The sequence below is a fragment of the Bos mutus genome, chromosome 6, assembly GCF_027580195.1.
Source record: "Bos mutus isolate GX-2022 chromosome 6, NWIPB_WYAK_1.1, whole genome shotgun sequence".
Classification (NCBI taxonomy): domain Eukaryota; kingdom Metazoa; phylum Chordata; class Mammalia; order Artiodactyla; family Bovidae; genus Bos; species Bos mutus.
Window position 1 is genome coordinate 64695665 of NC_091622.1, and position 288358 is coordinate 64984022.

At 37.6% G+C, this 288358-nt stretch overlaps 1 protein-coding gene across 1 annotated transcript; it reads right to left on the reverse strand.

Annotated features, from left to right (window-relative positions):
- Window positions 1–69703: 69703 nt before the first annotated feature.
- On the reverse strand, window positions 69704–216131 carry GABRA2 (gamma-aminobutyric acid type A receptor subunit alpha2). Its single transcript, XM_070372348.1, is given in 12 exon segments — window positions 69704–74343; window positions 76135–76363; window positions 90534–90736; window positions 131091–131202; window positions 131205–131245; window positions 132258–132401; window positions 136984–137066; window positions 139419–139639; window positions 159567–159634; window positions 212237–212352; window positions 214896–214973; window positions 215950–216131. Coding segments are annotated over 11 exon segments (1293 nt in total). The 5' UTR covers window positions 214967–214973; window positions 215950–216131; the 3' UTR covers window positions 69704–74338.
- Between the last annotated feature and the right edge of the window lie 72227 nt (window positions 216132–288358).

The window sequence follows — 288358 nt, forward strand, 5'->3', positions numbered from 1 at the left end:
TCCCCACAGTTTCCCAATCTCCCAAGGCAAGAATCTCTCCAGGAAAAAGCGTCATCCTCCACAGTTGTTTTTGTTAGCAATAGATGCTAGGGCTATGAATCATTGAACCACATTTTGCTGCTTATCTCTCATTTCATTGGTTTGCTATATGTGGCTAAGTTTTCTTCCTCTAGTTATAATAAGAACTATTAGCATGGCTATTCCTAATCTAATTCTTTCCCTTGACAGTTACAGTTTGAGTTCAAGAATATGAGAGTGTTTGGCAGTCTTTTACTTCTCTATCCATGAAGAATCTTAGACTACATTTCTTGGTTTAACTTGCAGATAGATATGGCAATTTCACATATTGGTAGTCATGGAGGGTGAGCAAAAGTGGTACATGTCACTTTCTGAAGTGACCTATAACCTTCTCCTAACAGTTCCTCTGCTGTTGCAACCATCAAATTGATGAAGACAAGTATAACAAATGTGAAAGGCATGCACTGATGGTAGAGTCACAGGTGACAGACAAATCCTGGATACCAGATTATCTTGTAGAGGGCCATTATTGATCAAGAATACAAATTTTGTGCTTCATATGAGTAAGAAATATGTTTCTCTTGTGTTTGAGCTATTTTTTGATATGTTGGTCTTGGCAGTTATTGTTATCTTAGGGAAACAAGTATTTTAATTCAGAAAAAGAAGACATGGAGAAATTAACTTTTCTGAGGATCAAATGAAGTGTTCTAAACAAAATCAGAAAGGGTTTCTTTTTTAATTTTGTTTATTTTATGATTTTTGGTTGCACTGGGTCTTACTGCACACAGGTTTTCTCTAGTTGCAACAGTGGGGACTTCTCTCTTGTGGTGTGCAGGCTTCTCACTGCAGTGGTTTCTCTTGTTGCAGAGCACAGCTATAGGCACATGGGCTTCAGTAGTTGCAGCTTATGGGCTCCATAATTGTGGTGCATCATGGGCTTATTTGCTCCACCGCATATGGAATATTCCTGAACCAGGGATCAAACCTATGTCCCCTTCATTGACAGGCAGATTGCTACCCACTGCACCACCATGGAAGTCCAGAAAGTATTTTTAAGAGGATCTGAAATATCTAAGCTATCAGACACATCATCTTTCAGTGAAAGCCTTCCTTTAGGAATAATAAATCTTCCACACTTGCTGGAAAGTCATCTTAATTATCAGGCCATAGATTGTTGAGAGCTTTAACAAGAACTGATAAAATTGGGTTATCAGAAAAGAAAAAATAGAATAAAATTATTAATAACATTTGTTTGACTAAATGAGATAAATATGGTCACATAACTAAAAAAATATGTTTTGCTTTTAACATGCTTTTAAATTCATGGAATCCTTATTTTACATTTTGGGATAATAAGAGGAGTCTAAGTCACGTTTATCTGACTATATTCAATAAATATTTTCTATGTTGTTACAGGCTTACAAGAGGCATTTGTGATATTCAGTAAGGTGCATTATATGCTTACTTATTTGGGCTTTGAATTGAAATTTACTCAATATACAGTTGAGTAACTGTAGTTCCATCTAAAAGCTGGTATCTTACATAAAAACAATGAAATAACATAAGAAATCAATAGAAAGAAATGAGGATTACAAGGAGATTAGAACCACAGACAAGTCAGGCTTTCTGGAAAATATACAGAAGTAATATGGTTCTTCTTTTCTCACTAGCATGTCACAATTTCAAAGAATAGAAAAGTAAATCAAAGAATAGAGCATAATCAGTTGACACAAGATTACAAGATTATATTATTTTGTTTGGGAGAAGGACTGGTGAGGCATCCAAGAGATAATATAACATAGTAATTTACAAAGTTTTGACATTTGAATGGTCTAGAATCATTCTGTCTTTACCAATTTATTTCATATCATTAAAGATTACTAATGTCATATATAATATTGACTAGAAATGGTACATATCTCATAATATCTGTGAGATATGAATGATAAAATGTAGGCATGATATGTAAATAGCATTTGTACATTTCAAGCTATCAATAAATGTTAGACATACTTTCTAAATAATCTTTATTTTTCTTTTTTCTAATTACAAACTAATACATAAAATTTTATATAATATGCTGCTGCTGTTGCTGCTAAGTCACTTCAGTCGTGTCCGACTCTGTGCGACCCCATAGACGGCAGCCCACCAGACTCCTCTGTTCCTGGGATTCTCCAGTTAAGAACACTGGAGTGGGTTGCCATTTCCTTCTCCAATGCATGAAAGTGAAAAGTGAAAGTGAGGTTGTTCAGTCATGCCCGACTCTTCGCGACCCCATGGACTGCAGCCTACCAGGCTCCTCTGTCCATGGGATTTTCCAGGAAAGAGTACTGGAGTGGGTCCCCATTGCCTTCTCCTTATACAATATAGAGAATACATAAAAACACAGTACAATAATAGTAATGATTCCTTGTTGAACATTGTCAATTTATCAGACTCTTTTAAAGAATTTTCCATGTTTAATTCATTTAGTCTTTAAAAGATATTCAATACAAGTACTTAGTATTCATTTTTCAATAATGAGAAAACTAAGGCTCAAGAAAGGTACATTGACCAAGACTGTAAAACTAGTATCCAATAAATTTAATTAATGCTCAAGTGTAAGCTTTTAACCAACACACCACATAACTGTTTTTCATGAAACCAATGAAACCAATAACCAGAAATCTCATGGTACACCTATAAACCAAATATATATATATATATATATATATATATATATATATATATATTTGTGCCTGCTAGGTCATTGTGTGTGTGTGTGTATGTGTGTGTGTGTGTGCACATATATATATGTGCATATATATCACTTTGGTCAAGTCCTACTCTTTCTGATCCTATGGACTATAGCCCACCAGGCTCCTCTGTCCATGGGATTCTCCAGGCAAGAATACCAGAGTGGGTGGCCTAGCCCTCCTCCAGGGATTCTTCCTGACCCAGGATTGAACCTGTGTCTCTTATGTCTCCTATAGTGGCAGGCAGGTTCTATATATATATATATATATATATATATATATATATATATATATTTACTTACTTATATTTATAAGTTTGGCATATGTCTTACTAGTATTTCTTTTGGTCAGATTATTAGTGATGATTTTGTAATATGCCCTTTGTATTAGTTTCTTACAGCTGCCAGAACAAAGTATCACAAACTGGATGTCCTAAAGCCATAGAAATATTTTTTCTCTCAAGGTTTTGGAGGATAAAGGTCTGAAATCAAGGTGTTGATGGGGCCATTCTCCTCTGAAGCCTCTTGGGAATGGGGAATACTTCCTACCTCTTCTAGATCCTGGTATCCATAGACAGTCACTGCCTTATAGCAGCATAAAGGGGCTTCCTTGGTGGATCAGTTGGCAAATAATCTGCCTGCAATGCAGGAGACTGCTTGTGATACAAGACACCCAGTTTCGATCCCTAGGTTGGGAAGATCCTCTGGAGAAGAAAATGGCAACCCACTCTGGTTCCTTGCCTTAGAAATCCCATGGACAGAGGAGCCTGGCAGGCTACAGTTCATGTGGTTGCAAGAGCTGGACATGACTTAGTGACTAAACCACCACCACCACCACAAGCTGCCTCTATCTTTACATGACTGTCTTCCTTCTGTGCCTGCTTTTTCGCATGGCTATCTCCTCCTGTGTTTCTCTCCCATCTTCTTATAAGGAATGATAATGTCTGTTGGATTAAGGACCTACCTTGGTTCCTTATGACCTCAACTTAACCAATTACATCTGTGAGAACAATTTATTCTAAATAAGGTCATTTTCTGAAAACTTGAGAATTAGGACCTCATCATATAATTTTAAGGATCACAATTAAACCCATAACATACTTATAATAAAGTCTGAAAATACATTATTTTCTTAATTTACATACTTTAAAAGTGCTCTAAATCATGTATCTATTAAGAGAGTGAAAAAGAGGATTCTACCATTTAGGAGATAGTTTTAGACTAAAAATATATTTTGTCCTAAAATACACCAGAAAACAATACACTGTATTAGTATATGAATATTTTGCTTTTCTGTTTTCCTGAGTTCAGTTCAGTGTAGTCACTCAGTCATGTCCAACTGTTCATGACCCCATGGACCACAGCATGCAAGGGCTCCCTGTCCATCACCAACTCCCAGAGTCTACTCAAACTCATCTCCATTGAGTTGGTGATGCCATCCAGTCATCTCATCCTCTGTGGTCCTGTTCTCCCACCTTCAATCTTTACCAGCATCAGGGTCTTTTCAAATAAATCAGATCTTCGCATCAGGTGGCCAAAGTATTGGAGTTTCAGCTTGAACATCAGTCGTTCTAATGAACACTCAGGACAGATCTCCTTTAGGATGGACTGGTTGGATCTCCTTGTAGTCCAAGGGACTCTCAAGAGTCTTCTCCAACAACCCAGTTCAAAAGCATCAGTTCTTTGGGGCTCGGCTTTCTTTATTGTCCAACTCTCATATCCATACATGACTACTGGAAACACCATAGTATTGATGAGACGGACATTTGTTGGCAAAGTGATGTCTCTGCTTTTTAATATGCTGTCTAGGTTGGTCATAATTTTCCTTCCAAAGAGTAAGCATCTTTTAATTTCATGGCTGCAGTCACCATCTGCAGTGATTTTGGAGCCCAGAAAAATAAAATCAGCCACTTTTTACACTGTTTCCCCTTCTATTTGCCATGAAGTAATGGGACCGGATGCCATGATCTTAGTTTTCTGAATGTTGAGCTTTAAGCCAATTTTTTCACTCTCCTCTTTCACTTTAACCAAGAGGCTCTTCAGTTCTTCTTCACTTTCTGCCATAAGAGTGGTATCATCTGCAAATCTGAGATTATTGATATTTCTCCCGGCAATCTTCATTCCAGCTTGTGCTTCTTCCAGTCCAGCGTTTCTCATGATGTACTCTGAATATAAGTTAAATAAGCAGGGTGACAATATACAGCCTTGATGTACTTCTTTTCCTATTTGGAACTAGTCTGTTGTTCCATGTCCAGTTCTAACTATTGCTTCCTGACCTGCATACAGATTTCTCAAGAGGCAGGTCAGGTGGTTTGGTATTTCCATCTCTTTCCACAGTTTGTTGGCATCCACACAGTCAAAGGCTTTGGCATAGTCAATAAAGCATAAGTAGATGTTTTTCTGGAACTCTCTTGCTTTTTCAATCATCCAATGGATGTTGGCAATTTGATCTCTGGTTCCTCTGCCTTTTCTAAAACCAGCTTGAACATCTGGAATTTCACGGTTCACATATTGTTGAAGCCTGGGTTGGAGAATTTTCAGCATTACTTTACTAGCATGTGAGATGAGGACAATTTTGCAGTAATTTGAGCATTCTTTGGCATTGCCTTTCTTTGGAATTGGAATGAAAACTGACCTTTTCCAGTCCTGTGGCCACTGCTGAGTTTTCCAAATTTGCTGGCATATTGAGTGCAGCATCATCTGTTAGGATTTAAAATAGCTCAATTAGAATTCCATCACCTCCACTAGCTTTGTTCATAGTGATGCTTCCTAAGGCCCACTTGACTTCCCATTCCAGGATGTCTGGCTCTAGGTGAGTTATCATAGCATCGTGATTATCTGGGTCGTGAAGATCTTTTTTGTACAGTTCTTCTCTGTATTCATTCCACCACTTCTTAATTTCTTCTGCTTCTGTTAGGTCCATACCATTTCTGTCATTTATTGAGCCCATCTTTGCATGAAATGTTCCCTTGGTATCTCTAATTTTCTTGAAGAGATCTCTAGTTTTTCCCATTCTATTGTTTTCCTCTTTTTATTTGCACTGATCACTGAGGAAGGCTTTCTTATCTCTCCTTGCTATTCTTTTGAACTCTGCATTCAAATGGGTATATCTTTCCTTTTCTCCTTTGCTTTTTGCTCCCCTTCTTTTCACAGCTATTTGTAAGGCCTCCTCAGACAACCATTTTGCTTTTTTGCATTTCCTTTTCTTGTGGAAGGTCTTGATCCCTGTCTCTTGTACAATGTCATGAATCTCTGTCCATACTTCTTCAGGCACTCTATCTATCACATCTCGTCCCTTTAATCTATTTCTCACTTCCACTGTATAATTGTAAGGGATTTGATTTATGTCATATCTGAGCCTGAATGGTCTAGTGGTTTTCCTTACTTTCTTCAATTTAAGTCTGAATTTGGCAATAAGGAGTTCATAATCTGAACCACAAATAGCTCCTGGTCTTATTTTTGCTGACCGTATAGAGCTTCTCCATCTTCAGCTGCAGAGAATATAATCAGTCTGATTTCAGTGATGGCCGTCTGGTGATGTCCATGTATAGTGTCTTCTCTTGTGTTGTTGGAAGAGGGTGTTTCTTATGATCAGTGCATTCTCTTGGCAAAACTCTATCAGCCTTTGCCCTGCTTCATTTCATACTCCAAGGCCAAGTTTGCCTGTTACTCCAGGTGTTTCTTTACTTCCTACTTTTGCATTCCAGTCCCCTATAATGAAAAGGACACCTTTTTGGGGTGTTAGTTCTAAAACATCTTGAGTTATCTGGATATATAGTTTATTTTCTCTTGGATTCTCCACCCTACAAACTTTTGCTAATAGAATAGACTAGAAACAAAACCAAAACAAGGCTAATTTCTATAACCAATATTATGAAATTAGATATCAATCAGATTAGAAAATAAAAACTCTAGATAACTTTCTTCAACCAAACCATAGATTGTCTAGGAAAATAAAAATAATTTTAAAGTATTTTTACATCTGTGGAGTCAAGAGAAATAGGTGATAAGGCTGCTCATTAAGCAAGAACTAGTGAATCAACATTTTCAGATCAGACACTCTTTCTGTTCTATATTTCCTTCATAACTTTACTGATATCTGACATCTAATTGCTATAGAACATGAATATCACAATAAATAAGAAATCCTGATTTTTATCAGGATATAAAGATTAAGAGTGTCCAAATATTCACTGTCAATTATTTGTTAAAATCTATTAAGAATCAAGTATTATACTAGGTACGGTAGGTGATTTCAAAATTAAGAAACTTTCCTAGATCTTATAGATCTCAGAAACAAACTGAGTAAAATTTCAGGCTTGTAACCATTTAATTTCAGAGCTCTATGGACCTGTTTAGTTATATGCCAATTTTATAGTTTTAGTTACATATAATTTTTTGTTATATGCCATGAAGTACAAGATGAAGCAGGGCAAAGGCTAACAGATTTTTTGGTCATAGCGAACACTCTTCCAATAACACAAAAGATGACTCTACACATGGACATCACCAAATTGTCAATACCAAAGTCTATTTGATTATATTCTTTGCTGATGAAGATAGAGAAGCTCTACATGGTCAGCAAAGACAAGACGTGGAGCTGACTGTAGCTCAGCTTATGAGCTCCTTATTGCAAAATTCAAGCTTAAATTGAAGAAAGTAGGGAAAATCCACCAGGCCATTCAGTATGACCTAAATCAAATCCCTTATGATTATATAGTGGAGGTGACAAATAGATTCAAGGGATTATACTTGGTAGATAGAGTGTCTGAAGAACTATGACTAGAAGTTTGTAACCTTCTACAAGAACCAATGACCAGAACCATCCCAAAGAAAAAGAAATGCAAGAAGGAAAAATCTTTGTCTGAGGAGGCCTTAAAAATAACTGAGAAAAGAAGAGAAGCAAACGCAAAGGAGAAATGGAAAGATATTCCCAACTGAAAGGAGAGTTCCAGAGACTAGCAAAGAGAGATAAGAAAGCCTTCTTATGTGAACAATGAAAAGAAATAGAGGAAAAAATTAGAACGGGGAGGACTAGTGATCTTTTCAAGAAAGTTGGAGATACCATGGAACATTTCATCTAAAGATGTGCATAATAAAAGAAACAGCAAAGACCTAACAGAAGTAGAAGAGATTAACAAGAGATGGCAATAATGTCCAGAGGAACTATACAAAAAAACCCAGATAACCATAATGGTGTGGTCAAACACATAGAGTCAGACTTCCTGAATCACAGTCAAGCAGGCGTTAGGAAGCATTGCTACGAACAAAAGTAGTGGCAGTGATGGAATTCCAAACATGAAATTAAAAGACACTTGCTACTTGGAAGGCAAGCTATGACAAATCTAGATGGTGTTTTAAAAAGCAGAGACATCACTTTGCCAACAAAGGTAGTCAAAAATATGTTTTTTTCCAGCAATCCTGTGTGGATGTGAGAGTTGCACCATAAGGAAAGCTGAGTGCTGAAGAACTGATGCTTTCAAATTATGGTGCTGCAAATGCTCTTGAGAGTCCCTTTGAGAGCAAGGATATCAAAACTGTCTTGAATATTCATTGGAAAAACTGATGCTGAAGCTAAAGCTTTAATATTTTGGCCACCTGATGTGAAGAACTGACTCATTGGGAAAGACTTTCATGCTGGGAAAAATTGAGGCCAAGAGGAGAAGGGAATGACAGAGGAAGAGATGGTTGGATGGCCTCATCCATCCAATGAATATGAGTTTGAACAAACTCCAGGAAACAGTGAAAGACAGGGAAGTCTGATGTGCTTCAGTCTGTGGTGTCACAAAGATTCAGACATGACTTAGAAATTGAACAACAACATGCCAATTTATACCAAAGAAAGTATTTATGGAACTCTTAAAATACATATTTGCAGTGATTTATTTAAAAAATGGTCTTTATAGCAAAAGAGACACAGATGTATAGAACAGTCTTTTGGACTCTGTGGGAGAGGGAGAGGGTGGGATGATTTGGAAGAATGGCATTGAAACATGTAACTTATCATATGTGAAACAAATCGGCAGTCCAGGTTTGATGCATGATATAGGGTGCTCGGGGCTGGTGCACTGGGATGACCCAGAGGGATGGGATGGGGATGGAGGTGGGAGGGGGGTTCAGGATGGGGAACACACCATGGCAGGTTCATGTCAATGTATGGCAAAACCAATACAATATTGTAAGTAAAAATAAATAAATAAATAATTGTCTTTGGAAAATAATCTAAAATGATATAATTTGAATACATTTTCATTTCAGTTCAGTTCAGTTCAATCACTCAGTCATGTCGACTCTTTGCAAACCCATGGGACTGCAACAATCAGGCTTCCCTGTCTAGCACAAACTCCTAAAGCTTACTCAAATTCATATCCATTTAGTTAGTGATGCCATCCAACCATCTCATCCTCTGTCATCCCCTTCTCCTCCCACCTTCAATCTTTCCCAGAATCAGGGCCTTTTCAAATGAGTCAGTATTTCATATCAGGTGGCAAAAGCATTGGAGTTTCAGCTTCAGCATCAGTCTTCCAATGAAAATTCAGGACTGATTTCCTTTAGAATGTACTGGTTGGATCCCCCTGCAGTCCAAGGGACTCCCAAGAATCTTCTCCAACACCACAGTTCAAAAGCATCAATTTTTTGGCACTCAGCTTTCTTTATAGTCCAACTCTCATATCCATACATGACTACTGGAAAAAACCATAGCTTTGACTGGACAGACCTGTGTTGGCAAAGTAATGTCTCTGCTTTTTAATATGCTGTCTAGGTTGGTCATAACTTTTGTTTTAAGGAGCGTCTTTTAATTTCATGGCTGCAGTCACCATCTGCAGTGATTTTAGAGCCCCCACAAATAAACTCTCTCAGTTTCCATTGTTTCCCCCATTTATTTTCCATGAAGTGATGGAACCGAGTGCCATGATCTTAGTTTTCTGAATGTTTAGTTTTCAGCTAACATTTTCACTCTCCTCTCACTTTCATCAAGAGGCTCTTCAGTTCTTCTTCACTTTCTGTCATAAGGGTGGTGTCATCTGTATATCTGAGGTTACTGATATTTCTCCTGGCTATCTTGATTCCAGCTTGTGCTTCATGAAGTCCAGCATTTCTCATGATGTACTCTGCATAGAAATTAAATAAGCAGGGTAATGATATACAGCCTTGATGTACTCTTTTTCCTATTTGGAACCAGTCTGTTGTTCCATGTCCAGTTCTAACTGTTGCTTCTTGACTTGCACACAGATTTCTCAGGAGGCAGGTCAGGTAGTCTGGTATTCCCATCTCTTAAAGAATTTTCCACAGTTTGCTGTGATCCACACTGTGAAAGGCTTTGGCATAGTCAATAAAGCAGAAATAGTTGTTTTTCTGGAACTCTCTTGCTTTTTCAATGATCCAACAGATGTTGGCAATTTGATCTCTGGTTCCTTTGCCTTTTCTAAAATCAGCTTGAACATCTGGAAGTTCATGGTTCACATACTATTGAAGCCTGGCTTGGAGAATTTTGAGCATTACTTTACTAGTGAATGAGATGAGTGCAATTGTACCTTAGTTTGAGCATTCTTTGATATTGCCTTCCTTTGGTATTGGAATGAAAACTGACCTTTTCCAGTCCTGTGGCCACTGCTGAGTTTTCCAAATTTGTTGGAATAACAGCATCATCTGTTAGGATTTGAAATAGCTTAACTGGAATTTCATCACCTCCACTAGGCTTTGCTCATAGTGATGCTTCCTAAGGCCCACTTGACTTCCCATTCCAGGATGTCTGGCTCTAGGTGAGTGATTATACCATCATGATTATCTGGGTTGTAAGGATTTTTTTGTACAGTTCTACTGTGTGTCTTTCCACCTCTTCTTAATATCTTTTCAATGAATACATTTTAATGTATCACAAATATTCAAGTGTTAAATATTTCAGAAATATATTTTGTTTCAGATTCTAGAAGCATAAATTATCAAATGTTTCTCCACAAACATATGGCCATGCATAATTTTTTTCATTTCTAAAGCAAATTATAGACCTGGAAATGATTATGTTATTAAAATCAAAACCACTATGAGGTACCATTTCACACCAGTCAGAATGGCTGTGATCCAAAAGTCTACAAATAATAAATGCTGGAGAGGGTGTGGAGAAAAGGGAACCCTCTTACACTGTTGGTGGGAATGCAAACTAGTACAGCCACTATGGAGAACAGTGTGGAGATTCCTTAAAAAACTGGAAATAGAACTGCCTTATGATCCAGCAATCCCACCGCTGGGCATACACACTGAGGAAACCAAAAGGGAAAGAGACACGTGTACCCCAATGTTCATCGCAGCATTGTTTATAATAGTCAGGACATGGAAGCAACCTAGATGCCCATCAACAGATGAATGGATAAGAAAGCAGTGGTACATATACACAATGGAGTATTACTCAGCCATTAAAAAGAATACATTTGAATCAGTTCTAATGAGGTGGATGAAACTGGAGCCTATTATACAGAGTGAAGTAAGCCAGAAGGAAAAACATCAATACAGTATACTAACGCATGTATATGGAATTTAGAAAGATGGTAACAATAACCCGGTATACGAGACAGCAAAAGAGACACTGATGTATAGAACAGTCTTATGGACTCTGTGGGAGAGGGAGACGGTGGGAAGATTTGGGAGAATGACATTGAAACATGTAAAATATCGTGTAAGAAACAAGTTGCCAGTCCAGGTTCGATGCACGATACTGGATGCTTGGGGCTAGTGCACTGGAATGACCCAGAGGGATGGTATGGGGAGGGAGGAGGGAGGAGGGTTCAGGATGGGGAACACATGTATACCTGTGGGGATTCATTTTGATATTTGGCAAAACTAATACAATTATGTAAATTTTAAAAATAAAATAAAATTAAAAAAAAAATCAACCAGCGCTTAGCATTATAATATTTAATAAAATTAAACAATCTACCAGTAATCTATGACCAACCTGATAGCATATTCAAAAGCAGAGACATTACTTTGCCAAAAAAGGTCTGTCTAGTCAAGGCTATGGTTTTTCCTGTGGTCATGTATGGATGTGAGAGTTGGACTTTGAAGAAGGCTGAGTGCCAAAGAATTGATGCTTTTGAACTGTGGTGTTGGAGAAGACTCTTGAGAATCCCTTGGACTGCAAGGAGATCCAACCAGTCCATTCTGAAGGAGATCAGCCCTGGGATTTCTTTGGAAGGAATGATGCTAAAGCTGAAACTCCAGTACTTTGGCCACCTCATGTGAAGAGTTGACTCATTGGAAAAGACTCTGATGCTGGGAGGGATTGGGGGCAGGAGGAGAAGGGGACGACAGAGGATGAGATAGCTGGATGGCATCACTGACTCAATGGACGTGAGTCTGAGTGAACTCCGGGAGTTGGTGATGGACAGGGAGGCCTGGCGTGCTGCGATTCATGGGGTCGCAGAGTCGGACGCGACTGAGCAACTGAACTGAACTGAACCAGTAATTTTACCTTGGTGAGCATTCATTACTGACTACTTTGCCAGCATATGTCTCAGAACTGATTAATGCTATCATTTTTGCATATTTTTAAAATAAGATCCATACATCCAGGATTTTGACAAAATATATATATATATATATATATATATATATATATAGGTATGTTTATTTAATATAAACTTTTTTCTGAAGAGTATACATACGAAGAAGCACAAATTTCAACTGTACATCTCAATAAATTTTCACAAATTAAATACACCTATGTAAACAGTGGCCGAGTCACAGAGAAGATTATCAGAATCAAAGAAAACTTCTTCATATCCCTTCCAATTTAAATATATCCAAAGTGTAAAAACTTTTAACAAAATGAATTAATCAATTTTAATTAATCAAATCATATGTATCCATAATGTAGGATGTAATTTTGCTTATTATCAGCTATATATAGTTATATATATATATTTTGTATGTATTTACTCTATGTACAAAACATATTCTAATACTATACTCAATTATTTTGTCCACTAATATTTGAATATTGAACATATTATACCTAATGACTCTCACAGCTCTGATTTTTAAAAAAGAAAAGTTAAAATATGTATTTAATGAATATTCTTTGAAACTGTAAAACCTCATGTATGACTTGAAATGTATACAGTGAAAATAAATGTATTGCAAATAGTGGAATTAATCTTGAGAAATCAGTATTTTGACATGTGGAAATCAGAGTTCTGTTGTACAATATTCTATTTCAAACATTTAACAAATAATTATAGAACTTCTCCAAGGTATTCAACTTGCTTGACTGTTGAAGGGCTTATTCTGACATCTTATTCAGAGATGCTATATTATTCATGATATGTGTAGAATTCCTTTTCTTTGCCCTGCGGGATTGTAAGGAATTATGCATCACGATTAAAGAGAAATTGAACAGTTAAATCCTTAAATGCATGTGACAAGATGTAAGACTACTCCTACATTATCCAGATTATTTGGCTGGTTGCCAGTGATATTCAATCAGATGGAGACTTCTGGTAAGATGCATTGCCTCTAAATTAGAAGGTCCATATTATAGCTCATGATGAAAATGCAAATGTCAGTTGGAATGATCCAAGTCTTCTACGTTGCTGACATTACTTTTCCTTTATGATTCCAGTAAAATTAATAGCTCTTCATCCACTCAGTTCGGCATTGAAGACTCTTCTTTTATCTTCAAAATGCCTGGAAGCCTGCTATAGACTGAGGAAATTGTTTTTCTTCTCATCACCTCTGACCCACCTGTCTCTCCTTTTAGGCCAAATTGCACCCATCAAAATATTTTGCTTAAACACAAGTGCTCTGTGCTCAGTTGCTTAGTCATGTCGGACTCTTTGCAACCCCATGGACTGTAGCCCGCCAGGTTCCTCCCTCCATGGGATTTCCCAGGTAAGAATACTGGAGTGGGTTGCTATTTTCCTCCTCCTGGGTATCTTCCTAATCCTGCGGTCGAACCTGTGTCTCCTGCACTGGCAGGTGGATTCTTTACCACTGAGTTACCTGGGAAGCCCTTAAACACAAGAACATTTAACTTAAAAGTAAATTGCACGTTCCATTAGTCCTGCAAACAGATTACATTTAGCAGTTTTAAATTGCCATTTTTCTTTTTTGCTTCCTTTCTCCATTGCATTGCTTTTTCATAATCCTTTATATTAAACAAACAAAAAATCTATAATATAACTTAAATTCAGCCAAAAAAGTACTTATTGCTTTCTTTAAGGTTTGTTTAAAACTGATCTTCCAACCCCAAGGTTGATTTACTACTGTGGGGATTTAGTTCTGTGCACTTCAAAGACCTAAGAACTCCTAGAAATTTCTAAAATACTATAGCAAATGTATTACTTAAGAGGCCTATGGTCCTGACATAACTTAATTGTATTGAATTTCAATTATGCTATTTATTAGCTGATGACATTGGCAGATTATTTAAATTTTCTTCCTTAGCTATGAAATGGAAATAATAATAGGATCTATATGATAGGGCTGTTGTGAGTTGATTTTTATAAAGTACTTAGTGTTTGGCACATAAGAAACACCTGTGTGTATTGATTATTTTTTTTTTAAGATTATTCCTAAAAACGATGTATAAATATTTTTGTGAAGTTCCAAAATAAAAGAAAATCAGAGTAATGTGGTCTTGGAACCAGGAAGGTTTTGAATCCTAGCCCCTTTACATGTGTGAGAGTTTATGCTATCATATAAGCCTGTTGGGCTTCAATTTCCTCAATTATAAAATGGGCACATTATTCTTACCTTAAGTATTGTTTCAGGGATCCAAAGATGTACTTACAGGCATGTTCCAGCAAGTAAATACATAGAAAACTCCCAATAAATATGCTTCTTCTGTTTGTTTTGACACCTGAGTGGAACTTGTTTTTTATAGCCTATAGTCACTTGACAAGGGCAAAATAACCAATGTTCAAGGAGTTAGTAGATTAGAGGTTGAGGGACAAAATGAATTATCTCACCTGAACATGTCACATTTTATTTTACACTCCTGCTCAACAAAGCGACAGAAAAGCACACAGTGTGGGATCTTTAAAAGAATGAACTCTATTGCACAAATAAAACATGACACATTTTATTCCTGACAGTTTCTCTACCACAGCAAGATTTATCTTTACATTCAATCAAAAAGATGGATATAACTCAGGCTGATAAGATTTACCCTGGTGAGACTGGATTGAAATAAAAGTTAAGCCATAATTTGTAATCACAAGGATTAAATGTATTTCATTTTAGGAAAAGACAGTTGAAAATATAATTTGATCTTCCAATTATTTCTTTGCTGATAACTTCAGTTGTTGTGAAAGATATGATTGGAGAGAGCCAAAGAATGGTAAAAATTCAAATCACATTATTTACTTTTTCTAAAATAATATTTTTAATTAAATATACATTTCTAGATATTTCAGAACTTTTATCTATCTAATCATTTGTTGATTATTTATGCTAAAGGAAGAGAGAGAGATTATACCAAATATCGTCTAAAACTGCATTTAAATACTATTTGCAAGAGAAATAAAAGGATGATAAAACATTCATAAACACACATTTTTGATGTTAAACAGATACAACTGAAAATCAGACTCTGTTGTTTTTTAAAAATTCAAATAATGAATCAATGAACGAATGAATAAATATGAGCTGAAAACTATAACACTACTTTTATTTTTTAATTTCTAAAATTACACCTAGTTTCATTTCTGAATGAGAGAAACAAGAGCAAGAATATTTTGGGGGCTCTGAAGTTTCTAACGATTCTGAATAAGGAGAAATCTTTACATCAAATTGCCAACATCCACTGGATCATAGAAAAAGCAAGAGAGTTCCAGAAAAATATCTACTTCACTTTACTGACTACACCAAAGCCTTTGACAGTGTGGATCATAGCAAACTATGGAAAATTCTTAAACAGATGGGAATACCAGACCATCTTATATGCCTCCTGAGAAATCTGTATGCAGGTCAAGAAGCAACAATTAGAACTGGACATGAAACAACGGACTGGTTCCAAATAGGGAAAGGAGTATGTCAAGACACATATTGTCACCTTGCTTACCTAACTTATATGCGGAGTACATGACATGAAATAATGGGCTGAATGAAGCACAAGCTGGAATCAAGATTGCTGAGAAAAATATCAATAACCTCGGATTACCAGATGGCACCCCCTTATGGCAGAAAGCGAAGAGGAACTCAAGAGCCTCTTGATGAAAGTGAAAGAGTAGAGTGAAAAACCTGGCTTAAAACTCAACTCAAAAAAACCAAGATCATGGCATCTGGTCCCACCACTTCATGGCAAACTGATGAGGAAACTATGGAAACAGTAAATAAGACTTTATTTTATCAGGCTCCAAAATCACTGCAGATGGTGACTGCAGCCATGAAGTTAAAAGACGCGTGCTCCTTGGAAGAAAAGCTATGACCAACCTGAACAACATATTAAAAGGCAGAGACATTAACTTGATGACAAACGTGCATCTAGTCAAAGCTATGGTTTTCCCAGTAATCATGTATAGATGTAGGAGTTGAACCATAATGAAGGCTGAACACCAAATAATTGATGCTTTTTGAACTGTGTTGTTGGAGAAGACTCTTGAGTGTCCCTTGGACATCAAAGAGATCCAACCAGTCCATCCTAAAGGAAATCAGTCCTGAATATTCATTGGAAGGACTGTTGCTGAAGCTGAAACTCCAATGCTTTGGCCACCTGATGAGAAGAGCTGACTCATTTGAAAAGACCCTGATGCTGGGAAAGATTGAAGGTGGGAGGAGTAGGGGATGAGAGAGGATGAGATGGTTGGATGGCATCACTGACTCAATGGACATGTCTTTTAGCAAGCTCCAGGAGATGGTCATGGACAGGGACCTGGCGTGTTGCAGTCAATGTGGTCACAAAGAGTCAGACGTGACTGAGCAATTGACAAACAAAATATTTATCTCCCTTTTATGAATAACACTATTCCTCCATTATAGAACCCAAGAATTCACTTCTTTCTCGACATATTTTCTTTTGATTTCATCTACTTTTATTGTTTTAGGGAGTACTGATTTTCTGATCATTTCCAAATCTCTATCTCTAAGATCATTTAAACTCTCACAGACCTCAAATTTAGTAAGAACAAATCATTACCTTTCCTTTCTAATCTATGCCCAACTCCAATGTCTTGCTACTAGGACCCCTTTCCTGAGCCTTGTTCTCCACTATCAACACCAAAATTAGTGGTATTAGAGTAAAGTGGGAAAGTTCAGTCCACAATTTGCCTTAGATGACTATTAAAAAGTGATTAAAATGACAGCCTAAATTTACTGTTAATTGAAGATAGTTAAAGAATACAATAAATAAAACAATAGAATGGGAAAGACTAGAGATCTCAAGAAAATTAGAAATACCAAAGGAATATTTCATGCAAAGATGGTCACAATAAAGGACAGAAATGGTATGGACCTAACAGAAGCAGAAGATATTTAGTAGAGGTGGCAAAAATACACAGAACTCTACAAAAAAGACCCAGATAACCATGATGGTGTGATCTCTCACCTACAGGCAGACATCCTGGAATGCAAAGTCAAGTGGACTTTAAGAAATATCACTACGAACAAAGCTAGTAGAGGTGATGGAATTCCAGTTGAGCTATATCAGATCCTAAAAGATGATGCTGTGAAAGTGCTATACTCAATATGCCAGCAAATTTGGAAAACTCAGCAGTGGCCATAGGACTGGAAAAGGTCAGTTTTCATTCCAATCCCAAAGAAAGGCAATGTCAAAGAGTACTCAAACTACCGCACAGTTGCACTCATCTCACATGCTAGCAAAGTAATGCTCAAAATTCTCCAAGCCAGGCTTCAACAGTACGTGAACCACAAACTTCCAAATGTTCAAGCTGGATTTAGAAAAGGCAGAGGAACCATAGATCAAATTGCCAACATCTGTTGGATCGTCAAAAAAGCAAGAGAATTCCAGAAAAATATCTATTTCTGCTTTATTGACTATGCCAATGCTTTTGACTGTGTGATTCACAACACACTGTGGAAAATTCTTTAAGAGATGGGAATATCTGAATGCAGGTCAAGAAGCAAGTTAGAACTGAACATGACACAACAGACTGGTTCCAAATAGGGAAAGGAGTATGTCAAGACTGCATATTGTCATCATGCTTTAACTTCTATGCAGAGTACATCATGCTAAATGCTGGACTGGATGAGGCACAAGCTGGAATTAAGATTGCTGGGAGAAATATCAATAACCTCAGATATGCAGATGGCACAACCCTTATGGCAGAAAACTAAGAAGAACTAAAGAGCCTCTTGATGAAAGTGAAAGAGGAGAGTGAAAAACTTGGCTTAAACCTCAAAATTCAGAAAACTAAGATCATGGCACCTGGTTCCATCAGTTCATGGCAAATAAATGGGGAAACAGTGGAAACAGTGACAGACTTTATTTTGGGGGATCCAAAATCACTGCAGATGGTGACTGCAGCCATGAAATTAAAAGATGCTTGCTCCTTGAAAAAAAAGCTATGATCAACCTAGATAGCATACTAAAAAGCAGAGACATTACTCTGCCAACAAAGAGCCATCTAGTCAAAGCTTTGGTTTTTCCAGTAGTCTTATATGGATGTGAGAGTTGGACTATAAAGAAAGCTGAGACCAAAGAATTGATGCTTTTTAACTGTGTTGTTAAACAATATGAAAAGGCAAAATGATAGGATACTGAAAGAGGAACTCCCCAGGTCAGTAAGTGCCCAATATACTACTGGAGATCAGTGGAGAAATAACTCCAGAAAGAATGAAGGGGTGGAGCCAAAACAAAAACAATACCCAGTTGTGGATGTGACTGGTGATAGAAGGAAGTCCGATGCTGTAAAGAGCAATATTGTGTAGGAACCTGGAATGTCAGGTCCATGAATCAAGGCAAATTGGAAGTGGTCAAATAAGAGATGGCAAGAGTGAACGTCGACATTCTAGGAATCAGTGAACTAAAATGGACTGGAATGGGTGAATTTAACTCAGATGACCATTATATCTACTACTGCGGGCAGGAATCCCTCAGAAGAAATGGAGTAGCCATCATGTTCAACAAAAGAGTTTGAAATGCAGTACTTGGATGCAATCTCAAAAACGACAGAATGATCTCTGTTCATTTCCAAGGCAAACCATTCAATATCACAGTAATCCAAGTCTATGCCCCAACCAGTAATGCTGAAGAAGCTGAAGTTGAACGGTTCTATGAAGACCTACAAGACCTTTTAGAACTAACACCCAAAAAAAGATGTCTTTTTCATTATGGGGGACTGGAATGCAAAAGTAGGAAGTCAAGAAACTCCTGGAGTAACAGGCAAATTTGGCCTTGGAATACAGAATGAAGCAGGGCAAAGACTAATAGAGTTTTGCCAAGAAAATGCACTGGTCATAGCAAACACCCTCTTCCAACAACACAAGAGAAGACTCTACACATGGACATCACCAGATAGTCAACACTGAAATCAGTTTGATTATATTCTCTGCAGCCAAAGATGGAGAAGCTCTATACAGTCAACAAAAACAAGACCGGGAGCTGACTGTGGCTCACATCATGAACATCTTATTGCCAAATTCAGAATGAAATTGAAGAAAGTAGGGAAAACCACTAGACCATTCAGGTATGACCTACATCAAATCCCTTATGATTATACAGTGGAAGTGAGGAATAGATTTAAGGGCCTAGATCTGATAGATAGAGTGCCTGATGAACTATGGAATGAGGTTTGTGACATAGTACAGAAGACAGGGATCGAGACCATCCCCAAGGAAAAGAAATGCAAAACAGCAAACTGGCTGTCTGGGGAGGCCTTACAAATAGCTGTGAAAAGAAGAGAAGCAAAAAGCAAAGGAGAAAAGGAAAGATATAAGCATCTGAATGCAGAGTTCCAAAGAATAGCAAGAAGAGATAAGAAAGCCTTCCTCAGTGATCAATGCAAAGAAATAGAGGAAAACAACAGAATGGGAAAGACTAGAGATCTCTTCAAGAAAATCAGAGATACCAAAGGAATATTTCATGCAAAGATGGGCTCGATAAAGGACAGAAATGGTATGGACCTAACAGAAGCAGAAGATATTAAGAAGAGGTGGCAAGAATACACAGAATTGTACAAAAAAGATCTTCATGACCCAGATAATCACGATGGTGTGATCACTGACTTAGAGCCAGACATCCTGGAATGTGAGGTCAAGTGGGCCTTAGAAAGCATCACTACAAACAAAGCTAGTGGAGGTGGTGGAATTCCAGTTGAGCTCTTTCAAATCCTGAAAGATGATGCTTGAAAGTGCTGCACTCAATTTGCCAGCAAATTTGGAAAATTCATCAGTGGCCACAGGACTGGAAAAGGTCAGTTTTTATTCCAATCCCAAAGGAAGGCAGTGCCAAAGAATGCTCAAACTACCGCACAATTGCACTCATCTCACACTCTAGTAAAGTAATGCTCAAAATTCTCCAAGCCAGGCTTCAGCAATACGTGAACTGTGAACTTCCATTTTTCAAGCTGGTTTTAGGAAAGGCAGAGGAACCAGAGACAAAATTGTCAACATCCGCTGGATCATCGAAAAAGCAAGAGAGATCCAGAAAAACATCTATTTCTGCTTTATTGACTATGCCAAAGCCTTTGACTGTGTGGTTCACAATAAACTGTGGAAAATTCTGAAAGAGATGGGAATACCAGACCACCTGACCTGCCTCTTGAGAAATTTGTATGCAGGTCAAGAAGCAACAGTTAGAACTGGACATGGAAAAACACACTGGTTGCAAATAGGAAAAGGAGTACATCAAGGCTGTATATTGTCACCCTGCTTATTTAATTTATATGCAGAGTACATTATAAGAAATGCTGGGCTGGAAGAAGCACAAGCTGGAATCAAGATTTCTGGGAGAAATATCAATAACCTCAGATATGCACATGACACCACCTTTATGGCAGAAAGTGAAGAGGAACTAAAAAGCCTCTTGATGAAGGTGAAAGAGGAGGGTAAAAACATTGGCTTAAAACTCAGCATTCAGAAAACGAAGATCATGGCATGTGGTCCCATCACTTCTTGGGAAATAGATGGGGAAATAGTGTCAGACTTTATTTTTGGGGGCTCCAAAATCGCTGCAGATAGTGATTGCAGCCATGACATTAAAAGACACTTACTCCTTGGAAGAAAAATTATGACCAACCTAGATAGCATTTTAAAAGCAGAGACATCTAGGTTGCTTCCATGTCCTGGCTATTATAACATAATCAATACAATATTTTAAAGTTAAAAAATAAAATAAAATTTTAAAAAAATCAAAAAAAAAGAAAAGCAGAGATATTACTTTGCCAACAAAGGCCCGTCTAGTCTAGATTTTGGTTTTTCCTGTGGTCATGTATGGCTGTGAGAGTTGGACTGTGAAGAAAGCTGAGCACCAAAGAATTGATGCTTTTGAACTGTGGTGTTGTAGAAGACTCTTGAGCGTCCCTTGGACTGCAAGGAGATCCAACCAGTCCATTCTGAAGGAGATCAGCCCTGGGATGTCTTTGGAAGGAATGATGCTAAAGCTGAATCTGGCCACCTCATGTGAAGAGTTGACTCATTGGAAAAGACTCTAATGCTGGGAGGGGTTGGGGCAGGAGGAGAAGGGGACGACAGAGGATGAGATGGCTGGATGGCATCACTGACTCGATGGGCATGGGTCTGAGTGAACTCCCGGAGTTGGTGATGGACAGGGAGGCCTGGCGTGCTGCGATTCATGGGGTCGCAAAGAGTCGGACACGACTGAGTGACTCAACTGAACTGAACTGAACTGTGTTGTTGGAGAAGACTTTTGCGAGTCCCTTGCCCTGTAAGGAGATCCAACCAGTCAATCCTAAAAGAAATGAATCCTGAATCTTCATTGGAAGAACTGTTGCTGAAGCTGAAACTCCAATGCTTTGGTCACCTGAAGTGAAGAACTGACTCACTAGAAGAGACCGTGTTGCTTGGGAAGATTGATGGCATGAGGAGAAGTGGACGACAGGGGATGAGATGGTTGGATTGCATCACTGACTTGATGGATATTAGTTTCAGTAGGCTCTGGGAGTTGGTGCTGGACAGGGAAGCCTGGTATGCTCCAATCCATGGAATGATATAGAGTTGGGTATGACTGATTGTCTAAACTGAACTGAAAGAATACAAAAATCATTGAAACTTGAATATATTTTATTACAAAAGAAGATTTTAATGAACAAGAGTCACCATTTTTTTAACACACCAGGTAGTAGATTCTAACATGATTACTTTAAGTGAATCAAATATCATCAAGTCTGAAATAACTGAGGTGAAAATATATATCTATATGCATAGATATTAATTTTTACCGATTATTTGTTAGATATTTAAACTCCAACTTCAATATTTACTAGCTCTATGAATGTAGGGATTAACTTTTAATTCATTTGAATCTCAGTGTCCTTGCTGAAAAAGCAATAAAAAGGTGATAAAAAATGATAAAAATATTAAAATAAGCCAGGGGAAAATATTTAGAACTCAAATCAATTTTGTGTTTGTGTTCAATTTTTAAGTTATAAATATGTCATTCATATTAGAAAGAATAATTTAATTATTAGAAAAACTAATAAGTAATGGACCAGAAGTATATTTAATATATAAAATAGTCAGCAATAATTAAGTTTTAGCCATATGCTCTATTGGAGTACTGTGCATTATGCTTTACACACATTGCCTCATTTAATTCTTTCAATAATCCCATGAGGATAGATATTATTATTAACCTTATTTTGTAGGGGAGGAATTTGAGTATTCCTGAGGAACAGAGAGGCTAATTAATTTGCTCAATATTAGACACATTAGCATTAAACATAGATTAAAACTAGGAACTGTCTGAATAAAAGACCTAAATTACTCTGGTAGATTGACAATTTCAATAGAAAACTTTGTAAAGGAAAAAAAAATACAATTTTAAAGAATATCCCTCTTTTCCTTCATTATTTTGACACACTTACTTGCAAATCCACAGCTTATTTAAATCCAAATCTCCACTAGGTCTACTCCTGATATTGTGCAGCTGAATACATTCTTAGTTGTTTTTCAGTGGCTCAGTCATATCTGACTCTACAACCCCATGGATGGCAGCCTGCCAGGCTTCCCTGTCCTTCACTATCTCCCAGAGTTTGCTCAAAGTCATGTCCACTGTAGCAGTGATGCCATCCAACCATCTCATCCTCTGTCGTCCCCTTCTTCTCCTGCCTTCAGTCTTTCCCAGCATCAAGGCCTTTTCCAAGGAGTCAGCTCTTCATGTCAGGTGCCCAAAGTATTGGAGCTTCAGCATCAGTCCTTCCAATGAATATTCATGGTTGATTTCCTTTAGGATTGACTGGTGTGATCTCCTTGCTGTCCAAGGGACTCTCAAGAGTCTTCTCCAGCACTAGAATTCAAAAGCATCGATTCTTTGGCACCCAGCCTTCTTTATGGTCCAACTCTCACATCCACACATGACTACTGGAAAAGCCTAGCTTTGAATATGCGGCCTTTGTCAGCAAAGTGATGCCTCTGCTTTATAATATGTTGTCTAGGTTTGTCATAGCTTTTCTTCCAAGGAGAAAGTGTCTTTTAAATTCATGACTGCAGTCACCATCCAGGTGATTTTGGAGCCTAAATAAAATCTGTTCACTGTTTCTATTTCTCCCCCATCTATTTGCAATGAAGGGATGGGACTGAATGCCATGATCTTAGTTTTTTGAATTCCTATCAACATACCAACGTAATGAAATTTCTCCCATCATCTTTTTTTAATTTTCAACTTTTTTTTCTTAAAGCTCCTTTTCTTTCTCTACTTGTTTATGTCCCATTGATTGGTACTTTTTTAGAAACAAAATTCTGACGATAGATATTCCTTGTATCCAATTTCTTCTTTAATGTTTTCTCTCTTGAATGTATTCATCTGGCTCTGACATTTCCACTCTTCAGAAACTACTTATCCAAGTTGACCATGACCTTCACTCGGCTAAATTCAGTGTCACCATATTAGACCAATCTGCATCATTTAAGAAAGTACTCCTTTTCTAGATAAATTTTCTATTTGGCTTTCAGGATACACCACACTCTTGATTTTTCTACTCCTCCCAACATAATTTCTTCTAATTCTCTTTAGTTTGTTCTTCTTCTTATCAGTCACTTAATGGTTGAATGCCCCAAGGCTTAGTTTAGGAGCATTATCTTTTCTATCTAAAGTCAGTCTCTTGAATATCTCATCTAGTCTCATTATTTATATACTGAAGACACTCATTGTGCTTAACTGAAACTTTATGCCCATTAATTAGTAACTTCCCATTCCCTTCTTCTTTTAGCCCCTAAAATCATCATTGTACTCTTTGATTCTATAAATTTAACTGTTTTTGATACTTCATTTAACTGGAATCATGTAGTAGTTATTTTCTGTGTCTCGCTTATTTCACTTAGCATAACATCCTCAAGATTCATCCAGATTGTCACATATTGCAGAATTTCCTTCTTTTTAAAGAACGGATGTATACATTCCATTATATGTATGTATCACATTTTCTTCATCTGTCAACAGAAATTTAGGTTGTCTCCGCATCTTGTATATTATAGTGCTGCAATGGCCATGGAAAAGTTAGTATTTCTTTGAAATCTTGAATTTGATTCTTTTGGATAATTTCTCAGGAAGAAGTGGAATCGCTGGAGCCTTGACTTCATTTCTCTCAAATCCAACAAGGAACCTATAAGGAAATCCACTTTAGATGTACCTTCAAAATATACTCTGAGATTTGGGACCTGTGAATTTACTATTTTAATAAAATTTGGAATGTTTTCAGTCACTGTGTCCTCAAAAAATTTTTTTCTGACCCTTTCTGTTAGATTTTATCCCATAGCTGACTTTTGCTCTTTTAGTTTTTAAATTTCCTCTGTATGTTTTTATTTGGATTAGTTTCCACTGCTTTGTCTTTAATCTTGTTAAGCATTTGTTCTGCCATGCCTAATTAATCCCAATTATCCATTAATGCTGTTAACCCCATCCAGTGTATCTTTCATCTCAGATAGATTTTTTTATATCTAGAAGTATGATTTTAATTTTATGTATATCTTCTCTGTCCCTACTTAACTATTTGACGGTATATTCCATGGACATGACAGAAAATTTCATGGACAGAGGAGCCTGGTGGGCTACAGTCCATGGGGTTGCAAAGAGTCAGACACAACTGAGCAACTAACACATACACACCATAGTTATAATGTTTCTGCTGTTCTAAAATTCATGTCAGTTTTTATTGGTTGATTATTCTCTTCACTTTAGGCTGTATTTTATTGCCTTGAGAAATATTTGATTGAATGCCAGATATTTTGAATTTGTTAATCAAAATTTCAAATCAAAAACCTGATTGAAATAAAGAGGCATTTCTTTGGGGTTTGTTAAGACCACAGCCTGGGAGACAACGTTTCAAGAAGCACTTGAATTTTGTTCTGTGCTGTGCTGTTCTTAGTTGCTCAGTTGTGTCCAACTCTTTGCGACCCCATGGACTGTAGCTCACCAGGCTCCTCTGTCCATGGGGATTCTCCAGGCAAGAATACTGGAGTGGGTTGCATGCCCTCCTGCAGGGGATTTTCACAACCCAGGGATCAAACCCAGGTCTCCTTCACTGCAGGAGAATTCTTTACCATCTAAACCACTAAGGAAGCTCAACAATGTCCTAGTCTTGTCTGACTCTTTGCGACCCCATGGACTGTAGCCCGCCAAGCTCCTCTGCCATGGGGATTCTTCAGGCAAGAATACTGGAGTGGATTGCCATGCTTTCCTCCAGGGATCTATCAAACCCAGGTCTCCTGTATTGCAGGAGGATTCTTTACCATCTGAGCCACCAGGGAAGCCTAACTGGACTACAAAATGAGAAAGGTTATAAGGGCCAAAACCCCTAAAGCCACAGTTACTTGAGTTGTGTATAACAAATTGTACTTGGAACTGGCAAGAAGTAAGAGTGCTTGTTAAGCAGGGATTATACCCTTGTATGTATGCTCACTTGTGTCTGACTCTCTTGTGACCCATAAACTGTAGCCCGCCAAGCTCCTCTGTCCGTGGGATTTCCCTGGCAAGAATATTGGAGTGGGTTTGTTCTTCCTTCTTCAGGGGATCTTCCCAATCTAGGGATCAAACCCATGTCTCCTGCATTGGCAGGCAAAAGCAGGAATTGGTTGCGGCTTAAATGGTTGCTGTTATGAGTCAACAACCTTGAGACCACAAGACTGCAGCTAGTAGATGTCCTTTTAAAATCAGTTGGTAGTGTCCTTGACTTTGGTACAGTTCACAGAAAGTTCGAGTTCTCAGAGGTGCAGGGACATGTCCAAGACCACATGCTCAATGGCCATCAAACTCTGTTTTGTATTCCTGAACTATGATTACTCCATTATGATTTTAGTCTGCCTCAATTTTTACCTTGTGAAGTGCTGGATTCTTTCACATTCCTATAAACCTTAAACTTTATTCTGGGATGTAGCTAATTTATTTGGACACAGTATGATCTTTTCAGGTCTTGCTTCTATGATTTTTTAGGTAGTTATTGAACAGAGATCAATCTATAGCTAATTATCTGAGTACTAATGCAAGACCTTCCTGAGTTCTCTATTCAGCGCTCTGAACTATGAGTTATTCTGGTCCAGCTTCTGAGAATAGGCATTTAGAACATCCTGTGTGAGAGCTGGGAAGTGTTCTCTCTGTCTATTTGGATCCTCAAGCTTGAGTGATTTCTCATACATTTGTTCTGATGAGTAATTCTCAGAATACTCCAGATATCCCTCTGCATTTCTTGCTCTCTGTGCAGCTTTCACATTTTTCATAGTCTATTCTATGAAGTATAGTTAGCTTGTTTTCTGTGGAATCTCAGCTCTTCCTCTTGAATTCACAGAATTCTCAAGGCTCAGCTTTAGTGGTCCCTCCTACACTATGGTTTCTCAGTTCAGTTCAGTCGCTCAGTCATGTCCGAATCTTTGTGACCCCATGAATCGCAGCACGCCAGGCCTCCCTGTCCATCACCAACTCCCGGAGTTCACTCAGACTCACATCCATCGAGTCAGTGATGCCATCCAGCCATCTCATCCTCTGTCATCCCCTTCTCCTCCTGCCCCCAATCCCTCCCAGCATCGGAGTCTTTTCCAATGAGTCAACGCTTCACATGAGGTGGTCAAAGTACTGGAGTTTCAGCTTTAGCATCATTCCTTCCAAAGAAATCCCAGGGCTGATCTCCTTCAGAATGGACTGGTTGCATCTTCTTGCAGTCCAAGGGACGCTCAAGAGTCTTCTCCAACACAACAGTTCAAAAGCATCAATTCTTCTGCGCTCAGCCTTCTTCACAGACCAGCTCTCACATCCATACATGACCACAGGAAAAACCATAGCCTTGACTAGACAGACCTTTGTTGGCAAAGTAATGTCTCTGCTTTTCAATATGCTATCTAGGTTTGTCATAACTTTTCTTCCAAGGAGTAAGCGTCTTTGAATTTTGTGGTTGCAGTCACCATCTGCAGTGATTTTGGAGCCCCAAAAAATAAAGTCTGACACTGTTTCCACTGTTTCCCCATCTATTTCCCATGAAGTGATGGGACCGGATGCCATGATTTTCATTTTCTGAATGTTGAGTTTTAAGCCAAATTTTCACTCTCCTGTTTTACCTTCATCAAGATATGAAGTACTAAATTTGTATTCTTGATCAATAATGGCCCTCTACAAGATAATCTGGTATCCAGGATTTGTCTGTTACCTGTGACTCTACCGTCAGTGCATGCCTTTCACATTTGTTATACTTGTCTTCATCAATCTGATGGTTGAAACAGCAGATGAACTGTTAGGAGAAGTTTATAGGTCACTTCAGAAAGTGACACATACCACTTTTGCTCACACTCCTTGACTACCAATACGTGAAATTGTCATATCTATCTGCAAGTTAAACCAAGAAATGTAGTCTAAGATTATTCATGGATAGAGAAGTAAAAGACTGCCAAACACTCTCATATTCTTGAACTCAAACTGTAACTATCAAGGGAAAGAATTAGATTAGGAATAGCCATGCTAATAGTTCTTACTATAACTAGAGGAAGAAAACTTAGCCACATATAGCAAACCAATGAAATGAGAGATAAGCAGCAAAATGTGGTTCAATGATTCATAGCCCTAGCATCTACTGCTAACAAAAACAACTGTGGAGGATGATGCTTTTTTCTGGAGAGATTCTTGCCTTGGGAGATTGGGAAACTGTGGGGAGGGAAAAATCAGGCTGCTATTGCCTTCATCCCCCCAATATTTAAATGAATAGTACCTTGTCTTAGTTCTATGATACTTAGTGCTTATTTTGAATGATACATTTGAATGGATCAGAAAATAGAGAGTAAGAGATGGTGATGCTGGGAAAGATTGCGGCCAAAAACAGAAGAGCATGGCAGAGGATGAGATGGTTAAACAGCATCACCAACTTAATGGACATGAATCTGAGAAAACTCCAGGAGATAACGAAGGACAAGGGAGCCTGGTATGATGCAGTCTATGGGGTTGCAAAGAGTCAGACATGACTTAGTGATTGAACAACAACAGAATCCTACACCCATATTCTTCTCATTATTCTTGGACATTCCAGAGAAATCTAGTTTTCTTAAAGAGTTAAATTTAAGATTCAGTACTTGTTAAAAGAACTGTGGTGTTGGAGAAGACTCTTGAGAGTCCTTTGGACCTCAAAGAGAGCCAACCAGTCCATTCTAAAGGAGATCAGTCCTGAATATTCTTTAGAAGGAATGATGCTAAAGCTGAAACTCCAGTACTTTGGTCACCTCATGCGAAGAGCTGACTCATTGGAAAAGACTCTGATGCTGGGAGGGATTGGGGGCAGGAGGAGAAGGGGATGACAGAAGATGAGATGGCTGGATGGCATCTCATGGACATGAGTTTGAGTGAACTCTGGGAGTTGGTGATGGACGGGGAGGCCTGGCATGCTGTGATTCATGGGGTGGCAAGGGGTCAGACAAGACTGAGTGACTGAACTGAACTGAAAGAAATATTTTTAAACCCTAACATTATAGAGGACAACACATTATTTTCAATATTGTCTTTATTATAAAATCATGGGGTTCTTTTTTAAAAATTTAATATAGTATTTTATATTGAGTATAATTGATCTTGGGGTTCTTAAAACAAAACAACTTTTTTTTTGCCTCAAAATAAGTCATTAACCTACAAAATTAGTTTAAGAGGGGTCATTTTCTATTAATATATTGAATTTTAAAATAATGCACTTTGCTTAGAATAAAGTGTGAAGTAAAGTGAAAGTCACTCAGTTGTGTCTGACTCTTTGAGAACTTATGGACTATATAGTCCATAGAATTCTCTAGGCCAGAATACTGGAATGGGTAGCCATTCCCTTCTCTAGGGGATCTTCCCAACCCAGGAAATGAACTCGTTGCAGGTGGATTGTTTACCAGCTAAGCCACAAGGGAAGCCCAGAATAATGTGTAATCAGTGCAAAATATCTGACCTCTTTAGGTATGCTGCTGCTGCTACTGCTACTAAGTCACTTCAGTTGTGTCCGACTCTGTGCGACCCCATAGACGGCAGCCCACCAGGGTTCCCCGTCCCTGGGATTCTCCAAGCAAGAACACTGGAGTGGATTGCCATTTCCTTCTCCAATGCATGGAAGTTAAAAGTGAAAGTGAAGTTGCTCTGTCATGTCCGACTCTAGTGACCCCATGGACTGCAGCCTACCAGGGGATTTTCCAGGCAAAAGTACTGGAGTGGGGTGCCATTGCCTTCTCCATCTTTAGGTATAGCAAGAGTAAAAAAAATTAAAAAAATAAAAGTCTGAGATTCAAACAAATGCACATGGTTGCCCTTGATTTGAATAAGTTCAGTTTGGGCTTACCTGGTGGTTCAGCAGTAAAGAATCCACCTGCTAAACAGAAGACGTGACATTGATTCCTGGGTCAGGAAGATCCCCTGGAGAAGGAAATGGCAACCCACTCCAGTATTCTTGCCTGGAAAATCCCATGGACAGAGGAGCCTGACAAGCTACAGTCCATGGGGTCACAAAGAGTCAGACACACTGAGGACTAAACAACAACAACGAGTCCCTAGAGCACTGCTCAGAGCCAACATGCATTTCCCCAGCTGCTAGTTACACCACTGACAGGCAGTTCAGTTCATTCGCTCAGTCGTGTCTGATTCTTTGCGACCCCATGAACTGCAGCACGCCAGGCCTCCCTGTCCATCACCAACTCCTGGAATTCACTCAAACTCATGTCCATCGAGTCGGTGATGCTATCCAGCCATCTCATCGTCTGTCGAACCCTTCTCCTCCTACCCCCAATCCCTCCCAGCATCAGAGTCTTTTCCAACGAGTCAACTCTTCACATGAGGTGGCCAAAGTATTGGAGTTTCAGCTTTCTCATCAGCCCTTCCAAAGAACACCCAGGACTGATCTCCTTTAGAATGGACTGAGTGGATCTCCTTGCAGTCCAAGGGACTCTCAAGAGTCTTCTCCAACAAGCCAGTTCAAAAGCATCAATTCCTTGGTGCTCAGCTTTCTTCACAGTCCAACTCTCACATCCATACATGACTACTGGAAAAACCATAGCCTTGACTAGAGGGACCTTTGTTGGCAAAGCAATGTCTCTGCTTTTCAATATGCTACTTAGGTTGGTCATAACTTTCCTTCCAAGGAGTAAGTGTCTTTTAATTTCATGGCTGCAGTCACCATCTGCAGTGATTTTGGAGCCCAAAAAAATAAAGTCTGACACTTTTTCCACTGTTTCCCCACCTATTCCCATGAAGTGGCGGGACCAGATGCCATGATCTTCGTTTTCTGAATGTTGAGCTTTAAGCCAGCTTTTTCACTCTCCACTTTCACTTTCATCAAGAGGCTTTTAAGTTCCTCTTCACTTTCTGCCATAAGGGTGGTGTCATCTGCATATCTGAGGTTATTGATATTTCTCCCAGCAATCTTGATTCCAGCTTGTGCTTCTTCCAGCCCAGCGTTTCTCATGATGTACTTGGCATATAAGTTAAATAAGCAGGGTGACAATATACAGCCTTGACATACTCCTTTTCCTATTTGGAACCACTCTGTTGTTCCATGTCCAGTTCTAACTGTTGCTTCCTGACCTGCATACAGATTTCTCAACAGGCAGGTCAGGTGGTCTGGTATTCCCATCTCTTTCAGAATTTTCCACAGTTTATTGTGATCCACACAAAGGCTTTGGCATAGTCAATAAAGCAGAAGTAGATGTTTATCTGGAACTCTCTTGCTTTTTCCATGATCCAGCAGATGTTTGCAATTCGATCTCTGGTTCCTCTGCCTTTTCTAAAACCAGCTTGAACATCAGGAAGTTCACGGTTCATGTATTGCTGAAGCCTGGCTTGGAGAATTTTGAGCATTACTTTACTAGCATGTGAGATGAGTGCAATTGTGTGGTAGTTTGAGCATTCTTTGGCATTGCCTTTCTTTGGGATTGGAATGAAAACTGACCTTTTCCAGTCCTGTGGCCACTGCTGAGGTCTCCAAATCTATGGCTTCTAAACTCTCTCAAAGCTATAGAGCTCACCTCATTTCCTTTCTGTCTCTCAGGGATTACTGCCCTCCATTGCATAATGTCTAATGTTTCCAAAAATGTTGCTTTGTATTTTCGTCTGATTTTTTTTTTTTTTTGGACATTTCAGATATGGGAGCAAATCACAGCCCTGTTAACTCCACTTTCAATAGGAGCTGATGTTACCCTATGGCTCTTGCAAAAAAAGGAAATAAAAAGAGGGATATAATATTTGCAAATATAGTCACAAAGAACATATATGTGTTTCTTAATACAATACAGACTTCTTGTACATCTTTTTAAATTATTTCATGTAACTTCATTTTCATATTTATTCTTACACTGTTTATATTATTTAGATCTTTATAAATTATTTCAAGAAAATTTACATTACTTTGAGTAAGTTATAGTAAATTAGAAATAAAAATAATTATATTTTCTTACCTTTATTGGATAGACCAATTACATTGGGTCCTTAAGGATAGAAAGGAAATATGTTATCACTTGCAATCTGAAATATTTAGATAGAAATTGTTCTTTAGATAATTAAAATTAGCTTTCATCAAGATATGGACTCTTGTCACCTAATCTTGATATCTAATATTGAATGGCACTTGGGCAATTTACCAAAATCATGCCCAATTTAAATTATTTTGTAAAATCCCAGGTGACACTGATATGAACAAATATGAAAGAGGATGATTAATTTTCAATCACCAACAATATTTAAGGTCTTGCTTTATTTGTCATATTACTGACTCAAAAAAAATTAAAAATGACTTAATTTAATTTTCTTATTCTTATGTAAGACCATTTGGAAAATTATAAAAGAACTAAACAATACAGACAATCAAGAAAAAGGAAGTTAATTGTTTTGATTGGTATTGTCAAGACAAATTAATATTTTATAAACTAAAAATGAATGCTTTCTGAAGATTCAGTGGAAAGTCCACTTAACTTGGAAGAGAAAAATAAATTTGAGCACAGTTTGCATTTGAGCTTTGGCAGATTACTTAAATATTCTGAACAGAAGTATTCTCATCTATAGAATCACATTGTTTATATAAATTTGCTATGAAGAGTAAATGAGATAATACATTTTTCAGAGCTTTACTCATGCACACTGATATAATCACTTTTCATTGTTAAATATTATAATATTTATATTGCAGAATTTAGCTTTAATTAAACATAGTATAAGCCTGAAAGTTTATATTTTCTGTGAAAGATTAACAATATTCCACTTATCCAGGGTGAGTTTGGGACTTTGGAAAGGTCATGTATACATTGCTATATTTAAAATGTATAACCAACAAGGACCTATTGTATAGCACATGGAACTCTGCTCAGTGTTATGTGCCAGCCTAGATGGGAAGAATATTTGAGGGAGAATGGATATATGTATATGTAAGGCTGAGTCCCTTTGCTGAAACTATCACTACATTGTTAATTGGATATACCACAATACAACATAAAAAGTTTAAAGTTTGGAAGAAAATTTCTACTTCTCCAATTAAAACAGTTCTTTATGACTTGAAGATTTAAATATAATTTTCACTTTCAATGAATAGTAAAGAACACATGTTCCAGTTTTGAACTGTTGCCGGGGTCCATCCCCGGCTGACCCAGGGAGTTTGAAGCAGGGACGGCGTCGGCGAGGATCAGGATACAATAGCTTCAATGAGATATTAATTAGAGATATAAAGAGTAATAGAATAAGGATAGCTCAGTAGGAAAATTCAGTGGAGAAAGGAGGCTGAGTAGCTTGGTTTACGCGGGAGACCAATAAAACTTCAAGACAAGAAGTTTGCACCACTTACGTAGGCCGCAGGTGTCCTTCCGTTCCCCCGAAGGAGAGGGGACACTGAGGCCTCCCCGGCTGGGTCTTAGAAGCCCAGGCATAATTAGTAAGCATGGCGGGTTCCGCGCTCCAGATGGAGACTCAGCCAGAGTGAGAGAGAGAGCGACATGGGGAGACCAGTATTTCGAGAAACTGATCCCAATTCTTTATTTTCCATGGTCTACTTTTATACACTGAGATGTTATGCAAAAGTCACGCAGGGTCAGCAGTCCTGAATTTTATCAAAGTCAGGTGCTTCATACAAATGTATATAGAGGTCTTAGGGGTGTTACATCATCTTCTGGCCAGGGGGCCCTGCTGACAATTTATGACCCTCTCCTTGTGACAACAGTCAGTCAACCAGGACACTTATTTCTCCAGGGGTGATTATTCTTAAAACAGATGCCACCCAAATAAAGTTACATTCCTATAGGGTGAGGGTGTAGTGGGTTTTAGTTAAGGAAAGAATTTACTTAGCCTAAGGTCTAACGTGATTAATATCAAAGGTTAATACTTATTTCTTCTATATATTCATTAATGTGTGTAAGGGCAGGGGATGTGGAGACTTAGCAACAAACATTGGCTCAACAAATGAAAAACCCTTCACCAATACAATTTCTAATCAGCCCATTATACTTATACTAATAGTTTTCTAACTTTTCTAAGGAACCTGTTTTTAGAAGGTTTAAAGCATCTCGTGCCTCTCACGGTTAGGAGGCTGTGAGCAATCACATGTGGCCGGACAAGCCTGTCAGGCAGGCTAGAGAACCTTCAGAGGAGTTTGTAGGTTAAAACACTCTTGTCATGCCCAGGAGTTTTTATTAACTGGAGCTCTAGGTTAACTCCTTCTCTGAAAGAGGTGGTGGGGGACAGCCCCCTGTGAAGTCAGAGGTGTAGGTGAGAGCACAAAGTAGTAAAGCCCCATAAAGCAGGCTCTGTTTATGGGGGTAGGTGCTTGAGGATTTCCAGGGGGACTCCTGAGGCTCGATCCCGCCTTTGTGTATGTCGAGCCTCCTTCCTCATGACCTTTGCCACAGGCAGAGTACCTCACTCTGGCCCCCAACAAACTGTCACTTACATTTTAACAAATAAACAATATTCAACATTCTGCACTTTACATTGGAGGTTATTTAGGCTCTAAATATATATGATATATACTGCTATAAATATATTTTAAGTATTGTTGAATATTTCTAGACGCTAAAACTATAACTTTACTTGAATAGAAATAAAGACCGTAAAAAGAAATAATTCACAAACAAAAGACAACCAAAACAATATGGGACAAATTTGCCTGGGGATATAATAGGCTAGGAAATCTTAATATTATTAGGAAAGTGAAGTCACTCAGTTGTGTCTGACTCTTTGCAACCCCATGGACTGTAGCCTACCACAATCCTTCATCCATGGGATTTTCCAGGCAAGAGTACTGGAGTGGGTTGCCACTTTAAACATTATTTTAATGTATATATGGGCTCCCAAGAGGAAGAAAAATTCCTATGTAATGTCTTCCCTACATTAAAAGCAAACACAAATAAAAACCAGTCAGCTAAAAGGGGAGGTAGCTTAGAAGAAATACTAATACCAACTCAGAGACTCAACCTTGAATTTGGGTTAAGGTGATGACACTAAACCTGTGTATTTTATATGTAGTTTCTTTAAAAGAATCAAAGTTATCTCATGAAAGTAGTATACTTGGAGGCCTGCAGGAGCAAATGCAAATTTCCTCTGGAAAATAAGAATACCCAACATATGTCCTCTGTGATCCCACAGATTAAAATTAAAATTGTTGAACTCATAAACAAAGATCACCAAACATTTAAGAGAACATGAAACTATCAGAGTCAGAGAAACAAATTGAAAAAATATTCCTATTAATTAATATTCCTCTAGCACTTCAGATAATAGAGTATAAAATAGATAATAAAAGTAATTAAATAGAAAGCAATAGAAAGTAATTAAATTTTCATTCTGAAAATAAAAGATAAGAAACCACACAAAAAATAAGTAGGAAAACAGTAAATAGAAAAATTCCCAGAGATATATAAAAATTAAGCAAGAAAAATTAAAAAATATAACCCATAAACATTGATATAAAAAAAAAGTTAATAGATGAGTTAAACAGATACAACTGAAGAAAGCTGTAGTGAATTGAAAGATCTGAGGAAATTATCCAGAATTTAGTGCAGAGAGGCAAAGAGAGGAAATTATGAAGTTGAGAGGCAAAGAGAGGAAATTATGAAGTAAAACCAATAATGTAAAGAATAGAGTGTGATATTCTAAAGTGTATCTAATCAGACTATTAGAAAGATTAGAGAAAATGAAAGAAATCTGATATTTGAAGAGAAGATAACTGTGAATGCTCTAGTAATGATGAAAGACAAGAATCCACAGATACAGGAAGCACAAGATAGTCTCAACAAGGTTTAACAAAAAAAAGAAAAACATGTATAGAGAATATTAAATGCAAAGAGATGGTCCAAGAGAAAGAAGTCATATTTTTAAAAATTGTTTCATTTATTTATTTGGCTGCATAGGGTTTTAGTTGTGGCCCATGGTATCTTCACCGTGACCTGTAAGACCTTCTGCTGCAGCACACGGGCTCAGCAGTTGTGGCACCCAGGCTTAGCTGCTCTGTGGCATGTGGGTTCTTAATTCCCAACAAGAGATCAAACCTGCATCCCTGCATTGCAAAGTGGATTCTTCACCACTGGACCACCAAAGAAGTCCCAGAAAGAAGTAATATTGAAATCAGGCTTATACCAGAAACAGTGTAAGCCAGAGAACACAGGAAAGATTATGAAAGTTTGAGAAACATTTTTAAAGAAAAAAATATACTAATAAAGGTGATACAAGTATATTTTGGGGAAAGTTACTACCAACAGAAATATATGAAAAGACTTTCTTTTCAAAATTTAGAAAAAAGAGAAAATGAATTAAGATGTGAAATAGAAAAGAAGAAAAATAGAATGCATTAGAAAATAAAAGACATAACTTCTAAACATATAAAAAAGAAAAGGTAGAATATGACAGAAGAAAATTTTATGTATTGCCAAAAAATAAGAAAATGGTAGAAAAGAAAAAAAAGTATAAAAGGAAGGACAAATAGGAACCAAAAGAATTCAAAAGTAGAAATAATTTCAAATATATTTTTAAAAATTAACAAAAATGAACTAAGTTTAATATTTAAGAGCAAAATGATAAAACAGATTAAAAATATTCAGCTATAAGCTGTTTAAAAGCAACTTATTTAAAACATAAAGACAGTTAAAGGTATAAATATAAAGTAAAAAGAAGAAAAAAGTTAAATTGGGAAACATGTTTACACAAAATTATATTAAACCCAGATAGCATATTTTTTAAAAATTTTAATTGGAGGATAAGTACTTTACAATGTTATATTAGTTTCTACCCTACAACAATGCGAATCAGCCATACGCTCAAGACACCCCCTCCCTCTTTAGCCTCCCTCCTACCCCCTAAATTCAGATAACGTATTTTAAAATAACCTTTATTAGGGACAAATATGATCACTGAAAAGTTAAAAGATGCTTTTTCATCAAGAAAATATACTAATTCTAAATCCATATGTCACAAATAAAACAGTCTCAATTAGAGCAAGGGCTTCCCAGGTGGCACAGTGATAAAGAGCTCACCTGCCAATTCAGGAGATACAAGAGACGTGGGTTCAATCCCTGGGTTGGGAAGATCCCCTGGAGAAGGAAATGACACCCTACTCTAGTATACTTGCCTGGGAAATCCCATGTCCAGAGGAGCCTGGCAGGCTACAGTTTATGGGGCCACAAAGAGTCAGACATGTCTGAGCAACTGAGCACATATAGAGAGCAAAAACTGATAAAACTAAAATTTTAAATGCACCATCATAATTTTCCATTATTTTTAGATCAGGCAGAGAAAACTTTTATGAATATATATAAATTTTGAATAATGCAATTAATAGTTTTGTTTGAAAAGGTTGAACTCCTCACTCAGTATTTAAATAACATTCTTGTTGCACACTAAGTCATAAAGCAAGTATCAACAAATTAAAAATAAATCTATATTAAACATAATATATCCTTCTCAAATTATTAGAAAATATTCCCCATATTTTGTAAAATTTTGAAAAGTACACTGCTTATTAACTATGAGTAAAGAAAGAAATTATTCTAATAGAAATTTAAAATGAATTATAATGGAATAATGAAATTCTTACACAGAAAATTTGTGGACTGCACTAAAAACAATATTCTGAAGATAATATATGACCCTCAGTGTTTACATCAAAAGAGCAGAAAAACTCAAAGTTAAAAATTCCAATGTTTAAACAAAGAAGGTAGCAAAAGAACAAAACAACAATACCTGAGAATTACTAGGAAAAAAACAAAATAATGAAGATAATACCGAAATTACAAAAAAGAAATATAGGCGAGCCTCCATTTTTAGCAGATGGGAACCCACAGATATGGAGGACAACTATAGATATATGCATGTAAATAGAGATGATCTCCAAAGCCAAAAGGTATTTGTTCTTATAAAATATTAATAAAATTAGAAAACTTCTGGTTTCGATTGCTATCATAATAGAATCCTTATTATTAACTAAGTATTTAGTTAATAATTGTTACCTTTTTCAGCATCTCTGGCAGCTAGTTTTGCCCCTGAGATTAAGTTCTGGACAATTTCATGAGAGCAGAATCTTCCTTAAAAGACAGCTGGCACCGAACAAATGTCCATTTTTCTTTCTCTTTTTTGCCTCTCTTATGGCTAGATGGAAACACTCTAACTGGGGATGAAGGAGCTATCTTAGTCGATGAAGTGCCTTTGGAATTAGAGACAAAGGAGGCATACACAGGCATATCCTTAGAAAAGGATAAATGCCTATGGACTTGGGGAGCAAAGTCTTTATATCTGTACTGATCTACTTGCATTCTGACCTAAACAGAAGTAAATTATTATCTTTTGTCTCACTTGAATCGCTGTTATTTTTGTGCCTGCCTAGTCAGTCACTCAGTTGTGTCCAACTGTTTAGGACCCATGGACTGTGGCCCACCAGGCTTTTCTGTCTGTGGAATTTCCCAGGCAAGAATCCTGGAGTGGGTTGCCATTTCCATCTCCAGGGAATCCTCCCAATTGGATCTGCCTCTCTTGTATCTCCTGCATTGGCAGGCAGATTCTTTACCACTGCACCACCTAGGAAGCCCCCACTGTTATTTTTAGTCACTGCTAACTTGTTGACAAAGATAGAATTTTGCAGGAGGAAAAGATTCTTACAGGGGATTGTTGCTGTAGTTGCAATCCCATGGACTGAAGCATGTCAGGGTCCTCTGTCCTTCACTGTCTTCCAGAGTTTGTACAAATTCATGTCCATTGAGTCGGTCCATCTAACCATCTCATGCTCTATTGTCCCCTTCTCCTCCTGCCCTCAGTCTTTCCCAGCATCAAGGTCTTTTCCAGGGAGTTGGCTCCTCACATCAGGTAGCCAAAGTATTGGAGCTTCAGCTTCAGCATCAGTCCTTCCAAAGAATATTCAGGGTTGGTTTCCTTTAGGATTGACTGGTTTGATCTCCTTGTTGTCCAAGGGACTCTCAAGAGACTTCTCCAGCATCACAGTTCAAAAGCATAAATTCTTTGGTGCTCAGCTTTTTTTATGGTCCAAATCTCACATCCATACATGACTAATGGAAGAACCATATCTTTGACTATATGGAAGTTTATTGGCAAGATGATATCTCTGCTTTTTAATACACTGTCTAGGTTTGTCATAGCTTTGCTTCCAAGGAGCAAGCATCTTCTAATTTCATGGCTGCAGTTACCATCCACAGTATTTTGGAGCCCAAGCAAATAAAATCTGTCACTGCTTCCACTTTTCCCCCTCCTACTTGCCGTGAATTGATGACAAGAGATACCTTCTCTTTTTTCAATTAAAAATAAGGTGAATCATCAATTAAGAGTTAATTGGGTTTGAAAGAATGAAGTTAAAGTTCTGATCAGCAAGGAGAAATCGTCATTTCAGAAAGTAAGCATATCTGGGAACAAGCTAGTACTGACAGAGAATTTTAAGTGGCCCCCTATAGTGGTGACAGTTATTTAAAAATTGCACCAATTTTCCAGAAAGTATAACTTTTGTCCAACATGTGCTAAGTGTTTGGACTGAAGTACAGAGAAGGCTGATAGTTAGGAAAGAAAAAAAAAAAAACATATATGAGTTTTACCAGGATACTATTAAGGATAGAAATTGTGACAAAAATTAAAAATACATAAAAGTATTTGGCAGATATTTATTATAATACATGGAACACAGGGCCTAGATCAGTCTAAGGGAAAATAAGAAGTGAGGAAATGATGGAACTTAATGAATTTTAGGGATTTTGTAAATATTCAGGAAGAGATATGCAGGTTTTGAAGTGCATTGTCCAAGAGGGAAATTATTTCACTCAAGATGTTTTAACTTCTTTCCAAGTGCTCAGTTCAAAGACTTTCCCTCCTGCCGCCTATAACTGTTGAAAACAGGACTGGAAAATTGGAGAATAATTGCCTTAGGCAATTACAGATAAAAGCAACATAGTTTAATGAGAAAATTTTGAACATTTTCAAAAAATAGGGAAAAAAATGGTCTTCAAAGAACCTCTTTTCCAACATCTATATCTAACATCTTCTAAAGGTATAAAACTACTCTTGCCCAAAGAATTATGCTAGAAATTAGTATGAATATACATAATATTAATAAAAATATAGCATTCTCATTATCCAAATCTCTTTAAGTGAACTCACAAACCCAGTAGACTTGGATATATTTTTTTCAGATTCTTATGAAGAAAATTGTATCCCTTCCTATCTAAACTCTTATTCCTTGAACTCTCTTTGATATTTGAAATGGGAGCCAAATATATCTTCATAGTAAGAGAATCCATTTAGGTATATGTGTCACATTTTTCTTTCAATCTTCAATCTAAAATTATTATTCCAGATGGTGGTCCTAAGATGGCAGAGGAATAGGATGGGGAGACCACTTTCTCCCCGACAAATTCATCAAAAGATCATTTGAACACTGAGCAAATACCACAAAACAACTTCTGAACACTGATGGAGGACACCAGACACCCAGAAAGGTAGCCCATTGTCTTCGAAAGGAGGTAGGACAAAATATAAAAGATAAAAGGAGAGACAAAAGAACTAGGGAGGGAGACCGGTCCCGGGGAGGGAGTCTTTAAAGAGGAGAAGTTTCCAAACACCAGGAAACCCTCTCAACAGCGGGTCTGTGGGAAGTTTTGGAATCTCAGAGGGCAACATAACCGGGAGGGAAAAAATAAATAAAACCCACAGATTACGCACCTAACTGCAACCCCCAGCGGAGAATTAGCCCAGATGCTTGCATCTGCCACCAGCAATTGGGAGCTGAACAGGGAGGCACTGGCTACACTGCTTAGGGTAAGAACCAGGCCTGAATGCCCTGAGGGCAATCTGAGGGAGCTAATGTGAGATAGCAACCTAAACCATGGGATAGCTAGAGAGAAGAAAAAAAAAAAAAAAAAAGGAGGAGAGAGAGAGAGAGAACTTTCCTGTGAAAAGCTCTAACCATCTGAAGGCACTGCTGGGCCCGCTCATAGAACAAAGGACTGAGCAAATACCAGAGGCAAGCTAGCTGGCAGTGGACCGGCCCATCCCCCCTGGAGGCAGGGAGGAAGGCTGGCGATACCCAGAGCCGGAAGGCAAGAGAAAAACTCGGCTCCAGAGATGGCATACTCTACCAAACTGCAAGCAGGCTCCCAGTTACTAACCAAGTCTTCCTGGGATCCTGGACGGTTGACATCTGCCAGGAGGGTCACAGCCAGAAATCAGCTCCCCAGAAGTGACACACAGCACACTTGAGACAGCGCTCCTGCTGCACACCCAGGAAATGGAGCAGCTGGAACAGGGGAGGTGATAAGACGCACCGCCCTACCTGGGGAGAGTATGCTTGACAAGCACCTGGTTGCCTGAGCTGCTCAGATCTGGGAAGGGCACAAAACGCAGGTCCAACCAAGTCTGTGCCTTTGTGGAGTACCTGAGAACCTGAACCTGAGTGGCTTAGATCTAGGAAGTGCATGCAACCCAGAGCCTGTTTTAGACATTTCCCCTCCAAAGCAACCTGGAGCCTGAGAAGTATAGACCGGGAAACACACATGCCAGGAGCCAGGGCAAACCCAGTGTGGTCCAGACACTGCAAGCACTCCCCACACATGCCAGTGACATTTGTTTGCAGTGTTTCTCCCTCCCCGCAGCACAATTGAACAAGTTAGCCTAAATAAATGACGACCTTGTGTCAGGGTAGAAGTTAAATATTGAAGAGCCTTACAAACAGAGGAGGCCAGAATAAACAAAGAAGAGGGAACCACTTTGTAAGTGACAGGTGCACCAGATTAAAACCCTGTAGTTAGCATTGGATACATTGCAAGGGACCTATAGACCTTGAGAAAAAGTATAAGCTGGAACAAGGAACTATCTGAAACTGAACTGACCCCACACTGCCTTCAACAGCTCCAGAGAAATTCCTAGATATATTTTACTATTATCATTTTTTAATTCTTTTTTAATTTTTAAGTTCTTTATTACTCCTTTAATTTTCATTTTTAAAACCTATTACCTTACCAAAAAAAGACCCTATTTTTAAAGCAAATTTCATATTTTTTTAAATAACTGGCGATTTTTTTTAATATTGTATTTTTGAGAGTCTAACCTCTACTCTAGATTTTTAATCTTTGCTTTTTGGTATTTGTTATCAATTCTGAACCAATAAGAACCAATCTTCAGTACCCATTTTTACTTAGGAGTGTGATCACTGGCTTGATTGCTCTCTCCCCCTGTTGACTCTCCTTTTTCTCCTCCAGGTCACCTCTATCTCCTCCCTCCCCCCTTCTCTTCTCTACCCAACTCTGTGAATCTCTTTGGGTGTTCCAGGCTGTGGAGAACACTTAGGGAACTCATCATAGGCTAGACTGGTCTCTCTCCTTTTGACTCCCCCTCCTCTCTTCCTGGTCACCTCTATCCCCTTCCTCCCTCTTCTCTTCTCTATGGAACTCCGTGAACCTCTATGAGTGTTCCAGACTGTGGAGAGCAAATAGGGAATTGATTACTGGCTAGATTGCTCTCTCCCCTTTTGATTTCCCCTCTTCTTTTTCTGGTCACCTCTATCTCCCTCCTCCCTCTTCTCTTTTCCATGTAACTCTGTGAACCTCTCTGGGTGTTCCCCACTGTGGAGAATCTTTTCACCACTAACCTAGATGTTTTATCATCGGTGCTGTATGGATGTAGAAGTCTTGAGGCTACTGTAAGAATAAGACTGAAAGCCAGAGGCAGGAGGCTTAAATCTAAAACTTGAGAACACCAGAAAACTCATGACTCCAGGGAACATTAATAGACAAAAGCTCATCCAAAAGCCTCCATGCCTACACTGAAACCAAGCTCCACCCAAGAGCCAACAAGTTTCAGAGCAAGACACAACAAGCTAATTCTCTAAAAATGCAGGAACATAACCCTGAGCACAAAAATACAGGCAGCCAAGAGTCACACCAAACCCATAGATACCTCAAGACCCACTTCGTTGCACTTCAGAGAGAAGAGATTCAGCTCCACCCCCAGGAACACTGACTCAAGCTTCCCTAACCAGGAAACCTTGACAAGCCACTCATCTAACCCCACCCATAGGGAGAAACCTCCACAATAAAGAGGAACCACAAACTTCCAGCATACAGAAAGGCCACCCCAAACACAGCAACCTAAACAAGATGAAAAGGCAAGGAACTATTCAGCAGGTAAAGGAACATGATAAAAGCCCACTAAACCAAACAAAAGAGGAGGAGATAAGGAGTCTACCTGAAAAAGAATTCAGAATAATGATAGTAAAAATGATCCAAAATATTGAAAACAAAATGGAGTTACAGATAAATAGTCTGGAGACAAGGATTGAGAAGATACAAGAAAAGTTTAACAGGGACCTAGAAGAAATAAAAAAGAGTCAATCAATAATGAATAATGCAATAACTGAGATCAAAAGCACTCTGGGGGGAACCAACAGTAGAATAACTGAGGCAGAAGATAGGATAAGTGAGGTGGAAGATAGAATGGTGGAAATAAATGAAGCAGAGAGGAAAAAAGAAAAAAGAATGAAAAGAAATGAGGACAACCTCAGAGACCTCTGGGATAATGTTAAATTCCCCAACATTCAAATCATAGGAGTCCCAGAAGAAGACAAAAAGAAAGCCCATGAGAAAATACTTGAGGAGATAATAGTTGAAAACTCCCCTAAAATGGGGAAGGAAATAGCAACCCAAGTCCAAGAAACCCAGAGAGTCCCAAGCAGGATAAACCCAAGGTGAAACATCCCAAGACACATGTTAATCAAAGTAATGAAGATCAAACACAAAGAACAAATATTAAAAGCAGCAAGGGAAAAATAACAAATAACTCACAAAGGGATCTCCATAAGGATAACAGCTGATCTTTCAATAGAAACTCTTTAATCCAGAAGGGAATGGCAGGACATACTTAAAGTGATGAAAGAGAAAAACCTACAAACCAGATTACTGTACTCAGCAAGGATCTCATTCAAATATGAAGGAGAAACCCAAAGCTTTACAGACAAGCAAAAGCTGAGAGAATTCAGCACCACCAAACCAGCTCTTCAACAAATGCTAAAGGATCCTCTCTAGACAGAAAACACAGAAAAGGTGTATAAACACGAACCTAAAACAACAAAGTAAATGTCAGTGGAATCATACTTATCAATAATTACCTTAAATGTAAATGGGTTGAATGCCCCAACCAAAAGACAAAGACTGGCTGAATGGATACAAAAACAAGACCCCTATATATTCTGTCTACAAGAGACCTACCTCAAACCTAGGGACACATACTGACTGAAAGTGAAGGGCTGGAAAAAGATATTTCATGCAGATGGAGACCAAAAGAAAGCAGGAATAGCAATACTCATATCAGATAAAATAGACTTTGAAATAAAGGCCATTAAGAGAGACAAAGAAGGACACTACATAATGATCAAAGGATCAATACAAGAAGAAGATATAACAATTATAAATATATATGCACCCAACATAGGAGCACTTCAATATGTAAGGCAAATGCTAACAAGTATGAAAGGGGAAATTAACAGTAACACAATAATAGTGGGAGACTTTAATACCCCACTCACACCTATGGAAAGATCAACTAAACAGAAAATTAGCAAGGAAACACAAACTTTAAATGATACAATGGACCAGTTAGACCTAATTGATATCTATACAACAGTTCACCCTAAAACAATGAACTTCATCTTTTTCTCAAGTGCACAGAGAACCTTCTCCAGGCTAGATCACATCCTGGGCCATAAATCTAACCTTGGTAAATTAAAAAAAATTGAAATCATCTCAAGCGTCTTTTCTGATCACAATGTGGTAAGATTAGATGTCAACTACAGGGGAAAAAAAAAAAAAAACTACAAAAAATACAAACACATAAGAGACGAAACAACAAACTTCTGAATAACCAACAAATCACAGAAGAAGTCAAAAAAGAAATCAAAATATGCAGGAAAAGAATGGAAGTGAAAACACAACAACCCAAAACCTATGGGATTCCATAAAAGCAGTACTAAGGGGAAGGTTCATAGCAATATAAGCCTACCTCAAGAAACAGGAGAGAAATCAAATAAATAATCTAGAACAAATAATTTCACAATTTGAATGGAAATACAAAAAACCTCGAATAGCCAAAGCAATCCTGAGAAAGAAGAATGGAACTGGAGGAATCAACTTGCCCCACTTGAGGCTATACTACAAAGCAACAGTCATCAATACAGTATGGTACTGGCACAAAGACAGAAAAATAGTTCAATTGAATAAAATAGAAAGCCTAGAGATAAATCCACACACCTATGGACACCTTATTTTTGACAATGGAGGCAAAAATATATAATTGGGAAAAGACAATCTCTTTAACAAGTAGTGCTGGGAAAACTGGTCAACCACTTGTAAAAGAATGAAACTAGAACACTTTCTAACACCATACACAAAAATAAACTCAAAATGGATTAAAAATCTAAAATGAAATCAAAATCTTTATGAAATCTATAAAACTCCTAGAGGAAAACATAGGCAAAACACTCAACGACATAAGTCACAGCAGGATCCTCTATGATCCACGTCCCAGGGTAATGGAAATAAAAGGAAAAATAAACAAATGGGACCTAATTAAGCTTAAAAGCTGTTGCACAACGAAGGAAACTATCAGCAAAGTGAAAAGACAGCCTTCAGAATGGGAGAAAATAATAGCAAATGAAGCAACTGACAAAGAATTAATCTCAAAAATATACAAGCCACTCCTGCAGCTCAATTTCAGAAAAATAAGGGACCCAATCAAAAAATAAGCCAAAGAACTAAACAGACATTTCTCCAAAGAAGACATACAGATGGCTAACAAATACATGAATAAATGCTCAACATCACTCATTATCAAAGAAATGCAAATCAAAATCACAATGAGGTACCATCTCACACTGGTCATTATGGCTGCTATCCAAAAGTCAACAAAGAATAAATGCTGGAGAGGGTGTGGAGAAAAAGGAACCCTCTGTATAAGAGTGCAAACTAGTACAGCCATGGAAATGGAAAACAGTACAGAGATTCCTTAAAAACCTGGAAATAGAACTCCCATATGACCCAGCAATCCCACTGCTGGGCATATACACCGAGGAAACCAGAATTGAATGAGACACATGTACCCCAGTATTCACCGCAGCACTGTTTACAATAGCCAGGACATGGAAGCAACCTGGATGTCTGCCGGAGTCCAGCTCCAGCAGCCAGGGAATCAGCCTGAAGGGGTGAGAGGTGTTGGCAGACAATGATGTAGCCTCTGACTCGAGGTACAGGACTACATGTTTATTTCAAGCTTCAGGTTTTCTTTTATACTTTGACAAAAGCGTTAGGTCAGAGGTTTGACATTTTTAGTTCCCCCCACCCAGAATTATTGTCTCCAGAAATCACTGTTGCCCTACAAACAGAGTTCCTGCTTCAGGGATTCTCTCAGAATCCCCCATACTATCTATTATCTACTTCCTTTTATGTATCCTATACTTAACTTGTGATTACACTGTAACTCATGCTACATTCCTCAGTTTATTTCTTATCTTTCTAAATCCTGTTTGCCCCTAGCATCTTAAGATAACTATCTCCTAAAAAGGCTTCTAGCTATTCTTAATTATTCCTAAACCCTAAGCTCAGCAAACTTCTTTTTCCATAAACATTCCCCTCACAAACAAGTCTCAGATAACAATCCTTCCCATGGCCTCAAGCTGCGGCCTACGTACTCATCCTGGAACATTCTTTGTAAAGATCCTTGAACAAATGTCAATGGTTATAGATTATTTTCTGGGCACAACTGCAAAAGGCTTTGTGCTTTCTCATGCTTCTCTCAAGAACAATAAGCACCTTAACATTCTTTCCAGCCAACTCAACCAAAGGAAGGAAAGAACAAGTCAGAATCACGAGACCTAACTCCTTCAGCCCGGGACCGTGCCTGCAGGATGAGGAGAGGGGGTTGAGGCTGTGCCTCCATTTTGTCAGAAATGCCTAACGCAGCCCCTGACAGATGTCCATTGGCAGACAAATGCATAAGAAAGCTGTGGTTCAGTTCAGTTCAGTTCAGTCACTCAGTCGTGTCCGACTCTTTGCGACCCCATGAATCGAAGCACGCCAGGCCTCCCTGTCCATCACCAACTCCCAGAGTTCACTCAGACTCATGTCTATTGAGTCAGTGATGCTATCCAGCCATCTCATCCTCTGTCATTCCCCTTCTCCTCCTGCCCCTAATCCCTCCCAGCATCAGAGGCTTTTCCAATGAGTCAACTCTTCGCATGAGGTGGCAAAAGTACTGGAGTTTCAGCTTTAGCATCATTCCTTCCAAAGAAATCCCAGGACTGACCTCCTCTGGAATGGACTGGTTGGATCTCCTTGCAGTCCAAGGGACTCTCAAGAGTCTTCTCCAACACCACAGTTCAAAAGCATCAATTCTTCAGTGCTTAGCCTTCTTCACAGTCCAACTCTCATATCCATACATGACTACTGGAAAAACTATAGCCTTGACTAGATGGACCTTTGTTGGCAAAGTAATGTCTGTGCTTTTCAATGTGCTATCTAGGTTGGTCATAACTTTCCTTCCAAGGAGTAAGCGTCTTTTAATTTCATGGCTGCAGTCACCATCTGCAGTGATTTTGGAGCCCACAAAAATAAAGTCTGACACTGTTTCCACTGTTTCCCCATCTATTTCCCATGAAGTGATAGGACTGGATGTCATGATCTTCATTTTCTGAATGTTGAGCTTTAAGCCAACTTTTTCACTCTCCACTTTCACTTTCATCAAGAGGCTTTTTAATTCTTCTTCACTTTCTGCCATAAGGGTGGTGTCATCTGAATATCTGAGGTTATTGATATTTCTCTCAGCAATCTTGATTCCAGCATGTGTTTCTTCCAGTCCAGCGTTTCTCATGATGCACTCTGCATATAAGTTAAATAAGCAGGGTGACAATATACAGCCTTGACGTACTCCTTTTCCTATTTGGAACCAGTCTGTTGTTCCATGTCCAGTTCTAACTCGACTGTTCCATGTCCAGTTCAAACAAGACCAGGAGCTGTGGCTCAGATCATGAACTCCTTATTGCCAAATTCAGACTTAAATTGAAGAAAGTAGGGAAAACCACTAGACCATTCAGGTATGACCTAAATCAAATCCCTTATGATTATACAGTGGAAGTGAGAAATAGATTTAAGGGCCTAGATCTGATAGATAGAGTGCCTGATGAACTATGGAATGAGGTTCATGACATTGTACAGGAGACAGGGATCAAGACCATCCCCATGGAAAAGAAATGCAAAAAAGCAAAATGGCTGTCTGGGGAGGCATTACAAATAGCTGTGAAAAGAAGAGAAGCAAAAAGCAAAGGAGAAAAGGAAAGATATAAGCATCTGAATGCAGAGTTCCAAAGAATAGCAAGAAGAGATAAGAAAGCCTTCCTCAGCAATCAATGCAAAGAAACAGAGGAAAACAACAGAATGGGAAAGACTAGAGATCTCTTCAAGAAAATTCGAGATACCAAAGGAACATTTCATGCAAAGATGGGCTTGATAAAAGACAGAAATGGTATGGACCTAACAGAAGCAGAAGATATTAAGAAGAGGTGGCAAGAATACACAGAAGAACTGTACAAAAAAGATCTTCACAACCCAGATAATCACGATGGTGTGATCACTGACCCAGAGCCAGACATCTTGGAATGTGAAGTCAAGTGGGCCTTAGAAAACATCACTATGAACAAAGCTAGTGGAGGTGATGGAATTCCAGTTGAACTATTTCAAATCCTGAAAGATGATGCTGTGAAAGTGCTGCACTCAATATGCCAGCCAATTTGGAAAACTCAGCAGTGGCCACAGGACTGGAAAAGGTCAGTTTTCATTCCAATCCCAAAGAAAGGCAATGCCAAGGAATGCTCAAACTACCACACAATTGCACTCATCTCACATGCTAGTAAAGTAATGCTCAAAATTCTCCAAGCCAGGCTTCAGCAATGTGTGAACCGTGAACTTCCTGATGTTGAGGCTGGTTTTAGAAAAGGCAGAGGAACCAGAGATCAAATTGCCAACATCCACTGGATCATGGAAAAAGCAAGAGAGTTCCAGAAAAACATCTATTTCTGCTTTATTGACTCTGCCAAAGCCTTTGACTGTGTGGATCACAATAAACTGTGTAAAATTCTGAAAGAGATGGGAATACCAGAGCATCTTACCTGCCTCTTGAGAAATCTGTATGCAGGTCAGGAAGTAACAGTTAGAACAGTTAAAACAGTTAAAGCTGTGGTACATATACACAATGGAATATTACTCAGCTATTAAAAAGAATTCATTTGAATCAGGTCTAATGAGGTGGATGAAACTGGAGCCTATCATACAGAGTGAAGTACTTCAGAATAAAAAACAGCAATACAGTATATTAACACATATATATGGAATTTAGAAAGATGGTAATGATGACCCTATATGAGAAACAGCAAATGAGAGATAGATATAAAGAACAGATTTTGGGACTCTATGAGAGAAGGCAAGGGTGGGATGATTTGAGAGAATAGCATTGAAACATGTGTATTATCATATGTGAAATAGATCACCAGTCCAGGTTTGATGCATGAGACAGGGTGCTCAGGACTGGTGCACTGGGATGACCCTGAGGGATGGAATTGGAGGGAGGTGGGAGGGAGGGTCAGGATGGGGAACACATGTACAGCCATGGCTGATTCATTTGAATGTATGGCAAAAACTACCACAGTATTGTAAAGTAATTAGCCTCCAATTAAAATAAATTAATTAAAAAATTAAAAATAAAATTGTTATTCCTAAGATAGTGTACTATAATATTGATAAAGTTTGTAAAATATTTAACACTGTTCTCCACAGTTTTTCTTCACCTTTCATTTCTAATATGTGATTTATTCAGAGATATCCTGCTGGGTTCAGTCTTAGAAATTTTCTGCCTCTTCAAACATTTTTAAGTCATTTCATTTAGATTCTTCATTTGGCTATTTTTTATAAGGCAATCTTGAAAAAATATTAGAACTACAAAGAAAATCTGTGATCCTGATTTTTTTTTCATGCAAAATGGCTCATCAGATTTTCAAATAGCCAATATGTCAGAAGTCATTTTCAAAGAGTGGTATTTAATGTGCAGAGGTGGTCAGGTTTGGCTGAGATTGCTACTATTAATCGGTATCTATATCTATTCTGTATTTCCCAGGTGGGGTTCATTAGCATTGCCAAGTGATTTAAATTGTATAGGTTATTATGAGCATAATTCCAGATGGTTGAAAGTCTGCAGACAAAGGAAGATCATAAATTTGTAATATATGATTGTGGGAGTTAATTTCATTCCAAGTGGAATTAGGATTCTTGAAACTGACATAAGCTTTAACCTTTTGTTATTTCCATTAAAAAGAGAAGGAAAAACTCACGTCTGTATAATGTATAGATCCTGAAGAATTATGGACTTCGAGAATTTATTAAAGGCATGATTTAAAACGAGCTACAGAAATCACAGGCATCCATAAGATCTTAGCCTCAGACACATTAGACAGAGCCTAAAAGATAGTTAGATACAAAATGAATACACTTCACATCAATAGGCATTGTCCTGTGCTTTTTAGATATAATAACTTATTTACTGTTAATGAGACTGAAAAGACTCAAAGACAAGTAACTCGGGAAATGTAAAAATAATTCACAGAAGAGGCTACAGGCAAAGCTATATCTTTAAGTCTGAAAAGGGTTTCAGCAGGTAGTGATGGATGGAAGATAGGGCACCTGCCAGGGGAAAAAGAAGTCACAAAGAAGGCATACATAAACCCATTTGGAGGTCAGGAAATTATCCACTGCAGGTAGAGGATAAGGTGCTTAAAAGAAAGAGTGAAGAAAAATAGGTTAAGAAAACACAGTCTGTAATTCAGGATGCCGTCATATTATGAAGGACCTTTATGTTTAGTTTGAATTTTTTCCTTGAAATGTGTTAGCTATTAGGCAGTACTCTGACACGATTACATTTGTATTTTAGAAAGAATCCTCTGCTGGAGACATAGCAGGTGGAGAGGAATGGAGAGAAACATGGTACAGAATTTGTTCAAGAAGGCAAAGCAAAGAGACAGAAACCTAAGTGAAGACAGCAGCATCAGGGGTAGAGGAAAGGGAAGGTCTGAGGTGCACTTCAGACAAAGAAGCAACAATTTTTTTTTCAGCGGGACTCAGGATATTTTTTTTGTTGTTGACAAGAATTGATGATGATGTGAACAAGAGAGCAGGTAAAAAACAGAAACAACAGTGACTAAGCATTTCCTTGACCCACTCCAATATTCTTAGGCTTCCCTTGTGGCTCAGCTGGTAAAGAATCTGCCTGCAATGCAGGAGACCTGGGCTTTATCCCTGGGTTAGGAAGACCCCCTGGAGAAGGGAAAGGCTACCCACTCCAGTATTCAGGCCTGGAGAATTCCATGGACTGTATAGTCCCTGGAGTCACAAAGAGTCAGACACAATTGAGTGACTTTCATTCATACTTACTCTAACTACTAGTGCGGGCATGGCCTCCCAGAAGGTCAGTAGATCAGTACCTAAGATATCTTTCTGAGTAGGTGGCTCTGCACTCGGGTATTTGTATTTGTTTGGTGGTGAGTATAAGAATTTTCATGCATTTGAAGGTATTAATGCATATGTTTCCAAAGAAATTTTCAAATGCCTTTCTCTTAGAAATAGCTTTTTAACAGAACACAAAATAAAACAGAACAATAAAACTAATTGGGCAGAAATAGGGTGAATACAAAAGTCACTTTACATTCACTGGCAAACCCTGCAGTCAATCACATGTTGCTCAGGCAAATCTATTTTGTTAAACGAAGACACTGACTATAAATATAGAGGTATTCAATATATATGATTTCCCCCCTAAACTCCACCACTATTATTAAAAAAATATTTCTAAAACACTTGCCTGGATATAAAATACTGGGGATTGATCACATACATTAGTCAAACTACATCTTCCAGAAACTACCAAGATGCAAATCCTTATGAAAGAACCAACAGCCTTCTGAAATTTCTCCTCAGTGAATTTAGCACTATGACCTGACATTTATTACTGACACATCAGAGATAGAAATTTTAGGGTTGATTTACAAGTAAAGTGCAATCCATCTCAAAGTTTATAGGTCCAAACTCAAGATGCCAGAGCAATTATTGCCAAAATCTTCAAAAAAACACTGATCAGTTCATTACTTTATGATTTTCATCCATCACAGGAACTTTGGAAATTAATGAAATGATAATGCTACAGAGTTATGCAAATATCCCTTGAGAAGGAGAGATCTAATGGGTGGATCATACACCTCAAGGGAACCACAAATACTCTTAGCTTATTAGTCATTCCTTTATAAGCAATTGTATACCTGTAAATTAAAAATGATTTTTGTTGTGTACTGAAAATTTTTCTCTCAGTATACAAGATGATATTAATGAATATAAAACAAAAATTAGATCATCATGTTTGCATTTGTTCCCAGGTTTTGTTAACCACCGTATATCTCTTTAAATAAATCTTGAATCTACTTAAGTGCTGTTTGTAACAGGAAAAAAATTTTAATAACATCAGTGTACTTTTAAAACAGCTTCCAATGTACAGCTAAATAAATTAGTCCTATTGAACATGTGCACTTTGTTAAACTTTTATTAAAGAGGAAGATACAGCAAAGATTATACCCTACTCAGAAACTTGGGAAAATCAGTAAAATTATATTTCATATAAACTTATTTATATTTTATACTTATTAAGTTTTATTTACTTATTTATATTTATACTTATTAAGTTTTATTTCATATAAACTTAAACTTATTTAATAAAGAATTTAGTACAATATATGGTGATAAGTATCTAGTATAAGTTGTGATTGAATTTTAGTTTGAAGTGTTCCTGTCTATCCCTTCTCTCAGACATGTTTCCTTATACCCTTTATATATAGTAGATTTTATATATTCACTTCATAAGCAATCACAAAGACTATGCATAGACAGAAATCCATGTGTACAAGCAAGATTCTCCACCCTCAGGAAATAAGGCTGCAGAGCTGGTGCTAAAGTCCCTTCTTTACCTCTTGACACTGGGAACATATTTAACTGCATTGTACCTCAGACTTCCTACTGGTGAAATGGGCATAATGTTAGATGTTGTCATTCAGTCATTAAGTCATGTCCAACTCTTTGTGACCCCATGGAACTGCAGCAATCCAGGCTCCTCCATCCTTCACTATCTCCCAGAGTTTGTTCAAATTCATGCCCGTTGAATTAATGATGCATTCTAACCATCTTATCCCATGCCTCCTCCTTCTCCTTTGCCTTCAATCTTTCCCTTCTCCTTTCCCTTCAATCTTCAAGAGTCTTTTCCAATGAGTCAGCTCTCTGCATCAGGTGGCCAAAGTATTGGGGCTTCAGCTTCAACATCAATCCTTCCAATGAATAATTAGGGTTATTTTTCTTTAGGATTGACTGGTTTGATCTCTTTGTTGTCCAAGGGACTCTCAAGAGTCAACAGCATCACAGTTCGAGGACGTCAGTTCTTCAGTGCTCAGCCTTCTTTATGGTTCACCTCTCACATCCATACATGACTACTGAAAGAACCATAGTTTTGACCATAAAGAACTTTATTGGCAAAGTGACATCTTTACTTTTGAATGCGCTGTCTAGGTTTGTCACAGCTCTCCTTCCAAGAAGCAAGTGTCTTTCAATTTCATAGTGATTTTGGAACCCAAGTCTGTCAGTGCTTCTGCTTTCCCCCTTCTATTTGCTGTGCATAATATTAGTACCTGCCTCAGTTTTCTATGATATTAAATGAGGTGATTCAGTGAAAATTCTTTGTAGAAGTGACCGTTCAGGTAACTCTAGGTTAATAAATGTGGGCTATTGTTGATAAGAATTGAACTATGAACACAGGAAAAGAAAACGAAAAGCCTAAGAAGCTAAATAATGGGAGGATAAATTCCTCTGAATTAGAAATAAAAAGTCTGTACTAGTATCATTAGTCCATATAGGAACTCCCCAGAAAGTTGACTGGAAACTGGAAAATTGAAATGACACCTGTACATTGCATCTTGAAAAATTTAATTCCCAAAACTTGAGTGTGGATGAAGAGAAAAAGACCTTTGGTAACAGTTCCTCCTGGTGATTGTATAGCAGTACCAATACTTCAATACAATATAATACAGCAATACCGATAATTCTAACATTTATTAAGCAGTCAATATATACTGGGTGCTGTATGTTACCTAATTCAAGAAGTATATGGTATTAAATATGTGCGTGTTATTCAGTCCTGAATATTCATTGGAAGGGCTGATACTGAAGCTGAAGCTCCAATACTTTGGCCATCTGATGTGAAGAACTGATTCATTAGAAAAGACCCTGATGCTGGGAAAGATTGAAGGTGGGAGAACAGGACCACAGAGGATGAGATGACTGGATGGCATCACTGACTCAATGGAAATGAGTTTGAGTAAACTCTGGGAATTGGTGATGGACAGGGAAGCCTGGCATGCTGCAGTCCATGTGGTTGCAAAGAGTTGGACACAACTGAGTGACTGGACTGAACTGAACTGAACTTCCATCTGCAACCTTGGTAATTTACCTGTATCCAATGATACTGTCAACAGATCACTGAAAATTCTCTTGGTGACAAACTCATCCAATCTAAATGTGAAAGTGGTTAATAAAATGAGAACAACCATGATGCTAATCTACGACAACAAAAACTATTTATAGATGCAAGGACATTCCTAGTGTAAACATCCAGCACCTTGTCTCACTTTAGGCAAACCTAAATGAAAAGCCAAAAACTGAAGACTTAGCTCAGTGTGTAAGTGCAGTATTGTGATGTATAAGAAAAATAAATATTTGATCTTCAGATGACCAAAACATATTTCACACATATATTTGGTCTTTTCCCATAGTTCCTGACCCAAAACACTTGCAGTTTCCTAAATGAGCCACGAATTTTTAAGCCACAAATTTATCTTTTGTTATGTTAATAAGGTGACTTTTGGACCCCGCCTAAGTGTGAGGGCTGGTTGCCAGGGGAACCAATCTTGTGATTAGAGAGTTGGAACTTTTGGTCTTATCTCCCTGACCTCCGGAGAGGGGAGAGGGGGCTGGAGCGTGATTTGATGGCCAGGGGCCAAAGCTGTAGTCAGTAAAGCCTGTGTAATGTAGCCTCCATGAAAACTCCAAAGGAGAAAGTTTAGAGAGCTTCAGGATTGTTGAACACATGGAAATTTGGGGAGAGTGATACCCTAGCATGAAAGGACCCTGCCCTTTCCTCATACCTTGCTCTGTGTATCTCTTCCATCTAGGGGTTCCTGAACAATAGGCTTTCATAATAAACTGATAATCTAGTGAGTAAAATGTTTTTATTGAGTTCTTTGAGCTGTTCTAGCAAATTAATGGAATCCATGGAGGAGGTCATGGGAACCTCCAATTTATAGTCAGTTAATCAGAAGTATAGGTAAAACATGGACTTGGACTGGCCACTGAAGTCCAAAGAGGGGGTCATTGAAAGCTACAATCTATAGCAGTTTCATCAGAAGTACAGATAATAACCAGAGCTTGTGATTTGCATCTGAAATACGGGGACTGGATGAGGGGGCAGTCTTGTAGGACAGAACACTTAACCTGCAAAATCTGAAACTAACTCTGGGTAAATAGTGTCAGAATTCTGCTGAATTCTAGGAAACCTGCCTGGTGTACCAAGTATTGCTTGTGGGTGTGTGAGGAAACCACCCCACAGCTAACAAACACATTGGATCTGGTATCAAAATACCCAATTTAGTAAGGACACAGAACAAAGGAATACGATATGTTGACTATTAACCTACATTAGGCTTACTTTGCTGCAGCCATATGACAGTAGGAATGATTTTGTCCATACTCAGGGACCAGGATATTCAGATACAGTTGCTAAGTTTTTCTTTTTTTGCAGTAGAACAAGGATGTGTAGATGTTTACTTCTAAAGAGTCCACTTCTGTTAGGCTTCAGTGGCCAACCAACAACACTCTGATTGAAATTTGTTATTTTGGTATGCTAAAACTTGCAATCAGGTTATATTCTTGTCCATACAGTCTGAAAGACAAAATATTTTGTCTCAAATATGAACTTGGGACTTCTTTTTTGACTTTAGGGTTTAATTCTCAGAGAGAAATTTTAATTCTTGGATTCTCAGTATCTAAGAATTTGAGGTACATACCTAACTGAGTTTTTAAATTTTTGATTTGATGCAAAAAAAAAAAAAAAAAAACTCTAGACCTAAAGTAAAATATTAAGTCAATCATCTGATTAGTAATATGTCTTTCAATTAAGAAGCTTATTGTGCCCTATGTGAATTTACTATGCAATTCTTAGAATAGCCTAAGAATAATAATTATAATCACATAAAAAGTAAAAGCAAATGCAGCTGTGATCTGCTTCCTTAGAAGCTCAGCAAGACACATCCCATTTTTCTTGACTTTTAGTCTACAATTGTTAAACTACAAATAACTTCTCTTTGTACATTAGCTTTAAATATGCATAGTCATTCATCTCATTATTCTTAACTTGCATGAACAGCTGGTTTTTTTTTTTTTACAAAAACAGAACTCTCTTTTTCTTCTACCCCAGAATGAGATGAGGGAATAATTTAAACATTTACAACAATATTTAAATGAAATGGCAAATAGGCAAGATGTAGATGCCTTTCTGAGCCTTCTATTCCAGCAGCTACTTGTTTTTCAGTCGGCAGAATGCTGTGCTCCTCTTAATGAAGCCCAAGTGTTTTGTGTTGCTTGCCCTATAATTTTCTGGACAGCGTGAGCCAACAGAGAACTACACACTTCATTATCTTTTCAATAGACCTGAAAATTATTTGTTTAAAAATCGTTCCCACTGTCATTTTTAGAGGTGTTTGCAAGAGAGATTGTTATAGACTTCCCTATAATTATAATTTAAGAGTTGCTTCACATTCATTCTCTCCTATATATCAGTAAGAAACTGAACTTGAGGTTTAAAAATCACATCTTCTTTGGCTTTGTTTCTTTTCCCAAGGGTAGTCTGTTCTTTATTCATCAATATTTTGGTCCACAAGCTACTCCCTTCTCATGAATTCATTATTCCCTTTTCATTCTCATGAGAGCACTTCATAGTGCATCTTCTGAGGGACAGATCGTACCATGCCCTTAATTTCTCTCTTCACTACCCACAAAATCATCACATAACAGTGCTGGAAATTTATCTAGTAGGCACAGCATTTCACTCCTGATGTCTTTTGATCTTGAAGAAGGCTATCATTCTGAGGTCTGTTTTCTTTTTTGCCATATTTGCCCTGAGTACATTTCTAAAGTATTTTGCAACTCAGTTCTCCAAATATTTCTACTATTTCAAGAGTTTTATATAAATTCAATCATGGTCTATATATACAAAATATTTAAACCCTAGCCCAGAGTATCCAATCCCCTCTTTATTCTAAATCTACACAACTGCTAATGAAATAAAACCAATTTGAAATACCTTTGATTCCTAACATATTATATTTTAGTATCTAGTATTTAATATCTAGTACATTATTTTTTTTCTCACAAAATAGATTCCACTTCCTGTTATCATCTTTCCTTTCCTTATCTTTCCACAATGTGGCAGATAAAAGTTTTTGTCCCTGCCTTAAAGAATTGGCACCCATCATCTCAAATCACTTTTTTTTTAATATCAATTTACACTAAAGAGCTTAAAAGGCAGCACCAAATTCACCTACCTGCATTAGGATAGCAGGAAGGCAACAGGAAATGAGTAGACATATAAGTGAAAACCTTTTTTCTGATGCTTACCAGCTTTTAATTGTCAAAAAAAGAGATCTGTTTGCATTTAAAAGGTTTGTGATTTTTTAAAATGCTGTGTTTTATTTGGAGCAGCCTTTATTTATACTACATTAGAATTTAATGCTTTGTCAAATTTGATGGAATTGGTTCGGAACATCTACTCTGTTATCCTCTGATCATCATTTTCAGACTCTCAACAGCTAGAGTTCTAGATTTGATTTAGATTCAGCCACAAGCAGATAAACTCACACAAGAATTGAAACATGAAAACCAAAAGAAGGAAAGGCATTTCCTGCTCTGCTGTTTATTCCAGTGAAGCACATTCCAGAAGATTTGCGGGTTTTCTACAGTGACATTAGCAGTAGTTCCACTCTCCCATCTTCATAGGACTGGAAAGCGTGTCACAAATATTTTCCTGATAATGATAATAATAGAGACAATTAATGATAATGGCAGTTACTTGGTTATGATAGTTGATTGTGGTGGTGGTATTAGTTCTCGCACCTGCCGCCCTCTGCTTATAGATGAGGTGACAGCTCCTTGGGCTTCACTTGTGGCTCAGCTGGTAAAGAATCTGCCTGCAATGTGGGAGACCTGGGTTCGATCCCTGGGTTGGGAAGATCTCTTGGGGAAGGGAAAGGCTACCCACTCCAGTACCTTGGCCTGGAGAATTCCATGGACCATGTAGTCCATGGGCTCTCAAAGAGTAGGACTGAGCGACTTTCAGTTCACTGCAGCATAGCTCTGAGACAATTTACTAACCTGGAGCTTCTTTCTACAGTCTTCCATTGAGTCTCTATGCAATTCAAATGTGATAAGAAATCCATTTTTGTTTTCTTTGGTCTGCATCTTAATAGTGACCGATAAAACAACTTGATGGCAAGATGGTTTGAAAGTAGCAGATTCTTGAGGGAATGACAAATTATAGTTGATTAAGTAACCTGGTTTAATTTTAAGCTGGCAGTGTTCCTACTAACATGAGATAGCTATGGGTAGTGTATGTCATGCAATGTTAACAGGTTACTTAGAATAGCAAGAAGAGATAAGAAAGCCTTCTTCAGTGATCAATGCAAAGAAATAGAGGAAAACAACAGAATGGGAAAAACTAGAGATCTCATCAAGAAAATTAGAAATACCAAGGGAACATTTCATGCAAAGATGGGCACAATAAAGGACAGAAATGGTATGGACCTAACAGAAGCAGAAGATATTAAGAAGAGGTGGCAAGAATACACAGAAGAACTGTACAAAAAAGATCTTCACGACCCAGATAATCACGATGGTGTGATCACTGACCTAGAGCCAGACATCTTGGAATGTGAAGTCAAGTGGGCCTTAGAAAACATCACTACGAACAAAGCTAGTGGAGGTGATGGAATTCCAGTGGAGCTATTTCAAATCCTGAAAGATGATGCTGTGAATGTGCTGCACTCAATATGCCAGCCAATTTGGAAAACTCAGCAGTGGCCACAGGACTGGAAAAGGTCAGTTTTCATTCCAATCCCAAAGAAAGGCAATGCCAAGGGATGCTCAAACTACCACACAATTGCACTCATCTCACACGCTAGTAAAGTAATGCTCAAAATTCTCCAAGCCAGGCTTCAGCAATATGTGAACCGTGAACTTCCTGATGTTCAAGCTGGTTTTAGAAAAGGCAGAGGAACCAGAGATCAAATTGCCAACATCCGCTGGATCACGGAAAAAGCAAGAGAGTTCCAGAAAAACATCTATTTCTGCTTTATTGACTATGCCAAAGCCTTTGACTGTGTGGATCACAATAAACTGTGGAAAATTCTGAAAGAGATGGGAATATCAGACCACCTGATCTGCCTCTTGAAAAACTTGTATGCAGGTCAGGAAGCAACAGTTAGAACTGGACATGGAACAACAGACTGGTTCCAAATAGGAAAAGGAGTACATCAAGGCTGTATATTGTCACCCTGCTTATTTAACTTCTATGCAGAGTACATCATGAGAAACGCTGGACTGGAAGAAACACAAGCTGGAATCAAGATTGCCGGGAGAGATATCAATAACCTCAGATATGCAGATGACACCACCCTTATGGCAGAAAGTGAAGAGGAAATAGAAAGCCTCTTGATGAAAGTGAAAGTGGAGAGTGAAAAGTTGGCTTAAAGCTCAACATTCAGAAAACGAAGATCATGGCATCTGGTCCCATCACTTCATGGGAATAGATCGGGAAACAGTGGAAACAGTGTCAGACTTTATTTTTGTGGGCTCCAAAATCACTGCAGATGGTGACTGCAGCCATGAAATTAAAAGACGCTTACTCCTTGGAAGGAAAGTTATGACCAACCTAGATAGCATATTCAAAAGCACAGACATTACTTTGCCAACAAAGGTCCGTCTAGTCAAGGCTATGGTTTTTCCAGCGGTCACGTATGGATGTGAGAGTTGGACTGTGAAGAAGGCTGAGCACCGAAGAATTGATGCCTTTGAACTGTGGTATTGGAAAAGACTCTTGAGAGTCCCTTGGACTGCAAGGAGATCCAACCAGTCCATTCTGAAGGAGATCAGCCCTGGGATTTCTTTGGAAGGAATGATGCTAAAGCTGAAACTCCAGTACTTTGGCCACTTCATGCGAAGAGTTGACTCATTGGAAGAGACTGTGATGCTGGGAGGGATTGGGGGCAGGAGGAGAAGGGGATGACAGAGGATGAGATGGCTGGATGGCATCACTGACTCGATGGACGTGAGTCTGGGTGAACTCCGGGAGTTGGTGATGGACAGGGAGGCCTGGCGTGCTGCGATTCATGGGGTCGCAAAGAGTCGGACACGACTGAGGGACTGAACTGAACTGAACTGATACGAGATTATTTGAAGTAATAAATTTTAGATCTATATAGCTTAGGTTTGAATTCAGGTTCTACCCTAAACTGGCTGTGTGGTCTGCAGTAAGTTATTTCATTTATCTGCATCACAATCTCCTTATCTCTATGACAGTACTAACTTAAAACTTTGTATGAAGATATATACATATACATATATAAAGTGCCCAGAAAGATGTCTGGAAGGGAGTGCTTTTTGTTAATTCTAAGTATTATCATTACTATTACTTTTTGGTAGTTGTTGATTGTCAATAATTTGAGGTCTAAAATTATATTCTACATCCAAGCTAACAAGTTAGCCAGCCAAGTTTTCTGAAAACTAGCAGAAAACATAGGATTCCTGGGCCAGAGACAGTTTTTTACTCAAAGCAATAGCAACAGCCAGCATGTCATGATGTTTGCATGTGTTTCTTGAGCCCCCAATTTCTATAGAACAACAAAAAGAGATTCAAAAAACACCTGCACAGTGGGTTACATTATAAGAGAGGAACTTCAAGCTCAGAGAGCCTGAATCTTTTGTAATGGGCAATAAACCTGCCTGACTTATGCCTCAGAGAAACATATTATCTTTATCATACTGGGTTGTAAACAACTTGACTGTGCTACTATCTTTATCTTCCAAGGCTGTTTGTTATACAATTGTATTTGAAAAGAGTCTAGGACAAAGACAGCCAGTGCCTTTGCTGACAAGATGTAGTGAAATGTGAGTGACCCATGGAGAATTGTTTCAAAAAGATCTGCTTTTTATTTCTATACCATCTTGGCTTCTGGTGAATTTTTCCATGAGTATATGCCACTTTATTGATAAATTTAACTGATCAAGGCTTGGATTATATCTGTTCAGTTTGTCTAACACAACATTTAAGTAGGGCCATCATCAATTCCTATTTCAAGACAGAGGATGAAAAAACCTGCACTCCTGACCATAACTGTGGTCTCCCAGGTTCTCAAACACAATCACCAAACAAATCCCCAAAACCACCAAGAAATCCAGGGATCTTTCTCTGTAAATTTTTGTATTAACCTCTCCCCTTGTCTTGAGCCATTAATCTATATAGAACAGAAGTGAAGTGAAGTCGCTCAGTTGTGACCAACCCCATGGATAGTAAGTAGACTGCACCAAGCTCCTCAGTCCATGGGATTTTCAAGGCAAGAGTACTGGAGTGGGTTGCCATTTCCTTCTCCAGGGAATCTTCCCAACCCAGGGATCGAACTCAGCTCTCTCACACTGTAGACAGACGCTTTACCGTCTGAGCCACCAGGGAAGTCCATGTAGAACAGAGTGTATTAACAATTGCACAGACTCTGGCTTAGCTCTCAAGGGGGCAGTAAAATTGAGGATTATCTGAATGTCTTTTTGGGTCAAGGTAGTTTCATTGATCATTTCAGAGAAAGTCAGGAAACAAACTTCCTACTATCTTTTCTAATTGTATGCCTCCCATTATAGGAATAAGCTGTCCTCAGGATACCTATAAATAATGAGCTGGTTATCTCTCAGGAAACCCCTTGAATAATCAAGGATAACCTCATTTTGGAAAGAGCTCTATAGTCTGAGGGCTAAATGATCTACTGGCAGTGTTTCCTGAAATACTTGGAGGTCTCTAAAGTACAATTCACCATGTTTTAAGGAGGAAAAGAAGTTAGTGTCTGGTTTCCCTATAAGAATTATAGTCCCAGAACACATTTGGTCCATTTGGAAAGAAAGTATGATTTGTAGTTGTCAGGACAGTCCAACTGGGACCTATATAAACTGAGGGGCACAGGTTAACAATGCTTCCAGTGCAGCTGAGAACAGAAGAAACATAAAATGTTTACAGCAACAGAAAAGTTATAAATATGAACCATAGCTTCATCATCAGTTAGAAAACAATATTTACTCATAATTTCTTTCTTGATTTGTTACATAAAGATATACTTTCTTGTTTTTTTCTCTTCCTTTGGTTCATACTTCACATAGCCTATGGTTGTAGGCATAGGCTTTATGTCATTATAGAATGTCAATATAGAATTTTGACCATATTAATGAATATTGTGGATAAGAAAATGGCAACTCACTCCACCATTCTTTCTGGGAAATCTGATGGACAGAGGAGCCTTGTGGGTAGCAGTCCATAGGGTCACAAAGAGTCAAACACAACTTAGCAACTAAACAACAACAAGCCATCACTGGGGCTTCCCAGGTGGCTCAGTGGTAAAGAATCCGCCTGTTAGGCGGAGACATGGGTTCAATCCCTGGGTTAGGAAGATTCCCTGGAGAAGGAAATGGCAACCCACTCTGGTATTCTTGCCTGGAAGATCCCATGGACAAAGGAGCCTGATGGGCTACAGTCCATGGAGTTGCAAAGAAGTCAGATATGACTGAATGACTAAACAGCAAGCAAAAAAATGAATATTAACACTGAACTCCTCCCAGAGAAAGTTTATATCCCTGCTGAATTTTTTTTTCTTTCTTTTAGAAATGTGCTGAAAATATTTTTTCTGTTCAGTGATATTTATTGTTTGGTCACTGAGTTGTGCCCCTTTTCGACCACCCGGCTCCTCTGCCTATGGGATTTCCCAGGCAAAATACTAGAATGGGTAGCCATTTCCTTTTCTAGGGAATCTTCCCAACCCAGGGACTGAACCTATGTCTCCTACTTAGCAGGTAGATTCTTTACCTTTGAGCACCAGGTAAGTCCGTTATGTTTGATGTTAGCTTATTTCTATTGTGTTTTTTCTTTGTGTGTGTGGTAGATTTAAGCATGGAAAGAAGAATACTTTCGGAATTTGAATAGTCAAATAGGTAATCTGACAGTCGAAGACTTATTGTATTTTGCAAGTTTGAAAGATAAACATTATATAACTCAAGTTCTGGCTGATTTAAGTTTGACAAATCAGATGCAGTTCTGTGAGATTTGGAAGACTGATGCAATCTGAAGAATGTGCTTCTGTTGTTGCAGTTGTTTCTGCTGGTAAACAGAGTGCTAATGGCAGGTGATTTTACTGTGGCAATGTTAGCAAACATCCCAATCACTAACCTTATAGATATTAAAAAGGAAGCAGGACACAGCATCAATTTTCCATTAAAGACTGTATGTGGCACAATGTGGTTCTGGACCAAGGAACATCATACTAGCTTCCTGACTGAGGTGTTCTTGATTATGGTTGTGGTGTTACAAATGTTAGATCAGTCATTTCTTAATCATAGAAGAGACAGCAGCCTAGCTGACTTCATACTAAAGTGAAGATATTGAAAATCTTCCTGTAAGTTTATCTCATATCCTATTTTATTAACCTTCTGAACAAATCTGTAGCATCTTTCTAAAACCCTATAATAAATTATTACCTGCTTAAAATGGGTAAAGTGGGCTGTTTTCTACAACTGAAATCTGATTACATAATTGCTTATATCTTTTATGTAGACACCTTTAATGTCTTATAAATTATGAGCACAGCTCATAGAAGGTAAATACCTTTCATGTTCCTGTATATTTTCTTCTAAAATAATCTGCAGTAATTCTAATTCCTTCAAAACTAAAATCAAAAGAAATCCATTACATTTGACTGCTTTGAGTTATCATCCTACTCAGGCACTGGATTTTTTTTTTTTTTAACAGTTTCTTATTTCAGAAACAGGCACAACGCTTATAAAGACATTTTCAGTTTTTCCATGAATAGTTAATTCCAAATAATTTTTAATAACAAATATGAATGTGATGGCCACAGCTGCATCTTGATGTATGCAATCTTAAGATGTTTTCTGTGATTCTGTCTATTATTCGGTTGAAGAAAAGAAGGCACAACTATCACAGACGATGATGGCAGATTGAATGTTGTTGCCACATCATCAAGATGAAGCCATTCCCTTCTGAGCTTTCAAGTAAAATCTGGCTGAAGTCAAATGCTAGCTTTTCTTTTTTAGAGACTCTTTCAGTCAGGTAGTCTGTTAACATGTATTGAACATATTGTGTATACAGAGAACTGAAGTCTGCAATAGAGCACAGGAAAAGCTGTTACAAGAACATTGTTTTAAAATGGTGACACTGACTTCACCATACTCTTTTATATGACTGAGACTATATGCTGAAAATTAATCAAACAAAATCTCAGGGCAGCATCTGAAGGCATTCACTTGATTCAGATTCCTGGGGTTCCTTCCCTACTGCTCTGCCACAGAGCATGGTGTTTCATCCTGGACCTTTCCAGTGGATTAACATGTGATATTTGTGAAGTTTTACTAAATATCTAAATAATTCATGCTCATATGAATTCTTTTCAAGGCAAGATAATTATAGAATTGCTGTGTAATTTAATGGAAAGACTATGGAATTTAAAATTCAGAATATTATAAATGTGGTTTTAGGCATGTTACTTAGCCTTAGCCCCAAAGAAATTATCCAGAATGCAGCACAGAGAGTTAAAAGCATGGAAACCATAAAAGGGCATTTAAGGAAAATGGAAGATAAAGTAGGATGATATAATATATATCTAATAGGCACTCTGGGTCTTCCCAAGTGGTACAGTGGTAAGGAAACCTCCTGCCAGTGTAGGAGGCACAGGAGATGTGGGTCCAATCCCTCAGTTAGGAAGATCCCCTAGAGAAATAAATGGCAACCCACTCCAGTATTCTTGCCTGGAGAATCCCTAGGACAGAGGAGTCTGGTGGGCTACAGTCCATGGGGTCACAAAGAACTGAAAACAACTGACTGAGCATGCATGCCATGGGCACTCCAGAAAGAAAGGAGAAGGAGAATAGAGGAGAAAGACTGTTGCTTAAAGAGAGTATAATGAAAAAAAAAAAATTGCAGAACTGATCAAAAGAAACAGTCCTCAAATTCAACAAAGCTCACTGAATTTCAATTGACAGTTTTGAAAAAGATGGGCATAATCCTCATGGATAAGAATATTATAGACTAATGGGGAAAACACATATTGAGTAATCATGAGCAACATAAGAGCCCAGTGATAAGCACAGGGGCATGAAATCAGGCAGAAGTGTTCAACAAAGGTGATATGCATTTTCATGCAGAGTCCAGGTCAGCGGGAACAGTGTGGAAATAGTACTAGCTTCACTACATAAAGAGGAGGGTATGCAACAGGACTTCTCCCCTTCAGTGCAATGCCTATTAGCATGATAGCTGAGAAAAGCAAGCAAGAAATAATGTGGAGCTTAATTTTGCCTGATATAATTTTATAGTGTTATCAAACTTTGTCTATGCTTTGCTCAAATCAAATAATAAATTGTTACCTCATATTTCAATTCTATTGTTATTACAAAATTAGCTATAACTCTATCAAATTTAAAGTACTAAAGTTCAATATTATAGAAATTGTAATAATGTATGCTTAATAGCAAGTCATTAATAATGACATCCTGTATAAATAAAACTTCATTCTTTTGAGTAGAAAGTGAAATTATAAAATCATTATTTCAGAAATTAGTACTGTACTACTTTGAAATATGCTAATCAAATGAGCTTATATTAGATATGTAGGATGTGATCACTATTCTAGTATCAAAATTTCTTATGTGAAATTCTTTGAATAAAGAAGCAATAATATACTGAATGCCCATTTAGCTATAAAATTTATATTAAGGGTAAATGGCGAATCTTATTTTTTGGAAACAGGGAAGACCAAGTCATCAAATCTCGATTGTTATTTCTCTTTAGTCAATTTCAACTTTATTTCATCTATTATGAAAGTGCAAGTGTTAGTCTGTCCATAGAATTCTCCAGGCAAGAATGCTAGAGTGGGTAGCCATTGTCTTCTCCAGGGGATCTTTCAGATCCAGGGATTGAACCTGGGTCTCCTGAATTGCAAGCAGATTCTTTACCATTTGAGCCACCAGGGAAGCCCTCAACTATTACACCTAATATTACTGTTATGAAGCATGCATTATGAGCATAATGGGTAATGAAGATAGGACTATATTCTAGTTCCATTCTTGGTAGTCAACAGGAACTTGATTTCCCTCATTTACAACACGTTTCAATTCCACTCCAGTTCTGTTCATCTCTTCACCCTCTTGTTCTGACCTTGTTCCTACAGGTTTGAATCTGTTGATTGTTTGTAATTGTCCTGTAATATTATTTGCCTGAATAATTTCTGTTTGATGCTAATCATCAGTTCCTTTCCAGTCCTGGATCATTTAAGATAGGAAACAGAGAAAGTAAAACTTCTAACTCCATAGAACATCCTTTGAAACCTCAGTTCCTCTGTTTCTGAATCTGTTAGATTTTGACTTATATTTGGAATCTAAAAAAAATTAAATGTTTTTAAAAGCTGAACTTACAGTAATATAAATAGAATGGGGGTATCAGAGGCTCGGGCATGGTGGGAAAAGGGAAATAAAATAGTAAGAGTAATGGTTGTGAGGGGCTGGGAGAGGGAGTCATGAGGAGCTACAGTTTAACTGGCTACAGTTTCAGTTTTGCAAGATGAAAGGCGTTCTGGAGATAGTGGTGTGATGACTGCACAACAGTATAAAAATGTACTTAATACTGCTCAACTGTACACTTAAAAACTGCTAAGATAGTAAATTTTGTTGTGTATATTTACTCCAAAAATGGGGGGCAAAGATACCCATTATATATTCCTCTCCTATACCTTGTGATGAAAACATACTTGTTTTCACTTTTCCAATAAGTTAAAAAAAATTAAAGAATTACAAACATTTTTCTCCTCTGGTACAGATTCAGTTGTCTGGAATGGATTGGACTTTGAAATAAGCCTTAGGGTGACCCTATACAGACTCATTGTGAAATCCTTCTGTAAGTTGGTTTAGGGGACAGGCATAACGACTTTTCAATATTGATAAACTCTGTCATTGTTCTATTTATCTGGCATTCCATGTATATTCTAATTAGAAAGTAAAACTAGATTTCGAACAGTAAGTGCATGAGCAATTCAAAATTGATATGCTTCAATTATCAGTTTACATTTTTTCATTATACTACATCTTAAGACATGATTTAGGAATTCTCCATACTGATTTTTATTGATTCATGGAAGAAATGTTATAACATTTCAATCATTTATGGAATAAGGTATTTCACATAAGTGAATTTTCCAGGTAAATAACCCTAAGCAATTAAGCTCCAAATTTTAATTAAGCTTAGAACTTAAAAAAATACCCATTTCGCTGGTTTCTTAAGCCAGAACACTGGATAGAATTGAACATTTTCTCAAGTGCTATTTTTACTGCTTGCATCTGGTTTTCAATTTTTCTAGTTTTCTATCTGTAACTGAGAACTTCCAAGAGTTGTACTGGCCAAAGAATATAAAACATTTCCCATCTGAGTGCAACAGTCTTCAAGGACTACCAGTTTTTGAATCTTACTGCTTTGTCAGCAGTTTCCTTGGTTTTACAGTTGAAAGGTGAGGCAAAACTTCTAAGAAAACCCTTTGTAACCTCTGTTTTCACTTTCTGAATTGTTGAGGGCAAAGATGACATAAATGCTTCCATCCATAGGATGTTTTAATCTACATGAATTTGACAAAGCTTGGACAGTAAATTGATATTGGGGAAACTAGTGAGTGGTGTTGACGAATGTGATTTTATACTGGCTATAATTTAAATGAGATGTGAATTTGAAGGTTAAATATTCGCCTCATTATTTAAGGTGAATATACTTCTTTTCAGGAAAAACGTTTAAAAAATGTTCGGATAAATAATTTTTAAAACATTTAATTAAAATTATATGCTGAAAATGACAATTAGAATGTATCTTTAAACATATATACTCACATTGTTCATAACTAATTCCAGGTCTACAGGATACAAATTAAGATTAAGACTAATTTTAATTAATTGATTACTTTGGCTACCTGATGTGAAGAACTGACTCACTGGAAAATCCACGATGCTGAGAAAGATTGAAGGCAGGAGGAGAAGGGGATAACAGAGGATGAGATGGCTGGATGGCATCATCAACTAGATGGACATGAGTTTGAGCAAGCTCTGAGAGTTGGTGATGGACAGGGAAACCTGGCATGCTGCAGTCCATGGGGTCGCAAAGAGTTGTGCACAACTGAGCGACTGAACTGAACTGACTAGTTAACTGATTAAATAGTAAAAAGAATGAATACTTTATTATACAAGGTTTGACAGCTTCATTTGAATTCATTATATTATATAAAAACCTAACTCGTAACGTTCATTAATTTTATGTTTGTTTTTCTTTATTAATATAGACTAAACTAAAAGCTACAGAAAAAGCAAGAAGTCTCCAAAAAAGAAACAGATTAGAAAAAGTCCGTGATAGGTTTATAAAATGAAAACGTATTCATTTATGGCTATAGAGTAGAATTATTTGGGGAGTTTAGAAAATTTCTCATAACCCCTCCTCTCTCAAGACTCTGACTAGGGTAGAACCAGTGTTTTTGAAAAGTCCTCAGGTAATTTTAAAGTGTGGCTAGGGTTGAGAACTACTGTATGAGAACTTACCACACTAATAAAAATTGCCTTGTTATTTTAACTTTCTGAAATTTAAAAGCATTTAATTTCAGTGATATTAGCAATAATAACAATGATTGGAAGAAGAAATAATTTCCATAATATTGCATTAAATTAAGGGAATAGATTGAACAGGAAAGCTGCAAGATTTCTGGTTAACAAATGGAATGATGAACTTGAGTCTATCTAAATAAAAGAAAATCATTTATTTTATTTAAGTTTCATGTAAATGTGACACATTTATGATAGAAGGGAGCTAATTATCTGGGTGAACTTTTTTTTTTTTAACTTTACAATATTGTATTGGTTTTGCAAAATATCGAAATGAATCCACCACAGGTATACATGTGTTCCCCATCCTGAACCCTCTTCCCTCCTCCCTCCCCATACCATCCCTCTGGGTCGTCCCAGTGCACCAGCCCCAAGCATCCAGTATCCTGCATCGAACCTGTGTTTTCCATTGCACCACTTTCAAAGTGTTAAACAGACTAATGTTAACTATTCATGATCCTTCCCCCTAAAATTTCAAAGGAGATTTGGATTTTTTCTCTCACCCTATAACCTTTTTATTTTAAAAAGAAGGTTAAGAAACTGATAACGTTAAAATCACTACTATAAAATGTTAGTGTTATATCCCAATATAAAAAGTCACATTTACAGTAAATTCAATTCTTGTAAGCAAACATGTAATGAATGATTAGAGTACAAAAAAACCACAATTTTCAGATCAAATATATTTAAATTAATTTTAATAAGTACAAAAAAGATAACATTTAGCATTAATCTGCATGTGATTAATTAGGAATTTTTAAACAGCAAGCATACTGACACATTCAATAAAGGTCAAATTATTTTACATACAAAAAATAGTGACTTTTCCCAGTTACAGCAAGGTCACAAATTACAAATATTATTAGCTCTAGAATGATTTTTTTCAAACTAGAAAACCTACCATACAAGCATATTGTCACCTTAAAATCTCAGATTACTGAATGCTCAAAGTTTAGTGTTGGAACCTTGTCATGCATTCTCTATGCATGTAGTTGTATTATTAATACGTAGCAAGAGGAAAACATTCCTTTCCATTTTGTTTTTTACTTTTCTGATTTAGCAACAAATATGAAGCTTTCTTGTTTCCATGCATGTGACCTCTAATGGGAATATTTCATGAAAGGTCACAATCCTATTTGGAGCACCCTAAAACCTGAATATTTATCTGCTCAAAAGAATCTTTAAAAAATTAGATACCAATAAACTTGAAATCAAGTGTGGAGCAGGTGTCCAAGATCTACAATCAAGCACTTATCCATGGATGGTAATGTTTAATTCATGAAAATTGTAACTCAAAGTTCAGTTTCATTTAGGTCTTTCCAATCATACATTAAAGTTCTTCACATATTATGCTGGGTTTAAAACACAGCCAACTGCTTCAACTATTGTGTTGAGTATTTAAAAATAAATAATTGGGACAAATTTTTATGTCATCATTCATCCCTAAAGTAATTCTGTGTCTAACACCTGTGTTTTGCTTTCCTAATACCATTTGTTTTCACAAATCAATTTTGTTGGAGTTACACTTATTTATCCAATAATATAAGCCTACTTGGGCAGCATGTTGTGGTAAACTAAGTCTTATAAACAAAGCATAAAAAACTTTTTTTATACCAACTAAGCTAATTTAACACAGTGTCAACACCAACATTTATATGGTGTCAGATTAGACTTCTTTCTATAAATAGTAATTTGCAACAAATTGATGAAATTAATAAATAATCCTTGAAGTTCAGTGACTTTGAATGTCATAGAACCAATAATATAGCAAATAAATTTTCTCCAACCCCTAAAATAACTGTCATTTTTTTAAGAAACGAGAAAAATAAAGAGGGAAGTGCTTAGTATTTTGTGTGCTTAATCAACTTCAATCTTTTTTACACATTATTATACCTATAGACCAAAAAAGAAAAATGTAATATATTGCCAGAAACTAAATTGCAACCAATGTTAGGGAATAGCTTCTTTCACAAAAAATGGATTCTTAGTTGCTTTACAATTCAAAAAAGATATAGAACTAATCAATCACATATATAGATGACTTATTTGCAAATGATCAACAGACTATTAAATATAATAGAGGCCTTAACAAACTCCCATTGAGAAACTTGAAATTCAAAGATTTTTTTATCTTATCTTACAAGCACAATTGTTATATTATTTTAAATTTAATGGCTCAAAAGAGCCAACCAAAAATACATCATAAAAACATTTACACCTTTGTAGAAAGGATATTTCTAACTATGTGGGGTTCAAGACTAAATTCCAGTGAATAAATTTGTTGGATCTATTGAAAAAAACTATTCTATTAACTAAATTAATTATCAATTTAAAAAGAGCTACATTTGGAAGTACATTCATTATAAAAGAAATTGTTTCTATTTCATAAATTTGTTTAAATTTCTCAAAATATTCTTTTATACTTGGAAAATACACACACCCACACACACCCCTATTTCTAATCAAAGCTAAGGCCTTTTTAAAGGTTCTTTGAGAGTATTACTATAAACTGGCACCTAAACCTATTCCTTGGCATTTCCTACTGGCAATCTTAATTTATGTATTAACTTCATCATAGAGAAAATGATTTGAAGTGGAGTATATAAGTATTAAAAAAAGTTCTTTATATAAACTGGCAAAATAGAATATTTGACCTAAATAAGGTTGAAAACTGTGATCTAAATATGTTGGATAATTAAGAACTTTTGAGAAAGTGATATAAACTTATAAGAAATAAACTTTAATTACCTTTCCAAAATGCCTTTCACATGAACTTAATCTATCTTAGTATTTTAATCATGATGCTTACCTTAATAGACTCATGATTGTTAAATATCTCTGTATATATTTATGTATGTATAATTTCTCACTTTTTTTAGGACTTAAAAAGGGAAAGTGCCTCATTAGGTTTAACTAGCAATAAAAATTTTTCAAGTGGGTTTTTCTCTTTGAATTTTTTTCCCTTTTTTTGAGATCTTAAATTCATTTTTGAATTTGATGAAAATATGAGTGTATAAATATTAATGAAAAAGATTAGTATCTTACATATAAATGCAAGATTATGGATATTAAGAGTTTTATTAAATATTGAATTTCATTTTTAAAGCATGAATTCAATAGAGAAAAATATCATTATTTGTCTTATCCATACTGTTATGAGTGATTTTTAAACAGTGTCTCTGGTCTCTAAGTATGCAAGTGTTAAAAAATAACCATACCCCTTCCCAGTTTTAATTTTATGCTTCTGGATACTTTGGATTAAGAAGAGGTAAACCCAAGGTTGCCAGAGACCTAAATTAAAAGGAAAATAAGTGCATTACAGGGTAGCAATCAATCAACTCATAATTTGAAATTCTGATTCTTTTTATAGGGCAAAAAAAAAAAAAATCTGAGAATTGCTTCAAAAATATGCAGATGGATATAGGAATGCCAGAAGACTAATAACAGGAAAACCAATATAATAAAGCTATTAATAAGGTCCCAAATTTCAAACGAGTCATAAATATTTTGGTATTTCACAGGCACTGTTTGAGTGTAATAAGTATGAAGCATTTGAAAAAAAATTTTTTTTGATAGATGCTGAAGAACCATGACTTTGCAGAAGGTGGACCTGAGCTACTTCGCTTATCCTCACATTAGAATGATGACAGGCCATGTCAAAGTACAATATCAACAGACTCCATACAGCTTTGGGGCCCTTTTAGGATCTATGACATCATGGCAGAGTTGAGTTCCTTCAACCAGCAATATGAAAAGAGCCATATCATGAAAACTTTATATATATGTATATATACCAAAAAAGTATAAGTGAAATGATAGCTTTTGTGCTCTTTTTAAATAAACAATGAACTATTTAAAAAAAAATTGGCAATGTGGCTCTAGGGGATCACTTATCCAAACCTGAGATAAATTCGAAATAGATCCCTGAAAAGATTGCTAAACATTAAGACTGGCACTTTAAAAATCACTGAAGTTTAAAAAAATTATTTAATGGTTTTATATTAGTTCCATTTTCTATTCAAACAAATATAAACAGAAATAGAAGAAAATAGCAAAACAGCCACCATCTTAGCACACTCATGATCTCATAACTCATTAATCAATTCTCAGTGATAAATTAACTTATATATTATATTTGGTCTTTGATTTAAAGTCTTTTACAAGAATGAGATGCACTTTGATTTTCAACTAAATTCTGTGGACATGATATGAGTGGTACTAACACCATCCCCATGGAATGGAAAATAGTAGGAGGTAAAAAATATTTGTTGAACAAATATTAGCTTAATCAGAGCAGTAACTATACAATAATGAGATTATATCTCTATATATGTACATGTATTTATCTACATTTTGTACATACCATAATTATTTATGTCAATATACAACTGCATAAAATAATAATGATATTATAGGCCAAAGAGACCATTGTTACTTTATTTAAAATGTTTTCTGAAGTTATGAATCTTATTTTTAATAAATCCATGTCACTTTTATTTTGTGTTTTTAAAAGGATTCATGGAAGGGAGAATAATTGTAAAGATCCTTGTTCTATAATTTAAAATCCTTTACCATGGCGCATCCTCCCTCTCTCCAGCAAGACTAAAGCTTCTGCAATTTATCTAAACTTTAAAAGGCTAAGAAGTGTGTTTAAAAAAAAAAAAAGAAAGTTAAAGAAATAATAGAAAACCCTGATCCACATGACTGGACTATCTCAACTGTCAAGATGTTATCAGGCTCAAATAAGATTTTAACAATTGAAACTAAAAATAAAAATAAAAGTAATGATAACTTTTCTGGTCAATCTACCATAAATTTTAATAAACAGGTACCATCAATGTAAGAGCAGCCTTTTGCAAAGGTATAGATGAGTTTTTTCTGTTGTCCTACAGAAACTGCTATTTACAAATATTTTTACATATGTACATATTTATAAATTTATAATGTATAGTCACACATTACGGGGGAAAGGTAGAACTTATAAGAACAATATTTTAAAATGTTTAATAATACATACCATACAAAGCATTTTTATTGCTTGCCTTCAAGCATTGTGTACTGTCTTAGACTACTGCACCCTTCCCTAAACCACCTGGAAGAGCTATGATATATTTAAATGTGTAAGAAAATAGGATAACTTCCATTGCAGTATATGAATAAAGTGCACTTTAAAAAACTATTTAGATGACCAAAACAGTGCTTTGGAAGGGAATTAAACAAATGCATTTATTGGCTCATGTAACAAGTTTATTTTATTAAAGATTATGGATTACCTTTTGTGAGGGAATTTTTAATGTCAAGGCTGTCTTCATGGCAAATTCTGTTAATAAGATGCATTTGTGACCTTGGTATTAATACAATCATGCAAAGCACGTAACAGAATCACACTGAAACAAAAAAAAAAATGAAAAAAATAAAAATTATAAACGAGGCAACGGAATAGCAGTTTTTGCTGTGATTTTGCTTGTTTCCATAAGATAACTCCGTTTATTGATTTTATGAACATACCTATTTATGCACTATACTGAAATACTGTACAAAACTGCAAGAAATGCCACTATTTGACTACTTATGTCTCTACAAAAACACCATCATAAAGGTGTATCTATTAGTAAAAGTCAACTAATAACTGCTAATGTATATGTGAGTCAAAAGGATTTTAAGTTTGCCCAAAATGTTGAGTCTGATAACATGAGACACAATAATTTCTGTAACATATTTCAGGGGCATAAAGAGTATTTTAAATTCTAAAAGGAAAATGAATTTTGCTCATTAATAATTAGTAATTATATAAAATTGAAAACTGTAGTTTCTAATTTAGCTAAATATTTGTGTACATATCCTAATTGAGCTAATGGTGGGTGTGTGTGTTTTGTTTGTGCATGTGAACTAATCCACAATCTGTTGGTGATGCTTTAAAGTTTCAGTTTAAAAATGTTCAACTCTTACCAAAACCTCTTCTCGTATACAAAGCTGCAAATTTGAGTCAGAGAAATTTAAAGTTGCAATTTACAAAAGCAGAATTTACATTAATTCTTATCTGAAAGAGCTGCTTTCAAGACAAAAAATGTGCCAATTAACTGCCCTGTTCTTTGTAATTAGTTGGCTTCTGAGTCCTGGTGAGAAGAAGCCTTAAGGCAGAATTTGCAGTAAACAGGAAAGGAGAGAATCGTATAAGTGCTCATATATACTCTGTGACACCTATGAATTCTCATTGGTGGGAGTTTTTGGCACAACTTTCTAATCCAGTATGAATGTCGCTCCACAGCAGCCAAACTGGATGTCTTTTCCAGCTTCCAGCACCAAGAAAATTTAGCTGATCAATTTCAATGCAACACATTCCTGCAAATACTAAGACCTATTTATCATCTTTTTTTTTAAATTTAAGGTAGTTTCCAATGATTAAAATAATCTGGAGGATTTCAATTATTACTTTCAAACAAACTCTGATGTGAAACATGTGATGACCATGGCATTCCACTAGTTATTAAATCCTAGGCATACCGAACATCTTGTCAGGGTGATTCATAATTATTTGAACTTGTCATGCCATAGTATGTACATGGCAATAGATACTAAACAAAGTAATTAAAAGCTGATTTCAAATCTCTAGTTTTTCTTCAGATGTGTGCTAAGTTTCCAATTATATTAGCAGGGATTCTGAGCACTCGAGAAGGGAACTATGTTGCAGATAGGAGGTTCTGTTATTTAGAGGAATTCATCTTGGAAAGACAATGTTATTTTACTCTATAGGTAACAGTAGAAAATACTCCTATGTAAGACCTAAATCAAAAGGATACATAAAGGGTGCTATAGGATCTCCATTTTCATTGCTGTTAGAATAAGAGAAAATAAGTCAGATCACCTGAAATCTACTTTAGACCAATTCCGAGGGTAAATCTTTTAAAAAGGCAATGGCTCATTGGGCATGGGGTGCCTTCTGCCATGAGTTAGCAAATGCGTGTCTCCATTAGAGGTCTATAAGCTATAATGCTATATACATACTGTACATGTTGGTTCACAAATTAGCAGTTATTAGTCAGACTGTACATGGCAAAACAAACCAAGTTTAATGTTGCTATACATCTCAAAGACAACCTGTGCCTAGAATCAAGGACTGACCCCTAATACAGGTTCTCTGTTTAAATATGTGGCCCAGTAAACTAAATTAAATGTACCAAACAAAACTGGGAAAACTATTCTAGACATTCTGTCAATTTTGCTAACGCTATTGAAGGTCTTCTTGGCTTCGGCTGGCTTGTTTTCCGGTTTCTTGTTGGGTTCTGGAGTGGTTGCGCTCTTGGAGATGGTGGAGAGAACTGGGTCTTTTGAAAGATTCGGGGCATAATTGGCAACAGCCACTGCATAAGCGTTGTTCTGTATCATCACAGAGGCTTTTTCTTTTTTCTATTGAAAAAACACAAGAATTAACAGAATGTGGATTAAGACTTCTTAATATTTTCCAAACTCCAGTTTCAAATCCTGAAGAACAGTATTTTGATAAACATCATCATACATTAGAAGGAAGGAATTTAGGGAAATAAATGGAGTTAATTAAGTCCTAAAACCACAAGGGTGAGGAAATCCCCAGAGTAAATCAATGGTACCATTTTCCTGGAGAACCATTTCTTGTTGTTTACATAGAACACTTAAAATACAACTTTAACAAAATGATACAACATTTTTGACTCTTATATTTACTGAAATATTCATTGAATGAATGAGTGAGTGAATAAATGAAATATAGAAATAATTTAACAAGAGGAATGATCATCTGCAGCGAATGCTCTCAAATTTTGCATTGAAAATTTAATTTCTTTAATTTCATAATAGGATATCTTCCCTTCATATCAAAATCATATAGGAATGCTTTTACTCAATGGTAGAAAATTGTATCCATATACAGATGGTAGTGTAATAAATACTAAAGACATTAAAGGAAGATGAAACACAAACATTTGGATTTCTGCCTAGCTCATCTACATCCTGTTTCTCCTTAAATTTCCCTGTCCAATTCTCACCCACTCTGGTCTGGGCCACAGTTTTCTCCTGCTAGGACCAAACAGCATTCCTTTGTGCTTTCCCAGTTGGGAGATAATTAGTCAAATTACAGCCCCCATGGGGATTTTTTAAGACTTAAAATGGATGGTGTCATTTCTGAGCTTAAGTCTCATTTAAGAGACCATCTCATGGAACTTAGAATGAAATCAACACTTCTTACCATGGTGTCTTTTTTTAATTCATTATACATCAGTCTCATAGAAATCACTTGTATTCAGAGGACCGTTTTGCTTGGTGCCTTTGGCTATGCTACCTCTGATAGTGAGTATAAAGTAAGTAATAGGGATTTACTATTTACTAGTAAGACAGGGATAAAGTAAGTAATTAAATAGTTAATCCCACTAAAGGAATTGTAAGTAAAGAAAAAAGTATGAGACCCCTGCAAATTAAGGATCTTTCTAGAAAGCAGGTTGGCTTAACCACAAAACCAACCAGGCTTGCTTAGCAATAAAACCAAGCAACAGAAGCATGAGACATGCCCCCAAACAATTAAACAATTTTGGCATGAGACCCACATCCTGCCCAGTGAGCTTAATAAATTAATGATTCCTGGGACACACTCTTCTCCATACACTAAAAACAAAAATATAAGGAAAGGGTAACATTATACTAAAACCTGAGATGATTTACCATTTTTAGCATGTGTTGCCACCTTTTTACTCATTTCCATTGTGCCATGACAATCCGGGCTTGACCATGTAGGGACAAGAAAACTCCCCTTCCCGACATGGAGGAGGAACTAATGATGGAAATATCATGTTTATTCAAAAAATGAAGAATAAGGTGATCTTCACCCCCTCCCCTCTCTTCCTTTGATTATAAAACTGTAGCCCACTGAGTCCCTGGGGTATGGCACCCTCTCACCTGCCCACTTTTAAGTCTCATGAACATCTTATTCTAATGAATCGCTTCTTATCTATCACCCTGCCTCTCACTGGATTCTTTCTGTACATAGACTTAAAGAACTGGAGCTCCCCAGAACATCTGAAGCGCCACCTAGTGGTTTTACTTCCTCATCCTGGAATGGCTTCTCTCCATCCCATTTTTCCCTATGATCCGTCTCCTCTCATATTATGGTCTTGGTTTAAATGTTATTTCCTCCAAAAGGATTCCTAACCACTCTATCTAAGGCCATCCTTGCTCCCCATCGATACTCTCTCAGAGCACCCAGTTTATTTCCATCATGGCATTTTTTCAAAATGAGTAAATTCTTTCTTTAATTGTGTGATTATCTGATTGACACTCTTCTTATTAGAATCTAAGGTCAATGAAAGTTGGTGCTGTATCTGTCTTTTGCACCATCATAACCTTAGCCTGATTCCTTCTATGAGGTAGGCACATAACATATAGCCAAATTAATGAAACCTGAAAATATTTACTCAATATTACATAACACTATTTAATAAAACCTGAAAAACTATGTAACTGTAGTTCTGTACTAATATAAACACACTATTAGTTACCTGAATGCAAACAGATTTGAGGTAGCAATGAATTAAGCAAAATAGTACATAGTTGACCTAGAACAATTGAACTAGAACAGAATTTAGAGTATCAATATTTTGAATAAGAAAGTGAAAGTCACTCAGTCGTGTCTGACTCCATGACAATACAGTCCATGGAATTCTCTAGGCCAGAATACTGGAGTGGTTAGCCTTTCCCATCTCCAGGGAATCTTCCCAACCCAGGGATGGAACCCAGGCCTCCTGCGTTGCAGGCAGATTCTTTACCAGCTGAACCAAAGGGAAGCCCAAGAATACTGGAGTGAGTAGCCTATCCCTTCTCCAAGGGATCTTCCTGACCCAAGAATTGAACTGGGGTCTCCTGCATTGCAGGAGGATTCTTTACCAACTGAGATATCAGGGAAGCCCCACATAGTGTAAATTAACAGATTTAGAGCACCAACTGACCTACAACAGAATTTCGAGTATCAATATTTTGAATAAGAATCCTCAAAATGTTCAAGTGAAATTAAAAAAGGCCCCTGAAATTTCAGGAGGATCTGTAAACAGGCCTGCATTTCCTGTTCTTCACTGTCATCTGGTTTCTCCCTCACCTCTTTCCCTTGCTGATAAGGCATTCTCCCAGACTTGCTAGGAGCATAAAAGAAAAAGGATGAGAGATTATCATTTGTAGCTTTATGAAAGTTATAAAACAGCTTTTCCCATGTTGCATATGGGAAAGCATATACCTGCAGTAAAGATAACTAACAGCTTATGAGCACTAGGATATGTCAGGTTGAGCGTTAAGCCTAACATGTCATTGGTGACAAAATTCACTACTGGCTAAGAAACAAGTTCTATATTGTAACTCCAAGTTACACAATCAGAAATGGAAGCTAAAGAGGTTTTATGACAGGACCAGGTCTCCTGTCTAACAAGTGACTGAAAAAGTACACAAACTTAAATGTGTGTGGCTTCCAAGCCTCTGCTTTCAACAGTCTGATATGTGACTTTATCTTTGGGGAAGCTGTGTGAGCCCTGGCAGTGCTTCTTCTCAAAATATTTCAACTGGAGTTTATATCACTAGGTCAGTATTCTAAAAGACTTTAACCCATATGTCTTTAACCCATAAAGTTCTAACATATAGTGTTTATATTATTGCAATTATACCTCGGTATCACTTAAAATGACATCTAATTGCAGTTATAGAGAATTTGGACCTTGGGAATGTTTTTTAAACTCTCCTTGCTTCAGCTTCTAGTTTTAAAAGAGAGATAATTATACCAAAGCCATACTGAACTGTTGTGAGGATCAAATTCACTAATGTGCATTTGAATTACATTGAAAACCATAACCATTTAGTGGAGTGGAGTGCTGGTTATGGGCTTTCCAGGTGGCTCAGTGGTAAAGATCTGCCTGCAATGCAGGAGTCTTGAGTTCGATCCCTGGGTTGGGAATATCCTCTGGAGAGGAAAATGGCAACCCATTCCACTATTTTTGCCTAGGAAATCCCAGTGGAGCCTGGTGAGCTACAGTCCATGAGACAGCAACATGACATGACTTAGCAACTCAACAAGAACAAAGATGATTTTGTGGAAGAGAGATGTTCAAGTTGGGTCAGGAGTTATGGTATAGGGTTAGTCATTTATACAACAAAAACATAAAATGTAAAATATCCTTTGTTGTAAGAGGAATCTATTGGAGAAGGCAATGGCAAGCCACTCCAGTACTCTTGCCTAGAAAATCCCATGGATGGAGGAGCCTGGTGGGCTACAGTCCACGGGGTCGCCATGAGTCGGTTGCAACTGAGCGACTGAGCGACTTCACTTTTCACTTTCACGCAATGGAGAAGGAAATGGCAAGCCACTCCAGTGTTCTTGCCTGGAGAATCCCAGGGATGGCAGAGCCTGGTGGGCTGCTGTCTATGGGGTCACACAGAGTCAGACACAACTGAAGCGACTTAGCAGCAGCAGCAGCAGCAGCAAGAGGAATCTATAGATAGAAACTGTACTGCTGTTGCTGCTAAGTCGCTTTAGTTGTGTCCGACTCTGTGTGACCCCCTAGATGGCAGCTCACCAGGCTCCCCCGTCCCTGGGATTCCAGGCAAGAATATTGGAGTGGGTTACCATTTCCTTCTCCAATGCATGAAAGTGAAATGTGAAAGTGAAGTCGCTCAGTCATGTCAGAAACTGTACTAACTCTTACCAATACCATTCCTGCCTCCCACTTGAATTCCCTTCAATTGTACATAAATACACAGGAGACACTAAAAATATTTAAGAAACTCTAGAGCAGAAGCATCAACAAATCAAAACAGATACTCTGACCAGTTTGAATGGACATCAGCTATAAAAACCCATACGGGCTGTCCTAGTCTATATCAGCCTAGTATCAGTTTTTTATATCTGTATGTTGATGTTCTTTATTTCATCCCAACCAGTACTGGACATTAAAATAAGCAGTGTTAAAAATCATTCTAACATATGTTCAAAACTTTTCTTATCATTCCAAAGGACAGAATTTCATCATACTTTCTCTTCACTGTTCAAAGTATAGCTCCAATTTCTGAATATCAGTATAAACTTCAGAGGTAGACTCAAGAGCTCAAAAAGATGATGGGTTTTGGCTTCAAAATGTTCCCTTGGAACTTGGAAACTTGAGTGTTTTCAAACCCAGTAGCAAGGAAAGTACAACAGCCATGAGTACTATTTCTAGTTGAAACTCAGTAGCTGGCACCTATAATTTCATACCAATTTACTGAATGAAGGTCAGGGCACCCCACAGGACTAAACATCTATTCCTAGCCACAGCTCTGTAAAGCCTTTCTAAATCAGACTCTTACAAGATCTTGTTTTCAAGGATATAATAACTTCCCTTCACTACATTTGAAAATGATTACCACAAATCTGTCTTAAAGCAGATTGTTCCTACAGATTTAAAATTTAAAACATGGGTATAGAAAAAAAAAAAAAAAAAAAACAACTGTTAAAATCATAGCTGACTTCTACTAATTCGTAACTTAATTCTCCATGCAAGATTAGTTGCTTCAGTCACATCCAATTCTTTGCAACACTATAGACTGTAGCCCCCAGCTCCTCTGTCCACGGGGATTCTCCAGGCAAGAATACTGGAGTGGGTTGCCATGCCCTTCAGGGAATTTCCTGACCCAGGGATCAAATCCATGCCTCTATGTCCCCTACATTGGCAGATGTGTTCTTTACCAGTAGCACCATCTGAAGCCCAACTTAATTCTAAGATCTTCTAAAGCAGAGTACATAGATTAAGTCCACATAATATGTTCTATTACTGTTATTTGTAAGACACAGATCTGCCAGTAATAGTATCAAAGAATATCCATACTCTAGGCCATTACTAGCAGATATTACTTTGTCCTTTTCATTACTAAGTGAAAGTGAAATCCTTCAGTCGTGTCCGACTCTTTGCGACCCCGTGGATGGTAGCCTGCACCAGGCTTCTCTGTCCATGGGATTTTCTAACTTCTATTTAAAAGAATCAAGTTTATAGACATCATGCTATGAAGTCTTCTTTGAATATCAGGCAAACCTCTGATCAAGCCAGATGATCAGCATGCTAACTACTTGGGCCACGTCATTTTGACCCCACACACCAATTTTACTTTATTTATTTCAACCCTTGACTTATGCTAAAAGCCTGAGACCCTTGAAAAGAAATAGGGCAATGAATTCTACTGTTATATGAAAATACTCACTGCCATGAGATATATTTTTAAAGCTTGTGTCCCTAGATTAAAAAGTTTTGTTTCTTTTGAGAACTAGGTGAGCCCTGATAGCTCATACTATCTAATTGCTTACAGACTAATTTTACTAATTCCATATGTCTACTCTAAGGTTCTTAGGTAAGTCACCTATACATTTTGATGAATAAGGCAAGGTATGGCTGAAAATATAAGTAAAGAAAATAAAGTTAAGTCTGAAGAATAAAACCAAATGGAAGCAGGATGAGGGAAATGAAGGCAATTTGGCACTGCTCATTTCTGTTAATTTTAAGTGACTTAATTCATTTTGCCACCAATACAGGGATGATTGAATTATCTCACCAGAATTCTTACCCATTATATTTCACTAGACTTCTCCACCTATATATGCCACTTTACTTAAGACATAAAATATCCAGAAATGAAATCAGGTTACTTTCACTCCCAACCTAATCCTGTACATCCTCCTAATCTGTGAATGATACCCTGAACTGTATTTCCTAACTGGTGAATGATACCACAATTGAGCTAGCAGGGGCTAATCAAGCCACACCAGTCCCCTAGTAGGATCTGTTTTATACTGACTCAGCTCAGAATCACGTCTATTGGGACATAATAACCTACTGAACAAGCGCCCCTTGCATGTGCTTCCACACACCTCAGTGCTTGTCTCTGTAGTGGCACACAAAACTTTTTCACTTCTTTTCCTCTTTTACTTGATTATAAGCTCCTTGAAGGCAGAGATTGGGCAATGCAGAGCTTCTAGCAAGTTCCTAGCACAGATCAAGCTTAAAAAAATGTTTGCTTCATGATAAATGAATGACATCTACTGGAATGATATATATAAGTATATATAATGCATATAACCATATATTTTGTAGAGTACAATAAGTATTTATTAGGTTGACAGAAATGGATTCTAATAGTGTGTTCTACAATTATATTATCTAATTATCCCTAAAGTCCTCAATTGCACCATCTATAGATGTAGAAGAGTAGGAAATAATAAAATAAGCTCAATTGAAAAATAACACTCTGGAATTTCCACATATGTGTGGAAATTGTTTTACTTGCGGTTGAGACATATAAAAGAGAAGCAGGAAAATATGGTTATACACTAAAGCAGTAAATGACTTATTTTTATACATTATCCACGGAAAAAAGAAAATTATGCTGCTATAGATCTGTTGATGCTGTTACTTAAGTGGAATGAGAAGGAATTATAATACATACTATTAAACTTTCTATTTTTTAAAGGATGTTTTATAAGAATCAGAATATCCTGAGGTTAAGTTCAGTCTGGGAAACTCCCAATGATAAAAATCAAACTGTCTTACACCATTGTGGCAAATCAATCTGGGTTTTCTTAGAGTATTAGATAAAATGATGCATTAGTAAATTGAGTAAACACTTTAGCTAAAATGTAGACACTTAGTACTGAAATGACCTACATATAAATGAAAATAGCAATCACCGTTTCAGAGTTGGAAAGAATCTCAGGGAGTGTCCCTTAGCATAAGGAAATAGAGCTCTCATAAATATAACACTAAATACAATAGTCTTTGGAGAAAACCCCCTGTTTCCAAAGTGGCAACTCTATGCTCTTCCTATATACAATGTTGCTTTTTTACAGTCATTGCGGCTACTAGAAAGCCCATTATTTGTAAAAAAAACAACATGCTCCCTAATTAGATAATGGTATTGTTAATTGTCTGCTAACCATCCTAAGAAAAGTGATACTTACAGAAGATTGTTTGAAGGTTATACAGTCCATCCACTTCTCTAAGTACTCTAAAGTCTTTCCTTGGATAAAATGGTGCCATAAGAAAGCTATATACTTGGACCATATTAGCTTAGCTCCTTGAAGAATTGCCTTCACTGAGTTGTAAGTTAATGTAATGCCTTCAGCTTTTATTGAAGGGGACTACAAGAAACATCAATATGAAATTAATTACTGCATTTATTGGGAAAATGCTGACATTATTGCAATAGCACCCAACTTTTTCTATATAGTGTTGGATTATTTGCTAAGTCATGTCCGACTCTTGCAACCCCATGGACTGTAGTCTGCCAGGCTCCTCAGTCCATGGGATTCTCCAGGCAAGAATACTGGAGTGGGTTGCCATTTCCTTCTCCAGGGGATCTTCCTGACCAAGGATTGAACCCTGGTCTCCTGCATTGCAGGCAGATTATTTACAACTGAGCTATAATGGAAGCCCTTTTCTAATATAAAACCCATATTATATTGATTAAAAAAGAGAATTCAGTATAGGATTTTTTTTTCCTGAGGAAATTTATACTTCCATTTTTTGGTTGAAGGGAAATAAGCTTCCCCCTACGGTTCATTCTCACAGCCAAGAAGCTTAGAATTTGAATCTTAGCTTTTAGCTATGGACTGGGCTTACTGGGTAGCTCAGCTGGTAAAGAACCTGCCTGCAATGCAGGAGACCCTGATTCAATTCCTGGGTCAAGAAGTTCCCGTGAAGAAGGGATAGGCTTACCCACTCCTGTATTCTGGCCTGGAGAATCCCCATGGACAGAGGAGCCTGGCAGGCTACAGTCCATGGGGTTGCAAAGACTGGGACACGACTGAGTGACTAAGCACAGCACACAGCACAGATATGGACTACAGTTAATATTCTGGCCCAAATGGTGGACATATTTGCAGTCTATTTTCCTTCATCCTGATTTTCTACTTCTATTTATATAATATTATAATAATTTAAGTACATACATTCTTTTGATAGACTGTCTGAAATGCTTTTGGAACAAAGAAGGATCTTAAAAAATACAAATAGATGAATAAAAACACTTAAAATGTGATGCAATGTGATTACCATGGAGTGAATCCCAAAATAATGGCACAGTTCATGTTAATTTGGATATTATGGTGCTATGTCTGTGTTTTCAGTAATTTAATATGTAGTGTATTTCCAAAGAATATGTTTTTCTTGGCCAGTGTAAAACCACTGACTCATATTTAGAAGAAAACACAGTCTTAAGAGAGTAAAGGTATATTTTAAAATTTAATTCAAAGAGCTATATGCTAAACACTATGTTAGGTATTAGCAAAGAAATAATGAATAAGAGGAGAATAAAACCATTCTCCTCTATACCATATAACTTACTGTTAGCTTTGTTTATAATAAAAGTATAATGTAATGAGGTTACATAAAAGGAATTTGTGGCAAGTACTATAAAAGCATAATGGTGGTGGCAATTACGTACAATTGGATAGGTCTTAGGGAATAAGTAGTTCATCAGTTAGGAAAGAAAGGAGAGGGCATTTTAGCAAGAGGGATCAACATATCTAATGTCATGGAGATGGGAAGAGGCATGGATAGTTGGGGATGTTTTTAATGGCTAGAGGAAGAATATGAGCATGGACTTCAGATCTGTTCAATCCTGGATTCACCATTTATTAGATGTGTGATCTTGAGCAAGTAACTTTACTTGATGAATCTTACATTCCTCATTTTGACACAGCGATATTCCCAGGCACGTAGTGGTAAGTGCACAATAAACAGCAAAATACTTTCTTATCATTCATGACGTAAACAAATGTATCAGAAAGCTATATATTTGGGCCATATTAGCTGAGATGCTTGAAAAATTGCTTTCAGCAATTCATTAAAGAGCTAAAAAATAAATGATCATATTTCTGTTTTAGAAAGATACCAATGGAACTACTGTACAGAATGGATTAAAAGGAGACATGATTAGAGATAATGAGGAATAAACAGACTGAAAATAATGAAAGGTGGTAAGGACATGGCCTGTGGACATACACATAGGAAAATGGACATTTACAGCTGATTAGATCTCAAGGGATGCTTTCAAGTTGTCGGTATGTGAAACTAGGTTTTGCCATGTACTGAGATACATATGAAAAAATAGGCACTTAGGACATTTTATTTTTTGGTTGCTTGCTGTTTCTTTCATCTTTTAAAAGAGATATGCAAAGATTGACAAATCATGTTCATGTAGAACATGGGTGCCTGTTGGATATATGAACCTGGAAGTTAAAAGAAAGGTATAATAACTGTGGAAGGTAAGATAAAGGTGTGCGCTGTGGTTATGCTTTGGTTATGCTTACTTAATTACACCACATTTATTGAAAACGAATATGTATAGTAAGCCCTGTACAAAGGGCCAAAGGTAAATGATTTATTAAAATAAATGTGGTCATTGTTACCATGAACAGTGAAGGAGCTAAGACTTAAGCATGCAATTGTAAGCTCTAATAAAGAATGAAATGCAAAAGAGCAGGATACTATACATACTTATAAAATGATCTAATTTTTCAGGGGTCAGGGGAGCAAGTATTCAGAAATTTCCTGAGGACTGGGCTTCCCTGATAGCTCAGTTGGTAAAGAATCTGCCTGCAGTGCAGGAGACCCCAGTTTGATTCCTAAGTCAGGAAGATGCCCTGGAGAAGAGATAGGCTATCCATTCCAGTTCTCATGAGCTTCTGTTGTGGCTCAGTTGGTAAAGAATCTGCCTGCAAAGCAGGAGACCCGGGTTAGATCCCTGGGTTGGGAAGATCCCCTAGGGAAGGGAATGGCTATCCACTCCAGTATTCTGGCCTGGAGAATTCCATGGACAGTATAGTCCATGGGGCCGCAAAGAGTTGGACACGACTGAACAATTTTCACTTCACTTCACACTGGTATTTGTGCTGAGGATGAGTAGGTTTTTATCTATTTAGAGATAATAAACAGTAGACAATGCATAGTGTGGCTAACATTCCTACAAATATTTTCAGTAAAATCCTTAAAACAAGAATCACATAGTAATAGCAAGAACAAAAAAATACATTTAAATGACTGTCTTTGGGGATAAACAAGAGCAAATGCTAGGTAGACTGGACATACTCCACACTTAGGGAAAGAATCTCAAAGAATAGAATGAATAGTGGCAGCTGTCAAGATTTAAGGAAGGAAGGTGATATTCTAAGCCCTGTTTTAAAGGCCTGACAGAAGAGAAAAAGTTGCTGACTTGGACCTGAAATGGAGTCTTGGAGTATAACAGTATTCAATGAGTTCAATGGGAATCCCTTAAGAAAAATGAAAAATTATCTGATTTGAAAATGTAGAGACTGGAATCCTTCAGCTACAGGACAATAAGTAGAAAGATAACCTGATTACAGTGAGCTGAAAATTAAACTGAAAGGGAGAACATATACTTTACAAGCAATGCTTTCAAAAAGCTTGAATGGAAAAAGAAGAATGGGGAATCTGAGGATGGAGGAATGGGTGATAGAATCTGGAGAGAGTTTTGCTTTTGCCTTTACGGTAGATTAAGTATATTAGGCATCATCAGAAACTTACAGGAAGCAGTTGAAAAAGAGAAGATGGCTTTGAAGAAGTAAGAAAAGAAAATAATAATCGATGGTTTAGTATTGAAAAAGGAACAAGAGGAAAAGGAATCAAGAGATAAGGTAGAAGAATTAGTCTTGAGAAAGGTTCCAGAAGACTTTGGGAAGTTGAATACATAGATACTTTCACATATGAAAAGGCATAAATATGTGAAGTTGAATTATTTGATCCTGCACTAAATTTTTAGATCGATAAAGTTTTGTTAACTAATTTCACACCTGAGGCAAAAAGTAGTGTGCAATCTTGTGCAAGATCACAGAGCAAGATAGGCTTTGTCTTCTAACAGAGGGCTCAAATGTAGCTTGAATATGAAGCAAGTGAGTTTATTTGTTTGTGAAAACTAACCTTAAAGATCATCAGAGCACAATCTACATATAAACTGTATGTTAATACATATTTCTTTTTTCAAACATACAATATTAATATGAATCTCCAAGTGATTATCCTCATGAGACAAATTAATACTTGCCAGTTAACAAACCTTAAATAACTTTTTATATATGCTTTGGATTGACAGATCATTAAGTGCATTTACTCATGCTTACTAACTCCAAAAATGAGGACTTCCTCCAGCCTGGTTCAACTAAAAGGATCCCATTTTGGCCTATGGATAAAAACTTTGTATTTCAGGAAAATAACTGTTTTCCACTTAATTAAATCTAAGGAAAACTAAAACAGAGTAAATTGCACTGATTTTTTTTTTTTTTTTAAGGCAGATGTGCTAGTTTGAGGCATTCCACTATGTATCCTTTTAGTTTTAAGAACCTGGTTATTTCCAATAGGAAAAAAAAAAAAAAAACCTCTCAAAATGTATTTGAATCATGAAAATGGATGAGTACTCCCTGATAAATTTACCACTGTAAAGTATTAAAAGATCTTCCATGCAGGCAAAGAAGTCTTGTCATTGCTATTACACTGCCAGATTTAATAGCAAAAATCAATTTATTCTTTTATTCAACAAAACTTTCTGCAGTGCCTACTAATTGCCTGACACTGCGTTTGGCACTCCAGCTATGCAAAAGTGGTTAACAAGCAAGGAGCCTGATGTAATGTTCCCTTTAACTTAACCACTGAACTTGAAACACTTAGAACTGAAATATCAAATTTTGTTAATTGTTCTCTTGCAAATTAGGTTGGTGCATAAATGATTTCAACCAAGATTTATCTGCACTATATGTGATCTGATACGTGGATAGACTTAAATCTAGTATTTGTCTCTGTCAGATTATTGCTTTTAAAATGCATTATCAGGAATCTGTTTTTTTTTTTTTTTTTGCATTTATAGGTACTTGTATTTTCCAAGTTCAGGGGTTGAGAAGGCATATTTTTTGATATGCCAAATCACAGTGTCAATTTGATTGGCACCTCAATGCATTAAAAATAAAATATCAATATATTTCTACATAGATTTACATCACAAACCACTATTTATCTTCTGTGATGTATTTGCAAAGCATTTTATCTTCAAAAAATGTTAGTATGAAAGTGCATGTGTAACTTATATAACTTAAAAGAAGTAACTGCATAGATAGCAATGAAAAAGCAATATACTATATGGGGAATGAAAACATAAATCAACAATAAAATGTGATGGGAATGTTGAAATAACCTAAAAGTTAAGCATAGAATATTAATCAGATTTTCTTTAATATTTACTCACTGACTATTAGTATACAAAATATAGTTTATAAAATGAAATAAATCAGCACTTGTTAAAATTTTACAGTTTACAAAGTTAAGGGAAAAGACTATAATATCAATGTCAATATAATCATATAAATTAGAAAAAAATTATGTTCAAATAACTGAAAAGGAAAATCAGCAAGTATGTTGTTCCAAACTTAATGGAAGGGTATTCAGGTAGATACTTTGTAGAAAAGAAACCCTCCAAGTAGAACTTTTTATTATTATTGAGGAAACTTTATATCTCATTGTGATGTATACAAAGGCTCCTCTTAAGGCAGATTGAGAAAGGAAATAGCTATTTATCTGCACAAAACTCACACTTCCTTCAGTACCTGAAACCGAAAAATAGGCATCAATAATTCCCAAAGAAGTTAATCTTAAAGATAAATATTTTTTCTCTTGTGGAATAAATGAGCAACTGAAAATGTCTAGGCATTCCTACCTACTTACTTATTCAATACAATATGGGAGCGATTACAATCCCGCGAGTTTTTTTACATCCAAGCAACAGAGATGATACCCCCATCTCTGAAGAGTAACTCTGGAGTAACTCAGCCAACTGATAGGGCCTGAGATTCTATAATTGGTAAAATTAATGCCCACTTTTCTTTTCCGAATCTTTTTACTGGAAAGTGGTGTGGTTAAAGGCATGAACTTAATGGTCAGGCAGATCTGGGTTTAAGTAAACATTAACTTGTGTGAACTTGGGCAAGTAAGTAACTTCACTAAACTATACCTTCTTCATAAAAAATGAGTGAGTGAGTGAGTGAAGTCGCTCAGTCGTGTCCGACTCTTTGCGACCCAATGGACTGTAGCCCACCAGGCTCCTTGGTCCATGGGATTTTCCAGGCATGAATACTGGAGTGGGTTGCCATTTCCTTCTCCAGGGGATCTTCCCAACCCAGGGATCAAACTCAGGTCTCCCGTGTTGTAGGCAGACGCTTTACCGTCTGAGCTACCAGGGAAGTCCCATAAAAAAAGAGAGAGAATTAAAAAGAGATCCTAGTTATAAAGTAGTAAAGATTATATGAGAGAGCATATGTAGAAAACTTAGCAAGTGCTTGACACACTGTCAGAGCTCAACTGATGCTAGGAAGTGGTTTTAACAAAGTAATAATACCAGCACTTCTAAAGAATTTCAGGCAAGAGCATACTTTAAAAGAAAGCTTTATGTTTGAATGTTCTTAATGTCAAATTTGAGGAACAGTATCTGTTACAAGCTAAATGGGTTGAGGGATTCGCTTAATCACAGTTAGAAGGAAGTTCTCACTTACCTTGTCATTTACTACACTCTTTCCATCCCAAGCCCATCCTCTTTTGGTGAAGTAATTAACAGTTGCAAATTCAATTAGGGCAGAGAACACAAATGCATAGCAAACAGCAATAAACCAGTCCATGGCAGTTGCATAAGCCACTTTGGGGAGAGAATTCCGAGCACTGATGCTTAGAGTTGTCATTGTTAGAACAGTTGTTACTCCTGCAAAAAGATAGGAAGCAAAAACATCAACAAATACCAGTACGACAGCATTGGAAATATTTTTTTTTCCCCAAAAGGTACTTTCATTGCCACCTTTAGTGACTAGAAAAGCAAACAAACAAAAGTCTTCTGAAAGAAAATACTGCAAAGTTAATTATCATAAATGGTTATTATACTTTTTTGAAGTGATGACTCTGAAATGCTTTGCTTTCTCATTTTTGTTTGTATGAATCTCCTTTTCCGCTTAAGTACCATTGAGGTTAGAAAGACTGGTGAAACTGAAGTAGAATTTCTGATGAGGAAAGCAGGTACTTGAAATTGACCCATTTCCCATTAACATTAATTTAAAAAATCCTTCACAAAGCTTCACATTAATTTGTTCATCATTTATTTGACTCATTCTAAGCAATGGACTGGTCATCCACACTAGTGATCACAACAGAACTATGATTAAGAAGTTCTTCATTCTAAGTATAGCTAGGCTAAGTATGAAATTTTCTAGACTGGCTAGTATTGTGAGGATGGAATTTCTTTAATAATGAAGCTTTGGCTTCCCTGGTGGCTCAGAGGTTAAAGCATCTGCCTGAAATGCAGGAGACCCGGGTTTGATCCCTGAGTTGGGGAGATCCCCTGGGGAAGGAAATGGCACCCTACTCCAGTACTCTTGTCTGGAGAATCCCATGGACGGAGGAGGCTGGTAGGCTACAGTCCATGGGGTCGCAAAGAGTCAGACACAACTGAGTGAGTTCACTTTTCACTTTTCTTTCTCAGAATCTACAGAAAAATAAAACAAGCAACTAAATGCTATACCTTATAAAATATTAACCACTAATTTTAAGGAGTAGTTTATACCTCCGTTGTTTTAAAGAATGTCGTTCGGGGAAATCACAATGGTTAAGTAAAAAGAAAGCAATAACTCAGAAGACAGTCACAACATCAGTCAAAATGTCTACAGTTACCTGCTTTATCAGAGATTCAAGAGAGGATTAATTATGTACATGCATGCATGCATGATAAGTCTCTTCATTCGTGTCTGACTCCTTGTGACCTCATGGACTGTAGCCTGCAAGGCTCCTCCGTCCATGGGATTGTCCAGGCAAGAATACTGGAGTGGGTTGCCATGCCCTTCTCCAGGGCATCTTTCCAACTCAGAGATCAAACCCATGTCTCTTACGTCTTCTGCACTGACAGGAGGGTTCTTTACCACTAGTGCCACCTGGGAAGCCCAATTATGTACACAGAGGATATATTAAATTAAAAGAATCAAAATGTTGGTGAAATGTTCATTCATATAATGAAATTCTTTTATATTTTATATTTTATTCTTTTATATTTCCCTTAGGATAAATAAAACAGATTTTTTCCCACCATAGAGTTAACAATTCATAATAGCAATAATTCTATTTAATTATGAATGAATGAATTTGAGAATATGATGGTAGTAGTAAGAATGAAAGGTAGAAAGATAAATCTAGGTAAAAATAAATTTAGCTCACCTGCTGCTGAGTCAATATTATAAAACACATTTAAGAAATATATTGTGTTAACATGCAACAAACTGTGAAAGATTTTAGATGGTGTCTGCTTTTGAGAATTTGGTACAGTACAATAATTAAATAGAATACAAGACAGTTATACCCACACATACAAACAACAACCTATCCTCCCATGCACACACACATATATAAATGCAACTGACATGAAAATAAATTTAACTTCATCAGCAGTCAAGGGAAAAAAGCAATAATGAGATTTTTTTTTTTTTTTTTTTTACATGTGTTCCCCATCCTGAATCCTCCTTCCTCCTCCCTCCCCATACCATCCCTCTGGGTCATCCCAGTGCACAAGTCCCGAGCATCCAGTATCATGCATCGAACCTGGACTGGTAACTCGTTCCATATATGATATTTTACGTATTTCAATGCCATTATCCCAAATCATCCCACCCTCTCCCTCTCCCACAGAGTCCAAAAGATTGTTCTATACATCAGTGTCTCTTTTGCTGTCTCATATTCAGGGTTATTGTTACCATCTTTCTAAATTCCATATATATGCGTTAGTATACTGTATTGGTGTTTTTCTTTCTGGCTTACTTCTCTGTATAATAGGCTCCAGTTTCATCCACTTCATTAGAACTGATTCAAATGTATTCTTTTTAATGGCTGAGTAATACTCCATTGTGTATATGTACCACTGCTTTCTTATCCATTCATCTGCTGATGGACATCTAGGTTGCTTCCATGTCCTGGCTATTATAAACAGTGCTGTGATGAACATTGGGGTACACATGTCTCTTTCAATTCTGGTTTCCTCGGTGTGTATGCGCAGCAGTGGGATTGCTGGGTCATAAGGCAGTTCTATTTCCAGTTTTTTAAGGAATCTCCACACTGTTCTCCATAGTGGCTGTACTAGTTTGCATTCCTACCAACAGTGTAAGAGGGTTCCCTTTTCTCCACACCCTCTCCAGCATTTATTGCTTGTAGACTTTTGGATTGCAGCCATTCTGACTGGCATGAAATGGTACCTTATAGACCAGCAAAATGTTAGCAAAACTTTGAAAGACTGATATTATCCTGGCACTGAAGATGATGTGGGTCAATGAAATTCTCTTTAGGGATTACAAACTGGTGTACTACATCTAAGAAATTGTTGCCTAATCTGAGGTCATAAAGATTTAAGCCTATATTTTCTTGTGAGTTTTATAGTGTTAGATCTTATATTTAGGTCTTTGGTCCTTTTTGAGGTGATTTTTTGTATATGGTAGATGTCCAGATCCATTCTTCTGCATAGGGATAGTCAGTGGTCCCAACACTACTTGTTGAAAAGACTTTTCTTTCCCCATTAAATGATCTTACCACTGTTGATGAAATCAACTGATCAAAGATGGGTTTACTTCTGGACTTTTAATTCTTCTTTTTTTTCAAACTTGAAACTTTTTATTTTATACTGGGGTATATCCTACCAGTCCATTCTAAAGGAAATCAGTCCTGAATATTCACTGGAAGGACTGATGCTGAAGCTGAAACTCCATTACTTTGGCCATCTGATGCAAAGAACTGACATTAGGAAAGATCCTAATGTTGGGAAAGATTGAAGGCGGGAGGAGAAGGGGACAATAGAGGATAAGATAGTTGGATGGCATTACTGACTCAATGGACATAAGTTTGAGTAACTCTGGGAGTTGATGATGGACAGGGAAGTCTGGGGTGGTGCAGTCCATGGGGTCACAAAAGAGTCGGACACGACTGAGTGACTGAACTGAACTGATAGCCATTTACAATGTTGTGGTAGTCTCTGGTGAACAGTGAAGGGATTCAGCCATATATATACTGGACTTTCAATTCTATTCCATTCATCTACATGTCTGTCCTTACACAAAATTCACAGTTTTCATAACATAGCTTTAGGGTAAGTGTTGAAATTGGAAAGCATGAGTCCTCCAAATTTCTTATTCCTTTTCAAGATTATTTTAGCTATTCAGGGTCCCTTATACTTCCCTATGATTTTATGGTCAGTTTGCTCATTTTTTCAAAAAATGTCCTTGGAGTTTTGGTAGATATTGCATTAAATTCCTTGTTTGGGGAAATATTGCCATATTAACTATAATAAATCTTCTAATCCCCAAATGTGACATATCTATCCATTCTAATTGGACATACATATGTCATCTCCATGTATTTCGAACTTCAATTCCTTTCAGCAACATTTTGTAATTTTCAGTTTATAAGTTTTTCACCTTTAAACTTAAATTTATTTATAGATATTTTCTTCTTTGGGCTGTTATGTAAATTGAAATACCTTTATTTCCATTTTAGATTATTCATTGCTAGTATATAGAAACAAAGCTGATTTTTTTGTGTGTATTGATCTTCTACCTGACATTTTCCTGACAACATTATCTCTAATAATTTTTATGTGGTTTATTAAAAGTTTTCTATATATAAGAATATGCAACTGCATATAGAGTTTTATTTCTTCCTTTCCAAATTGGATGCCTTTTATTTGTTTTTCTTGCCTAACTTCCCTGGCTAATGCCTGTAGTATGATGTTGAATAGAATTGGTGAATGCAGACATCCTTGTCTTGCTCCTGATGTTAGAACTAAAGTTTTAATCTTTCACCTCTAAATATCCTCTTTATTGGATTAAAGAGGTCCTTTTCTAGGGCTAGTTCACTGACTTTTTTTTAACATGAAAGGATGTTTTATGTTTTGCAGAGTCTATTGAGATGATGGTGTATTTTTTTCCATATTCCATAAATCTATTTGGGATTATTACATTGATTGATTTTTGTATGTTTAACCAACCTTACTTTCCTGAGGTAAATTACACTTGGTCACAAGTGTGCAATCCTTTTTATATGTGGCTGGATTCAGTTTGTTAGTTTCCTGTTGAGGACATTTGAATCTATATTCATAAGAGAGATTGATCTGCAGGGAATTTTTTCCTCTTGTGATTTGTCTGGATTGTTGAGCTTCTTGAATGAGTTGATTTGTGTTTTTCATTAAAGCTGAAAAATTTTGACCACTGTTTTTCAAATATTTTAATCCCTTTATCCCTCTTCTCTCCTTCTGTGACTACCACTGTACATATATAGACATGCTTGATAATATGCCAAAACTGTCTTGCTGCTGCTGCTGCTGCTGCTGCTAAGTCGCTTCAGTCGTGTCTGACTCTGTGCAACCCCATAGACGGCAGCCCATTAGGCTCCTCTGTCCCTGGGATTCTCCAGGCAAGAATACTGGAGTGGGTTGCCATTTCCTTCTCCAATGCATGAAAGTAAAAAGTGAAAGTGAAGTAGCTCAGTCGTGTCCGACACTTAGCGACCCCATGGACTGCAGCCTACCAGACTCCTCCATCTTAGGCACTCATTATTTTTCCTCATTTTTTTTTAACTCCCTGTTTCCCATACTTAAGAATCTTAACTGACTTATCTCTGAGTTCACTGATTCTTTCTTCTTATTGCATAAATCTACTATTAAGCTCCTCTAGTAAATTTTTCTTTTCAGTTTTGGTACTTTAGAATTGCTGAATTTCTACTTGTTTACTTTGTATAATTTCTATTGATTTGATATTCTATGTTTGATGAGGCATCATTAGTACACTTTCGTTCTTTAGACATGGTTTCCTTTAGCTGTTCTATTTTATCTAATGTAGCTTATTTAAAGTCTTTATTTATTGCAACACTTGGGCTTCCTTAGGTACAGTTTCTAATGAATCTTTTTATTTTTTTAAATGGTATATACTTTTAAAATTTGCAGACCTTATATTTTTGTTGTAAACTGGACATTTTGAATACTGTGATGTGGCAATTCTGAAAATTATATTCTTACCCTTTCCAGGGTCTTTTTCAATTGTGACGTTGTATTTATGAACTCTGCATAGTGACTTTTCTTAACTAATTCTGTAAATTCTGTACTCTTTCCATTTGGGACCACTGAAGTCTCTGTTTTCTTAGCCTAATGGCCATCTAATGATTGGACAGACTTTCTGAAACCCTTGAAAGCATAAATTTATCTGTCTTTGTCAGGTGATTATGTATGCAGGTTGGGTATGTCTTCAACATTCAGCCACACAGTTGACAACTCTGCCTTAGCATCCACTTCCTGCTTGTATAGAGGCTCGAGGTCAATGAGAGGGGAGTGCTTTGGGCTTCCTCAGTCATTTTTGGGTATTCACATAACTGTGTATCCATGTGGCCTTCTAGATTCTAAGAAATACGTTGGTGTGTTTCAAATCACTTATGTACAATTGATTCCCCAGCTTTTCCTCTTAAATTTTTTGGTTAGCCCATTGTTTGATCCAAAAGTTTTCCATTGCTTCTGGCACAGGCAGCTAAAATATTTGTCTGTAAAGGCTTTCAGTGGTATCCCTCAGGTAGTGATTTTGACACTAGAGGGGATTCTGAGTCAGGTAAATAAAAAGAAGCTTTTTGAGAAGATCTTCCAGGGAAACACCATACAGATGAAGTGATGAGAATTCTTTCTAAATGAGCGCCTCCTGTACCAGAAATTCAAGCTTTATTTTTAAGACTACCACTTAGGTGGGGAGTGGATATGAGACTAGGGTAAGTTTCAGTACCACAGAGATTACTATTCTTACGAAGATTCTACAAATTTTCTCGAATAATTGTACTCAGGGTTGCAAACTGTTGGCTGATTTCCAAGGTTTTGAAAAAGTTGATTTTAACAGTTTTACCATTTTCTCATTGCTTTTATGAAGATGTCGGATTTTAGTATTTCTTACTCCACCATTTTTGTTGATATCACTTCAAACAATTTGAATGGGTCTCCCCTGAGACCTAGGAATTGTTTTTCTAGATAAGCCGGGGCAGGATGAAATCTGTGTACTTCTGTCCTCAGAAGGTCTTACAGTCAGATTGCTGGGTTTGAATTCTGGCTCCAATAATTGCTGCCTGTGTAATCTTGAGTAAGTCTCTCAACTGTTCTCCTTATGTTCCATAACTTCAAAACAGATCTTTAGACTATATCTACTTAAGAATAATGTTGTGAAAGTTAAGTATGTATTTACCACAAACTCTGGGACATTGTGGGAATTTACTAAATGTTATTTATTTTATTCTCTTTTTGTTGCTATTAATACTATCAGAAACCTACCCTACTGCAGTGACAGCAGAAAAATATTTAAAGATAAATGATACACAAGGCTTCTTATCATGAACACTGCTTGTAAAAGTAAAAAGGTGGTAATGTTAGCAATCAGTGATTGGGAAATAGTTTAATAAAATTTTTAATACCTATATCAGTAATACCACAACAATAAAGTTGGGATAATATTGACTGTAAAAAAATCTACAATATATTTTTCTTAAAAATGTTTCATGATTCAGTTTTCATGAAAGTTTATGCACAGGAATTTGTGTGTCAATATAGATATACTGCATGAACTTAGTAAGTAAAAAAATCAAAAAGGACATTCATCTTAAGTTACCATGTTCAGGAATAAGATAGCATGTGGTTTGGAATGATGAACTAGAAACTTTGTTTCTATTTCAAGTTCAGTTGAAATAGAAAAAAAATCAGATTTTTTCTATGATTTTATTTTTTAATTATTTAATTATTTTAATGTATAATTCATTCCTCAGGTTTTCCTCTTAAATCTTTTTGGTTAGCCCATTGTTTGATCCAAAAGTTATCCATTGCCTCTGACAGAGGCTGCTAAAATATTTGTCTGTAAATACTTTCAGTTATTTTTCTATTATTTAATTGTTTTGGTATTTTATCAGATAAACAAGAAAGGACAAAATTTCTAAGGGTATTATCTAAGATAATCATATTGATATTAGTTACTTTGGGGAATTAACATTGAGGGAAATTCACTTTTTTCCTGAAGTGGCCCTTCTTTGCTTCTGTGATAAGACAAAATGCAAAATTTTTAATTTAAACAAGAGATAATGACTTTTAATTATTTCTAATTCAACTGTGAATTTTGGGGAATAACAGATACACTAATGTGGACTAACAAAGAAAAATCTACAAAAAATGCATATTCAAATTATGGCAAACCATAAATTTAATTATGATTCTGAGTCCATACCGTTAGCTTAAAATTAAATTTGAGTCTAGTCACTCAAGCCACTAAAATGTTACAGCAATTTCAATATAAATGTTTTTCACCATATTTAAATTGCCCCTGAATCTAAATTTTATTTTCTTTCATCTGATTGTAGAAACTTGACATGAAAATTGTTAACACTGATTATAAGCTTTCCCTCCTTCCCTCCCTTCCTTCATTTTTCTTTATACTGCAGGGATAAGTTTCTCATAAGCCAGCTTTTCTCTCTGTTAGTTCAGCTTAGTCTGTCCCATTATACTATAGATAGAAAAGCTAGGCATTCAAAAGTTGCACTTCCCTAAAAAGTTCACAAACCTCCCACATGCCCATCTCCCAGCAGTGGGCATTTTCCCATTCCTGGTAAGGCCTCCATAAATGAATGTTTCCACGACATTACTGTAGCAGATTGTGTCTTCCCTTATCACCTCCGAGGGGCCACTGAAACTCAACGTTTCTTTGGGAAGCCTAAGTTTCTTTTACAGTAAAATAAAAGGCAAGTAGCTTATAAAGCGCTTTCAGCACTAAAATTTTATGCATATATGTGAAAAATATGTGACCATTCCTCAGACAATATCTAACATATAGCTATTTTACATTTTGATTTTATGCTGCATAATATTTCTTTTTCCAACTTGTATGTGCTGAAAACCTCAGTTCTTTTTTTTTTAATTTAAATTTATTTATTTTAATTGGAGGCTAATTACTTTACAATATTGTATTGGTTTTGCCATACATCAACATGAATCTGCCACAGGTGTACATGTGTTCCCCATCCTGAACCCCCCTCTCACCTCCCTCCCCGTACCATCCCTCTGGGTCATCCCAGTGCACCAGACCCAAGCATCCTGTATCCTGCATCAAACCTGGACTGGCGATTCATTTCTTATATGATATTATACATGTTTCAATGCCATTCTCCCAAATCCCATCCTCTCCCTCTTCCACAGAGTCCAAAAGACTGTTCTTTACATCACTGTCTCTTTTGCTGTTTTGCATACAGGGTTATCATTACCATCTTTCTAAATTCCATATATATGTGTTAGTATACTGTATTGGTGTTTTTCTTTCTGGCTTACTTCACTCTGTATAATAGGCTCCAGTTTCATCCACTTCATTAGAACTGATTCAAATGTATTCTTTTTAATGGCTGAGTAATACTCCATTGTGTATATATACCACAGCTTTCTTATCCATTCATCTGCTGACGGACATCTAGGTTGCTTCCATGTTCTGGCTATTATAAACAGTGCTGCGATGAACATTGGGGTACACATGTCTCTTTCAATTCTGGTTTCCTTGGTGTGTATGTGCAGCAGTGGGATTGCTGGGTCATAAGGCAGTTCTATTTCCAGTTTTTTAAGGAATCTCCACACTGTTCTCCATAGTGGCTGTACTAGTCTGCATTCCCACCAACAGTGTAAGAGTGTTCCCTTTTCTCCACACCCTCTCCAGCATTTATTGCTTGTAGACTTTTAGATCGCAGCCATTCTGACTGGCGTGAAATGGTACCTCATTGTGGTTTTGATTTGCATTTCTCTGATAATGAGTGATGTTGAGCATCTTTTCATGTGTTTGTTAGCCATCTGTATGTCTTCTTTGGAGAAAAGTCTGTTTAGTTCTTTGGCCCATTTTTCGATTGGGTCATTTATTTTTCTGGAATTGAGCTGCAGGAGTTGCTTGCATATTTTTGAGATTAGTTGTTTGTCAGTTGCTTCATTTGTTATTATTTTCTCCCATTCTGAAGGCTGCCTTTTCACCTTGCTTATAGTTTCCTAGAATGGAACTGGAGGAATCAACTTGTCTGACTTCAGACTCTACTACAAAGCCACAGTCATCAAGACAGTATGGTACTGGCACAAAGACAGAAATAAAGATCAATGGAACAAAATAGAAAGCCCAGAGATAAATCCACGCACCTATGGACACCTTATCTTTGATAAAGGAGGCCAAAATATACAATGAAGAAAAGACAATCTCTTTAACTAGTGGTATTGGAAAAACTGGTCAACCACTTTAAAAGAATGAAACTAGAACACTTTCTCGGAGAAGGCGATGGCACCCCACTCCAGTACTCTTGCCTGGAAAATCCCATGGACGGAGGAGGCTGGTGGGCTGCAGTCCATGGGGTCGCAAAGAGTCAGATACGACTGAGCGACTTCACTTTCACTTTTCACTTTCATGCATTGGAGAAGGAAATGGCAACCCACTCCAGTGTTCTTGCCTGGAGAATCCCAGGGACGGGAGAGCCTGTTGGGCTGCCGTCTATGAGGTCACACAGAGTCGGACACGACTGAAGCGACTTAGCAGCAGCAGCAGCAGAACACTTTCTAACACCATACACAAAAATAAACTCAAAATAGATTAAAGATCTAAACGTAAGACCAGAAACTATAAAACTCCTAGAGGAGAACATAGGCAAAACACTCTCCAACATAAATCACAGCAGGATCCTCTATGATCCACCTCCCAGAATATTGGAAATAAAAGCAAAAATAAACAAATGGGACCTAATTAAAAATAAAAGCTTCTGCACAACAAAGAAAACTATAAGCAAGGTGAAAAAACCTCGGTTCAATAGTAGCTAAGTAGATGGTGTCAAAGTAAAGAAATGCTATGTGTTGAGTGAGACTATACATCGAAAGGAAAAAATCAAATCTGGGAAATGATTTCACACAGAGAATGAGACTGTGGGCTCCACGGCAAGATACCTGAATTCTAATTCTGTGACCTTAAGGAAGTTCCCTAGCTTCTTTGTTCCACAAATTTCCTCATTTGTAAAGCAGGGATAGGTAGTGTTTTCCCAATGTGGGTTTGATCCCTGCGTCAGAAAGATTCCCCTGGAGAAGGAAATGGCAACCCATTTCAGTATTCTTGCCTGGAGAATCCTATGGACAGAGGAGCCTGGGGGGTTACAGTCCATGAGGTCACAGAGTCACACATGACTGAATGACTGAGAAAGCATGCATCCTGTTGCTACAGCAATCAAAAGAGTTACCACATGTAAAACAACGCCTCTTATTATAAAAAGATACCTGAAAGGAAAGTTAGGACATATTTAAATCAGAAAAATAAAATCCTCAAGTTGTAAAGAATTTTCAGCCAATTAAAAAATAAATAAAATATTTTTTAAAATCCTCGAGACCTTTATACCCATCAAATTCTTATAAGTGAGTATTTGTGGTTAGGGTATGGGGTGGAAGTTAGGAAGGAGAAATCTCAAAAACCAAATAGGCACAAAAACTGCAATAGAACAGAAACTTAAAATTGTTTGATACCACCTGCTGGTTGCTGATAGAAATGGCAGAAACTACAGACTTCTGGTAACAAAATGTTGGATTCCCCACTCCACCCCACCTTCCCCTTGAGCCCAGTAGACAAAACAATAATCATTCCTTCCCCCCAAAATGATAATAATAATATTAACAAATACAGTAGAAGCACACTATGAAATTTGTTGTTGTGTTGTCACTAAGTTGTGTCTGACCCTTTTGCAATCCCATGGACTGTAGCCCACCAGGCTCCTCTGTCCATGGGATTTCCCAGGCAAGAATACTGGAAAAGGTTGCCATTTCCTTCTCCAGGGGATCTTCCTGACACAGCGATCAAACCTGTGTCTCCTACCTTGGCAGGCAGATTCTTTACCACTGAGCCACCTGGGAAGCCCCACACAATGAAAGATCGCAGTTTTATTTTTAAGGTTGAAATTTTAATGCATAACTGTACTACTACATCTGATGGGCTTCTCAGGTGGTGCCAGTGGTAAAATCCCACCTGCCAGTGCAGGAGACTAAGAGACATGGGTTCTATCCCTGCGTCGAGAAGATACCTTGGATGAGGGCATGGCAACCCACTCTAGTATTGCCTGGAGAATCCCATGGAAAGAGAAGCCTGATGGTCTATAGTCCATAGGGTTACAAAGAGTCAGACATGACTGAAGTGAATAAGCACCCACACACGCTACATCTGAATAATAAAAAAGTTGAAACTTTTATATATTAGAGGCAGAAATTATACTCGGATAACATATCATTGTTGTAATATCTAATTATCTCAAACTCTATTAATTAAAATTTTTTCAACTTGGAAACTATTGATTATGATCTAGAACATGTTTGAAAGGTTAATTATAGTGTACATAATACTATGAGGGATTTACAATTTTTTTCTCTATGTTTACCTGACCCATCATGAATTTAATAAATCCAAAACTCATATCCCTTTCCCCAAACCCTTTTCATCTTTATGTCTCTTTCTTAGTGAAAGACTTCTGCAATCTGAATGAAGCCATTTTAATATTCAAGGTTGAAATGGCAGTGACATGGGTAGTTTGTCAGTCTGGGCAACATTCGGTTTCTTTTACTGAGAATTTTTTTTCTCTTTCACACATCCCTCTTTTTTATTACCAAAATCCTATTCAGTTCAGTTCAGTTCAGTTCAGTCACTCAGTCTGATTCTTTGTGACCCCATGAACCGCAGCACACAAGGCCTCCCTGTCCATCACCAACTCCCAGAGTTTACCCAAACTCATGTCCATTGAGTTGGTGATGCCATCCAACCATCTCATCCTCTGTCATCCCCTTCTCCTCCTGCCTTCGATCTTTCCCAACATCAGGGTCTTTTCAAGTGAGTCAGCTCTTCTCCTCAGGTGGCCAAAATATTGGAGTTTCAGCTTCAGCATCAGTCCTTCCAATGAACACCCAGGACTGATTTACTTTAAGATGGACTGGTTGGATATTCTTGCAGTCCAAGGGACTCTCAAGAGTCTTCTCCAACACCACAGTTCAAAAGCATCAATTCTTTGGTGCTCAGCTTTCTTTAACTCTCACGTCCATACATGACCACTGGAAAAACCATAGCCTTGACTAGACAGACCTTTGTTGACAAAGTAATATCTCTGCTTTTTAATATGTCTTAATAAATTATTAAGCACCTACTTAGTGCCAGGTAGTTTTGTAGTACTGAGAACACACCAATAAACAAAAGAGCAAAGATTCCTGCACCCAAAGAATGCACACTGGACCAGTACACACAGCTCAACTTGCTCTTTTTGTAGGACTTCACCCATAAAGGCAACTATGACCTGGTCCTATGCATGCCTCTATCATATCACATCCTGTTTGAATTTTCTATTGGTTTACATGACTGTATAGCCCCCCTAAAATTCAGAGATTAGAGTTTGTTTGTCATCTTCTCCTCAGAATGTAAAAGGGTGCATAGCAGAGGCTAGAAGGTCATTATATAGTTTTTTAAAATAAACTATTTGCCCAATGATCTGTAACTGATAAGCACTTATTCATTAGGATAAAAGCAAGAAATCTATTCCTTCTTTTATAAAGCAAGCAGGCATTGAGTTCCCATTCTATGCTGGGTACTGTGGAGCTGTGCATGAAATGTGAGCCAAACCAAATTAGTTGTGTATATTTTTTTTTCCCAAAACAACACAAAATAATATAATATCACAGCTGGGTCTATGATGAACTGTAACTGGATGACCTACCTAGACTGGGAAGTTGGGTTGTTGCTGCTGCTGCTGCTAAGTCACTTCAGTCGTGTCCGACTCGGTGCGACCCCATAGAGGCGGCCCAACAGGCTCCTCCATCCCTGGGATTCTCCAGGCAAGAACAGTGGAGTGGGTTTCCATTTCCTTCTCCAATGCATGAAAGTGAAAAGTGAAAGTGAAGTCGCCCAGTCGTATCTGACTCTGTGCGACCCCATGGACTGCAGCCCACCAGGCTCCTCCGTCTATGGGATTTTCCAGGCAAGAGTACTGGAGTGGGGTGCCATTGCCTTCTCTGGGGAAGTTGGGTTAGGCTGCCCCAAAGAAATATGGGGAAAAGTTAGAAGGGTCATCAGGCAATGCTGAGGAAAGAATATGCACAGGAGCCCAGCCAGAGACACGAGGAAACATGGCATTGTGAGGAATGGAGAGACTCCTGCAAGGTGGGAAGACAGAAGAGGAGGGTTTCATGAGGAGGAGGTCAAGGGGAAAGCAAAGGCCAGACCATCCAGGGCCTACTTGATGCTGTCAAGATAAAAATGACTTCCAAGAGCACTTCTAAAGCTTTACAGAGTTCATGCTAAACTGGTTAGTGACATGGTCAGTATTTCTTGTTTAAAAGATTACTCTGGCTATTATCTTCCATAGTTAACTAGGCTCCTCTGTTCATGGGATTCTCCAGGCACAAATACTGGAATGGGTTGTCATGACTTCCTCCAGGGTATCTTCCTGACCCAGGGATCGAACCCACGTCTCTTGTTAGTTCTGCATTGGCAGGCAGAATCTTTACCATTGCGCCACCCAAGAAGCATTCAATAGTTAAGATGATTGCTTTTATCTTCTCTAGCTTTTTTTTCAAACATTTTCTCTTTGCCTTTAGTTTACTGCTGTTTTAATATGATATGACTGTGTTTTTCTTTGTTTTGCTTTGTAGATAATTATCCTTTGTGATGTCCTCTGAGTTTTGTGGACCTATGGTTTAGTCATTAATATTTGGCAAGTTTCAGCCACGATTATGTCAAATATTTCTTCTGTTCTCACTTTATTCTTCTGATATTACAATTATGACTCTGTTCCACCTATTCAAATGGTAGCACAGTTCCTGAATGCTTTGTTCTGTTTTTGTTGTTATTTATTCAATTGAGTTTTTTTCTTGCTTGAATTTCAGTTTGAAAGTTGAAATTTCTAATGATCACATACTAGCTAATCAATTCATTCTTCAGTCTTAGAGTTGGTTGATGAGTCCACTAAAGTCATTCTTCATTTCCATTACTGTCTTCTTTATTCCTATCATTCCTTTTGATTTTTAGAGTTTCCATTTCTCTGCTTTTCTAACCAATCTCTTCTTGCAGGTTGATTACTTCTTCCATTAGAGGTACTAACATATTAATCATAGTTACTTTAAATTCCTTATTTTATAATTCCAACGTGCCTATCATGTCTGAGTCTCTCTCGTTGCTTTTTCTCTTCCAACTGTGTTTTTTTTTTAATGTTTCCCTTTGGCATGCCTTCTAATTTTTACCCCAAGTATTAGTAAAGTGTAATTGACATACATCACTGATAATTTTTTGTTAAAAGCTGACCATGTTAATTTGGGTAATAGGGACTGACATAAATAGACCCTCAGGATAGGATTTAAATTAATCTGGCTAGACAGCTGTGTTTAATGTCTGCTGTCATTATAGGTGCCACAGGATTCAAGGCTTTTTTGTTTTCTTGTGGCTTCCACTCTTGACCTTGGACTTTCCTAGCTACTACTTCTCCCAGGGAGTCTGTGCCTTCAGCTTTTCTGCTATAAGCTGCTGCTATTCTACAGGCATCTCATTGGTGTGGTAGTAAGGTGTACGGAAGGGAGACTGAACTATTAATAAAATCTGATTTGATTTCAGGCTTTTAGGCAGCCTGTGTCTCAGACTGTAACATCACAAGTGTTTCTCTTCTGGTATGGTTTTATTCCCCCTTCTCCTTCCTCCTTGCAGTGGCTGCAGCATGCCCAATCTATTTCCGTGATGCTCTGATCCCAATCTATTTCCATGATGCTCTGATCTCTGGTGATAGTATTTCATTTTCTCATATCTCCTTAGGTGAGAAAGTAAGGCTAGAGCAGACTGAGTGGGAAGAATGGCCTCTGTCAGCTGGGATGAGGCTCCGGCCAAGTCCCTTTCCCTGGACACAGGCTTTGTTTATGGAAAAGGCTCTGGGTATGCTTCAAAAAGATTCTTCTCCTTCCTCCTTCCTCTGCTATTGTTAAGAATGGATATAGCTTAGATGTTTAGCCTGAGAATCTAGTGGGATTCCGGGAGGTAAAATCCCATGAATATGTCGGGCTCCTTCAAAAGTTGTGCTTCACTAGTTTCTTACTCTCACATGAGTACATGTTCAGTATCTAACAATTATGAAAATAAGCATTTAAATACCTCTACCAGCGTATGCTGTTTAAGCAGCATCTCTTCCAGGTAAAAACAAAGTCTTAGCGGTGTCTCTGGATGTCCCTGCCTCTCCCCAAATTGGGACGGCAGTTTGCCTGTCACCTCAATTCTCCTATGAATGTAATAGAAGTCCTTAATTTTCATTTGTTCAGTTTTCTCTAATTGTAAAGATGTGAGTGACAACTTGCAAGCTCTTCACATGTCAGGGATGAAACCTGAAGCTCAGTGCCTTGATCTGAATACAAGATTTTTTATAATTTCCCATGTTATTAGTTATATATCTGTGTTTTGTTTTTTTGTGTGGGTTTCTGGTTGTGTTATGGGTAGTTGAGTTTGACAGTTAATCAGAAGAGCTAAGTAATGTTTAGCAAAGTAATGAATCAATATAATACAAACAATCTTCTGGAAGTAAATAATGAACTAATATCAGCAGATGACTGATAGTCAACAAGGCAAATTCATAAATCTTTGCATTTGGCCAGCGCCATTCAATGTGAAACAGATGCTCTAACAGTTCATTGTGTTCCTGCTAACTGAATCTGATGGGCAGCTTTGAAAACCTATGAAAATGAGTTATAATAAAATGACAGAGTATTGTTATATCACTGAATCTACTTCATTTAAAAATGACTTGTTAAAAATAGGACAATTCAAGAAATAAACCATTTTTAATTATATGCACCTGATGTATTCAGTTAGGTTGCCTAATATTTGTTCCCCACTAACTAGTTTGATCATATTTTTGGCAAAAATATTAGTTATAAAATCTGGCCAAATTATTTAATGCTTTTACTACAAGCATAAACAAAATCATACTGAAGTTTGAAAGTAAGAAGAATATTCATACAGTAATGTTATTGACTCTAATTTAACATTTGTGAAACATGCTAAATTAACAAGATATTAAAAACTTTCATGATACAGATGGAAATGTATTTGCAATCAATGTTAATGTGTAAGTATACACACATATATGGATATGAATATTCAAGAACTCTGGGGAATCAGTGGTGGAACCTCAAGCTATGCGGATCAGTGAATATACCAAGTCTGTGTTCAATGCCCCTTCTAGGTTATCAGAAAGCACCCTGAATATTCCTAGACCATATCATTATTATATATATATATATATATATATATTTGTTTACCTTCATTTCTCCTCAAATAGAATGTGAGTGTAGGAATCACATCTTTTTTGCTTATTTTATGTCTCTAAGGGCTTCCCTGGTACCTCAGCTGGTAAAGAATCTCTCTGCAATGCAGGAGACCCCAGTTCAATTCCTGGGTCAGGAAGATCCACTGGAGAAGGGATAGGTTACCCACTTGAGTATTCTGGCCTGTTAAATTTCATGGACAGAGGAGCCTGGCAGGCTACAGTTCATGGTGTCTCAAAGAGCTGGACATGACTGAGCGACTCACTATGTCTCTAAGGTCTAGAATAGTGTCTGGCACATGTTTTCTTATTGAATGAATTAATATAGTTTTGAAGCAAATACACCTATTTGTGTGGATACACACATATAAATGAGTGGGTATGTTTGTGTATGTTTTTGGTTAAATACATAAACACACAAAAATATTCTGATACTAGCTGTTTTCTCCCCAGAATTCAATGACTAGGGAAATGGGATTAAGAGGTGTATGATCATTGAAACAGTTTTAAATAAATATTTTATGTGTTCCATAAATCTAATTAAAATAGTATATACATAACATTTTACATATCAGTTCAGTTCAGTTCAGTTGCTCAGTCATGTCCAACTCTTTGCGACCCCATGAATCACAGCACGCCAGGCCTCCCTGTCCATCACCAATTCCCAGATTTCACTCAGACTCACATCCATAGAGTCAGTGATACCATCCAGCCATCTCATCCTCTGTCGTCCCCTTCTCCTTCTGCCCCGAATCCCTCCCAGCATCAGAATCTTTTCCAATGAGTCAACTCTTCCGTCTACTCAAGGATATGGTTTTTCCAGTGGTCATGTATGGCTATGAGAGTTGGACTGTGAAGAAAGCTGAGTGCCGAAGAATTGATGCTTTTGAACTGTGGTGTTGGAGAAGACTCTCGAGAGTCCCTTGGACTGCAAGGAGATCCAACCAGTCCATTCTGAAGGAGATCAGCCCTGGGATTTCTTTGGAAGGAATGATGCTAAAGCTGAAACTCCAGTACTTTGGCCACCTCATTTTACATATATATATACATAAAGTAGTATGTACATAGTATATGGTGAATATATTACATATATAGTTATATGTAATATATATAATATATATGTATACATACATATATAAAATTATGTATATAAGATAAAGTTAGAGTTCATTCTTAGAAAAGGTATTAAAGTAAGCACCAACTAAAGACTATTCTCCAGAGTGAACAGGTAGGAAAGCAGATAAGATAAAATGAAAGTACCCCTCCATCCTCTCTCTCATGTAACAGTTTTTGTATAAGATATCTAAGGCTAATAAGACTACTGTGGTATCAGAGACTTGGGCTTCCTCTTTCTTGTTTCTCTGTCATTTTTATGGTAGCATCCACATCCTTGAGGTTGAAGAGGGCTCGCCAGCACTTGGTCTGCATTCCAGCAAAAGAGAGGGGAGGGCCAAGAGAGGCCCATACATTTACCTTAAGGGCACAAATTGAAAGTTCAACACCTAACTTTTACTCATATGTCTTTGAGAATTCAGTCATATGGCCACATCCCGCAGTAAGGAAGGCATGGAAATGAGTGGGAATGTACAGCAAATCACTGTAGTCTCGACTTGATGTACACAACTAGAATCAAGACTTGGAATGTTCTGTAAGACATTAGGAAATAACTAGTCATCTCTGACAGATGAGGCCCATGATGGTTCAGGCACAGACTATATAAATTGTCTGAAAAACTGGGAAAAGAAGAAAGGAGTGTTTTATATTAACTTCTAAGATACCAAACTATCTGCTAAAACAAAACTTCAACATACCTACGTTACATTGGCCTCCTGGAAAGCATTCCACTGTGTTTGCTATGTAAATACAGCTTTGAAACAGTTCCAAAGCTCACTTCCCAATAGTTTGGTCCTATCTAAAAAGGGATTCTAGAGCTAGTACTTCCATGCGTGTTCTGTCTTTTGACCACTCTTCTTTAGTTTTCTCAGTAGGCTGCTCTTTACCACTTGTCACTCAAATGCTCAGATTTCACAAGGTAACGTAACTGTTCTTCCACCCCTCTTACTTTTCTGTTCTTCTGGGCAATATAATTTACTCTGATTTCCTAATCTGTTCTCATATGATAAATATCTTTAAGGATGTATTTTATGAACTCCGGTGACCATCTTCCTGATATCTCTAATAAGCTCAATACCAATTTATTAAGCCTCCTACATGACATTAATTTTTAATTAAAAATCTATCCAGTATACCACATGCCTGCCACTTTGTTAGACAAGAGTATACAAAAAACATGAATTATATGCTCATGGAGAATATAATCTACTGGAAGACAGATAATTAACAGGCAAATTGCACAGATAGTGTAATAAGTGATAGAGAAAGTATAGCTGCTCTGAGACTACCTAAAAAGTACCTATCCAAGATTTTGGGGTCAGAGAAGGCTTCCTGCAGGAGGTGATATAGCAAAGGAAATTTGAGTAATCTGAGGAATAGGTTCAATGAAGAAAAAACATGTTCCTGGGTCTGATGTAGGTCAGTGGATAGAAAGGTATACTCACAACAGGTTAGGCCGGGGAGGCCCCTAAAGGCCAAATAATCATGGTAAGGCTTTCAGTCAATGACTATAATGTACAGTCATAGAGAAGTTTCATGCAGGAGAGGGTTGTATAAGTAGAACTGAGTTTTAGAAAGATTACTTTTGCTACACTGTGTAGAATGGAATGAAGAATATTAAGACTAAAGTCAGAGAGGCCAGAGAAACCTCATACAGTGACCCCACACTGAGAAGTTCCATAGAAATCTCAAATTTTAGCCTTCACAACTACATCTATAAGCTAAAACTTACCACATCTCCTATAATTCTTTATCATAAAAATGATGTTACATTTATCTAGGCCCTCAATAAGAATCCGGGAGTATTCTGCAATGTTTATATTTATCTCCCCATCAGATTCTCTATGTCCTACATATTCTCCCTCCCTAGCTTCTCCCAAATCCATGACTCCTTCTCCACCAATGTTCATTCAGCCTTTCATTATTTCTCACTTGGATTATATCAATTGTCTCTTAAACAGTCATCCTCTATCACTCATACCATTTCAATCTATTTACACAGTGTTTCTCATAATTGTCTTGCCTGAACTCAAAAGCATCCATTTCACTCTCTAATTAAAATACATTTCAAGCAGTTTCCCTGGCTTTTGTTGTTATTGTTCAGTTGCTAAGTCGTGTCCAACTCTATGTGATCTCATGGACTGCGGCACACCAGGCTTCCCTGTCCTTCACTATCTCCCAGAGTTTGCTCAAATTCATGTCCACTGAGTCAGTGATACCATCCAACCATCTCATCCTCTGTCACCCCATCTCCTCTTGCCCTCAATCTTTCTCATCGTCAGGGTCTTTTCCAATGGCTCAGCTCTTTGCATCAGGTGGTGAAAATATTGAAACTTCAGCTTAAGTCCTTCCAATGAATATTCAAGGTTGATTTCTTTTAGGAATATAAGCTGTACATAAACTGGCCTCTGTTTAACTATTCTTACAAACAAAAGAATTTCATGCCTGAGATACACTGAGCAATAATCTTTTATTCTTTATATGCTCTGTATTGCTTTTTATAATCACATACCCTCTGCTTAGAATATTGCCTTTTCCATTATACTACTTTTTAAGCTTGACTTGACTTCTTTCCTGGGGGCTTCTCTGATTTTCTCAATTTTTACTGCTTCCTTCTTTGCGCTGTCACAAAGCACAAAGAAAGATTGATTTTGGAATACTTCTCTCTCTTCACATTTATTTATATGTCTCTCCAACTCCTCCATACTCTGAGAAGTTTGTAGGCATCTGGAAATGCTATCACCTAACTCAGATTCTGACAAAAGTAAATACTTATATGCCATTGTTTCATCAAATGAAATAATTAAAAATCTATGAACAGTAACATTAGGGGACCATAGTTACAAATTCTCAAAGAAGGAACAAACAGTTTAAGAAGCTAATAAGCTTTAGAATGAAACAGAGGTTTCATCACTACATTGTACCTATGAATGGAATATAAAAGTGGTATCAATTCAGTTCAGTCACTCAGTCGTGTCCGACTCTTTGCGACCCCATGAATCACAGCACGCCAGGCCTCCCTGTCCATCACCAACTCCGGGAGTTCACTCAGACCCATGCCCATTGAGTCAGTGATGCCATCCAGCCATCTCATCCTCTGTTGTCCCCTTCTCCTCCTGCCCCCAACCCCTCCCAGCATTGGAGTCTTTTCCAATGAGTCAACTCTTTGCATGAGGTGGCCAAAGTACTGGAGTTTCAGCTCTAGCATCAGTCCTTCCAAAGAAATCCCAGGGCTGATCTCCTTCAGAATGGACTGGTTGGATCTCCTTGCAGCCCAAGGGACTCTCAAGAGTCTTCTCCAGCACCACAGTTTAAAAGCACCAATTCTTCGGCGCTCAGCTTTCTTCACAGTCCACTCTCACATCCATACATGACCACTGCAAAAATCATAGCCTTGACCAGACGGACCTTTAATTGATGCATAAATTGTGTATTCTTACATTAGTTCAGATAGGATTAAAAAATATCACTTCAGAACAACTACTGTATGCCAAACATTATTAAAAGAACTTTTTATATATTAATTTGTTCAATTCTCATAACAGCCCTGTGAGTTTGATATCATTATCATTCTCATTTACAGTTCATGAAACTGAGGCTAAGTAAAGCTGATATCTTTCTGAGGATCACACTGTTAACAAGTGGTTGAAGTAGGATACAAACCCAGGCAGACTGCCTCAAAAGTGCACACTCTTCACTATAGTACTGCCTAATCCGTAAATGGTCTTCTCTTTCAAAGCCAACTGTATGTCCATATTATGCAGTTTTCAGGATAATGAATCTAACCCTTGTGTTTTACTACTTCAGCTCCTAACAGCTTTACACTTTTTAAAGCTATATCAAGCATTAAAGTGTTTCTACTGCTCGAGAAGTGACTATGCTATGCACAGAGACAGTGTGCACTAGAATCAGGCACAGATTAGGATTTTGCTTCAGCCATAGCAGCTATGTGAATTGGCTAAGATTCAGCAACTTCTCCATCCATAAAATGAAAATGTTATTTTTCAGGACTGGGGGGATCATTGAGAGGATAAAGTGCATTATAAATGCCCAGTATATAAAATCATCCATCAAATGTTAAATTATCCTCCCTTCTTTCTCCCTTTCCCTATCACTTTCTCTCTCTCAGCCTCAGTGGCTTTATCTCTAAAATGGGAACTATGATACAACTTGAACCTTAAATGATACATGCAAATATCTCATTTGGAACCTGACAAATAAAGAGCCTTATAGCTTCCCTGTTGTTTTTGAGTTCTTTAAGTCCCCATGTGTAGATAAAGCAGCTAAGAATCCAGACCAAGGATGCAAGAGTCCCATCTAGTGGTGGTTTAAGAAAAAAATCAAAAGACATGTAGGGATTATAACTGCTTAAATCATTGCTTAGAAATCCTTGGGCTATTTATTTTAGTTATTCATTTCCTACTTTGAGAAATAATTTAATGTGGCTCACAGGAAAAGAGAAAGGAAAGCCTTGAACTGGGTTCTTCTCTGTTCTTCTAATGTCCAAAATCTCTTCAGAATGGATTTCTGGACTTGTTAAACTCTTTATCTATCTGGCTGAACTACTGTGTTCCTAGATTTCTTAAAGGCTGTGATTTGATTCTTCACTTAGGCATGACTTGTTAGCCTAATGTTATCAGAAGAATTTAGTAGTGTCATTACGACTTTAAGACCGATCTTTTGCAAGAACCATCCATCAGTCAAAATCTATTATATTTGAGAGATGACTTCCAAGAAATCTTGCATGGTTTATATCTAATCTCAAATGTTATCAGAAATGAATTGGAAGTTCTGGTTAAGGAAAGGCTAGATTTAACAATGCTTGAATATAACCTTTCTGGGGATCTCTATACCTCTGTTCCATTACCCAGGAAAATTCAATCCATTGTAAAAACTACATACCACAGTATTTGTTATGAACTGCAAGTCTGTGTTGCCCCGCAAATTCACATGCTTAAATCTAATCCCTGGTGTGATGGAGGTGGGACTTTGGAGAGGTAATGTGGTCATGAAGTTCAGGTCCTCATTAATGAGATTAGTGCCCTGATAAGAAGAGGTCAGAGAGTTAGCTCACTCTCTTTCTGCTATGTGAGGATACAAAGACCCCACCAAGCAGGCATCCTGATATACAACTTTCAGTCTCCAAAACTGTGAGAAAGAAATTTCTGTTGCCTCTTAACCACAATCTATGGTACTGTGTACAAGAGTCTAGCCTAAAATAGTAATATTCTGACTTCATAAGTTTAAAAGAAATTAATATACTCAGTATAATGACAACAAAGCAATGAAAGAATAGACCACAGAAAACACTGAGTATGAACTCCCCACTGTTATCAAATCTTTTTACTATTTCAATCTTGTAATTGTATTGTCATAAAATGCATTGTGCCTGTTCAAATTTTAATAGTTTTGGTGATTTCTTATAGCTCCCTGAGGTGATTTAACTAGGGAGATATTATGCTATTTGTGATAAATAATGCATCATTAAATAATTTTTATCAAAAAAAGTCACCCAAGTAGAAATCATTTCCTTGAAAGACTAGGAGATATGTGAAAAAATAGTTTTTGAGTGTTTAAAAACTGAGAATAAATATGCACTCAAAATCTTGCTATAGTGAAACTAAATATTTAATAACCTGAACCTGTTTAAATAGTAAAATAATCATAGTAAAAAAATCTATTATTTTCCATTTTGTTATTTCAAAGCTCAAGTGAAGGAAAAAATAACTAAACACAAAAACTAAAACTAAAAACAAAACAATAACAACCCCCCTTGAAACATCTGATATCTCCCTTATATATTCCGTAAGGTTATCAAGCTTTCACAGATGAAATCCAAGACAAAGTATAAGAAATGGTTTTACAGAATACTGTCAAAAGCAGTAATCAAATTCTCTACCTCAAATTAAAATTAAACAGGAATTTCTAATGACTGAGGTTTATAAGTAGCGGTGGCTCAGATGGTAAAGTGTCTGCCTACAATGCGGGAGACCCGGTCTCGATCCCTGGGTCAGGAAGATCCCTTGGAGAAGGAAATGGCAAGCCACTCCAGCACTCTTGCCTGGAGGATTCCATGGACGGAAGAGCCTGGTGGGCTACAGACCATGGGCTTGCAAAGAGTCAGACGCCACTTCACTTTCACTTTCACGTTTAATGGGGCTTCCCAGGTGGCTCAGTGGCAAAGAATCTGCCTGCCAAGCAGGAAACATAGGTTTGATCCCTGGGTCAGGAAGATTCCCTGGAGAAAGAAATGGTAATCCACTTTTGTACTCTTGCCTGGGAAATCCATGGACAGAGGAGCCTGGTGGGAAGAGTCGAACATGATTCAGCAACTAAACAAAATAGCATACTTTTAAAGATCTAGACTAACTACGTTAATTTTGTTTAAAAATCCAGCATTATGAAACCAGGACAGGAATGAATTTTGAAATACATAACTAATGTATTAGTTACTATACCATAGTCTGATAGTACAACTTCTGGGCAGGAAATAGATCAAAGAATCTGAAAAACTTCAATAACCAGCTGCTAATAAAAATAGTTAAAAAGAAAGAAAGAAAGTGAAGTCGCTCAGTGGTGTCTGACTCTTTGTGACCCCCATGGACTGTTGCCTACCAGGATCCCTGCCCCATGGGATTTTCCAGGCAAGAGTACTGGAGTGGGTTGCCATTTCCTTCTCCAGGGGATCGTCCCGACTCAGGGATTGAACCTGGATCTCTAGCATTGTAGGCAGACGCTTTACCGTCTGAGCCACCGGGAAGATTACCAATAGTTAACTATTTTGCAAATCTGAACATTCACCTCAAGCTCTGATCTATGTTTATTAAGCCTGATTCTCAAACAGAAATTACCCATGTTTGAAGCAATCACCCAGGAGATTTCTGATTTCAAACTCTGAAAGCAAAAAGAAAAAGAAAAAGTAATTTGATGAAAGAGATCAAACCAGTCAATCTTGAGGGAAATCAACCCTGAATACTCTTTGGAAGGACTGATGCTGAAGCTGAAGCTCCAATACTTTGGCCACCTGATTTGAACAGCTGACTCATTGGAAAAGACCTTGATGCTGGGAAAGATTGAAGGCAGAAGGAGAAGTGGACAACAGAGGATGAGATGGTTGGATAGCATCACCGATTCAATGGACATGAATTTGGGCACATTCCAGGAGATGGTGAAGGACAGGGAAGCCTAGCATGCTATAGTCCATGGGGTCTCAAAGAGTCAGACATGACTTGGCAAATCAACAACCACAAAAGAAAAAGTGAGAGCATTTGAGTGAGAGAGCTGTAAGGTCAAATTCTTTCTTTGCTACTGACCTGCTGTCTGATAATGGAGTAATTTAATACTTACAGGTTTCAAAGTTCTTGTCTGACAAGTGGGGATAATCACTTTCTTAGCTGGGGATAGTTTTTACATAATTAAATACTGATTACATCAGAAGTATCTAACACAGTATATGACCCATAGAGGTGCTCTAAACACTATTTTTTTTTTTTCTCATCACTATGACCACATAGATTTCATTGTCAGACATATGATTGGATAATCTGTCCTTATAACTTGAATGGTCATAACTGACTTGAAGTGATATTTGCATGTCCTGAAAAAAAAATCTAAAAAAAAAAAAAAATCCACTGACAAAATAACAGCATATACTTTTCATTCCCTTCCTATGCACTTAATAATAATTTATTCTCCTCCACTACACTGAAGCAGGCTACCTATTTTCCTGAAACAACTTCTAAACCTAGCCCTAGTCTAGGACCAGCAGGGCTTTCTAAGCTTCCTTGCCATGGCTTATTAATGTATTTTTCTTCAGTCACTTTCCTAATTGGCAGTGGCGGACTGGATGAATCTCTGACAGCGGGGAGGAAGGCGGCTGGTGGGCTGGCAGCTTGCTGATTAGCATGAGCTACCTTGTGCCAAAGTCAATTCTGGGATGCCAGGTGTGCCGCCCGTTAGCACTCCACAGCCCATGCCTTGTGGAAGACAGAGATTTGGAACGGGTTTTGCAGAGGCTGTATTCACCCTGCACCGGTTTTCTGTTTATCGGTTTCATATCCTGCAACCACCCAGGCATTCTACTCCTGCTGCCACTTGATCCCCGCTTTCCAATTAAAACTATCCATGTCTCCTTCTAAGGCGCCCTAATTCTTTAGCCTAAATACGCTGAAGCTGTATCCAGATGATTTTCTGATTTTTCTCTCTTTTTAACTTTTTTTTCAGCTTTATTATGGTGTAACTGGAAAATAAAATTTTAATATATTTAAAGTGTACAGTGTGATGAAATGATACATATTATGAAAGGATCCCCACCATGGAGTTACTTAAACTCATCTCACATATTTACCGTTTTTCTTTCTTTTTGATGAAGACACAGGTTCAATTCTCTTAGCAAATTTCAGTTACACAATAGTGTTATCAACTATAGTCATCATGTTATACGTTAGATCCTCAGACCTTATCCATCCTGCAACTGAAAGTAAGTTTGTACACTCCTCTCAGCCTCTCCCTAGGCCCCCATCCCCTGGCAACCACAATTCTGTTCTCTGTTTTCATTAGTTTAACTTCCTCTTTGCTTGGATTTATTGCTCAGTCCTTACGGAATTCTCTTTTCTATTTCTGCATGCCTTGATCCATAGACCTCTTGGATTTATACCACATTCTACAGTGTCCTTGGTTTTCAGAAAGTACTCAGGCTTGCTATATATAAAACAATAAAAGTATATGTTCACTTTAAGATTTAATAAAATCTGTATACATATTGTTTTAAGGATCCTGTTAACATCCCAATTAGGTAGACAGCATAAATTTTACATCTATTTATAATGGAGAAAATCTAGACTTCAGAGAGGTTACATGCTTGTTTAATCCAGAAGTGGAATCAGGACCTGGCAGAAGCTTTCTTTCTTCCTGGTGCAACAGTCTTTCAAACAGGTATTTAAGCACTCAACATTATTAGTTGTTTTATTTAATAAATTTATTTATGATTATTATATTACTTCAGATCATGATTATCTCTTTATTAAACTACAACAAACTCATTATTAAGTGACTTTCTACCGAGTAGGTGACCGGTTTCTCAAAAGTTGAAGTGGAATGTTCTTATCTGCCATTTTTTTGATTGCCTATAGTATGTGTTTCATATAAGTACACAGAACCCACTTTCTATATAACTTTCTTGGATTAAATGAAGAAGCATTTTTCACTCACCAATTCCAGCTGCAAAAAAGATGATTCTAATATTAATAGTTTGTTGGGTGTGCTGGTAGAGGGAAGAAATCCCCCAGAGTAGGACTAATGTTGAGACCTATGGGGAATTAGACAATGATGAGGTAAACAGGACAAAGGGAAGGGAAGCAAGGGGGAAGGGAGGGAAAAAACTAGGGACGATATTGATAAAGACATGAAGAAAGCAGATATATTGATAATTCAAGATGATAATCTGATAATTAGACATTTAAAATTTTGTTTTATAATGTATATTGTTAATGTAATATAGGATTTTAACCATACCTAAAGAGAGTTCAAGCCTTTGCTTTCAGCTTCTGGCACATGATTACTACACCTAGATTGAAAGTCTGGGGGCTTTGGCCCACTGAATAGTGATAATTGAATGTTGGCTAACCTATTGTAATGGTAAGTTTTACTTGTTTATTTTTTTCCCTGAACCCATGCAACCTTCTTTTGGAAACAGCACTCTGATTCCTTAATTTAAAAATTAGGAAAGTAGCCTACTTACACTTTTAGTCTATATTGCTTTGCTAACCTAACTCTCATTGAACTCACAAATGTATTTATATATATCTGGGCTTCCTTGGTAGCTCAGTAGTAAAGAATCTGCCTGCCAAATGCAGGAGACTTCGATCCTTGCATTGGGAAGGTCTATTGGAGAAGGAAATGGCAATCCCCTCCAGTATTCTAGCCTGGGTAATCCCATGGACAGAGGAGTCTGGTTGTAAAGAATAGAACATGACTGAGCAACTAAACAACAGCAACAACATTCTATCTATCTAAACCATTTTCCCTTTGCTTATTGCCTCAGTGTAATCTACTTAATTGTCTATCAGTTTAAAAACAGGTAAAAATAACTGTCTTCTTGAAATTTAAATTCTTGTGGGAGAGACAAACCAAACAAAAATGTATTTTTCTATAAGATACTGGAAGATGATATGTGCAATGGAGAAAAAAAAGAACAGGACCAGTGTAAGCAGAAGAGTCAGGATTGGGAAACAGTTCATAGTTTTAAGTTATCTGTCAGTGAGGTCTCTTCACAAAGATGACAGTTAAGACAAAGCCTGAATGAGATGAAGGAATTAGCCATCTGGGAAAAGAGAAATTCAAGCAGAGAGAAAAGATAAACCTTTGAGGTGAATGACTGGTATACTCATGAAATAAGAAGGAAGCCGAGTGGATGCCAGGGGAAGGGGAAGGTAAAGGAGGGGTGTGAATCTGTCCATGATGATTGTATCAGGGATAAGAATGTGATCCACGTAACTTACTAACCAGTAAGATTCAATTATGGGACTTGATCCACATCTTTGATGGTATGTCCTGTGGATATCTGTACAAGCTCATGATTAATTAAGAATGAAGTTAACAAAGAGGCTTAAGTCAGCTTGACTTGCATTTCATTATACCAAAATAAAGGATATTTGATTAAAAAACTGAACACACACTGGCATATTTCACTTAAATACAGGAATTTCAAAGATTCTGAAATTCCCTTCAAACAACTAAACACTGACGATATGAATGTCAAAGAAGCTGGATTATTGCCCAGATAGGTCTGTCTAAAGATTATAGAGTTTGTAAATCCTGAAACATGCCATCTTGTGATATTGAGCCTAAGCTGAAGCAAGAGCTGATGACTCTTTACATATTTATTGATATGAAGGAGAGAATTAAGTATTAGACAATAAATAGTAACAATAATAGCAATGAGTTCATAGAATTTACTGTATGCCAGAATTGTTCTAAGTGTTCTGTGTGTCTATAAATGTATTTGTGGGTGTGTTAATTCCCAAAACTACCTCACAAGGTAGATATTATAATTCTAGTTCTACAGAGCTACAAAATTAAGGTACAAAGAGGTTAAAAAGACTTCCCATAACTTTCCTAATTTGGTAATAGTACTGTCAGATTTTGAACCAAGATACAAGCATTCCTTGGCGATATTACAGGTTTAGTTCAAGACCACCACAAAAAGTGTGTATCACAATAAAACAAGTCACATGGAATTTCTGGTTTTCCCATGCCTATAAAAGTTATATTTACACTATACTATAGTACTCTTGCCTGGAGAATCCCATGGACAGAGGAGCCTGGTAGGCTGCAGTCCATGGGGTCGCTAAGAGTTGGACATGACTTCACTTTCACTTTCACTTTTCACTTTTTACTTTCATGCAGTGGAGAAGGAAACGGCAACCCACTCCAGTGTTCTTACCTGGAGAATCCCAGGGACAGGGGAGCCTGGTGGGCTGCCGTCTATGGGGTCGCACAGAGTCAGACACAACTGACGCGACTTAGCAACAGCAGCAACAGCATAGTCTATTAAGTGAGTAATAGTATTTGTTTTTTTTTAATCACTCAGTCATGTCCAAACCTTTCATGACCCCATTGACTATAGCCCTCCAGTCTCCTCTGTCCATGGGATTTTCCAGGCAAGAATACTGGAGTCGGTTGCCATTTCCTTCTCCAAGGGATCTTCCCAACCCAGGGATAGAACCCGTCTCCTGCATTGGTAGGCAGATTCTTTACCACTGAGCCACCAGGAGAGCAATGTCTCAGGTGAAAAATACTATTGCTAGAATGTGCAAGCATCATCTGAGCCCTCAGTGAATTGTAATCTTTTTACAATAGTAACATCTAGGATCACTGATCACAGATCACCATAACAATAATAATAATAATAAAGTTTGAAATACAGTACAAATTACCCAAATGTGACACAAAGTGAGCAGATGCTGCTGGAAAGATGTCACCAAGGGACTTGTGTCATGCAAGGTTGCCATAAACCTTCAAATTTGTAAACAATGCAACATCTGCAAAGTATAATAAAGCAAAGCACAGTAAAATGAAATAAGCCTATGCTCTGGTTCCAAAATATGTACTCTCAATCATTTCATGATCTTCATAGGAAACATACTTCTTTTTCCTATTGTAGTAGAAACCACTAGCTGCTTATCTTATATTTAGTCAATACATATTAGAATACTTAATTTATTCAGGGTGACAATTTCTCAGACTCTCTGGTTATGAGACCAAGTTAGGCTAAAAATATATGAATAGAGATTATTTGAAGGGACTTATGGGAAAGCTCATTAATGGCAAACACAGAGCTAGAAGATGTCTTTTGCCCTTTTTGCTTACATCTTCCTGTTTCCTGGATATGAATGTGACACCTGGACCACCAACAACCTTTTTGACTCAAGAAGCAAAACTCCATGCTAAGGATATGAAAGAGGAAAAAGAGAAATAAACTGACTTCCTGATGCCTCTGGTGTTAACCATATCAGTCTTGTAGCATTTACTTGAGGATTTCTTTCACATGGAAAAAAATTTCTCATATAAGACATATTTTGGATTCTTTGACATAAAATCAAACAGAGTCATGGAATAGTGTGATCTAAGTAGAAACATGAGCAATCCAAACATATCACTTTTGGAGGTTTAATTATTCCAATATTCATATAAGAGAGGAAGGTGAGGCACTTGCAAATGCAATGAAATTTGTACATATAAACTCTGCAGTTTTAGCATTTGAACTCCCTGTACACTTTTACCAAACATACACCCTAGCAGATGTTTGTTATTTGGTTCTAGATAGAAAAAAACTCTCTATTCCATATTGAATGTGATATTACGGTAAAAATACCAGGACATATTTCTTACATATAAAGTCATTTATATACGCCTAGTAAAGAAAAAGAAAGTGAAAGTCGCTCAGTTGTGTCTGACTCTTTGCAACCCCATGGACTATATAGACCATGAAATTCTCCAGGCGAGAATACTGGAGTGGGTCAGTCAGTCAGTTCAGTCACTCAGTCGTGTCCGACTCTTTGCGACCCCATGAATCTCAGCATGCCAGGCCTCCCTGTCCATCACCAACTCCCGGAGTTTACCCAAACTCACGTCCATCGAGTCGGTAATGCCATCCAGCCATCTCATTCTCTGTCGTCCCCTTCTCCTCCAGCCCCCAATCCCTCCCAGCATCAGAGTCTTTTCCAATGAGTCAGCCTTTGCATCAGGTGGCCAAAATATTGGAGTTTCAGCTTCAGCATCAGTCCTTCCAATGAACAACCAGGACTGATCTCTTTAGGATGGACTGGTTGGATCTCCTTGCAGTCCAAGGGACTCTCAAGAGTCTTCTCCAACATCACAGTTCAAAAGCATCAATTCTTCGGCACTCAGCTTTCTTCACAGTCCAACCCTCACATCCATACATGACTACTGGAAAAACCATAGCCTTCACTAGATGGACCTTTGTTGGCAAAGTAATGTCTCTGCTTTTGAATAGGCTATCTAGGTTGGTCATAACTTTTCTTCCAAGAAGTAAGCGTCTTTTAATTTCATGGCTGCAATCACCATCTGCAGTGATTTTGGAGCCCAAAAAAATAAAGTCTGACACTGTTTCCATTGTTTCCCCATCTAGTAGCCATGAAGTGATGATGGGATCAGATGCCATGATCTTCGTTTTCTGAATGTTGAGCTTTAAGCCAACTTTTTCACTCTCCACTTTCACTTTCATCAAGAGACTTTTTAGTTCCTCTTCACTTTCTGCCATAAGGGTGGTGTTATCTGCATATCTGAAGTTATTGATATTTCTCCCAGCAATCTTGATGCCAGCTTGTGCTTCTTCCAGCCCAGCATTTCTCATGATGTACTCTGCATAGAAGTTAAATAAGCAGGGTGACAATATAAAGCCTTAACGTACTCCTTTTTCTATTTGGAACCAGTCTGTTGTTCCATGTCCATTTCTAACTGTTGCTTCCTGACCTGCATATAGGTTTCTCAAGAGGCAGATCAGGTGGTCTGGTATTCCCATCTCTTTCAGAATTTTCCACAGTTTATTGTGATCCACACAGTCAAAGGCTTTGGCATAGTCAATAAAGCAGAAGTAGATGTTTTTCTGGAACTCTCTTGCTTTTTCCATGATCCAGCGGATGTTGGCGATTTGATCTTTGGTTCCTCTGCCTTTTCTAAAACCAGCTTGAACATCTGGAAGTTCATAGTTCACATATTGCTGAAGCCTTGAGTCGGTAGCCATTCCCTTCTCCAGGGGATCTTCCAAGCCAGGGATCGCACCCAGGTCTCCTGCATTTCAGGTGGATTCTTTACCAGCTGAGCCACAGTATAGTCATATATTCATAGATAAACTTACTCAGAAATGTGAAAAATGATTTGGCTTCAAATATACAAATAATAATTGCAAACTCGTTATGATTATTCTTAATTATAGGAAGTCTTGAAGGATGTTAAGCAACTGAAAAGACCAGAAGCCACCATTTCACAAAATAAACTATATGTTTACACAAATACAAAATGAGTTTTGTACTTGCAGATATACTGCTTAGCCACCGGAGCCTTGAAAACATAAAACCTGAGGTTTAAGATGAAAGGTTTCCCAAGTGCTTTCTCATACCAGTGGCAACAGAGGGCAACTGTCTCATCATAAAAGGGAGTTTTGTTTGTTTTTTGTTCAAGAATACCCCAAGCATCTAGAACCATGTGATAAAGAAGTACTCAATAAGTGTTGGTATTGAATGAATTGGGCAAGAGCACTTAGAGAAGGTCAAAGGAGACTTTCATCACCTATCATTGCAAGATACGTGGGCAGAGTCTTTGAAGAAATAGCTTTGAAAAATATCAAGCTGTCTATACAACCACAAATAAATGCAATATCCAAAATACTAAAGAGAGAAAACCCAATATAATGGAGCAAAGATTCTAGTATCAAAGTCGTACACATTCTAATCTCAACTCCTCTACCTGCTGTCTTGTTTGCTGTTTTTTTATTTTATTCATGGCATGAAGCCAGACCTCAAATGTTGAGAAATTTGACATTTATCTCCCAGGGCATATTAATTTCTTAACTGTGTAACAGTGGGTTTCTTTTGTTTGTTTTTTAACTTTATCCATCAAAAAAAAGCTCCGGAGGCAGGAGGAGGGTAGATGATTTAATGATACCCCATCAGCTTGTAGGCCTGACTGTGGACTTAGAGAAGTTTGGAGAGGGCAGATGCTTAGGTAACTGCTGGGCATCGTCAGATGATGATATTAAGACTCAAAAGGAGGCAGAAAGATGAAGGGTGAAGTGAAGGATGGAATGAGAATAAGGAGGCTGACAGGCTTCAAGTATTATTCTGGACAGAACACAGGACTTATATTGTTTACTTGCATGCACGTATACATGTAGGACTTCCTTGGAGGCTTTACGGTAAAGAATCTGCCCACAGTGCAAGAGCCCCAGATTCAATCCCTGGGAAGACCTCCTGGAGAAGAGAATGGCAACCCACTCCAGTATTCTTGCCTGGAGAATTCCACGGACAAAGGAACCTGGCAGGCAGGAGTCCATGGGGTTGCAAAGAGTTGGACACAACTGAGTGACTCTCACACACACACACACACACACACACATATACATGTATACCCACATGGAATTATATTTATCACAAGCTTTACACAGAGTAACTCATAGAGATAATACTAAGAATGCTTTTACCACCTAACAGTTTACATTTACACGAAAATGTCTACTGTTAACCATTCATATAAAATTTACAAATTCAAATATAGCCCGGATTTTTAACTTTATATGTTATTTTTATAACCACTCTTTTGAAACTTTTGCATATTTGTTATAGTTGAACCTAACAGCCTTGATCCTAACACATTCTGTTGATTAAAAATTAAATATTTATTCATCTATTTGTCTCTTTTCTATACTTAGGTAATCTTCTATTTGCATGTTTTTACCATATGCATTTATGTGATTTATGTTATGAAATCTGTCTTTATTCACCTCAATGCAGTATTTTATTTTCCTTACAATCTTTATTAAACAAATATTTCATTATTTAATTTCATTTAATATGCTGTATATTTACATATAAATTTAGATCTTCCTGGAAAATTGGTTCTGTCCTAATCATTTCCTTTCTGTTTTTAATTATTATGTAATTTTCCCTAAAAATGCATTTTGTCCATTACTTGTGCTCTGAAATCATGTAACATTGCTTTTAAAGGCATTTGAATTGAAATTTTCTCATATTTTTGGCCACATCCATTTTTATGTCCTTGTTTAAATAATTGGCTAATTTGAAATAGGTATCTAAGAAGATTTCTAAATCCTGAGAAATTCTTGAGGTGTTCATTCAATGCTGTTTCTTTTCCAAGCTATGACTTACAAAATGTTTTATGAAGATGAAAGTTACATAATATACAATTAACCATTTTAAAGTGTACAATTCAGTGGCATTTATGCATTCACTGTGTTCTGAACTACCACCTCTATCTAGTTTCAAAACAGTTCTACCACCCTGGGACACCCAGTTCTTACATAATACAACCCATTTTACCCTGTATCCACCTACTGGCAACTACAAAACTGCTTCTTGGGTTTACCTATACTAGATAATTCATATGAAAGGAAGAATACAATATGTGACACTTTTTATCCACTCTCTTTCACTTAACATAATGTGTTTGAGATTCATTCATGCTGTAGCATGTTATCAATATTTAATCCTTTCTAAATACTGAAGAAGCTGAAGTTGAAGGGATCTATGAAGACCTACAAGACCTTCTAGAACTAACACCAGAAAAGATGTCCTTTTCATGACAGGGGACTGAAATGCAAAAATAGGAAGTCAAGAAACACCTGGAATAATAGGCAAATTTGGCCTTGGAGTACAGAATAAAGCAGGGCAAAGACTAATAGAGTTTTGCCAAGAGAATGCACTGGTAATAGCAAACACCCTCTTCCAACAACAGAAGAGAAGACTCTACACATGGACATCACCAGATGGCCAACACCGATATCAGATTCATTATATTCTTTCCAGCCAAAGGTGAAGAAGCTCTATACAGTCAGCAAAAATAAGACCTGGAGCTGACTGTGGCTCAGATCATGAAACCCTTATTGACAAATTCGGATCTAAATTGAAGAAAATAGGGAAAACCACTAAACCATTCAGATATGACCTAAATCAAATCCCTTACTATTATACAGTGGAAGTGAGAAATAGATTTAGGGGACTAGATCTGATAGACAGGGTGCCTGATGAACTATGGATGGAGGTTCTTGACACTGTAAAGGAGACAGGGATCAAGACCATCCCCCTAAAAAAGAAATGCAAAAAGCAAAATGGCTGTCTGGGGAGGCCTTACAAATAGCTGTGCAAAGAAGAGAAGAAAAAAGCAAAGGAGAAAAGGGAAGATATACCATTTGAATGCAGAGTTCTAAATAAGAGCAAGGAGAGATAAGAAAGCCTTCCTCAGTGATCAGTGCAAAGAAATTCGGGGGGGGGCGAAAATTAGAGATACCAAGGGAACATTTCATGCAAAGATGGGCTCAATAAAGGACAGAAATGGTATGGACCTAAGAGAAGCAGAAGATATTAAGAAGAGGCAGCAAGAATACACAGAACTATACAAAAAAAAAAAAAAAAAAAAAGATCTTCATGATCCAGATAATCACGATGGTATGATCACTCACCTAGAGCCAGACATCCTAGAATGTGAAGTCAACTGGGCCTTGGGAAGCATTACTACAAACAAAGCTAGTGGAGGTGATGGAACTCTAGTTGAGCTATTTCAATCCTGAAAGATGATGCTGTGAAAGTGCTGCACTCAATATGTCAGCAAATTTGCAAAACTCAGCAGTGGCCACAGGACTGGAAAAGGTCAGTTTTCATTCCAATCCCCAAAAAAGGCAATGCCAAGGAATGCTGAAACTACCACACAATTGTACTCATCTCACACGCTAGTAAAGTAATGCTCAAAATTCTCCAAGCCAGGCTTCAGCAGTACGTGAACCATGAACTTCCAGATGTTCAAGCTGGTTTTAGAAAAGGCAGAGGAACCAGAAATCAAATTGCCAACATCCATTGGATCATGGATAAAGGAAGAGAGTTCCAGAAAAACATCTATTTCTGCTTTATTGACTATGCCAAAGCCTTTGACTGTGTGGACCACAACAAACTGCGGAAAATTCTTCAAGAGATAGGGCACCATCCCACTTGATGCTACTCTTAAGAAATCTGTATGCAGGTCAGGAAGCAATAGTTAGAACTGGATATGAAACAACAGATTGGTTCCAAATAGGAAAATAAGTACGTAAGGCTGTATATTGTCACCCTGCTTATTCAACTTATATGCAGAGTATATCATGAGAAATACTGGGCTGGATGAAGCAAAAGCTGGAATTAAGAATGCCAAGAGAAATATCAATAACCTCAGATATGCAGATGACACCACCCTTATGGCAGAAATTGAAGAAGAACTAAACAGCCTCTTGATGGAAGTGAAAGAGGAGAGTGAAAATGTTGGCTTAAAGTTCAACATTCAGAAAACTAAGATCATGGCATCTGGTACCATCATTTCATGGCAAATAGATGGGGAAACAATGGAAACAGTGGCAGACTTTATTTTTGGGGGGGCTTCAAAATCACTGCAGATTGTGATTGCAGCCATGAAATTAAAAGGCGCTTGCTCCTTGGAAGAAATGTTATGACCAACACAGACAGCATATTAAAAAGCAGACATTACTTTGTCAACAAAGGTCCATCTAGTCAAGGCTATGGTTTTTCCAGTGGTCATGTATAGATGTGAGAGTTAGACTATAAAGAAAGCTGAGTGCCAAAGAATTGATGCTTTTGGACTGTGGTATTGGAGAAGACTCTTGAGAGTCCCTTGGACTGCAAGGAGATCCAACCAGTCCATCCTAAAGGAAACCAGTCCTGAATCTTCATTGGAAGGACTGATGTTGAAGCTAAAGCTCCAATACTTTGGCCATCTGATGCAAAGAATTGACTCATTTGAAAAGACCCTGATGCTGGGAAAGATTGAAGGCAGGAGGAGAAGGGGATAACAGAGGATGGGGTGGTTGGATGGCATCGCCGACTCAATGGACATGAGTTTGAGTAAACTCCAGGAGTTGGTGCCAGACAGGGAGGCCTGGTGTGCTGCAGTCCATGGGATCACAAAGAGTCAGACATGCCTGAGCAATTGAACTGAATGACTGACTGACTGATAGGTGAAAAACATTCTAGTGTAAGTATATACTATATTTTGGTTATCCATTCATCTACAAAGGATATTTGGATTGTTTCTATCTTTTGATTATTAGGAATAATATCACTATAAACATCTGTGTACAAGTTTCTGTATAAACACACTTTCATTAATCTTAGGTAATACCTAGAGGTGAAATTGTTGGATCATATGTTAATTCTATGTTCAACTTTTTGAGGAACTGCCAAACGATTGTCCATAGAAGCTATACCATTATATACTCCCCCTGCAATTTATGAGAGTTTCTATTTAAGTACTTAAGTCCCTTTTTTTCTTTTGGTTTACTCATTATTATGGCTATGCTGCTGCTGCTGCTAAGTCGCATCAGTCGTGTCCAACTCTGTGCGACCCCATAGACGGCAGCCCACCAGGCTCCTCCATCCCTGGGATTCTCCAGGCAAGAACACTGGAGTGGGTTGCCATTTCCTTCTCCAATGCATGAAAGTGAAAAGTGAAAGTGAAGTCGCTCAGTTGTGTCTGACTCTTCTCGACCCCATGGACTGTAGCCCACCAGGCTCCTCCGTCCATGGGATTTTCCAGGCAAGAGTACTGGAGTGGGGTGCCATTGCCTTTATAAAATGTATTTTATTGTTGCTTTGATTTGCATTTCCTTAAAGTACAATGATGTACATTATTACTTGTGTTTGTTTGCCATTTGTATATTTATTTTGTTTAGAAAAAAGTCCATTTGAGTTTTTTGTCCATTTTCTAAAATCAGGGTTTTGGTCATTTTGTTTTTGAGTTGTAAGAATTCCTTATTTATTCAGGATATTAAACCCTTATCAGATGTATGAAGCTCAATTTTTTCTCCCAAATGTAAGTTGTCTTTTCACATTTTTGATGATGTTTGAGATAAAAAAGTTTTCAACTTAGTGAAATTCAATTTATCTGTTTTTCTTTGTTACCCATGCTTTTGCTATCAAATCTAAGAATCCATGGTTAGATCCAAATTCATAAAGATTTATCCTGCATTTTCTTCTAATAGACCCTGTATTGTCTTCTAATAGTTTTACAGTTCTCATTTTACATTAATGCTTTATACCTGTTTAATTGTTGTGTCAAGGAGTGAAGTAGGACTCCATCTTCATTCCTTTGCACCTGGTGGTCATCCAGCTGTCCCAGCACCATTTGGTAAAGAGAATACTATTTGCACACAGAAGGGTCTTGGCACTCCTACTGAATATTCATTAGCCATAGTTGTTTATTTGTTTCTGGACTCAGTTTTATTCCATCAGTCTATATGTCCATCCTTATGACACTACCACACTGTTTTGATTAATGTAGCTTTGTTCTAGGCTTTGAAGCTGAGTAGTAAGAGTTCAGCAACTTTTTTCTTTATAGATACTGTTTTGGCTATTTGGAGCCATTTGCAATTTCACATGAATTTGAAGATTGACATTTCTGCCCAAAAAAGCCATTGGATTTCTTATAGGTATTAAATCTATAGATTGCTTTGGGGATTATTCCTATCTTAATGGTACTATCTTCCAAAAAAAGAAACATGAGATATCTTTCCATTTAGTTAGGTCTTCTTTAATTTATTTCAGCAAAGTTTTATAGTTCTTAGTGGACAAGTGTTTACCTACTTGGTCACATTTGTTTCTAGATATTTTATTTATTTATTTTTTTGTGTGTGTAATAAAGTTTTATTAAAGTATAAAGGAGATAGAGAAAGCTTCTGACACAGGCATCAGAAGGAGGCAAAAAGAATACCCACTTGCTAGTGTTAACAATGAAGTTATATAATCCAAAGAATATCTGGAGGTTGTAAAGACCTCATCAGACCTACTCCCATAATTTACATTTTAAGATAACACTGTCCTCAGGCAAGATACATCCTTGTAAAGATCAGGTCTACTCCCATAATTAACATTTTAAGATAACAGAAGGTTGAATCCAAAGACTGTCCTTAGGCAGGATACATTATTGTTATATAATCCTAAGGAATGTGGAGAAAGAAAAAAAGTTTGTCCTTTCTTCCTCCTTGAGAATTCCAGACCCCTCTCTCCTTGGGGACCCCTAGACTCCCTATCAACCTGCCTAGGAACTGACTCTCTCATTCCCCCCTTTTCTTTTAGGAGAATTATGTTGCCTAGGACATCATTATAAATGAAATTATCTTTTAAATTATTCATTTCTAATATTGAGACTAAAATTGATTTTTCAGCATTGATAATAAGAATAGCTAACAGTTGGATAGCATGTATTAAATGCCAGGCATTGTTCTAAGAGCTTTACACATGTCCATGGTCTCAAAACACTATAGTCTATAAGATAGTTACATTATAATAACATGGCCTACAAGGATGTCTCATCTAGGCCTCAAACTACATTTCTATCTGTATGCATATCCACTGACACTGAATCAGCTCACTGTCACTGAATACACTACGCCCTTTCATCCTGCTATATTATTGTATACTTTATCCTTTTTTGACTAGGATTTTTGTCCCATCTCATTCATCTGGGAATCTCCTACTTATCCTTCAAGACTTAGTTTGAATGCTAACTCAGTTACTTAATCAGCCCTCTTAGGGAACATCCATGCTGCTGTATATTTTTAATGGCTTGCATGTGTCTCTTTCATAATGCTTTCATCTTATGTTGTCATTAACTTTCCTGCTTATTCTGGTGCTCTCCACCACAGTAGATTCTCAGTAAAGCCTTCCTAAATGAATGAGTGGACCAAATACACAAAGTGGCCTACTTTGTTACAAAATGTGCTCATCTTAATTCATATATCTGAAAAGCAGTAACCAAATTCCCCTGCATGTTTTAAATCAAGAAACTTAATTTTGTTATCAAACATACTACTGATAGAGAATGAAGGATCTCTTTCTCTTTCTCCTCCCCTTCCTCCCTTATTCTCTCATTTAAGGTACTAAGATCATCTTTGTTCATCTAAAAACTAATCCCTCCCCCCCAAAAAAAAACCAACAAACAAAGTAAATATAAAAGCTTAGAAATATGGTACTGTTGAACTTCATATTAAAACCTCTAAGAATATTCTTCTTATATTAACATGAAATGAAGTGTTGATAAGCAAAATGATTTAACAGAACGAAAATAGTGTATTTCATATTTGAGAACTGTTTATATTCCTTGTCAAGAATGGGACACTGACTCTGTATTTTACTTTCCTGAGCCTCAGTTTCCTCATCTATAAGACAAAGCCAAATACTCCCTGCTCTGTGCATGACAAACTATTGGGGTGAGGATCAAGAGATAGAATGCTTTTGAAAGTATGCCATGAAACAAAATGTGCTGTACAGCACAGTATGTAGTTAGTCACTCACCAAACACTGTTCTTGCAGGCACAGATTCTCTGTTAAGCCAGAATGACACTTGGGAGAGAATGACAGTCATGATGCAAGGCAGATATGTCTGAATCACAAAATATCCAATTTTTTTCTTTTCAAGTGGAAATGAGCTGTCATTACGGTATATTCACCTAGAAGAAAAATTTAAGCAGCTTAAGAAACTGTAGTAGTCAATAGTTTGAACATTTTGGAAATGGAAGGGATTAGAGAAAAAAAGTCCCTGATTTAAAAATGCAAAGAATTTGTCCCATATATAGCATGGAAAATATATAACATTAAAATGCCATTTAGCATAGCAAGAGTATATAAATGAAAATTTTCATATGACCAAGGAATTTGCATGGCTTGTATACAGTGTGGTATTTGATTTTTCTCTCTAGGTCGTGCTTACTGACCAAAGGACAGAGGATTCATAAGTGCTCTCTGAACATACATTATCTTAGTTGCTCAGCTCCTCATCCTCTTTGGTACCACCCTCAAGCCTCTGCTTTGACTATTTTCCAGTCTAGCCCTACTTAGGCTCTTTGTGGTACTGATCTCTAGCCACATCTCCAAGACTGATCTTTTGGCCCAGATTTTAATCCTATCACCAATTCTGAATTTACCCATCTTAATGTCTTCTCTAATATACTGGGGTCAGTTCTGTCTGATCCTCATAGCTACCTTCCATTCTGCTCTCTGGGTTTACATCTGCCAGATGTGAGATCATGAGTTCATACAGCTGTGTTTTCTTAGGGAAGGTTTCAGCTTTCCCACAGAGGCTACTAGTAATTATTTATAATCAAGCATTGAATAGTCATAACTCATGCAGGATAGGGGAAAAAGAATTAGAAAATGAGGGAAATTGTAACACTGATAAGGTAAAATTGGCTTGTCTCAAAAGACAAGTTAGATCAGTGTTTTTTTTTAAACTTTAATGCACATCTTGGAATCTCCTTAAAATCTTGTTAAAAAGCAGATCCAGACTTAATAGGAGTCAGGCATGAGAGTCTCAATTTCTAAAAAGCTCCCAAGCACCATCTATGCTACTAGTTCTTTGACCTCAAGAGAAAAAGGTTTTAAGCAAACTAATACATTTCCAATGGCTTTAACCCATTAACTTTCTTAGGAATTAGCTTTTCTTTAGACTCATTTTTTACTGACCTGTACTAGATTTAATTGTCTCCTTCCCAATTGATTGGCCCAGCAGATCATATTGATTTAACCTAGAGCCATCAGGAGCAACCTGTACAGAATCAGACGCATTGTATGTCCAAATGTAAGTAACCTCTGAGGTTGTATATGCATCTGTAGGAAATTAGGGGAAAAAAATCTTTTTAAGCATTTTAGTAAGAATCATCAATAATAATAACATCAAAGGTTGTATATTTCATAGAATTATTGTTTACTATAAAACTGATGTTTAAAGATCATATTTTTAGTGTAAAAAAGTGTCTTTGAAATTTTAATATGAAGGGTGTGAAGCAGATCAAGAAAGGCAACCATGACCATAAGGATATTTTCACTGCAACCACTTTGATAGACAAAGATCGAATATCTTTTTAGAATCTGCAAAAATAACTGGGCTCTGAGATGGTTAAAATGTCTTCCATATTCCCAAAGTAACAGATGAAGGCATTGCAGTAAACAGGTTACAAATACCCAAGTCCCATTTAACTAGTTAATTTAGAAACAGCCATTGCTCATGAAATAATAATTGTATTCCAAAATGACATTGTTCTCTGGACATAATGGTAACTTATTTCCATGTGAGAACAATAATGATATATATTGTATTTAAAGTATTATCTTTGTAGTTAGTTTTGTAGACTTTTCTTCAAAACCTTCACCTAGTTAAGAATTAAATTACTTACCTATCATGATACAATATATTTCATTAGAAGAATGAGAATTTTGCTGAATATGTAAAATAACTCAGAATACTATAGTTTCATAAATTGAAAACACTTTAAAACATATTTATTTTAAAATTAATTATTGCACACAGATCTCACTGGACTATACTTGCATAGCATCCTAATTAAGCTGTATATTGTCAGGAGGAGACAGATCACGTACAGACCAGATATAACTTTCTGATTTATTTGGCCAAAGATACAGGACTTAGCAGAAGTGAGATGACTATAAAGCTGGAGAGCAAGCAGCGTATCTTGTCTCAGCACTTCTCTGGCCCTGATATTTCCCTTGCGCCTATATGTCCTGAGGGGGAACAGGCAGAGTTTCTCCACAGTTGAATAAGCAGACAATTCTGGCTGTCCTACTGACCTTCCGAAGAACTTCTATGCACTAGTGCTCATGGGAATATTTAGAAATATTAGTTACTTCTGGTCCCTGAGCAAAACTCAGCATCACAGTCACATTTTCAATTGAGGGAGAGAAAGAACCAGCTGTCTCCAGCTGTCTGCCTCTAGGTCTTCCGGACACTAGAAAGCTCATTTACCTGCCACCTATACATTTTCTAGGTTAATACCATTGTTCTGGGGTGGTCCTGGTACTTACCTGGAACCAAAGTCTGTGACCACAAATCCATTCCCACTTAAGCATTAGTTACAATAAAGTTATTGTTGTGTCTTATTCACTGTGTGATCTTTCAATGACATACTACAATGTGTCTGCTTTTCTGACTGTCACTAGTAAAGGTTAATATCAGTAAGAGACATGTACACACCTACATCCACAAGTAAATTACATTTTGTAAAATATTTTTCTGAAATAGCATTCTAAAAATATGTGTATTTATATTATTTATATATATATCATATCATTATGTTTGTATATACATATATTTAATAGCAAATATCTTCCTATAGTTTGCATATGAATGAATTCAGCTACTCTAAAATCTAAATTTCTATTAATTACTTTCAATTAATCATTGATGATTTTGTTGTTATATATAATTAAGTAATCTTAGTAATGTGTATAACCAGCAATGCATTCTCAGTTTATCAAAGGGCTTGTTTTGTTTTCCTCATGAATACATATACTGACCTTCTCTTCAATAAAATTTCAAATGACACATAATTTAATAAACTGAAAAGACATCATATGCTCCACTTTATATCAGAAGACCTCAGAGTACTCAGCAGTTCTAGATCTTAATACATATAAGGTTTTATTTTAAGCAATTATAATAATTCCACTTTTGAATTTTGATGTTTATCTTTAAACATAAATAAAAGAAAATGAAACTCTGCAAAATGGTGAAATTTTAGAGAAACTAATAAGAGACTGATGGGAGGGACTCTTTCTTACTGATAGCTATCCTTTTTGCACCTGTCATAAGGAAAACGCTCTCGCTTCATTCTTGCTAGATTAATCAGGAAACATATAACATTTTAATTTTGTTATTTACTATTATGAAAGATGTAAATCTGGATGGAAGCTCAAGAATATGTTAAAATGACTGATCCTTCCCATATCTTTTATAAAAAGAAATTATTTCACTTATTAGGTAGGAATATGTTTTTTAGATTTGGGGTCTGGCGAGAAAAGAGAGAACAGAAAATTATGCAATGCAGACTTGAGGCATTTTCTGGTCCACAAACACACATATAAACTCAGAGACTGTGATTTTTTTAGTGATTTTTATAAGTTGTGATTTTTCAGTGAAGTATAAAAGGAAAAAAAGACAAATTTCTTTATAAATTGCATGTCTAGATTAGGTTCCATTACATAATTTTACTTAATTTAAATCAATAACCCATTTTGAGTCCTAATCTGAATTAAAGAGTAAAGGCATACTAACAAATTATTAATATTTGATAACCAAAACAATATCAAAATCATTTTAATTATTAATTTTTATCCAAAAAATTAAAATTTATTTTAGGATGATGCCCAGAGTACTTTTAGATTTCCATTCAGGAAGTTTTAGATCAAATTAAATAGCAAGGAATTGTGTAAAGATGTGAAGCCACAGCAAAAAGCAAAACAAAACTGAATTCAAAATTGTAAGTTAGTAGAAAAGATGCTTCTTTTATTTGAGGATAATTAATGATAAAACTCCAGGAATTCCATCACTTGTGGGAGTCAAGGAAATTTTTTTAAACAAGTGAGAAGTAAATGATTAGAAGGAAAGGTCATCACCCCTTCAGCCAAAAATTTTCTTGCCAACATTTTAAGTTTTGGGTTGGCCTGTTGGTCCATATTCCATAGTGCTGTCTGTACAATTAACTCTCTATGTCTCAAGTATGTACTATTGGCAAGGATAAGTAAGATAATATGCAACTTTTTTTTAACTCTATGTGTCAGAAAATAAATATAGAGGAAACTAAGTAAGTACAATTCAACAAAAAAATGCCTAACAATAAGCTCTACGTGTTGCCTGCAACACTTCTAGATACAGAAAACCATATTCGCAAGCACACAACATTACATTTGTCTGAAGATGCACTATAAGACATTTTAAATTTTCACTTAAAATATTTTCAGGTGTATCTATTTCATATTCAGAATTGAGACATCACTTATGTTTAGTGTCTTAATGGCACTAACTTGTCCACTGCAAAATGCCTTTCCTTCTTAGATCATCACTACATCTTCAATAAATACTACTTTGGTATCAAGGCTTTTCAGTTATCTATTTAATACAATTTATGCAATGCAAATAAGCTTTTCTGTGCTGCATCTAATGTAGTTTTCTAGCTTAATGTTTACTTGGAATAACATGATTGACTATCTTAAATAATTTTTGAAGAAGTGCTAGTACTGAAATGATAGTGTCCATGACAGGAAATGAAGGCTTTGTAATTATACAAAGAGGAGATTCTCAAAGAAAATTGGGAACTGACACCTTTTGTAATATAGAACAGAACAAATACGATTGAACTTATCATTCCATAAAACTATGATCATCAAAATACTCAGAGGGTTTTGCATTCGTATTGGCCATCATTCTTCCTTATTCTTCACTTGATACAGTCTGTGAGCAGAAGGTACATTATTTAGTCATACATATTTTTAATCAGCTGAGAGAACTGCATTTCTGTTCAAGAGTGTGAAAAGTCTGAAGCTGCTAGGAATGGACAAAGATGGGGTGCTAGAAAGAGCACAGTTTCTGAAAAGGTCAGGCTATGGAACACTCTCACAAAAGAGAGAAGCTGCTTAGCTGTGTCCATGAATTTATCCTGAACATGCCCTGAATGCCTTCTGGGCCTAGGGAGATGATTTGACCTTCCCCCTCTTTTCAATTATTCTGGGAGAGCTAATGCTTCTGGTTGACATATAAGATACAACCTCAGTGACCTAAACAACAGCCAAATGCACAGTGCCTTTTCTGAAATACTTTTTGTACACAGAAAGTGCCCACATGGAGCAATCTTGCTCCACTGACTCTTTCAAATTTATTTTAGAAAAAAAAATCCCTCTATTATTAGAAAGTAGAAAGATAATTACAGACATCCAGCTTCATTTTTCTTTTTTTTCACCTATTCTCTGCTGCCATTTGTGTCAGGCTGATCACTAAACAACAGAATCTATCCTTAACATTTTTACTCTCAGTTGGAAAAAAACCCACTTTATGTTGCATTTTTAATGCATTTGCACTTGAAAAAGGAGGTAAATGATAATAGTCCGGAACTTCAAGGAGCTCCCACTTTTTCATATGTATAAAAACATACTGTGTTTTTTGCTAGCAGTAAGGTAAATGACAATTAAACATAATAATTAAGATATAATGATATTTGAGAATACAGGAGGGCTAGCCAATTGATTACTTGAGGGAAGTCAGTATATTTTTTGTTTCTACATCTTGTTAGAAAAGCATTAAGCATCCCATCATATGAGAAGGAAGTACACAATTAAGTTGTGATGCTGACCATCTTTGATTTTATTGACCCAAAACATGTACCTCCATCCCCATACTTACAGCTGCCAAATTTCAGAGGACATGAGTGGGCATCCATTGGAAAATCCTCCAAGTGCATTGGACATTCAGCTTGAACTGTAAGCCTAAAAGTTAAAATTCCACTCTTTGTTTAAGTAAATTGGCAAGTCAAGATAAATCACTCCTTACTGTTGTCAATAAAATTAATGAATGATGAGGTAGGACCCTCATCATGGCATCCGATTAGGCTAATTCACATTTAAATATCCTTCTGTTCTTTCACATTTAGGCAATCGTTCAGAAGATATTAGCATCAATAAAATCTGAGTGTAAGTAACAAAACCTAATTAAAAATGCATTTTACTTAAGCATTTCATACTCTCTGGTTAGTTAAGAAAAAGTTATGTACATGTTTTTGAAGGTTAGTTTCCCATTAACTTCAATATTAACATCAGAAATCTTAAAGAAAAAAATGAAAAAAATCTCTATCATAAAAAGAAAGCTATTTTCTCCCAATGTTCCATCAATAACCATATAGCAAAACTGATACAAGAATTCAATAATGCCTTGGGGAAGCACCCTTCAAAATTAATAAATTGTAAATGAATATTATATACTATATATAGATACATATGAAAGTGAAAATGTTAGTTGCTCAGTCGCGTCCTATGCTTTGCAACCCCATGGACTGTAACCCACCAGGCTCCTCTGTCCATGGAATTCTCCAGACAAGAATACTGGAATGGGTTACCATTTCCTCCTACAGGGGATTTTCCCAACCCAGAGATAGACTCCAGATCTCCTACATTGCAGGCAGTTTCTTTACCATCTGAGCCACCCAGGAAGCCCATAGATTATATATATATGCTAGTCTCAGCAAGATATTTCTAGGATATATATATACATCTGTCTTTATTTATATCTGTAAATACATACATAAATAAATATATATATATATATCTTAGAAATATATTTTTGAGACTAGACTGTTAATCAAATGGACAGAAGTCCAAAATTGTTGAATTATAAATGTTAAAGAAATATATTTTGTATCTTTAAGGTCACATTAAAGAGTAATCATAGCAAATTTATTATAAAGAAAATTATCAATTATTCCATTTTGCACAAAGGTAAAGTTAAAATAGGTACTAATTTGAAATTACAGATGAATCTCTTATGATGACCAAAACAAATGTGACCAACAATTTAATTATAATGTATATACTTCTAAGAGCTTCCCAGGTGGCTCAGCTGTAAAGAATCTGCCTGTAAATGCAGGAAATGCAGGAGATACGAGTTGAGGTCAATCCCTAGGTTGGGAAGATCCCCATTCTGGTATTCTCGCCTGGAAAATTTTGTGGACAGAAGAACCTCGGCGGGGGGGCTTGGAGGAGGGGAGGGGCATGGCGCTACAGTCCATGGGGTTGCAAAAAGTCAGACATGACTGAGCACAGCACAGCATATACTTTTAAGAGAGTATTTAAGTAGAATTCTATGCAATTTTTTCCAAAATCCCAAGTTTCCAATTTTTTCTTAATTCACAGGACTGATTAATGTGTAAAACCAAGCAGGATATGATATCTGTATTGCAAGATTCAACAAGAGAAGCAGGATGAATAGCTAGCTTGCATTTTAGACAATGGTCATTTAGTAATGAAAACTAAAAAAAAAAGTTTTTTCTTTAAAGATCAGGACTGCATATTGTCCCTTCTTAAATAACTTTCACAACTGAAATTTACCACTTAACATTTCACATGAAATAATAATATATCAAGTGCCTGGAATAAACATCTGTCTATATATTGCTGATGAAAGTTATTTATTTATACAAAGTCTTTATCAAATTTTACATTTTAGATTATACATCATTTTATTAGATTTGTAATTGTTTTCCTTGCTACATAACATTTTAAAAGATTAATTTGTGAGAAGAGTTAAAATGGAATAGTTGCTAGAGTCAACAACTATATATTTCTTTAGATAATTTTTAAGATTGTATCATCTGAACTTGGAGTTACAAGGGATCTCTGAAGTTATAAAAGTATTTTTTATTTCCTAAGGAGGATCAAAATAGTAAGTGAAATGTGCTAAAAAAAGGCCTTAAAATTTTGAAGGAATAGTTTATGAGATATTAAAAATAAAACTTCATCCTAGTATAAAGAACATTTTAAACCATACTGTTAAAATTGAACTTAACTCCAATGTAGTATGAAAAGTAAATTGACAAAAAAATAAATAAATTTTTAACAGCTAAAGCAATTTTTAACTTTTAACACACTAAAATGATATTCAAACTCATAAATACTACTTTACCTTTGCTTTTTAAGATTCAAGCATTCACAAAACATATTCTGGTTATCTCAATAATCTGTTATAAAGGCATTCAACTTGCTAGTTCTTGATACCTAGCTTGGCTGGTTGGTTAATACATAGATTCCTCAGTATTCAAAGGCAACATATCAGATCTACACATATACCTCATTGTGTAGAGCAGGGTCCCATCATCCTGGATTCGGAGAAGCTTATTTGGCATTGTCATATTGTGTGCCACCGATTTCTTCCCATTGTGGAAAAAGGTATCTGGAGTCCAGATTTTGCTTGCCATTAAATTGTTGAGTCGAAGGATGTTCATAGGACCTTTAAATTTTAATCGTTCATCTTTCCATTTTTGTCGAAAGAAAACATCGATTGTATATTCCTGAAATAGAAAATAGAATTTTTGAAAATAATAATTATTTTAGATACAAGGATACTATAAAATTGGAAAAAAGTAATAATATAGTTTAAAAACAGAGAAAACTATTTTGAGAAGTGAATTTTGAAAAATCATTCCTTTATATTTATCAATAATTATTGCCATTTACAAAAGGATAAAGCATGTATATTCACACAATTAGGTACACATTATGAAAAGAAAAAGAGAAATACTTTCTCTGACCTCATTCAGTTGAATAAAGTCTCAGTCAAACTGTTTTACTGCATTGTATGGTTTAAAACTACTTGGACAAGGGGCATGCTTGAGCAGAGTCTGGTGGATTTGTCCCAAATTACTTAATCATTTATCTCAAGAATGAATAAGCAGGCAGCCTGATTCTCAGTAGCAAAATAAAAAAGGAAGGGCAAAACAGCAACTCTTAAACATACACACTGTCAGATCTAAATGACATTTTCTGTTGCCAAAGAAACTATAAAATATCTTATTGCTTTTTTAACCCTAAAAAAATGATGAGATATCATATTGTTAACAAGAAATTGTTAGGAGATGATTTCAATAAAGTTTATTTTATGAATTAGTTGTAATGAAAATAATTTGACAAGGTATTAGAATACTAAAAATATTAATGCTTTGCAAAAAAACACCCCCAGGTTACAATGTACCTTTAAATATTCATACAGACCAACTATTGATCACTTCCTCTATTATCATTCTTCAATACTTTAAGTTGATTTATTCAATCTGTCTCTCTCTGTCTTTCATCCTCTCTCTTTATCATTCCCCACCTCCCTTTTCTCATTCTCTCTCTGTCCTTCTTAGGACAAGAGAATGCATACATTTTAAATATGTACAATTCACAATTGTGATCAATACTGACAATTTATTGGATATTAAAATTTTGGTCAATGTATGTTCGTGCAAAAACTTTCATGATAAATAACTAAAATGTTCAGTTATGCCTCTGAGACTGGAAATTCAGAAAGTGTCCTTTGAGCACAAAGCCACAGTTATCACATGTTTGAAAATAAACACCTTAGCAGTTGGCAATTTCACTCAACTAAAATTGTCTGTTTAGAAAAAGACATTAAAAATGTCACATACTTATGACAATATCAAATCATTTGTACAAACCTCACTTAAGGAACTTCCCTGGTGACTCAGATGGTAAAGCGTCTGCCTACAATGCAGGAGATCCCGGTTCGATCCCTGGGTTGGGAAGATCCTCTGGAGAAGGAAATGGCAACCCACTCCAGTACTCTTGCCTGGAAAATCCCATGGACGGAGGAGCGTGGGAGGCTACAGTCCATGGGGTCGCAAAGAGTCGGACACGACTGATCAACTTCACTTCACTTCTTCACTTAAGTAAATGATTCTGAACAATTCCTCAAAAATTGAATGGATAAAGGTAAATAGTCAACCACTGCTGCTGCTGCTGTTAAGTCGCGTCAGTCATGTCCGACTCTGTGCCACCCCATAGACGGCAGCCCACCAGGCTTCCTGTCCCTGGGATTCTCCAGGCAAGAACACTGGAGTGGGTTGCCATTTCCTTCTCCAATGCATGAAAGTGAAAAGTGAAAGTGAAGTCGCTCAGTCGTGTCTGACTCCTAGCGACCCCATGGACTGCAGCGCACCAGGCTCCTGCGTCCGGAGGATTTTCCAGGCAAGAGTACTGGAGTAGGGTGCCCTTGCCTTCTCCATAGTCAGCCACAGGTAATGATATACGGACAGAAGTAAAGAGTGGCTCTGGGTCCTAAACCTTAGCAGAAAATATCATCACCTAATCTACCCTCACTGTGATTCAGTCACTTTTTAAAATGTAATTTATAGAAATATAGCTCAATTAAAAAAAAACTAGATTAAAAGATGAGTTTTTAAAATTTATTTATTTTAATTGGAGGATAATTACTTTACAATATTGTGATGGCCCCTGCCATACATCAACATGATTTGACCTTAGGCATCCATATGACCCTGTAAGTTTGTCCTATCTGATATGTTTTTATGTAAATGTGTCTTTGCAAATGTGGTTTTGCCAAATTCATGTCTGATGTGAGCATATTGGACACTTACCTGTTCAGTAAATGAACATATTTTACAACTTTTTATAAAACTTCAAATTTTCTATTTCTATAAAACTATGTGATGTTTATCTGTTTCAGAAATTCTTGCTAATAGTAGGAAACCTTTCCTATAGACCCCTCACATGGAGATACTCAAGGTTTCCAAACAGTAAGTTTCAGGTGAGCTCCTTTTTTTTTTTTTTAACCTTTTTATTTTGTTGAGGATAGCCCATTAACAATGTCGTGATAGTTTCAGGTGAATAGCAACGAGACTCAGCCATAAATATTTTAAACTATTTTTAAGTACACTGTTTTTGAGCCTTCAAAGCATCCCAAGTGTACTCTGCCATCCTAGGCATAGTGACTGTGCATTTATCTCCTCCTCCCCACAACCAGGCACATTCACGTTACACTCTAGGCTTCCCTGGTGGCTCAGACGGTAAAGCGTCTGCCCCCAATGCAGGAGACCCGGGTTCGATCCCTGGGTCAGGAAGATCCTCTGGAGAAGGAAATGGCAACCCACTCCAGTACTCTTGCCTGGAAAATCCCATGGACGGAGGAGCCTGGTAGGCTACAGTCTGTGGGGTCGCAAAGAGTCGGACGTGACTGAGCGAGTTCACTTTCACTAGGCAATTTTAACAATTCCTAACCTTGCCATTCCTCAGATAAAACAAGTGCTCCACCTGCCTGGGTCAAGAACTCAACACTCAGCCACACTCCCAGTTCCCTAAACACCTGGATGAAACACTGTTTATCTATTTAGAACAAAGTCTGTTTATCTTTACTACTTCATAAAGCTTTCCATTACTACAACACGATATACTGCAATTATAACTTTGTTCTTCTCATATTTAGAATCCTTATCTAAATATAAGAAGTAAATGAAGTTTTGCTAGTAAATAATATATATTATGATACTGGTACTCTCACTATATCCACTCCCACTAAATGGATAGTCATGTGAGTAAGTCATCCTATGGGAAGAGAAGAAGCTACAACAGGGAACGGTCAAGGGATGCCTATTTCATCTACATTCAGTGTACTGTGATTTGTACTCAAGTAAATTTTCAAGTTATAATATCTAGTTTTGATTAAACTAACTCTAGTGAAAATAAATTGACTTAAAAACTCACTGCTAAGTGATACCATGGATTAAAGAAAACACTAATAATTATACAATCCAAGTGGACAACAAGAAAAAGGGATATCACTTCTATGACTAACATGAGTTCTTCATTAGTCATATAAAAATGATGAACTAATAACTCTACAGAGAAATATGCAAAAGCAAATTTATAATTTTCAGTAAAGATAATTAAAATGTGAGTTTAAACCCACTATATTTAATGATGAGCTTCATCTGAAGCACATATTGTACCATGAAATCCTGGTTAATGATAATATAAGGACATTGCAAATACTAAGTTGTTTTGAAAACCAAATACTCAGAATATGAAGATGTATATCCAGAATTGGTGGATGGGTTTTATAAAAATTGGCATGATGGTTCAGTAACCAGTAACCAATAATACACTTCTTAAACATGAATTTATGTCTCTTTCTGTAACTATAGCAGTTATTGTGACAAGTATTAAAATGATATGAATTTAGAATCAGATGATTGCTATAGTATAAACTATTTAAGCAAGATATATAAAAATAAAGCACATTTAAACATAGTAATTGTTAAAATATTCTCAGGAATAAAAATATTAGGTAGAGTAAAAAAATAAATCTATTTTAAAAGTTATATAATGATTATTCCTGAAAATAATATGTATTTAAAATTAATCTCATTCCAATTTCTGATTTTGTGCTTCTCAGAATACTTCAATATATTAGTACAAAAGCATATAGATATGTAAACAAATAAGTACAATTGATTCACTAGTTTTTGTGGTTTTGATTTCAAGATTAAAATAGAAGGAAAGGAGACATTTCAATTGAATAATATGTACTGCATATCCACTAAGTTACAACAGGATTTCCAAAAAATTATTTGCATTTTTAATTTCATATATATACATATATATAATGAATGTATATATAATATAATATATATACAAAGAATATTCTTGAAAGGTTTCTTAAAATAAATCTCGTTTGTCATGAATATACACTAATAAAATAATCACTTGATTTGTGTGTTGCAAGAAAATTGCCAGAGAAGTACAAACAGTACAGCTTCTTCATACAAACAAGACTTGGTCCCTTGAACCGAGGTTCCAAAGAAATAACACCAAGATCAACTACAAAATTGCTCAGAGAAAACACAAACAATAAGGAGCAAATTTAAAAAGAAACTAAAAAGTTTCATAAGGACATGTCAGCATGCAGCTATCCTCTGGCTGGTGTACAGGACACTTGAGACTGTTGAGACGAAAGAGTTGAAGAATCCATACACTTGAAGATTTGAGAAACTCTTTAAGGGAAATTTAATCAAACATCTCTGTTTTATAGATGGATTTATAAACAAATTTAGTGACTGCCCTATTTCCAATCATGCAAGGGACAGAACTCAGACAAGGATGCGTTTTCCAGCCCAATGTCTTTACTGCCACTGAGTATTATTTCCATCAAATGTATTGCAAATAAGGATATCACTCTCTATTGCACAGTTAATTGGATAAATATGATTTCAAGGACACGTTAACTTAGTGAAGACAGCATATTTCTTACTGCTTGGCTACATTAATTATAAGCCAGTGCTTGTAGCCAATTTCTGAAGAATTTTATCTACGCACTAAAACATGACCAAATTGCAGGACTGCTCTTGGAGTGATTTCTCATTTACTTTGATTTACTGAGTGTATTTTAAAGTACCAAAATTTATTTCATTATACCCTTTTGCTATTGAAGAATAGTCTCCTTAAAGTTTCAATCTGTGTTTCTTTATCATGAAGAAAAATGCGGTTTATGAGGCAGGTATACAACAATTGAAGAAATAACACCCTGAGACTATACAAGAATGGTAAGTTCCAACATTTTCAGTTGGTACTCAAAGTGGTGGGAATTAAGAATCTAGCCTGGTATTAGCCCTGCAAAAATTGCAAACAGTAAGAAGCTTAAGAACAGATCAGCAGTGTCAATAAACCCAATTAGTAACCATCATAAAACCTTATTATGCAAAGAAGCTCACACAAACAGACCGCAGATCACCACAGCTACTGCATTTTTGGACTATTGTATGGGCAAGATATCTGGGCTTTCTCTTTGGATCTAGACGCCTGGCAAGTTCACAAATTAGAAACTGTTACTAAAGATTCAGATTCTAACAGCAAATGATTTAAAATATCTAATCAAAGAACTTAAAATGATTAATAGTTAAAATATGTCAATTGCAATTCATTTTGACACAATGTATTGTTTAAAATTCATTCAGTTCAGTTCAGTTCAGTCACTCAGTCGTGTCCGACTCTTTGCGACCCCATGAATCACAGCACGCCAGGCCTCCCTGTCCATCACCAACTCCTGGAGTTCACTCAGACCTATGTCCATCAAGTCAGTGATGCCATCCAGCCATCTCATCCTCTGTCGTCCTCTTCTCCTCCTGCCCCCAATCCCTCCCAGCATCAGAGTCTTTTCCAATGAGTCAACTCTTCGCATGAGGTGGCCAAAGTACTGGAGTTTCAGCTTTAGCATCAGTCCTTCCAAAGAAAGCCCAGGGCTCATCTCCTTCAGAATGGACTGGTTGGATCTCCTTGCAGTCCAAGGGACTCGCAAGAGTCTTCTCCAACACCGCAGTTCAAAAGCATCAATTCTTCAGCGCTCAGCCTTCTTCACAGTCCAACTCTCACATCCATACATGACCACAGGAAAAACCATAGCCTTGACTAGATGGACCTTTGTTGGCAAAGTAATGTCTCTGCTTTTGAATATGTTATATAGGTTGGTCATAACTTTCCTTCCAAGGAGTAAGCGTCTTTTAATTTCATGGCTGCAGTCACCATCTGCAGTGATTTTGGAGCCCAGAAAAATAAAGTCTGACACTCTTTCCACTGTTTCCCCATCTATTTCCCATGAAGTGATGGTACCGGATGCCATGATCTTTGTTTTCTGAATGTTGAGCTTTAAGCCAACAGCCTTATTAACTATGCAGCAGTATTTCCATTTAACAGGTAGGGAATATTTCAGAAGTCATATCATTAAAAAAAGAGAAAGAAATCCAACATTTGAACTCAAACCTTAAGTTTCCTGGCACTATGTTCTTTTTGTTGTACCATACATAAAAACAATCCTTGGAGGTGGGACAGAAATTTCTTTCTTTATAGACTAAAATATAGACTCCAGTCAAGTGTCATGGAAAGTTACAGCAAGAATTTAGTTTCACGTTGAGAATCAGAGTTTTGAAATTGTCAAAGTCTTCTTTCCATATTTAAAACTGACTCAAACACAAGATGGAAAAATAACAACAATAATAAGCTGAGTGACATGAAATAGATGTTAGGTGCATGGGCTCATAAGTCAAGTAGACCAGGGTACTTGATCTTGAGCAGGTTACTTAATCTCTCTTTATTTCAGCCGACTTATCTGTAAAACAGTGGCAATTATACAACTTATTTCTTATAAGGATGAAGTGGGATAATACATATAAAGTTCTTAGAAATAGTTTGGATTTCAAAGAAGGTAGCCTGGTATAGCCTGGTATAAATCACCTTAGCAGTAGCCTTCTTCCCCAAGTCCCCAAACTCAAAAAAAGGGTGGCCTGACAAGAGAATGACACCCATCCGTAAAAGGCCACAAGGTAAAGTGCCAGAGTCAGAGACTGAGTAGGACGCCCCAAGAGAACTACAAAAGAATAAACCAGCTGTGTTTTTGGTGTTTTGGATAACAGAGGTCATTGAAAGGAAATCACATGCATGCCCCATGAGAGGTCCTGCGTTTATCTAACAGCCATACAAATGTCACTGACTGCCAAGAGAGAACCACCTACAGAACGGCTAAGTAAAGAGATATTTCCTAATCTCCCAATTCGTCCCACCCTCTGCTCCCCACCCTCGTGGCCACATGTCTGTTCTCCACGTCTACGTCTCTATTCCTGCCTTGGAAACAGGTTCATCAGTACCATTTTACTAGATTCCACATAAATGTGTTAGTATATGATACTTGTTTTTCTCTTTCTGACTTACTTCACTCTGTTTAATTGACTCTAGGTCCACCCACATCTCAACAAATGACCCTATTTCATTCTTTTTAGTGGTGGGATGGGGAGGGTGCAAGGGAAGTCCAAGAGGCAGGGGATGTATGTATGCATATGGCTGATTCACTTCAAAGACTAGCACAATGTGGAGCAATTATATTCTGATAAAAAAATAAACACACCTGAAAAATGTTTACCAATAAAAAAGATACTTCCTTCCTTTTTATAATTTCCCTTTTCATTGCCTCAACTCTAGAAAGACCCAGAAAGAGAAGAATAGTCGATCACAGCCCACCAGCCACTATGCAACCCTTACTTGTGACTATGGCTAAGAAGAGGAGAGAAGCTCTAAATGGCATAAAATATTGATATTTAAATTGGACTGGATGGAGCTCTTTGATTTTGAAAGTGAACAGAAGCTACAAGAGGCACCCGAGATATTACATGATATGGAGAAAGAAGATCCATACAATGAAGTGCTGTTAAGTGTGCTTTTGAATTTCTAAAGCCCTTGGGATGAAGTCCAAAGGCTTTCTTATAGCCTCGAAAGCTCTGCAATGGTCTTACCTCCACAGTCTCATGCCTAGCAGTTCTCCATACACTCTGCCTATAGCAATATCGGTACTGCAGGGCCTCATGTGTCATGCTTCACCTTACTACCCAAACTCATGGAATTCCCCTGCAGTCTCTTCCCTGTCAACCCCTACATCTGGCAATGTTCACTCCACATTGAGAACAAGGACAATGACCACCTTCTTCAATGCATCACCAGTATCTAACTAACTGCCCAGACCATAGGAGGTAAACACTAATTAGTCCATGAATAAACAAATGAGAGGAATCACTGGGAATTAAGTGTAATAACAAGGATTCTGGGCCATAACAGCTCAAACGGTACACAAGGAGAAAGGCATCGGCAGGGGCAGATGGTAGTGCAATCCCCTAATCCTTACATTCCCAAGTGTGCGATGTGAATGTGCATGTGTATGCATGCCTATGTGACTATATTAAACTAATCACAGTGAGCTCTTTTTCTATATAATATTTATGTATTAAAATATACCGACATATCGAAAAAGCCATGGGATAATAAGATCTGTGGTAACAGAAATCTACTATGTTTCAAGTTTGATTTGGAGATGCTTTTATGGAGTTTTGGGGCAGCTGGCTATAAGGCCTTCATGATTTGGTTCTAAGTTGTTTTCTAGCTTCCTGTCCCCCAAATCCAAAAGAGCATTCTAGTCTGCAGTCACACTGAACTTTTTAAAGTTTACTAAATTCATCAAGCTCTTTCACTTTGTGCTAAAACACTCATCCTTTATGTAGCTGGCTAAACTTTGTCCTCCTCTGCTATCTTTTTTTCCTAGAAATCTTCTCAGATATAGACATCCTCTACCCATATGCTCACTACTACCATATCAATCCATAAATACTTCAATAAAAACATGACCACACTGTTTTAAGATTGTTGATTTTTTCCTTAACTGTCCCCCCACTACACTGTGAACAACACGAGGGCAGCCCTGCTTATACTTAAGTATTCAGCTCCCGACACTGACAGATACAGAGTGTGTACTTAGCAATCTGGTTGAAAAGACCAAACACAACTCATGCCTGGTAGCTCAGGCTGCAATAAAGAAAAAAGACATACAGAGTTTTATAATCCAGCATGGAAGTTCATCAAAAGGAGTCAAAGTCATGTTGTGGAGCATGGGGATCAGAAGGATTGACTCTGCTTGGAGTAGCCTAGAAAAACATCAGGGAGGATGAAATTTGAGCTTGGCTTTGAATAAATGAAAACTCTCCAGTTGGCAAAGCAGGAGGGAAGGCATAACAAGAAGAGGGAAAAACATTTGCAAGGCCACTGAGTTGTTAAAGATAATGGCAGGTTCTGAGAACAGCGAGAAGTTCAATGCAACTTAAAAAAAAAGCCTGTCTGACAGTCAATGCCTTACAGCTATTGCCCTCTGCCTTCCCTCCTCGCCTCAACCACGCGGCTTAAAAAATGTTGCCTCCACTCTTTCTCCATTTCCTCACCTCCCACATGCCTCAACCCACTGCAATCTGGTTGTTTTTACCATGATCAACAAATATCTCTTTGTTCTTCATCTAATGACACAGCTAAATCCTTTCCTTGGCTTTACCATAATTTATGACACTGTTGTTTTCTCCCTACTTTTGTAATGAATGCTCTCTTGCACTGGCATTAAAACCACATTCTCCTGGTGTTGTAGTTAACCCCTGGGAAAGTGCCCATGGCACCTCAAACCTTCTGTGTTTGACAGTCATCTACGTGCAATGGTTTCTCCTGGAGAATGTAGGGGCATACACTAGTGATGGTGTCTATTATTCCTCATGGCATATAAATCCTGCAGAGTTCTCCCTAAAAGACAGGCCCCACCCTTGTAACCTTGGGAAAGAACATGCAACCACTGCAAGTTTTATTTTAAAAATCACTTCATGTTCAGAAGCCACAGTTGTTTGTTATTTAGTTTATACAAAAGCATAGGGGAGTAGACAGGAATGCTCTCCCCAGAGGCAGTCAGGTGAACTATGACTGCATGTGCTTAGTTCCTACAACCCTTCTTGCTGCAGAAAAGTGATGGCTGGAGTCAAACCACCTTTACCTGCATTCTTTTCTGTAACTATTACCCCACTCCCTAAATGAGGTTTTCAGGTCATTTCAGTTCAGTCGCTCAGTCGTGTCCGACTCTTTGCAACCCCATGAATCACAGCACGCCAGGCCTCCCTGTCCAACACCAACTCCCAGAGTTCACCCAGACACACGTCCATCGAGTCAGTGATGCCATCCAGCCATCTCATCCTCTGTCGTCCCCTTCTCCTCCTGCCCCCAGCAAAACCTATGGGTTCATCCCATTACCAAATGAACCATACCTCCTTCAGGACACAGAATCCTACCTGGACAGAGGGCTGTAACTGATACAGATACCTGACTACTAAACATCATTGCATCTGATAAGGAAGGAAACACAGTGCTCTCCAATGTTGATTATTAAGGATCAAAGCACAGTCTAGTTGAGAGAAGGGAATGCTCCTCCATTCTGACAGATATCCTTGGTTGCTCCTTCTCAGTCTCCTCTACAGTCTTTTTAATCCTCCTCTATTCTAGAGTTTCTGTAAAAGCATGATTACCATATCACTCTAATCTCTTTCCTTGTACAAGTTCATGTATGCCCACGGTTTCAGCTTTCAGATGACTCCTGAGCCATCTGCACTCTAAGCCTTTCTCTTGAGCTCGATCTATGCCTGCTTCCTAGACAGCTCCAGGTAAATATCTTACAAAGACCCCAACCTAATATGTCCAAAACATATTCATCCCTCAGACACGAGAACAAAAGCAAACAAACTTTTCTTCCTATGTTCCCTATCCCAGTGAATGGTACCATCATCCATCCAATGCTCCCAAACACTCATCCTATATTTCTCCTGCAACCCCTACCTCCAAAATGTCATCAAAGCTTGTCAATACTATCACATCCTTTAAATCTTTTCATTTTTTTTTTTTTATCTTCAGTCTTTCTACCTGACCCAGTCTGCAATTATTTCTTGCCAGGTATACAGAAGCTTTCAAACAATTCTATCCTTTTCTTGCCCTCTAATATAAATTACTAGATTGCAAAAAATCTGACTCTTCACATGCCCTCTATATTACCCCACCCTCAAACACAAAAACACAAACAAACAAAACTTTTCTTCCTATGTTCCATATCCCAGTGAATAGTATCATCATCTATCCAATGCCCCAAGCCTTTAACCCTATGATGGTTTTTGGCTTCCCTCAGCATAGAGTTGAATACTTCAACCTGTTAAAAGGCAGACTGTCATGCCCTACAACAAGCAATTTTGATTCCACAGATCTTAGAATGAGCCTAGGAAATAACTTTTAAAATAAATACTTCAACTGATCCCAAAACATTTCTATTAATCTCATTATGAGGAAAATTATTAAAAACTTTAGCTAGGAAAGTGCTGAAAAACACGGGCTGAATATTCCCTAAATCTAATTCTCATGCTTCCAAAATATCAATAACTTTACAGTAGTCAAATTCTACATCTGGCTTTAAAATGAGTACATATTATTAAATTATCTTTGATCTATAGTATTTGCCACATTTTCAGTCATTTTCTTTATTTAGACACATTTCCAAATGTCAATTGCTGATAAGGATCAACATGTTAAACTCATGATCAATTTTCAACCAAATATCAAGCTATAATAATTCTCTAACCTCCTTATGATGTTAACTCAGTTCAGTTCACTTCAGTCGCTCAGTTGTGTCCAACTCTTTGTGACCCCATGGACTGCAGCAATCAGGCCACCCTGTCCATCACGAGCTCCCGAAGTTTATTCAAACTCATATCCATTGAGTCAATGATGCCACCCAACCATCTCATCCTCTGTCGTCCCCTTCTGCTCCTGCCTTCAGTCTTTCCCAGAATGAGGGTCTTTTTAAATGAATCAGTTCTTCGCATCAGATGGCCACAGTATTGGAGTTTCACCTTCAAAATCAGTCCTTCCAATGAATATTCAGGATTGATTTCCTTTAGGATGGACTGGTTGGATCTCCTTGCAGTCCAAGGGACTCTCAAGAGTCTTCTGCAACACCACAGTTTAAAGGCATCAATTCTTCTGTGCTTAGCTTTCTTTATAGTCCAACTCTCACATCCATACATGACAAGTGGAAAAACCATAGCCTTGACTAGACAGACCTATGTTGACAAAGTAATGTCTCTGTTTCTTAATATGCTTTCTAGGTTGGTCATAACTTTTCTTTCAAAGAGCAAGGATCTCTTAATTTCATGGCTGCAGTCACCATCTGCAGTGATTTTGGAGCCCCAAAAAATAAAGTCTGCCACTGTTTCCATTGTTTCCCCATCTATTTGCCATGAAGTGATGGGACCAGATGCCATGTTCTTAGTTTTCTGAATGCTGAGTTTTAAGCCAACATTTCACTCTCCTTTTCCCTTTCATCAAGAGGCTCTTTAGTTCTTCTTCACTTTCTGCCATAAGGGTGGTGTCATCTGCATATCTGTGGTTACTGATATTTCTCCTGGCAATCTTAATTCCAGCTTGAGCTTCATCCAGTCCAGCATTTCTCATGATATATTCTGCATATAAGTTAAATAAGCAGGTTGACAATATACAGCCTTGACATACTCCTTTCCCAATTTGGAACCAGTGTCTTGTTCCATGTGCAGTTATAACTGTTGCTTCCTGAGCTTTATACAGATTTCTCAAGAGGCAGGTCAGGTGGCCTTGTATTCCCATCTCTTTCAGAATTTTCCAGAGTTTGTTATGGTCCACACAGTCAAAGGCTTTGGCATAGTCAATAAAGAAGAAATAGATGTTTTTCTGGAACTCTCTTGCTTTTTCCATGATCCAGTGGATGTTGGCAATTTGATCTCTGGTTCCTCTGCCTTTTCTAAAACCAGCTTGAAGATCTGAAAATTCTCGGTTCATGTATTATTGAAGCCTGGCTTGGAGAATTTTGAGCACTACGTTGCTAGTGTGACACGAGTGCAATTGTGCAGTAGTTTGAGAATTCTTTGGCATTGACTTTCTTTGGGATTGGAATGAAAACTGATCTTTTCCAGTCCTGAGGCCACTACTGAGTTTTCCAAATTTGCTGGCATATTGAGTGCAGCACTTTCACAACATCATCTTTTAGGATTTGAAATAGCTCAACTGGAAATCCTTCACCTCCACTAGCTTTGTTCATAGTGATGCTTCCTTAGACCCACTTGACTTCACATTCCAGGATGTCTGGCTCTAGGTGAGTGATCACACCAATGTGATTATCTGGGTAGTGAAGATCTTTTTTGTACCATTCTTCTGTGTATTCTTGCCACCGCTTCTTAATATCTTCTACTTCTGTTAGGTCCATACCATTTCTGTCCTTTATTGTGCTCATTGTTGCATGAAATGTCCCCCTGGTATCTCTGATTTTCTTGAAGAGATCTCTAGTTTCCCATTCTATTGTTTTCCTCTATTTCTTTGCATTGATTGCCGAGGAAGGCTTTCTTATCTCTCCTAGCTGTTCTTTGGAACTCTGCATTCAAATGGGTATATCTTTCCTTTTCTCCTTTACCTTTTGCTTCTCTTCTTTTCACAGCTATTTGTAAAGCCTCCTCAGACAACTATTTGCCTTTTTTCATTTCTTTTCCTTGGGGATGGTCTTGATCCCTGCCTCCTGTACAATGTCACAAACCTCAGTCCATAGTTCTTCAGGCACTCTGTCTATCAGATCTAATCCCTTGAATCTATTTGTCACTTCCACTGTATAATCGTAAGGGATTTGATTTAGGTCATGATACTAACTACTGAACTGCACAATATCCCAATAACTTCTAGGGTTTCTAAGAGATAATGTACTCTGTGTTTTCATAAGATAGACAATTATTTACCAAGGGGATTTATATGATCAATAAACCAAGGTTACCACCTACCTGACTTCCTCCTTTTAATGACCTAATGGTAAACTCTAGATCAGAAATCTTGATATGACTTCAAAGTGTCCATTGTTTAAGCTCTAACCCTAACACTTATCAGTGCAAGAGATAAGCACTTGGGCTGAGGTTCTTAGTCTAGGTTTCAGTGCAATAGTTAGTGGCTGTACCACTATGTCTGAAGAATATGCTCACATAGTGAAAATGCTTACTAGAATGGGAACAGATCTCCTATGCAGACGAAATAAAAAGGGAAAAAACACACACTGAGGAGTTATAAATTGCTTAAATGTGCTATGAGATATTACCTACTCTGTCAATTAGCTACTAGTACATTCCCAAGTTTACCTTCTTACTCATGGATTTTTTTAAAGTTGAATTTTTGTAAAAAATCAACTTAATTGCAAACACTGCAATTAGAATCTTTAATTATAATTTAGGTCTGCAACTTTCTTTGGGCAATTATGCTAGTTAATGATTCTGAGACAGCAGTGTGTATGTGTGTGTGTGTGTGTGTGTGTGTACTTGCTCCTTTGGGTCTTAGTTCTTTTTGCTAGGATGCTTTTTTCCTCTCAGGCTAATGTCACAACAAATCTCATCACTGACCTGCACAGGCAGACTTAGGAGTTTAGGTTCTGCTACCGAGTACGCACATTGCATGGAAATAAGAGTATCAGCTATGTCTCCCAAAGTGAAATTAAATTTATTCTTTACTATTTACCTATTAAAAAACTGCTTCTGTAAGATATAAATTAGATACCTTCATATCCAGTTTTATGTATAGGCAGTAATAACATGAGTATCTTGCCCCTCTGTATCATAATAAATTTCCTTATGTTTAGAGTAGCACACATGAGTTTCATTTCCTGACCTGGCCATCCATGCTAACATGAATTCAAACTTTTTTGCTCATTATTTTCCTTGCTTTCCAACAAGAGTAATATCGATTGAAAATCATTCCATGTGAACAACATGAAGGCCAAATCATTTCTATTTCACAGGTGTGGAAATTAAGCTCTGTCTTCTATAACAGATTTACAATATGAGGGAGTATCTGTGTCTGTGTTACACATGTATATAGATTAAGCAACTTTCACTTTCTTCTCTAGATTTGGACAAAAATCAAACAGTAGCTATTCAGTGATCAAACTATCTCTGGACTCTCCCTCAAAAGCCTCTTCATATCACACATATACACCTATTATTAGTGAATGACCCTTCAGCTCCAAATTCATCCTCTTTTCCCTTTCTTTGAGACATGGGAGAAGCACTCTGTACACTCTGCTCCTTCATCAGCTCATGTAATGTTAGGCCTGTCATTAGAGGAGACTGCCACATTTTTAGCAAAGAAAGAGGGCTTTCTTTCCTGGTTCTCTTCCTGGTTTAGCTGCATTGTTATCCTTTGGTTCAGCTTCAAAGGACTGCCATGCTGTGAGTTTTCAGCCAGCAGGCCTGATATTCCTCTGACCAGCTTCAGTATGTACCTTCATACATTTCTAAACTGGCTGTGTCTTCACCAGTGGCAGGTATATCCTCCTCTAGCCAAAAAGTCCTCTCAGGTGAGCTCTAAATCTTGGCCTTGGGGGAAAGGACTCCCTTCTAGTCCTGAGTTCCTTCCTTGTTCATGATGCTTACCCGAGAAGCAGATGCTGCACTTTCTGCATTTGCTAAATCTACATTGCTTAGAGTATCCTTTTACAATTTTATTTAACCATCTTGTCTGAATTAATAATTCATTTCATTAAATTTTCCCTGTTCTAATTACTGTTATGGATTCTTTCCTCTAACTGGATGCTGACGATAGAATATGTGCCCAGTTGATGGTCTCGCAATTAATTACACTGCCCTCAAGCCAACTGTTGGTAGGAATGAGTAAACAAGGCACATAAAGATGGAATTCAAGTAGAAAATTTGACATGACCAAAGAGAATTCTATAGGACGATGTTAGGCTAGGTGATTCGAGGACAGTATATGCTAGGAAAAAACATCTAGGGTCTTGAGCAGCTCAAGAGGGTGCAGAGATGTTTATATATTTCATTTTAGGGTAATTTATAGTGTATACAAGTGCACTTGCTCACATACATACACACATAATCCAAAATACATAAAGAAAACAAAACATGTTTTTTTTTAATTTTTAAATTTTTTAAAATTTTATTTTATTTTTAAACTTTACAATATTGTATTAGTTTTGCCAAATATTGAAATGAATCCACCACAGGTATACATATGTTCCCCATCCTGAACCCTCCTCCCTCCTCCCTTCCCATACCATCCCTCTGGGTCGTCCCAGTGCACCAGCCCCAAGCATCCAGTATCGTGCATCGAACCTGGACTGGCGACTCGTTTCATACATGATATTATACATGTTTCAATACCATTCTCCCAAATCTTCCCACCCTCTCCCTCTCCCACAGAGTCCATAGACTGTTCTATAAATGTTGCCAACTCAATGTTGCCTACTCAACTCAATTTAACCTATAGAGTTTGCACTAAATGAGTTTGCATTAAATGAGTGCATTTTCACATTTAATGTAATGTGTATCCCATCAAATATGAAAGCTTTTTTACTATTGAGTTGTAGCAGTTCTTTATATATTTGGGATGCTGACCCCTTATCAGATATATAATTTGCAAAAATTTTCTTCCATTCTGTACATTACCTTTTCAGCTTATTGATTTATTTTGCTGTGTAGAAGGTTTTGGTTTGATACAGTCAGTCCTACTTGTTTATTTTTGCTTTTGTGTCAGGTTTAAAAAAATCATCACCAAGACCAATGTCAAAGGGCTTCTCTCTCATATTTTCTTCTAGGAGTTTTATGATTTCAGGTATTATAGTCAAGTCTTTGATCCACTTTGAGTTGAAGCTACCAGATTTCTAAATGTTTTGGTAATCCCAAAGAATGGTCAGAACAAAAGTAGGAGAATTAGCTTAATCCATTATCATCACTGGAAAAGAGTCACTTCATACATTTTGCCAAAAATATATGACTGTTTGTCTAAAACCCTCAAGTAGCAAACATCATGTGTCTAGGAAAAGTATATATTTTGATATATACATTTTTTGAGGTAAAATAATTCACTTTGCAAAACGAACAAACAAAAACTTTAACACAGTTCTGTTAGCACAAATGTTCACTACACAAAATCTACAACATTGGAAACTTTGATATTTTGGGGTCCTATACCATTTGCCTTTCTGTTTTAGCTGGTAATAAAACACCAAAGGTAACCATATAGGAACCATAATTTATATAATATTTTGCTACTCTTTCAACTGTGCTTGGCACAATTCTGATTCTCTGCACTTGGCTTCACATAGAGGTCAGGTATTCATTCTCACTGTGTCTCTAATACATGGGAGCATTTACTAAGACAAGCTGCACAGGCTTCCCTGGTGGCTCAGATGTAAAGTGTCTGTCTACAATGCGGGAGACCTGGGTTCGATCCCTGGGTCAGGAAGATTCCCTGGAGAAGGAAATGGCAACCCACTCCAGTACTCTTGCTTAGAAAATCCCATGGATGGAGTAGCCTCAACTAGGCTACTCCATGCATGGGGTTGCAAAGAGTCAGACACGACTGAGAGACTTCACTTAACTTAATGTAGAAGCTGAAGTTGGAGGGAAAGCACTTAACGTTTCACATATTAATCTGAAAGAACTTCAAAGATCTACAGTGTTTGGTATCAATCACCTCCCCAAAACTGATAGCTCTGTTGGTAAAGAATCAGCCTGCAATGCAGGAGACCCTGGTTCAATTCCTGGATCAGGAAGATCTGCTGGAGAAGGGATAGGCTACCTACTCCAGTATTCTTGGGCTTCCCTTGTGGCTCAGCTGGTAAAGAATCCACCTGCAATGCAGAGACCTGGGTTCAATCCCTGGGTTGGGAAGATCCCCTGGAAAAGGGAACAGCTACCCACTCCAGTATTCTGGCCTAGAGAATTCCATGGACTGCATAGTCCATGGGGTCACAGAGAGTTGGACACGACTGAGTGACTTTCACTTTCACCCCTCTTGTACTTGACATCTTCAGCCATCCATGCTCATCAAGTTCTCTGACTGTGAGGTCAGAGAAGTGACTCTGGGTGGAAGAAAAACATATTTTTGTGATAAAATTGGCATAACTAACTCCTAAAGGAAAGGTAGGTATGTCCCAATAAATTGTATAATTATAGGAATGTAAAGTGATGCAGTCACTACAGAAAACAGTATGGAGGTTCCTCAAGAAACTAAAACGAGTTGCCATATGATTCAGCCATCCCGCTCATGGAAATATATCTGGAAAAAAGCAAATACTCTAATTTTAAAAGACACATGCACCCCACATCAGCACTATTTAGAATAACCAAGACGTGGAAACAACCCACGTGTCTGTCAATAGAAAACTGGCTTAAGAAGATGTCACACACACACACACACACACACAACAGGATTGTCATCGTCGTGAAGTCATGAAGTCGCCCAGTCATGTCCGACTCTTCGTGACCCCAGGGACTGTAGCCCACCAGGCTCCAGTCAGATAGAAAGACAAATACTATATCATATCACTTATATGTGGAATCTAAGCAATAATACAAATGCATGTATATACAAAATGGAAACAGATTCACAGACATAGAAAACAAACTTAAGGTTACCAAAGGGAAGGTGGGGGAAGGATAATTTAGGAATATATGATTAACAGAGGTGGGGGAAGGATAAATGAAGAATATATGATTAACAGATAAAAACTACTATACATGCCATAGATAAGCAATGAGGATTTACTGTATAGCTCAGGGAACTATGTTCAATATCTTATAATAACCTATAATGGAAAATAATCTGAAAACAAAGTAACTGAATCATTAGGCTATACACCTGAAACTAACACAATATTGTAAATTAACTATAGTATAGTTCAAAAAAAACCTGGCCAATCTTGTTTATGAGCATCTGCAAGAAAGGAAACCCTTTAGTTTTAAACCCATATTTATCCAGATGGAAAACATCCATGCTTGTCATCCTTCCCCATGGGATATGAGATAAAAGGAAGAAACTGGGGAGGATGACATGATGGAGGATGGCCAGGCAAAGCCTGGGACAAGGGCATCTCCTCTAATTCTCATTTTCTGACAGCAAGAAAGGTGGATGAAAAATTATTTAAAGAAAAAATTTCTATAGTACAGCACTATAGGTAGCAGTAGAAGATGCTGCAAGTAGTCTAATAAATTCTTGTGCTCAACCAAGAATTTAGTGATGATTGGTCTAGTGCACTGATTTCTAACCCAATGGACCACTCTCCCTCTTCTCCTGATCTCATTTTAAAGAAAAATAAAGACCAGTTCCATAGAATTCAAGCGTTAAGATTCTAGTTTTCTTAGATTGATTTATATGTATCTATTATAAATGAGGAGTGTTTGTTGCTGTTCAGATGCTAAGTCGTGTCTGACTTTTTGCAACCCCATGGATTGCATCCCACCAGGCCTCCCTGTCCTTCACTATCTTCCAGAGTTTGCTCAGATCCATGTCCATTGAGTTGGTGATGCTATCTAACCATCTCATCCTCTGCCACCTGTACTGTATTTATTGATACGACCAGTATGACCAGAAATCCACCTTATTCAATGGCAGTAGAAGGTTTCCATTTGTAACACTGATCATGACCACAACCTGTAAGAAGCAATTATCTATGAAACTGTACGGACATATGGAAGTCAAGTAGGGGTTTTAATCTTAGAAAATGCTTCTCAGTAATATCATTACTTTGTTTAAACAATTGTTTGCCACACTGTAGCTGGGTAGAAAGCTTTGAAAATAATATAAAATATAAAGAGTTAATCTGACCACTTAAGTTACAGTGGTACACCGTTCTACAAGCAGATTAACAGCCTTAACTCTCCATGTATTTGGGCAAACTAATACAGGCATGGGGCTTCCCTGGTGGCTCAGATGGTAAAGAATCCACCTGCAATGTGGGAGACCTGGGTTAGAGCCCTGGGTTGGGAAGATCCCCTGGAGGAGGGCATGGCAACCCACTTTAGTATTCTTGCCTGGAGAATCCCCATGGACAGAGGAGCCTGGCAGATTACAATCCATGGGGTTGCAAAGAGTCAGACATGACTGAGCGACTATGCACAGCAAACAGGCAAAACAGGCATGAGACAGATACGTAATCTATAACACTAAAAATATGTGTTTATTTTGAATTATCTCCCACACTTCCCATTATATGAAGTAAAAATATTATGAAAAACTTACCATGTCTGTATCTGAGACAGGGCCAAAACTGGTCACATAGATGTTAGTGAAGACTTCGGTAATACTGTCTGGTATGAGAAAAAGAGATTGAATATAGATATTATATTATGATAACCAGAGCGAGAGAAGCGGTCAAGAGTATGGCATGGTGAGAAAGTTCTGTGATAATCGGGAATATTGCTGTTTGCTTTCTTTTCAACGTTCACAACCAACAAATATAGCTATATGGCTTAATTATTCCCTAGGGTCTCACAGTCCTAAATGCTAAATTAAACTATGACAGCCTTTTGTTTTCAGCTCAGAATGGTTTCTCAGAAACTATCTTAAATGTACCAGTATGGAAAATAAAATACACTTACTATCCTTACTGTTTGATACAGTCCTAAAATTGATCATTAAACCAAATATTTCAGATAGTATTTCATGATGGTAGAGATTTAGTTTGTAGACTGTAAACTACTGTATCTTCTCAATAACGCACAAACACATTGATAATCACTATAAACAAACATAATTCATATTAATATAAAAAGGTTTATCATTCAGTGACACAAAAAAGCAAATAACATTCCTTAATCACAAGGATTACTTCCAAAAAAGATTGCTTTTAAATGTATTTAAGAATGCCTGAACTGCTAAAATTAAATTGAATTAGATTTGGAAGTTATGTAACTTATAAAGTGTAGCATAATTAGCTGGATTGCTCTGCTAAACAGGTGATTTAGATTTCTGATTTTCAAATAAGCCAAATGGCGATGGGGGAAAGCTCAAAGTAAAAAATTAAAAATAAAGCCCTTTCAATATTCTTACAAGAAAAAAATTACATCATTAATTTCTACCATCATGAACTTAATGTCTTAACTGCTAAGTGACAAATGTGTAACTCTACACAAACAATATCATGAAATATTTTAACATTATACTGGACATTAATTCACAACCATAAGACAGCAATTAGGTTATAGTATCTACTAAAGCAAAAGAATTTTGAAATAACAGAGTAGCCTGAACGTTTACTCTTCAAAGGTCTTAACATATAATAACTGCATGACAAATCTGTGAGATAGAGTCTCTGCTATCATCCCAATACACTTAAATACTGACATATGGATAGTTAAGGAAATGTGCCCCACAACGCACACTTTGTAGAGTAGACATAGTCAGGTTTTAGGACCCATGCAATCTGTTCCTGAGCACTCAAGGTAAACAAAGTATTGGATCTCAGTCAAGAATTAATTTAAAACTGTTTTCTTATTAATGACATATTCTACTCTCCACAATACTCTGTGCCAAAGCATAGTATGGTGTTCCAGATAAATATATTCATTCAACTTTGTTATTTTATATACTATTTTATTCCAAAAAATGGTACTCATGAAATTTTGTTTTGAAACTCATCTATAAAGTTAATTCTCAGCTGCCACCTGCCCCCAAATATCTGTACAGGGTCTGTTCCATAGCTATACAATTTGTGCTCAGAAGAGTCCTGTGCTTGGTCTAATGTTCTCTTTCCACTTCCCTGAAATTCTTAATTATGTTCTGAATAAAGCACCCTACATTTTCATCCTGGACTGGGTCTCACAACTTATATAGCTGGTCCTGGGTCTGACTTATATATGTTTTTTCCTCTTATTCATACCAAATCAATCATACTCTCACATTTACTCAAACAACTGAATAAAATTTTAGTCATTATAGATATTGACTTAAAATGTACTAGAGGAGAGAAATTAAAATGTTAAGGTAGTCTTTACCCAAATATAGGCAAATGGAAGTATTCTCCTCAGTCTGGAGTTGTTAAGTTAGAAAATAGTGATGATAAAAATACATGAAAATATTCATGCTAAGAATATGAAAGAATACCCACTTACACACCACATGACAAGTAAAAAGTAAGGTAGAATATGGTCATCCTAATGAATGTATTGAGGTGCCTACTAAGAATATAAAGAGAAAAAAATAAGATTACCCTCAAAGCTCTAAGCAGTAAAAGAAACACCTCAAGACACAGAACACAGGTATACAAAGTTGCCCTAAAGAAAATGATTTCAAAGTTCGTTGACTTCATAAACATAGATAAAGAACATATGCATTGCAAGGGATATTCTCCTGTTAAGCATATTCGCAAAAAGTAGAGGAAAATAAAGTGTCCCGAAAACTAGAGACTAGTCTTCAAAGGCAACTTACACCCTGTGAAGAAATGAGTTATGCAGTCACTGCTGCTAAGAAATCCAGTAATCTGAGGTATGGAACAGTAACTGAAGTTAGAGACCTGGGAGCCATCAGTAAAATAAAAAATGTGTGCAGTGACCAGCTTGGAGAGAGGGGATTTCTAGAAGAGGAAAAGGCTGGAGTGATTTTATATACTCTTTGAGAAGCTTGATTGTGAAAGAGGAGGGGACTCTAGCAACAGGGGAAGGTAGGGGAACTGGAGAGACAGTTTTTTGCTTGCTGGTTTAAGGTAGAAGATAGTTAAGCATCTGCCAATGCAGACAGAAGGGACTAAGGGAGCAGCTGAATTTTTAGGAGGCAAGATCAATAAGAGAGAAATATTCCTGGGTAAGCGTGTAATGCATTCATTAAAAAGGCTCACAATATATACACGGAGGGAAGGAGGAGGGACTATCCTTAATTATGTCAAGTGAGAAGAGTGTTGAAATAAATGGAAGTAGGTTTTCAGGTCTAGAGGCAGGAAAGTTCCTGGAGAGGAGAGAAATTCCGAGTTACGTGCAAAATATTGTTTCCATCACTTTTACTAAAATAAATGATGATTCCAAGTCAAAAATTTGATAGTTTAAATAATTACGTTAACAACATTTACAATAGTATACGTCCATAGAAGACCAATGGAGCATCTGCTGCCAGTCCTTTGTCCATATTCTCTTGACAATCATGATTCCTTGCCATGCTGGGCTGTTCTGGTGCAAGCTTCTGTGATTCTCTCCTTGAGGGCTTTCCCTGGCTGCACAAGGCGGAAAGGAATTGCAGAAAAGTCTGTGCTCCTGGGAACAGCCATCAACAAATGACTGATGAGTTGGAGGAAATATAACTCAACTTGATCTCTCTCTCAACGGACACAACTCTCAGGCATGCTCTACACCATTTCCCAGATGACCTCCATGGGATGAAACCCCAACTGTACTCAGCAGTAACCTGCTCATGATGGTACCCTGCTTTGGCTGTCCTCCCTGGACATTTTGTCCTTCAGCTAGTGTCTGTTGATATCACTTCCCAAATGATTGTGTATCAAATATCATTCACTTACTCTAAGAAGAAAAGACAATAATAATTAAGGACTTGGGAAAGATATTAGTTGTATTAAAATATATTAATTAATTGGAGCTAATCATCCAAACAACAAGCTCTACTGTCTTCACCCCTGTAATTTTGATATTAATGGTAATATTAAGTAGTATGTGAGCTCACAATACAAAAAGTAAAATCAAATTGTAGATGACATCTCTTCAGAAAGATCAAGATGCTAATAATTTTGCTCACTGTGTAGCACGAATAGACTGTCACGCACATGTTTTAAGACAAGTTAGTCACTGCTGTGTTTTGCTTTACTCTCAGCAACAACAAAGACACTGTGCTTCCTGGGATTATTCCCAAAACACCTACATGTGCCATTTGTCATCAGTCAAGTTTGTTCAAGTCAACGAATACTTTCTAAGTTATTTTTGTTTACATGGCACTTACTGTTCCTATTCAAAGTTGGAAACATTGAATCTGATAATATTATTCGTCACCATTCTACCACAAAAGAATTGCTGCTCCTTACCCAAAATCTTCCTCCCAGTAGACACTCAACACATGTTTGATAAATACAGTGCCCATAAAATCAGAAAGAGTTAAGAAGAAGAATAAAATCAGTATGAACTGTGTTTTCATACAATCACTTTTCATGGTATTTTTAAGTTTTGGTCTTTGATTCCTTGTGATGATTTGGAAACATGAAACATAAACATATATTGAATACATGAAATTTCCTCTCAGTATGAGATTCCTGATGCTTTAAAATTTTTGAATTTTTATATATTCTGTTTGTTCTTCTAGTTTGTTTATCTATCTTTTATTTTTTATTTTTATTTATCTTTTATCTTTTATTTTTCCCCCTAATGAAAATGCATTGATTTAAAAAGTATAGCCCATCTGGGGATCCCAAACAAGAATCAAAGGCTTCCCTGGTGGCTCAGATGGTAAAGAATCCACTGCAATATGGGAGACCCAGGTTCGATCCCCATGTCAGAAAGATCCCCTAGAGAAGGGTATGGCTACCCACTCCAGTATTCTTGCCTGGAGAATTCCAAGGACAAAGAAGCTTGGAGGGCTACAGTCCATGGGATTGCAAAGAGTCAGACATGACTGAGAGTCTAACACTAGCACACTTAAACAAGATCAAGTTGCCTATATGTTTATGGACAGGATACAAAGTCCTCAAAGGATAAACTAAACATACCCCATCATGACAGTCACTGATTAGGGGTTTCAAATCAATCTGATTTTGATATCACTGGAGAGTTTATCTGTCCTCGACAGGATTTGGGACTGTTCTGGTCCTTAGAACCACTGTCAGGTAGAAGATTTGTCTCTCTCTTTGAAATGTCTTCCTTCGATATATAATGATTCAGCTTACTCTTGTGAGGAAGCTGAAGACATTCTTCTCTCCCCAAAGCACTAGTAAAAGAAACCAAAGAAAAAAAGGAAGAGGAGAATGAATGCACATTGATTCTCATGGATTTAGTCAGACCGTTTGGTTCAATTAACAAATAGCTACTCAGGGCTTACTAAGTACAGTTCAGAGACATCCCCTGCCTGACAGACAAGGGAGAGAATGTTTCCCAAGGGAGGCTGGTTAGTGGTACCAGGAGCAATTTATGTTCCTCAAGGTTATGTTGGGACTCTGACAAGGGAAAAAATGAAGAATTCTCTAAGTTCTCACTTCTGCTACTACATGTTAGATTCTTTTATGAGGAGCTCCTAGTGTTCCATCCCATACCAAGTTGTTAAGAATGGCATACAGAGCACATCAGATGCCCTAGAACCCTAAGAGGTCAAAGTGCAGCCTGAGCACAGGTTATTAAAGATCTAGTGTCCCTGGGTTAGCTAGAAACATGGAGATTATTAATCACCAACTCAAAATCCTAAATTGTTCTCTAAGTACTAATAGAAACCAGCTTACCAACTAAGTTATGAGAATTTATAAACTATGCTGATATAAATTTATATTTTTCTCCCCCAATACATAATAAAAATAAATATTCTCATGCACAATATATAATGGGAACTCCCCAATGACTCAGCAATGGATTCTTTAGAATCCACCTGCATTGCAGGAGCTTCAGGAAATGCAAGTTTGATCTCTGGGTCAGGAAGATCGGGACTAACAACCCACTCCAGTATTCTTGCCTGGAGAATTCCATGGACAGAGGAGCCTGGCGGGATACAGTCCATGGGACTGCAAAGAGACAAGACTGAAGCGACTGAGAACACATGTAAGCCAACATATAATAAGGATAAACTTTTACCTTTTTAACATAAAGAATTATTTTATAAATCAACATAAATGGAGTATTCTTAATGCATTAAGGACTACAAATCATATATATGTATACATATTGTATATATATTTCTAATACAAGGGATTCAAAGAATTTCCCTATTCATTTTCTTTACTATAAAATAAGGTGCTTAAGTTAAAGTATACTAGTTGATTTTTTCCTTTATGACCTTTTCACCATCCTCACAGAACACTGCTGTGGACAGCGATATTTTCATTTACTCTGCAAAATAATTTTGCAGTTCTTTTTACTACTGTGTGGAAAGAAAGTATTTAAATGTAATAGAAGTACAGACATTGAAAATACAATTTCAAAGGCTCGTGTAGGCCATGGCTTCAGATATTCAAAATTCTGCCTCCTCTGTTTCTAGACTTGGTAAAAGACACCGTCATTTTGCCAATTGTCAAACTTATAGTCTCAGTCTGAACTTCTTCCTCATATTCAGCATTTTAATTGCTGACCAGGTCCTGCTGACTCTATCCTACAGTTCTTGACTTTTCTTCCCCTCTCCGTCCTCACTGGCAATGACATTTGGAATGGCCTCTTCAAGCTTTGCTGCTTCTAGTCTCACCAACTCCTATATAGCCTCCATGACACTACTAGTAAAAAAATATGTGATGTCTCTTCTCTGATCAAAATTTTCCTCAAAGACTATCCTTTCCCCAAAGACCGAGTTTGAAAACCATGGCATAGCACATCAGCTCTTTCATGATCTTTGTCATCTTTCCAATTGACCCAATCTTGCCCCACATGGTGTATCTCAGCCATAACCATACTCAATTTCATGTCATCTTCTTTCAGGTTTTTTGGGGGTGGGGGGGATAACTTGCTTTTTCCACTATATAAAATTGTTGTTGTTTAGTCGCCAAGTCATTTCAGACATATTTGTGACTCTGAGATGGATTGTCAGGCTTCTCTGTCCATGGGATTTTCCAGGCAAGAATGATGAAGTGGGTTGCCATTTCCTTCTCTAGGGCATCTTCCTGACCCAAGGATGGAACTCATGTCTCCTGAGTTTCCTGCATTGGCAGGTGGGTTCTTTATAGCTGAGCCACTGGGGGAGCCTTCTATATAAAATGTCCTCTCATTTAAACCTTGTTCTTAAAAAATAAACTCAAATAACACTTTCTTTATAAAGTTGTCCTTGCCATCCTGGGGTATTTAATAACCTTTCTGTTGGTTCCAGAAGCTTTTATGTCTTCAAATGAAACATTCAAATCATATTGTAACTTCTAATTCATGAGGAGTTGTTACATTGCTATGTGTTTTCCCACTCTACCAATGACCCAACAGCTCCCAACAGTTTGTTCTATATAAATAATATGGACCTACATAGAGCATCAGAAAATGATAATCACAGAAGATTATGATCAAGGATCAGTCAGTTCAGTCACTCAGTCGTGTCCGACTCTTTGCGACCCCATGAATCGCAGCACACCAGGCCTGCCTGTCTATCACCAACTCCCGGAGTTCACTCAGACTCACGTCCATCGAGTCAGTGATGCCATCCAGCCATCTCATCCTCTGTCGTCCCCTTCTCCTCCTGCCCCCAATTCCTCCCAGCATCAGAGTCTTTTCCAATGAGTCAACTCTTCGCATGAGGTGGCCAAAATACTGGAGTTTCAGCTTTAGCATCATTCCTTCCAAAGAAATCCCAGGGCTGATCTCCTTCAGAATGGACTGGTTGGATCTTTTTGCAGTCCAAGGGACTCTCAAGAGTCTTCTCCAACACCACAGTTCAAAAGCATCAATTCTTTGGTGCTAAGCCTTCTTCACAGTCCAACTCTCACATCCATACATGACCACAGGAAAAACCATAGCCTTGACTAGACGGACCTTTGTTGGCAAAGTAATGTCTCTGCTTTTCAATATGCTATCTAGATTGGTCATAACTTTCCTTCCAAGGAGTAAGTGTCTTTTAATTTCATGGCTGTATTCACTATCTGCAGTGATTTTGGAGCCCAAAAAAATAAAGTCTGATACTGTTTCCACTGTTTCCCCATCTATTTCCCATGAAGTGATGGGACCGGATGCCATGATCTTCATTTTCTGAATGTTGAGCTTTAAGCCAACTTTTTCACTCTTTACTTTCACTTTCATCAAGAGGCTTTTTAGTTCCTATGACACCACCCTTATGGCAGAAAGTGAAGAGGAACTAAAAAGCCTCTTGATGATCAAGGATAATGCCATACAAATCCTGCCATACTCAAATATGAGATAAAGTATTATCTTTACACCTATGGATAACCTGGGATAAATTACACATAGGAAAATTATCATGATGATAGACTCCAGAATTAAATTAATTATAAATGGAGAAAAATTAAGGCAAGTTTTCCGATTTAGATGTTAAAAGCATAAAAATCATTTTCTTTTATTTCTAATAGAGTTCAGTTCTCATAGTCAACAATCCAGTATTTTTCATCTACAACATCCTAAAGGTAAATGCATGAAGAGACTTGTTGGCAGTACTACAAACTTTTGCTGTCTTTCCCTGAATCTCTTGAAAAGTGAAAGTGAAAGTCACTCAGTTGCGACCCCATGGACTATACAGCCCATGGAATTCTCTAGGTCAGAATACTGGAGCTGATAGCCTTTCCCTTCTCCAGGGGATCTTCCCAACCCAGGGATCTAACCCAGGTCTCCCACATTGCAGGCAGATTCTTTACCCAGTTGAGCCACAGTGAATCTCTTGGATCAGCTTCAGAAAGAAACTCTGTACTTATAAAATGGAGCTTATTGATATTCTAATTTGATGATAGTATCAATGTCTTCTTAAAAATAAATTTGGTCTACATTAGTATAACAGGAAAAAAGAAATCTCCTAAAGTAATTAACTTCATCACCCATGACTGGAATGCTGTTTCCTGACAGTGTGTGCTTTGGAAAATGTTATGATTACTCTACACCTAACATATAATTAGGAACTTTTAGAAACTTATATAGCAACCCTTTAGTACTTGTCCTATCACTTGAATTCCCATTGTGTGATAATAAAAGGAACTTATCACCTATTAAGCATTTACTATATGCATGGACTGGGTTAAATTTTTATATATATTTTCATGATCACCCTGTGAACTGTGCATAATTATATTCATTTTACCTCATCTAAATTCAACAGCTACTTAGAGAGAGAATTATACTCAGACATTTTTTTCTGACTTAAAAATTCCATGCTAATAACCATTCCAATAATAAAATGCCATTCAAAAACCAATGAAACAATTTTCAATTTAATTTAAGATTGTTTGATATCTTGAGTAGTGCCAGTAGACTCACATCTTATATGCATTTATTACACACTTGTCATGTACCAGTCTCAAGTTACACATTTGAGGAAATATAATAATGTATAAAAAAATATAAGGAAACCTACCCGTTAAATAGTCAGTGCTACTTTTACAAAATATAAAGTCATTTCAACTTTTTATTGTATCATATATATAATAGAATATATGTTTCATATTAGTATGTATACATACTTACATTTATATATACATGTGTGCATGATTTGGGTATGTGTGTGTTTGTATGTGTATATATATATATATATATATATATACACACACACATATATATATATACACACATATATATATATATGGCTTCTCTTGTAGCTCAGTCTGTAAAGAATCTGCCTGCAGTGCAGGAGACCCAGGTTCAATTCCTGGGTTGGGAAAATCACCTGGAGAAAGAAATGGCGACTCACTCCAGTATCCTTGCCTGGAAAATCTCACAGACAGAGGAGCCTGGTGGGCTGCAGTCCATGGGTTCACAAAGAGTCAGGCACGACTGAGCGACTAACACTTACTTACACATATATATATATACAAAATATGTTGGTGTGTGTATATATGTGAGTGTGTGATATATGTATATATTTATGTATATGTATGTAAGCACACCAATATATAAATTTTGGTGTTGAACTGCCCCATATTTAAATCAAAAGCCTTATATCATTCTATCTTAAATCTGTAACTTTTCTAAAATTAACTTTTACTGGAGTATAACTTCTGAAGAGGGCTACATGTAAAAAGATACTGAGACATTGATAAATAAATTTTCTTTCTTTACTCCTTTCTTCCTGTTTCTCTTCCTTCAGATCAGATCAGATCAGATCAGTGGCTCAGTTATGTCCGGTAATTGAGTAGATTGTTACACTGCATATCTATGTAACAACACATAGATAAAAGACATATAAAGGACATAATATGTAGTCATCGTGATCTTAGAGAGGAAATAAACAGATAAAGAGATGATTGTCCATGAAGCATGTATAAACAATAAAGATAATCAAATATGCTAAGTTGTGGTGTCAGGAGGTAGAAGGTGGCTGAAGGTATGAAGATCAGTGAGTCAAAACTGGGAAGCTGGAGAAGGCTTCATGAGCTATCCTTTTATTTATAGTATATGATTCTTTCTAAATTAAAAAAAATTTTTTAATTGCTTTATTTTGCACTCAGAATCTTTCCCTTCTATCATTTCAACTCATTCCCCATGGTTTCAGCTCATTTCTCATGGTCTTACAGTTACATGCTTCACAGTTGAATTCTACCAAAAATTTAAAGAGCTAACACCTATCTTACTCCAACTCTTCCAGAAAATTGCAGAGGAAGGTAAACTTCTGAACTCATTATATGAGGCCACCATCACCCTAATACCAAACCCAGACAAAGATGCCACAAAAAGAGAAAACTACAGGCCAATATCACTGATGAACATAGATGCAAAAATCCTTAACAAAATTCTAGCAAACAGAATCCAACAACATAGTAAAAAGATCATACATCATGACCAAGTGGGCTTTATCCCAGGAATGCAAGGATCCTTTAATATCCACAAATTAAACACTGTAATACACCACATTAACAAATTGAAAGATAAAAACCATATGATTATCTCAATAGATACAGAGAAAGCCTTTTACAAAATTCAACATTCATTTATGATAAAAACCCTCCAGAAAGCAGGAATAGAAGGAACATACCTCAACATAATAAAAGCTGTATATAACAAACCCATAGCAAACATTATCCTCAATAGTGAAAAATTGAAAGCATTTCCCCTAAAGTCAGGAATAAGACAAGGGTGCCCACTCTCACCACCACTATTCAACATAGTTTTGGAAGTTTTGCCCACAACAATCAATTGCCCACAACAATTGTTGCCCACAACAATCAAAAGAAAAAGATATAAAAGGAATCCAGATTGGAAAAGAAGAAGTAAAACTCTCACTGTTTGCAGATGACATAATCCTCTACACAGAAAACCCTAAAGACTCCACCAGAAAATTACTAGAGTTAATCAATGAATACAGTAAAGTTGCAAGCTATAAAATTAACACACAGATCCCTTGCATCCTACACACTAATAATGAGAAAACAGAGAAATTAAGGAAACAATTCCATTCACCATTGCATCAAAAAGAATAAAATACTTAGGAATAAATCTACCTAAAGAAACAAAAGACCTATATATAGATAACTATAAAACACTGATGAAAGAAATAAAAGATGACACAAACAGATGGAGAAATATACCATGTTCATGGATTGGAAGAATCAATATAGTGAAAAAGTATACTACCCAAAGCAATCTATAGATTCAGTGTAATCCCTATCAAGCTACCAACGGTATTTTTCAGAGAACTAGAACAAATAATTTCACAATCTGTATGTAAATTAAAAAAAACCTCAAATAGCCAAAGCAATCTTAAGAAAGAAGAATGGAACTGGAGGAATCAACCTGCCTGACTTCAGGCTATACTACAAAGCTACAGTCATCAAGACAGTATGGTACTGGCACAAAGACAGAAATATAGATCAACAGAACAAAATAGAAAGCCCAGAGATAAACCCACACACCTATGAACACGTTATCTTTGACAAAGGAGGCAAGAATATACAACAGAGAAAAGACAATCTCTTTAACAAGTGGTGCTGGGAAAACTGGTCAACCACTTGTAAAAGAATGAAACTAGAACACTTTTTAACACCATACACAAAAGTAAACTCAAAATGCATTAAAGATCTAAACCTAAGACCAGAAACTATAAAACTCTTAGAGGAAATCAGGCAAAACACTCTCTGACATAAATCACAGCAGGATCCTCTATGACCCACCTCCCAGAATATTGGAAATAAAAGCAAAAATAAACAAATGGGACCTAATTAAACTTAAAAGCCTTTGCACACAAAGGAAACTATAAGCAAGGTGAAAAGACAGCCTTCAGAATGGGGGAAAACAATAGCAAATGAAGCAACTGACAAAGAATTAATCTCAAAAATACACAAGCAACTCCTGCAGCTGAATTCCAGAAAAATAAATGACCCAATCAAAAAATGCACCAAAGAACTAAACAGACATTTCTCCAAAGAAGACATACAGATGGCTAACAAACACATGAAAAGATGCTCAACATCACTCATTATCAAAGAAATGCAAATCAAAGCCACAATGAGGTACCATCTCATGCCGGTCAGAATGGCTGCTATCAAAAAAATCTACAAACAATAAATGCTGGAGAGGGTGTGGAGAAAAGGGAACCCTCTTACACTGTTGGTGGGAATGCAGACTAGTACAGCCACTATGGAGAACAGTGTGGAGATTTCTTAAAAAACTGGAAATAGAACTGCCATATGACCCAGCAATCCTACTGCTGGGCATACACACTGAGGAAACCAGAATTGAAAGAGACACGTGTACCCCAATGATCATCGCAGCACTGTTTATAATAGTCAGGACATGGAAGCAACCTAGATGTCCATCAGCAGATGAATGGATAAGAAAGCTGTGGCACATATACACAATGGAGTATTACTCAGCCATTAAAAAGAATACATTTGAATTAGTTCTAATGAAGTGGATGAAACTGGAACCTATTATACAGAGTGAAGTAAGCCAGAAAGAAAAACACCAGGACAATATTCTAATGCATATATATGGAATTTAGAAAGATGGTAATGATAACCCTGTATACGAGACAGCAAAAGAGACACTGATGTATAGAACAGTCTTTTGGACTCTGTGGGAGAAGGCGAGGGTGGGATGATCTGAGAGAATAGCATTGAAACATGTATATTATATGTGAAACAGATCACCAGTCCAGGTTTCATGCATGAGACAGGGTGCTCAGGACTGGTGCACTGGTATTACCCAGAGGGATGGGATGGGGAGAGAGGTGGGAGGAGGGTTCAGGATGGGGAACACATGTACACCCATGGCTGATTCACGTCAATATAGGGCAAAAATCACTACAATATTGTAAACTAATTGGCCTCCAATTAAAATAAATTAATTAATTTCAAAATAAATAAATAAAAATTTTAAAATTGCTTTATTTTGCACCCAGAATCTTTCCCTTCTATCATTTCAACTCATTTCTCATGGTTTCAACTAATTTCTCATGATCTTACAGTTACAAGTAAACTAGTAAATAGATAAATAAATTTAATGATTATTAACTCTTATGATAGGCACTTTGATACAATTATAGGAGATCTTGACTTCTAATTAAGGAGAAATTCTAAGACTACAGCATAGGTTTTAGACTTCAAAGTGAGGACAGAAATGTAGCAGAAAGAACTTAACAAAAAAGATTCACTGGTTGCAGGAGATAAATGAAAGGTTGAACGAAAAATGATAACTATGAAATTACATTGATGATAGAAATCTCTAGTGGTCTCTCAAAACTGTTTTGACTGCTACACCTACATCTGCAGAAAGCACTCAATTTAATGCAAATTCTCTTCTGAATCAATACATTGTTTTACTTTGTTCTAGATCTTTCCCTGAATCCTAACTATGTTTACATATTTTTCAGAACATTAAAATATTTTTTTATTTTAGACATTTACTACTAAAGAAGTAGAGATATGAGAAAAATTTTTACAGTCAAAATTTTTAAAGTCATAATATTTGAAAAGAAATATATATGTATATGTATATTTGCAAGACTAATGCATGAAAAACTGAACTTTCAAGGATAGTGATTACAGACCATATTTGAAATAAAAAATTAAATCTACTTTTTATTAATCTATAGTATACCTTTGATTGGGCTTTCCCCATGACTCAGCAGTAAAGAATCTGCCTGCAATGGAAGTTTGATCCCTGGATTGAAATGATCCCCTGGAGGAGGAAATGGCAACCCACTCCAGTATTCTCACCTGGAGAATTCCATGCACAGAGGAGCCTGGCAGGCTACTGTCCATAGGGTCGCAGAGCTGGATATGACTGAAGCGACTTGGCATGGGCAGACATACTTTTAATTTCTCAGGTTTGATCATATCTCTTTTATAAAATATTTCATGTAAATATTCACTTTGCTTCATTTCATTTTTGATTTACATTTAAATTTTATCTTTTTTTCCTTCTCTGCTCTCATACACTGTTGTGAGTAGTTAATTTCCCCTACTGTCCTAAATTCAGTTTCCAGCACCATTTCCAATAAATGTATTTGTGATATAAACTTGTGGTTTTGATATATTTGGGGTTTTACCAGAAAATGATTCCTACTCTTGTCTACCCTTTCTTGTTCTTGCCATTCCTGCTAGACTTTTAAACTGTTGCTGCAGCTCTCCAGGCAGTTTTAAAAGGCAGCTGTGATATGAATACAACCCCAGCTCATAGATCAGAAAAATTCACCCCATGTTTCCCTTCATTGAGCTCACAACATGGGAGTCTCAGCCTTTTGCTCTAAGGGCAGAGAATCATTGATAAATGAACCTTTATACCTCATGCAAGAAAAACACATCCAGTTTATATTTACAGGGACAGATACAGCTAAAGCAACATATTAAAAAGTGCCCTGATACTCCTTTCACCCAGTTCTCCCATTTGTAAGGAGCTGATATATGCAGAGTACATCATGAGAAACGCTGGACTGGCAGAAACATAAGCTGGAATCAAGATTGCCCAGAGAAATATCAATAACCTCAGATATGCAGATGACACCACCCTTATGGTAGAAAGTGAAGAGGAACTCAAAAGCCTCTTAATGAAAGTGCAAGTGGAGAGTGAAAAAGTTGGCTTAAAGCTCAACATTCAGAAAACGAAGATCATGGCATCCAGTCCCATCACTTCATGGGAAATAGATGGGGAAACAGTGGAAACAGTGTCAGACTTTATTTTATTGGGCTCCAAAATCACTGCAGATAGTGACTGAAGCCATGAAATTAAAACACGCTTGCTGCTTGGAAGGAAAGTTATGACCAACCTAGGTAGCATATTCAAAAGCAGAGACATTACTTTGCCAACAAAGGTCCGTCTAGTCACGGCTATGGTTTTTCCTGTGGTCATGTATGTATGTGAGAGTTAGACTGTGAAGAAGGCTGAGCGCTGAAGAATTGATGCTTTTGAACTGTGGTGTTGGAGAAGACTCTTGAGAGTCCCTTGGACTGCAAGGAGATCCAACCAGTCCATTCTGAAGGAGATCAGCCCTGGAATTTCTTTGGAGGGAATGATGCTGAAGCTGAAACTCCAGTACTTTGGCCACCTCATGCTAAGAGTTGACTCATTGGAAAAGACTCTGATGCTGGGAGGGATTGGGGGCAGGAGGAGAAGGGGACGACAGAGGATGAGATGGCTGGATGGCATCACTGACTCGATGGACTTAAGACTGAGTGAACTCCAGGAGTTGGTGATGGACAGGGAGGCCTGGCGTGCTGCGATTCATGGGGTTGCAAAGAGTCGGACACAACTGAGTGACTGAACTGAACTGAACTGACACTACGTTTCTGAACTTTATTTACAACTGTTGGGTCTCAGTAGTTTGCTTATTTTTGTGACTCACTGATTATGATCAAAAAAAAAAAAAAACAACAAAACAGAAATACTAAGTAAGCTATGTAATTTATTTTTCCTTTGGTCCTCCCAGAAATAATAATGTTTGCCTCTTTTCTCAGTGTGAAAGTTTTATAACACCCATCTGTAAATGTTCACAAGAATATAAATCTGATACAGAAATGAAATATATTATTTCCAGAAAGTATCATGGCAGTCCTCTTTAGTTTTGAAGAATATATCACCACATAAAAAGAAGAACCAAGACCTCTTTGGGGGTTCAGAAGAACTGAGCCCAGGAAAGGAAAATTTTAGACAGACTTTTTAGACTTATTTAGTGAGGCAATTTCGTCCATGTCCATTGACTGTACAGCACCTGTCTCTGTATGGCCAGAGAACAATAAAGCCAGAGTATTACTAAGGCTGCATAAGAAGAGGGACCATTTTCTGCAATCAAGAAGGCTGTGGTGAACCATATTGATCTTGGTGAATGCCTGGAGCAGAGTGCCTGGATCAGATAATTTAATGGGGAGTGAAGAGGGAGGCCAGACCTAGACCAGGCTGTAAAGTAAAAGAAGACACTCTCTGAAAGGTAATATTATCTTTTCATGCCTTACTGTTTTCTCTGACCAGAAGAGCTGTCTCCTTACCCCTCAAAGGTTCAAAAGCCATTTATTTAGCACCAACTGAGTACGTGTCATTTTTGCAGTGCTGTGGAGACTTACAAATTCTTTGTGCAGGTTACAAACACTTATAAGTGAGTTCAATGTCTTTTATAAGTGTAAAAAAAAGCCACAAATTGTAAAATAATCATTGCTAATCAGTCACTAAGGTGTCTGTGTGCGACTCTTTGCAACCTCATGGACTTCAGCACTCTAGGCTTCCTTGTCTTTCACTATATCCTGGAGTTTGCTCAAACTTATGTCCATTGAGTTGGTCATACCATCCAACCATCTTAATACTTAATGAAATTCTTGCTGATGCTTTGGGTAAAACCTTGTAATTATCTTTGACTTTTTTCTTTCTTTTTTTTTCTGGAATGGGTGAATTTAACTCAGATGACCATTATATCTACTACTGTGGGCAAGAATCCCTTAGGAGAAAAAATGGAATAGCCATCAGAGTCAACAAAGGAGTCCAAAATGCAGTACTTGGATGCAATCTCAAAAATGACAGAATGATATTTGTTCATTGCCAAGGCAAACCATTCAATATCACAGTAATCCAAGTCTATGCCCCAACCAAGAATGCTGAAGAAGATGAAGTTGAATGGTTCACAATACCTTTTAGAACTAACACCTAAAAAAGATGTCCTTTTCATTATAGGGCACTGCAATGTAAAAGTAGAAAGTCAAGAAATACCTGGAGTAACAGGAAAATTTGGCCTTGGAGAACAGAATGAAACAGGGCAAAGGCTAATGGAGTTTTACCAAAAGAACGCATTGGTCATAGCAAACATACTCTTCCAACAATCCAAGAGAAGACTCTATTCATGAACATCACCAGATGGTAAATACCGAAATCAGATTGATTATATTCTTTGCAGCCAAAGGTGGATAAGCTCTATACAGTCAACAAAAACAAGACCGGGAACTGATTGTGGATCAGATCATGAACTCCTTATTGCCAAATTCAGACTGAAATTGAAGAAAGTAGGTAAAACCACTAGACCATTCAGGTATGACCTAAATCAAATTCCTTACAATTACACAGTGGAAGTGAGAAATAGGTTCAAGGGATTAGATCTGATAGACAGAGTGCCTGAAGAACTATGGACAGAGGTCTGTGACTTGCACAGGAGACAGGTTTCAAGATCATCCCCAAGAAATAGAAAGGCAAAAAAGCAAAGTGGCTGTCTGAGGAGGCCTTACAAATAGCTGTGAAAAGAAGAGAAGCGAAAAGCAAAGGAGAAAAGGAAAGATATATCCATTTGAATGCAGAGTTCCAAAGAATAGCAAGGAGAGATAAGAAAGCCTTCCTCAGTGATCAATGTAAAGAAATAGAGGAAAACAACAGAACGGGAAAGACTAGAGATCTCTTCAAGAAAATTAGAGATACCAAGGGACAATTTCATGCAAAGATGGGCTCAATAAAGGATAGAAATGGTATGCACCTAACAGAAGTAGAAGATGTTAAGAACAGGTGGCAAGCATACACAGAAGAACTATGCAAAAAAGATCTTCATGACCCAGATAATCGTGATGGTGTGATCACTCACCTAGAGCCAGACATCCTGCAATGTGAACTCAAGTGGGCCTCAGAAAGCATCACTATTGAAAGCTAGTAGAGGCAATGGAATTCCAGGCATTTTGAAAGCTAGTAGAGGCGATGAAATTCCAGGAATTTTACAGATGATGCTGAGAAAGTGCTGCACTCAATATGCCAGCAAGTTTGGAAAACTCAGCAGTGGCCTTGGGACTGGACAAGGTCAGTTTTCATTCCAATCACCAAAAAAGGCAATGCCAACGAATGCTCAAACTACCTCACAGTTGCACTCATCTCACACACTAGTAAAGTAATGCTCAAAATTCTCCAAGCCAGGCTTCAACAGTACATGAACCATAAACTTCCAGATGATCAAGTTGGTTTTAGAAAAGGCAGAGGAATCAGAGATCAAATTGCTGACATCAGTCGGATCATCAAAAAAGCAAAAGAGTTCCAGAAAAACATCTACTTCTGCTTTATTGACTATGCCAAAGCCTTTGACTGTGTAGATGACAACAAATTGTGGAAAATTCTTAAAGAGATTGGAATACCAGACCACCTGACCTGCCTCTTGAGAAATCTGTATGCAGGTCAGGAAGCAACAGTTAGAACTGGACATGGAACAAGAGACTGGTTCCAAATCGGGAAAGGAGTATGTCAAGGCTGTATATTGTCACCATGCTTATTTAACCTATATGCAGAGTACATCATGAGAAATGCTGGGCTGGATGAAGCACAAGCTGGAATCAAGATTGCTGGAAGAAATATCAATAATTTCAGATATGCAGATGACACCACCCTTATGGCAGAAAGCAAATAAGAACTAAAGAGCCTCTTGATGAGAGTGAAAGAGGAGAGTGAAAAAATTGGCTTAAAACTCAACATTCAGAAAACTAAGATCATGGCATCCGGTCCCATCACTTTATGGCAAATAGATGAGGAAACATTGGAAACCATGACAGACTTCATTTTTTTAGGCTCCAAAATCACTGCAGATGGTGAGTGCAGCCATGAAATTAAGAGACTCTTGCTCTTTGAAAGAAAAGTTATGACCAACATAGACAGCATATTAAAAAGCAGAGACGTTACTTTGCCAACAAAGGTCCGTCTATTCAAGGCTATGGTTTTTCCAGTAGTCATGTATGGATGTGAGGGTCAAACTCTAAAGAAAGCTGAGTGCTGAAGAATTGATGCTTTTGAACTGTGGTGTTGGAGAAGACTCTTGAGAGTCGCTTGGACTGCATGGGGATCCAGCCAGTCCATCCTAAAGAAATCAGTCCTGAATATTCTCTGGAAGAACTGATATTGAAGCTGAAACTCCAATACTTTGGCCACCTGATGAGAAGAACTGATTCATTTGAAAAGGCCCTGATTTGGGGAAAGATTGAAGACAGGAGGAGAAGGGCATGACAGAGGATGAGATGGTTGGATGGCATCACTGACTCAATGGCCATGAGTTTGGGTAAACTCCAGGAGTTGGTGATGGACTGGGAGGCCTGGTGTGCTGCAGTGCATGGGGTCAGAAGTAGTTGGACACTACTGTACGACTGAATTGAGCTGCCTTTCTCTTTCATACCCACATCCAATCCATCAGGAAACCTTTTGGTTCTGTGATAGATTTTCAACCCTGCCACCTTTCAAAATCTCTACCCCTACCACTTTGTCCAAGACATTGTCATCCCTCACCTGGATAACAACAATAGTCTACCAGCTTTCCTCTCTCTTCTCAGTCTATTTTCATTATATCACTCAGAGTGAGTCTGAAAATGGAGTCATGCCATACTACTATTTCAAACTCTGAAACAATGACCCACTTCACTCAGAGAAAATCCAAAACTCCTATAATGGCCAACAAAATGATGTAAGTGATGTCAGCCATCCTCTCCATTACATACCTAACTTCTATCAACTTGGCTTCCTTATTTTAGACATACTTCCACCTTAAAGACATTGAACTGACTACACTGCTCCCCACTGAAGAATGTTCTTTTCCCAGACATCCAATAGGTGACTCCCTCAACCTTCTTTCAGTACTATTGGAAACAGCAACATCTCAATAAGGCCATTATTGATGACCTTATTTTGCTGTTGTTTAGTCGCTAAGTTGTGTGTGAGTCTTTTGCAACCCCATGGACTGTAGCCCGGCTGGTTCCTCTGTCCATGGGATTTCCCAGGCAAGAATACTGGAGTAGGCTGTTATTTTCTTCTCCAGAGGATCTTCCTGACCCAGGGATCAGACCCATGCCCCAACCTAGCAGGCAGATTCTTTACTGCTTAAGGGAAGCCCAATGACCTTATAGAAACTGGAAAATGCTCATCTTGTCTTTGTTTTTCCCACTACTCATTTCCCTGCTCTACTTTGTTTATTTTTATTTTCTCCATAGTATTCATCACTTATTGTCATACTACATAATATTCTTCACTATGTGTATTTATTTCTGCTCTATTCACAAAGATGTAAACTTAGAGGCACTCATAATATTCCACAGGATTAGAACAATTGCTGACACATACTTCACACTCAAGAAGACTTATTAAAAATAAATACATTTATGAATAAATGAATGAATGAATGAAAAACAGCTTTTACCAAGTATATACTACATGCCAGGGCTTTGCCATGTGTTTTGCATGTATTAGCTTATCTTCTCTCATAAAACATTAGGAGCTAAGTATTACTCCAAATACCGAAGCTGACATTTGGAAAAATGTTACTTGCCCAAGGTTACACAACAGATAAAGAGCAAAGCCAGGATAGAAACTCATGTCCAACTAAAACCTAGGCTATTAACCACTGTGATAGCTGAAAATAAACTCTTGTTTCACTACACAGTTCTGTGTAACCCAAAATTCTGTTATGTGTAGGAAAGGATATAAGATTTCTGGACTGGGAGGCTGAAAGTAATTGTCACGAACTATGTTATTCCAGAGTCTAATCCTAAATTAGAAAAGCTTTCAAAAATAAGAAACTGGCTCATATTTTCTATAGAAAGAAAAGCAAGAAAAACAGAGGAAATGTGTGAATTTTAATGTGTGAATTTTAATGTGTTATCCTTTTTTTTATCATATCATGATTCTCAATTCTCCCCTGAGAAGTACTCCTAAATTTCTCTAATGCCTGACCTCTGTTCTTGACCTTTGATTAACACAACACCCAAATCATTTGGTAAATTCAGCATTTTCAAATAAGCTGAGAGTGAAAGTGAATGTCACTCAGTTATATCTGACTCTTTGCAACCCCATGGACTATAGTCCATGGAATTCTCCAGGCCAGAATGCTGGAGTGGGTAGCCTTTCCCTTCTCCAGGGTATCTTCCTAACCCAGGGATCAAACCCAGGTCTCTCAAATTGCAGGCAGATTCTCTACCAGCTGAGCCACAAGGGAAGCCCAAGAATACTGGAGTGGGTAGCCTATCCCTTTTCCAGCAGATCTTCCCGATCCAGGAATTGAACCAGGGTCTCCTGAATTGCAGGCAGATTCTTTACCAACTGAGCTACCAGAGAGCTAGATGACTTTTAAAGATCATCAAAACTGTTTGTTTGGAAGAATGCAAAGCAGCCAACAAGTAGAACTTTAGCGGCTCTCCGTGGTTCCTCTTGAATTCAGCTTTGATCTCAAGAATCAAAACACTTGGTCTCATCTTGTAATTTCTCTCACTCTAGGAGTCAGCCTATACTCATGCGCACATTATCTTATTTCAGATTTGAATCTGTCATCTAGTCTTGACCCATCTATGTCAGACCTGGCACTATTTGCATCTCAGATTCCAAAATTTCTTCTGAGGATGTCTGTATATAATTAAACACACTAATTCACTTTATACACACCATGCAGGCAGCTATGAACTAGGTAGACTCTTAATATGCACATTCTGATAAAAATATCCTAGTCTACTCCCTTCTAAGGCACCCTCCACCCCCGCCAACACTTTGCTTTCTCATTTGCCTGGTGAGTCATATCAGTGCTGGTAATTCATATTAAATACCTTCAATCCCAATTTCTTGTTTTCTTTTTTGCCACTGGTCTGTTAACCTGATTAATCCTTATATTTGCAACTGTTTGCTTCTTATGGTATAAACATGGAGAAATGTATAGCAATCCATTGAGTCCTGGCATTTCAATGCCCTGAACAATATTTTTCTTTTAAATTAAACATTCATCATGCTTTAAAAATACTTCAACAGATTGTTTTACGAAACGGTGCCTTAAACAGCAGTTGTCCCTCTCTTTGCGAGCTCATTGAAGAGATAATACATCCTTTGGGGTCAGGCGATGCTCCATTTTCCCCCCAGTAGAACTTTTAACCACAAATAACTTTTGTTAAATGGAGTCTCAAATTTCTCTTTAAATCAAAGTTATTATTAAATTAAAACAAGAGAAGGGTTTTTCATGTGTACAAAGCGTTCACTTTAGCGCTTCCTATAGGATAGCGTATTTAAACACGTAGCGTTCCTAATCCTCATTGCCAAAGATCCTGGGCACAAGAGCCTTCAAATAATCAGGACCATGTTAGGCTCAGCACTATCAGAGCATGATTGGAAAAAAATGCATTACAATTTAACAGGCAGCACGTTTTCTGCCTTGTTTATAATTTACTTATATTTTTCTGCATTACTTTGAAATCAACTAGGTTAGTTAGAATGGCAATTCAATTGTAAAATTCTTTCAGCCCTTTCTAAATATACACTTCATCAGTTTATCAGACCACTGGACTTAAATGTGTTTCCATTCCTCATTCGTTATTCTCATGATGGCGATGTACGTATTACCTATTCCAAGAGTCAAGAGGCCTCATCTCTGTCTTCATTGAACCTGCTGAAATGTGACATCTCTTGCCTCACGTCAGGTGCCAAGATCATATAACTGGATCACGACACTCTGTCCTTCCGCCCACATCACGCCTTGTGAAACAACACCATTTCCTTCAAATTCATCTGTTAAACTCTTAAAATCACTTTCTTCAATCACTGCTCTACTGTGTGCCTCGGGAAAACCTTAGTAATTCTGGAGCTCTTGGAAAATCAGAATCAGCTTTCTACTGCTCTACTTGTCATCTCTTCTCCCAAGACCTCTAATTTTATTCTCTGGTCCAGTCCTTCTCTGTGGATTTGCCAAAGTCAATCTGCTTGTCGATTTACTGACTTTCTGGAAATCTATCACTCAAGAACCTGCTTGCTTCTGCCTCTTCACATTTTTGCCTGGGCACAAACAGGCTTGGCAATTACCTTGGGTGACAGCGGGTGGGGAGGAAAACTCGCTGAGCAGCAAGCAGCCACCGATGTTCAGCGTCCCAAATTTCTGGCATCTAACAGCTCCTCTCCTTGATGTTTATCAACCAATCACAGAGTTCATGGCAGCTCTACCCAAGGAAGTATGCCTTTGAGGAGTCTAGAGTCTGCACATCAAAATCACTTCTGAGACTCACATAAACCCAACTGTCAAAGGACAATGAAGAATAAATTTAATGGTTTCAGAATTATCATACTCTATTATGCTGAAGAGGCAAAAGGAACTGCCACTCTGTAGAAGTTTGATCTACTATTAGAGATCTCTTATTCCTCCCTGTTCCCCACAGTTTCGTGGGAACAATAATGAAATAACACTTCCAGCCCCATTCCCTACACAGTCATGCCTCCCTGAAAGAGAATTGTGACAAGTGGGATTGGGAGAAGGAACTGAACGTTTTCAGCTCTGCCACATTGTTTGGTTTAAGAGCCAGCTGCCCTAGGAGAGCTGTGTCCTGTGTTCTTGCTTCCTCTGGAGCAAGAGGCATCAGGCATGAGCTTGTCATCCAGAGACCCAGTTGAAAATGTCCCTTTTTTGATTATACTATTGGAGTTCCACACACATGAAACTGTGACCAGAAGAATGTATGTCTATCAGCAGAACCCAAAATGCCTTGGGGAAAGTATAGGAAGGCTAACCATGACCACATATGCAAGCCATATTTTTAATCCAGACTGGTCAGAAATAAAACTAATATTCTCATCTCCATTCATCTACTTCCTTTGTCCAGGTTTTCTGTGACTTTATAAGGAGAACCAAGGAGTCTTATTACTAGTTTCATAGACTCTTAACAGCTAAAGATAAGCAATTTACACAGGCTTTTTTACCCAAAATGTTGAGTTTCAGTTGACTAGGGCTATGTGAAGTTTAAAGACTTTGATCTGACTATGAATTCTGTCATTTTCTCTCTGTCTAATATTCAGTTCAGTTCAGTTCAGTCGCTCAGTTGTGTCCGACTCTTTGCGACCCCATGAATTGCAGCACGCCAGGCCTCCCTGTCCATCACCAACTCTCAGAGTTCACTCATTATTTTCTCATGGTCTTCTATGTGGCAGTAGGACACTGATGAATAAAAACATCTATGAAGTCAGCAAGAGTGTTGACAAAAAAGAATTGGTATTTCTTTAAGAATATTTTAATCATTTCTCAGCTACACATATCAGCTAGTTAGTAATTCTAGGCACATATGTTTGCTTGGTTGGTTCTAGTATAGAGATGGCTACATTGGCACACTCCTGCCCCTAGCCCATGCAAAATCACTGTTTCCAATGCAACTGGTCTAGATGCAACTCAGAGGGAACTCTTTACACACTTTTCTAACAGATTCCATTCATCTACATGCCAGGCCAGTTATGAGGATCTTATGTACTAGCTTGGTTACTTGTTAGAATTGTCCATTTGAAATCCTATTGAACCATCTGTGACAGATCCATTTTTCATGGCCACATTAATGTTCTCTACATAAGGACTGATGAATTGGTTTCACAGATAATAGATAACTATCAAACATAACTCCTTATCTTAATACATTCATTCAGCTATCAAAACACATGCTTGTTATTTACAAATGTGATGATCTGCAATTTTGTCTTCACTTCAAAACAGAAACTTAAATATTATAGTATACATGAGGTCATAAAGACAATAAGTAGTAAAGGTATTAACTAAATTATTTTCCTCCTGGCCCAAAGTCTATCAAACACTGGTTTGCACAAGTTGACCAAAAATTGACCATTTATGTTATAAAATCTAATAAAAGTCACTCTCTGAAAATTTAAATAGATATTTCCAAAACAAAAATCCTTATGGGGCTTGACATTTTCTGGCACACTCTCTCTACTTCTCTTGTAAAATCTAATGCAAATCACTCACTCTAAATTTAAAAAGATAATCTCAAACTAAATTTTAATGGGACTTAACATTCTTTGAAAATTTAGGGCCCACCATCAACTGTGGACACATGATACTCATGACAATCACTGGAGGATCCTAGAAAACACACTGTCAGGACCATCAAATATTAGCAGATGATTGAAAGGTGTCATATCTTTCTTTACTCAGTAATGTGTTGCTGAAACAACACATCTACAATTGCCTGTTTCTCATATGTTTTTAAAGCACCAAGTAGAGGAAAAAGTGGAAGCAGTGACAGATTTTATTATCTTGTGCTCCAAATTCACTGCTGACAGTAAGTGCAGCCATGAAATTAAAAGATGCTTGCTCCTTGGAAGAAAAGCTATGACAAACCTAGACAGGGTATTAAAAATCAAAGATATCACTTTGCTGACAAAGGTCCATACAGTCAAAGCTATGGTTTTTTCAGTAGTAATGAACAGGTGTGAGAGCTGAACCATAAAGAAGGCTGAGAGCCGAAGAACTGATGCTTTCGAATCATGGTGCTGGAGAAGGCTCTTGAGAGTCCCTTGGACTGCAAGGAGATCAAACTAGTCAATCCTAAAGGAAATCAGTCCTTCACTGGAAGGTCTGATGCTGAAGCTCCAATACTTTGGCCACATGATGCAAAGAGCTAACTCATTGGAAAAGGCCCTGATGCTGGGAAAGATTGAAGGAAAGAGGAGAAGGGGGTGGCAGAGGATGAGGTGGTTAGATAGTATCACCGACTTAATGGACATGAATTTGAACGAACTCCAGGAGATAGTGAAGGGCAGGGAAACCAGGAAGGCTTCAGTCATGGGTTTGCAAAGAGTTGCACATGACTTAGCAACTGAACAACAAGAACAACAATATTTTTAAAGTAGCTCAGCAGTAAAGAATTCATCTTCAATGCAGGAGATGTGGACTGGATTCCTGGGTCAGGAAGATCCCCTGGAGAAGGAAATGGCAACCCACTCCAGTATTCTTGCCTGGGAATTTCCATACAGTCCATGGGATTGCAAACAGTTGGACACAGCTTAGCGACTAAACAACAACAGCAATTTTTTAAAAAGTTTTGGTAAATTCTGTCATTGTTCAGAATTCTACTGTTTTCATAGTGATTTTTATTTTGATATTATAATATATTAATAAAATGATAAATGAGAGCATGTTAGATTTATAGGAGCAATGGGAGCTCCACTCACATCCCTAAAAACAGAGGGACAGAAAGAAGAACTTAACATGGTGAAAGAAGATTCCCTGCTGTCCTCCTAGTTCTGGGAGCAGTGAAACTAAATAAAATGTCTTCTGGTTCCTTGGGACTCTTGATTCATTCAGGAACTCCAAAAGTAATAAAGACAACAATCCTTAAAGCTTGAAAAAAGAAGCTTAAGATAAAAAACAAAACACTATTTTGCATGGTACAGGTTCACTTACATTCCATCCAATTAGAAAAGCATAGTTTGGAAATAGAACTAAGATTAAAAATATATAGATGAAATCATTGTAACAAAACCACAAAAAGCTACTAAGTATTGGAATTGTTTCTAAAATTTTAATGATTGTAACTGTCTGCTTACAGAGTCATTATTAAAAGAAGAGAAGGTAAAGTCTTAGCAGACTTACATGCAGTAAAGCAATGGTTTGCAAAAGGATAAACGATGATAAAGTTAAAATGGTTTATTCAATTACGAAGCATTTACTGACTGATACTCTCTGCAGGATTCTATTAAGTGATGTGCAGATTAAACAGTTATGACTTAGTTCCTATGATTCAAGAAATTAATAATCTACTCAGGAAGCTAAGACATGTACAGAAAGCACGTCTTCCCTATTTAAGCAAAATTAAGCAGTTTGTACCCATTTGCCTATGTCAAAAACCTTTGAGAAATCCCTTATTTTTCTCCTCTCACTTCATCTTGTCTAACAAGTTATATTTCCATTACCTACAAGACATATCCCAAAGCAGATGTTTTTGAAAATGAATAAAGCTGCAATAAATAAGAGAGATGATAAGGGATGGATAACGAATGTAGGGAATGAAAGAATAAAGTATTTCAACAAGTCAGAGAGAAGATAAGTGGCAGGGGGAATATTAAGAATTAGTTCTCTCTCTATATATTACTATATATATATATAAAACAGGTAAACATATATATATATATAAAACAGGTAAATAACAATAACCGTATAGCACAGGGAACTATACTCAGCATCCTGTAATAACCTATAATGGAAAAGAATCTGAAAAAGAATTATCTCTCTCTATATGTATGCATACATATGTATACATAACTGAATGTATAACTGAATAAATTTGCTGTACACTTGAAACTAACACAATGTTGTAAACTAAACATGTTAAATGAGTGAAAATGTTAGTCGCTCACTCATGTCTGATTCTTTGCAACTGCATGGACTGTAGCCACCAAACTCCTCTGTGCATGGAATTCTCCAGGCAAGAATACTGGAATGGGTAGCCATTCCCTTCTCCAGGGGATCTTCCTGATCAGAGAATTGAACCTGTGTCTCCTGCACTGCAGGTAGATTCTTTATCGTCTGAACCACCAGGGAAGCCCCAAGCTTCAATTAAAAAAAAAAAAAGAATTAGTGGAAACAGCTAATCAGTAAGCATTAGTGGACAGCCAGGAGATGGCCATACCTGCAGAGGTCTCTAAACTAAGAAAAGACTTTAGAAACATTTACACACAAGGCCAGATGAACCTGGAAAAAGATGAGACCGCTATAAGGAATGAAAATGTAAGCAAGAAATAGCTCCACACACTAAAGGAGAAAGAAAAGAGGTCATCAGAGAGAAGAGAGGCAGAAACACACTAACACTAACTAAAAAATATGACAAGATAATGGCCTACTTGAGAATATATAATGATATAAAACTAATTTAAGGAACAATTTAGCAATGGAAGGCTTAAAGAATAAAATTAACTTTATTATATAGAATTTCCAATGTGTAATAGTTTAGCCTTTCAGCTATAAAGTTAATATTCTGAGAATATTTCAAAAGACATTTAATAAAGATACAAGAACAGTAACAACCCTAAAATGGTTTTAAAAGACATCTATTCAATATAAGCAAGAGTGACAAAAATAAAATAAAACATTATGAAGCTATCAATAATGTACTTTAAAAGTCATTCATTTTAGAATATATAATTTAATTTGTATTAATGACAATTTTGAGCCCATACCTGACATATAAAATACATCCTTGGAAATAACTCAACTTTTCCAGGACAAATGTAAAGGAAAAATGCATTCATGTACAATGGTTTAAAACTACAATACCCACAGCCAGTAATCTTGTCACATAAAAACTAAAATGAAATTTCTTTATCTCTTGCCAAGGGCTCATAAATAAAATATTTTGTAGATCAAGTGTCACATCAATGGCATATCTTATCCTGTAGATGGCCTGTTATCAGCTCCATGAAATGTTCATTCCTACACAATTAAGGGACATGTAAGATGTTTCCCTGGAGAAGGCAGTGGCAACCCACTCCAGTACTCTTGCCTGGAAAATCCCATGGATGGAGGAGCCTGGTAGGCCGCAGTCCATGGGGTCGCTAAGAGTCAGACACGACTGAGCAACTTCACTTTCACTTTTCACTTTCATCCACTGGAGAAGGAAATGGCAACCCACTCCAGTGTTCTTGCCTGGAGAATCCCAGGGACGGGGGAGCCTGGTGGGCTGCCGTCTATGGGGTCGCACAGAGTCGGACACGACTGAAGTGACTTAGCAGCAGCAAAATGTTTCCTAGGTGGTGCAGTGGTAAAGAATCTGCCTGCCAATGCAGGAGACACAAGAGACAAAGGTTTGATCCCTGGGTAAGGAAGACCCCCTGGATGAGGAATGGCAAACTGCTACAGTATTCTTGCCTAGAAAATTCCATGGATGGTGGAGCCTGGCAGGCTACAGCCCATTGTTACAAAGAGTCAGAATAACTGAGCACATAAGATGCCAAAACTTAGAGAAATCTAAGTTCAAATTTGAGTTATACTCTAACAATTTTGTGACCCTGTGAATAAGTCATAAATTGCACATGCTGCAGTTTTTCTTACAGATGGGCTCAGAATGCTCATCTGACTAAGTTCTTATAAGAATTAAATGAAATGATGTCTGGAATGTGTACTGTGCTTGGCACAGACTAAACACTGAAAAAAAAAAAAAAACTAGTACATTTTAAATGAATAATAGCAATTGTATTCGTTTTATCAGTTTTCCTGGTGGCTTAGATGGTAAAGAATCCACCTGCATTGATGGAGACCTGAGTTCCATCCCTGGGTTGGGACTATCCCCTGAAGGAGGGCATGGCAACCCACTCCAGTATTCTTGCCTGGAGAATCCCATGGACAGAGGAGCCTTGTGGGCTCAAAGGGTCACAAAGGGTAGGACAGGACTGAGACACTAAGCACACACATACTTCAAGCTATGTGTGGACCATATTATGTATTCCTTAGTTTTATATCGTGTAAGGGCTTCCCAGGTGGTGCTAATGGTAAAGAACCCACGTGTCAATGCAGGAGACATAAGAGATGTGGTTTGATCCCCAGGTCGGGAAGATCCCCTGTAGGAGAGCACAGCAACCTACTCCAATATTCTTGCCTGGAGAATCCCATGGACAGAGGAGACTGGTGGGCTACATTTCAGGGTCACAAAGAGTCTGACACTACTGAAGCAATTTAGTGCACACGTATGCAACAAACTCAGAGAAGGCAAAGGCACCCCACTCCAGTACTCTTGCCTGGAAAATCCCATGAGCGGAGGAGCCTGGTAGGCTGCAGTCCATGGGGTTCCGAAGAGTTGGACACAACTGAGCGACTTCACTTTCACTTTTCACTTTCATGCATTGAAGAAGGAAACGGCAACCCACTCCAGTGTTCTTGCCTGGAGAATCCCAGGGACGGGGGAGCCTGGTGGGCTACTGTCTATGGGTCGCACAGAGTTGGACACGACTGAAGCGACTTAGCAGCAGCAGCAGCAGCATGCAACAAACTATTACAAACTTCAGAGCTTGAAGCAACATCTATTTAGCAAATCTAGCTTGGCACAGTTAGATTCTCTGTTTAGGGTATTCCCTTCCGGATACTCTGGTGAAGGATCAGCTTCCACACTCATTCAAACTTTTGACCAAATTCAGTTCCTTGCAGCTGTAAAATAAAGGTCCCCATTTCCTGCTGGCTGCCATGCCTCATCTCCTAGAGGCTGTCAACATTCCTTGCTGCATGGCCCTTTCCAGCAGTGAAGAATCTCCTTCACATTAAATTCCATTTGTATTTTAAATTATTCCAACTTCTCCGTCTCTGACCATCTCTGACCTCTGGAACCAGATTAAAGGGCTCCCATGATTACATTCAAGGATGAGATTGTTAAATAGCATCACTGACTCACTGGACATGAATTTGAACAAGCTCCAGGAGATAGTGAAAGATAGGGAAGCCTGATGTGCTGTAGTCCATGGGTTTGCAGAGTCAGAAATGACTGAGCAACTGAATTGCTTGATTATGTCAGGCCCTCGCAGATAGCTTCCCTTTATTAAAGCAAAATGCCATATAACAAAACTTAATGATGGGATTGTTGCCTTCATAGTCCCAAGGATTACAAAGGACTTATAAAACAGGCAGCAGGAATTGTGGGGACTATCTTAGAATTCTATCTTCCACAGTACTTGTGTTAACAAGTCTTAAAAATTGTCTATTGTATAACACTTTCAATCATTTAAAAGTTATCTTTTTTAAGGTTTGAAGAAATCATATGTAATTATGATTTGAAGCCTAATAGAAATGCCTTAAGTTGTTATTCCGTTAATGTTTAACTACATCTATACCCAGGAGATGCAACATATTTATGGGAGTGTGAATTTCCAAAGAAAAGTCACAAGAATGTAGACTATAGTTAATTTGTCTACTCATGGTTTCTCAGAAACACTGTATTTCCTTGTTTTGTTTTATACTTCTTCATATGTAATCTTGGGATTCCCTGGTGGCTCAGATGGTAAAGTGTCTGCCTGCAATGCGGGAGATCCAGGTTCGATCCCTGGGTCAGGAAGATCCCCTGAAGAAGGAAATGGCAACCCATTCCAGTACTCTTGCCTAAAAAATTCCATGGATGGAGGAGTCTGGTGGGCTACAGTCCATGGGGTCGCAAAGAGTCAGACATGACTGAGTGACTTCGCTTTTGCTTATATGTAATCTTGAAAGCAAGCTTTAATGTAATTCCAATGTGTGACAAAGAATATCATGCCATTCACAGATTATGACAAACTTCTGCAACAAGCTGGAAAGGCACCCCTCAAAAGGAGATGTTTAATCATAGTTAACCTAGGGTAAGTAGTTAAAGATCACCCAATTCCATGAATTCTGTTAGAAAAAAATTACTACTCATTTCTTGTTTTTAAAGGATCTCCCATTTAAATTCATTATTTCCTAAACTGTAAGCAAATCTCCACATTATAACATATTTGCAAGAATCAAAAGGGAGCAGGGAAGTTGGCTGCTGTATGACATGTACTTTTATAGGAACATTACACACATAATTTCCTTTGTTTTTAATCTTCTTAGGAACGTTGGTTATTTTATACCTATTTTACCTATGCAGAAACTGAGGTTCAGAAAAGGTAACTAGTATGTACAAACATCAGATTTTTCAGACCAGAATGAAAACCTAGGCTTATCAGACTTGATAAGTTGCTTTAGTTGTGTCTGACTCTTTGCGACCTTATGGACCACAGCCCACCAGGCTCCTCTGTTCATGGGATTCTCCAGGCAAGAGTCATACTGGAGTGGGTTGCCATGCCCTAGTCCAGGGGATCTTCCAAACCCACGGATCGAACTGGCATCTCTTATGTCTCCTGCATTGGCAAGCAGGTTTTTTATCGCTAGCGCCACCTGGGAAGCCCTGGACACACTATACTGCCTGGTAAAATTAACATGGGCCAAAAGATGAAAAGGTAAGTGCATCTAGGAGAAAGGGTTCTCGCGTTTTTCAAAGCTGAAATTTATATGACTGATTGCTTCCCTGCATTATTAATTCCACAAATAATCTAAGTGCCAATTTATTATGTATCAAGCAATGCCGAAATGATTGATCTAAACCACATGGTCTTCTTCTGTCACCGTCTTTAGTTATTCTTTAGCATATTAAAAGCAAAAGCTGTGATTCACATCAAGTAAGGGGTAAACCCCATCAGAGAGCCAAAGCTTCTGGCTTCAATTCACCAATGTCCTAAGATATTGTACACTGATTGTATAATCAATGTCCTTTCTGTCCTGTTGTATCTGAACCCAGATCCAATCCAAGGTACCTGTCAAAGTCAAGGTTGACCAAGAAATATGATAATGAAACTCCCCTAATCAAGTAAATGTGTGGGATTGCCAGCCATCCCTCACCTTCCAAAGGCATTTAAACTGGGCCCCCAGAGCAGAGATGTTTTCATTGCAATTCACTGCCTCTGTTGGTTTTGGGGTTCTTGATTCCTGATTTATCAGATAAAGGTTCTGGAGAAATATTCATTGGTCAGAATGCACATTGTATCACAAAATAATTATGTGATGAAGGGCAAATAATTGGTCTCTGGCTCTCATTTTCATAATGAGAGAAAAAAAATGGAGATCATCAAATTACTACCTGTAATAATGAGTATTAAAACATAGGTAAGCTGCTTAGCATATTACCTGGTTCATGTTAGATATTATTATTATTGATTCATTACAATCAGGATCATGTTATTATGTTATTAGATAGTTTCTGCAAGACAACTGAACATTTTAAACCATCCATATAAAACTAATGATGGTTTTGCATAATCTCAACATAAAGAGTCAGTTGCTCAGTTGTATTCAGCTCTTTGTGACCCCATGGACTGTAGCCTGCCAGGTTACTCTGTCCATGGAATTCTCCAGGCAAGAATTTTGGAATGGGTTGCCATTCCCTTCTCAAAGGGATCTTCCTGACCCAGGTAACAAACCTGGGTCTCCTGCATTGTGGGCAAATTCTTTACCATCTGAGGCACCAGGGAAGCCCAATCTCAACACAGAAAAATATTTATATTTATGCTACTCAGGCTTATGAAATATATATATATATATTTATATTTTTAAAATTTTTATTTATTTTAATTGGAGGCTAATTACAATATTGTAGTGGTTTTGCCATACATTGACATGAATCAGCCATGGGTGTACATGTGTTCCCCATCCTGAGCCCCGCTTCCCTATGAAATATATTTTTGTAGTTTTGTTTTTGCTTCTATCACTGGCTCATCAAGTGTTCTCATTTTGGGGTTACAATTCAGTGCTGAATGCCCTACAGACAGTAGAACCTTGGTTCACAATCATCCCACATACAGTCCCCCAATTCAGCAACAGCAAAGGCCACTGAATTAGTCCTTTCACTATATTAAATCCAAGCTCATCCTGACAACTCTAATTCTATGCGTTATTGAATTTAATGTTGAGCACAGCAACTGAACCTATATATCAGTTAATATTGTTTCTGAGAAGAGTGACCCATTTTAAGAAATGCTGGAGGTCAAAATTACTGATATTTAAAGATAAAACTCATTGTTAAATGCCTAAAATGTATACCAGAACCCAAAATAAGGAGCTACCCAAAGTATCGATGTGTCTATGTATTTGTATGTATATGAGCATTGGATTCACAGACAGAGTCACTTGACAGTGAATTCTAGGTATTCTGCCAGGCACTGAGGACATAGTAGCAAACTAGAAAGACAAGGCCTCTGCTCCTCATCCATTTAATTCCACTCTCTCTGGCACAGAGATTGCAGGCTAACACTTCAAAGACGACCTCCTCTTAAATCCCTGCAATTCAAGCTCTGGCTTTCCAGCCCAAATAGCAAACCTCTTTATGCCTGGGAGTTGGGGAAGAAGGTTTTGAAGGTATATCAAGTCAATCTGTCAAACCAGCATAACAGTTAACTCATAAACACACTAAGCATGTTAACCACAAAACATAGCTCCTGAATTATATCTTAAAATAAAATATGACCTGTATCACCAAGTGGTACATATTATCTGTCACTACTAAATATGAGTGACATCTAAGAAATGGGCACTTGTCCTTAAGAATAGTGTCATTAAGCTGCCAAATATCTCCAGTTCTTCTGCTTCTAATTAAATGTTAGAGTTGTATATCTCTGACCCCATGAAGTTAAACATGTCTATATGCTTTCTTTTGAGCAAAGAATTGAGATGTGATTTTGTGTCACATCTAGGCAGAAACTGTAAGTGACAATTTACTCCTGATCTTTTTCCTGACATGGTGACAAGTAGTATTTTAAATGATGTAGGTCCCTCAGCCTAAGAACCTAAGGGAGGATGAAGTAGGACAGCCCAATCTCTACACACCTGTCCCACCTCAATGGACAGCACTGGGTCATGAACAAGATAAATAAGAAAGAAACAAAACATGTTTTGAGTTGAGTGTTATTACTGAAGCATAAGCTGGTTAATTCAGATTGATACACCTAATAAACAAAAGAACTCTGACACTGTAAACTGAGAGCCAGCTCAGAACAGTGATACACAAAAGCCGTCTTCAAAGTTATTAAGGAATATGCTAGCCAGACTCCTCTGGTGATGGACCAATCTTACTACACGCATTCATTCTCCCTCTTTAACTAAAAGTTTTCAGGTAAAGTCCTATGAAAGAAAACAAGAAGACTAGAAACCTAAAGACAGATAACTCAGTCCAGCATTTGGGCCACTTGCATCAGAATCAAAAACTGTTGATGAAATTCAGATGTGTCTGGGCTCAAACCAAAATTCACTGAATTTTTTAAGATTTTATAAATTTGCATTTAACAAATTCTCCAAATTGAGTCCTTCAGAACCTTCATGAGAAATCTTGGTTTCGGATCAGGGCCTGAGAACTATTAATAATAATATTCAAGTGTGCATTGTTTGACTTGCATAAGGTTTTGCTTTAATTAGAATTAAAATTGATCAGTCTTTAAAATGAAGAAACATCCCATAGAAATTGGTATTTCCAACAACTTGTTAAAAATAACTGGAGTATCCAGCAACTCTAATCACAAATACTTCTATAGCAATAATCATATGAAACTCAACCCTTTTTTTAAAAAAAGTGACAGTTCAGTTCTTCAGTTGTTATGATGCTAACCCATTCTTTTACCTGCTCTACCCAAGAGAAGCATTAAAGTTTTGGTCCTTTTGTTCTGGTTTCCAGAAGCTATGTTATTCATACTGGAGTTTATGTTCTGGGAAGTGGGGAAAAACAGAAAGACACTGAAGAGTGTTAAGCAAAGTGAAAGTGGCTCAGTTGTGTCCAACTCTTTAGGATCCCATGGACTGTAGTCCATGGAATTCTCTAGGTCAGAATATTAGAATGGGTAGCTTTTCTCTTCTCCAAGGGATCTTCCCAACCCGGGGATCGAACTCTGGTCTTCCACATTGAAGGCAGATTCTTTACCAGCTGAGCCACAAGGGAAGCCCAAGAATACTAGAGTGGGTTGTCTATCCCTTCTCCAGCGGATCTTTCCAATCCAGGAATCAAACCAGGGTCTCCTGCATTGCAGGCAGATTCTTTACCACCTGAGCTATCAGGGAAGTCCTAAAGCCCTAAAGTTAAGCAAAAGAATCACATAATCAAATCTAGTTAAAAAGTAAAATCTGCCAATATAGAGAATTGGATAAAGCTAGATTTATACACTGAAGTATTTTAGAAGACAGCATATCATTTACTTGCCAGGCAGGTAATATGACTGAGTGACATGAGCTGAATGAGATTTCTGGCTATTAATAAATGTAGAAGACACACCTCCTCTAATAGGGGAAGTTGTTACTCAGTTTCAGTTGTTGTCAACAACTCAATTTCTATCTCTGGCATCAGATATTTTGGCCTAGGATCAGCAAATCTGCCATTTTGAAAGAGAAAGAAATCCGTGATTTTATTAGAAATGTCATGATTTTTAAAGGTTTTAAGCTAATTATTTCTTTAAAAACAAAATCAAGCTAAGCAATCAGGTTGGTATTTATATATTTGCAGACAGAGACTGAAAGAGAGTAAAGAAAATTTGAAAAATCATTCTGATTTTTAGCTTTCATAGCTTGACAAATGCGGATTACCAATAACCATGCAAGAGAACCACAGGGGGGGAAAAAAGTATTTTCAGGTGGCAAAATTATGAATTTAGTTTTCAGAAGTTTTAGAAATGTATGAAAGGACACAGATCATCACTAGTCTGTTCAACTACTCAACAAATATTATGATTACTATCTACCTTCTAGAAGCCCCACACTAGCACCAGGCTAGAACAACAGACAAGGAGTCATAAATCTCTTATTTAGAGAACTTAGATTCTAATAGGTCAAATGCAGAGTTACAAAAAGTATGTTGATACGATGCCAAGTATAGTAATGGGTGATTAGTTCAACAGAGATGTATGTGTGTGAGGGGATGGCAGTCACATAACAATACTAGAAAGTAAGACATCTAAGCTGGAACATGAAGAAAGGAAAATGCATTCCCAGTAGGTTCAATAGCTTGTTGGGCTAGAGAAAGTGAAATGCATTAAAAAATAAAAACAGAAACAAGGTCAGTGAATCTAAGCCACTTCATGAAAGATGGCATCAAATAGTGAGTGATGAGACCAGAAAAGTGAACAGAGGCCAGAGACTGTAAAGACTGCTACATTAAATGATCTGAACTTGATCCTGAAAGTAGTGAGTGATCATAAAGAGAGTTCATCTGGGCAATAACAAGCAAAATTTACATCAGAAAATAGCATTGGGATGAGACAGAATCTACATATAGGTTAATATCTGTGTCTATGGAATTGAATGAAATTCTTGTGGGAAAATCATAAAGTGAAAAGCAGCAAGAGTTAACAGGGCTGACTCTTGGAGAGCACTCACATTCAAAAAGAGGGACCAAAGACTGAAACAGATGAAAAGCGTGGAGAGACTAAGAATTAGGAAAGAGGAGTGAGTTTCCAGAGCCAGTAGATCACTGATAAACAGAGTAGACAAAGAGGGTGAGCTTGAAGAGATGTGGCCATTTACATCATATATAGAGGGCGTGTCCAGCAATGTTTAGAACACTGGCAAACAAAATTTGGCACACTTGTCACTACCTCACTTGTCCCAATCACTTCCTAATCAACCTTGCTCAGCTTTAAGAGAAGCTCTTAGTTGGTATGTTCATGCCCTGGAAGTAGCTAGTTTTATACAAAGTCCTAATTGCTAGCAGTTGAAAGACCAAGCAGCCCTTGTTCTCAGCTGGCCACACTTTTGAGGCCTAGCAGCCTTATTCTGCTAGCTTGTATTCAGGCCCATACTCTGTCTCTCTATTTCTCTACAATGAAGAAAAAATTGGCTTCAGATGTCTGTTCCAAAAACCTTATTTTCTACTCTATTTGACTTGAAACGAGTCACAGAATGATGGAGAGATTCTAGAAGGAAGGGGCACTGCAGGTTATCAACAAGAGTTCCCTTACTTCCTGTTTTGGAAACTGAGGCACAGAGATAATAACTGGCCTTTTATAAAAATAAAGGGCTTTTCACCTATAAACTAGTGTGTTCATGCTCTTGTACACTTCTTTGCCCTCACAGCCTCTTTCGATCAAAACAAAGGCCCTTCCCCCCCTTTTCATCTTTAAAATTAAAATACCATTAGTTCTTTAAAAACGTGGATCCTCTGGGTTATAATCTGGTTTCTGTCGAGCACTCTAATACAAACCATGATATTTTTAAAAGGAAATAATACATTTCATCTATCCAAAAAGATTCTGAAGCAGCTTAAATAGAATATAAAATAACTGAAAGAGAAAGCTCTATTATTTTTCCATACTTAAGATAGCAAAACATTATTTACTGCAATACTGTATTCAGAATTAGATTAGTTTTACAATCAATTATTTTATAATTTGAATCAGATTGTACAATCTATTATTTACACTGAATTAACTCACAAGCTCTGTGTCAACAGATTCTTTTCCCATACACCTAGCTAACTGCAATATCCAACAAATTTTTTGGAACAGAGTTCAAATATTATCATGGCTTTATCACAAATTGGTTTTAAATTTTAAATATAGAGATAGGGATATATTCTTATTTACATAGAGTGTGACAGAATTAGACTATACTGATAACTGGATGTGCTTAGTCGCTCATTCGTGTCTGATTCTTTGTGATCCTATGGACTGCAGCCAGCCAAGCACCTCTGTCCTTAGGGATTCTCCAGACAAGAATACTGAAGCGGCTTGCCATGCCCTTCTCCAGGGGATTTTCCCAACCCAGGGATCTAACCCAGGTCTCCCACATTGCAGGCGGATTCTTTACCATCTGAGCCACCAGGGAAGATAACTGGATAGAGAAATTGTATTTAACACTATACCTCATATCCACAGACTTTAATGGCCAATCTAGGATCAATATTTACTGGCAATTTTGTATTGATGAATGAATGAATTTATGGCATGAATAGGAATTAATTAAAAGGAATGAATTTATCTATGATTATATGCTGATAAAAAGTAAGGTTTATCATTGCAACCTTTAGAAACATAACTTATGAAGTCCTAATTGGCAGAGTAAACCAGTAACAGTAATAATAAAAAGAATAACTTAACTGATAAAAACTACCATGATATTCTTCTTTCACGTATGTTTTATTATTTTATTCCAATGTGATGGAGCACAGTTTCTTTTGTTCCAATTAGCATTAAATTCACACTGCTACTGCTAAGTCGCTTCAGTCGTGTCCGACTCTGTGCGACCCCATAGACGGCAGCCCACCAGGCTCCCCCGTCCCTGGGATTCTCCTGGCAAGAACACTGGAGTGGGTTGCCATTTCCTTCTCCAATGCATGAAAGTGAAAAGTGAAAGTGAAGTCGCTCAGTCGTGTTCCAACTCCTAGCGACCCCATGGACTGCAGCCTACTAGGCTCCTCTGTCCATGGGATTTTCCAGGCAAGAGTACTGGAGTGGGGTGCCATTGCCTTCTCACTAGGAAAAGTCATTTGGGATTATGATATCCTGGGCTGATGTCTTCAGACAGAAGTATGTAAAGTGTCACACCACTCTCTCTGAGCACGTGGGGAAAACTGGAAAAATGACAAGCTGCAAAACAATCCCCTAAAGGGAAAGAATTTGATGAAGAGTCACTTTCTGCCCCACTAACCTTCATATCCACTCACTTAAACATGCACCTGAACACTTTTCCTTATCTGTTGATAGATTTTGCTTAACTTCCCAGCTGTTCCCAGGCAGCAGCAACAGCAGCAGAAGTTGCAGCTGCACCCAAAACTGGTAGCAGTCAGATATCTGAGAGTGAAATGTCTCTTACTAGAAGCTGTCCCCAGAAATGACAAAGACTAGATTGGGTGTGGCAGCAGCTAAGGGAGAGTGGCAAAAGAAGGCACATCAGTGTAACAAGAAGATCTGCATCTACACACAAATATCTCCAACCTGAGTCAGCAGCTGAGCCTCACGGGGCTTCTCAGCACCCCTGTATTTCACAGATAATAACGTAAATCCTTGGTGACCCTCCCTGCTAAGGCTGAGTCAGACTCTCAGGTTGGTGGCATCCAAAAACAACTCCCAAGAGTTCTTCAGATTATCTGGGAAGCTTGAAAGAATGAAAGTTGAAAGAATTCTGCTACAGAGATGTCTCCTCACTACTTCACCTGCCTGCTGTTCTCCTTTAAGAATTCAGACACTATTATTTGGATTTACATGTTTTAAGAATAACAAGTCAAGTTTTGGTATTTACTCTATTTTAAATGGCAGCATACCATAATAGTAGTACTACTGATCATATGATTCAATGTATGGTTTTCTTGCTAGTTCTCTTTGATCTTATAATTCTGTAATTATTACTAAGGCAAAAGCTAATCAAAATGATAAATGGATACTCAGTTTTAGTTCTCAGTTATCAAGGGATGTTGTTCTCTTAGTAACTAATGCTCTAATGACAACTCCTTTGAAAATAGCTCTACACTCATTCCCATTGCATTACAATATTTTTATCATCTAAACCCATCCCATTCATTCTCTTAAGATTTTAGAGTTTCTCTTTCTCTAGTAGCTGTTGGAAGATTCCTTTGCTATTCTACAAAGCACAATCATCAGCCTCACATTTTTTGCTTCAGTGATTATCCTCTCACATGCCCTAGATAACTAATTAAATCTACCTTCCCATATTCCCCTCTATCCAACCTGAACACCAGCCTTACAATTCCATTTCCTTTTAATTAAGACTTCCTTTCTCTTGGTAGCCAAAACTTCAATCTTCCTTGCAAACCTGGCTGGCCTTTTAGCCCACTATTTCCTTTTTTGAGAAACTGGGGAGGTCCTCTATGCACTCATGCTAACAAAACTGAATTTGTTCCATTTACCCTAATTCTCTGCCTATGGCTGATTTGCTTAATTCTCTTGTAAAAGCTTCATATTATTGAAAAATGTGGACCCTCCAACCTAAATACCTGAGTAGTAACTCAGCATTTTTGCTTCAAAATCCAAAATCTTCTCATGAGAAAATAGGGGTAATGGAAGCCTCACATCATTTTGTAAAACATTTCATGTCATTTGTCTTCCTCCTCCAAAGCACTCTCCAATTTAAGTCTGGAGTTCTCTTCTGTCTGGGAAAGTTTTTCAAACACACATACCATTCTAAAAGCACCTGATCCTTTCATGTTCTTAATGGAAGTCAAATTCCCTCCAAGTACTTAGTAAAATATTTATGTACCACTACAAAACATAATCTAGACAATGGGTTTGGGAATGTACTTAAGAGGTATTTATAGTTTTTCTCCTTTCTTCAATTTTCCTTAAATTTGAGGTGTAACTCTATTCCTCTACTCGATAGACAAGATCCAATTGTACTATTCATTATATCATATTCCTCAAATATTCATAGAATTTATGAATTACTAACCATCTCCACAAAATAGCTGAAAATAACAGTATTTCCTTTTTGACATATTTTTTCCTGTGGACACTATATCAGAAAAAGAAAACCTTACTTTTGCTTTAGCAGCAGTAATATCCTGACTGAACATTTCCTGTTAAGAATACTGAAATACTTTTATACAGAAAGAATAATGCCACATATACAACTAGGACAATCTTTGTGCTACATTTTGCATTTATTCCCCTAAAAAGGAACTACCATCCTGAATCTTAACAAAGATAATTACAAAAAGAAAGTTCTTATAACAGAGTACTGTATTTTTTAATTTTACATGAAACCATTTCTTATGTTTTTCATGTGCATGTTTTAAATATCTAAATAAAAAGGAATGCAAAAAAATAAAAATTGAAATTCCTGAATTCAATAGAATTCGATAGAAATGAATTCATACTTTTACATACGCTAATTTGTTTAAAAATTATAATAATAACATGCTGCTGCTAAGTCACTGCAGTTGTGTCCAACTCTGTGCGACCCCATAGATGGCAGCCCACCAAATAGAGAGACATCAAATCTACCCTAAAAGTTACTTAAAATGCAAAAGTCAATGGAGAATTTGAGGGAATCTCTATGTATCTTATAAATTGATAACCTTAATATGATAATCTTCTATATGAACTCTCTTAGATTTATATATTAATTTTATTCTTATGATACTTTACTACTAATCATAAGATCTGTACCTTGAGGAATGAGGGTATCGCAAGTTAAAAACAAGTTTCCAGAATTCTGTGTTGGGTCAGTAACATTAAAATTCAAAGAAAATAAACTAAATCCTCATAATATTACAACTCCTGTCATTTTTTTTTTAATTTCACAGTTCATGTCTACTTGCTAACTGATTTGCAGCTCAAAACATTAGGATAAGGCAGAACAGTTTAAAAAGAAAACTGAGAAATATCCAGAAGTTTCGACTGGAATTAACACTTACCTTTCTACCTCTAGGAAAGCCACTCTTGCCACAAATACCCTCAGCATCCCTGCTACAGACACAGATCTTACACTTTTCTGTGGCTATCACAATTCTTAGCTTGACAGCAAACATATCGGAAATCTCTCTTCTCTGTATGAGAAGACTTACAGTCCAATAAAGAAAAACATAGGGTGATTATTCAATGTTCTTAAAAAGGAAAGAATAAAGAAACCAACGTTAAGAGACTCAAAAGGCATAAAGAGCCAAAATAAGATGTGATATATTTCTGCAAAGACTTGGTCCTCTTTGCCATAGTATTGAACGTTTCCAGTATTTCCAGCAGGACCCAGCAAACTGTTGGCCCTTGGTAAGAAACAATGGAATGAATGAACTATGCCCACAGAGACAGAACTTGGCTAACTCCAGTTGTACAAGTAGAAGTGATTTCTTCTCTAAATTTTAATAGCATTTTCTGATAATGGAACATGTATTTACTGTTTCAAGTTATTTTGAGAATCACACTGTACCTACCTTATCAGCCCTCCAAGGGATTTCAATTTGCTAACATCTGCTGGATCATCAAAAAAGCAACCATCTACTTCTGCTTTATTGACCATGCCAAAAGCCTTTGACTGCATGGATCACAACAAACTGGAAAATTCTTAAAGAGATGGGAATATCAGACCCCCTGACCTGCCTCCTGAGAAATCTGTATGCAGGTCAAGAAGCAACAATTAGAACTGGACATTAAACAACAGACTGGTTCCAAATCGGGAAAGGAGTACATCAAGGCTGTATATTGTTACCTTGCTTATTTAACCTATATGCAGAGTACATCATGAGAAACGCTGGGCTGGATGAACCACATGGTGGAATCTAGATTGCTGGGAGAAATAGCAATAACCTCAGATATGCAGATGACACCACACTTAAGGTAGAAAGCGAAGAAGAACTAAAGAGCCTCTTGAAGAAAGTGAAAGAGGAGAGTGAAAAAGTTGGCTTAAAACTCAACATTCAGAAAACTAAGATCATGGCATCTGGTCCCATCACTTCATGGCATGGGGAATAGATGGGGAAACAGTAGAAACAGTGACAGACTTTATTTTGGAGGGCTCCAAAATCACTGCAGATGGTGACTGCAGCCATGAAATTAAAAGACTTGCTCCTTGGAAGAAAAGCTATGACCAACCTAGACAGAGTATTAAAAAGCAGAGACATTATTTTGCCAACAAAGGTCCATCTAGTCAAGGCTATGGTTTTTCCATTAGTCATAAATGGATGTGAGAGTTGGACTATAAAGAAAGCTGAACACCAAAGAAGTGATGCTTTTGAACTGTGGTGTTGGAGAAGACTCGTGACAATCCCTTGGACAGCAAGGAGATCCAAATGTCCATCCTAAAGGAAATCAGTCCTGAATATTCATTGGAAGGACTAATGCTAAAGCTGAAACTCCAATATTTTGGCCACCTGATGCGAAGAACTGACTCATTTGAAAAGAACCTGATGCTGGGGAAGATTGAAGGTTGGAAGAGAAGGGGATGACAGAAGATGAGATGGTTGGATGGCATCACCAACGCCACGGACAGTACTTTGAGTAAGCTCAGGGAGTTGGTGACAGACAGAGAAGCCTGGAGTGCTGCAGTCCATGGGGTCGCCATGAGTCAGACACGACTGAGTGACTGAACTGAATTGAAGGGATTTTATCCCCTGGAGACCAACACTACACCTTGTACATCTTTATATCCTGCAGATTGTCTGGCATGTCATAAGTCTTCAACACACGCGTTAGGGAGCAAACTAATTTCATTTGTCTCTTTTCACATTAACACATTGAGAAATAATGAACTGCTAACTAGCCAAGCTGTTCACTTGGCCACCTCCACCGCCAATATAGATTTCCACAACATGATTGAGCTGTATCAATCAAAAAACAACACTAACACAAATGGATCAGTCCTGCCTATGGTCCAATTTATCCATGTGCATTAAGGGGTGAAAGAGTGAAAAACACTGATTGCACCTGAGCGTAAAAGCTGGTGAGAAAACAACACATTGAGCGAGGCATACTTGTGCCTGAAAGAACAAAAATAACAATCCCTCAAAATTATGATTGAGGGCAATGCCTTTCTAGCTGCAGTGGCTGAAAGAAGCTGCTATTAACCAAAACCATTTAAGGTGAAAACAAGGCTTTAGTGTTAGTTCAGTAAAACGGAGAAAGTAGTCTCTGGGTCACTCACTTCAGTGATGCTGCCTTGAATTTTGTAGGAGATGCTGTTTGGGAAGAAAGTGCCACCATCTAATCTAATGCAACCCATTACTGCCATGCACTCACTCAGTCTACCTTTCCTACAAAATAATCACTATATATATATATATATATATAGTTAGAGCAAAATACTGAGAAAGAGTTCTACAGAACCTCATTCTAACCATTTCTGAAGAAACCTGTCTTAGCCCCAGTCCCTGACAGGGAGTGGGCAAGCAACACACAGCTTTAGAGTGAGGGTGTACAGATACTCAAAGAGGTTTCTTAGTCTGCTTCAAAATATTAAAAAGAATCCAAAAGTCTGCATATTACATTACCATGTGTCTAGTTTAAGTTAGCATACACAATTTCTATGCAGAAGGGTGAGTACAGGCCCTATCCAAAGCTGAAGAAACTGATTTTGAAAGTCATGTCCAGAGTTTCCAGCCTCCCAAACAACATCCTGAAGAACTGAAGCTTGCAAACTGTGGTGCTGGAGAAGACTCCTGAGAGTCCCTTGATGAGCAAGGAGATCAAACCAGTCAATCCTAAAGGAAGTCAACCCTGAGTATTCACTGGAGAGACTGATGCTGAAGCTGAAGCTCCAATACTTGGGCCACCTGATGTGAAGAGCTGACTCACTGGAAAAGACCCTGATGCTGGGAAAGATTGAAGGCAGGAGAAGGGACAGCAGAGGAGGAGATGGTTAGATAGCATCACTGACTTAATGGACATGAATTTGAGCAAACTCTCAGAGACAGTGAAGGACAGAGTAGACTGGCATGCTGTCCATAGGGTCACAAAAAGTTAGATATGACTTAGCGAATGAAAAACAACAAAACAGCATCCTACTTCAGGGAGCTGGTATCTTTCTGTGTTCTATGCTTCATGCCTCCCACAAAATAATTTTCAGTAAAGAAGAAATGAAAAATAACTTGATTTCTATCATTTATAGATTTATCCAAAGCTACTCACACACTTTCCAGGTGGCTCAGACGGTAAAGGATCTGCCTGCAATGTGGGTGGGAGACCTGGGTTTGATCCCTTGGTTGAGAAGATCCCCTGGAGAAAAGCATGGCAACCCATTCCAGTAGTCTTGCCTGGAGAATCCCATAGACAGAGGAGCCTGGTGGGCTGCAGTCCATGGGGTTGCAAAGAGTCAGACATGACTGAGCAACTAACACTTTACTTACAAATTTACACACTTAGGTGAAGCCATCCCAATTTATTTTCATTTTATCATTCTTGAATTAATCAAACACAATGTCTCCTGTAACTCTGAGCCAAACTTAAGTGGGTGGAGAAGATCTGGTGGCAGAGAGTGAAAGAGGCTTTAAAATCATCTTACGGCTGAGAAGGTTATCCTACTCTAGCAACTCTGGGGGACCTCAGAAGGCTGAGTCAGGAGAGAGGGGAGGCTGGATGCTCCACTGACTCATGCCTCTTCCAGAACATCAGCCCCATCACAGCTGCCCAACGAGGAGGAGATGCTGAATATCATAGCTTTCAAGCAGAGGCCTGATACAAGAAGCTTGCCCTGCCTCCACCTGAGACAAGAACTTCTCAAAGGCTCAATTCCTTCCTGTCTGCCCAGCTTGTCCCCTCCCCACTTCAATTCCAGATCATTTTCAGTGTGCTATCTCCTAATGTCTCCACCATCCCTCACCCCTTAAGATGCTGTTAAACATCAGGCATGCACTCTGAGCTGCAACACCCAGAGCTTATGCCATTCAAGTTCCTGACACATCCCAGCCTAGGATCGTGGACATGCTCTCAGTTTTATGCCCCTAAAACCATCATCTGCATCATACAGTGAAGTCATTTTATAAATATAATTTTGCTCTTACAGGAAAATTCATTATCATGAACTGATGATATCTAATTGATACATGTCATGACAACATGATATATTTCCTTTTGTGACTGGTTTTGTTTTCAAGTTTCTGTACATATATTAATACAAAGGTATGCTCCAAAATGAAACTAACAGCATAAAAAAAAAACACAAAAAATACATCCTTTCTTTAATATTGGGTTATATGTGCCACACATTTATCCTTTTTTATAAGTTTCAGTTTTTATAAATTAAGGGAAATACTGATTGATGGCCTCTATTGCATTCATACTAGAAGTAGAACCAACAATGACAGGAATATCTACAAGTATTGAGTTCCTACTCTGTCAGACACTCCAAAAAAGGTTACATTAAATCCTTAACAAACCAATAAGTCAGATACATTTTACAAATACAGAAACCAAAGCAAAGGGAGGTTGAGTGGAAAGTTTTGTAGTTAATATAGTGTGGCAACAGAATTCAAATTCAAAGATGTTGCTATTCAGAGGTACTGATCCTAAACCATTTCTTCACAAAGTAATATTATGCAATATTGAAATCATACTCTCTCTTAGGTTCTGCGAGAGACCAGACTTTTTTTGTACTAATTTTTGTCCACTGAATATCTTATGTTTTAGTTTTATAAATCCGAGAGTAGTAAAATGCATAGAAACATCCATCTCTCTACAGCTGGAGGAAAAATATCCAAGAGTGAAGTTGGAACCTGACACTCAGATCCTAACTGTATAATCTGACATCATGTTCTTCATGGCCTTAGCATAAAGCTTCTTCAAGTTTTTAGAAGACAAAACAAAGCACTAGAGAAGAGATTCTATCTAGACAAGCTCCTTAAAATAGCTTATCAAAATGCAGTTAAGCACATGGTACTCAATCTAGATTTCCCAGACTGAATCTATAATTTAGATGCCAAGCTTTGTCATTTCTAATAGTTGTCACTGTTGAGCACCGTCAGTGTTAGCTGTCATAAATATATGAGGCCTGTCTAAACATCCATCTTCTTAGTGACCCTATAAACATGGTCAAAAAAGAAAAAAAATGTTGCTCCTTTGATTCAGCTACCAATTTGAAAGCCTCTTATGGAATGTGAAAACTCATAGGTGGTACCCTAGTTGTTAGCTCCAATGAGTAAAATGAAGATAAAAGGAAAAACTGATTCAGTGGTTAGTTTTAGCTAGTCTGAATATATGGTCTTGATAGATATGTTTCCAGATTTACAATAAAGTATGCCAACCAAGGGGCTTCCCTGATAGCTCAGTTAGTAAAGGATCCACCTGCAATGCAGGAGACCCCAGTTCAATTCCTGGGACAGGAAGATCCACTGGAGAAGGGATAGGCTACCCAATCCAGTATTCTTGGGCTTCCCTTGTGACTCAGCTGGTAAAGAATCCGCCTGCAATATGGGAGACTTGGGTCAATCTCTGTGTTGGGAAGATCCCCTGGAGAAGGGAAAGGCTACCCACTCCAGTATTCTAGACTAGAGAATTCCATGAACTGTATAGTCCATGGAGTCGCAAAGAGTTGGACACAACAGAATGACTTTCACTTTCACTTTCAAGCCAACCAAGACCTACCAATATTTTCTTCCTCTGTTTTCAAGGATACTACCTTCTAAGATGACATTCTCCTTGAAGAACTCTCCTCTCTTATTCCTAACAACACTAATAGCTATCAATTGTACCCCACATCATATTTTCTTAAAATTTTTTAATTTAGTTGAACCGTGCCATTATCCCTGTGACATATATAGGCTAAGTAGACTCTCTCCTCCAATTTCACAGATGAGTAGATTAAGTCACAGATGGGATTAGTGAAGTCACAGATGGAATTAATAAATCATCCAAAGACACACAGGTGGTTCAAAGCAGAATCATAACTAATATAAGGCAAGAGCTGGAATAACTGGTGTAGTAATTGTTTCTATTCAACAAAAAGTCAACCTAATATGCTGATGCTGACAATGAAAGACCAGTAAGGTAAGGAAATAAAACTGTCCAGATGATTTTAAGGATAAGGTAAGTTCTATAGTTTATTCTTTTCATGAAAGTATACTAAATAAAAGAATAAAATTAAAATTCATTCAAGAAATATTTAATTCCACACTTTCTATGTTTCAGGCACTGATATAGATGCTTGAGGACCAGATAATAAAACTGGTCGAAACTCCTACCTTCATTGGCCTGAATTCTGGCAAAAGAGACAAAATAAGCAATTAACATAATGATTAAAAAATTATCTTGTGTATTAAAAAATAATAAGAACCAAATTTAAAAAGGGAAAAAAAATACTGAAACTGAGTAAGAAGGATCAGAATTGCTAGAGGATGAACATGTTATAGTATTTATTTTATTGGTCAGAGTAGGCCTTATTGAGAAGGTGAGATCAACGGATACCCAAGGCAGAGGAAATAGGGGAAAAGCTACAAGGAATATGCTGGTGTCTTCATGGAACAGAAAAGATGCCAATGTGACTATAGTAGTCTTAGCAAGAAGGAGAGTGGTGTGAGGAGAGGCAAAAAATAGGAAGACAGATCATGCAGGGCCTTGGAGGCCATCAAAAGAGATTTGTGTATTATTTTGACTGAAGTAGAAACCATTGCAGGATTTTGAGCAGCTGAGTAATGTCTTTGGACCTACAGGTTAAAGAGGAACCATAGTTCTGTACAACTTAAATGTTTATAGTGCTAGATGTAAATTATACCTAAATAAAACTGGAAGAAGAAAAAGATTAATTAATCTGCCTGCATAAATCTGCCTGCAATGTAAGAGATCCAGGTTTGATCCCTAGGTCGGGAAGATCCCCTAGAGAAGGAAATGGCAACCTACTCCGGTATTTTTGCCTGGAAAATTCCATGGACAGAGAAGCCTGTCTATAGAAGTCTATAGAGTCAAAAGAAGTCAGACATGACTGAGCATCTAACATTTCACTTCATAATTGATTATTAAATATCTTAAAATTTTATCATTCAATATATTGTACAACTTTCATCATGTATGTAAGTCCCAAACTGATTTCTCTTTCCTATATACTCATTTACATTTCATTACTAAGGAAATATAATAATAATTAAGTTTAATTATCCAGATTACTCATCAATATAGAGATGTTCAGTTTGAAATATTGACTCAAACCCATTCCCTCCTTATTATTAATTTCTGAGACATAATGATACAAATAATTTCCCAGAACTTTTTATTTGAAATAACATATGGATGGTCAGGCTAAGAATTTTGAACAGAGAGGAAACCACAATAATAACTGAAATTTACAACACTGTATTTACTAAGGTTTTGAAAACCTTCCAGTTATTATGTATTAACTCTCTACTATAGGCCAGTCATGGCTAAATCCTCTGCATATATCATTATAATTAATAATCATCAAAAATCCTAATAATAATCATTGTAATCCCATTTTATAGACAACAGATGTGTCCCCAGAGAGATGAAGTACTGAAAGGTCACAGGACTGCTCAGTACCCGAGCTGAGAATTTACCTAAAATCTCCGCAGTTTAAAGTTTGTTCTCTTCACCAAAACACACCACCTTCCTGCAGCATGATGCTCAACATATACCCTCAACATTCCCAACTCAAAAGGTCAGCCAGATGTGAGTAATCCCATTTTACAGATGATTAACTGGTCACAGAAAAGTTAATCAAGCAATCAACATTTATTTTATGTCTACCATATGCAAATCAATATTTAGTTCCTGAGAGTGCAGAGGATTTATGATACAATATCTTGCCTCAATAAGTTTACAATCTTGTTAAGGTAACAAGAGACACATAAAAAGATAATAAATCATCCAAGATAGCACATAATAAGTACCAAATGAGATACAGAGCCAACGACTGCTAAAGAAATTCAGCAGAGAGAAAATTGAATCTGGGTGTTTCAATTCAATCAAGGGTGCTACTCAAAAGGACCCGTGTTGAGGTGGTCATCACAGGAAAAGTTTAGTTCAGCAGAAAGGAGGAGGAAGAATGATTCCTCGGAGGAATTATTCCCCAGAAAGAGTTAATATGATCAAACGCCAAGGGTGTGTTAATCGTTCAGTTGTGTCCAACTCTCTGCAACCCCATGGACTGTAGCCTGCCAGGTTCCTCTGTCCATGAAATTCTCCAGGCAAGAATATTGGAGTGGGTTGCCATTTCCTTTTCCAGGGGATCTTCTCCACCCAGGGATGGAACCTGGGTCTCCTGCATTGCAGGTAGATGCTTTACCTTCTGAGCTACCAGGGAAGCCAGCCAAGGGAGAAGATGTGAATGGATTATCAAGAGAAATGGATAGATGTGTTTGAAGTGCAGGATGCATGAGTGACAAAGTAAAAATGAAGCCAGAGAAGTAAACTGTAAAAGTTTTGATTGTCAAAGTAGGAACCTATGGAAGGAGCAAAGGAATTGATTGAGTTTAAATGCTAGTACCTGGCATTTGCTTTGGTATACACTTTTATTTATGTAATCCTTTCAACAAACCTATAATACAGAAAGTAAATATATCATGTCATTGTAAACAGAAGGAAACAGGCCAAGGATGGTTTTAAGTGTGAAGATGGAGCAGGAATTCTAATCTAGATCAATGTGCATGCAAGGACTATACTCCTTCCACTTCCTCTTCATCATTGTCTACAGAAAGCAATAGGGAGCTATAAAAGGCATTTGATCAAGATGAGAGGGGCTTCCCTGGTTGCTAGCTGGTAAAGAGTCCGCCTGCAATGCAGGTGACCCTGGTTCAGTTCCTGAGTTGGGAAGATCCTCTGAAGAAGGGATAGGCTACCCACTCAAGTATTCTTGGGCTTCCCCAGTAAGAATCCTCCTGCAACGCGGAAGACCTGGGTTCAATCCCTGGGTTGGGAAGATCCCCTGGAGGAGAGCATAGCAACCCACTCCAGTCTTCTTACCTGGAGAATCTCCATGGACAGAGGAGCCTGGAGGGCTATAGTCCATGGGGTCACAAAGAGTTGAGCATGACTGAGTGACTATGTAGGCAAGACAAGAGGGTAATATATGAAAAGTATTGACTAACAGAAGACTAATGTGACTGTGAAATATTAGCACAAGTCCAATGTCAGAGAAGGACTGGGGAAGGAAGTCACCAGGCAAGAAGCTGACAACCCACTTCGTCTACTGCATTAACCTACAGAATGAGTGACAAGGATTTATATTCAAATGCTGCTAATGGAAGTAAAAAGAATGGAAGAGGTATTTAAAAAGAAATATGAAGAGATAAATGGCAATGTCCATGTCCTTTAACAGGTAGTTTTTATGTTCCAACTACACACTGATAGTATAAATATTTCTCCTAAAAACTCACAGACAAAATCCAAGATCTAGCTCAAATATTTTAAGTTTTTTTGACAGCACATGATTTATTTAAAAATAATAAAATCTATACCTTGGAAAACATATCTGCCTTAGTGCAATCTACCTCTCAAACCACCATCATAAACTATGACAGCCTCATGCTAGGCACACGTCTATTGTATGAATTTGACATTAGCTCCTTGCTATATATATTAACATGGACAGTAATGCCTTATATTCATGGTCATTAGGCATGTTAATTACTAAGGAAATACTTTTTTCTATTAGTTTTTACTTTTAATAGACTAAGTGTATATTAAACAATTGAATTCTCTCTGAGAGACAGAACACACCGTACTTCTGATGTTATTCCTTCCCAGCACTTCCCTCTTAAAATGCAAGGTACCACTCAGGATTCAAGTCCAAAACCAGTAGCAATTAAATGGCATATTACTTAAAACAACTTGAATCTTTTCCAACTATTCTGACTCCTGGGCAATGACTGTATGATTTATACAATTGCCAAATATGTATAGAATTAACCATCTTTTATATTTTTCAAAGACAATATTGACATGGACATCCAGGTATTTAGTCACTACACATCTCTTCAAGCAATTTAAAAAGGCAAAGTTGCCAAATGGGTAATAATCAGGCTAACTATATAAATCTTTGGTCAGTACTAAGCATTCAGCTAATTTGTCTTAATTTTTAATTAGTTATTAAACTGAATATCCTAATCAGTATAACATACACTTGATAAATGTGTGCATTCATATATCTGCACACATATATGTGTGTATATATATACATGTACATATATGTACACATATATACATATACACATATATATCATATTAGAACTGATGAGTAACACTATTTTAACCCAGAATTCTTTTAGGAATTACACATCTATCCTATTTACACCTAATATCCTTAGTATCATCCAACTATGCTAAAGGATAATTAAAAATTAACATATTAGCCAAGCTTAATTTCCTTTACCTGTATAGAAAAAATAAAACAGATTTGTTCTTCTGAGTTGAGAAAAAACATTTAAATTTGATTTCAAACTGTGCCACAGGCCAATAACTGAGGTCTACAGCTAAAGTAGATCCAAAATATCTTTGAAAGTTTCAAGAATGCTAAACCGAAGCTATACCTTAGAAAAGTCATATGCATGTGTAAAGAAATATCATCACAGAATCCTAATAAGTATATTTGCTAAAATTCAACCCAGACACTCCTTTACATTTTTATGTTTCTCATTTCTACACATCTATACCAATCCGAAAATAGGCATCTGCAAAATCCAGTGAAGGAAATCAAAGATACTGAGCAAGCATATCTATCCAATAATGTCACACTTCCATATACTCTAAGTTTGAAAAACTTAGCTGTTATCAATAAACTAACTTAAAAATTATTCATGCACAAAGTCTCGGTTCTATAGGACTTCAGGTATTCTGTAAAAGCTATGTTAAATACATTTTGTCTGTATAAGAGGAATCAGAGATAGTTATTTCATATACCCTATTTTCTATTATCTGTGTTTTTTAATACATAGCAGTGGCATTCATGTATCAAATGTATTAAAATATAAATATTACCTTTAACTTTTAAAGGCATTATTTTGTGTTTAAGAAAAGGAAAACTATTTTTACCTCCCAGTCCTGGTCTAAGCCGATTATCGTAACCATCCAGAAGTCTGTCTAGAATTCTTGTAAAGATGGTAATGTTATTTTTAGCCTCATCTTCTTGGATGTTAGCCAGCACCAACCTAAACAGATAATTTTACAAGCTGATACATATACATATATGTTTTTTGCAAGTGCCAACATGCTCTTCTTCCTTGATTTGAATTTTAAGGCTCCGTAAGCTATTTGTGCCACCCATTTTCTCCTTTTTTTTTTTCCAGTTCTATAAATATCAGTGTGTCAATGAGGAAGGTAAACAGTCTGTTGTAAATGGGTAATAAATACTAGATTATCAGAAGTGTGAAATCAAAATTATTTCAGATTCCTACCACTCAGCATACTGGGTGAACTATTCATTTCTTTCTAAAATCCATTCCCTAGGATACATTATGACTGGAGATGATCACATGCAAACAGTATTAGCAATGCTATCCTGCGTTTACAAAGGTACAAAAACCAAAGGGATTCCTGAAATAACTCTTCAGGGGTCTGAATATTAGTTGGAAAATAAATCGCCTCCTTGGAAGCACAAAATTTCTCTATCTTCCTCAGAAATGTCTTTTCTTTTCATGTCTTTTTCTCTTTTAAAGCAAATATGATTTTCTAACTTTGGGTATACCTCCACCCAATGGCCAAGTGCAATATAGACATCAGGGAAACTCCGCTGGCTGTCTTCCAGGCTCCAGTGTAGCCAGGAGGTGGAGGTGGGCTCTGAAAGGATCAGCAGAGCACACAAGAGCTGCAGATAGCCTTGGAGGAGTACCCCTCCGACCGACTGGCCTCTATGGAGAGCGAGCAACAGAGGTCATCCAAAGATTAACATGCCCAGCTACTTCGTGTGTGTGTATGTGTGTGTGCGTGCATGTGTATGTGTATGTGTGTGAGTGATATAAATTTGCAGAAAGAATAAATGGTCTTAAAATATCATCGGAAGACGGTTAGAAGCAGTGATTTTCTCCATTATTTCTCCAACAGAAAGCCAGAGACCTGATTTTGTGACATCCAGCAATTTGGTGCAGTAGCAACTGGATGTATAAAACAGAATGTCCCTTTTCACTGCCATTTTTTTCCCTCAGAATGATTCAGAGATTTAAATTACTAGTCCAAAAAAAGAATCATTTATATAATAGAATAAAATACTGGCATGAGCATTACTGGTCAAATATAGAACAGAAAATTAGTAGAAGAAAAATATGGTTAAGTTCTGAGGATTTTCAATGATTATTAACTGACCACGGTTTGTTCACTCCTTTAAAATCAAAGAATATATGTAATTGCATTCTGATCAAGGTGCATTGTCCAAAATATCATTGACAGAATTCATTTGCATTTAAATGATTGTACAGCTAGTAGCTAAAAATAGTCTAAATACATGAACAAATTCATAGCCAACTTCAAACAAATATTCTCTTCAGAGAAAATATTAAAATTGTGGTATAAAGAAACATTTTAAAATTATATAAGAAAATTATTTCATACGTTGAGCCTCAAAAGTTTCTATATTGCCTTAAGCTAATTTTAAAACTAGTCACTAAGATAATCATAAAGTTCCACTTAGAGATTTTCACTGAAATGTGTTTTTTAATTAATGTCACATTTTCTTTCGAAAGTCAATGTTAAGATATTAAATGAGGAGCTATTTTACAAATAAAAATACAACTTGATAAAGAAATTTCTTCTCAAGTCTAGAAAATATTTTCATTCTTTAACAATTACTGAGACAGGAAAAATAAAATGTAAAAGGGAAATAAAAGTATTATAAAATCATAAATACTAATTTTTAAAGGAATAGTTACATAGACATTCATAAGAATCTTAGACTTTATTAACTACTCTGGTATGTTGAAAACCATATCCTAAATGTAGGCACTAAACAGAAGATGCCCACTGATGATAAAAATCAGAAAAGACTGCAATTAAGAAGAAGTTGTTGAAAACAACAGAAATTAGAATTTATATTTGTAGAATATAGGCAAAACAGAATTTGTTACATTTTCAAAGTAATACTGTTTATGGCAGAACCATCTCAGGAATAAAAGATTTCTAAATCAGTAACATAAAAGTTATTAATAAATCAAGGTTTTGTTTTATTGTTTGTGATTGTGAAGTTGTATACTACCTCCACCTAGAGGTTTCAGATTCACACATCATTTAGGTTTTCTATGTTGACTAAAAGACCCGAGACCATTTAAGCAAAAAAGGAAAAGAGAGAAAGAAAAAGATTAAGTTATCACAAATCATTTAGTTTGTGCTTTTCCGTTTGGCTTAAAGGAAAACTGATGGCCTCTTTATTGAATCGTGGTGTTATTACTATTACATATAACAATCACTTCAATTATTTGCAAAAATATGCCATCCAAAGAGTATTCTTTTCTTCCGTGATTTTTTTTTTAAAGAAAATGTTGTATTCACTTTTGTATTTTATCGCTGCAAACAACAAGCAGCAAACTTTTAATAGTCTTTGCCACTTTACAGTTCTATTTCCTGGTACTACCTTTTTTCATTAGAAATGGTCTTTCAAAATACTTCAGCTCCTCAAAAGCCACCTCTGTCTGCATTGATGGCATTCAGGAAACACACCTTTACCCTGAATTTAAAATGGCAAAACAGTAAATAACTGTCTCACCTGGCTGGATCCCACGCCAAGAAAACAAAAAGCAGCAACTGCATATTGGAGCTGTTCAGTTTCGTCTTCATCACCACTCTTTGTATAATCATGGAAGAAAAACAAAATACACTTAAAATTACATTCAGTCATACCATCCAAATAGCCCAAAAGAATGTCCTTTTATCTGGGAACTGGAGTTAAAGCAATAGAGATGATTCCAGTGGAGTGTGTATGGGATGTGATGATGATTGAAGGACGTTTGTCCCCCCCACCCCTTTCTTTTTTTTTCTGGACAGAAAGATAACCAAATAATCAGACTTTGCTCTGCCAGGAACTTCCCCCAGCCCCATCGTCAGCAAACGCTGTTTTGTGGTCACACACGTAAAAAGAATACACGGGACCCTGCACTGACATATGAGCTAGAGAAAAGAATGGGTAGGAGAGGAGAGTGTAAAGGGGGAGGAGAGACGGGTACTTCCTGCCACAATCCCCCAACCAAGACCACCCCCGCATTCACCACGAGAAAAGCAAGGGACAGCCAACCCACTTTTTTCGATTATTATTCTTTCATTACAGTGAACTGCAGTTCTCACGACTTCACTACTTGACTCCCTTTCAAATAAAAATCGAATAAAAACACCTCCCTCCCTGCCCATTCACAGTTGCCCAAGACCACATCTTGGAGGCAGCCGGGTTCGGATTAACTGCTGCGAAACGACGCGTTTGACAGCTGCTCCGGAGCCGAGGACCACAATCCGAGCCGGAGCGTGAGGCTCCGAGATCCAACCGAGGCAGGCGGGCAGCGGCGATCACGGTGTGCAAAGTTGAAGACTATAAAAGAGCCAGGCTAACGAGCCGGGAGGCTCGGATCTTATTAGAGTTGCAAATAGGCTTCTCGTGAGGAGTATCGACATTATTTTTTAAATATGCTGGGGCGGAGGGGGCGACCTGAACCTCTTCGGTTTCCAGGGAACATCGGAGAGTGGAGGGAGGGGAGATGAGCCATGCACGGGAAGCCAAAGGTAAACGGGGAAGCAAAGATCCCTATTGGGATCCGCGTGTGCGACCTTACCTGAAATGGCAAGCAGAACTGGTGTTTTCCTCCTTTTACTCTGATCTTGAAGAGACAGGAAACTTGAGAGAGACACTGACTGCAGCAACCCGGCGAGCCGGGAGCGATGGGCTGGTGGAAGCAGGAGAGCGCGAGGCGCGGCGGCGGCGGCGCGAGGAGTAGAAGGAGGCGAAGGCGTCCGTAGTGGCGGTGATGGGCGGAGGAGAAGGAAGAGGAGGAGGGGGAAGCGTTGGCAGGAGCGGGCGGGGTAGGGGGAGACGCTAGCAGAGGCGCGGTGCGCGCAGGCAGCGGCGGGCACGAGCCCCACGCCTAGAGGAGGAGGAGCCAGGCCCCGGAGGAGGGCTAACGAGTTTCCCGGGAAAGCAGGGACCCCCGCCCCGCACCCTCTCCCAGATAGCAGGAAGCCGCGGCCGCCCGCCGGGCACCTGCCGCTGCACAGCCCCAGGCGGCGGCTAGCGCCCGGGTGCGCCGGGAGCACCGCTCCCCGCGCCCACGCTGCGCTGGAGGAGCGGAGTCTACGCGCCGCCCAACACTGCGCCCCGCGGCAGCCCTCCGGGGCTCCCTGGAGGCCCCGAGGTTCCAGGGGGGTGCTGCCGGAGGGTATTGGTACGGCGTCAGGGTCGCCGTGTGTCTGGGCTGGCCCTAGATCCCCGGGGCCTCGCCCTGCCGCCCGCCCCACAACGTGCCCTGGCTCTGGAGCGACGTGTCTGTCTAGGAGAGGTCGGGCTCCCGCTGTAGGGCGAGGGGACTCTTCACGCCTGGACTTGGCCATCAGCTCATCCACGCCGGACCAAGTTCAAGGCAGGTTGCGTGGAAATCAGACAGCAGGAAGTTTCTTTGATTTCCCGAGCCCCCTTGATGTACCACTCATTCCTTCACACTCCTGCCATCAGGACCAATTTCCCTTCAAATCTCTGAGGGCTGGAGATTTCCCTGGAGCTGGTCTGTCAAGTCCATTTACACGTTATTGAGAAACTCGCTCACTCTCAGCGGTTCTTTTACCCCAATATCTTCTCACAATCGTCCTCCCCACCTGGTGATCAAGCTCAATCAACAACTCTAAAAGAAGTTTGCGTACTTCCCACCCCACCCACCTCCACCCCCAACAAAAAAAAAAAAAAAAGAGAGAGAGAGACCTGCGACCTGCTGTGCTTTTGCTGCTTCTGTAAATTCTTTCCTCAGTGGGGGAAAGGGGACGGGTTTTAGGGTTTTTAAAGAACCCTTTAAGGGTTCTTGCTGGCTAGAGACCTGCTGTAATTTCAGTCCCAACGTATGCTTTCAGCATTGTGTGAGCCTCCTTTCTTTTTACCTTCCAGTATCTGAGGCTATCAAATTCAAAGGTGCAACTTGAACAACAAAAGAGACATGTTCCTCTTTGTACTGCACATCAAGACAGAATATTATATACACCCTACTAAGGCAAAGCAGAGAGGGTGTTCGTCTTTTCGTGAAGTTTTTATAAATGTTAGACATTTTAAAAGAAAAAAAATATGTTGATATGTTTCTGTCCTTTTGCATTCAAAGTCCGTATATGCCAAACACTTCAATAGTTAGTTATGAACCCAAAATTCAAGTGGATTTCCTAGATGGTGCGGTTTTCCTAACAACAGGCACTTCCACAGTAAATTTTAGCTTTGCTTTGAAGATTATGTGAGGAGAGTAAAACCTTTACATTGTAAATATTTCAAGCTGTTCTTTTTAACCTATTAATCACCACTTTCTGAATGACCATTTAATAAGCTACAGCCTAAACAAACATTTGCTCTAGTTAGCTGCCTCTGTGAAGAATGGAACACCACCCAGCTTTCTCGTCCATCATTAATATTCCCTTCCTGACTTGCTCATTGTAGAGTCTAATTGAAATTCACAAAGATAAAAAGCATGCCATTTAAAACCTTGCAACTAGGGAATCTAAACATCTACTTGGTCTGAACACTTCATTTCTTACTTTATTTTCCTGTTTTTCATTTCTATGAGTCAATCTTCATTAAAATCTATCACTTTGCCATTAATATTACTACTAAATTGTTTATATTTTAATAATGGAAATTGAACAGCCCATGGTTTCTTTCCAACTTTAATTGCTGCACTACAAAATTTCTCTTTCATGGACATACAATTTTGTAAATATCTTCATAAGTTATTTTCCTACTTACCACTATAGTCTTTTCCTTGGATGCTAATGATTAATTATGGATTTTAACATTGTTTTAACTCAAAATTTGTGTTTATTGAAATTTGTTCTAAAAAATAAACTTTACCATTGGTATCCTTAGTAAATTTGTAATCTCATTGCCATAAATACCCATTTATGTGGAAATTCACAGAGTTCAAGATGTTTAGGATGATTTTCACCATTTGCTTTAAAAAGAAAAAAAAAAAAAAAACCCGTATGCTAGATCAGTCAATAGAATTGGATTTACACTTACTTGACAGAGACTCCGGAAAAGCTAGATTCAAAAAATTCATTATAAAACCATGATTTTTAGTTCTTCCCCACAAAATGCTTTGCAATTTTATTGAAGCCGAATAGCTATGATTTAAAGGAACTGAAAATCAGAAAAGCTGATTGCAAGCAGCAGACCTCTACTTTTATTGTTATATCTACATTGATATTTCACAGTGTTACTAGTTCAGCCAAATTTCTTCTAGGATTGTCCAGCTTCCACAATTATCTGACAAACCCAGCCTGATAGCTTTCTTTCCTCTCTGTGATGGAGTGAAGCGCATTGCCCATGATTCAAGAGGCAGCCTGGATAGGTCATGACTAAGCTCTTCCTGCCCACTCGTTGCGGAGCAGGTCCTAAGGCAACCAGCCCTGCAGAAGTGTCAACTAATTGGTAGCCAGTAAATCCATCCCTGCCCAGGCTAAGGCTGTGCCAGACCTTCTGTTTGAATGTGTTTGAATTACTCTCCCATCAAATGGATTTAGGGGGTCACTTCTTATAGAGTTCCCATCCCTAAGAATCCAATCCCTAAGGAGATTTCCACAGAAAAAAGAAAATGAATAATTGGGAGATCATGGTGTCTGAATTTGTTTCCTGATATCTCACAATATTGTACAGTTTTAAAATTCATTTAAAATTTAAAATTCACAAAACTGTTCATGTTTTTTAGCAGATATTTTGTAGAGCTTCCTTTTTTAGGACTCAGCTATATTGAGACTTGGCACTACTGCTCCAGGGAACTACTACTCCGTGATCTATATATAGGGGACATCATGAATATTTAGATTCTATACCATAATGTGTGTGTGTATATATATATATGTGTATATATAATACATGTGCATATATATGATGCATACATATGTGCATACAAATATATAGATATTTATCTGTAGAAAGATAGATACCTGAATTAATAAAATAAGCATAAGGATTTTAATGAGAATAACATTTATATAATACATTTCCACAAAATGCTTTCAGTCTCACGACCACATGATTTGATCTTAGTGATTTTTACATACTTTGAAGAGGAGTACCAGAAGTACTTCAACAAGAATAGCATCTCACCATATTTACAAATTTTAAAATATCAGCATGTATTTCATATAATAAATTTATATAAATTTTACATTCTTATGTGAGTCATTCATTCAAATGAGAATATGTATTTGTGAAAGATAGGAACTAAAGCATAGATTATCCTGTTTTCACAGGATAATCATAGAATTAAATACTATTCTGTACTTTTCCCCAGAATACTTTACTATTGATTTCAAAGTGTGCTGTCTGTTCTCACATATTCACCACATTATCATTCCAAAAAAAAAAAATGATTCAAATACCGATTTGGTAATTCTCAAGTGAAAATTATGGCTTGGTCAAGCTCCATTTTCCCTGTAAGTTGAATTTATATAGATGGTTCTAACATGTCCACTAGACTTCAAGAATTTGCAAGAACAGACAGCTGGAAAGTGGGAGTAACTAGCCTTCTAAACAAATAATTCCAAGACTACTCTGTTACATTAATGTATCTAGGTCACATTTCATTAGAGCTAAATATATCACATATACTAGCTAAGATAAACTAAGCACATTACATTCTTCAAACAGAGTAACTCCATGTTTATTAAACAATTTTACAAATTTTCTTCCAACTTGCAAATCAAACATATCATGCATTCAAGATATCCTAGTGATTTCTATGATATTAAAATCTAACTACTGACATCAGACACATATGCAGAGTAATTTGCAAGGAAATTCTTTTGCTATCTCTTTGTAAAATTATAGATAGAATTAACTTTCATGGTATTCAACTGCTTCCTAAAACAAAGGAAATGTTCCAGTAATGCAAGCCAAAAACTCCCTCATTGGAAAATATACTGGGCAGTTCACTGAAGGATAAACTGCTACATGATTTGCAGCTTTTGCCTGGGAGGCATGTTCCCTAAATAATAATCATTGTAATGAAAATAAAAGTAAACCTATAATGTCTTCATTAATACAAAAGCTTAGATCCCATTATAAATACTTTGCATGTATTTACTTAATTAATCTTCACAAGTATTATTCCCCCTTCACTGATGCAAAACTTGCGGCACAGAAAAAGTAAGCTAGCTCAGGGTACTCCAGAAGGGAAGCCAGGAGTAGAGCCCAAGGAATGTTTCCAGAGTCTCCATGCTTAATTATTATACTGTATTACCTCTACATTGGTCCTTAACAGCCAAAATTTGAGTTTCTTTTATATAGTCTCACCACTGAAACTTTGAACAAAATACTTAACTGTTGATATGCTGGTGTCTTCTTAGTAATGTAAATCTGTTAATAACAGCCATATATTCATTTAGCAAGCTTTACTGAGTGTCTGCTATGTACAAGACCCCATTAGGAACCACTCAGGATATAAGGATGATTAAAGCATGGTCCTTACCCTCTGGGGTGCTTACATCAAATTGAAAAGTCCTGAAATAATGTATGCTGTTGACAGTAAACAAATTAATGACCAAAGCCTACACATGTACTCTAAAAACTTTATGTTTCTAAAATAATACTACTTTTACTATGTAGGGGCTTCCCAGATTACTCAGTAAAGAATCCACCTGCGATGCAGGAAACCCCAGTTCAAATCCTGGGTTGGAAAAGATCCTCTGGCTACCCTCTCCAGTATTCTTAGGCTTCCCTTGTGGCTCAGCTGGTAAAGAATGTACCCGCAATGTGGAAAACTGAGGTTCAATCCCTGGGTTGAGAAGATCCCCTGGAGAAGGGAAAGGCTATCCACTCCAGTATTCTGGCCTGGAGAATTCCATGGACTTTATAGTCCATAGGACCACAAAGACTGGGACACAGCTGAGCGACTTTCACTTTCACTTTACTGCGTAGCAATAGGCAACATAAGAAAAAAAATGCAACATGGAGACTATTTCCTTTAATAGTTTACAAATAGATTCTTATGATTAAGAATATGATTAAGTACCTTTTGTGAAACAAAACAAGCCACTTAAGAAGCCCCAAGGATCAAGTTTAAATCCAGAATTTAAAAATCTATTTTATATGAATATAACACCTCATCAGACAAAACCATGCACAAGAAACCAGTAACAATAACAAAATCAGTAGATAGAGGAGTCCAGGACCGAATTTACATACATCTCAGGTAGGATAAGATTGGTCTCAACAAAGGATTATTTCAGTATCATTATTTTTAGCATCAAAGCTGGAAGAGAGGATATACATATCGTGAAGAAATAAGTGTAATACAATCAGGCTATGAGTATTTCATGGTCAGTCAGAGAGACCTGAAAGAGAAAATAGAAACCAGTTATTTCTAAGAAAAAGTGAATAATACCATGGCAAATTAAATACGAATATCACATAATTTTGAATAGTAATATTTAGACCATTTCTCCTTTCTAGAAATCTCTTTTATTTGCCAGAGCAACTTGCTCATAAATGCCCAATAAATAATTGCTTAGTTTTTTGTAGAGTTAAGCACTTTGGAACACAGATTGGGAGCCTTGGTTGCAGAGTTTAAAATGCCATAAACTTCAGTAGTCATAACATACTGGTAACTCTCCAAGTTCTCGCCATCTCTCACAACTCACTGTAAATCACTGTGTACACAGTGCAACACCTTCTCTTCTCATAAGGTCTCTCTTCTCTGATGTTCTCTATCTGACCACCAGCCTCCTACCAAAATCCTGAAAACTGGGATTCATTCTCAACTCTTTTTTTCTCAACACTCCCCCACACACAAGCATTCACTGTTGATGAGAAAATACCTCCCATCTATCCCCATCATCTGATCCACTCTACCCGTTACCAATCCCATCACCTGAGCTCTGTACTTCACAAGAGCAGTGCCAACACAGTTGCCATATACAACTGCAGCTCCAATATACAGTAGCCAACTAACCACTTTCTCAGTCTCCAATCTCAGTTTTCTACAGTTTGTTTTCTATAGGCCAAGGAAAGGCCTTCCAAAACCAATTTGATAGTGTCTCTCAATCATTTAAAATCCTTTGTTGATAAAAATATAGGGTGCAAACTCTTTTGTGCATCACAACTGATCCTTCTGACCCTTGTTTATGTCTCCAGCTTCAACTATGGTCTTTCCACCAACATCTTGTCACACACATGCACATGAGCACACGCACACACAAACACACACACACACACATCCATAATTAGCACTCATTTTTCACCATCATCCCATTCTCTATGCTCCCTTGAAAGGAAAATGTTTCAATTTCTCCCAACAGCCAGTAGTTTCGTGTCTTTGTGCTTTGGTTGTCATTGCCCACTTCAATTGGAATGCTGTCTTCACAGTCTACCTGGTGAGAACTTCATGAAAACTATTTCTGAAAACTGAAAACTATTTCTTACTTGTCCAGAAACAATTATTCAAACCGTCCTTCTGTGGCCCTGATGAACTTAACACAGGCATTTTACATGAAACCTGGAATACCTCATTGGACTTACTTATTAACTTTTCTATCTCATGCCTGTGAGCCTCATCTTTATCATCTTTAACCAAGCATATATAATCTTTCAGAAAATTCTTGAGGAATAAATGAAAGAATGAATCAGAGAATGAATGAACAACATAATGAATAAATGAGAAGATACATGAGCATCTGTGCCTTCATAAGTATATAAGAGACACAGTACTTTTTCAGAGGAAATGAGATGCAAGAGCATAGTGGTTAAGTGCCTGAGACTCTGGTGCTAAGCATTTAGGTTCAAATCCTACTTGTACTGCTTAATCACTGTACTATTGTGGATAAATTTCTTAGGCTAACTGTGCTTTAGTTTTCTTACCTGTAGAATAAAGGTAATTGTAGAACCAATTCCATAGGGTCTGTGTGAATGTTCTGAGTCAATACATGGGCACAGAACAAGACCTGGATCACTGACAACGCTGTGCAGTGTTTGCTGATATCACTCGTGCATCTGAAAGCCCTTTTAGTTCACTGCCTCAGTGTTTAGTACTGAGATGTATTGACACTCTTCACCATTGAATTACTAAATATTTTTCTTCTTAGCTTTCCCCTGCTTGTTTCCATCCATTCTTTCTCATTCAGGTTCCCACCTTCACAGAAGACTCAATGAGAGCCCTTCTCATATACCCACATTCTCTTACCTCACCTTATTTTTGTTCTCATGAATACATGGTTTCCCTCATTTTATCTCTCTTTTTTTCTGTTCTTTTTTTCCCTGTCCTCCTTTTAGTATACCATGCCCTCCTTTTTATTCCAGCTCAGCCTGCATTTCCATCTTTTGTTAGTTCCCTAATGTCCCCTTTTCCTCCCTCTTTCTTGATATTTATATATAGCATAAGTCTGCTTTTGTGCACATACTTGTCTTAGCATATGGAGAAGGTGTGTTTATAAGAGTACATATAGGCAAGGAAGTGCTGTTTCATCCAATGGAAATGTGAGTGTCTTTGCTACAAATGTATGGGCAACTCTATCTGTGTTTCTGTGTGTAGATCTCTATAAACCACACTATGAAATCCACTCAAGTGTATTGTGTGAGTCATTATAGGAACTGAATACAAAAGTCAAGTGACATTCTTTTTTGAATAGGCTACTGATTTTCCTGCAATAAAAAAATTGCCACATGTTGGATCTTTTGTTTAAAAGAGACCCATATGTGTAACATTCAGAGAGCCAGAGACACTAATCAATACAGAAGCTTCTGGCCACCCTGCCAGTCAAACCCTAGATTAAAATATGGTTACAAGTTTCTATTCTGATTTTATGACTTACAGATCTCTAATATTATCATGCTACTCAGCTGGAAGAGAAAAATGAGAGACCTTTTTGAATTAGAAGTTAGGAGTTAGCAATGTATCCTTACATTTTCAGAGAAGCTATTTTAAAAGAGGGTTATGGCAGACATTAGTGCTGGCCAGCAAATAGTGCCAGTTTTCAGCGCTGATGTAGGAACAGACCGAATGTCCTTATTCTTGAAATTAGACATGACAGTGGAACTTTCTCTGACCAAAGAAAGTTGAGCAAAAAAACATGGGCAGTTTTCAGATGGAGGCTGGGTGAACCTGTTCATTCATCCTCCATTATCTGGCTATTGCCAGTGATGTTCCAAATGGTAACTCAGTGGGTCCTTAATGGGGGAAACAAAGACCAGAGCACCTAGCTGACATACAGAGTAAACTAGAAATAAATATTTGTGTTTTAAGACTCTAAAAATTGCTATGGTGTTTAACCACAGAATAACTTGACATCTCTTGATCAACGAAGGATGAAGAGAAAAGGACATTTTATTGTATTTTCTTTTCTATATACAATATTGAATGACAAAATATTTTCTGTCAGGGACACTTTCTTAAACCCTTGAAATCAATAATTAATTATTAATTCAAAATTAATTAATTTGAATAAATAATTGCTGAGCCAAAGTCTGAACCAGTGGATTTCTTTGGTTTTTGGTCATATTTGTTATTTCCATCTTTTAATTGTTCTTTGCTTTCTTTCTTCCCCTAAATACCCAGATGGGGTGAAATAAAGTCTGAAGTGGTTCTTGACAAATAGTCCCTCTGAACCTCCGCTCCGTCCTGCCCCAGAGCAGCATGAAGGCAGGAGTGCTGTTCATGGGAATGAAACGTGGTGTTCAGCAGAAGCTGAACTCAGTGGGTTTCAGTAAAAGCTCTGATAAACTAAATATTTGTCAGGTCCCAGAAATGGGATGGAAAAATGACAAAAGAGAAGGGGTTAGAAGAAGAGGCAGACTAGGACAGTGACTGGGATAACAGCAGTTGGGTGTTAACATGAATGAGAAGAGGTGGATAAGAAAACTGGCTCTGGTGAGGAATTCATGTTAGGAATCTAGTTCTGTATATCTACTACATAAAAAAAAAAAGAAAAAGAAATTGATTCTGGCCTACATAGAGTGAGACAATTTGAAAGCCATTTCCAGAGATTTCCAAAAAGGTAGAAAAGACAAGTTAGTCACTGATCTTAATACAAATTCTTTTGTTGTCATTGTAGAATTCACTAGAGCGAACATTTCTAGGTTCAAATTGCTTTTAGCTAGTCAATCAACATCATTCAAGTACAAACCACTGCAACAATTTAACATGCAAATCTTATGAAGAAAAATAAACTCATCTTGAATAAGTTCTTGAGGGACCAGAAGCTATGATTTGTCTCTCTTTGTATCCCTCACTGTGCTTCTCATACTGTAAATGCATAATAAGTATTAGTAGAGGAATATAAGGCTCTGTTAAGGAGTTCATATATGTTGTTCACTGAAGCTCATCTCTTCTCCCTTCATCCATTTTTGAGCCTCACCAGCCTGGTCTCCGTGCAGTGGTCTGAATGATCTATCCAAAATCTGGATCTGGTCATGTCACTGCCTAGCTTAAAATCTTTCACATATTTCATATGAAAGTGAAAGTGTGATTCACTCAGTCATGCCCAACTCTTTGAACCCCATGGACTGTAGCCCACCAGGTGCCTCTTTGCATGGAATTCTCCAGGCAAGAATGCTGGAATGGGTTGCCATGTCCTTCTCCAGGGGATCTTCCCAAGCCAGAGACTGAATCTCTGTCTCCTGCTTTGCAAGCTGATTCTTTGCCATCTGAGCCACTAGGACAGTAACATATATATCATAAGGTCAAGACCAAAATCTTTATTGTGGCCAAAGTTACTCCTAGATGCCTTGACTCCTGCCTGGTCTTGAACCATTGTTTCCTCTGTTTCATCAACCTCAGCATTCTTCAATTCTGAGAAGGTACCAGGCTCCTGACTGCCGTTTTTCTTCCCGCCATTGGTCGTTGTGACAGATAATTCCTCTGCTGAAAAGTTCCTACCCCTTCCACCCACCAATTCATCCTTCATTAAAAAAAAAACACAACAGGAAGGACTTCCTCAAGAAGCTTTTCCTGACATAGCTTCCCCATTTCTCTCTGTTAGTTTCCTTAGTTATATGTGCTTTCTCTTAGAGAATTTGTCTTTTATATCATTATGCGTGATTATTTGGTTAAAATCTATCAACCAACCAGGCTGTGGGTTCCATGAGTTCAGAGACCATGCTTATTTTCACTTAGTCTTGTACCTGCTGCAATTAGTTTACTGCCTGATGGAGACAGTTGGTGCAGCAAATAAAGGGATAAACACGTGTGTAACAAACACAGGATTGGATGTACACTGTTGTTTTCAAAATCAGCATCTCATACCCATAAATATAAATCTGTGGTTTAGTAACTTGGATTGTTGCCACATTCACAAAGAGTCTACAGGAGACTAACAGTGCAGCATCATGTCACTGCCTCTCTGCATTTATGAAAAACAAGAAGAGGAGACACTTAGTGTTGAGACTGAGCAGGGAATGGGGATGGCTGAGGAAGATAATTCAATCAAGGTATACCAGAAAGATGAAATGATAAGAAAGATAACCATGTATTGGTTCAAAATAAGGCAAGCTGTTTCTGTTCATCCAGCAGCATTTGGTAGTGGTGGAAGCCAGTGGACTCCTGATGACAAAGGATAGGACCACATGTAGGATACCTAGGATCTAGACTTCTAGGATTCATCATCCCACCTTATCTTACCTTAGTATCGTCTGCCCAGAATGCGGTGATTTATCCTTATTTAGCTTAAATGCAGGACTAATTAGCAGCTCCATATGAACCATCTGGATGTGGGATCTATAAGTATTCTAAAAATTTTTGCCATATAGTAGTTGCAGTGGATGGATAAGAAGATGCTTTTCATTTCTTATATATTCATATATCATGAAAATTCTCATTATCTGCTAATAGATTAATTTCCCTAGGAATTGTGTTACAAATGGAAATTTTCTTTTTGTATATTAAATCTCAAGCTCTTAAATCAAATGAACTGTTTATTTATCTGTCCCATATCCCTGGAAATTCAAGTGTATGCTCAAAGAAGTGCATTTTACATAATATAAATATAAAATGAAATTAATATTGCACATTTTATATACATATGTTTATAGCATGATCTGAACTAATCAGTTTGGAGAAGGGAATGACAACCCACTCCAGTAATCATGCCTGGAGAATCCCATGAATAGAGGAACCTAGCAGGCTACAGTCCATACGGTCGCAAAGAGTTGGACACGACTGAAGCAACTTAGCATGAACTAATCAATTAAGACTCAAGAATCAGTAAATTAATTAGCTGCTGCAGAAATCTGGCCTGCCACCTGTTTTCATATATAAAAGTTTACTGGGTCATAGCCATGCCCGTTTATTTTTTTTTTTTTTTTCTTTCTGGGCCAGGGCTGGAGTTTGTAGTCCAAGCTTCCCTGGCTCCAGAGCCCCAGAGAGTTCACCAAAGGCTTTTTTTTTTTTTTTCCCGTTTATTTAGGTATTGTCTAAGAGCTGTTCTCGTGCTACTGTGGCAGATGGAATAGTTGCAGCAGAGTCTATGTGGACCACAAAACTTAAAAGAATTCTGTCTCACTCTTTATGAGAAACCATTTTCCAATATCTGATTTAAGTCAAAGAGTTACACTTATGATCTGAGCAGCATTTTAGAAAAATTGAGCCCCGGAACAGGATGCCTCTTAGATGCCTGTGTCCTAAGTCACTTCAGTCATGTCCAACTCTTCGCAACCGTATGGAGTGTCGCTTTACAGGCTCTTTTGTCCATGGGATTCTCCAGGCAAGAATACTGGAGTGAGTTGGCATGCCCTCCTCCAAGGGATCTTCCCAACCCAGAGATTGAACCCATGTTTCTTGCGACTCCTGCATTGCCGGCAGTTTCTTTACTGAAGAGCCATGGGTGACACCCGCTATGGCTTTTACATCCCTTCCCTAAACAATTTCTATTTGGGAAGTACTTTTATAGCTCCTACAGGAATATGGTTCAGTTCAGTTCAGTTCAGTCTCTCAGTCGTGTCTGACTCTTTGCGACCCCATGAATTGCAGCACGCCAGGCTTCCCTGTCCATCACCGACTCCCGGAGTTCACTCAAACTCATGTCCATCGAGTCAGTGATGCCATCCAGCCATCTCATTCTCTGTTGTCCCCTTCTCCTCCTACCTCCAATCCCTCCCAGCATCAGAGTCTTTTCCAATGAGTCAACTCTTCACATGATGTGGCCAAGTACTGGAGTTTCAGCTTTAGCATTATTCCTTCCAAAGAACACCCAGGACTGATCTCATTTAGAATGGACTGGTTGGATCTCCTTGCAGTCCAAGGGACTCTCAAGAGTCTTATCCAACACCACAGTTCAAAACCATCAATTCTTTGGCGCTCAGCTTTCTTCACAGTCCAACTCTCACATCCATACATGACCACAGGAAAAACCATAGCCTTGACTAGGCGGACCTTTGTTGGCAAAGTAATGTCTCTGCTTTTGAATATGCTATCTAGGTTGGTCATAACTTTCAATTAGCATCAAAAAAATGCCTTGGTGAATTGAACAGTTTTATTTTTTTCAAAAGAAAAATTGAAAGATACTTTTATATACAATTTATAGAATATAAAGCACTACCCTAAATCCTATTTAAAATTAAAGCCAGGAAAAAATAAGGTGAACACCCTCAAGGGTACCCTTAAGAAACTTGGAAGAACAGGAGAGCTGCACTGAGGACCTAAAATAAGAGGTCTGCTGTGCATCCTCCATTTAAGTGAGTGCCCTTCCCCTGTGCTCCTTTATGACCTCTTCTTGCATTATCACACTATATCACAAAAATATGTTCACCTATCTCCCCAAGTGGAATGTGAACTCCCTGAGGATTGGAGTGAATGATTTATTTCTGTGCCCCACTCTGTGTAGCACAGTAATGAGTTCTCAGTAAAAATTTGTGGAAAGCAAGGATAAAATGACTTATGGATAAAAGGCTATGTCAAATAAACATTGCTATTCTGCATGATTATACCAGTGATTGGTTGGTTATAAGATACTGAAGTAGGTTGACTTGGAGAGGTGAAAACATGTGTTTTGTGGAGATAAACAACTTCTTACTGATGATTCTATGAACACTCATGTTGGTGTTAGCTGTTTTTGTTATTTAACAGAGGAATTTCCTGGTGTGCCAGCACAGTTTGTCTTTTGGCCCAGGATTGTCCTAAACATTTCTACTATTTAACACACAAAATGTACTGAACTAAACAATAACGACAATTTATATCAATTGAGGTTTTATCAAAGTACCTGAAAGTGGAGACAGAGTGAAATTGAATTTAATCAAGAGCAGATTGGATTCTTTATTCAGGTATCATTGCCTGCCTGATCCAGCAATTGTCTACAAAAGCAAATTCTAATGTATTGGTCTCTCTACAGATGATTGTGAACTCTTGGGTATTGATTTTTCCACTATTATTTGGTAAAAATTATGAGTCTTTGAAGGGGCTTCCCGGGTGGCGCTAGTGGTAAAGAAGCTGCCTGCCAATGCAGGAGATAATAGATTCATTTTCCATCCCTGGTTCGGGAGGATCCCCTGAAGAAGGGCAAGGGAACCCACTGTAGTATTCTTGCCTGAAGAATCCCATGGACAGAGGAACATGAAAGCTTACAGTCCATAGGGTCTCAAAGAGTCAGACACGATTGAAGTGACTTAGCACACACACACACATGCATGAGTAACTGAACAAGACATGAAGGTGGCTATGGAAAGAGAGAGAGTTCCTTTAAATGTACAGAAGGAACAGTGATTTACTGCATGAAAATATCAGTGCCATGACTTAACTCTTCTTAACACTAGTTATGAATAAACAAAACTTTGGGGTGCTATTTTGTTTCAGTAATATTTTTTATCCATTATTTAACTGCTCCTGAGGATGGATTCCACCCTAAGCTCTGAAAATAACTAGAACAATGTAGTCTTCTGAAACCAATTTATACAAACAAGATATCAAGTCAATCTTGTTGAGGTTTCTGAAAATAATTTGTACAAGGTATCAAGTCAGTCTTGTTGAGGTTCCATTCTATCTTTATATTATTAGTTGTAGTATCAGAGTCCTTTGATTGAGATTAATTTCCAATCAATTCTTGGTTTCAGTAACTGGGAGGTACTTAATAACTAACTCCTGCTCTGCTTCCCTCTTTAATATCCCCTCTCTTTAAATAATCAGTAACTGCTTTGTTTCTCCTAGTCTTCTTGGGACCTCCATCACAGTCTTAAATTCTGTGCTAGAATTCTGCTAGAATCTTCCAGCTCTGTTCTCATTTCCTCATTATTCTATTTCTTAACATTTTCTTACGGTTTTATCTAACAATGATAAAGGACCCAGCCTCTTAAATAAAGAAGGCTGACAAAATTTAATGGATAAAGAAGTGTTCTCACTTTAGAGAATCATAGACTCAAGTATTAACAAGGGGCCTTAAATGACCTCTAAACCTATCCTGTCATCACCCCCTTCTACATAGGACCATGTCTGGTCTATAAAACTGAATAGCTTCAAGATTCCATTGACTATATTTATGAAGTGACCTAGGAGATTAGTGAAGAATCCTCTCATTACCATCACCCAATAAGCTGGTTTGTTCATTGTATTACCTGGTTGTGAAAGTGACGTCACTCAGTCATGTCCTACTATTTGCGACCCCATGGACTGTAGCCTACCAGGCTCCTACATCCATGGGATTTTCCAGGCAAGAGTACTGGAGTGGGTTGCCATTTCCTTCTCCAGGGGATCATCCCGACCCAGGGATCGAACCCAGGTCTCCCGCATTGTAGGCAGATGCTTTACCATCTGAGCCACCAGGGAAGTCCTGGTTGTAATTATCTTTAAATATTTCACTATCACTGATATGGCATATGTGTATGGACAAGTTAAATTTAACTAACACTCTCAGGTGAGTTCACTTAGTCGTGTCCGACTCTTTGCAACCCCATGAATCGCAGCATGCCAGGCCTCCCTGTCCATCACCATCTCCCTGAGTTCACTCAAATTCATCTCCATCCAGTCGGTGATGCCATCCAGCCATCTCATCCTCTGTCGTCCCCTTCTCCTCCTGCCCCCAATCCCTCCCAACATCAGAGTCTTTTCCAATAAGTCAACTCTTAGCATGAGGTGGCCAAAGTCCTGGAGTTTCAGCTTTAGCATCACTCCTTCCAAAGAACATCCAGGGCTGATCTGGACTGGTTGGCTGAATGGACTGGTTGGATCTCCTTGCAGTTCAAAGGACTCTCAGGAGTCTTCTCCAACACTACAGTTCAAAAGCATCAATTCTTTGGCGTTCAGCTTTCTTCATAGTCCAACTCTCACATCTGTACATGACCACTGGAAAAACCATAGCCTTGACTAAACGGACCTTTGTTGGCAAACTAATGTCTCTGCTTTTGAATATGCTATCTAGGTTGGTCATAACTTTTCTTCCAAGGAGTATGTGTCTTTTAATTTCATGGCTGCAGTCACCATCTGCAGTGATTTTGGAGCCCAGAAAAATAAAGTCTGACACTGTTTCCCCATCTATTTGCCATGAAGTGATGGGACCAGAAGCCATGATCTTCATTTTCTGAATGTTGAGCTTTAAGCCAACTTTTTCACTCTCCACTTTCACTTTCCTCAAGAGGCTTTTGAGTTCCTCTTCACTTTCTGCCATAAGGGTGGTGTCATCTGTATATCTGAGGTTACTGATATTTCTCTCAGCAATCTTGATTCCAGCTTGTGCTTCTTCCAGCCCAGTGTTTCTCATTATGTACTCTGCATATAAGTTAAATAAGCAGGGTGACAATATACAGCCTTGATGTACTCCTTTTCCTATTTGGAACCAGTCTGTTGTTCCATGTCCAGTTCTAACTGTTGCTTCCTGACCTGCATATAGCTTTCTCAAGAGGCAGATCAGGTGGCCTGATATTCCCATCTCTTTCAGAATTTTCCACAGTTTATTGTGATCCACACAGTCAAAGGCTTTGACATAGTCAATAAAGCAGAAATAGATGTTTTTCTGGAACTCTCTTGCTTTTTCCATTATCCAGTGGATGTTGGCAATTTGATCTCTGGTTGCCCTGCCTTTTCTAAAACCAGCTTGAACATCTGGAAGTTCATGGTTCATGTATTGCTGAAGCCTGGCTTGGAGAATTTTGAGCATTACTTTACTAGAGTGTGAGATGAGTGCAGTTGTGTGGTAGTTTGAGCATTCTTTGGCATTGCCTTTCTTTGGGATTGGAATGAAAACTGACCTTTTCCAGTCCTGTGGCCACTGCTGAATTTTCCAAATTTGCTGGCATATTGAGTGCAGCACATTCACAGCATCATCTTTCAGGATTTGAAATAGCTCAAATGGAATTCTATCACCTCCACTAGCTTTGTTTGTAGTGATGCTTTCTAAGGCCCACTTGACTTCACATTCCAGGATGTCTGGCTCTAGGTGAGTGATCACACCATCTTGGTTATCTTGGTCATGAAACTCTTTTTCGTAGTGTTCTTCTGTGTATTCTTGCCACCTCTTCTTAATATCTTCTGCTTCTGTTAGGTCTATACCATTTCTGTCCTTTATCAAACCCATCTTTGCATGAAATGTTCCCCTGGTATCTCTAATTTTTGAACAGATCTCTAGTCTTTCCCATTCTGTTGTTTTCCTCTATTTCTTTGCATTGATCACTGAAGAAGGCTTTCTTATCTCTTCTTGCTATTCTTTGGAACTCTGCATTCAGATGCTTATATCTTTCCTTTTCTTCTTTGCTTTTTGCTTCTCTTCTTTTCACAGCTATTTGTAAGGCCTCCCCAGACAGCCATTTTGCTTTTTTGCATTTCTTTTCCATGGGGATAGTCTTGATCCCTGTCTCCTGTACAATGTCACGAACCTCAGTCCATAGTTCATCAGGCACTCTATCTATCAGATCTAGTCCTTTAAATCTGTTTCTCACTTCCACTGTGAGTCATAAGGGATTTGATTTAGGTCATACCTGAATGGTCTGGTGGTCTTCCCTACTTTCTTCAACTTAAGTCTGAGTTTGGCAATAAGGAGCTCATGATCTGAGCCACAGTCAGCTCCCAGTCTTGTTTTTGCTGACTGTATAGAGCTTCTCCATCTTTGGCTGCAAAGAATATAATCAACCTGATTTCGGTGTTGACCATCTGGTGATGTCCATGTATAGAGTCTTCTCTTGTGTTGTTGGAAGAAGGTGTTTGCTATGACCAGTGCGTTCTCTTGGCAAAACTCTATTAGCCTTTGCCCTGCTTCATTCCATATTCCAAGGCCAAATTTGCCTGTTACTCCAGGTGTTTCTTGATTTCCTACTTTTGCATTCCAGTCCCCTATAATGAAAAGGACATCTTTTTTGGGTGTTAGTTCTAAAAGGTCTTGTAGGTCTTCATAGAACCATTCAACTTCAGCTTCTTCAGCATTACTGGTTGGGGCATAGACTTGGATTACTGTGATATTGAATGGTTTGTCTTGGAAATGAACAGAGATCATTGGCATTTTTGAGATTGAATCCAAGTACTGCATTTCAGACTCTTTTGTTGACCATGATGGCTACTCCATTTCTTCTAAGGGATTCTTGTCCACAGTAGTAGATATAATGGTCATCTGAGTTAAATTCACCCATTCCAGGCCATTTTAGTTCACTGATTCCTAGAATGTCAAACTAACTAACACTCTAGAGGGAGTTAATTGGCCTAAGAAATGTCTCAATATGAATCAAACCCTTTGGGTTAATTAATTTGCCTAAGCCTTATAAAAAATAACTTTTGTTGATGATCGCAATGGGATTTGAGCTGTATCAAAAGATAAGAGGGGTTTAAGAGGAACTTATGTCCTTGCATGAATAAGACACAGGAAGGCCATGCTCAGTACCAGCAAATGCCCACGGCCCAGCATGCCATGTCTAAGGCCTTTGACCAGGAGACATTTTCTCACTGGATCCACTTATGAAAACTGCAGATCCTGCCATTAGAACTTCTTCTGTGCCATTCAGACAGCATTTTTCATAGATGATGCTGGTCTATGAAGCGGAGAGCTAAAGAGTGAATCTCTTAACTGAGCTAAAGAAGTTCTGTGACTATGCCTGCTTATTAATAATAAGAATACCTTCTGTTGGGCAGACTTTGGCTTAAGATTTGCTTTCATTGTGGCTTAACATCTGGTGGAAAAGTTATAGGACAGGAGCTGCCTCTAACCAGGGGTAGTTACTGATGTTTATCAAAATAACCTGACTTTATTAAAGATGAAATTGTTTTTGACATGCCTAAGCAATTTGGAACTGTTCACAGGAACTGTAGAGCTTGAAGATGAAAAATACAAGGAGTGAGCAGCTGGTATTTAAGAAAATGTTGCCAGGGCTTTAAACTTGGCATAGTGGTAAAGGATGAAGAAGGCAATGGCACCCCACTCCAATACTCTTGCCTGGAAAATCCCATGGACGCAGGAGCCTGAGGGGCTGCAGTCCATGGGGTCGCTAAGAGTCGGACACTACTGAGTGACTTCACTTTCACTCTTCACTTTCATGCATTGGAGAAGGAAATGGCAACCCACTCCAGTGTTCTTGCCTTGAGAATCCCAGGGACGGGGGAGCCTGGTGGGCTGCCGTCTATGGGGTCGCACAGAGTCAGACACGACTGAAGCGACTTAGCAGCAGCAGCAGCAGCAATGCTAAAGGAAGCAACAGTGACACAAGTTGGCTGGAGTGGGTACAGAAAGCTTACTCACATCTGAGCCTAAGCTCTTGAACTTGAATAAGGCCTCCCTGGGAAAAGGAATTCATACTGTAGGTAGGAGAGCTTGGGCGGAGAAGGCAATAGCAACCCACTCCAGTAATCTTGCCTGGCAAATCCCATGGATGGAGGAGCCTGGTAGGCTGCCATCCATGGGGTCACTAAGAGTCAGACACGACTGAGCAACTTCACTTTCACTTTTCACTTTCATGCTTTGAAGAAGGAAATGGCAACCCACTCCAGTGTTCTTGCCTGGAGAATCCCAGGGATGGGGGAGCCTGGTGGGCTGCCATCTCTGGGGTTGCACAGTGTCAGGCATGACAGAAGTGACTTAGCAGCAGCAGCAGGAGAGCTTGGGAAAGAAAAGGTGCTTTATTTCTTGAACACGTATTGAAAATATGGAAAGCAACTCTTGAATATGCTTGTTGGTACTGTACTGTATTGTGTTTAGTTGCTCAGTCATGTCTGACTCTTTGGAGCCCCATGGACTGCAGCCTGCCAGGTTTTTCTGTCTGTGGGAATTCTCCAGGTAAGAATACTGGAGTGGGTTGCCATGCCCTCCTCTAGGCAATCTTCCCAACCCAGGGATCGAACCCAGGTCTCTTGCATTGCAGGCAGATTCTTTACCATCTGAGCCACCAGGGAAGCCCATGAACACAGGAGTGGGTAACCTATCCCTTCTGCAGGGGATCTTCCCGACCCAGGTATCAAACCAGGGTCTCCTGCATTGCAGGTGGATTCTTTACCAGCTGAGCTACCAGGGAAGACCATACTTGTTGGTATACAAGTCAAAGACAGAGATATTTTAAGTCTTAGCATCCATCCCCAGAAAAAGCTCACCATGGCACATGGTATCATGAGTAGTACGGGAACTGAAATAGTACAGATTTACAGCCATGGCTCAGAGTTCAAGAGGAAGATGAAAAGTTAGCAAGTCTAAGCTACTAGCCAAAAAAGTCATTAGATTCTATTAGATTCTCTACTTTCAGGAGGACATGATTAATGAGTTAATAACCAGGGTTGGGAAGGCTAAAACATTGTAAGAACAGGAAACCAAGCACAGCATTGTACAATCTGACCCTGGGAAGTCTGCACTGTCCCTACTCACAGACCAATATTTACATCAGAGTCTATTTGGAGAAAATTAATGTCCAGTCTCCTCTCTTCTGTCACTCTCCATCTTCTCTTTTTGAAACCCTCAGGCTGAAACCCTGCCTGCAATAACCTGGGTGCCAGGGAAGAGGAGCTACTATGACTGACTTTATATTCGTTAGTTAATTACCTAAGAATTCTATCATATTTGACATGGTAGAAGTAAAGAGTTTATAAGGGCTTCCGCAGTGGTAAAGAATCCGCCTGCCAATGCAGGAGACACTAAGAGACGTGGGTTCAATCCCTGAGTCAGGAAGATCCCCTCGAGTAGAAAATGCAACCCACTCCAGTATTCTTGCCTGGAAAATCCAATGGACAGAGGATCCTGATGGGCTACAGTTCACAAAAGAGTTGGACACAACTGAACACACATTCTAAGAGCTTATAAAGTCTTTTTTCAACTTCAAACAAGTAGTAATAGTCATGTCTTAAGAATTTGGTTAAAGATGTAATTTTAATTCACTTATTAGTCACTCAAATTTAAAAAATAATGTAAGTTCATACTTAGTCCATGTAGTACATGGGCTCTGCATAAGTTCAGACACATGGCTGTATAGTCTAAGATATTTCCATTTATTGGCTAATTAAAATAAGCAGTTAATTTATAATGTTATCAGCTATCTTTGTAAAGAACTGTTCTTACTGAATTTGCCAAATCTTCAATTAACTTCATGAAGAGCAATGTAGCAACCAGTGTTAAAAGAAAGTTAAAGAGAGAAAGAGACAGAGATTCTTAATTCATTTTGGCTGCAGTAATGCAGCCAAGTTCTCCATTTTTAGTAAAACTTAATAATAACTCACATTTATCAAACCTCTGCACTGTACATGACACTATTCAGAGAACTTCAGATAGACCATCTCACCAGTTTTTCATAACAGCCCATTCAGATATTAGCTCTGCTTCAAAGATTAGGAGAATCATGTTCAACCTGGCTAAGTTATTCTTTCAAGGTGACAGGACCACCCAGAGTTGCATCATGATTTTCATAAGCCCTAAGCATTTTTGCCTTTGTGGGCTCTGTCTTCAATAAAAAGATAAAATGAAATATAAATGATAGTAATAAGTTAAAAAGGAATATTTGTTAACTTCATACATAAAAAGACAATTATCCACGATGAATTCAGTATTACATGTTCATTATTCTAATATTAAATTGCTTTTGCTTTTTCTGTTTTTAAGAGTTTAAAATTAAAATAGACACCACATCTACTGTGCCTAAAAAGTAAGTTGGCCCTACAGATCCAAGATTTATACTCAGATCTACAGAGTAAGTTAGAAAACTTCGCTTGTACTCTTCCTCCTCATATTGATCACTATTAAATCACCAAACTTACCTTCTTTTCCATTTCTTCCAAACTTTAAAAAAATGTGTATTAATGTAACAACCTTAGGGTAAATTCTATGAGTTTGTAGAATTGCATTTTTTTTGCTTGCAAGATATGACATTCCAAAATTAAATCGGGAATGTAAAAAGAAAATTGTCACAGCGTTTGTAATGCTGAAAAGTAAAAGGAAATTTTTTTTCATAATCATTTGAACTCTTAAAGCCATAAAGAACAAAGATGCCTAACCTATCTTTATCATTCATTTCTGTGTTATTGAACCAAAACCGCCTGCAGGTGCATGAGGCTATTTAAAGGGAATTGTAAATCGCTTTCTTATCTTACTAATGTAGTAGGGTTGTATAAATAGTTGCACATGGCAGATAATTAATATGCCAACACATTATTGTGCTTACGAGCATCTGGATATCAACTACTTGGCAAAGCAGCCAAAAGAAGTTATTGCTAACAAACTACTACGGAGTCATTTGCAAAATGCTGAGTGGTGAATATTCAAGTGACAAAAGGAAGATTTAAGTTAAATATGGAAATTCAAAGAAAAAGTATGTTTTGCAATCAAGAGATAATGTACTTAATATTTCTTGGGACCTGTTCTGTTTTCCTTTTAATACTTCCTTGTGGAATAAGAAGAGAACAATGCATACATAGAAATACACATATTATATAAACTGCACTTTTTCCACTTTACAGAAAAGGATTATGAAACATTGGAAATATTTATTCATGGAAAAGAACACATATACACACATATGCTATGCTAAGTCACTTCAGTCGTGTCTGACTCTGTGCGACCCCATAGACGGCAGCCCACCAGGCTCCCCCGTCCTTGGGATTCTCCAGGCAAGAACACTGGAGTGGGTTGCCATTTCCTTCTCCAATGCATGAAAGTGAAGAGTGAAAGTGAAGTCGCTCAGTCGTGTCTGACTCTTAGCGACCCCATGGACTGCAGTCTACCAGGCTCCTCCGTCCATGGGATTTTCCAGGCACATATACATATGTTTATTATACCATATTCTTTAAAATTTTAAATAAATTATAGGATACATTGGCATTCTTTTACTTGTCAGGCAGACTGAAATCTGTCCACCACAGAGAAGGCTAAATTGCCTAAAGCCCTTATAAACTGTGGCCATTTTTCTCTATTATATCCCACCTTGGAGGTAGATAGAACTCCTATTTGATGATCACTGCAACATCCAGGCCATTCTCTTTCCTACTGTTCAAAAAACCCCAGCTTCTTTGAAGTTACTGTCTTCAGTATGCAGCCTCTTATACCCTCTTCCTGCTAATATTTCCTACCTTTCATTCCTTTTTTCTAGTACCTCGATTCCCATCATTCCAGAGATATGGAAGACCTAGTGACCCAGAAAGCAAATAGGAAGTAAAGAGCCTCTTGATGAAGGTGAAAGAGGAGAGTCAAAAAGCTGGCTTAAAACTCAACATTCAGAAAACTGAGATCATGGCATTCAGTCCCACACTTCATGGCAAATAGATGGGGAAACAATGGAAACCATGACAGACTGTTTACTTGGACTCCAAAAATCACTGTGGATGGTGACTGCAGCCGTGAAATTAAAAGATACTTGCTCCTTGGAAGAAAAGCTATAACAAACCTGGGCACCGTATTAAAAAGCAGAGACATCATTTTGCCAACAAAGGTCTGTATAGTTAAAGCTATGGTTTTTCCAGTAGTCATGTACGGAAGTGAGAGTTAGACCACAAAGGCTGAGTGCCAAAGAACTGATGCTTTTGAACTATGCTGAACAGCAAGGAACTCAAACCAGTCAATCCTAAAGAAAATCAACCCTGAATATTCATTGGAAGTACTGATGCTGAAGCTGAAGCTCCAATACTTTGGAAACCTGATGCGAAGAACTGACTCCTTGGAAAAACCCTGATGCTGGCAATGACAGGAGGAGAAGGGGGCAATAGAGGATGAGATACTTGGATGGCATTATTGACTCAATGGACATGGGTTTGAGAAAACTCTGGGAGATTGTGAAGGACAGGGAAGCCTGTCACATTGCAGTCCATGGGGTCACAAAGAGTCTGACATGACTGAAAGCAGCAAATTTCCCCTCGAACAATTTCGATGACTACACTTTTTTAAAACTTACTTATTTTTAATTGAAGGATAATTGTTTTTCAATATTGGTTTGATTTCTGCCATACAGCAACACAAATTAGCCATTGGGGTCACACAGAGTGGGACACGACTGAAGCGACTTAGCAGCAGCAGCAGCATACATATGTCACCTTCCTCTTGAACATCCCTCCCATCTCCCACCCTTTGCTACCCGCCTAGGTTGTTACAGAGCCTCAGTTTGAGTTCCTGAGTCCTACAACAAATTTCCATTGTCTATCTATTTTATGTATTGTAGTATATATGCTTCCATGCTACTCTCTCCATTCATCTCACCCTCTCCTTCCTCTCCCCGGCTCTTGTCCATATGTCTGTCCTCTATGTCTGCATCGCCATTCTGCCCTGTAAATAGCTTCATCAGTACCATATTTCTAGATTCCATATACATGCATTAATATACATTTGTTTTTCTCTTTCTGACTTACTTCACTCTAGATGATACACTCTAAGTTCATCTGCCTCATTGGAACTGACCCAAATGCATTTATTTTTATGGCTGAGTAGTACTCCATTGTATACAGGTACCACAGCATCTTTATCCATTCATCTGTCAATGGTCATTGACCACACTCTTGACTTTTCTTACCTCACTCAGATCCCAAAATGTATCTTTATATCCATTGCCCTACCTAGATCCCTTCACTTACCCTTCTCTTATTTTGTTGAACTAATTTGGAAAAAAAAAAAAAACAAAACCCAGTCCTGTTTGAATGCAACTCTCAATATATTTAGTGCTGGCAACTGAGCAGTTTCACATGCCTGGAGAGAAACACAAAATGTCATGCCCAAAACCCTCAAGTGTACTCTGTTTCAGGGCAATTTCATTATATTTCTTTAGATAACTTTCATCTTTCATTCTACTCCATGATATTTCATACACTCTTGTCTCTCCTCAGACACCCACAACCACTGTCTGCCTCAATCTCTGCTGTTATGTTGCTTTTCAGGGAAAATAGAAGCAAAAAGATAAGAGGGAGTTTTTACATGCTCCCATCTTCTACCTGTACACTGGCCTCTGTTCCATCCTGTCTACTCAAGGACGCAACTTCAGTTAGTTACCCCAAGCGCTGCAGAGTGTGAATATTTGCCTGAATACAGGCTCATTCCCATTAGACAATCATACTATAACATACTTCATTAAAAATAAGCAGACAATAACCCAAATCCTTCTCTCTCTCTTCTTCTTGAATACAGAAGGGAATCTTTCTCTATTCTACTATGTACTTGATGTTTAGTGGCTAAGTCAAATCCAACTCTTTTGTGACCCCATGGACTATAGCCTGCCAGGCTCCTCTGTCCATGGGACTCTCCAGGCCAGCATACGAGAATGATTGCCATTTCCTTCTCCAGGGGATCTTCCTGACCCAGAGATCAAACCTGTGTCTCCTGCATTGGCAAGCGGGTGCTTTACTATTGAGCCACCTGGGAAGCCCATATTCTCCTATAGCTGGTGCCTAATCAGTTTGCTTCTCTTTTAGCAATCAGTTCAGTTCAATTCAGTCACTCAGTCATGTCCGATTCTTTGTGACCCCATGGACTGCAGCACACCAGGACTCCCTGTCCATCACCAACTTTTAGAGTTTACTCCAACTCATGTCCATTGAGTCAGTGATGCCATCCCACCATCTCATCTTCTGTCGTCTCCTTCTCCTCCCACCTTCAATCTTTCCCAGCATTGGGTGGGGTCTTTTCAAATGAATCAGTTCTTTGCATCAGGTGGCCAAAGTATTGCTTTTAGCAATATCCTTCAGAAAAGATTCTACCCTCAAATTTTCCATTATTTGTCTTTCAGTTTTTTTTTCTTAATTGATTTTTTTGAAGGATAATTGCTTTACATAATTTTGCTGTTTTCTGTCAAACCTCAACATGAATCGGCCATAGATATTGGACTCGTATCAGCCCTTTTAAAAAGAGCACATCTCAGTGAAACAATGGCCTGTACATTGGTATATGTAAGGATCAGTTACCTCTCAGAATTCACTTCCTGCCTCAACAGCATTTGAAACTTGCTCACACGACCTCCTTGTTATACTCTCTTTACCTGACCTCTAGACAGTACTTCGTCTAGTTAGTGCCTACTTCTCTGGCCATCACTTCTTTGTCTCCTTTGCTGAATGTTTCTCATCTTGTCTACCTTCAAACTTCAGACTAACCAAGACTCTGCCCTCAGACTGTATTTCCTTACTCTCTATGCTCACTCTGTAGGTAACCTCACCCATTTATGGCTTTAAATACCATCTGTGTACTGACCCTCTAGTCTGTGTCTCTATCTTAGTACAGTTCCTGAATTCCAGACTCATATATCTATGTTTACTTGACATTTCCATTTGGGTATTTAGTAGGCACAGCAAGTCAATCATGTCCAATACTGAACTCCTGGTCGTCATTCCCCAAATATGTTCTTCACATGGTCCTCTCCAGCTCCGTAATGGATAAGTTCATTCTTTACATAGTTTGGATCCAAACTGCAGAGTCCTTGTTGCCACGCCTCTTTCATCCAACGTATCTGTAAAACTTCTGTTCTTATCCCCCAAATATCTAGAATTCTTTTTTTTTTTTTAAACAAATATCTAGAATTCTTCCCACACTCACTAACTCTACCATTTAGTCTGAACTAAACTCTATTAGTTGGACTATTAAAATTGCTGGTAAGTGTTTTCTCTACATCTCTCCTGGCCTCTCTGCATCTATTCCCTACCCACCCACATTTCTGTGTAAGAGGTGCTTCTGCTTTCCTCCCAACCACTCACAAACTAAGCTAACTGCACAACTGGATCTCAGGAGATAAGGAGTGGACCCCAGATCTCTCTCTCTCTGTATACATACACACTGGTTAGAATTATAATTCTAACCAGTTTTGTGAATTTTTTATTTCCTAAAGTCACTTAAATGATGCTTCCAACCAGAGTAATATATGCCACTGTTGTTCAGTCGCTAAGTTGTGGCCAACTCTTTGCCATCCCACGGACTAAAACAACACCATTGTTGTTTCCTGTCCCTCACAGAGTAATATATACATTTGATTAAAACCTCCAATGGTAAAGAGATCTGTACTGAAAGTTAAACACTACTTCTTACCCCTAAGTTGCTCCATCTCAGAGGCAAAAATGTTTCAACCTTTAACTATTTTCTGTAACAGTTTTCCCTCTTATTCCAGCAAAATGTACATATTCTTATTTTCCAGTTATTTGATTTCAAATGTTATCTACAGATTTCCTGCTCTGAGGGTATAGGTCTCTTACAACTCAACCCTACTGTCTATCTCATCAGTCCTATTTAATTTTATCACTATTTCTACTTGAATGAATAAATAGTGCATGCATGATTATAGCTAGGTAAATATTTTGCCCTAGAGAGCCAAGTAGGGTAATTCTTATTCCATTCTGTTTCTTTTACAGTATTTTCTTTTTCTCTAAAGTTTTAATTATCTTGCATTTTCTTGATTATATCCTGATTTTTTTTTAAACACTCATGGTGTCAAAAATTCTACTGAAGTCATCTCTCTCTCTACTTCTTTAAAAAAAAATTAGGTGTTTCCAGTTTTATTGAGAAATAATTAACATGCATTACTGTATAAGTTTAAGGTGGGCAGCATGATGGTTGATTTGCATATATTGTGACATGATTACCACAATAAGTTTAGTTAACATCCATTATTTTATATAGACAAAATAAAAAGGAAAGATAAAAACTCCTTGTGAGGAGTTCCAAGGATCTACTCTCTTAATAACTTTCTTATGTATCATACAGCGGTGTTAACTGTAGTCTTCATGTTGTACATTACATCCCTGGTATTTACTTACCTTGTAACTGGAAGTTTGTACTTTTTGACCATCTTCTTCTAATCCCTCCTCCCTTAACAATTAGTTCCCCTAAAGACCTCCCTGTTAGAGTCCTTATTTTCTTGTTGATAGAATTTTTAACAAAAATATTTATCTAAGTTTCATTTGACCACCTATAACAAAGAATGATCTGTATAAGAAATTACTTGATCAACTACAAAGAGTGAAAAATGCATGATACTATTATTACTAAACTAAGAACTAAAAAGCCTCTTTATACAAATGAAAGAGGAAAATTAAAAATTTGGCTTAAAGCTCAACATTCAGAAAACTAAGATCATGGCAACTGGTCCCATCATTTCATGGCAAACAGATGGGGAAACAATGGAAACAGTGAGAAACTCTATTTTGGTGGGCTCCAAAATCACTGCAGACAGTGACTGAAGCCATGAAATTAGAAGATGCTTGCTCCCTGGGAGGAAAGCTATGACCAACCTAGACAGCATATTAAAAAGCAGAGACATTACTTTCCCAACAAAGGTCCATCTAGTCAAAGCTATGGTTTTTCCAGTAGTCATGTATGGATATGAGAGTTGGACTATAAAGAAAGCTGAGCGCCAAAGGATTGATGCTTTTGAACTGTGATGTTGGAGAAGATTCTTGAGTGTCCCTTGGACTGCAAGGAGATCCAACTCCAATCCTAAAGGAAATCAGCCCTGAATATTCATTGTTAGGACTGATGCTGAAGCTGAAACTCCAATTCTTTGGCCACCTGATGTGAAGAACTGACTCCTTGGAAAAGACCCTGATGCTAGCAACAACTGAAGGCAGGAAGAGAAGGGGACGACAGAGGATGAGATGGTTGGATGGCATCACAAACTTGATGGACATGAGTTTGAGCAAGCTCTGGGAGTTGATGATGGACAGGGAATCCTGATGTGCTGCAGTCCATGGGTTCCCAAAGAGTCGGACACAGATGAGTGATTAAACTAAACTGATTACTACTATCATTATTAAAGTTGTTATTCTCATGTTAAGTTATCAAACCAGCTTCACAAATACAAGATTCTAAATTGAAGACTGCAGAGAGGGAAAACTCTTCCATCAATAATTGCCCAGCCAACCCAGATTAATATCTGGCTGGTAGGCAGTATAGTATTTAAAGAACACAGTCTTTGTAATAGAAAGACCAGGATTTGAAACTTGGATTTTTTTCTAAGATACATTAGCTGTTGTATCAAACCCAGGAATAAAACAAAAATTCACCTCTAAGTATGGTTTTTATTTTCTCCTATAATTTGACTTGCATTCTAGATTGAAAAGTTCTGATTTTTTTCCAGCTGAGTATCTTGAGAAACTTTCTCATTTAGGATACTGTGGGAAACTAAGAGAAACACCATCTGTTGACATTGTGAAAACAGACACCACAGATTAGGAGTTTGAACATTTTCTTTTTTTAAGATTATTTGTTTAAAATATTTCTTACTCTTCCTCTATCTTACTCTAGCCCCTTTGATTGCTGAGGTATCAAGTCAAAGCTTGCACATTATGTTTGGGAAAAAATTGTTAAGAAGATTTACTTCATTAGTGAGTTTCCTAAAGGATATGCTCTGGAAAAATATCTTAAGTCCCTTCTCAGGAAGCACTTCCATAGTATTGTTGTACACACTGGCTGCCCTAAAACTCACTCCATCATTTTCACTGCTGCTCAGTAAAATGTCAATTTTAATTATCCCTAAGCCACTTCTATCCAGCCGTTCATTTTAACTTCTAATCCCTGGTGTTTTTTGCTGTTGATATAATCAAGAACTATTGAGTTCAGTGACAAATTTTAAATATTAATTTATTCAACATTATTGAAAAGACACCAAATTTTTGTTATTTCTCACTCAGGATTATTTTTCTATAGAAATCCAAAAGTTTTGGGGTTTTGTTTTGTCTTATTTTTGTTGTTTGTTTTCAGGAATTCTATCAGTATCTCCTCATGGAGGCCATACTTAAATAAAACCAGGCATATATTCAAATGTATTTCCAAAGTAGTGTTCCTATCTTTTACCTAATAGTAAAATGACTCTCTGCAGTGTTCATCTGATCATTTCTTTTCATCAGGAATTTCTCCTGAGTTTGGGAGGGAGAAAAAACAGCCATGCTTGCTAATAGCTGGTCACTGGCACCTGTTAAAATATGAATTGGTACTCATAGCCTCTAGTTCTTCCCCTTTACAAAAGAAAGTTGTTTGGAAAGATAATCTGATAATTCTTTGACCCAAAGGTAAGAAGCAGAAAAATGCAGCTCTTTCAGCTTGATGGATTCCCTTGCTGGTAGCACAGAGGGTTTAAGACAGGAGAGACTGGAGCCACTGGACAGGACTGAAGGCTGAGCATGACTCCACTTCTCTATGACAAGTTCCTCTACTTAGTTTTATTCAACTGTTCTCCAACTTTCTGTGAGAAATGATAATGATAAGAAGTACTACTTGACATTTGCAAAGTACCATATTTTTTTCATTTTTCATTTTATTTGACTCACTCTGTAGAGGACAGATTAATTTATCCCATTTACAGAGGAGGAAATTGAGACATGAAAAGATGAAGTGAGATAGTTTGAGATATTTACCTGGAAGGATTGATGCCTGAGTGTTAAATCACATCAGTCATGGTCCACTGTTTGTGACTATGGGACTGCAGCCTGCCAGGCTCTTCTATCCATGGGCTTCTCCAGGCATGAATTCTGGAATGGGTTGTCATTTTCTCCTCCAGGGAATCTTTCCAGCCCAGGAATTGAACTTGCATCTCCTGTGTCTCCTGCATTGGCAGACAGATTCTTTACCACTGAGACACCCAGGAAGGATTGATAGAAGGATTAAATAGGATAAATATAGCATCAGGCTTAGAGTAAATATTCAAAAATACTACTTTACAGGGGACTCAGATAAAGCTCAGATTAGAGCTGAACTACTCTCTCTTCACTAAACTACATAAAACTTGGCTAACACAGATTTTCAAATTAAAATATGTTTTTCTACACAACTAGACACAAATACATTTTATCTTGAGAATTTGAAAATGAAACAAGGTCCATCTATTTTTCTTTGTAGTTTTTTCTGTTTCTCTTCTTCTGAATTGATTTTCTCCCTCTGTCTATTTTTAAAACACTTAGCTGTTTCACTTGTTTTCTAAATAATAATTTTAAATTACATTATTTATATCATGTTTTTCAAAATTAAAATAAGAAACATAAATATTATTGATTTTATACTGTTAAAGCCAAATTCTTAAAGTGTGCCATACATATTTTTAACTTTAAACTTTATTAATAATAGGATGAAAAATTCAGAAAGACACTGGTCAACTGATTGTTAAACAGTTTCATCATAATAAATTATTTTTGTCTGGGATGTTTTGTAGCAACAGTGCCCTTTTAAGATAAAGTAATTCTAAGCTGCAAATATATACATTCACATAAACACCACTATAATTAAAATCACTGCTGTGCTGTGCTTAGTTGCTCAGTTGTGTCCAACTCTTTGCATGTCCGACTATTTGCAACCCCATAGACTGCAGCCTGCCAGGCTCCTCTGTCCATGGGGATTTTCCAGGCAAGAATGTTGGAGCTGGTTGCCATGCCCTTCTCCAGGGGATCTTCCCAACCCAGAGATTGAACCCAGGTCTCCCACACTGCAGGCAGATTCTTTATAAACTGAGCCACCAGGGAAGCCCAAGAAAACTGGAGTGGGTAGCTTATCCCTTCTCCAGGGGATCTTTCCAACCCAGGAATCACACCAGAGTCTCCTGATTTGTAGGTGGATTCTTTACTAGCTGAGCTACCAGGGAAGCCCATAAGAAAATCAGTAGTATACACGTGCCCCCCATCCTGAAGCACGTGTATACCTGAAATTTTTTTTAATTTTAAAAATAAAAAAAAAAAAAGAAAATCAGTAGTAGATATAAAAGTCAGTTTTACAGTGGCATCTAATAAAAATGATACATACAATTCTTAAATACTTTAACTTAAAAAATACATGTGCTTTTACTTGCCAATATTTTGATATAGAGAGGCCAATGAAGCATTTTCTTTGAATTTAAAGTTTTATATTATCTCTCTTACATGAATCATATCTTCAATATACCATTTAGTTCCACTTGTCTATTTTTCTTTCTTTATGGATTTCATTTTGTATCCCTCCTTCCTGCCTTCTTTTCCTTCCTCCCAGTATAATGAGAACTTGAAGAGACAAGTAAACTAATTTCAATTCAAAACTTATTACAATTCACGTCTTGGTTCCAATCCTTCATTAATCTTTATAATTTCACCCTACATTTTAGTTATCTTATTAGTGAACTGAATTCAGATCTACTTGCCTGAGTAGACAGCAAAGCCAGTCTACTGACACTTATCTACTGTCTGTGGTGAAGGAATATATAGTGTTTATTGCAGGGTGACAAGCATGGAGAATGGGTAGCTAATGCTCAGAAGACCTGAACTCCCCAGTGGCTTTCAAAGAAGAATTTTTAAAGTCAACATTTAGAGTGAGAGTTGCAGTTCATAGACTTTCTTCTGATTGGTTGGTGGTGAACTAACATAGTGATGTTCTGGGATCTTAATCATCAACCTTCTGGTTCCAACCAGTCTGGAGTCTACCTGTTCATGTTCAGTATGCAGTCACCATCCTCCAACTAGGTAGGAGTCTTAGTTTCTGCAAGACAACTCAAAGACATGTGTCAGATTATGCCTCTCCCCTGAGGAGAAACTAGGACTCTGCTTTACCCCTGAACTATTTAACCTATCATTATTTTGATTGCTGGACTGTTTTTCCTTTATTTCGTTGTTCCCTCACTTTCGTAATTAGTAACTGCCTGAATCTGCTCTTTGGAACTCAGGAAAAGTTGTGAAGACTAAAACCCTTTTCTATAACAAGAAACAAGGAACATAGAGGGGTTTTTGTACCCTAGTGAGCCCTGTTCAGTCTCCTCTTTGATTTTTTTCTTTTAATTCTCTTAAATGCTGATGGGAACGGGATGAGACAAGAAAAGGAATAAAGTTTTGGGTAGAGAGATAATCATCAACTCAGCAGGGTAATTCAGTTTGGAGGACTTGGTTTTAATCTCTTTAACATCAAATCCTCAGAATTATTTTAGCAACCTATATTCATCAACACTTAGCAATGCAGTATATTCTATTTTCATATTATATCAATTTACAAATATTTCAAGTTAACTATTACCCTAATAAATGCAATTGCCATATATAATTGGTTGGGAACAAATGCTATCTTGAGAAGCATCTTAATCCAAGAAAGAGTAGAAAGGCACAGACATTACAAACAGAAGACTATGCTGCTGCTGCTGCTAAGTTGCTTCAGTCATGTCCAACTCTGTGCAACCCCATAGACGGCAGCCCACCAGGCTTCCCCGTCCCTGGGATTCTCTAGGCAAGAACACTGGAGTGGGTTGCCATTTCCTTCTCCAATGCATGAAAGTGAAAAGTGAAAGTGAAGTCGCTCAGTCGTATCCAACTCTTAGCGACCCCATGGACTGCAGCCTACCAGGCTCCTCCATCCATGGGATTTTCCGGGCAAAAGTACTGGAGTGGGGTCCCATTGCCTTCTCCGAGAGAAGACTATGCTGCTGCTGCTGCTAAGTCGCTTCAGTCATGTCCCACTCTGTGCGACCCCATAGACGGCAGCCCACCAGGCTCCCCCATCCCTGGGATTCTCCAGGCAAGGACACTGGAGTGGGTTGCCATTTCCTTCTCCAATGCATGAACGTGAAAAGTGAAAGTGAAGCCGCTCAGTCGTGTCCTACTCTAGCGACCCCATGGACTGCAGCCTACCAGGCTCCTCCGTCCATGGGATTTTCTAGGCAAAAGTACTGGAGTGGGGTGCCATCGCCTTCTCTGAGAGAAGACTATAGCTGGAAGCAACTGCTGACTAGGATCATGAGTCAATACATTTTAAGGGAAGAATGAGAAACATTCAAGCCAATTGTTAAGAGGCCACATAAGAAAGCATTTTCTGTAATTACTTTCAAAGCATTTAAGACTTTTTAGCAAAAATAAACTTAATAAATAAAATATTCTTCAGAGACTGGATTTGAATAAATCTAATGCACATTCCAAACATCTGGGCCATCCACAATACAACTCCATACCTATGTTTTAAGGCAAACTAAATGTAAGTAAAGTAATGCTCAAAATTACAATACATGAACCATGAACTTCCAGATGTTCAAGCTGGTTTTAGAAAAGTCAGAGGAACCAGAGATCAAATTGCCAACATCTGCTGGATCATTGAAAAGGCAAGAGAGTTCCAGAAAAACATCTATTTCTGCTTTATTGACTATGCCAAAGCCTTTGACTCTGTGGATCACAACAAACTCTGGAAAATTCTGAAAGAGATGGGAATACCAGACCACCTGACCTGCCTCTTGAGAAAACTGTATGCAGGTCAGGAAGCAACAGTTAGAACTGGACATGGAACAACAAACTGGTTCCAAATAGGAAAAGGAGTACGTCAAGGCTGTATGTTGTTACCCTGCTTATTTAACTTATATGCAGAGTACATCATGAGAAACGCTGGGCTGGAGGAAGCACAAGCTGGAATCAAGATTGCAGGGAGAAATATCAATAACCTCAGATATGCAGATGACACCACTCTTATGGCAGAAAGTGTAGAAGAACTGAAGAGCCTCTTGATGAAAGTGAAAGAGGAGAGTGAAAAAGTTGAGTTAAAGCTCAACATTCAGAAAACTAAGATCATGGCATCCAATCCCATCACTTCATGGCAAATAGATGGGGAAACAGTGGAAACAATGACAGAATTTATTTTTCTGGGCTCCAAAATCACTGCAGATGGTGATTGTAGCCATGAAATTAAAAGAAGCTTACTCCTTAAGGAAAGTTATGACCAACCTAGACCACGTATTAAAAAGCAGAGACATTACTTTGCCAGCAAAGGTCCATCTAGTCAAGGCTATGGTTTTTCCAGTAGTTATGTATGGATGTAAGAGTTGGACTATAAAGAAAGCTGAGCACTGAAGAATTGATGCTTCTAAACTGTGGTGTTGGAGAAGACTCTTGAGAGTCCCTTGGACTGCAAAGACATCCAGCCAGTCCATCCTAAAGGAGATCAGTCCTGGGTGTTCATTGGAAGGACTGATATTGAAGCTGAAACTCCAATACTTTGGCCACCTGATGTTAAGAGCTGACTCATTGGAAAAGACCCTGATGCTGGGAAAGATTGAGGGCAGGAGGAGAAGGGGACAGCAGAGAATGAGATGATTGGATGGCAATACCGATTTGATAGACATGAGTTTGGGTAAACTCCCAGAGGTGATGATGGACAAGGAGGTCTGGCGTGCTGCAGTTCATGGGGTTGCAAAGGGTCAGATACTACTGAGCAACTGAACTGAACTGAAGTGTAGGTAAGTTTGTTAACAACTCATAAAACAGCTTTTCTCACAATGGACCATTTAGACACCACTTTATAGGTTGTGGGGGCTTCCCTGGTGGCTCAGAGGTTAAAGCATCTGCCTCCAATGTAGGAGACCCTGGTTCGATCCCTGGGTCGGGAAGATCCCCTGGAGAAGGAAATGGTAACCCACTCCAGTATTTTTGCCTGGAGAATCCCATGGATGGAGAAGCTTGGTAGGTTACAGTCCATGGGGTTGCAAAGAGTCGGACACAACTGAGCGACTTCACCTTCACCTGCACGCTTATTGGTTGTGGAGTTTGAATGTGTGAGTTCCACTTTCAGTATTGCTAAAGTATAGTTTAGACAACCAGATCAATCTCATTTTTTTGGAGGTTTACATAAAAGGGGAAGAAAATATTCAAACCAAAAACAAAAATGGTTATTACCCGATGTTGCTATTTTCCTTTTTCTACTTATCTGACATTCAGATCAGATCAATCGCCCAGTCGTGTTCGACTCTTTGCGACCCCATGAATCGCAGCACCCCAGGCCTCCCTGTCCATCACCAACTCCCAGAGTTCTCTCAGACTCACGTCCATCGAGTCAGTGATGCCATCCAGCAATCTCATCCTCTGTTGTCCCCTTCTCCTCCTGCCCCCAATCCCTCCCAGCATCAGAGTCTTTTCCAATGAGTCAACTCTTCGCATGAGGTGGCCAAAGTACTGGAGTTTCAGCTTTAGCATCATTCCTTCCAAAGAAATCCCAGGGCTGATCTCCTTCAGAATGGACTGGTTGGATCTCCTTGCAGTCCAAGGCACTCTCAAGAGTCTTCTCCAACACCACAGTTCAAAAGCATCAATTCTTCATCGCTCAGCCTTCTTCACAGTCTAACTCTCACATCCATATATGACTACAGGAAAAACCATAGCCTTGACTAGATGAAACTTTATTGGCAAAGTAATGTCTCTGCTTTTGAATATGTTATCTAGGTTGGTCATAACTTTCCTCCAAGGAGTAAGCGTCTTTTAATTTCATGTCTGCGGTCACCATCTGCAGTGATTTTGGAGCCCAGAAAAATAAAGTCTGACACTGTTTCCACTGTTTCCCCATCTATTTCCCATGAAGTGTTGGGACCGGATGCCATGATCTTCGTTTTCTGAATGTTAAGCTTTAAGCCAACTTTTTCACTCTCCACTTTCACTTTCAAGAGGCTTTTGAGTTCCTCTTCACTTTCTACCATAAGGGTGGTGTCATCTGCATATCTGAGGTGATTGATATTTCTCCTGGCAATCTTGATTCCAGATTGTGTTTCTTCCAGTCCAGCATTTCTCATGATGTACTCTGCATAGAAGTTAAATAAACAGGGTGACAATATACAGCCTTGACGTACTCCTTTTCCTACTTGGAACCAGTCTGTTGTTCCATGTCCAGTTCTACCTGTTGCTTCCTGATCTGCATACAGATTTCTCAAGAGGCAGATCAGGTGGTCTGGTATTCCCATCTCTTTCAGAATTTTCCACAGTTTATTGTGATCCACACAATCAAAGGCTTTGGCATAGTCAATAAAGCAGAAATAGATGTTTTTCTGGAACTCTCTTGCGTTTTCCATGATCCAGCGAATGTTAGCAGTTTGATCTCTGGTTCTTCTGCCTTTTCTAAAACCAGCTTGAACATCAGGAAGTTCACTTACTCCTAATTATCCTCAACAGCTGCATCCTCTTCCTGACCTGTAAATATTGGAAAACCTCCCATCTCATGTCTCCCCTTCTTTTTCTATAGTTAATACCTAGGCAAGAAGAAGTGATGCCATGGCTTCAAGCCCTCATAACTCTCAAATTTAAACCACCAATCTTATCCATATCCCTGAAATCTAGGACATTTTATTCCAGTGTCAAATAATCATCATAAACTTAAAGTCCCCTAATGAATTCATGATTCTCTGTCCACTTCAAAACCAGCTCCTCTCTGCCTTTCTCCTGCATGTCCCACAGGGCTACATATCTCACTAAATATTATTAACATTCTACCAGTTGTTCAGGCCAAAACTCATGAAGCCTCCTTTACTTTCTCTTTTTCTCAGCCTTGAGCTCACCTCTCCATATTTCCCATTGGCTCACCTTCACAATATATCTAGAAAGCAACCAATCCACATTCATTCTACTATTAATCTCCTAGTCCAAACTACCATCATTCTATGCCTGGATTAAGGTGACTTGCCTTTGAATTAGCCTGTTTTTACTCTTGCCTTCATCCTGTTTACAATTTACAGAGAAGTCAGAGTAATTCTTTTAAAAATAAATCATATCTAGTCATTCCACTGTTACAAAACCATAAATGATTTCCCATATTAGGATGCTTGGGGCTGGTGCACTGGGATGACCCAGAGGGATGGTACAGGGAAGGAGGTGGGAGGGGGGTTCAGGATGGGGAGCACGTGTACATCCGTCACAGATTCATGTTGATGTATGGCAAAGCCAATACAATATTGTAAAGTAATTAGCCTCCAATTAAAAGAAATAAATTTAAATAAAAAATAATAAGTAAAAAAATTAAAAAATAAAATAATGTCTAAATATATTAATATATGGACATGTGTGTATATGTCAGAGTAAGATCCAGGACCCTTATTATTGCCTTCAAGATCCTACAATGTCAGATGTCCATAATTATTCTCACCATGCTTCCTTCCACTTACTTTGCAAAAGCCACAAGATTCTTCTTGCTACTTGTCAGGCACACCACAAATGCTCTGTCTCCAGCTCTTGTATTTGCTGCTCTCTGCCTTGAACATTCCTTCCCCAGATGTCCTCTGTCTCTGATCAACAATTAACACTTTTAAAAAATGACCACTTTAAAAATGAAATCTCTTGAAACTTTCTGTCCTTTGACCATTTGTACTTTTTTCATGGCCGTTTTCACTATCTGGCACTACATTACATATCTATTTGATTATTTTTCTGTCCAAATTGAGTGTAAACTCCTTGAGAGCAGGATTTTATCTGTTTCATTCACAGATGAGTCCCAGATTTTGAAGCAATGCCTGGCATACAGTGGACATCAAATAAATATATTTTGAATGAATGAATCCAGAGATAAGAAAGAGCAGAATGTAGAGCACTTAGAGTGCCTAATTTAGACTACAAAGAGGAAAAGTCCTAAACAAAATGGCCTTGACTTCCTATTGGTTTCCCTTTCATGGAGGGTCCAGCAGAACTCCAATTCTAACCAAGAACCAGAGTGGTCCAAATTAAGGAGCCAAAAATAAGTGAGATATTTCTAATGGGCATTGAGTCCTGACTGTGAGCTGGTGTGCTTTCTTGCTCAATCGTGTCCAACTCTTTGGGACACCATGGACTGTAGCCCGCCAGGATCTTCTATCCAAGAGGATTCTCTAGGCAAGAATACTGGAGTGGGTTGCCATGCCCTCCTCCAAGGGATCTTCCCAACCCAGGAAACAAACCCAGGTCTAGCTGGACACTTAGCTAAATATTGAACTCTCAGAGATTATTTAGAAATGCTTCCTGAGTTCTGAAAGTTTGTTGATGAAGAAAATATACAGATAAATACAATGTACTCTGGTAAGTAAAATAGTAGAAGAATAGCTCTATAAATATTTTATAAAGGTCCAAATTGGAAAGGGCTTATACTGAGCCAGATACAGCTGAGTTGGAGAAGACGTCAGAAAAGATTCTTGTGCTAAATTAGTCTGTTAGCTAAAACTCTGTATATAAAGTATGTCTTTTAACTTCTCAAAAATTGACTTAATGAAGAATAATAATTTATTCTTAGAAAGTATAAATTATTCTGAAGAAAACTTTATTCTAATGAATATTCTTTCCCCTTGACATATTAGACACAAATAGTTTTCATGTTGGTCTATATAAACGAAATGTCAAAAAAGAATAATATAGTCATTGAGGCACAATACATGTAAGAAATCTGACATATTCTGAGTTAATTTTTTTTAAAGTTTACACAAAACTCATCAAGCATCTGAACAGTGACTTTGGGTATTGGATGTGTAGTGTTCAGATCAATTAAGCAGATGATATAGGTTGAAAGAGATTTTAAGAAAGAAAAAATGAGTGAAAATATTTTGCTGACATTACTTTTTCTAGTTTTGAGAAACTACTTTTAAGAAGCGGTCTATCAGAAGCAAAATTATTTCCATGTGCATTAGAACAACATTCTGTGTTTTTGTTAGTATATTCTCACCTTAATTACTTTGTCTATGCATTTGAAGGAAAACTTCTATAAACTGATGGATAGAGACAGTATAAATAAACCTAACTAGGATTATAATATAAAACAAGCATTTTGAACTATTTCCTCCATTCCACCACCCCCCTACACACACATGGTGCCCATATATACCCATACTCACACACACACATACATTTTACCTGAATAATTAAAATGTTTGCAATAGCTTTAATCTTATATTGAGTAGTTTAGTGTGCCAGAAAAGTCCCAAAACCTCTACAGTTCTTGTACACATTCTCTCAGCTGATAACTACAACTTTGACATGTAAAATCAAAAACCCTTCTTTCTACTATTAGAAATTAATTTTTCATTCATATATTTCAGGTAGGTGAACACATATTCAAACTCATCCCCCAGTACAACTGATTGGCATGAAAACTCTTCTAAGGGTAAGTTTTGACACGGTTTTGGGCCTCTGGAAGGTTTGAGGCCAACTGGGTAGGTGAGAAAAAGGAACAAAAGGAAAAGGTGAGGATAACTGAGCATTAAGATCTCTCTATTTCATAAGTTGGCTAAAGAAGGCATCTAGTCTAACTTTTATTACTTTAAAAAGGTGCCCTAGAGAAACCTCAAGGCTTAGTCATAGTCAATATTTTAATGCAAACAATATATATAATTTATGGTCATTAAGACTATGAAAATGTTCTGGCAGAGGATTCCAACAACTGATGAGCTGGATAGAATTCTCCAGAGTCAGAAAATGCATTAGCCTATTCGATCTTTTGAAAACAAATAAGAGAAGGAGGCACACTGCTTACCTTTTTGAGAGGGGTCATTGCTAATATTGTGTTTGGATCTAAGGCTAACAATTGGCTGTTTGGCTAGTAGACATTTTCATTTTGAACTACCAACAAGCTTCAGTTTTGTTCTGATATCCATTTGTTCATCTCAACTGACCAGAATTCTTTTGGAGCCAAAAATCAGTGTAGTAGTATTACTCTTTCTTCCATTTATTGCTTTACAGGTGGACAGGTATTCTAGTTTCAATTAAGAAGACCGGAGAAGAGATCTACTAGGGGCTTCTGGAAAAGCTGTCTTCACTCCAAGTTACTAAAGAAGAAATGATTCTTTTTCTCACACTAAACACAGGTGGTATCTTCAACAAAGAGATGAATCTTTAACAGTCATTTTGCAATTAAAAGGAGACTCAGCCTGGGGGAATTACACTAGTATAGTAGGACGCATGAAGACAGAAAGATACAAGAAATTTTGCCCCAGATAACATCTTTGATTTATAAAATTAACTAAATCTGAAAGCATTTGATCTCTGAACTTTTTATTTGTTTTTTGTTTGTTTGTTTTGCTATGATTGTTTCCTTATTATTGAAGCCTTTTTTGTTATTTGCAGCCAAAATCGTGTTATCTGTATAGAATCAAAGAGAAGAATCATGCACAGCAATAGTTCTAAAAATGCATTATTAAATTACAAGGCACAAAATCCAAGTTTATTCACTATGCTTCAAATTGAGAGCTCTGTATTCCTAATTCTCACAAGCAGATAAGGAAATACCCAGCAAATACATTGCAGCTGCTGAGTGACTCAGCCTGGCACGTTGCCTGTCAGGAATTGTATGCTGCTTTGAGTACCTCTCATCAAATATTCACCTCAGAAGCATAAGTATGTACATTCAACAGGTATTAGACACTCCTTATTGAAACTAGGGATGATATGGAATATAGCAGAAATTTAAAACGAGGTCTCTGCTCTCACGATGCTGACCAACAAGCTAAAAAAACAAAGCAAGAGTGAATTTAAAAAAAAAAAAAAAGAGGTTGTCAGAGATAGTACAAAGCCAAATGCTAAATAGATGATGTCAAAGTCCCACGGACTGAAAAGAGAGAAAAATAGACTAATTTGGAGCACTCAGTAGAGTTGATGGAGTTTACATTAGGCCTATTAGACAAGATTAATTGATTAATCAAGATTAATTGATTAGACAAGGCCTATTAGACAAAAGTTCCAAAAAACATCTATTCCTGCTTTATGCACTATGTCAAAGCCTTTGACTGTGTAGATCACAATAAACTGTGGAAAATTCTGAAAGAGATGGGAATACCAGACCACCTGTCCTGCCTCTTGAGAAACCTGTATACAGGTCACGAAGCAACAGGTAGAACTGGACATGGAACAACAGACTGGTTCTAAATAGGAAAAGGAGTACATCAAGGCTGTATATTGTCACCCTGCTTATTTAACTTATATGCAGAGTACATCATGAGAAACGCTGGGCTGGATGAAGCTGGAATTAAGATTGCTGGGAGAAATATCAATCACCTCAGATATGCAGATGACACCACCCTTATGGCAGAAAGTGAAGAACTAAAGAGCCTCTTGATGAAAGTGAAAGAGGAGAGTGAAAAAGTTGGCTTAAAGCTCAACATCCAGAAAACTAAGATCATGGCATCCAGTCCCATCACTTCATGGCAAATAGATGGGGAAACAATGGAAACAGTGACAGACTTTATTTGGGGGAACTCCAAAATCACTGCAGATGGTGACTGCAGCCTTGAAATTAAAAGACACTTACTCCTTAAAGGAAAGTTATGACCAACCTAGACAGCATATTAAAAAGCAGAGACATTACTTTGCCAACAAAGGTCAGTCTAGTAAAGGCTGTGGTTTTTCCAGTAGTTATGTATGGATGTGAGAGTTGGACTATAAAGAAAGCTGAGCACCGAAGAATTGATGCTTTTGAACTGTGGTGTTGGAGAAGACTCTTGAGAGTCCCTTGGACTGCAAAGAGATCCAACCAGTCCATTCTGAAGGAGATCAGTCCTGAATGTTCATTGGAAGGATTGGTGTTGAAGCTGAGACCCCAATACTGTAGCCACCTGATGTGAAGAGCTGATTCATTTGAAAAGACCCTGATGCTGGGAAAGATTAAAGGTGGGAGAAGGGGATGACAGAGGATGAGATGGTTGGATAACATCACCGACTCAATGGACATGAATTTGAGTAAACTCTGGGAGTTGGTGATAGACAGGGAGGCCTGGTGTGCTGCAGTCTATGGGGTCACAAAGAGTCGGACACAAGCGAGTGACTGAACTGAACTGATTAGACAAGTACAATAGGGAGATTCAGGAAAGAAGAGGAAAGATTTTTCAGCGATATTTTTTGTGCATGGTACCTTATTGGATACCATAATTGGAAACCATATTGCTCTCTAGAGAGCAAGGTATCTCTACAGAACATAAAGCAGAAAAAGGATGTAAGAGAAGAATCAGAAATAAGAGAGACACACAAATTTTGACTGACTCTGGAAGTCTTGAACATCAAGCTAAGAAATCTGACCTTGACTCCATAGGTAAGAAGATTACTGGTAGTTTTGAGGAGGGAAGTATAATACCATGGTGAAAACATTCTTCTTGAAGGAGAAATCTGGCATCTTGTTGAAGGACTGGAAGGAAAGAATGAAAGAGAATGTTAGTGAATAGGCTATTGAAAAAATCTGTTCTTATGAGGAAAAGCTATACTCATAACACACATCATTAGGCAATACTGTCGCTTAGAGCTAAATTTACTTGAATGAGATTGACAATTCAATCTCAAAAAAACCTGGTGCAAGGTATTTGATACAATGGAGATTAATAACAAGATGTTTAATGTTTTTTTCTCTTTTGGAAACTATCATTATTTTGATAGAGTTTCATGTTCAATGAGTTTTCAGTTGATACAAAGAGGTAAATGGAGATCAATGGCATATGGCTCCTCATTCCGTTGTTGCTGTTAATTTATGAATGTGGGATCTGCCCAGAGTAGTCAGTAACCTTCAATAGCCAAGTTGGAAAACAAGGATATCACTTCTTCCTAACAAGATTTTTGTTACTACTTATAGTCTTCAATTATGAGATTTGTCCAGCCTTTCATTATACCATCTTTAATTATGAATTTCATTTATTCATCCAAGCATTTATTCATTCATTTATACTTGTTATCCACAAATACTTATTAGAGTGTCTCTTCTGTGCTTATTACTAGAGATACTTAAAACATAAATAAAATAGCTTCTGCCCTGTTTGGAGTTCCTGGTCTAGTTGGAGAAGGGTCCCAGGCACTACAAGCTACAATGACCATAGTCTGAAGTCATAAATTTTGTGATGAGATCAACACAGGCTTCACTGAAAGCACACAGGAAAGGAAATGAACATATCCTGGAAATCACAGCAAGGGGGATATCTCTATTCTATTTCTACCACTTAACAGCTGTGTTATCTTGGGCAAGATAGTTAACCTATCTGCATCACTGGCTTTATCTATAAAATGGCACATCATTTATGGGACTGTTGAAAGAGTAAATTTCATTCGTGTGTGTGTTGGTAAGTGCACGTTTATAAAGACTGCCACCTGATAAACTAATACTCAATAAATGTTAGCAAATACTGTCATTATTATTGTTATTATCATCATAGTTTTCATCACTATTATGCTGAGTCATGAAAAATGAATAAGGCTCACCTATGAAAATGAGGCTTAACGAAGTGAAGATATTGTATGAACATGTAAGAGAGAGTCTACTGATGTGTGGGGAGACATTAAGAGGAGACACTATGGAAAGAGGACAGTTCTTTTCAAGGAAACTTCTCATCATTGAGTTTTTGTTGCAGTAGCATTTCCCTCCATTTGCAAGACCTCGTTCTTTTCCCCTGTTTATCTTTGCGTTTCCTCTTTCCCAATCACCAACCTCTGTGTCTCACCAAGTCCCAGTAGCAAAAGACATGCTTCATAGTGTTCACCATACGATAAGAAAGTGATTATGGTTCAAGTTTAAAACAAACTCCCACTGGGTAGAAATCTGAATGCCCAAAGCTATCTGTATTACTTAAAAAAAAAAAAAAAAAAACTGAAGTGTAAATAACACATATTTGTTCCAGATGTGCAACATAATGCTGCTGCTGCTGCTAAGTCGCTTCAGTCGTGTCCGACTCTGTGAGACCCCATGGACTGCAGCCTATCAGGCTTCTCCATCCATGGGATTCTCCAGGCAAGAACACTGGAGTGGGTTGCCATTTCCTCCTCAAATGCATGGAAGTGAAAAGTGAAAGTGAAGTCGCTCAGTCATGTCCGACTCTTAGCGACCCCATGGACTGCAGCCTACCAGGCTCCTCCATCCATGGGATTTTCCGGGCAACAGTACTGGAGTGGGGTGCCATTGCTTTCTCCCAACATAATGCTACATTAGTATATTTGTTAAATGATCACCACAATAAATCTAGTTAACATCCATTTCCACACACACTTACAATTTTTTCTTATAATGAGAAATTTTAAGATCTACTCTCATACTGTCTATTATTTTAATCAGACTACCTCCAACTCAAGCCACAAACATCCCAAATTATATGTAAATATTTGCTTATATCCAACTTTTAAAATTTTTTCTCAGGAAGAAAAAGTATTTTTCATTAGATTTTCAAAGGAGCCTTTAACCCCCCAAAATTTACTATAAAAGTTAACGATAATCCTGGGCCATCTTTTAATATATCTATGGATAAAGCATAGCTTTCCAGCCACTTAAAAATTATTTACATGTCTTTTATACCTATTTTAGTTTTTAAGTTTATTGTATTTTCTGGGGCACTGAATTCCACAAGCATACTCTCCATTATAGAAAGTAATTATTTCTATTTTCTTGTTCCAAAATATCAAGTGTCAAGCTGTATCTACAAGTCTAGCATTACAAGATCTTGGGAACAAGTCTCCAGGGAGAAACACTGTAGGGCATTGCTTCTCAAATTATTTGTGAGAAAAAACCTCTTTTTACTTCTTCTTCCCTTCGATCTGTTGCAGAGGTACATTGTTGTAAAATAAAATTTTTAACTGTGGCAACGTATTTCTTTTAAAAACATCTAAATGCCTACTCTTGATTTTTATACTTATTTGAAATAAGTAAAAATAGTTCAGAGATCAGAAGCAGTCTTTGGACGGCACTTTGAGCATCATAGTATAAGATCCTGGAGATAGAATGCATGCTCTTCTATGGGCATTTGTGTTTTATTGGGGAGTTGTGTAAGATTGAAAGGCTCACATGTGTCAGAGAAGTTAGCTTTTGTGTGTGTGTGTGTGTATATGTGTGTGGTAAAAAACACATAAGGAGAATAGGGCAGCAGAGGATGAGATGGTTAGATAGCATCACTGACTCAAGGAACAATGAATTTAAACAAACTCCTGGAGATAGTAAAGGACAGAGAAGCTGGGAGTGCTGCAGTCCATGGGGTTGCAAAGAACGGACATGGATAACAACTGTTAGTGACTGAACAACAACAATAACAAAAAACACATAACGTGAGATCTACCTTCTGAACACATTTTTAAGTACTGAATACAGTTGCTGCTGCTAAGTCACTTCAGTCGTGTCCGACTCTGTGCAACCCCATAGACAGCAGTCCACCAGGCTCCCCAGTCCCTGGGATTCTCCAGGCAAGAACACTGGAGTGGGTTGCCATTTCCTTCTCCAATGATGAAAGTGAAAAGTGAAAAGTGAAAGCGAAGCCGCTCAGTCGTGTCCAACTCGCAGCGACCCCAGGGACTGCAGCACCAGGCTCTTCCGTCCATGGGATTTTCCAGGCAAGAGTACTGGAGTGGGGTGCCATTGCCTTCTCCAACTGAATACAGTAGTGTTACATATAAGCCCAGTGTGGTACAGCAGATCTCTAGAGCTTCTCCATCTTGTATGATTGAAACTCTATACCCATTGAATAGCAATCTCCCCATCTTCCCTCCCCTCGGAAAGAAATTGTTTTTACAATTGGTAAAAATTCAATCTATGAAAGAGATAGGGACAAGAGGCAAGTTCCCAGGCCCATCTTAGTATGTTCATGGAATGGTGAAGTCAGATGGTAGATATAATCAGATGGCAGGCCTCAACAAGAATAATGAATACAATAAAGTGAATTCTGTTTCTCTTCCCTTTGCATGTCTGAAAATACCATGATGATGGGAGTTGCAATGTTTTTTGTTCATATAGAAGATCAGCTATTACCTTTATGTATAGCCTTCATTTTTATAAGCCTCCCCCTTTTTAAAACATTCAAGTGGTGAATGGGCACATGAAAAGATGCTCAACATTGCTAATTATTAGAGAAATGCAAACTAGAACCTCAGTGAACTATGACCTCATGCCAGTAAGAGTGGCCATTGTTTAAAAAAATCTACAAATAACAAATGCTGGAGAGAATATGGAGAAGAGGGAAACTTCTTACACTTTTGATGAGAATGCAAATGAGTGCATTCACTATGGAAGACAGTTTGGAGGTTCTTTACAGAGTTGCTATAAACATTCTTTTAAAAATCAAGATCTTGATGCAACCCAGATTCAAATATATTTCATTTAATCCTTATCTTATGATCAATACTTTTACAAGAATATGAAAAACGAAAATTAAAGATGTTAAGAGAAAGAAGAAATACTTTTTCCCCTAAGGATAGAGATGAAGGCTAATGTGAATAACTTTTTATTTGTGTTGCTGCATTACTGAGTTATCTTGTACATTGTAATCTTTGGAGGAAACCAGTCCATTCTGAAGGAGATCAGCCCTGGGATTTCTCTGGAAGGAATGATGCTAAAGCTGAAACTCTAGTACTTGGCCACCTCATGTGAAGAGTTGACTCATTGGAAAAGACTCTGATGCTGGGAGGGTTTGGGGGCAGGAGGAGAAGGGGACAACAGAGGATGAGATGGCTGGATGGCATCACCGACTTGATGGACGTGAGTCTGAGTGAACTCTGGGAGTTGGTGATGGACAGGGAGGCCTGGGGTGCTGCGATTCATGGGGTCAAAAAGAGTCAGACACGATTGAGCAACTGAACTGAACTGAACTGAAATCTATGCAATTGGTATGGATGGCATTTATTTTCCTCAGAGGACCATGCACCTGCAAAAGCTGGAAAGTGTTGAGTGTCTGAGGAAAGGGGAAATCTTTCCTAAAGGGTAGTAGGAACTGGGCTAGAAACATGGGAGTAGCCAGACTGAAAAGGAATTTGAGTTTCATGCAAATAAGTTTGACTTTTGGCCTGGAGTCAAATGAGCTTGACTTTTGGTAGAGGAGGGGGTGGGTGGAAAGCGTATAAACTTGAAGGCACAGCATCTGTTTTTACAATGTTTTGATAATATTCTCTGAAGAAACAAGCTGTCTTTATTTCTGGTTTACATCAGCATGATTAAGGAAATTAGAATGCATAGCAAGATCAGATAGATTATCCTGCTTCAAATAGCTCAATGGTTAATGTGGACTCTAAGACCTAAGTATTTGCAAGATTTGAAAAAGTATCAAGGTGAGGGAAGCATCGAAAGAGCTTTAAACAAAAGCTAGCAATATATAATTATTTACAAAATACAAAAGCAATAAAGATTGGCCTAGAAGTAGTTGCTTTAATGAAAGATGATAGCCAAGTCAACCTATTATGTATAATTAGTAGATAATTTCATTAAATATTTTGGAAATAAATAATTTCTTATCAATCAATAATGTTTTTGATCAGTTTGATCAAAATCTCTGTTCAACTTTCTTAGAAATCTCACTCTTTTAGAAAAATCCAAACATAAGATATCTTTGCACATGCTTTATTATTTTATATAAGATGTGAAATCAAACAAAAATATCAAAATATCTCAATCTGCAGCCTCACATTTTATATTCTAAATAAGGATTATTTTTCTTTTAGGTTTTATAAAAATAGTCTACTAAAATATTGCAAACACAATGATGGGTTTTGTTGACTTTACCAAAGCAAAAGAGCTAGCTATTATACCCACAAAATGAGTTTTTGGGAGACTAGCAGAGAAATTGCAATTTGGGACAAGAAAACTATGGGGAATTGTAGACAAGTCCAGAGACCAGGAAAAGAGTCTTGTTTTTATAAAGCGAGAGGACACTGCAGAGGGTTGTGGTAGTTCTTGGGTTGCAGGCAGTAGGCAGCTTGTTGCTGGCTTGGAGGAATCACTCTTCTTGCTGGTATCTGTTAGCTACCATGAAGGCCAGGACTTTGGCTGCTCCCCCTTCAGGGCTTCTTTATTTAAATAAGGTTTCCTTTATTCATTGTCACAGACAAGACTGAGCGACTAAGCACAGAATTACAAGAATACTTTCAAAGCACCAAGCAGCTTCTATTGGGAGACTGAAAAATAACTTACATACATTACAGAATAGCAGTTCTTGTCTTGCATTCCATGCATGTGAGAAAGAAGTCTGAAGCCCAGAAATGCATGTAGTTGGAAGACCAAGAATTCGATGGGCATGACATTTTCTAGCCAGATAAAAATACACATGCATATGTCTGTATGACTCATTCCACACAACTCAAAATTGCTAGAGAGTGGGTGTAGCTACGAATATTACTGCACAATGTAGTTTTCAAAGGGAAAAAAAAAAAAACAAATTTGGCAGCTTCCAATCTCCCCGAGTAACTTTAGATTAATTGAAATTTTAATTAATAAAATGCCCAACCTAAAATATATTAAAGACATGTCAAGTGCTATAGAACAAATGAGGGAGAATGAATAATAGAAAACCAAAGTGGTAACTGTTCTATAAATGCACATTCTTTGGTCTGTCTGTCTGACTACATTTTAACTAAGGCCATGTCTCAGCCAGTAAATTAAAATAGACAATTGATTCATTTTTTGCCACTATTTCAATTTCACTGTATTTCATATTTAAATGGAAAGATCTAGATTGTCCAAATAATGTTTTCAATTTCAAACATCTCTTTGTAAATTGTGCTTGATTATTATTTGTAAATAAGCTAGGTTTAATAGACAAAAAAAAAAAAAGAATAGCAATGGGCTTGACAGCTATTGTTTTCCCTTTGTGTTTTCGTAAGAGTTTCCTTATGCCAGGTACTTTGGGAAGTGACTTAACATGCATTATCTCTTTTAAACCTAAAAGAAAAACATATGAACTTTTTATTATTTTTGTGGATAAAGAAACAAATAAACAATGTAATGTATTCTACACAGCTAGTAAATGACATAGTCAGGATTCAGTCCTAGGTTTGCATACTAGATACCTTCTCTAAACTAGTGTAATACTGAGTATCTTTAAAAATGATTGCTTCGATTTAGTAAAACACCCCACTCCAGTACTCTTGCCTGGAAAATCCATGGACGGAGGAGCCTGGTAGGCTGCAGTCTATGGGGTCGCACAGAGTCGGACACTACTGAAGCGACTTAGCAGCAGCAGCAGCAGCATTGAGGGTGAGGGTGATTGGGCTTTCCTGATACTCAGTTGGTAAATAAACCACCTGCAGTACAGGAGACACTGGTTCAATTCCTGGGTCTGGAAGATCTACTGGAGAAGAGGTAGGCTACCCACTCCTATATTTTCAGGCTTCCCTTGTGGCTCAGCTGGGAAAGAATCCACCTGCAATGCAGGAGACCTGGGGTGATCTCTGGGTTGGGAAGATCCCCTGGAGAAGGGGAAGACTCTCATTCCAGTATTCTGGCCTGGAGAATTGCTTAGACTGTATAGTTCAGGGGGTCACAAAGAGTCGTACACGACTGAGAGACTTTCACGTTCACTTTCACCCTTCCTGTAATTTTTTTGTAAAAAAAAAAATAATGTAGCAAAACCAATATTATTTCATTTTTTACACAAAGGAGCATGCAAACATAGCAATGTACAGAAGCTGTGTAGGAAGTATGTTGTTAGAAAGTTTATAAGTGGACTAAATTTTATATATAACAGAGCCCAGTACACAGGTTTTTGTCTTTGTAAATAGCTTCATCAAAATTTTTAAAGATTAGATGGTTATTAAAGATTAAGTTCAGCTAGAGCAATAGTGAATGAACCTACTTCAGGAGGCCATGGGTATGTGAGGGAGAGAAAATAGGGTCAAAAGATAAAAACAGGCTCCATGGTTCATTTCAGCGCATCTTTATTGTCAATGCCAGTCACTGCAGCTTTTGCAACTGCTATTGATTATGAAATTGGCATCCTGAGCCAGAAAGGCTTCGCTTGCTGTTCTGCCATACTTTGTATTGACTTGGGCATAAGTGAGCTTCAATCAGCAGATATTTGCTTTGTGCATGTTGAATATAGCAAAAACCAAACAAGAAAGCAACATGACTTTTCTCTAATACTGTAATCTTCTAACTTAAACTGGTAGCCTTCATTCACAAATTCACAGCTGTCTGTATGTTTGTGATCTGCAAAATATTTCACACTGCTTTTACTTCTCCTGGTTTCATACAGCCATGTGTGCCTGTAGGCTAAGTTGCTTCAGTCTTATCTGATTCTTCGAGACCTTATAGACTATTGCCTGCCAGGTTCCTCTGACCATGGGATTCTCCAGGCAAGAACACTGGAGTGGGTTACCATGCTATCCTCCAGGGGATCTGCTGACTTAGGGATGGAACTGGTGTCTCCTGCAGCTCTGGCATTGCAGGTGGATTCTTTACTGCTAAACCACTGGGGAAGTCCCTTCACATAGCCAAGTTAATCTAAATAATGAGTTTAGCTTTTATTATGAGTCAGATTTGAATCCCTCTGTTGTTTCACAGTTGCTCTTCATTCCACAGATTGTAAATACTCCCCGGATTGTAAATATAAGCTTATTAAGGGCATGATGTGTCATATTAATTCATTTACTTGTGCATACAGACACTATTTTATTCACACAAAAGGATTTATTATCATAAAATTATTTACCATTAGCACATCCTTTTCCTGTTTTAAATTAGAATGAGTTACTCAACCTCCCTGAGCTTCCGTTTTCTCACCTCTATACTGTAGACAAAGTGAATTATAATAATGTTGAAAATTAAATGATGAAATTTCTGAAAAGTACCTCAGACGTGGTCTGGGAGTTTCTCAGCACATGGTGGTTCCTGTATTTCTTTGAGTAAGGTCTTGGTAAATGCTGATTTGGATGTTAACAACTGGTTAGTTTTATCAACATGGCCAAATAAATTTTCTGTTTAGACATAGCCATTTACTTCTCTAATTCCTTAATAAAATTGGTCTTTAAAAAATGAAAATAGATTTTGCTCATTTGATATAGTTAGGAAAATGTATTAAATACATCATAGAAAATACTTTTGGAAAAGGAGAGAAGGAAATGAATGATGTTCAAGGCTAGAGGGAACATAAAACAAGTAGGACCTCACACTGACCAGTGATAATAGTGCCACAGACTAAGAATTATAACTTGTTTCATCTCCCTGTTTTAAGAAATTGGAAGGGGAGAGGGAAAAGAAGCAACAACAAAAATACATTCATCTTGTGTGCAGGCATCAAAAAAAATATATGTATATATTCATATGTAAGTAAATATAGCAAATACAGTTGAATCTAGAACAAAAAGTGTTTGAAATTCATGGGTTCACTTATATGAGAATTATTCTCAATAGTAAATTTTACAGTACTATACAATTGATGGCTGGTTGAATCCTTGGATATGAAAGAAATAGTGGAGAGTGGGCTATTAAGTTACACATAGATTTTGACTGCTTGGAGGGTTAGTGTCCCAACCCCCACAAAAGCCTGTACTTGTTTTTATAGAGAATATATACTCACTTATTCTCTCTTTCTTCTTCTCTCTCTTTCTGGTTATTCATGTTACTGTTCAGTTCAGTTCAGTTCAGTCGCTCAGTTGTGTCCGACTCTTTGCGACCCCATGGTTCGCAGCATGCCAGGCCTCCCTGTCCATCACCAACTCCCAGAGTTCTCTCAGACTCACATCCATCGAGTCAGTGATGCCATCCAGCAATCTCATCCTCTGTTGTCCCCTTCTCCTCCTGCCCCCAATCCCTCCCATCATCAGAGTCTTTTCCAATGAGTCAACTCTTCGCATGAGGTGGCCAAAGTACTGGAGTTTCAGCTTTAGCATCATTCCTTCCAAAGAAATCCCAGGGCTGATCTCCTTCAGAATGGACTGGTTGGATCTCCATGCAGTCCAAGGGACTCTTAAGAGTCTTCTCCAACACCACAGTTCAAAAGCATCGATTCTTCAGTGCTCAGCTTTCTTCACAGTCCAACTCTCACATCCATACGTGACCACTGGAAAAACCATAGCCTTGACTAGACGGACATTTGTTGGCAAAGTAATGTGTCTGCTTTTGAATATGCTACCTAGTTTGGCCATAACTTTCTTCCAAGGAGTAAGGTGTTAAGGTTGAGCAATATTGTGCATTTAAATCATGGTCTTCTTTAATCTGCACAGCTATTTTGGTCTCATTGGCACTTACCATCTACTTTCCCCCAGTCTGCAGATATAGAAGACAGACTTGCAACTCTCACTTTAGTGTGCTCTAAACAATGACATGTATCAACTTCATTGAGGAAAAAATTATGTTTTCTAACATGAAATTTAAACTAGAGAGTGAAATGTATAGATTCCCTCACAAAAGATCATTTGTACTCACATGAAATATTTTAAAGCTCAATATCTTTAAGATGGAAATACTTCCTTGTAAGGACTTAAGTCAGATGTTCTAGTGGCATTCCATTATTTATCATGAAGAAAGTAAGATATCATGGAAATCAGATGATGTGGGAATTGAGTTACGATTATTTAGAATAAAAATCAATGCATTTTATGTAAAATATAATAATGATGCTGTTTTGGATCTCTTTGAAAAGATTTATAAAGCCAAGCATCCATGACCTATTGTCTATTGATAAAATTACCTCATTTATTACCTTTGTAGAAAAAAAAAATTCTAGATTTCTAATCTACTAAATATAGTTTAAGGTATATTCTTCAGCAGAAAAGTACTTGTGTAGAAGCATGGTGGCAGACCTTCTCTGAGAACAGTTTCCATCATAGCTTCTTTTATGCTGCACTCTTAGAACAGAACATCTAGGGGACAAGATACTTAAAACAATGAGCAATGCTCACTGGTTCTCACATGTCAGTCAAAATAAAATCTTAAATATCCACTTTCAGTGTAAACAGATCGCTCTGTCCATAGAACATACCCTGAATAATATTCTTATAAAAATATATTTTAAAATATAGAATTTTACATTGTTCCAAAGAATAGCAAGGAGAGAAAAGAAGGCCTTCTTTAGCTATCAATGCAAAGAAATAGCGAAAAACAACAGAATGGGAAAGACTAGAGATCTCTTCAAGAAAATTAGAGATACCAAGGGAACATTTCATGCAAAGATGGGCTCGATAAAGGACAGAAATGGTAGGGACCTAATAGAAGCAGAAGATATTAAGAAGAGGTGGCAAGAATACAAAGAAGAACTCTACAAAAAAGATCTTCATGACCCAGATAATCACGATGGTGTGATCACTCACCTAGAGCCAGACATCCTGGAATGTGAAGTCAAGTGGGCCTTAGAAAGCATCACTACGAACAAAGCTAGTGGAGGTGATGGAATTCCAGTTGAGCTATTTCAAATCCTGAAAGATGATGCTGTGAAAGTGCTGCACTCAATATGCCAGCAAATTTGGAAAACTCAGCAGTGGCTATGGGACTGGAAAAGGTCAGTTTTCATTCCAATCCCAAAGAAAGGCAATGCCAAAGAATGCTCAAACTACCGCACAATTGCACTCATCTCACACACTAGTAAAGTAATGCTCAAAATTCTCCAAGCCAGGCTTCAGCAATATGTGAACTGTGAACTTCCAGATATTCACGCTTGTTTTAGAAAAGGCAGAGGAACCAGAGATCAAATTGCCAACATCCACTGGATCATCGAAAAAGCAATAGAGTTCCAGAAACACATCTATTTCTGCTTTATTGACTATGCCAAAGCCTTTGACTCTGTGGATCACAACAAACTCTGGAAAATTCTGAAAGAGATGGGAATACCAGACCACCTGTCCTGCCTCTTGAGAAACCTGTATGCAGGTCAGGAAGCAACAGTTAGAACTGGACATGGAACAACAGACTGGTTCCAAATAGGAAAAGGAGTACACCAAACTGTATATTGCCACCCTGCTTATTTAACTTATATGCAGAGTACATCATGAGAAACGCTGGGCTGGAGGAAGCACAAGCTGGAATCAAGATTGCCGGGAGTAGTATCAACAACCTCAGATATGCAGATGACACCACCCTTATGGCAGAAAGTGAAGAAGAACTAAAGTGTCTCTTGGTAAAAGTGAAAGAGGAGAGTGAAAAAGTTGGCTTAAAGCTCAACTCCAGAAAAATAAATGACCCAATCAAAAAATGGGCCAAAAAACTAAATAGACATTTCTCCAAAGAAGACATACAGATGGCTAACAAACACATGAAAAGATGCTCAACATCACTCATTATCAGAGAAATGCAAATCAAAACCACTATGAGGTACCATTTCACACCAGTCAGAATGGCTGCGATCCAAAAGTCTACAAATAATAAATGCTGGAGAGGGTGTGGAGAAAAGGGAACCCTCTTACACTGTTGGTGGGAATGCAAACTAGTACAGCCACTATGGAGAACAGTGTGGAGATTCCTTAAAAACTGGAAATAGAACTGCCTTATGATCCAGCAATCCCACTGCTGGGCATACACACTGAGGAAACCAGAAGGGAAAGAGACACATGTACCCCAATGTTCATCGCAGCACTGTTTATAATAGCCAGGACATGGAAGCAACCTAGATGTCCATCAGCAGATGAATGGATAAGAAAGCAGTGGTACATATACACAATGGAGTATTACTCAGCCATTAAAAAGAATACATTTGAATCAGTTCTAATGAGGTGGATGAAACTGGAGCCTATTATACAGAGCGAAGTAAGCCAGAAGGAAAAACACCAATACAGTATACTAATGCATATATATGGAATTTAGAAAGATGGTAACAATAACCCTGTGTACGAGACAGCAAAAGAGACACTGATGTATAGAACAGTCTTATGGACTCTGTGGGAGAGGGAGAGGGTGGGAAGATTTGGGAGAATGGCATTGAAACATGTAAAATATCATGTATGAAATGAGATGCCAGTCCAGGTTCCATGCACGATACTGGATGCTTGGGGCTAGAGCACTGGGATGACCCAGAGGGATGGTATGGGGAGGGAGGAGGGAGGAGGGTTCAGGATGGGGAACACATGTATACCTGTGGTGGATTCATTTTGATATTTGACAAAACTAATACAATTATGTAAATTTTAAAAATAAAATAAAATTTAAAAAAATGCTCAACATTCAGAAAACTAAGATCATGACATCCAGTCCCATCACTTCATGGCAAATAGATAGGGAAACAGTGGAAACAGTGACAGACTTTATTTTTGGGGGCTCCAAAATCACTGCAGATGGTGATTGCAGCCATGAAATTAAAAGATGCTTTCTCCTTGGAAGGAAAGCTATGACCAACCTAGACAGTATATTAAAAAGCAGAGACATTACTTTGTCAACAAAGGTCCATCTAGTCAAGGCTACGGTTTTTCCAATAGTCATGTATGGATGTGAGAGTTGGACTTAAAAAAAAGCTGAAGGCAGAAGAATTGATGTTTTTGAACTGTGGTGTTGGAGAAGACTCTTGACAGTCCCTTGGACTGCAAAGACATCTAACCAGTCCATCCTAAAGGAGATCAGTCCTATGTGTTCGTTGGAAGGACTGCTGTTGAAGCTGAAACTCCAATATTTTGGCCCCCTGATGCAAAGAGCTGACTCATTTGAAAAGACCCTAATGCTGGGAAAGATTGAGAGCAGGAGGAGAAGTGTACAACAGAGGATGAGATGGTTGGATGGCGTCACTGACTCAGTGGACATGTGTGTATGTGTGAAGTCGCTCAGTCGTGTCCAACTCTTTGCGACCCCATGGACTGTAGCCCGCCAGGCTCCTCTGTCCGTGGGATTCTTCAGGCAAGAATACTGGAGTGGGTTGCCATCTCCTTCTCCATGAGTTTGGGTAAATTCCTGGAGTTGGTGATGGACAGGGAGGGCTGGTGTGCTGTGGTTCATGGTGCTGCAAAGAGTCGGACATGACTGAGTGACTGAACTGAATTGAATTGATATTGATAATAAGTTATGTGGGAAAGTCTGCATTAATTTGTCCACAGAATAGTGAGTCTTTTTGTAGTTGACTATAGTAAGACATCTTAGAAGTTGGCATTTACTCAGTAGTCTAGTAACTATGTTTCTACACATGAATATGGAGCTCAGATGTTTGGAATTCATGAATGACTACCCCCATTCACTAGACCTAAATTTAGGACCTTCACTCAGATGATTCTGGTAACCACACTTTGAGAAACTGCTGTAGAATTGGACTCACCCGCAGAAATTCAGAAAGATGAAAAAAATGTAAGTGCAAAGTTGGATCTATCCGCCTGGATCAGATCTATATCACCCAAGTTGAGAGACAACAATATATATAACAAAATTCTAATGTATTCATTAAAATGAAAACCATAACTCAGGCAAATCAGTACAGTTAGGTCACTAAGGTAGGCAATTATAAACAGAAAACTGCTTAGAAACTTTAGACTCAAAATATCTATGGGATTCAAATAAAATGACATCAAGGTATAAATTGCTAATATCTCACAAAAAAATCTGTAGATTATGCAGAATGGTTATTGCCACCTCCATTTCTATGAAAAAATATGAAAATATAGAAACTTACAAAGGACACAATAATCCTTCACATTTCCATCACTCAGAATTAACAAATGTTAACATTTTAGTATATTTCATTTTTAAATAGTTTGATTTCTTGATTTTTAACATTATACATATGCTAAATGCAGATGACACCATCCTTATGGCAGAAAGTGAAGAGGAATTCAAAAGCCTCTTGATGAAAGTGAAAGTGGAGAGTGAAAAAGTTGGCTTAAAGCTCAACATTCAGAAAACGAAGATCATGGCATCCGGTCCCACCACTTCATGGGAAATAGATGCGGAAACAGTGGAAACAGTGTCAGACTTTATTTTCTGGGCTCCAAAATCACTGCAGATGGTGACTGCAGCCATGAAATTAAAAGACGCTTACGCCTTGGAAGGAAAGTTATGACCAACCTAGATAGCATATTCAAAAGCAGAGACGTTACTTTGCCAACAAAGGTCCATCTAGTCAAGACTATGGTTTTTCCAGTGGTCATGTATGGATGCGAGAGTTGGACTGTGAAGAAGGCTGAGCACTGAAGAATTGATGCTTTTGAACTGTGGTATTGGAGAAGACTTTTAAGAGTCCCTTGGACTGCAAGGAGCTCCAACCAGTCCATTCTGAAGGAGATCAGCCCTGGGATTTCTTTGGAGGGAATGATGCTGAAGCTGAAACTCCAGTACTTTGGCCACCTCATGCGAAGAGCTGACTCACTGGAAAAGACTCTGATGCTAGGAGGGATTGGGGGCAGGAGGAGAAGGGGATGACAGAGGATGAGATTGCTGGATGGCATCACTGACTCAATGGACGTGAGTCTGAGTGAACTCCAGGAGTTGGTGATGGACAGGGAGGCCTGGCGTGCTTCGATTCATGGGGTCGCAAAGAGTTGGACACGACTGAGCGACTGAACTGAACTGAAATGAAATGCAGATATTCCCCCTTAACTTATTAAAATTATAAAGTCACTGATAAAAACCCTTTAGTCCCTTCTCTCCTTTGTAAAATATTGCAAGTTTTTTCTTGAGTCATGCATAACTGTGAGTCATGCATAAGCTGTCAGAAATAATGTTCATTTACAGTATGGCAACTGTCTGTTGCCATACTGTCACTATCAGCTGTTAACTCATTATGCTGCTACTGTCCATTTAAAATGTATCCAGGGATATTGACAGCATGCATACTCAGTATAGCAGCCAGAAAGATATTTTATGTTTGTAGATATAGCAGCCAGAAAGATATTTTATGTTTGTAGATATGAAAAATGATACATAAGGAAAATATCACATAAAGATATTACAACTATTAAGTCATTCCAAGCACATAAAGAACTAAGCAAATAAAAGAATTGGAAATGTCACACTCCAAAAAGAAGAGTAAAATTTTAAAAAAAGAGATTGATATATAGGAGGATATAAAAAGCCTCTTGATGAAAGTGAAAGAGGAGAGTGAAAAAGTTGGCTTAAAGCTCAACATTCAGAAAACGATGATCATGGCATCTGGTCCCATCGCTTCATGGGAAAAGATGGGGAAACAGTGGAAACAGTGTCAGACAATTTTTTTGGGCCAAAATCATTGCAGATGGTGATTGCAGCCATGAAATTAAAAGATGCTTATGCCTTGGAAGGAAAGTTATGACCAACCTAGATAGCATATTGAAAAGCAGAGACATTACTTTGCCAACAAATGTCCATCTAGTCAAGGCTATGGTTTTTCCAGTGGTCATGTATGGATGTGAAAGTTGGACTGTGAAGAAAGCTGAGCACCAAAGAATCGATGCTTTGAACTGTGGTGTTGGAGAAGACTCTTGAGAGTCCCTTGGACTGCAAGGAGATCCAACCAGTCCATTTTGAAGGAGATCAGCCCTGGGTGTTCTTTGGAAGGACTGATGCTGAAGCTGAAACTCCAGTACTTTGGCCACCTCATGCGAAGAGTTGACTCATTGGAAAAGACTCTGATGCTGGGAGGGATTGGGGGCAGGAGGAGAAGGGGACGACAGAGGATGAGATGGTTGTATGGCATCACCCACTCGATGGATGTGAGTCTGAGTGAACTCCAGGAGTTGGTGATGGACAGGGAGGCCTGGTGTGCTCCAATTCATGGGATCGCAAAGAGTCGGACACGTCTGAGTGACTGAACTGAACTGAACTGAATTCTTAGATGGAAGAATTTTTTAAATTGCATACCTATTATGGTTCTAAAATAAACGTATAATAACCTAAAATGGAGATAATTTTAAAAAGATTTTGGGGAAAGGAAGATTTTGACCTAAATCATAGCGCTCATAGGCAAAATTTGGTGAAAAGGAAAAAGGGAGATATTCTTTGCTGAGAACACAGTATACACAATCACTAAAGTGGAAATGTACAAGCTGCTGTAGACCATATCACAAGACCACCTATACTATGACTCATTAGGTGAGGAGGAGATTTGAAAACTGGGTGAACTGCTTAATAAGCTCTAACAATAGGTTTTTAAAAATGATTTTCTGCAGGTTAGATGTTCTATAAATCATGTGTCTTATTATTAGATATTATGCATTAATATTATTTCCATTGGGCTTCCCTGGTGGCTCAGACAGTAAAGTGTCTGCCTGCAATGCAGGAGACCCCGGTTCAATTCCTGGGAAGATCCCCTGGAGAAGGAAATGGCAATCCATTCCAGCACTCTTGCCTGGAAAATCCCATGGATGGAGTAGCCTGATAGGCTACAGTCCATGGGGTCACAAAGAGTCGGACACGACTGAGCGACTTCACTTCACTATTATTTCCATTTCCCTCCATACTCGGGAACTGTTACCTACTCTGTGCCCTCATGATAATTTATAGCACAACCACATTATAGTTTCTATGGGGTTGTGAGGCAAAGAAATGTCTTCACCTTTTTTCACTTAAGACATTGAACTTTTTCTCATATGATTTATATATATATATATATTGGTTTGGTGGGATTTGCAAAAGGTGATAGGAATGAGTATAGATTCTTGAACAAGTTTTCAGCATGGTAAAAATCATCCTTCAGAGTCTGGTACCTGGTGGAGCAAAGTGCGGAGGTGGAGAGTGGAGAAAGGAATTGTGGCAGGAATCTGGCAGGTGGCTAATGCCCTAATGCAGGTGTGAGGCATCAAGGATGAGACTTGCACGGCACAGAGGAAACGAGAAAAAGTGCAACATGTAAGAAAAGGAGGCAGAAGAAAAAGAGCACATTGATTACTTGTATATAAAGTAATGAACAAGAGAGGAACAGAAACAGACCCTTATTAGTAAACTCGTATTAGCTTTCTCTCTTCATTGTCTTTAAAAACAGAAAGGAATAAAGTCAGTCGGGGCAAAAATAAAAGTTTAAGAATGAATATATACATGTTGTGCAGAAGAAAAATAGAATTAATACATTCAAAGAAAGTGGAATATAATTAAAAATAGTAAATTAATCAAGAAGATTATCCATGAAAGTTGGATCATCTATTACATATATGTATATATGTATATATATATACACAGTCAACTTTCTATATCAAGTGTTCTACATCTGAAGATTCAACCACCACAGATCAAAAATATTCAGGAAATAATTTCCAGAAAGTTTTGAAAGGCAAAGCTTAAATCTGCCACATGGCCTAAACTATTTATAAAACATTTGCATTGTGTTAGCATTACAAGTAATCTAGAGATGATTCAAAGTATACAGGAGCCTGTTAGTTGGTTGTATACAGATACTATGCCATTTCATATACGGGGCGTGAGTATTCACAAATTTTAGTATACTTGGGTGGTCTTGGAACCAATTCCCCATGGAGACAAAAAGATGATTGTACATCTGTGTGTATACTAATAACGTGTTAAACAATATTTTTATGATTTTGAAGTGTAAGGAATAGAACTCAAAGGAAATTATAATGTTGAGTTAAAGGACATTTAAACAGAAAAATATACATAAAATAAATATGGGAAACATATACTAACATTTATAATTCATGAGTTAGTGCTCACAGGAAAAAATGACTCTACAATTATTTTTTCTTACAGCAACAGAATGAAAGAAAAAAATAGATTCTCTAGCCACTGTTTATTCTGGCGTCCTTTGGGATGACACAGTAAGACATGCCAGGCAATAGTAATTTTAATCACTTTCAAGATTGATTTATTTTCAATTTCAAGTTCAGTCTGATGAAAGGTGTTATAATGGCAGCTTGAGATTCTGGAAGTAAAGAATATGAGAAGCAGTAATTTAAAGTGCTCTACACATAGTCCGCTGCCTTGACAGGGAAAATGACTACGGGCATTCATTACTGGACTCCTGTTTTCTTTACGCTAATGCTACTTAACTTGAATCTTGTCTGTAGAGAGAGGGTCCTTTAAGTAACTTTTATTACATCTTTGGTAGATAAAATATATGATGCATTGTTCCCCAGTTACAATATTGTGACACTGGGCCATTGTCACCATGGCACTAGGAAATGTAAGCTGTATATATAGATGACATTATCAACAATGTGTAAAGCATTTTACCACTTTACAAAGTTCTCCACATTATTTTCATTTGTTGTTTAACAGTATATCCATAGCAGTATGTTTATTACAATTGATTGAGTGCTTTCTTATGACTGTGCCAAGCGCTATGTAGCGTATGCTTTACAACAGAATTTATCAATCCTGGATCAAGAGAATCATCCTGAGTTTCTTTAAATTCATACAGTACTAATTTAAAAAAAAAACTCCCATGTTATTTTGTTAGTAAACAATATGAGCCTCTTCTGAATTATCTGAAAGTTCATTTGATAATCGAATACTAATGTATTTCAGGTCCTGCTTTGGAATTTAAATTTGCAATCACATATTATTTACCAAGTGAGACCCTAAAGGAACAACATTTAATATTAAATACAATGCTTCTCAAACTGAAGTCCAAAACTGAGACATCTGTAGACATATTCCTGGAATGCTAAATGCTTGGGGTTCAGGTTTCAGTTTCAGAGAACAGAATCCCCTAAAGCTAGTTTAGCAGAAAGACTTTCAAAAAAGGGGCAAAATTCTATAGCTGATTTGCACAATATGGAGTTTGCTTCCTTCCATATTTTTTAATTTTTCTGAATGTCTCAAATCTAGTAAAAATTTCTGTTTGTACCTAGGTTAATATATCTTTTTAAATGTCATTTGAAAATATAGTATAGAAAAAATACAAAGGAATCAGTGACAATATTCCCAAGACTACAACTTGAGGGAGGAAATCTGGTCTTATTTTTAGGAATAATGGATTGTAGGAAACCAACTCTCTGATTAAGTCATGGAATCTTATTTGCTGTCTTCCTAAAAGTAAAGAGGGCTTCCCTGATAGTTCAGTTGGTAAAGAATCTGCATGCAATGCAGGAGACCCCAGCTCGATTCCTGGTTGGGAAGATTCCCCTGGAGAAGGATAGGCTGCCCCCTCCAGTATTCTTGAGCTTCCCTTGTGGCTCAGTTGGTAAAGAATCCATCTGCAATGCAGGAGACCTTGGTTGGAAAGATCCCCTGGAGAAGGGAAAGGCTACCCACTCCAGCGTTCTGGCCTAGAGAATCCCATGAACTAAACAATACAAAGAGTCAGACATGCCTGAATGATTTTCACTTCACTTCACTTTAAAAGTAAAGTTTAGAATTTCATAGGCAGACGTTTAGTCACAAAATTTTAATTTTAGTTTCGCTTCAAGAATATTTAACTTTTTCCCATTATCAGTTAAGAATTTGAAACATTATTCTTATAATATAAATTTGTATATTTAAATATTTTAAATGTATAATATATTGACAATAAATATTGTCTTTGCAACAGTTGTGTTTACATGTCTCCTTCATTTTCTAAATATTTCTTGAAAACAGTAACATTTCTTACTTATCTTTTCACAAATCAGATATCTAATGAATGTATGTGGTTGATGTTGATTGGGCATATATCCATACATTTTGTCTTTCTATCATCAGAATGTTGACAGAAAAGCAGAATTATAAGTGGACCCACAAATCAAATTATTTTTCAAAGAAATTCTTAATTATTTTCTCTATACTTGCTTAGTGTGGTATATTTACCTTCCATCAAAAATAAATCATGTCAGTTGCAAGAACCACTAATTTTTTTATTGTCACCGGCAAACATAAATTCAAAATTAAAGTATCACTAGATGACTAAAATAAAGTCAGACATTTTGCTGAGCTAGAGAGACTTTCCCCAGCAAAAAGATTTTGCTTTTCATTGAGATTGTGTAAGATGTCAGTGTGTATATAATATTACACATTAATATTATAATTGAAATGGTTTTTATTCATTCATTGTACACACACACACACACACATACATATACATACACACAAATCTTTCACCATTCTATGTCCAATATTGTAGGATACAGCAGTCATTAAAAGACTGATAAGGAGCATGGGTTCATGGATTTTCAGTTCTACTGAAGTAACACACAATAAAAATATAAATAAACAAAATAAAGCAGAAAGTAGCATGTAGAGAAATAGGACAGAGAAGTGTGGTAAGAGACTGATTGTGGTAGTATACAACATAACACAGAGGACTTAGCAGAGCTTTCTCATGAGGTGACATCCGTGCTAAGATCTGAATGACAAAGTTGTCAGCCATGTGAAAATCTGGATGAAGGACTCTCCAAGGAGAAGCAAGTGTAGAGGCTGTGATGACAGAATTATCTTGGTTTATTTGTAGGATTGAGAGAAAGGGAATATGACTACAGACTAGACTGAGGGGGAGAGGGCTGGGGAAAAAAGTTGGAAAGGAAGCCAGGGCCCTATTTTTCTGTCTTTAGCAGTGATTCCTTTGTCTCCTGTGCTAGGTTGGAAGCCTCCACAGAGAAAGTAGCTATCTGGAACTAATGATGTAAGAATTTTCTTAGGTATTCTACATATGAGTTATTTTTATTTTTATTAATTTGTCACAAATATGCTATCATATCTATTCATTTTAGACATTTTGGAAAATAAAAGCTGAAAATGATCTCCAATTTCAAATCTAAGGCTCTACTATGATGGTTTTCTTTTTCTTTTTACTTTTCCTAGCTATTTAGATTAAAGAGCAACAAATTCTTTTGATAAATACTTAATGAGTAAATATTTTAGGCCTTGTAGGTTATGTGATTCCTGTCATGACTTCTCAGCTCTGCTGTTGTATCTGAAATCAGCCAGAGACAAATGCAAAGAAAAGACCATGACTGTGTTTCAGATACAATTTTATTTATGGACACAAATTAAATTTCATACAATTTTCATGTGTCACCAAGTATTATACAACCATGCAAACATATCAAAGAGCAGTCTCAGCTAGCTGGATGTACAAAACAGCCAGCCAGCCAGATTTGATGACAGCCATATTGAGCCAACCCTTCGTTTAGACACATAGATGTAGATGTAGATATAGCTCTATTCATCTCTCTACATATATGCATGTCCAGTCCTGTCTGACTCTTTCAACCCCATGGACTGCAGCATGCCAGTCCTTCACCATCTCCCGGAGCTTGCTCAAACTCATGTGCATTGAGTCAGCAATACCATCCAACCATCTCATCCTCTGTCGTCCCCTTCTCCTGCTTTTGATCTTTCCCAGCATCAGGGTTTTTCTAATGAGTCAGCTGTTTGCATCAGGTGGCCAAAGCATCAGAACTTCAGCTTCAGCATTAGTCCTTCCAATGAATATTAGGATTGATTTCCATTGGCATTGACTGGTTTGATCTCCTTGCAGTCCAAGGGACTCTCAAGAGTCTTCTCCAACATTATAGTTCAAAAGCATTTGGTGCTCAGCCTTCTTTATGGTCCAAATCTCACATCTGTACATGACTATTGGATAAACCATAGCTTTGATTATACAGACCTTTGTTGGCAAAGTAATGTCTATGTTTTTTAATATGCATTGAATCCTTTTAATATATGCATAAGTAATTAATTTAAAAAGATAAGACCAAAAGATATTACCTGTTTTAGAACTTTTTGATCCTTAGTAATTTTTGTCTCATTTTATGGCAGGTAAAAGGAATACATTTCCCACCACTTTAGCAATTGTTGTTCAGTTGTGTCTGACTCTGCAACCACATGAACTACAAGATAGCGTGACAGGCTTCCCTGTCCTTTACTGGCCCTCAGAGTTTGCTCAAATTCATATCTATTGACTCAGTGATGCCAACAAACCATCTTATCCTCTGTCATCCCCTTCTCCTCCTGCCTTCAATCTTTCCCAGCATCAGAGTCTTTTCTAATGAGTCAGCTCTTCACATCAGGTGGCCAAAGTATTGCAGCTTCAGCATCAGTTCTTCCAATGAATATTCAGGGCTGATTTCCCTTAGGATTGACTGGTTGGATCTCCTTGCTGTCCAAGGGACTCTCAAGAGTCTTCAGCACCACAGTTCAAAAGCAACAATTCTTTGGCACTCAGCCTTTTTTATGGTCCAAATCTCACATCCATACATGACTACTGGAAAAATCATAGCTTTGACTAGACGGACCTTTGTGGGCAAAGTAATGTCTCTGCTTTTCAATATATTGTCTATGTTTGTCATAGCTTTTCTTCCAAGGAGCAAGTGTCTTTTAATTTAATGGCCCTGGTCACAATCCACAGTGATTTTTTAGCCCAAGAAAATAAATTCTGTTACTATTTCCTTTGTTTCCCCATCTACTTGCAATGAAGTGATGTGATTGGATGCCATGATCTTTGTTATTTGAATGTTGAGTTTTAAGCCAGTTTTTCACTCTCTTCTTTCACCCTCATCAAGAGATTCTTAGCTTTTCTTCCCTTTCTGCCACTGGGGTGGTGTCATCTGCATATATAAGGCTATTGATATTTCTCCTGGCAATCTTAATTCCACCTTTAGCTTCATCCAGCCAGGCATTTGGCATGATGTAGTCTGCATATAAGTTAAATAAGCAGGGTGGCAATATACAACCTTAACTTACTCCTTTCCCAATTTTGAACCAGTCTATTGTCCCATGCACAGTTCAGTTACCCAGAACCATATGGCAAGATTAGTTTACTGGGTGAGATATCGAAAATTGGCGATGAACCCTGATGCTGCAGATGGAGCTAGCAGGGCCACCACATGGAATTAGATGAGTCTCTGGGTCACCACTTGCAGAGCAGATATTGCATGAATGAGAAATGAATCTTTATGCTTTGAGCCTCTGAGGTGTTGATATATTATTGCAGCAGATCCTAATCTAATACAGTGGTGTCTGCATCTGACTTTTAGCCTTTAATAAAGTACTCTGAAAAATCATCTTTGAAAACAACATGTGTATGGAAATATAATGGTTCATTATACAAGTCCACTATAATATGCGTAATGAATTATTTAGTTACTTTTCAAATGTAGGTTAATTTCTGATTTCTGTCCAATCTGAACTCACCTATAGTAAAAATATTTGTAGGTACATATTTATGTTTTATCCTTATTTATTTATAAATTCTGGAAATGTAGTCATTGAGATAAAGTGCTGAATATTTTAAGAACCATTGATATATAGTCACAAATTGGCCATCATACAGTTGGTGACGTTTAAAACTATTCTTGGCCCTCTATGTTCTACAACCATTTTATTATCATTGGTCAGTAGGGTTTTTTAAGCCGTGCTTGATTATTTAAGGAAATATTTCTTGTACTAGTTTGCACTTCTTAATTAGTAATGTTGAGTTTTTTCCACATTTCTAATGGTCCCTTGACTTTCCTTTTTCATCAGTAGTTTGTTCAGTGCTTTCCCCCTTCTTCTGCTGAGGTATTCATCTGTTTCTCACAGATAGATAGTTATTTCTTAATCAATAATGTTATTTTATGTACCCTTTGCCATCTCTGTGCTGCAACTAGTCTAGATTTTCATTTGACTGTTATTTCACTTTATGTGGCATATTTTCCCCATGTAAGTAGAATTTTTTAAACTTGGTTTGAGTCTGTAATCCTCTTTTTTATGACTTCTTCACTCACTCTTATGCTTATGATATTATTTCCCATCTCAAGATAAATTCATATCTGCTAGTATTTTTTCTTGTTCCTTAGTAGTTTTAACCCTACCATTTGTAGGGGGCAGAATATAGTCTCCAAAATGTACCTATGTCTTAATCCACAAACTTATAAACATGTTATCTTAGATGGCAAAAGAGACTTTGCAGATGTGAATAAGTTAAGAATATTGAGATTGGGAGATCATTTGGATTATCCAGGTAGGACCAACATAATCACAAATGTCTTCATAAGAGGGAGGTAGGAGACCCAGAGTATGAGAAATAGATGTAATGATGGAAACAGAAGTCATAGTGATGAGATCACTATGTCAGAAAATGTTGGCAGACTGCAGAAGTTGGAAAAGGCAAGGAACAAATTCTCCCCTAGAGCCTAAAAAAGGATACAGCTCCATTTACACCTCAATTTTCATCTTATAAAGTCGATTTCAGACTTCTAATCTCCAAAACTGCAAGATAAGAAATCTGTGTTATTTTCAGCCACTAAGTTTGTGATAACTTGTTACAGCAGCAATAGGAAACTAATACAGCATTTAATCCATCTGGAAGCTATTTTTGTAGATATGAAAGTGAGAGTTAAGGGCAAAAAGAAAAAAAAGAACCAAGTGTCTCAGAAATAGCTTATACACATAAAAGAAACAAAGGATTCTCTAAAGAGCTATAAATGTCTCTGAAAGGTATGTTTTGAGTAAGAAATACAATAGGAATTTGGAGGTTCTGGAGTATCTATACCCTGTAGCGCATTTAGACTGGTTCAGGGACTTTAATCTCAATGATATGTAATAATGAAAGAGATGTTAGGAGGAGAGCTCTCCCAGGTAAATCAAGTCCTGACTTGTTCCCAGTTGAAGTTCTACTCTCAACTGAGGCCATTATGACGGTGACCTGCTGACTCTTCACCCTCTGGAATCCTTCTTTTATTCTCTGACTGCTGCTGCTGCTGCTAAGTCGCTTCAGTCTTGTCCGACTCTGTGCGACCCCATAGACGGCAGCCCACCAGGCTTCCCTGTCCCTGGGATTCTCCAGGCAAGAACACTGGAGTGGGTTGCCATTTCCTTCTCCAATGCCTGAAAGTGAAAAGTGAAAGTGAAGTCGCTCAGTCGTGTCCGACTCTAGCGACCCTGTGGACTGCAACCCACCAGGCTCCTCCGTCCATGGGATTCTCCAGGCAAAAGTACTGGAGTGGGGTGCCATTGCCTTCTCCGATTCTCTGACTACCAGTTATATATTTCTACAAAAGAATCTGGAAACACTAGCTGAAAACAGAACTCTAGAAATATGTTTCAAAACTCAATTTTATTGTTTTGTTGTTGTTGTTGTTTTGATATCTGATAACAATATGGAAAGTTGTAGAGGTTACTGTTATTGTTTTGGTGTCTGTACTTTCAAGTTTCTGAATTATTTGAATGTGGTATTTCTTCCTTCAGTTTCAGAATGTGAGTGTGTGTGTGTGTGTGTGTGTTGTGCCCATTCTTGTCTTATCTATGGTTCCCAATTAATTGAAATATTCTTCCCCAGGAAGGGAGCTGTCTGCAGTGGTCAAGTGGAATTCGAGAGTCAGAATATCTGGTTTGAATTTTCCTCTACTACTTAGTCTAGGACCTTAGCAATATATTGAACCCATCTGAACCTCAATGTTCTCCTCTATAGAACAGAGACTACAATAAGAACTGTTTCATGATTTGAACATAATAAGTGTAAAATATTTGGATAGTGTCACATGCAGAATTCCCACATGTTGAATTTTGGTTATTTAGTCATCTTTAATCCTCATAACACTTTCAAACCTTGTCTACCTGTCAATGCCCAAACTAGCCATAATTCAGTCTCACTTCTGGCTGCCATGTATCAATAACACTCCCTCATTCCTTGGAACATTTATAAACTACTATATTAAAAATCAAATATTTTTACCTCATTGGGTTCAAAATAATATGCTGCTGCTACTATGTCACATCAGTCGTGTCTGACTCTGTGTGACCCCATAGACGGCAGCCCACCAGGCTCCCTCGTCCCTGGGATTCTCCAGGCAAGAACACTGGAGTGGGTTGCCATTTCCTTCTCCAATGTATGAAAGTGAAAAATGAAAGTGAGGTCACTCAGTCATGTCCGACTTTTAGCAACCCCATGGACTGCAGCCTACCAGGCTCCTCCATCCATGGGATTTTCCAGGCAAGAGTACTGGAGTGGGGTGCCATTGCCTTCTCTGTCAAAATAATGTAGTGCTTAATTTTTTCATTTTATTTAACAAATGCATGTTCAATAACAAGCAATTGTTGGGATCTCTGTTACCCAGTGTCCTTATGTGTAAATTGGTGGTATTAATAGCATTTACAGGCTTATTGTGAGAAATAAATGAGTTTATTTACGTATTATAAAATGCTCAGAACAAGATCTGGCACACAAGAAAGGCTAAATAAATGTTATTTTTTTCTATAATTATTATTTGTAAAATATTATAAAATTACTTAATATTATAAAAAGACTTCATACTTCTTTAAAAGGTTTCTGGCCTATGCCTTCTTTATACCACATTGTAAGTTTTCAATAGCCATCAAGTCAATGAATGTGAAATACAAAGATGGATTGCGAAAAATTAATATTGGAATATAGACTCATTTCATGGCAATTTTGAAATGTAATTGGACATATGAATGTGTATGTATATTTCAAAAGGAAAAAGAAAGTGTGAAGAATGTACAAACACCCTGTTTTTTCCTGCAGAAAACCAATTGAGAGGATTTTGGCTGGCTGCCTGCCCATAAAAGTGATAGGGTTGAGGGCAACAACAAGTGATCTATACAAGAAACAGCTAGAAGTGATCCGAAATGGCACAGGGCTGCAGGGTGTTTATTTGCATGCCCATGCTAACACTGCAGCAAATTCAATAAAAAGGAAGATGTGACAGAATTGATAGGATTTGTGTGTAAGAAGAAATTTAGCTTGTAAAATGTGAAAGAAATTCCCATTTCTTACAATGCCATGGAAAAGCAGAAATATCTCAGAAGCTGAGAAATTTGGCAGAAGCATAATTTGGGAAGAGGCCAGAAAGGAAGTTTTGTGCGATAACAAAGGATATCTCTGAAGCGCATGCTAATTATCAGTGCCCAGCTATTTTTAGGTGAAGTTTCATTTGGAAGGGTCTGTTCCTTTCTAATATATCTGCCAGTCAGAATGGTAGAAAAGAGAGTAATTCAGCCTCTGGGAAGTTCCCATTCTTACATATTTCAGTATGTATCTATTCTCTTGTGAGATTGTTCATCCAAGTGTATTTTCAATATCATTTATTCTTTCATTAATTCAATAAGCATTTATTTAACAAGCATTGATTGAGAAAATTTCTATGACAGTTTTATGCTAGATATCCTGTGAATGTGTTTGTAACTAATAAAAATTATAATAGGAATAATGATTATTATTATTACATTACACTTTATAGAAAATTTTAAAGAGTATTTACTGTGAATTATACTCAGGATTGTTCTGAGCACTTGATTCTCACAAACGCAAAGCTACAAAACAAGTAGTAATAATACTTGTGATTTATAGATGAATAAGTACAGCACGGAGAGTTGAACGACTCTCCTGAGTCCATCAGCTTGTAAATGTCACAGCTGGCGTGATTCCATTCTGTCTCCTGAATCACCATGCTGAAAGAGCTCATGTAAACTGAAGCCTGATGCAGAAAGCAGACTAACTGGAATTTGGGATAGGAGGTCAAAATGTTGCAGGAAAAGGAAGCAGTATGAAGGAAGGAGGCTCTTACTCTCCTTCCCAAGGTGAAGGAGAGTAAGGTCTGGTCCACTGGAGAAATGAAGTAAACGTCACTGGACCTGGAGGAAGATGTTGAGGATGAACCCAATGATTTAACAAAACAGTCAAGATGCTAGAGCTTCAGTTTCCATTCTTTACACATAGGTCTTGCCAAAGAGATGATGTCTGACTCATCTTCCAAAGCCCTGATCATAATATAAAGTGCATGCATATTTGAGTGGGCTACTACTTTGCCAGAGAGAACCATTTCAGCCAAATGTAATAGGAAACCTTCTTCTCTGCCTCAGCCCCTTGCCTTCTGGCAAATTTTCTTGTCTGCCTTCTCTTATAACCAATAGCAGACAATCTTTTCTTTGAAGAGAGTCTATAAGGTTTTTTGTAGGATGACTTTAGGGCTTTCCTGGAGGCTCAGTCAGTAAAGAGTCTCCCTGCAGTGTGGGAGACCCGGATTCAAGTCCTGGGTCAGGAAGATCCTCTAGAAAAGTAAATGGCAACCCACTCCAGTATTCTTGCCTGGAGAATTCCATGGACAGAGGAATCTGGTGGGCTACAGTCCATGGGGTCACAAAGAGTCAGACATGATTGAGTAACTAACATACATAGGATGACTTTAGAGCTACAGGACTTACGATGGCAAAAAAAGGGTGAGATATTGAAACAGGAAGAACTTATAGGAGGACTGATTAAGGAGTAAAGCTCGTATTCCCTTTCAAGGTCTCAGAGAGTGACTGGAAAGTTAAAAGTGATGTGAAGAATGATTTTTAAAATAGGCTGAATAAAGATGAGGCTTTCAAAGAAGAGAGTCTATATTCTATAAGGCTACAGAAACATTTGGTGTCTAGAGCAAGAGTATAAAACAAAGACTAAATTAAGGCCAAAACAGCAAAATTCAAAATATAGTTGAGAGAATTTGTTTATCCCATCAAGGTAAAAAGCATAAATAAAATGTCAGACAAGAATAAACTATAGGATAGAAAAAAGAATATATAAAGAAGAGAAGGTTAGGGTTTTTTTAAGATATTTAAAATAAACAATAAGATGATACAGAAAGAGGAAATAGAAATCAAGGAAATGCCCTTTAAGAAAAAAATTATGTCACATAAAAGAGTAGTAATGTATGCCAACATCAAGATATTAACTAAGAAGTTAAAAATTATTCTATAGCAAAAATTCAACTCAAAAATTGTACAATGATTAAGGTAGAATTTGATGCTTCTCTTGGGTTTAATATTTGATGGTTTTCTACTGAGTTTTTTACCTCTAAAAAAAAAAAATCTAAAAGCCTTTGTATTAAAGATATACAAGTAAAAAGAGAAAAGGCCAGTAAGGGAAAATACCAATAATAATTATTAGAAAAAGAGGAAAAGCATTAAAATCTAGAGACTACTAACCTACTGAACACTGATCACAAGAATTATGTAGACATCTTGCTGCAAGGGTTGGCAAACCTAGCAGAAAGCATGACACACAGGGCAAATGATACGCCAGACATCCAAAAATAGCTGATGGTGAATTTCAGAAACTATCTGAAACAGGCCAAAAATAGAGAGGTGGGAAAATTATTAATGAGTTTATTAAAAATATGGCCTTGATGATTAACTATAATTCTTTCTTTAAATCTGGATCCAAAATAGCATTTGCCAGATAAGCTGCTGGAATAAGTGAGAATGTTATATATCAATGTGATCCACACACTAATGCTCCATGAAGCGGGGGGGAGGGGGATAAATTAATGTGACAGGAAGAGTGAGGCAAGACTACCCACATATGTTCTCTGTAGAGCCTCTCAAAAGATAATAAAAACAAATAACAAACTGGAGAGAACACAAAGGAAAATGATTTAAAACAAAGAGATGTTATGCTAGGTTAATAAGCCTAGGTACCTTATGCAGATGATATCCTCTTGACAGTGGCAGACAAATCAAAGATAAGAATATTTAAAGTATATAAACGGTACTCCAGGAAAGCTGAAGCAAGAGGCACAGTGCTATAAAATGAGACAAGAG